Source organism: Delphinus delphis, chromosome 1 (assembly GCF_949987515.2).
Source record: "Delphinus delphis chromosome 1, mDelDel1.2, whole genome shotgun sequence".
NCBI classification, from domain to species: Eukaryota; Metazoa; Chordata; class Mammalia; order Artiodactyla; family Delphinidae; genus Delphinus; species Delphinus delphis.
This window is the reverse complement of record NC_082683.1, coordinates 109,567,860-109,856,217: the sequence shown is the minus strand read 5'-3', so window position 1 is coordinate 109,856,217 and position 288,358 is coordinate 109,567,860.

Genomic DNA, 288,358 nt, shown 5'->3' with positions numbered 1-288,358 from the left:
AATTTATTGTGTTGTTCATCATTGCTTGTTTCCTCTTTAGTTCTTCTAGGTCCTTGTTAAATGTTTCTTGCATTTTCTCTATTCTATTTCCAATATTTTGGATCATCTTTACCATCATTATTCTGAATTCTTTTTCGGGTAGAGTGTCTATTTCCTCTTCATTTGTTAGGTCTGCTGGGTTATTACCTTGCTCTTTCATCTGCTGTTTGTTTCTCTGTCTTTTCATTTTGCTTAACTTAGTGTGTTTGGGGTCTCCTTTTCTCAGGCTGCAGGTTCATAGTTCCCATGGTTTTTGGTGTCTGTCCCAGTGCCTAAATTTTGTTCAGTGGGTTGTGTAGACTTCATTTTGGAGGGGTTTATTGCCTGTTTTCTGGTGGATGAGGCTGGATCTTGTCTTTCTGGTGGGCAGGTCTATTTCTGGTGGTGTGTTTTGGGGTGTCTGTGGCCTAATTATGATTTTAGGCAGCCTCTCTGCTAATGGTTGGGGTTGTGTTCTTGTCTTGCTAGTTTTTTGTCATAGGGTGTCCAGCACTGTAGCTTGCTGGTCCTTGAATGAAGCTGGGTGTTGGGTTGAGATGGAGATCTCTGGGAGATTTTTGCCATTTGATATTACATGGAGCTGGGACGTCTCTTGTGGACCAGTGTCCTGAATTTGGCTCTCCCACCTCAGAGGCACAGCGCTGAGTCTTGCCTGGAGCACCAGGAGCCTGTCATCCACACGGCTCAGAATCCAACGGAGAAAACATAGAAAACAAGCAAGAAAGAGGATAAAATAAAATAAAGCAAGATAAAATACATTAATGTTATTAAAATAAAAAATAATTTTTACGAAAAAATTTTAAATAGTAAAAACAAACAAAAGAAAAAGAAAAGAAAAAAAAAACGGATGGATAGAACCCTAGGACAAATGGTGAAAGCAAAGCTATACAGACAAAATCTCACACAGAATCATACACATACACACTCACAAAAAGAGGAAAAGAGAAAAAATAATATATCTTGCTCCCAAAGACCACCGCCTCAATTTGGGATGATTCGTTGTCTATTCAGGTATTCCACAGTTGCAGGGTACATCAAGTTGATTGTGGAGATTTAATCCGCTGCTCCTGAGGCTGTTGGGAGAGATTTCCCTTTCTCTTCTTTGTTCCCACAGCTCCCGGCTTTCAGCTTTAGATTTGGCCCCGCCTCTGCATGTAGGCCGCCTGAGGGCGTCTGTTCTTCACTCAGACAGGATGGAGTTAAAGGAGCAGCTGATTCGGGGGCTCTGGCTCACTCAGGTCTGGGGGAGGGAGGGGTACAGATGCAGCGGCAGAGGCTGCCGTGACTTTGCACCAGCCTGATGCGTGCTGTGCATTCTCCCAGGGAAGTTGTTCCTGGATCACAGGACCCTGACAGTGGCGGCCTGCACAGGCTCCCCAGAAGGGAGGTGTGGAGAGTGACCTGTGCTCGCACACAGGCTTCTTGGTGGCAGCAGCAGCAGCCTTAGCATCTCATGCCCATCTCTGGGGTCCGCGCTAATAGCCGCGGCTTGTGCCCATCTCTGGAGCTCCTTTAAGTGGCGCTCTGCATCCCCTCTCCTCACGCACCAGGAAACAAAGAGGGAAGAAAAAGTCTCTTGTCTCTTCAGCAGGTCCAGACTTTTTCCCGGACTCCCTCCCCACTAGCCGTGGCGCACTAGTCCCTTTAGGCTGTGTTCACGCTGCCAACCACTTTCCTCTCCCTGTGAACCGACTGAAGCTCGAGCCTCAGCTCCCAGCCCCCGGCCGCCACGGCGGTGAGCAGACAAGTCTCCCGGGCTGTTGAATGCTGATCGGCACCGATCCTCTGTGCGGGAATCTATCCGCTTTGCCCTCCGCACTACTGTTGCTGTGCTCTCCTCTGCGGCTCTGAAGCTTCCTCCCTCCGCCACCTGCAATCTCTGCCCGCGAAGGGCCTTCCTAGTGTGTGGAAACCTTTTCTCCTTCACAGCTCCCTCCCACAGGTGCAGGTCCCGTCCCTATTCTTTGACTCTGTTTTTTCTTTTTCTTTTGCCCTACCTAGGTACCTGGGGAGTGTCTTGCCTTTTGGGAGGTCTGAGGTCTTCTGCCAGCATTCAGTGGGTGTTCTATAGGAGCAGTTCCACGTGTAGATGTATTTCTGATGTATCTGTGGGTCAGAAGGTGATCTCCGCATCTTACTCTTCTGTCATCTTCTCGGAACCCCCCTCCCATCATTTTTTTTTTCAGAACATGGGCCTCTCACTGTTGTGGCCTCTCCTGTTGCAGAGCACAGGCTCCGGACTCGCAGTCTCAGAGGCCATGACTCACGGGCCCAGCCACTCCGCATCATGTGGGATCCTCCCAGACCAGGGCAGGATCCTGCGTCCCCTGCATCAGCAGGCGGACTCTCAACCACTGCGCCACCAGGGAAGCACCCCCCCCATCATTTTTAATATAATATTTTCTAATTTTACTTGTTATTTCTTCTTTGAGCCATTGTTTATTTAGGAATGTGTTGTGGAACTCATAGAACTCAAAATAACAGAGAGTAGAATGGTGGTTAGCAGGGGCAAAGGGGAGGGGCAAAACTGGAGCTGTTGGGCAAAGGATAAAAGCCTTCAGTTATAAGATGAGTAAGCTCTGGAAATCTAATGTAGAGCATAGTGACACTAGCTAATAACACTATGTCGTGTACTTGAAACTGCTAAGAAAGTAAGCTTTCTCACTACACACATACACACACAGACACTAATGATTACTAACGAAGAGATTAATGTGTGAAATACACGATGGTGTTAATCATTGCACAAAGTACACATATGTCAAATCATCACCTTATACACCATAAATATATACAACTTAATTTGTCAATTAGACCTCAATAAACGTAGAGGGAAAAGATGAAAGAATAACCATCATATAAAAGAGTAACAAAGTTTGAGAATCTCTGTGTTCCTTCTCCTCCGTGTCTCTCTTAGGCTCTGATACTATTCTCTGAGAGAACATCCCTTATCCATTATTCTGTGGGCCTTGTATCCATCTCACAGTGGTAATTCCCTTTTAAGTCACCTGTACTGACCACATCTGAAGTGGGTAGTGTGGAAAGTGGGGAAAGAAGTGCTGGAAAGTTGTTTCTATTCTTGAAAAATCAGTCTTTTTAGTTTTGGCACATACTTTATTTAGTTATTGATTACCTCAGAAACGTATTAGGCACTTGATATATTTCATTCTTCCAATCATTTCTATATCCTAGAAACAACACTCAGGTCCTTTCCTGGAAGTAATTTTCTGGCCTGATTTATTTTGCTCTCTTTCTTTCTGATCATAATAGAGCTACCGTGAGGCTCCATGGCACACATGTGTAAAGGCTACAACTTCTGTCTTTCTCTGTTGTTACAGTCAACAGACAAAGTTCAAAAGCACTTTTAATCTCATCTCTTACTCTTTAGGGTTTACAAGTGTTGAGGTTTTCTACTTCAAAAAGGTTTTGAATTTTTGGGTTACATTTTTTCCTTTTCATTTCTGGCCTGAAAACTAGATAATAATTTCTGAACATATGTCCACTGAAATACCCTGGTGAACACAACAAATAACCAGCATTTGGTCTGCCTCCCAAGTTATCAATATAGCAAAAGTTTCACCATTGAATAACATGCATCAACATACTTATGGTTTCCAATAAAGTTTCCTTGCCAACCACCTCCAGACACATAAGCCAATGCCACAATTTTAAGATATGTTACAGGAGCACCCCACCTCAAAGAACTAATTTCTGTATCAGATCAAATAACACTAGCTACAGTAGAGACAACTCCCAAATATCAGTGTTGATTTTTCCCTCAACCTGATGAGGGTTGAGCAGTAATATCATTATCTTTTTCCATCTTTAGTTGTGTCATCTTGGAGTCCTTTACTTCTAGGTTTGTGAGTGAACAATGTAGAAAGAGAAAGGTGCTCTTAATCTTAATTATATTTAAGTGTAGTATGATTTAATATGAAGACTTTGTCGCTTTAAAAATAATACTATATTTATCAGTGTGTGTGTGCACGTGTGTATGTGTGGTCTGAATTAACTATTCTGTTTGTGGAACCTTAGGACCACAAGAAAAGATACACTTAAAGAACATATCTCTCATTTCCCAGCTTACTTCAGAGTAGGTTAAGAACTTAGAAAAAAGGTGCATAGCAACAATAAATTTACAAATCTAAATAAACATTGTAAACTCCAATGTGTTCTTCAAAACAATCAAAAAAGTAATCTCAGAAGTGAAAAAATATAGTAGGACCCTGGATTTTGATGAGTTTTTGGAATAAGAAGAGCAGGTCGTACCCGTGAAGAGAAGGCAACCCTTTACCTGCTAAGGACCTTTCTTATTTCCCTTTCTTCTGTACTACCCAGGATTTAAGAACTAGTGTAAGTTTTTTCAGAATACCCCACTAATTCCAAAAGTTCTTCATCTGCAATATCACATTACAAATAAGGTTAATTAAAGACTTCCACGGTGGTCCAGTGGTAAAGAATCTGTATTCCAATGCAGGAGACGCAGATTCAATCCCTGGTCAGAGAACTGAGATTCCACATGATGTGGGGCAACTGAGCCTGAGCACCACAACTACTGAGCCCACGATCCACAATTAGAGAGAAGCCCACAGTCCTCAGTGAACAGTGCACGTGCTGAAAAGAAGTATCTCACATGCCACAACAAAGATCCTGTGTGCTGCAACGAAGGCCTGACGCAGACAAAAATTTATTAAAAATTGTTTTAAAATAAGGTTAATTTCAAGAGAAAAAGAGCAACAGATTATGAAAGGGTAATAGAGTTTAAGAATCTTCTGTTTGCTATACTAGTTATGTCTGGGCAACTTTCCAGCTGGAGCAAACATTGTTGTGGTGATGGTGGTGTTGGTGGTGATGGTGATGATGACAGAAATAGTGATGACCTGCGGCCTAAAAAAATTATGTGTCCAGCATTGTGCCAACTGAATTACACACATTTGTGGAATCTTTATTCCCCAGTCAAGTTTGCAACAAAAATGATTTTCCCCAATTTTAGTAAAGAGACTGATATTGTGAGGAGTTAAATAATTTTTCCTCAAATCAATCAAGCAATAATTAAGAAAATAACCTGGATTTGAAATTATATACAAATAATCATCGATATGACTCAAAACTAAGATAACACGGATTGGGAGAGCCTGAAATTTGGGATCAAAGGAGGAGAGAAATCAACCAAAATTATAATGTGATATTGCTAAAAGCAGGTTTTAAAAGAAAGAAGATATTTTTACCATCACACAAAAGAATTGTATTTTATTCAGGAAGTGGAGGATAAGTAACAATGGCTCATCTGCCCAAGTGACAAACAGACACAGAAGACAGTGAGAGAATCCTCAACTGGTGAGCAGAAGGAAAGTTTCTACTCTTCCTTCTAAAGTTCTGTGATGCTTTTTCAGCTACCTCTCAGAGGGAAGCGATATACCAGCCTCAGGAAGGAAACCTCTGGCTGTCAGGAATCACCAGAGGAATATTGCAGGCTGAAGGGTGGAGAAGCTTCTTCTATGTCCACGAGAGGCTTTGAAGAGAAGATGAAGGTGGTGCTGTGGAACTAGGGGAGCCAATTGTCCTTATCCTTTCCTGAGGCAGATAAAAGCTCAAGCTGTTACTTGTTATTGGGTGGGCACTTCTGCTGGCATTGTTGGAGAAGTGGCACAGGAGGACATTTCTGCTGGAATGCTGAGGCAGGCATGGCTCAGGGCACTTTATAGATGGGCAAAGCTCTGAGCACATAGGTGGGCAAGACTCAGGGCACTTAGGTGGGCACACTGGTGGTGGTTGGCAGGGCTGCTTGCACTGCTGCTGTTGAGAAGACATTTTTCTGGAGTCTTAGAATCTGAAAGAAAGCATATGACACTGTTCACAAGAAGGACTTCCTACAGAGAGAAGCGCAAAAGCTTGCGTAATAAAAACAGATAGTATCTCTCCAATTGCTAAGTATGTGCTTTAATCTCTTTAACACATTTGAATGAATTTCTGACTTCTCTCTTGCTTTTTAGCAAATCGTTTCATCAACCCAGAGAAAACCTTCTCTTTTCTCATGCAACTTTTCCAAAGAAAATATCGTTGTTTGAAAGAAAAAGCAGTGTTTTCTGTTTTTGTTTAGTTTTTTTTTTAATGAAAACAACATCTTCAAAAAAGGCCACCACAATTTCTAAAATCCTGAGCAAGCTCACAAGCAATTCCTATCAACATTTTCTATCATGAGGTCCCGACAGTATGACTTATGTGCAGAGCAAAGGGCAATTAGGAAGAATGTAAGTGTCTCACACGTTTTAAGATAAATACCTCTGTCATCAAGCAGAGGGACATGAAAAAGGTATAGAAAAAGGAAAAATACATTGTTCCTTATCTCTTCATGTCAAAATTTCCTATTAATTTCTTTCTCAATAAGGAATTCAAAATATGTATTAGAAATCTAATAAATGCAGTGTACCATTGTGCCCAAATTCCAAGTTCCCATTCACTAAGTAACATTAAACCCATGTTGATAACTTTGGACCCATCAAATTTGCTGTCTCCATGATAAACTCAACATTTGAAAGCCCAAGAAAATGTTGAACTGAAGAATCAGGCTCACAAGTGTCTGCAAACTCAGTCGGAACCCGAGTAGCAGGAGGATGGCCGTCATGCAGCAGAGGACCTATTATTGGGGCTTTCTGCCACACCCAGGGGGAAGTGGAGCTGACAAACTGGCTTGGTCCAAACACTTCCCATCCAGAATGCAAATCCATCCATAATTGGCTTGGTAGGGACTCTGAAAACAGTAAATGTTGTGCTCCAGGAATTCCTGTCTGGATTATGTTCTCATCATTCAGAGAGACCCTGCCTTAGCTCTCCATTTTTGTGGTTTATGGCAGTGGAAGGATTTGGGGGGTTCTCTAACTTGTAGTCAAAAGTTCCCTTTCTTGATTGGGGAATATGACCAATTTCTATCTTTCACCTTCCTTGACTTCTAAAACTTCCTGCCTAGTTGCACTTGAACTGGTGGCAATTTTGTTGTACAAACTGGTTTGAAAATAACCAGGCCACCTGGTGAATCATTTCTCTTTACCTCAAGTCCTTCTTTAACGCATTTCCCCTTGATCCATTGGTTTCTAAAGGAAGTATCCTTTCTTCTTCTAAAATGGACTGAGGGAAGGTTGCATATCATTTCAGATGAATTACCACCATGATAGGTAGACAAGTTTAATAAAGTGGTGACCTCTAGGATCCACCTTTCACTGCTTTGCTCCTTCAAATAAAGAACATCCAGCAGTCAGGTCCATTTACAAGTTGGTTTCACTTCCGGCCACAAGGAATTCAGTAGGAGTGTAGCATCACCTACCATAACTCAGATGAGCTGGCAGCTCAGACCCTAGACTTACAACAGAAATGAAGTTTTTTGCTCATACCTCCCAAAAGTGACGTACGACTGGCTCCTACCTAATTTCTCCCAACTGACCTGTTTAGATTTCTTCAACTTTTGAGGAAAGCTCAGAGAAGTGTGCAAATTTTCTGGCTTCTTGGCCTTTGAAATTTTGGGAAAACCCAATTTAATATGCAATGCCATTCAAACAATTAATGTTATATATATTTAATATTTATAAATTATTTTAAAACATGCTGTTTCGAATCAAATCTATAGGTAAATTCAATAAAAAATTGAAATCACTTTATTAATAATGCACTCACTGAGGGGGAAGGGTAAGCTGAGAAAAAGTGAGAGAGTGGCATGGACATATATACACTCCCAAATGTAAAATAGATAGCTAGTGGGAAGCAGCTGCATAGCACAGGGAGATCAGCTCGGTGCTTTGTGACCAACTAGAGGGCTGGGATATGGAGGGTGAGAGGGAAATGCAAGAAGGACAAGATATGGAGATATACGTATACGTAAGCTGATTAACGTTGTTATAAAGCAGAAACTAACACACCATTTTAAAGCAATTCTACTCCAATAAAGATGCTAAAAAATAAATTTAAAAAATTACTAAGTTTTAAAAAAAAGGAGTCACTGAAGTTCATTGTCATTCATATACAACTTCTTAATCATTAGTAATAATTTTGTTATAATTTTAGCCTACTTTTTATATTTTCAGTATTGGTAACAGTGGAGCATATGTCAAATAGACTTATTTCCTGCTCTACGTTCTTCATACAATTTGTCAATGTGCTGGAAGGAAGCTATGATGTTTAATTTATGGGTCAGATTCACTGGCACAGGTCTCCAGTTTTCTGGTAAAACATTATCTGTGTGTTCCTGTAAGGATGATTTTGGACAAGAGTATTGTTTAAATCAGTGGCCTGAGTTAAGGCGGTTGCCCTCTATAAGGTGGGAAGTTCTCATCCAATCCACTGAAAGCCTGAATAGAACAAGGCTGACGATCCCCCAGGTAAAAGAGTATTCCCCTGTCAGAGGGACTTCCAGCAGAGTTTCAGCTCTGCAGACTTTGCGTGTTCCAGACATTTTATTCTCTCACTCTCTTTCTCTCTCTCTGTCCTTGTCCCACTTTCTGTAACATATTTCTGTATGTATATATGTACATATATATTGTAATATATAATTTGAATATTTCCTCTGTCATTTCATGTACATGTTTACCTATGGCCAATTAAAATAAAAATTTTCAAAGTTATTAGGAAGTGAAGTTAAAGCCAAACATAGTAATATAATATGACACATGGGGTGTGGAATTATGACAAATATAATGAGCTTTTATCAAATAACTGAAGTGCAGGAACCAGTGCCTTAGCATGTACTCCAAAGATTTCTTTTCTGCCTTTTCAGTGATTTAGCTGTCAACAGTTTTTCTACAGCTCCTCCCTTCTATACTGGACATGAACACTACTCTTCTCTATGCTGTCCCCTTCGGCACTGAAGAATCTTGTGCTGGGTCATGGTAGGTGAAGGCCCTTGTCTAGTTTAGGAATAGAGTTGCAAATCTCACTTTATGATACTGTAGAATGTGGAAACACATGTTTAATGGAATCAGGATGTCCCATCTCACCTGACGCGAACTTTTCCCTAGACCGATGTCGTGCATGTAAAATTCCTTTATCAGGAAATAATACTCTTGTATTCCATAAGAAAATACCAGATTTCAATTGTGTGAAACCAAAACTAGATACAAGATACCACTGAAGACTCAGAGCACCACATATAAATGATTCAGAGTGACTTTGGCTGGGAGAGAGAAGCAAAGCACTACAGGTCTGACATCTGGCTGAAATGTGAACTTAGGGCACATCTGATATATTTGCTTTGTTCTACTCATTCCAACAATATTTTAGGTTTTTGAAGACAGTAATTTGAAAAAAAAATTTCACTGTTTATTCTCTCTCATCCTCTTCAACGTTCCAGCACCCTCAACATGCCATATTATCTTCACTACCAATATCTACCCCTTAACCGTCCAATTTGGTACTTTGACATATCGCCTATGCATTTAGTAATAGCCCTTTCATATATTTCATAATTTTTCCTGCAGTCAGAAGGAAGAACTGGCTTAGTACCTTGTCTAGCCGAAATAATAAGGAAGCTTCTTAGGAATGGGGTTTTATAATGGGACAGCAGGAAGAAGAGGAGAATGAGGAGGAGAGGGAAAGAAAGAGGAGACACTTGAAAACTGGGAAAGACTCATCAGCTGGGCATGTGCCAGAAGGCCAGAATGTAAACTTTCCCTGAGCTCAGTCACATCTTCACTGACTACTATATATTTTTAAAATAATATGATACATTGTTATAAAAATGTAGCTATATCATTTAATATATTATGGGGAAAACATAAAGCTGTTAAAAAATGAGCATGTCTATTAAACGGCCAAAAATAATCACTGCTTATATTTTGCTGTATTTAGTGTTACAAGATTTCAAAATTCATAAACCCCCACACATGCATATATGTCTATCAGGTTACTGATTTGAGATCATCTTTTGTAATATAGATATCTCCAGGCATAGGTTGCACTTTGTGCTGCATTACATTTATCCGGAAAGATCTTATATGTTTTCTTTTCATTTTCATTCACACAAGTTATTTTCTATTTATTTCTTATTTCTTCTTCGCACCATTGTTTATTTACGAATGTGTTTCCAAACACACAGATGTCACAGACACAGAGTAGAATCGTGGTCAAGAGGGTCTGAGGGGTCAGGCAAAAGTGGAGATGTTGGGCCAAGCGTACAAGCCTGTAATCATACAATGAATGAGTTCTCAGAGTCTACAGTACAGCATGGTGATCTAGCTAATAACACTCAGTTGTGTACTTGAATCTTGCTGAGAAATTAGACCATAAGCATTCCCATCACTCACACAAACACACACACACACACACACAGACATACACACATTACATTGTTACTTATAAAGTGATTAATGTACTAAGTGACCAACGGTGGTAATCACTGCACAAAGTACACATATGTCAAGTCATCACATTATACACCGTAAATATGTACAATTTAATTTGTCAATTATACCTCAATAAACCCGGAGGGAAAGCATGAAGGAATAACCATCATACAAGAGAGTAACAATGTTTGAGCATCTCTGTGTTCCTTCTCCTCCTTGATTCTCTTAGGATGTGATACTATTCGCTGAGAGAGCTTCATTTATCCATTATTATCTTGGGGCCTTGTACCCATCTCAGAGTGGATATTCCCTATGAGTCACCTGTACTGACCATATCTGATTTGGGTAGGGTGGCAAGTGGGGAAATGTGGGTAGGAAAGTAGTTAGTAATTTTGAAAATCATTCTTTTTCATTTTGGCACATAGTTGACTTAGTTCTCCATTCCTTCAAAAACTTATTTGGCACCTGATATAATTTAGTCCTCCAATCATTTCTATGTCCTAAGGATCTCAGTAAAGTACTTTTGTAGAAGTAATTTTTTGGCCTGATTAAATTACTGTTTTTCCCCCTAACGTAACAGACCTACCATGAGGCTCCATGACACACAAGTGGAAAGATGACAACTTCTGTCTCTTTTCTCTGTTGTAACAGTAAACTGAAATTGGAATTCTAGTTGAAAATCATTTCTAATCTTATCTCTTACACTTTAGGACTTAAAAGCAGTGAGTTATCTAATTAAACAAGCTTTTGAATTTCTGGGCTGTATTACTTTTCTTTTCATTTCTGGCCTGTCAACCATAAAGTTTTTTCTGAACATACGTCTACCGAAATACCCTGGTAAATTAAAAAATGAGCAACCTTTAGTTTGCCTCTAAAGATACCATAGACAACCATAACTGCAAACATTTTGCTAGGGAATAACATGTAGCACCATATTTACGGCTTCCAATATCACATTCCTTTCCAACCAACTCCAGACACATAAGCCAATGCCTCAATTTTAAGATTTGTTACAGGAGCATCCCACCTCAAAGAACTAATTTCCATGTCAGCTCAAATAACAGTAGCTACAGTAGAGAAAACTCCCAAATAGCACTGTTAATTTTCCACTCATGTCATAGTCTGATGAGCGTTGAAAAGTAACATGGGCATCTGTTTGCTTCTGCAGTTCTGGCATCTTTCAATCCTTTACTTCTAACCACAAGAAGGGATATGCATAATGAACACATCCCTTTTCACAGCTTACTGGACCAGTAAGCTAAGCACTTGGAAAACAAGCTGCATAGCAACAGTCATTTTGTAAATCAAGATAAACATTGGAATTCCCAGTGTATCTCAAAGGTGGGGTCAAAATAATCAAGAATGTAATTTCCGAGGTGAAAAAACATCATAAGACCCTGCGGTTGTTGAGTTTTGCAGAAAGAAGAGCACGTTGTACACATGGAGAATAGGTAGCATTTTGTCTGGTAAGGTCCCTTTAAATTCCCTTTCTTTTGTACTACCCAAGTTTTCAGAACTATTATAATTTTATACAGAGTATCCCAATAATTTCCCAAACTGGTTATTTTGTGGTGTCAGATTAAAAATTCGGTTAAATTGGAAAAGAAAAACAACACAGAAAATGAATGGGTAATAGAGTTTAAGAATCTCCTTACTTGCTCTCCGAGGTATGTCAGAGACACTCCCCTGCTCGGAGCACCTGGGGTGCGGGTGGTGACGCTGCTGGTGTTGGTGTTGGTGATGAAGACAGGGATAATGATGATCGGCCACCTCTCAAATGCCAATTACGTGCACGGCACTGTGCCAACTGAATGACACACATTCTTGTAAATTTTATGCCTAAGCAAGTTGGCGCTGTAAATGTGATTTTCCCCAGAGTTTATCAAAGGATTTGAAATCCCAAGAAGTTACAAAACTTGTTCCTTAAATGAGTCAAGCAATAATTAGGAAAATAACCTGGATTTTTAACTGTATAGAAATAATCATTGATACGACTCAAAATTCAGATAACACTGACTGTGAAAGCCTGAAACTCAGGATCAAAGAAGGATAGACATCAAGCAACATTATCATATGATATTGCTAAAAGCAGGTTTGCAAAGAAAGGAAATATTTTCCCATCTCACAAAAGAACTGTATTTTATTCAGGACGTGGAGGATAAGTAACAATTGCTCAGCTGGTAGAAACCCATGCCCAGGTGACCGACCGACACAGAAGACAGCGAGAGAATCCTCAGAGGGCGCCCAGGAGGAGAGCGGCTGCTCTTCCTTCTGAGGCTGTGTGATGCTTTCTTGAGCACCACCCAGAGGGAAGCAGTACAGCACTCACAGGTAAGAAACCTCTGTCTGTCAGGAAGCACCACTCCCATATTGAGGCTGAAGGGTGGAGAAGCTTCCTCCATGTCCATGATAGGCTTTGAAGAGAAGAGGAAGGTGGAGCTCTGGAGTAAGTTGAGGCGACTGTCCTTATCCTTTCCAGATGCAGATAAAAGCTCAAGCTCTTACATACTCTTGGGTGGGCACTTCTGCTAGCAATGTTGAACAGGTGCCCCAGGAGGGCATTTCTGCTTGCACTGCTGAGGCACGCATGGGTCAGGGCACTTTATAGGTGGGCAAGGGTCTGGACACTTGCAAGGTGGGCAAGGGTCTGGACACTTGCAAGGTGGGCAAGGGTCATGGCATTTTGGTGTGCACACTGGTGGTGGCTGGCAGGGCTGCTTGCACTGCTGCTGTTGAGAAGACATCTTTCTGGAGTCTTAATATCTGAAAGAAAGTATATGACCGTGTTCACAACAAGGAATTCCTATAGGGAAAACAGCAAAATCTTGTGGAATAGCAACAGATAATATCTCACCGATCTCTAAGTATGTGCTTTAATCTCTTTAATACCTTTTAGTGAATTTCTGACTTCTCTCTCGCTCTTCAGAAAATCGTTACATCAGCCCAGAGAAAACCTTCTCTTTTCTCATACAACTTTTCTAAAGAAAATATCTTTGTTTTGAAGAAACATGCAATGTTTTCTCTTTTGGTTTTTTTCCTTGTTTCCTTCTTTCTTTCATTTTTACTTTTTTATGAAAACGACATCTTCAGAAAAGGCCCTCACATGTTCTAAAATCATGGGCAAGATCACAAGAAATTTTGATCAACATTTTCTCTCATGAGTTCCCGATATGATGACTTATATCCAGAGCAAAGGGCAATCAGGATGAGTGTAAGGGTCTCACACGATCTAAGATAAATGTCTCTGAAATCACAGAAGAGGTCCAAGAGAAAGTCATAGAAAAAGGTAAATACTTTTCTCTATGTCTCTTCATGTCAAAATTTCCTGTTAATTTCTTTTTCAATAGAGGAATTCAAACTAGGTAGCAGAAATCTAGTAAATACAATACAACATTGTGCCCACATTCCACGTTCCCATCCACCAAATAGAATTATACTCATGATGATAACTTTGGACCCATCAATCTTGCTGAATCCAGCAGAAACTGAACATTCAGATGTCCAAGAACAAAGTTGAAATGAGGAATCAGACTCACCAGGTTCTCCAAATTCAATCGGAACTCGAATAGCAGGAGGATAGCCGTCGTGCAGCAGAAGACCTTTTTATTGGAACTTACTGCCCCACCCAGGGGGAAGCGGAACTACCAAACTTGGCCTGGTCCAACCATTTCCCAACCCAAATGCCAATCCATCCATAACTGGCTTGGCAGGGACGCTGAAAACAGGGAATATCCTCTTCCAGGATCTCCTCACTGGATTATGTTCTCATGACTCACAGAGTCCCTGCCTTAGCTCTGAGTTTCAGTCATCTAAGGCAGTGGGAGCTCATGGAGCCCTCCCTAACTTGTAGTCAAAACTTCCATGCTTGACTGTGGAGGATCACCCCTTCCTATCCTCCACTATCCTTGAGTCTACAATTTCCTGCTTAATTGCATTTAATCTGTTGGAAAATTTGTTGTACATACTGGTTTGAAATGGGCCTCGCTACCTGGTGACACATGTCACTTTGCCTCAAGTGTTTTTTACAATTCCTTTCAGTTTGATTCATGACTTGCTAAACAAAGTCTCGTTTCATCTTCAAAAAAGGTCTGAGGGACATTTGCATATCATCTCATATGATTCCCTATCTTGACACTTGGAAACGTGTAGTAACGTATTGACCACTACGGTCCTCCTTTCACCGTTTGCTCGTTCAAATAAAGAGCATGCAGCAGTCAGATTCCTGTGACCTTTATAAATCTGTTTTACTTCATGCCACAAGGAATTCACTAGTCACATAGCATCCCCTACCATATATCAGATGAGCTGGCAGCCCAGATGCAAGACTTACAACAGAAATGAAGCTTTTTGCTCATATCTCCCAAAGGGACATAAGCCATGCCGCAATCTAATTTCTCCCAAATGACCTCATTGGATGTCTTCAATTTTTGAAGAAATCTCAGAGGATTGTTCAAATTTTCTGGCTTCCTGTTGCTTTGAATTTATTGTGAAACCCAACCTATTATGCAAAGCCATTCATGCAACTAATTTTTATGTATTTAATACATATGAATCATTTAAACACATTTTGTTTCACATCAAATCTAGGGTAAATTCAAGAGGAAGTTGAAATCACTTGATTAAAAATGCAGTCACTGATGTCCATTGCCATTCATGTACAACTTCTTAATCATTAATAAGAATTTTGTTATATTTTAAACCAATATTTTGCATTTTCCATTTTTGTCATGGTGGAGCATGTGTCAAATGAACCTATTTCCTGCTCTACATTCTTCATACAATTTGTCAATGTGCTGGAAGGAAGGTTTTCAGGTTAATTTATGGGTCATATTCACTTGCACGGGTCCCCAGTTTTCTGGTCAAGCATTATTCTTTGTGATTCTCTAAGGATGATTTTGGATGAGAGTATTATTTAAATCAGTAGCCTGAGTTATGTCGGTTGCCCTCTATAATGTGGGAAGTTCTCATCCAATCCACTGATGGCCTGAATAGAACAAGACTGACGCTCCCTCAGGTACAGGAATATTCCCCTCTCCAATGGACTTCCAGCAGAGTTTCAGCTCTTCAGACTTTGTGTGTTCCACACATATTAATCTCTCTCTCTCTGTTCTTGTCCCTCTTTCAGTAGCATATTTCTCTATGTATATATGTACGCACATTTGTAATAAATAATTTGAATATTTCATCTGTCATTTCATGTACATGATTACCTATGGCCAATTAAAATAATAATTTTCAAAGGTATTTTGAAGTGAACTTAAAGCCAAGCATATTAATGTAATATGACACATGGGGTGTGGAATTACGACAAATATACTGAGCTATTAGCCAAGAACTGAAGTTCCGGAACCATTGCCTTAGCATGTCCACCAAAGATTTCATTTCTGCCTTTTCAGTGATTTAGATGTTAACATGTTTTCTAAGTTCCTCCCTTCGGTCCTGGATATGAGCACTACTCTTTTCTATGCTGTCCCCATGGGCACTGAAGAGTCTTTTGATGGGACATGGTTGGTGAAGGCCCTGTCTGGTTTAGGAATAGAGTTGCAAATCTTGCTTTATGGTACTGTAGAATGTGGGAACAGATGTTTAATGGAATCAGGATATCCCATCTCAACTTACGCGAACTCTTCCCTAGACCGCTGTCGTGCGCTTAAAATTCCTTTATCAGGAAATAAATCTCTTGTATTCCAGAAGTGAATACGACGTTTCAATTGTGTGAAACCAAAAGTAGATATAAGGTACCATTTCAGATTCAGAGTATCACATATAAATGTTTCAGAGTGACACTGAGAGGGCAAAGATAATCAAAGCACTAAAGGTGTGACATCTGGATGAAATGTGAAATTAGGGCACATCTGTATTTGCTTTTTTCCACTCAGTCCAACAATGTTTTAGGTCTTTGAATAGAGAAATTTGAAAAAAAATGTTCACCGTTTATTCTCTGTCTTCTTCTTCACGTGCCAGAACCCTCAACCTGCCATATTATCTTCACTGCCAATATCTACCCCTTAACCGTCCAATTTGGTACTTTGACATATCGCCCATGCATTTAGTAATAGTCCTTTCATAATTCTTCCTGCAGTCAGAAGGAAGAACTGGCCTAGTAACTTGTCTTGGCCAAATAATCAGGAAGCTTCTTAGGAATGGGGTTTTATAATGGGACAGCAGGAAGAAGAGGGGAATGAGGAGTAGAGGAGGAGAAAGAGGAGACACTTGAATCGTGTGAAAGTCATCAGCTAGGCATGTGCCAGGAGACCCGGTCGTAAACTTTCCTTGCAGCTCAGACACATCTTCACTGACTGATATTTATATTTTTAACAATATGATACATTTTTATATAAATAAAGGTATATAATTGAATATATAATGGGGAAAACATAAAGCTGTTAAAAAGTGATCATGTCCATTAAACGGCCAAAATTATTCACTGCTTATACGTTGCTGTATTTAGTGTTACGAGTTTTCAATTTTCATATACCTACACACATGCATCCATGTCTATCAGGCTACTGATTTGAGATCATCTTTTGTAATATAGATATCTCCAGGCATAAGTTGCTCTCTTTGTGCTGCCTTACATTTATCCCCAAAGTTCTTGTATGTTTTCTTTGCATTTTCATTCATCTCAAGTTATTTTCTATTTATTTGTTATTTCTTCTTTGCACCATTGTTTATTTAAGAATGTGTTTCCAAACTAACAGATGTCACAGCAACAGAGAGTAGAATGGTGGTCAGCAGGGTCTCAGGGGTTGGACAAAGGTGGAGGTTTTGGGCCAACGGTACAAGCCTGCAATCATACAATGAATGAGTCTCAGAGTCTACAGTACAGCATGGTGATCTAGCTAATAACACTCAGGTGTCTATTTGAATCTTGCTGAGAAATTAGACCATAAGCATTCTCATCTCACACACACACACCCACACGCACACACACAAAACAGAGAGACATACACACATTTCATTTTTACTGATGAAGTGATCTATGTGCTAAGTGACCGATGTTGGTAATCACTGCATAAAGTACACATACGTCAAGTCATCACATTATACACCGTAAATATGTACAATTTCATTTGTCAATTATTCCTCAATAAACCCGGAGGGAAAGCAGAAGGAATAAGCATCACACAACAGAGTAGCAATGTTTGAGCATCTCTGTGTTCCTTCTCCTCCTAGGCTCTCTCAGGATCTGATATTATTCTCTGAGAGAGCTTCCTTTATACAGTATTCTCTGGGGTCCTTGTAATCACCTCAGAGTGGATATTCCCTTTTAGTCACCTGTACTGACCATATCTGATTTCCTAGGGTGGAAAATAGGGAAAGGTGGGCGGGAAAGTCGTTAGTAATCTTGAAAATCATTCTTTTTCGTTTTGGCACATAGTTTATTTAGTTCTCAATTCCCTCAGAAACTTATTAGGCACCTGATATAATTTCAGTCCCCCAATCATTTCTATGTCCTACAGATCTCAGTTAGGTCCTTTTGTAGAAGGAATTTTCTGGCCTGATTAAATCACTGCCTTTTCCCCTAACATAATACAGCAACCATGAGGCTCCCTGGCACACAGGTGGAAAGATGACAACTTCTGTCTCTTTTCCCTGTTGTAACAGTCCACTGAAATTGAACTTCTAGTTGAAAACCACTTCTAATCTCATCTCTTACTCTTTAGGGCTTACAAGCGGTGAGTTTTCTAATTCAACAAGGTTTTGAACTTCTGGACTGTATTATTTTTCTTTTCATTCTTTACATTTCTGGCCTGTCAACCAGAAAGTTTTTCCTGAACATACGTCTCCTGAAATACCCTGGGCAAATCAACAAATGAGCAACCTTTGGTTTGCCTCTAAAGATACCATGATCAGCCATTACTGCAAACATTTTGCTATTGAATAATATGGAGCACCACGTTTACGGCTTCCAGTATCAGATTCCTTTCCAACCACCTCCAGACCCATAAGCCAATGCCTCAATTTTAAGATTTGTTACAGGAGCATCCCACCTCAAAGAACTAATTTCTATGTCAGGTCAAATAACAGTAGCTACAGTAAAGACATCTCCCACATAGCACTGTTGATTTTCCACTCATGTCATAATCTGAAGAGCGTTGAACAGTAACATGGGCATATGTTTGCTTCTGCAGTTCTGGCATCTTTGACTCCTTTACTTCTAACCACAAGAAGGGGTATGCTTAATGAACACCTCCCTTTTCACAGCTTACTGGACCAGCTTGGAAAACAAGCTGCATAACAACAGTCATTTTGTAAATCAAGATAAACATTGGAATTCCCAGTGTATCGCAAAGGTGGGGTCAAAATAATGAAGAATGTAATTTCCGAGGTGAAAAAATTTAATAAGACCTTGTGGTTGTTGAGTTTTGCAGTAAGAAGAGCCCGTTGTACACATGGAGAACAGGTAGCACTTTGTCTGGTAAGGTCCCTTTAAATTCCCTTTCTCTTGTACTACCCAAGTTTTCAGAACTATTATAATTTTATACACAGTATCCCAATAATTTCCCAAACTGGTTATTTTGTGGTGTCAGATTAAAAATTCGGTTAAATTGGAAAAGAAAAACAACACAGAATATGAATGGGTAATAGAGTTTAAGAATCTCCTTGCTTGCTCTCCGAGGTATGTCAGAGCCACTCCCCTGCTCGGAGCACCTGGGGGTGGTGGTGACGGTGTTGGTGGTGGTGCCGGTGATGATGACAGGGACAATGATGATCGGCCACCTCTCAAATGCCAATTATGTGCTCGGTATTGTACCAACTGAATGACACACATTCATGTAATTTTTATGCCTAAGCAAGTTGGCACTGTAAATGTGATTTCCCCCAGATTTTATTAAAGGATTTGAAATCCCAAGAAGTTAAATAACTTGTTCCTCAAATCAATCAAGCAGGAATTAGGAAAATAACCTGGGTTTTTAACTGTATAGAAATAATCATTGATACGACTCAAAATTCAGATAACACTGACTGTGAAAGCCTGAAACTCGGGATCAAAGAAGGATAGACATCAAGCAACATTATCATATGATATTGCTAAAAGCAGGTTTGCAAAGAAAGAAAGTATTTTCCCATCTCACAAAAGAACTGTATTTTATTCAGGACGTGGAGGATAAGTAACAATTGCTCAGCTGGTAGAAACCCATGCCCAGGTGACCGACCGACACAGAAGACAGTGAGAGAATCCTCAGAGGGCGCCCAGGAGGAGAGCTGCTGGTCTTCCTTTTGAGGCTGTGTGATGCTTTCTTGGGCACCTCCCAGAGGGAAGCAGTACAGCACTCACAGGTAAGAAACCTCTGTCTGTCAGGAAGCACCACACGTATATTGAGGCTGAAGGGTGGAGAAGCTTCTTCCGTATCCATGATAGGCTTTGAAGAGAAGAGGAAGGTGGAGCTCTAGAACTAGTTGAGTTGATTGTCCTTATCCTTTCCAGATGCAGATAAAAGCTCATGCTCTTACATACTCTTGGGTGGCCACTTCTGCTAGCAATGTTGAACAGGTGCCCCAGGAGGGCATTTCTGCTTGCACTGCTGAGGCACGCATGGGTCAGGGCACTTTATAGGTGAGCAAGGGTCTGGATACTTGCAAGGTGGGCAAGGGTCTGGACACTTGCAAGGTGGGCAAGGGTCATGGCATTTTGGTGTGCACACTGGTGGTGCGTGGCAGGGCTGCTTGCACTGCTGCTGTTGAGAAGACATCTTTCTGGAGTCTTAATATCTGAAAGAAAGTATATGACCGTGTTCACAACAAGGAATTCCTATAGGGAAAACAGCAAAATCTTGTGGAATAGCAACAGATAGTATCTCACCAATCTCTAAGTATGTGCTTTAATCTCTTTAATACCTTTTCGTGAATTTCTGACTTCTCTCTCTCTCTTCAGAAAATCGTTACATCAGCCCAGAGAAAACCTTATCTTTTCTCATACAACTTTTCTAAAGAAAATATCTTTGTGTTGAAGAAACATGCAATGATTTCTCTTTTGGTTTCTTTCTTTTTTCTTTCTTTCTTTCTTCCTTCCTTTCTTTCTTTCTTACTTTTTTACTTTTTTATGAAAACGACATATGCAGAAAAGGCCCTCACATGTTCTAAAACCATGGGCAAGCTCACAAGCAATTTCTATCAACGTTTTCTCGCATGAGGTCCCAACAGGATGACTTATATACAGAGCAAAGGGCAATCATGATGAGTGTAAGGCTCTCACACCTTCTAAGATAAATGTCTCTGAAATCACAGTAGAGGTCCAAGAGAAAGGCATAGAAAAAGGTAAGTACTTTGCTCTTTATCTCTTCATGTCAAAATTTCCTGTTAATTTCTTTTTCAATAGAGGAATTCAAACTAGGTAGCAGAAATCTAGTAAATACAATACAACACTGTGCCCACATTCCACGTTCCCATCCACCAAATAGAATTATACTCATGATGATAACTTTGGACCCATCAAGCTTGCTGACTGCAGCATAAACTCAACTTTTGGGTGTCCAAGAACAAAGTTGAAATGAGGAATCAGACTCACCAGGTTCTCCAAATTCAATCGGAACTCGAATAGCAGGAGGATAGCCGTCGTGCAGCAGAAGACCTTTTTATTGGAACTTACTGCCCCACCCAGGGGGAAGCGGAACTACCAAACTTGGCCTGGTCCAACCATTTCCCAACCCAAATGCCAATCCATCCATAACTGGCTTGGCAGGGACGCTGAAAACAGGGAATATCCTCTTCCAGGATCTCCTCACTGGATTATGTTCTCATGACTCACAGAGTCCCTGCCTTAGCTCTGAGTTTCAGTCGTTTAAGGCAGTGGGAGCTCTTGGAGTGCTCCCTACCTTGTAGTCAAAAGTTCCATTCCTTGACTGCGGACGATGACCCTTCCCTATCTTTCACCATCCTTGACTCTAAAACTGCCTGCCTAGTTGCACTTGATCTGGTGGCAATTTTGTTGTACGTACTGGTTTGAAATGGGCCTCGCTACCTGGTGGCACATGTGTCTTTACCTCAAGTCCTTTTTACAATTCCTTTCGGCTTGATTCATGGCTTGCTGAAGGAAGTCTCGTTTCGTCTTCGAAAAAGGTCTGAGAGACATTTGCATATCATCTCATATGATTCCCTATCTTGACACTTGGAAACGTGTAATAACGTGTTGACCACTACGGTCCTCCTTTCACCGTTTGCTCGTTCAAATAAAGAACATGCAGCAGTCAGATTCCTGTGACCTTTATAAATCAGTTTTACTTCGTGCCACAAGGAATTCACTAGGCACGTAGCATCACCTACCATAACTCAGATGAGCTGGCGGCTCAGACCCAAGACTTAAAACACAAATGAAGCTTTTTGCTCACATCTCCCAAAGGGACATAAGCCATGCCGCAATCTAATTTCTCCCAAATGACCTCATTGGATGTCTTCAATTTTTGAAGAAATCTCAGAGGATTGTTCAATTTTTCTGGCTTCCTGTCGCTTTGAAATTATTGGGAAACCCAATCTAATATGCAAAGCCATTCACGCAACTAATTTTTATGTATTTAATACATATGAATCATTTAAACACATTTTGTTTCACATCAAATCTAGGGTAAATTCAAGAGGAAGTTGAAATCACTTGATTAAAAATGCAGTCACTGATGTCCATTGCCATTCATGTACAACTTCTTAATCATTAATAAGAATTTTGTTATATTTTAAACCAATATTTTGCATTTTCCATTTTTGTCATGGTGGAGCATGTGTCAAATGAACCTATTTCCTGCTCTACATTCTTCATACAATTTGTCAATGTGCTGGAAGGAAGGTTTTCAGGTTAATTTATGGGTCATATTCACTTGCACGGGTCCCCAGTTTTCTGGTCAAACATTATTCTTTGTGATTCTCTAAGGATGATTTTGGACGAGGGTATTATTTAAATCAGTAGCCTGAGTTAAGTCGGTTGCCCTCTATAATGTGGGAAGTTCTCATCCAATCCACTGATGGCCTGAATAGAACAAGACTGACGCTCCCTCAGGTACAGGAATATTCCCCTCTCCAATGGACTTCCAGCAGAGTTTCAGCTCTTCAGACTTTGTGTGTTCCACACATATTAATCTCTCTCTCTCTGTTCTTGTCCCTTTTTCAGTAGCATATTTCTCTATGTATATATGTACGCACATTTGTAATATATAATTTGAATATTTCATCTGTCATTTCATGTACATGATTACCTATGGCCAATTAAAATAATAATTTTCAAAGGTATTTTGAAGTGAACTTAAAGCCAAGCATATTAATGTACTATGACACATGGGGTGTGGAATTACGACAAATATACTGAGCTATTAGCCAAGAACTGAAGTTCCGGAACCATTGCCTTAGCATGTCCACCAAAGATTTCATTTCTGCCTTTTCAGTGATTTAGATGTTAACATGTTTTCTAAGTTCCTCCCTTCTGTCCTGGATATGAACACTACTCTTTTCTATGCTGTCCCCATGGGCACTGAAGAGTCTTTTGATGGGACATGGTTGGTGAAGGCCCTGTCTGGTTTAGGAATAGAGTTGCAAATCTTGCTTTATGGTACTGTAGAATGTGGGAACAGATGTTTAATGGAATCAGGATATCCCATCTCAACTTACGCGAACTCTTCCCTAGACCGCTGTCGTACGCTTAAAATTCCTTTATCAGGAAATAAATCTCTTGTATTCCAGAAGTGAATACGACGTTTCAATTGTGTGAAACCAAAAGTAGATATAAGGTACCATTTCAGATTCAGAGTATCACATATAAATGTTTCAGAGTGACACTGAGAGGGCAAAGATAATCAAAGCACTAAAGGTGTGACATCTGGATGAAATGTGAAATTAGGGCACATCTGTATTTGCTTTTTTCCACTCAGTCCAACAATGTTTTAGGTCTTTGAATAGAGAAATTTGAAAAAAAATGTTCACCGTTTATTCTCTGTCTTCTTCTTCACGTGCCAGAACCCTCAACCTGCCATATTATCTTCACTGCCAATATCTACCCCTTAACCGTCCAATTTGGTACTTTGACATATCGCCCATGCATTTAGTAATAGTCCTTTCATAATTCTTCCTGCAGTCAGAAGGAAGAACTGGCCTAGTAACTTGTCTTGGCCAAATAATCAGGAAGCTTCTTAGGAATGGGGTTTTATAATGGGACAGCAGGAAGAAGAGGGGAATGAGGAGTAGAGGAGGAGAAAGAGGAGACACTTGAATCGTGTGAAAGTCATCAGCTAGGCATGTGCCAGGAGACCCGGTCGTAAACTTTCCTTGCAGCTCAGACACATCTTCACTGACTGATATTTATATTTTTAACAATATGATACATTTTTATATAAATAAAGGTATATAATTGAATATATAATGGGGAAAACATAAAGCTGTTAAAAAGTGATCATGTCCATTAAATGGCCAAAATTATTCACTGCTTATACGTTGCTGTATTTAGTGTTACGAGTTTTCAATTTTCATATACCTACACACATGCATCCATGTCTATCAGGCTACTGATTTGAGATCATCTTTTGTAATATAGATATCTCCAGGCATAAATTGCTCTCTTTGTGCTGCCTTACATTTATCCCCAAAGTTCTTGTATGTTTTCTTTGCATTTTCATTCATCTCAAGTTATTTTCTATTTATTTGTTATTTCTTCTTTGCACCATTGTTTATTTAAGAATGTGTTTCCAAACTAACAGATGTCACAGCAACAGAGAGTAGAATGGTGGTCAGCAGGGTCTCAGGGGTTGGACAAAGGTGGAGGTTTTGGGCCAACGGTACAAGCCTGCAATCATACAATGAATGAGTCTCAGAGTCTACAGTACAGCATGGTGATCTAGCTAATAACACTCAGGTGTCTATTTGAATCTTGCTGAGAAATTAGACCATAAGCATTCTCATCACACACACACGCACCCACACGCACACACACAAAACAGAGAGACATACACACATTTCATTTTTACTAATGAAGTGATCTATGTGCTAAGTGACCGATGTTGGTAATCACTGCATAAAGTACACATAGGTCAAGTCATCACATTATACACCGTAAATATGTACAATTTCATTTGTCAATTATTCCTCAATAAACCCGGAGGGAAAGCAGAAGGAATAAGCATCACACAACAGAGTAACAATGTTTGAGCATCTCTGTGTTCCTTCTCCTCCTAGGCTCTCTCAGGATCTGATATTATTCTCTGAGAGAGCTTCCTTTATACAGTATTCTCTGGGGTCCTTGTAATCACCTCAGAGTGGATATTCCCTTTTAGTCACCTGTACTGACCATATCTGATTTCCTAGGGTGGAAAATAGGGAAAGGTGGGCGGGAAAGTCGTTAGTAATCTTGAAAATCATTCTTTTTCGTTTTGGCACATAGTTTATTTAGTTCTCAATTCCCTCAGAAACTTATTAGGCACCTGATATAATTTCAGTCCCCCAATCATTTCTATGTCCTACAGATCTCAGTTAGGTCCTTTTGTAGAAGGAATTTTCTGGCCTGATTAAATCACTGCCTTTTCCCCTAACATAATACAGCAACCATGAGGCTCCCTGGCACACAGGTGGAAAGATGACAACTTCTGTCTCTTTTCCCTGTTGTAACAGTCCACTGAAATTGAACTTCTAGTTGAAAACCACTTCTAATCTCATCTCTTACTCTTTAGGGCTTACAAGCGGTGAGTTTTCTAATTCAACAAGGTTTTGAACTTCTGGACTGTATTATTTTTCTTTTCATTCTTTACATTTCTGGCCTGTCAACCAGAAAGTTTTTCCTGAACATACGTCTCCTGAAATACCCTGGGCAAATCAACAAATGAGCAACCTTTGGTTTGCCTCTAAAGATACCATGATCAGCCATTACTGCAAACATTTTGCTATTGAATAATATGGAGCACCACGTTTACGGCTTCCAGTATCAGATTCCTTTCCAACCACCTCCAGACCCATAAGCCAATGCCTCAATTTTAAGATTTGTTACAGGAGCATCCCACCTCAAAGAACTAATTTCTATGTCAGGTCAAATAACAGTAGCTACAGTAAAGACATCTCCCACATAGCACTGTTGATTTTCCACTCATGTCATAATCTGAAGAGCGTTGAACAGTAACATGGGCATATGTTTGCTTCTGCAGTTCTGGCATCTTTGACTCCTTTACTTCTAACCACAAGAAGGGGTATGCTTAATGAACACCTCCCTTTTCACAGCTTACTGGACCAGCTTGGAAAACAAGCTGCATAACAACAGTCATTTTGTAAATCAAGATAAACATTGGAATTCCCAGTGTATCGCAAAGGTGGGGTCAAAATAATGAAGAATGTAATTTCCGAGGTGAAAAAATTTAATAAGACCTTGTGGTTGTTGAGTTTTGCAGTAAGAAGAGCCCGTTGTACACATGGAGAACAGGTAGCACTTTGTCTGGTAAGGTCCCTTTAAATTCCCTTTCTCTTGTACTACCCAAGTTTTCAGAACTATTATAATTTTATACACAGTATCCCAATAATTTCCCAAACTGGTTATTTTGTGGTGTCAGATTAAAAATTCGGTTAAATTGGAAAAGAAAAACAACACAGAATATGAATGGGTAATAGAGTTTAAGAATCTCCTTGCTTGCTCTCCGAGGTATGTCAGAGCCACTCCCCTGCTCGGAGCACCTGGGGGTGGTGGTGACGGTGTTGGTGGTGGTGCCGGTGATGATGACAGGGACAATGATGATCGGCCACCTCTCAAATGCCAATTATGTGCTCGGTATTGTACCAACTGAATGACACACATTCATGTAATTTTTATGCCTAAGCAAGTTGGCACTGTAAATGTGATTTCCCCCAGATTTTATTAAAGGATTTGAAATCCCAAGAAGTTAAATAACTTGTTCCTCAAATCAATCAAGCAGGAATTAGGAAAATAACCTGGGTTTTTAACTGTATAGAAATAATCATTGATACGACTCAAAATTCAGATAACACTGACTGTGAAAGCCTGAAACTCGGGATCAAAGAAGGATAGACATCAAGCAACATTATCATATGATATTGCTAAAAGCAGGTTTGCAAAGAAAGAAAGTATTTTCCCATCTCACAAAAGAACTGTATTTTATTCAGGACGTGGAGGATAAGTAACAATTGCTCAGCTGGTAGAAACCCATGCCCAGGTGACCGACCGACACAGAAGACAGTGAGAGAATCCTCAGAGGGCGCCCAGGAGGAGAGCTGCTGGTCTTCCTTTTGAGGCTGTGTGATGCTTTCTTGGGCACCTCCCAGAGGGAAGCAGTACAGCACTCACAGGTAAGAAACCTCTGTCTGTCAGGAAGCACCACACGTATATTGAGGCTGAAGGGTGGAGAAGCTTCTTCCGTATCCATGATAGGCTTTGAAGAGAAGAGGAAGGTGGAGCTCTAGAACTAGTTGAGTTGATTGTCCTTATCCTTTCCAGATGCAGATAAAAGCTCATGCTCTTACATACTCTTGGGTGGCCACTTCTGCTAGCAATGTTGAACAGGTGCCCCAGGAGGGCATTTCTGCTTGCACTGCTGAGGCACGCATGGGTCAGGGCACTTTATAGGTGAGCAAGGGTCTGGATACTTGCAAGGTGGGCAAGGGTCTGGACACTTGCAAGGTGGGCAAGGGTCATGGCATTTTGGTGTGCACACTGGTGGTGCGTGGCAGGGCTGCTTGCACTGCTGCTGTTGAGAAGACATCTTTCTGGAGTCTTAATATCTGAAAGAAAGTATATGACCGTGTTCACAACAAGGAATTCCTATAGGGAAAACAGCAAAATCTTGTGGAATAGCAACAGATAGTATCTCACCAATCTCTAAGTATGTGCTTTAATCTCTTTAATACCTTTTCGTGAATTTCTGACTTCTCTCTCTCTCTTCAGAAAATCGTTACATCAGCCCAGAGAAAACCTTATCTTTTCTCATACAACTTTTCTAAAGAAAATATCTTTGTGTTGAAGAAACATGCAATGATTTCTCTTTTGGTTTCTTTCTTTTTTCTTTCTTTCTTTCTTCCTTCCTTTCTTTCTTTCTTACTTTTTTACTTTTTTATGAAAACGACATATGCAGAAAAGGCCCTCACATGTTCTAAAACCATGGGCAAGCTCACAAGCAATTTCTATCAACGTTTTCTCGCATGAGGTCCCAACAGGATGACTTATATACAGAGCAAAGGGCAATCATGATGAGTGTAAGGCTCTCACACCTTCTAAGATAAATGTCTCTGAAATCACAGTAGAGGTCCAAGAGAAAGGCATAGAAAAAGGTAAGTACTTTGCTCTTTATCTCTTCATGTCAAAATTTCCTGTTAATTTCTTTTTCAATAGAGGAATTCAAACTAGGTAGCAGAAATCTAGTAAATACAATACAACACTGTGCCCACATTCCACGTTCCCATCCACCAAATAGAATTATACTCATGATGATAACTTTGGACCCATCAAGCTTGCTGACTGCAGCATAAACTCAACTTTTGGGTGTCCAAGAACAAAGTTGAAATGAGGAATCAGACTCACCAGGTTCTCCAAATTCAATCGGAACTCGAATAGCAGGAGGATAGCCGTCGTGCAGCAGAAGACCTTTTTATTGGAACTTACTGCCCCACCCAGGGGGAAGCGGAACTACCAAACTTGGCCTGGTCCAACCATTTCCCAACCCAAATGCCAATCCATCCATAACTGGCTTGGCAGGGACGCTGAAAACAGGGAATATCCTCTTCCAGGATCTCCTCACTGGATTATGTTCTCATGACTCACAGAGTCCCTGCCTTAGCTCTGAGTTTCAGTCGTTTAAGGCAGTGGGAGCTCTTGGAGTGCTCCCTACCTTGTAGTCAAAAGTTCCATTCCTTGACTGCGGATGATGACCCTTCCCTATCTTTCACCATCCTTGACTCTAAAACTGCCTGCCTAGTTGCACTTGATCTGGTGGCAATTTTGTTGTACGTACTGGTTTGAAATGGGCCTCGCTACCTGGTGGCACATGTGTCTTTACCTCAAGTCCTTTTTACAATTCCTTTCGGCTTGATTCATGGCTTGCTGAAGGAAGTCTCGTTTCGTCTTCGAAAAAGGTCTGAGAGACATTTGCATATCATCTCATATGATTCCCTATCTTGACACTTGGAAACGTGTAATAACGTGTTGACCACTACGGTCCTCCTTTCACCGTTTGCTCGTTCAAATAAAGAACATGCAGCAGTCAGATTCCTGTGACCTTTATAAATCAGTTTTACTTCGTGCCACAAGGAATTCACTAGGCACGTAGCATCACCTACCATAACTCAGATGAGCTGGCGGCTCAGACCCAAGACTTAAAACACAAATGAAGCTTTTTGCTCACATCTCCCAAAGGGACATAAGCCATGCCGCAATCTAATTTCTCCCAAATGACCTCATTGGATGTCTTCAATTTTTGAAGAAATCTCAGAGGATTGTTCAATTTTTCTGGCTTCCTGTCGCTTTGAAATTATTGGGAAACCCAATCTAATATGCAAAGCCATTCACGCAACTAATTTTTATGTATTTAATACATATGAATCATTTAAACACATTTTGTTTCACATCAAATCTAGGGTAAATTCAAGAGGAAGTTGAAATCACTTGATTAAAAATGCAGTCACTGATGTCCATTGCCATTCATGTACAACTTCTTAATCATTAATAAGAATTTTGTTATATTTTAAACCAATATTTTGCATTTTCCATTTTTGTCATGGTGGAGCATGTGTCAAATGAACCTATTTCCTGCTCTACATTCTTCATACAATTTGTCAATGTGCTGGAAGGAAGGTTTTCAGGTTAATTTATGGGTCATATTCACTTGCACGGGTCCCCAGTTTTCTGGTCAAACATTATTCTTTGTGATTCTCTAAGGATGATTTTGGACGAGGGTATTATTTAAATCAGTAGCCTGAGTTAAGTCGGTTGCCCTCTATAATGTGGGAAGTTCTCATCCAATCCACTGATGGCCTGAATAGAACAAGACTGACGCTCCCTCAGGTACAGGAATATTCCCCTCTCCAATGGACTTCCAGCAGAGTTTCAGCTCTTCAGACTTTGTGTGTTCCACACATATTAATCTCTCTCTCTCTGTTCTTGTCCCTCTTTCAGTAGCATATTTCTCTATGTATATATGTACGCACATTTGTAATATATAATTTGAATATTTCATCTGTCATTTCATGTACATGATTACCTATGGCCAATTAAAATAATAATTTTCAAAGGTATTTTGAAGTGAACTTAAAGCCAAGCATATTAATGTACTATGACACATGGGGTGTGGAATTACGACAAATATACTGAGCTATTAGCCAAGAACTGAAGTTCCGGAACCATTGCCTTAGCATGTCCACCAAAGATTTCATTTCTGCCTTTTCAGTGATTTAGATGTTAACATGTTTTCTAAGTTCCTCCCTTCTGTCCTGGATATGAACACTACTCTTTTCTATGCTGTCCCCATGGGCACTGAAGAGTCTTTTGATGGGACATGGTTGGTGAAGGCCCTGTCTGGTTTAGGAATAGAGTTGCAAATCTTGCTTTATGGTACTGTAGAATGTGGGAACAGATGTTTAATGGAATCAGGATATCCCATCTCAACTTACGCGAACTCTTCCCTAGACCGCTGTCGTACGCTTAAAATTCCTTTATCAGGAAATAAATCTCTTGTATTCCAGAAGTGAATACGACGTTTCAATTGTGTGAAACCAAAAGTAGATATAAGGTACCATTTCAGATTCAGAGTATCACATATAAATGTTTCAGAGTGACACTGAGAGGGCAAAGATAATCAAAGCACTAAAGGTGTGACATCTGGATGAAATGTGAAATTAGGGCACATCTGTATTTGCTTTTTTCCACTCAGTCCAACAATGTTTTAGGTCTTTGAATAGAGAAATTTGAAAAAAAATGTTCACCGTTTATTCTCTGTCTTCTTCTTCACGTGCCAGAACCCTCAACCTGCCATATTATCTTCACTGCCAATATCTACCCCTTAACCGTCCAATTTGGTACTTTGACATATCGCCCATGCATTTAGTAATAGTCCTTTCATAATTCTTCCTGCAGTCAGAAGGAAGAACTGGCCTAGTAACTTGTCTTGGCCAAATAATCAGGAAGCTTCTTAGGAATGGGGTTTTATAATGGGACAGCAGGAAGAAGAGGGGAATGAGGAGTAGAGGAGGAGAAAGAGGAGACACTTGAATCGTGTGAAAGTCATCAGCTAGGCATGTGCCAGGAGACCCGGTCGTAAACTTTCCTTGCAGCTCAGACACATCTTCACTGACTGATATTTATATTTTTAACAATATGATACATTTTTATATAAATAAAGGTATATAATTGAATATATAATGGGGAAAACATAAAGCTGTTAAAAAGTGATCATGTCCATTAAATGGCCAAAATTATTCACTGCTTATACGTTGCTGTATTTAGTGTTACGAGTTTTCAATTTTCATATACCTACACACATGCATCCATGTCTATCAGGCTACTGATTTGAGATCATCTTTTGTAATATAGATATCTCCAGGCATAAATTGCTCTCTTTGTGCTGCCTTACATTTATCCCCAAAGTTCTTGTATGTTTTCTTTGCATTTTCATTCATCTCAAGTTATTTTCTATTTATTTGTTATTTCTTCTTTGCACCATTGTTTATTTAAGAATGTGTTTCCAAACTAACAGATGTCACAGCAACAGAGAGTAGAATGGTGGTCAGCAGGGTCTCAGGGGTTGGACAAAGGTGGAGGTTTTGGGCCAACGGTACAAGCCTGCAATCATACAATGAATGAGTCTCAGAGTCTACAGTACAGCATGGTGATCTAGCTAATAACACTCAGGTGTCTATTTGAATCTTGCTGAGAAATTAGACCATAAGCATTCTCATCACACACACACGCACCCACACGCACACACACAAAACAGAGAGACATACACACATTTCATTTTTACTAATGAAGTGATCTATGTGCTAAGTGACCGATGTTGGTAATCACTGCATAAAGTACACATAGGTCAAGTCATCACATTATACACCGTAAATATGTACAATTTCATTTGTCAATTATTCCTCAATAAACCCGGAGGGAAAGCAGAAGGAATAAGCATCACACAACAGAGTAACAATGTTTGAGCATCTCTGTGTTCCTTCTCCTCCTAGGCTCTCTCAGGATCTGATATTATTCTCTGAGAGAGCTTCCTTTATACAGTATTCTCTGGGGTCCTTGTAATCACCTCAGAGTGGATATTCCCTTTTAGTCACCTGTACTGACCATATCTGATTTCCTAGGGTGGAAAATAGGGAAAGGTGGGCGGGAAAGTCGTTAGTAATCTTGAAAATCATTCTTTTTCGTTTTGGCACATAGTTTATTTAGTTCTCAATTCCCTCAGAAACTTATTAGGCACCTGATATAATTTCAGTCCCCCAATCATTTCTATGTCCTACAGATCTCAGTTAGGTCCTTTTGTAGAAGGAATTTTCTGGCCTGATTAAATCACTGCCTTTTCCCCTAACATAATACAGCAACCATGAGGCTCCCTGGCACACAGGTGGAAAGATGACAACTTCTGTCTCTTTTCCCTGTTGTAACAGTCCACTGAAATTGAACTTCTAGTTGAAAACCACTTCTAATCTCATCTCTTACTCTTTAGGGCTTACAAGCGGTGAGTTTTCTAATTCAACAAGGTTTTGAACTTCTGGACTGTATTATTTTTCTTTTCATTCTTTACATTTCTGGCCTGTCAACCAGAAAGTTTTTCCTGAACATACGTCTCCTGAAATACCCTGGGCAAATCAACAAATGAGCAACCTTTGGTTTGCCTCTAAAGATACCATGATCAGCCATTACTGCAAACATTTTGCTATTGAATAATATGGAGCACCACGTTTACGGCTTCCAGTATCAGATTCCTTTCCAACCACCTCCAGACCCATAAGCCAATGCCTCAATTTTAAGATTTGTTACAGGAGCATCCCACCTCAAAGAACTAATTTCTATGTCAGGTCAAATAACAGTAGCTACAGTAAAGACATCTCCCACATAGCACTGTTGATTTTCCACTCATGTCATAATCTGAAGAGCGTTGAACAGTAACATGGGCATATGTTTGCTTCTGCAGTTCTGGCATCTTTGACTCCTTTACTTCTAACCACAAGAAGGGGTATGCTTAATGAACACCTCCCTTTTCACAGCTTACTGGACCAGCTTGGAAAACAAGCTGCATAACAACAGTCATTTTGTAAATCAAGATAAACATTGGAATTCCCAGTGTATCGCAAAGGTGGGGTCAAAATAATGAAGAATGTAATTTCCGAGGTGAAAAAATTTAATAAGACCTTGTGGTTGTTGAGTTTTGCAGTAAGAAGAGCCCGTTGTACACATGGAGAACAGGTAGCACTTTGTCTGGTAAGGTCCCTTTAAATTCCCTTTCTCTTGTACTACCCAAGTTTTCAGAACTATTATAATTTTATACACAGTATCCCAATAATTTCCCAAACTGGTTATTTTGTGGTGTCAGATTAAAAATTCGGTTAAATTGGAAAAGAAAAACAACACAGAATATGAATGGGTAATAGAGTTTAAGAATCTCCTTGCTTGCTCTCCGAGGTATGTCAGAGCCACTCCCCTGCTCGGAGCACCTGGGGGTGGTGGTGACGGTGTTGGTGGTGGTGCCGGTGATGATGACAGGGACAATGATGATCGGCCACCTCTCAAATGCCAATTATGTGCTCGGTATTGTACCAACTGAATGACACACATTCATGTAATTTTTATGCCTAAGCAAGTTGGCACTGTAAATGTGATTTCCCCCAGATTTTATTAAAGGATTTGAAATCCCAAGAAGTTAAATAACTTGTTCCTCAAATCAATCAAGCAGGAATTAGGAAAATAACCTGGGTTTTTAACTGTATAGAAATAATCATTGATACGACTCAAAATTCAGATAACACTGACTGTGAAAGCCTGAAACTCGGGATCAAAGAAGGATAGACATCAAGCAACATTATCATATGATATTGCTAAAAGCAGGTTTGCAAAGAAAGAAAGTATTTTCCCATCTCACAAAAGAACTGTATTTTATTCAGGACGTGGAGGATAAGTAACAATTGCTCAGCTGGTAGAAACCCATGCCCAGGTGACCGACCGACACAGAAGACAGTGAGAGAATCCTCAGAGGGCGCCCAGGAGGAGAGCTGCTGGTCTTCCTTTTGAGGCTGTGTGATGCTTTCTTGGGCACCTCCCAGAGGGAAGCAGTACAGCACTCACAGGTAAGAAACCTCTGTCTGTCAGGAAGCACCACACGTATATTGAGGCTGAAGGGTGGAGAAGCTTCTTCCGTATCCATGATAGGCTTTGAAGAGAAGAGGAAGGTGGAGCTCTAGAACTAGTTGAGTTGATTGTCCTTATCCTTTCCAGATGCAGATAAAAGCTCATGCTCTTACATACTCTTGGGTGGCCACTTCTGCTAGCAATGTTGAACAGGTGCCCCAGGAGGGCATTTCTGCTTGCACTGCTGAGGCACGCATGGGTCAGGGCACTTTATAGGTGAGCAAGGGTCTGGATACTTGCAAGGTGGGCAAGGGTCTGGACACTTGCAAGGTGGGCAAGGGTCATGGCATTTTGGTGTGCACACTGGTGGTGCGTGGCAGGGCTGCTTGCACTGCTGCTGTTGAGAAGACATCTTTCTGGAGTCTTAATATCTGAAAGAAAGTATATGACCGTGTTCACAACAAGGAATTCCTATAGGGAAAACAGCAAAATCTTGTGGAATAGCAACAGATAGTATCTCACCAATCTCTAAGTATGTGCTTTAATCTCTTTAATACCTTTTCGTGAATTTCTGACTTCTCTCTCTCTCTTCAGAAAATCGTTACATCAGCCCAGAGAAAACCTTATCTTTTCTCATACAACTTTTCTAAAGAAAATATCTTTGTGTTGAAGAAACATGCAATGATTTCTCTTTTGGTTTCTTTCTTTTTTCTTTCTTTCTTTCTTCCTTCCTTTCTTTCTTTCTTACTTTTTTACTTTTTTATGAAAACGACATATGCAGAAAAGGCCCTCACATGTTCTAAAACCATGGGCAAGCTCACAAGCAATTTCTATCAACGTTTTCTCGCATGAGGTCCCAACAGGATGACTTATATACAGAGCAAAGGGCAATCATGATGAGTGTAAGGCTCTCACACCTTCTAAGATAAATGTCTCTGAAATCACAGTAGAGGTCCAAGAGAAAGGCATAGAAAAAGGTAAGTACTTTGCTCTTTATCTCTTCATGTCAAAATTTCCTGTTAATTTCTTTTTCAATAGAGGAATTCAAACTAGGTAGCAGAAATCTAGTAAATACAATACAACACTGTGCCCACATTCCACGTTCCCATCCACCAAATAGAATTATACTCATGATGATAACTTTGGACCCATCAAGCTTGCTGACTGCAGCATAAACTCAACTTTTGGGTGTCCAAGAACAAAGTTGAAATGAGGAATCAGACTCACCAGGTTCTCCAAATTCAATCGGAACTCGAATAGCAGGAGGATAGCCGTCGTGCAGCAGAAGACCTTTTTATTGGAACTTACTGCCCCACCCAGGGGGAAGCGGAACTACCAAACTTGGCCTGGTCCAACCATTTCCCAACCCAAATGCCAATCCATCCATAACTGGCTTGGCAGGGACGCTGAAAACAGGGAATATCCTCTTCCAGGATCTCCTCACTGGATTATGTTCTCATGACTCACAGAGTCCCTGCCTTAGCTCTGAGTTTCAGTCGTTTAAGGCAGTGGGAGCTCTTGGAGTGCTCCCTACCTTGTAGTCAAAAGTTCCATTCCTTGACTGCGGACGATGACCCTTCCCTATCTTTCACCATCCTTGACTCTAAAACTGCCTGCCTAGTTGCACTTGATCTGGTGGCAATTTTGTTGTACGTACTGGTTTGAAATGGGCCTCGCTACCTGGTGGCACATGTGTCTTTACCTCAAGTCCTTTTTACAATTCCTTTCGGCTTGATTCATGGCTTGCTGAAGGAAGTCTCGTTTCGTCTTCGAAAAAGGTCTGAGAGACATTTGCATATCATCTCATATGATTCCCTATCTTGACACTTGGAAACGTGTAATAACGTGTTGACCACTACGGTCCTCCTTTCACCGTTTGCTCGTTCAAATAAAGAACATGCAGCAGTCAGATTCCTGTGACCTTTATAAATCAGTTTTACTTCGTGCCACAAGGAATTCACTAGGCACGTAGCATCACCTACCATAACTCAGATGAGCTGGCGGCTCAGACCCAAGACTTAAAACACAAATGAAGCTTTTTGCTCACATCTCCCAAAGGGACATAAGCCATGCCGCAATCTAATTTCTCCCAAATGACCTCATTGGATGTCTTCAATTTTTGAAGAAATCTCAGAGGATTGTTCAATTTTTCTGGCTTCCTGTCGCTTTGAAATTATTGGGAAACCCAATCTAATATGCAAAGCCATTCACGCAACTAATTTTTATGTATTTAATACATATGAATCATTTAAACACATTTTGTTTCACATCAAATCTAGGGTAAATTCAAGAGGAAGTTGAAATCACTTGATTAAAAATGCAGTCACTGATGTCCATTGCCATTCATGTACAACTTCTTAATCATTAATAAGAATTTTGTTATATTTTAAACCAATATTTTGCATTTTCCATTTTTGTCATGGTGGAGCATGTGTCAAATGAACCTATTTCCTGCTCTACATTCTTCATACAATTTGTCAATGTGCTGGAAGGAAGGTTTTCAGGTTAATTTATGGGTCATATTCACTTGCACGGGTCCCCAGTTTTCTGGTCAAACATTATTCTTTGTGATTCTCTAAGGATGATTTTGGACGAGGGTATTATTTAAATCAGTAGCCTGAGTTAAGTCGGTTGCCCTCTATAATGTGGGAAGTTCTCATCCAATCCACTGATGGCCTGAATAGAACAAGACTGACGCTCCCTCAGGTACAGGAATATTCCCCTCTCCAATGGACTTCCAGCAGAGTTTCAGCTCTTCAGACTTTGTGTGTTCCACACATATTAATCTCTCTCTCTCTGTTCTTGTCCCTCTTTCAGTAGCATATTTCTCTATGTATATATGTACGCACATTTGTAATATATAATTTGAATATTTCATCTGTCATTTCATGTACATGATTACCTATGGCCAATTAAAATAATAATTTTCAAAGGTATTTTGAAGTGAACTTAAAGCCAAGCATATTAATGTACTATGACACATGGGGTGTGGAATTACGACAAATATACTGAGCTATTAGCCAAGAACTGAAGTTCCGGAACCATTGCCTTAGCATGTCCACCAAAGATTTCATTTCTGCCTTTTCAGTGATTTAGATGTTAACATGTTTTCTAAGTTCCTCCCTTCTGTCCTGGATATGAACACTACTCTTTTCTATGCTGTCCCCATGGGCACTGAAGAGTCTTTTGATGGGACATGGTTGGTGAAGGCCCTGTCTGGTTTAGGAATAGAGTTGCAAATCTTGCTTTATGGTACTGTAGAATGTGGGAACAGATGTTTAATGGAATCAGGATATCCCATCTCAACTTACGCGAACTCTTCCCTAGACCGCTGTCGTACGCTTAAAATTCCTTTATCAGGAAATAAATCTCTTGTATTCCAGAAGTGAATACGACGTTTCAATTGTGTGAAACCAAAAGTAGATATAAGGTACCATTTCAGATTCAGAGTATCACATATAAATGTTTCAGAGTGACACTGAGAGGGCAAAGATAATCAAAGCACTAAAGGTGTGACATCTGGATGAAATGTGAAATTAGGGCACATCTGTATTTGCTTTTTTCCACTCAGTCCAACAATGTTTTAGGTCTTTGAATAGAGAAATTTGAAAAAAAATGTTCACCGTTTATTCTCTGTCTTCTTCTTCACGTGCCAGAACCCTCAACCTGCCATATTATCTTCACTGCCAATATCTACCCCTTAACCGTCCAATTTGGTACTTTGACATATCGCCCATGCATTTAGTAATAGTCCTTTCATAATTCTTCCTGCAGTCAGAAGGAAGAACTGGCCTAGTAACTTGTCTTGGCCAAATAATCAGGAAGCTTCTTAGGAATGGGGTTTTATAATGGGACAGCAGGAAGAAGAGGGGAATGAGGAGTAGAGGAGGAGAAAGAGGAGACACTTGAATCGTGTGAAAGTCATCAGCTAGGCATGTGCCAGGAGACCCGGTCGTAAACTTTCCTTGCAGCTCAGACACATCTTCACTGACTGATATTTATATTTTTAACAATATGATACATTTTTATATAAATAAAGGTATATAATTGAATATATAATGGGGAAAACATAAAGCTGTTAAAAAGTGATCATGTCCATTAAATGGCCAAAATTATTCACTGCTTATACGTTGCTGTATTTAGTGTTACGAGTTTTCAATTTTCATATACCTACACACATGCATCCATGTCTATCAGGCTACTGATTTGAGATCATCTTTTGTAATATAGATATCTCCAGGCATAAATTGCTCTCTTTGTGCTGCCTTACATTTATCCCCAAAGTTCTTGTATGTTTTCTTTGCATTTTCATTCATCTCAAGTTATTTTCTATTTATTTGTTATTTCTTCTTTGCACCATTGTTTATTTAAGAATGTGTTTCCAAACTAACAGATGTCACAGCAACAGAGAGTAGAATGGTGGTCAGCAGGGTCTCAGGGGTTGGACAAAGGTGGAGGTTTTGGGCCAACGGTACAAGCCTGCAATCATACAATGAATGAGTCTCAGAGTCTACAGTACAGCATGGTGATCTAGCTAATAACACTCAGGTGTCTATTTGAATCTTGCTGAGAAATTAGACCATAAGCATTCTCATCACACACACACGCACCCACACGCACACACACAAAACAGAGAGACATACACACATTTCATTTTTACTAATGAAGTGATCTATGTGCTAAGTGACCGATGTTGGTAATCACTGCATAAAGTACACATAGGTCAAGTCATCACATTATACACCGTAAATATGTACAATTTCATTTGTCAATTATTCCTCAATAAACCCGGAGGGAAAGCAGAAGGAATAAGCATCACACAACAGAGTAGCAATGTTTGAGCATCTCTGTGTTCCTTCTCTTCCTAGGCTCTCTCAGGATCTGATATTATTCTCTGAGAGAGCTTCCTTTATACAGTATTCTCTGGGGTCCTTGTAATCACCTCAGAGTGGATATTCCCTTTTAGTCACCTGTACTGACCATATCTGATTTCCTAGGGTGGAAAATAGGGAAAGGTGGGCGGGAAAGTCGTTAGTAATCTTGAAAATCATTCTTTTTTGTTTTGGCACATAGTTTATTTAGTTCTCAATTCCCTCAGAAACTTATTAGGCACCTGATATAATTTCAGTCCCCCAATCATTTCTATGTCCTACAGATCTCAGTTAGGTCCTTTTGTAGAAGGAATTTTCTGGCCTGATTAAATCACTGCCTTTTCCCCTAACATAATACAGCAACCATGAGGCTCCCTGGCACACAGGTGGAAAGATGACAACTTCTGTCTCTTTTCCCTGTTGTAACAGTCCACTGAAATTGAACTTCTAGTTGAAAACCACTTCTAATCTCATCTCTTACTCTTTAGGGCTTACAAGCGGTGAGTTTTCTAATTCAACAAGGTTTTGAACTTCTGGACTGTATTATTTTTCTTTTCATTCTTTACATTTCTGGCCTGTCAACCAGAAAGTTTTTCCTGAACATACGTCTCCTGAAATACCCTGGGCAAATCAACAAATGAGCAACCTTTGGTTTGCCTCTAAAGATACCATGATAAGCCATTACTGCAAACATTTTGCTATTGAATAATATGGAGCACCACGTTTACGGCTTCCAGTATCAGATTCCTTTCCAACCACCTCCAGACCCATAAGCCAATGCCTCAATTTTAAGATTTGTTACAGGAGCATCCCACCTCAAAGAACTAATTTCTATGTCAGGTCAAATAACAGTAGCTACAGTAAAGACATCTCCCACATAGCACTGTTGATTTTCCACTCATGTCATAGTCTGAAGAGCGTTGAACAGTAACATGGGCATATGTTTGCTTCTGCAGTTCTGGCATCTTTGACTCCTTTACTTCTAACCACAAGAAGGGGTACGCTTAATGAACACCTCCCTTTTCACAGCTTACTGGACCAGCTTGGAAAACAAGCTGCATAGCAACAGTCATTTTGTAAATCAAGATAAACATTGGAATTCCCAGTGTATCTCAAAGGTGGGGTCAAAACAATCAAGTATGTAATTTCCGAGGTGAAAAAATATAATAAGACCCTGTGGTTGTTGAGCTTTTCAGTAAGAACAGCACGTTGTACACATGGAGAACAGGTAGCACTTTGTCTGGTAAGGTCCCTTTAAATTCCCTTTCTCTTGTACTACCCATGTTTTCAGAACTATTATAATTTTATAGAGTATCCCAATAATTTACCAAACTGGTTATTTTGTGGTGTCAGATTAAAAATTCGGTTAAATTGGAAAAGAAAAACAACACAGAATATGAATGGGTAATAGAGTTTAAGAATCTCCTTGCTTGCTCTACGAGGTATGTCAGAGCCACTCCTCTGCTCGGAGCACATGGGGGGGGGGGGTGACGGTGTTGGTGGTGGTGCCGGTGATGATGACAGGGACAATGATGATCTGCCACCTCTCAAATGGCAATTACATGCTCGGTATTGTACCAACTGAATGACACACATTCATGTAATTTTTATGCCTAAGCAAGTTGGCACTGTAAATGTGATTTCCCCCAGAGTTTATTAAAGGATTTGAAATCCCAAGAAGTTAAATAACTTGTTCCTCAAATCAATCAAGCAGGAATTAGGAAAATAACCTGGTTTTTAACTGTATAGAAATAATCATTGATACGACTCAAAATTCAGATAACACTGACTGTGAAAGCCTGAAACTCGGGATCAAAGAAGGATAGACATCAAGCAACATTATCGTATGATATTGCTAAAAGCAGGTTTGCAAAGAAAGAAAGTATTTTCCCATCTCACAAAAGAACTGTATTTTATTCAGGACGTGGAGGATAAGTAACAATTGCTCAGCTGGTAGAAACCCATGCCCAGGTGACCGACCGACACAGAAGACAGTGAGAGAATCCTCAGAGGGCGCCCAGGAGGAGAGCGGCTACTCTTCCTTCTGAGGCTCTGCGATGCTTTCTTGGGCACCTTCCAGAGGGAAGCAGTACAGCACAACCTCTGTCTGTCAGGAAGCAGCACTCGCATATTGAGGCTGAAGGGTGGAGAAGCTTCTTCCGTATCCATGATAGGCTTTGAAGAGAAGAGGAAGGTGGAGCTCTGGAACTAGTTGAGCTGATTGTCCTTATCCTTTCCAGATGCAGATAAAAGCTCAAGCTCTTACATACTCTTGGGTGGCTACTTCTACTAGCAATGTTGAACAGGTGCCCCAGGAGGGCATTTCTGCTTGCACTGCTGAGGCACGCATGGGTCAGGGCACTTTATAGGTGGGCAAGGGTCTGGACACTTGCAAGGTGGGCAAGGGTCATGGCATTTTGGTGTGCACACTGGTGGTGCGTGGCAGGGCTGCTTGCACTGCTGCTGTTGAGAAGACATCTTTCTGGAGTCTTAATATCTGAAAGAAAGTATATGACCGTGTTCACAACAAGGAATTCCTATAGGGAAAACAGCAAAATCTTGTGGAATAGCAACAGATAGTATCTCACCAATCTCTAAGTATGTGCTTTAATCTCTTTAATACCTTTTAGTGAATTTCTGACTTCTCTCTCTCTCTTCAGAAAATCGTTACATCAGCCCAGAGAAAACCTTATCTTTTCTCAAGCAACTTTTCTAAAGAAAATATCTTTGTGTTGAAGAAACATGCAATGATTTCTCTTTTGGTTTCTTTCTTTTTTCTTTCTTTCTTTCTTCCTTCCTTTCTTTCTTTCTTACTTTTTTACTTTTTTATGAAAACGACATATGCAGAAAAGGCCCTCACATGTTCTAAAACCGTGGGCAAGCTCACAAGCAATTTCTATCAACGTTTTCTCGCATGAGATCCCAACAGGATGACTTATATACAGAGCAAAGGGCAATCATGATGAGTGTAAGGTTCTCACACCTTCTAAGATAAATGTCTCTGAAATCACAGTAGAGGTCCAAGAGAAAGGCATAGAAAAAGGTAAGTACTTTGCTCTTTATCTCTTCATGTCAAAATTTCCTGTTAATTTCTTTTTCAATAGAGGAATTCAAACTAGGTAGCAGAAATCTAGTAAATACAATACAACACTGTGCCCACATTCCACGTTCCCATCCACCAAATAGAATTATACTCATGATGATAACTTTGGACCCATCAAGCTTGCTGACTGCAGCATAAACTCAACTTTTGGGTGTCCAAGAACAAAGTTGAAATGAGGAATCAGACTCACCAGGTTCTCCAAATTCAATCGGACTCGAATAGAAGGAGGATAGCCGTCATGCAGCAGAAGACCTTTTTATTGGAACTTACTGCCCCACCCAGGGGGAAGCGGAACTACCAAACTTGGCCTGGTCCAATCATTTCCCAACCCAAATGCCAATCCATCCATAACTGGCTTGGCAGGGACGCTGAAAACAGGGAATATCCTCTTCCAGGATCTCCTCACTGGATTATGTTCTCATGACTCACAGAGTCCCTGCCTTAGCTCTGAGTTTCAGTCGTTTAAGGCAGTGGGAGCTCTTGGAGTGCTCCCTACCTTGTAGTCAAAAGTTCCATTCCTTGACTGCGGACGATGACCCTTCCCTATCTTTCACCATCCTTGACTCTAAAACTGCCTGCCTAGTTGCACTCGATCTGGTGGCAATTTTGTTGTACGTACTGGTTTGAAATGGGCCTCGCTACCTGGTGACACATGTGTCTTTACCTCAAGTCCTTTTTACAATTCCTTTCGGCTTGATTCATGGCTTGCTAAACGAAGTCTCGTTTCGTCTTCGAAAAAGGTCTGAGAGACATTTGCATATCATCTCATATGATTCCCTATCTTGACACTTGGAAACGTGTAATAACGTGTTGACCACTACGGTCCTCCTTTCACCGTTTGCTCGTTCAAATAAAGAACATGCAGCAGTCAGATTCCTGTGACCTTTATAAATCAGTTTTACTTCGTGCCACAAGGAATTCACTAGGCACGTAGCATCACCTACCATAACTCAGATGAGCTGGCGGCTCAGACCCAAGACTTAAAACACAAATGAAGCTTTTTGCTCACATCTCCCAAAGGGACATAAGCCATGCCGCAATCTAATTTCTCCCAAATGACCTCATTGGATGTCTTCAATTTTTGAAGAAATCTCAGAGGATTGTTTAAATTTTCTGGCTTCCTGTCGCCTTGAAATTATTGGGAAACCCAATCTAATATGCAAAGCCATTCACGCAACTAATTTTTATGTATTTAATACATATGAATCATTTAAACACATTTTGTTTCACATCAAATCTAGGGTAAATTCAAGAGGAAGTTGAAATCACTTGATTAAAAATGCAGTCACTGATGTCCATTGCCATTCATGTACAACTTCTTAATCATTAATAAGAATTTTGTTATATTTTAAACCAATTTTTTGCATTTTCCATTTTTGTCATGGTGGAGCATGTGTCAAATGAACCTATTTCCTGCTCTACATTCTTCATACAATTTGTCAATGTGCTGGAAGGAAGGTTTTCAGGTTAATTTATGGGTCATATTCACTTGCACGGGTCCCCAGTTTTCTGGTCAAACATTATTCTTTGTGATTCTCTAAGGATGATTTTGGATGAGAGTATTATTTAAATCAGTAGCCTGAGTTATGTCGGTTGCCCTCTATAATGTGGGAAGTTCTCATCCAATCCACTGATGGCCTGAATAGAAAAAGACTGACGCTCCCTCAGGTACAGGAATATTCCCCTCTCCAATGGACTTCCAGCAGAGTTTCAGCTCTTCAGACTTTGTGTGTTCCACACATATTAATCTCTCTCTCTCTGTTCTTGTCCCTCTTTCAGTAGCATATTTCTCTATGTATATATGTACGCACATTTGTAATATATAATTTGAATATTTCATCTGTCATTTCATGTACATGATTACCTATGGCCAATTAAAATAATAATTTTCAAAGGTATTTTGAAGTGAACTTAAAGCCAAGCATATTAATGTAATATGACACATGGGGTGTGGAATTACGACAAATATACTGAGCTATTAGCCAAGAACTGAAGTTCCGGAACCATTGCCTTAGCATGTCCACCAAAGATTTCATTTCTGCCTTTTCAGTGATTTAGATGTTAACATGTTTTCTAAGTTCCTCCCTTCGGTCCTGGATATGAGCACTACTCTTTTCTATGCTGTCCCCATGGGCACTGAAGAGTCTTTTGATGGGACATGGTTGGTGAAGGCCCTGTCTGGTTTAGGAATAGAGTTGCAAATCTTGCTTTATGGTACTGTAGAATGTGGGAACAGATGTTTAATGGAATCAGGATATCCCATCTCAACTTACGCGAACTCTTCCCTAGACCGCTGTCGTGCGCTTAAAATTCCTTTATCAGGAAATAAATCTCTTGTATTCCAGAAGTGAATACGACGTTTCAATTGTGTGAAACCAAAACTAGATATAAGGTACCATTTCAAATTCACAGCATCACATATAAATGATTCAGAGTGACGCTGGGAGGGGAAAGATAAGCAAAGCACTAGAGGTCTGACAGCTGGATGAAATGTGAACTTAGGGCACATCTGATATATTTGCTTTTTTCCACTCAGTCCAGCAATGTTTTAGGTCTTTGAAGAGAGAAATTTGAAAAAAATGTTCACCGTTTATTCTCTGTCTTCTTCTTCACGTGCCAGAACCCTCAACCTGCCATATTATCTTCACTGCCAATATCTACCCCTTAACCGTCCAATTTGGTACTTTGACATATCGCCCATGCATTTAGTAATAGTCCTTTCATAATTGTTCCTGCAGTCAGAAGGAAGAACTGGCCTAGTAACTTGTCTTGGCCAAATAATCAGGAAGCTTCTTAGGAATGGGGTTTTATAACGGGACAGCAGGAAGAATAGGGGAATGAGGAGTAGAGGAGGAGACACTTGAAACCTGTGAAAATCATCAGCAAGGCATGTGCCAGAAGACCCGGTCGTAAACTTTCCTTGCAGCTCAGCCACATCTTCACTGACTGCTGTATATTTTTTTAACAATATGATACATTGTTATATAAATAAAGGTATATCATTGAATATATAATGGGGAAAACACAAAGCTGTTAAAAAGTGATCATGTCCATTAAATGGCCAAAAATATTCACTGCTTATACGTTGCTGTATTTAGTGTTACGAGTTTTCAATTTTCATATACCCACACACATGCATACATGTCTATCAGGTTACTGATTTGAGATCATCTTTTGTAATATAGATATCTCCAGGCATAGGTTGCTCTTTTTGTGCTGCCTTACATTTATCCCCAAAGTTCTTGTATGTTTTCTTTGCATTTTCGTTCATCTCAAGTTATTTTCTATTTATTCGTTATTTCTTCTTTGCATCATTGTTTATTTAGGAATGTGTTTCCAAACTAACAGATGTCACAGCAACAGAGAGTAGAATGGTGGTCAGCAGGGTCTCAGGGGTTGGGCAAAGGTGGAGGTTTTGGGCCAGCGGTACAAGTCTGCAATCATACAATGAATGAGTTCTCAGAGTCTACAGTACAGCATGGTGATCTAGCTAATAACACTCAGTTGTGTACTTGAATCTTGCTGAGAAATTAGACCATAAGCATTCTCATCACACACACACGCACACGCACACACACAAAACAGAGAGACATACACACATTTTATTTTTACTGATGAAGTGATCTATGTGCTAAGTGACCGATGTTGGTAATCACTGCACAAAGTACACATACGTCAAGTCATCACATTATACACCGTAAATATGTACAATTTCATTTGTCAATTATTCCTCAATAAACCCGGAGGGAAAGCAGAAGGAATAAGCATCACACAACAGAGTAGCAATGTTTGAGCATCTCTGTGTTCCTTCTCCTCCTAGGCTCTCTCAGGATCTGATATTATTCTCTGAGAGAGCTTCCTTTATACAGTATTCTCTGGGGTCCTTGTAATCACCTCAGAGTGGATATTCCCTTTTAGTCACCTGTACTGACCATATCTGATTTCCTAGGGTGGAAAATAGGGAAAGGTGGGCGGGAAAGTCGTTAGTAATCTTGAAAATCATTCTTTTTCGTTTTGGCACATAGTTTATTTAGTTCTCAATTCCCTCAGAAACTTATTAGGCACCTGATATAATTTCAGTCCCCCAATCATTTCTATGTCCTACAGATCTCAGTTAGGTCCTTTTGTAGAAGGAATTTTCTGGCCTGATTAAATTACTGCCTTTTCCCCTAACAAAATACAGCAACCATGAGGCTCCCTGGCACACAGGTGGAAAGATGACAACTTCTGTCTCTTTTCCCTGTTGTAACAGTCCACTGAAATTGAACTTCTAGTTGAAAACCACTTCTAATCTCATCTCTTACTCTTTAGGACTTACAAGTGGTGAGTTTTCTAATTCAACAAGGTTTTGAACTTCTGGACTGTATTATTTTTCTTTTGATTCTTTACATGTCTGGCCTGTCAACCAGAAAGTTTTTCCTGAACATACGTCTCCTGAAATACCCTGGGCAAATCAACAAATGAGCAACCTTTGGTTTGCCTCTAAAGATACCATGATCAGCCATTACTGCAAACATTTTGCTATGGAATAATATGGAGCACCACGTTTACGGCTTCCAGTATCAGATTCCTTTCCAACCACCTCCAGACCCATAAGTCAATGCCTCAATTTTAAGATTTGTTACAGGAGCATCCCACCTCAAAGAACTAATTTCTATGTCAGGTCAAATAACAGTAGCTACAGTAGAGACATCTCCCAAATAGCACTGTTGATTTTCCACTCATGTCATAGTCTGAAGAGCGTTGAACAGTAACATGGGCATATGTTTGCTTCTGCAGTTCTGGTATCTTTGACTCCTTTACTTCTAACCACAAGAAGGGGTATGCTTAATGAACACCTCCGTTTTCACAGCTTACTGGACCAGCTTGGAAAACAAGCTGCATAGCAACAGTCATTTTGTAAATCAAGATAAACATTGGAATTCCCAGTGTATCCCAAAGGTGGGGTCAAAATAATGAAGAATGTATTTTCCGAGGTGAAAAAATATAATAAGACCTTGTGGTTGTTGAGTTTTGCAGTAAGAAGAGCACGTTGTACACATGGAGAACAGGTAGCACTTTGTCTGGTAAGGTCCCTTTAAATTCCCTTTCTCTTGTACTACCCAAGTTTTCAGAACTATTATAATTTTATACACAGTATCCCAATAATTTCCCAAACTGGTTATTTTGTGGTGTCAGATTAAAAATTCGGTTAAATTGAAAAAGAAAAACAACACAGAATATGAATGGGTAATAGAGTTTAAGAATCTCCTTGCTTGCTCTCCGAGGTATGTCAGAGCCACTCCCCTGCTTGGAGCACCTGGGGGTGGTGGTGACGGTGTTGGTGGTGGTGCCGGTGATGATGACAGGGACAATGATGATCGGCCACCTCTCAAATGCCAATTATGTGCTCGGTATTGTACCAACTGAATGACACACATTCATGTAATTTTTATGCCTAAGCAAGTTGGCACTGTAAATGTGATTTCCCCCAGAGTTTATTAAAGGATTTGAAATCCCAAGAAGTTAAATAACTTGTTCCTCAAATCAATCAAGCAGGAATTAGGAAAATAACCTGGGTTTTTAACTGTATAGAAATAATCATTGATACGACTCAAAATTCAGATAACACTGACTGTGAAAGCCTGAAACTCGGGATCAAAGAAGGATAGACATCAAGCAACATTATCATATGATATTGCTAAAAGCAGGTTTGCAAAGAAAGAAAGTATTTTCCCATCTCACAAAAGAACTGTATTTTATTCAGGACGTGGAGGATAAGTAACAATTGCTCAGCTGGTAGAAACCCATGCCCAGGTGACCGACCGACACAGAAGACAGTGAGAGAATCCTCAGAGGGCGCCCAGGAGGAGAGCTGCTGGTCTTCCTTTTGAGGCTGTGTGATGCTTTCTTGGGCACCTCCCAGAGGGAAGCAGTACAGCACTCACAGGTAAGAAACCTCTGTCTGTCAGGAAGCACCACTCGCATATTGAGGCTGAAGGGTGGAGAAGCTTCTTCCGTATCCATGATAGGCTTTGAAGAGAAGAGGAAGGTGGAGCTCTGGAACTAGTTGAGTTGATTGTCCTTATCCTTTCCAGATGCAGATAAAAGCTCAAGCTCTTACATACTCTTGGGTGGCCACTTCTGCTAGCAATGATGAGCAGGTGCCCCAGGAGGGCATTTCTGCTTGCACTGCTGAGGCACGCATGGGTCAGGGCACTTTATAGGTGAGCAAGGGTCTGGATACTTGCAAGGTGGGCAAGGGTCTGGACACTTGCAAGGTGGGCAAGGGTCATGGCATTTTGGTGTGCACACTGGTGGTGGCTGGCAGGGCTGCTTGCACTGCTGATGTTGAGAAGACATCTTTCTGCAGTCTTAATATCTGAAAGAAAGTATATGACCGTGTTCACAACAAGGAATTCCTATAGGGAAAACAGCAAAATCTTGTGGAATAACAACAGATAGTATCTCACCAATCTCTAAGTATGTGCTTTAATCTCTTTAATACCTTTTAGTGAATTTCTGACTTCTCTCTCTCTCTTCAGAAAATCGTTACATCAGCCCAGAGAAAACCTTATCTTTTCTCATACAACTTTTCTAAAGAAAATATCTTTGTGTTGAAGAAACATGCAATGATTTCTCTTTTGGTTTCTTTCTTTTTTCTTTCTTTCTTTCTTCCTTCCTTTCTTTCTTTCTTACTTTTTTACTTTTTTATGAAAACGACATATGCAGAAAAGGCCCTCACATGTTCTAAAACCGTGGGCAAGCTCACAAGCAATTTCTATCAACGTTTTCTCGCATGAGGTCCCAACAGGATGACTTATATACAGAGCAAAGGGCAATCATGATGAGTGTAAGGCTCTCACACCTTCTAAGATAAATGTCTCTGAAATCACAGTAGAGGTCCAAGAGAAAGGCATAGAAAAAGGTAAGTACTTTGCTCTTTATCTCTTCATGTCAAAATTTCCTGTTAATTTCTTTTTCAATAGAGGAATTCAAACTAGGTAGCAGAAATCTAGTAAATACAATACAACACTGTGCCCACATTCCACGTTCCCATCCACCAAATAGAATTATACTCATGATGATAACTTTGGACCCATCAAGCTTGCTGACTGCAGCATAAACTCAACTTTTGGGTGTCCAAGAACAAAGTTGAAATGAGGAATCAGACTCACCAGGTTCTCCAAATTCAATCGGAACTCGAATAGCAGGAGGATAGCCGTCGTGCAGCAGAAGACCTTTTTATTGGAACTTACTGCCCCACCCAGGGGGAAGCGGAACTACCAAACTTGGCCTGGTCCAACCAGTTCCCAACCCAAATGCCAATCCATCCATAACTGGCTTGGCAGGGATGCTGAAAACAGGGAATATCCTCTTCCAGGATCTCCTCACTGGATTATGTTCTCATGACTCACAGAGTCCCTGCCTTAGCTCTGAGTTTCAGTCGTTTAAGGCAGTGGGAGCTCTTGGAGTGCTCCCTACCTTGTAGTCAAAAGTTCCATTCCTTGACTGCGGACGATGACCCTTCCCTATCTTTCACCATCCTTGACTCTAAAACTGCCTGCCTAGTTGCACTCGATCTGGTGGCAATTTTGTTGTACGTACTGGTTTGAAATGGGCCTCGCTACCTGGTGGCACATGTGTCTTTACCTCAAGTCCTTTTTACAATTCCTTTCGGCTTGATTCATGGCTTGCTGAAGGAAGTCTCGTTTCGTCTTCGAAAAAGGTCTGAGAGACATTTGCATATCATCTCATATGATTCCCTATCTTGACACTTGGAAACGTGTAATAACGTGTTGACCACTACGGTCCTCCTTTCACCGTTTGCTCGTTCAAATAAAGAACATGCAGCAGTCAGATTCCTGTGACCTTTATAAATCAGTTTTACTTCGTGCCACAAGGAATTCACTAGGCACGTAGCATCACCTACCATAACTCAGATGAGCTGGCGGCTCAGACCCAAGACTTAAAACACAAATGAAGCTTTTTGCTCACATCTCCCAAAGGGACATAAGCCATGCCGCAATCTAATTTCTCCCAAATGACCTCATTGGATGTCTTCAATTTTTGAAGAAATCTCAGAGGATTGTTCAATTTTTCTGGCTTCCTGTCGCTTTGAAATTATTGGGAAACCCAATCTAATATGCAAAGCCATTCACGCAACTAATTTTTATGTATTTAATACATATGAATCATTTAAACACATTTTGTTTCACATCAAATCTAGGGTAAATTCAAGAGGAAGTTGAAATCACTTGATTAAAAATGCAGTCACTGATGTCCATTGCCAATTATGTACAACTTCTTAATCATTAATAAGAATTTTGTTATATTTTAAACCAATTTTTTGCATTTTCCATTTTTGTCATGGTGGAGCATGTGTCAAATGAACCTATTTCCTGCTCTACATTCTTCATACAATTTGTCAATGTGCTGGAAGGAAGGTTTTCAGGTTAATTTATGGGTCATATTCACTTGCACGGGTCCCCAGTTTTCTGGTCAAACATTATTCTTTGTGATTCTCTAAGGATGATTTTGGACGAGGGTATTATTTAAATCAGTAGCCTGAGTTAAGTCGGTTGCCCTCTATAATGTGGGAAGTTCTCATCCAATCCACTGATGGCCTGAATAGAACAAGACTGACGCTCCCTCAGGTACAGGAATATTCCCCTCTCCAATGGACTTCCAGCAGAGTTTCAGCTCTTCAGACTTTGCGTGTTCCACACATATTAATCTCTCTCTCTCTGTTCTTGTCCCTCTTTCAGTAGCATATTTCTCTATGTATATATGTACGCACATTTGTAATACATAATTTGAATATTTCATCTGTCATTTCATGTACATGATTACCTATGGCCAATTAAAATAATAATTTTCAAAGGTATTTTGAAGTGAACTTAAAGCCAAGCATATTAATGTAATATGACACATGGGGTGTGGAATTACGACAAATATACTGAGCTATTAGCCAAGAACTGAAGTTCCAGAACCATTGCCTTAGCATGTCCACCAAAGATTTCATTTCTGCCTTTTCAGTGATTTAGATGTTAACATGTTTTCTAAGTTCCTCCCTTCGGTCCTGGATATGAGCACTACTCTTTTCTATGCTGTCCCCATGGGCACTGAAGAGTCTTTTGATGGGACATGGTTGGTGAAGGCCCTGTCTGGTTTAGGAATAGAGTTGCAAATCTTGCTTTATGGTACTGTAGAATGTGGGAACAGATGTTTAATGGAATCAGGATATCCCATCTCAACTTACGCGAACTCTTCCCTAGACCGCTGTCGTGCGCTTAAAATTCCTTTATCAGGAAATAAATCTCTTGTATTCCAGAAGTGAATACGACGTTTCAATTGTGTGAAACCAAAACTAGATATAAGGTACCATTTCAGATTCAGAGCATCACATATAAATGATTCAGAGTGACGCTGGGAGGGGAAAGATAAGCAAAGCACTAGAGGTCTGACAGCTGGATGAAATGTGAACTTAGGGCACATTTGATATATTTGCTTTTTTCCACTCAGTCCAACAATGTTTTAGGTCTTTGAAGAGAGAAATTTGAAAAAAATGTTCACCGTTTATTCTCTGTCTTCTTCTTCACGTGCCAGAACCCTCAACCTGCCATATTATCTTCACTGCCAATATCTACCCCTTAACCGTCCAATTTGGTACTTTGACATATCGCCCATGCATTTAGTAATAGTCCTTTCATAATTGTTCCTGCAGTCAGAAGGAAGAACTGGCCTAGTAACTTGTCTTGGCCAAATAATCAGGAAGCTTCTTAGGAATGGGGTTTTATAACGGGACAGCAGGAAGAATAGGGGAATGAGGAGTAGAGGAGGAGACACTTGAAACCTGTGAAAATCATCAGCAAGGCATGTGCCAGAAGACCCGGTCGTAAACTTTCCTTGCAGCTCAGCCACATCTTCACTGACTGCTGTATATTTTTTTAACAATATGATACATTGTTATATAAATAAAGGTATATCATTGAATATATAATGGGGAAAACACAAAGCTGTTAAAAAGTGATCATGTCCATTAAATGGCCAAAAATATTCACTGCTTATACGTTGCTGTATTTAGTGTTACGAGTTTTCAATTTTCATATACCCACACACATGCATACATGTCTATCAGGTTACTGATTTGAGATCATCTTTTGTAATATAGATATCTCCAGGCATAGGTTGCTCTCTTTGTGCTGCCTTACATTTATCCCCAAAGTTCTTGTATGTTTTCTTTGCATTTTCGTTCATCTCAAGTTATTTTCTATTTATTCGTTATTTCTTCTTTGCATCATTGTTTATTTAGGAATGTGTTTCCAAACTAACAGATGTCACAGCAACAGAGAGTAGAATGGTGGTCAGCAGGGTCTCAGGGGTTGGGCAAAGGTGGAGGTTTTGGGCCAGCGGTACAAGTCTGCAATCATACAATGAATGAGTTCTCAGAGTCTACAGTACAGCATGGTGATCTAGCTAATAACACTCAGTTGTGTACTTGAATCTTGCTGAGAAATTAGACCATAAGCATTCTCATCACACACACACGCACACGCACACACACAAAACAGAGAGACATACACACATTTTATTTTTACTGATGAAGTGATCTATGTGCTAAGTGACCGATGTTGGTAATCACTGCACAAAGTACACATACGTCAAGTCATCACATTATACACCGTAAATATGTACAATTTCATTTGTCAATTATTCCTCAATAAACCCGGAGGGAAAGCAGAAGGAATAAGCATCACACAACAGAGTAGCAATGTTAGAGCATCTCTGTGTTCCTTCTCCTCCTAGGCTCTCTCAGGATCTGATATTACTCTCTGAGAGAGCTTCCTTTATACAGTATTCTCTGGGGTCCTTGTAATCACCTCAGAGTGGATATTCCCTTTTAGTCACCTGTACTGACCATATCTGATTTCCTAGGGTGGAAAATAGGGAAAGGTGGGCGGGAAAGTCGTTAGTAATCTTGAAAATCTTTCTTTTTCGTTTTGGCACATAGTTTATTTAGTTCTCAATTCCCTCAGAAACTTATTAGGCACCTGATATAATTTCAGTCCCCCAATCATTTCTATGTCCTACAGATCTCAGTTAGGTCCTTTTGTAGAAGGAATTTTCTGGCCTGATTAAATTACTGCTTTTCCCCCTAACATAATACAGCAACCATGAGGCTCCCTGGCACACAGGTGGAAAGATGACAACTTCTGTCTCTTTTCCTTGTTGTAACAGTCCACTGAAATTGAACTTCTAGTTGAAAACCACTTCTAATCTCATCTCTTACTCTTTAGGACTTACAAGTGGTGAGTTTTCTAATTCAACAAGGTTTTGAACTTCTGGACTGTATTATTTTTCTTTTGATTCTTTACATGTCTGGCCTGTCAACCAGAAAGTTTTTCCTGAACATACGTCTCCTGAAATACCCTGGGCAAATCAACAAATGAGCAACCTTTGGTTAGCCTCTAAAGATACCATGATCAGCCATTACTGCAAACATTTTGCTATGGAATAATATGGAGCACCACGTTTACGGCTTCCAGTATCAGATTCCTTTCCAACCACCTCCAGACCCATAAGCCAATGCCTCAATTTTAAGATTTGTTACAGGAGCATCCCACCTCAAAGAACTAATTTCTATGTCAGGTCAAATAACAGTAGCTACAGTAGAGACATCTCCCAAATAGCACTGTTGATTTTCCACTCATGTCATACTCTGAAGAGCGTTGAACAATAACATGGGCATATGTTTGCTTCTGCAGTTCTGGCATCTTTGACTCCTTTACTTCTAACCACAAGAAGGGGTATGCTTAATGAACACCTCCCTTTTCACAGCTTACTGGACCAGCTTGGAAAACAAGCTGCATAGCAACAGTCATTTTGTAAATCAAGATAAACATTGGAATTCCCAGTGTATCTCAAAGGTGGGGTCAAAATAATGAAGAATGTAATTTCCGAGGTGAAAAAATTTAATAAGACCTTGTGGTTGTTGAGTTTTGCAGTAAGAAGAGCACGTTGTACACATGGAGAACAGGTAGCACTTTGTCTGGTAAGGTCCCTTTAAATTCCCTTTCTCTTGTACTACCCAAGTTTTCAGAACTATTATAATTTTACACACAGTATCCCAATAATTTCCCAAACTGGTTATTTTGTGGTGTCAGATTAAAAATTCGGTTAAATTGGAAAAGAAAAACAACACAGAATATGAATGGGTAATAGAGTTTAAGAATCTCCTTGCTTGCTCTCCGAGGTATGTCAGAGCCACTCCCCTGCTTGGAGCACCTGGGGGTGGTGGTGACGGTGTTGGTGGTGGTGCCGGTGATGATGACAGGGACAATGATGATCGGCCACCTCTCAAATGCCAATTATGTGCTCGGTATTGTACCAACTGAATGACACACATTCATGTAATTTTTATGCCTAAGCAAGTTGGCACTGCAAATGTGATTTCCCCCAGAGTTTATTAAAGGATTTGAAATCCCAAGAAGTTACAAAACTTGTTCCTCAAATCAATCAAGCAGGAATTAGGAAAATAACCTGGTTTTTAACTGTATAGAAATAATCATTGATACGACTCAAAATTCAGATAACACTGACTGTGAAAGCCTGAAACTCGGGATCAAAGAAGGATAGACATCAAGCAACATTATCATATGATATTGCTAAAAGCAAGTTTGCAAAGAAAGAAAGTATTTTCCCATCTCACAAAAGAACTGTATTTTATTCAGGACGTGGAGGATAAGTAACAATTGCTCAGCTGGTAGAAACCCATGCCCAGGTGACCGAACGACACAGAAGACAGTGAGAGAATCCTCAGAGGGCGCCCAGGAGGAGAGCTGCTGGTCTTCCTTTTGAGGCTGTGTGATGCTTTCTTGGGCACCTCCCAGAGGGAAGCAGTACAGCACTCACAGGTAAGAAGCCTCTGTCTGTCAGGAAGCACCACACGTATATTGAGGCTGAAGGGTGGAGAAGCTTCTTCCGTATCCATGATAGGCTTTGAAGAGAAGAGGAAGGTGGAGCTCTGGAACTAGTTGAGTTGATTGTCCTTATCCTTTCCAGATGCAGATAAAAGCTCAAGCTCTTACATACTCTTGGGTGGCCACTTCTGCTAGCAATGATGAGCAGGTGCCCCAGGAGGGCATTTCTGCTTGCACTGCTGAGGCACGCATGGGTCAGGGCACTTTATAGGTGAGCAAGGGTCTGGATACTTGCAAGGTGGGCAAGGGTCTGGACACTTGCAAGGTGGGCAAGGGTCATGGCATTTTGGTGTGCACACTGGTGGTGGCTGGCAGGGCTGCTTGCACTGCTGCTGTTGAGAAGACATCTTTCTGGAGTCTTAATATCTGAAAGAAAGTATATGACCGTGTTCACAACAAGGAATTCCTATAGGGAAAACAGCAAAATCTTGTGGAATAACAACAGATAGTATCTCACCAATCTCTAAGTATGTGCTTTAATCTCTTTAATACCTTTTAGTGAATTTCTGACTTCTCTCTCTCTCTTCAGAAAATCGTTACATCAGCCCAGAGAAAACCTTATCTTTTCTCATACAACTTTTCTAAAGAAAATATCTTTGTGTTGAAGAAACATGCAATGATTTCTCTTTTGGTTTCTTTCTTTTTTCTTTCTTTCTTTCTTCCTTCCTTTCTTTCTTTCTTACTTTTTTACTTTTTTATGAAAACGACATATGCAGAAAAGGCCCTCACATGTTCTAAAACCATGGGCAAGCTCACAAGCAATTTCTGTCAACGTTTTCTCGCATGAGGTCCCAACAGGATGACTTATATACAGAGCAAAGGGCAATCATGATGAGTGTAAGGTTCTCACACCTTCTAAGATAAATGTCTCTGAAATCACAGTAGAGGTCCAAGAGAAAGGCATAGAAAAAGGTAAGTACTTTACTCTTTATCCCTTCATGTCAAAATTTCCTGTTAATTTCTTTTTCAATAGAGGAATTCAAACTAGGTAGCAGAAATCTAGTAAATACAATACAACACTGTGCCCACATTCCACGTTCCCATCCACCAAATAGAATTATACTCATGATGATAACTTTGGACCCATCAAGCTTGCTGACTGCAGCATAAACTCAACTTTCGGGTGTCCAAGAACAAAGTTGAAATGAGGAATCAGACTCACCAGGTTCTCCAAATTCAATCGGACTCGAATAGAAGGAGGATAGCCGTCATGCAGCAGAAGACCTTTTTATTGGAACTTACTGCCCCACCCAGGGGGAAGCGGAACTACCAAACTTGGCCTGGTCCAACCAGTTCCCAACCCAAATGCCAATCCATCCATAACTGGCTTGGCAGGGACGCTGAAAACAGGGAATATCCTCTTCCAGGATCTCCTCACTGGATTATGTTCTCATGACTCACAGAGTCCCTGCCTTAGCTCTGAGTTTCAGTCGTTTAAGGCAGTGGGAGCTCTTGGAGTGCTCCCTACCTTGTAGTCAAAAGTTCCATTCCTTGACTGCGGACGATGACCCTTCCCTATCTTTCACCATCCTTGACTCTAAAACTGCCTGCCTAGTTGCACTCGATCTGGTGGCAATTTTGTTGTACGTACTGGTTTGAAATGGGCCTCGCTACCTGGTGACACATGTGTCTTTACCTCAAGTCCTTTTTACAATTCCTTTCGGCTTGATTCATGGCTTGCTGAAGGAAGTCTCGTTTCGTCTTCGAAAAAGGTCTGAGAGACATTTGCATATCATCTCATATGATTCCCTATCTTGACACTTGGAAACGTGTAGTAACGTGTTGACCACTACGGTCCTCCTTTCACCATTTGCTCGTTCAAATAAAGAACATGCAGCAGTCAGATTCCTGTGACCTTTATAAATCAGTTTTACTTCATGCCACAAGGAATTCACTAGGCACGTAGCATCACCTACCATAACTCAGATGAGCTGGCGGCTCAGACCCAAGACTTAAAACACAAATGAAGCTTTTTGCTCACATCTCCCAAAGGGACATAAGCCATGCCGCAATCTAATTTCTCCCAAATGACCTCATTGGATGTCTTCAATTTTTGAAGAAATCTCAGAGGATTGTTTAAATTTTCTGGCTTCCTGTCGCTTTGAAATTATTGGGAAACCCAATCTAATATGCAAAGCCATTCACGCAACTAATTTTTATGTATTTAATACATATGAATCATTTAAACACATTTTGTTTCACATCAAATCTAGGGTAAATTCAAGAGGAAGTTGAAATCACTTGATTAAAAATGCAGTCACTGATGTCCATTGCCATTCATGTACAACTTCTTAATCATTAATAAGAATTTTGTTATATTTTAAACCAATTTTTTGCATTTTCCATTTTTGTCATGGTGGAGCATGTGTCAAATGAACCTATTTCCTGCTCTACATTCTTCATACAATTTGTCAATGTGCTGGAAGGAAGGTTTTCAGGTTAATTTATGGGTCATATTCACTTGCACGGGTCCCCAGTTTTCTGGTCAAACATTATTCTTTGTGATTCTCTAAGGATGATTTTGGACGAGAGTATTATTTAAATCAGTAGCCTGAGTTAAGACGGTTGCCCTCTATAATGTGGGAAGTTCTCATCCAATCCACTGATGGCCTGAATAGAACAAGACTGACGCTCCCTCAGGTACAGGAATATTCCCCTCTCCAATGGACTTGCAGCAGAGTTTCAGCTCTTCAGACTTTGCGTGTTCCACACATATTAATCTCTCTCTCTCTGTTCTTGTCCCTCTTTCAGTAGCATATTTCTCTATGTATATATGTACGCACATTTGTAATATATAATTTGAATATTTCATCTGTCATTTCATGTACATGATTACCTATGGCCAATTAAAATAATAATTTTCAAAGGTATTTTGAAGTGAACTTAAAGCCAAGCATATTAATGTAATATGACACATGGGGTGTGGAATTACGACAAATATACTGAGCTATTAGCCAAGAACTGAAGTTCCGGAACCATTGCCTTAGCATGTCCACCAAAGATTTCATTTCTGCCTTTTCAGTGATTTAGATGTTAACATGTTTTCTAAGTTCCTCCCTTCGGTCCTGGATATGAGCACTACTCTTTTCTATGCTGTCCCCATGGGCACTGAAGAGTCTTTTGATGGGACATGGTTGGTGAAGGCCCTGTCTGGTTTAGGAATAGAGTTGCAAATCTTGCTTTATGGTACTGTAGAATGTGGGAACAGATGTTTAATGGAATCAGGATATCCCATCTCAACTTACGCGAACTCTTCCCTAGACCGCTGTCGTGCGCTTAAAATTCCTTTATCAGGAAATAAATCTCTTGTATTCCAGAAGTGAATACGACGTTTCAATTGTGTGAAACCAAAACTAGATATAAGGTACCATTTCAAATTCACAGCATCACATATAAATGATTCAGAGTGACGCTGGGAGGGGAAAGATAAGCAAAGCACTAGAGGTCTGACAGCTGGATGAAATGTGAACTTAGGGCACATCTGATATATTTGCTTTTTTCCACTCAGTCCAGCAATGTTTTAGGTCTTTGAAGAGAGAAATTTGAAAAAAATGTTCACCGTTTATTCTCTGTCTTCTTCTTCACGTGCCAGAACCCTCAACCTGCCATATTATCTTCACTGCCAATATCTACCCCTTAACCGTCCAATTTGGTACTTTGACATATCGCCCATGCATTTAGTAATAGTCCTTTCATAATTGTTCCTGCAGTCAGAAGGAAGAACTGGCCTAGTAACTTGTCTTGGCCAAATAATCAGGAAGCTTCTTAGGAATGGGGTTTTATAACGGGACAGCAGGAAGAATAGGGGAATGAGGAGTAGAGGAGGAGACACTTGAAACCTGTGAAAATCATCAGCAAGGCATGTGCCAGAAGACCCGGTCGTAAACTTTCCTTGCAGCTCAGCCACATCTTCACTGACTGCTGTATATTTTTTTAACAATATGATACATTGTTATATAAATAAAGGTATATCATTGAATATATAATGGGGAAAACACAAAGCTGTTAAAAAGTGATCATGTCCATTAAATGGCCAAAAATATTCACTGCTTATACGTTGCTGTATTTAGTGTTACGAGTTTTCAATTTTCATATACCCACACACATGCATACATGTCTATCAGGTTACTGATTTGAGATCATCTTTTGTAATATAGATATCTCCAGGCATAGGTTGCTCTCTTTGTGCTGCCTTACATTTATCCCCAAAGTTCTTGTATGTTTTCTTTGCATTTTCGTTCATCTCAAGTTATTTTCTATTTATTCGTTATTTCTTCTTTGCATCATTGTTTATTTAGGAATGTGTTTCCAAACTAACAGATGTCACAGCAACAGAGAGTAGAATGGTGGTCAGCAGGGTCTCAGGGGTTGGGCAAAGGTGGAGGTTTTGGGCCAGCGGTACAAGTCTGCAATCATACAATGAATGAGTTCTCAGAGTCTACAGTACAGCATGGTGATCTAGCTAATAACACTCAGTTGTGTACTTGAATCTTGCTGAGAAATTAGACCATAAGCATTCTCATCACACACACACGCACACGCACACACACAAAACAGAGAGACATACACACATTTTATTTTTACTGATGAAGTGATCTATGTGCTAAGTGACCGATGTTGGTAATCACTGCACAAAGTACACATACGTCAAGTCATCACATTATACACCGTAAATATGTACAATTTCATTTGTCAATTATTCCTCAATAAACCCGGAGGGAAAGCAGAAGGAATAAGCATCACACAACAGAGTAGCAATGTTAGAGCATCTCTGTGTTCCTTCTCCTCCTAGGCTCTCTCAGGATCTGATATTACTCTCTGAGAGAGCTTCCTTTATACAGTATTCTCTGGGGTCCTTGTAATCACCTCAGAGTGGATATTCCCTTTTAGTCACCTGTACTGACCATATCTGATTTCCTAGGGTGGAAAATAGGGAAAGGTGGGCGGGAAAGTCGTTAGTAATCTTGAAAATCTTTCTTTTTCGTTTTGGCACATAGTTTATTTAGTTCTCAATTCCCTCAGAAACTTATTAGGCACCTGATATAATTTCAGTCCCCCAATCATTTCTATGTCCTACAGATCTCAGTTAGGTCCTTTTGTAGAAGGAATTTTCTGGCCTGATTAAATTACTGCCTTTTCCCCTAACATAATACAGCAACCATGAGGCTCCCTGGCACACAGGTGGAAAGATGACAACTTCTGTCTCTTTTCCTTGTTGTAACAGTCCACTGAAATTGAACTTCTAGTTGAAAACCACTTCTAATCTCATCTCTTACTCTTTAGGACTTACAAGCGGTGAGTTTTCTAATTCAACAAGGTTTTGAACTTCTGGACTGTATTATTTTTCTTTTGATTCTTTACATGTCTGGCCTGTCAACCAGAAAGTTTTTCCTGAACATACGTCTCCTGAAATACCCTGGGCAAATCAACAAATGAGCAAACTTTGGTTTGCCTCTAAAGATACCATGATCAGCCATTACTGCAAACATTTTGCTATTGAATAATATGGAGCACCACGTTTACGGCTTCCAGTATCAGATTGCTTTCCAACCACCTCCAGACCCATAAGCCAATGCCTCAATTTTAAGATTTGTTACAGGAGCATCCCACCTCAAAGAACTAATTTCTATGTCAGGTCAAATAACAGTAGCTACAGTAGAGACATTTCCCAAATAGCACTGTTGATTCTCCACTCATGTCATAGTCTGAAGAGCGTTGCACAGTAACATGGGCATAGGTTTGCTTCTGCAGTTCTGGCATCTTTGACTCCTTTACTTCTAACCACAAGAAGGGGTACGCTTAATGAACACCTCCCTTTTCACAGCTTACTGGACCAGCTTGGAAAACAAGCTGCATAGCAACAGTCATTTTGTAAATCAAGATAAACATTGGAATTCCCAGTGTATCTCAAAGGTGGGGTCAAAATAATGAAGAATGTAATTTCCGAGGTGAAAAAATTTAATAAGACCCTGTGATTGTTGAGTTTTGCAGTAAGAAGAGCACGTTGTACACATGGAGAACAGGTAGCACTTTGTCTGGTAAGGTACCTTTAAATTCCCTTTCTCTTGTACTACCCAAGTTTTCAGAACTATTATAATTTTATACACAGTATCCCAATAATTTCCCAAACTGGTTATTTTGTGGTGTCAGATTAAAAATTCGGTTAAATTGGAAAAGAAAAACAACACAGAATATGAATGGGTAATAGAGTTTAAGAATCTCCTTGCTTGCTCTCCGAGGTATGTCAGAGCCACTCCCCTGCTTGGAGCACCTGGGGGTGGTGGTGACGGTGTTGGTGGTGGTGCCGGTGATGATGACAGGGACAATGATGATCGGCCACCTCTCAAATGCCAATTATGTGCTCGGTATTGTACCAACTGAATGACACACATTCATGTAATTTTTATGCCTAAGCAAGTTGGCACTGTAAATGTGATTTCCCCCAGAGTTTATTAAAGGATTTGAAATCCCAAGAAGTTAAATAACTTGTTCCTCAAATCAATCAAGCAGGAATTAGGAAAATAACCTGGGTTTTTAACTGTATAGAAATAATCATTGATACGACTCAAAATTCAGATAACACTGACTGTGAAAGCCTGAAACTCGGGATCAAAGAAGGATAGACATCAAGCAACATTATCATATGATATTGCTAAAAGCAGGTTTGCAAAGAAAGAAAGTGTTTTCCCATCTCACAAAAGAACTGTATTTTATTCAGGACGTGGAGGATAAGTAACAATTGCTCAGCTGGTAGAAACCCATGCCCAGGTGACCGACCGACACAGAAGACAGTGAGAGAATCCTCAGAGGGCGCCCAGGAGGAGAGCTGCTGGTCTTCCTTTTGAGGCTGTGTGATGCTTTCTTGGGCACCTCCCAGAGGGAAGCAGTACAGCACTCACAGGTAAGAAACCTCTGTCTGTCAGGAAGCACCACTCGCATATTGAGGCTGAAGGGTGGAGAAGCTTCTTCCGTATCCATGATAGGCTTTGAAGAGAAGAGGAAGGTGGAGCTCTGGAACTAGTTGAGTTGATTGTCCTTATCCTTTCCAGATGCAGATAAAAGCTCAAGCTCTTACATACTCTTGGGTGGCCACTTCTGCTAGCAATGTTGAACAGGTGCCCCAGGAGGGCATTTCTGCTTGCACTGCTGAGGCACGCATGGGTCAGGGCACTTTATAGGTGAGCAAGGGTCTGGATACTTGCAAGGTGGGCAAGGGTCTGGACACTTGCAAGGTGGGCAAGGGTCATGGCATTTTGGTGTGCACACTGGTGGTGGCTGGCAGGGCTGCTTGCACTGCTGCTGTTGAGAAGACATCTTTCTGGAGTCTTAATATCTGAAAGAAAGTATATGACCGTGTTCACAACAAGGAATTCCTATAGGGAAAACAGCAAAATCTTGTGGAATAGCAACAGATAGTATCTCACCAATCTCTAAGTATGTGCTTTAATCTCTTTAATACCTTTTAGTGAATACGACATTTCAATTGTGTGAAACCAAAACTAGATATAAGGTACCATTTCAGATTCAGAGCATCACATATAAATGATTCAGAGCGACGCTGGGAGGGGAAAGATAAGCAAAGCACTACAGGTCTGACATGTGGATGAAATGTGAACTTAGGGCACATCCGATATATTTGCTTTTTTCCACTCAGTCCAGCAATGTTTTAGGTCTCTGAAGAGAGAAATTTGAAAAAAATGTTCACCGTTTATTCTTTGTCTTCTTCTTCACGTGCCAGAACCCTCAACCTGCCATATTATCTTCACTGCCAATATCTACCCCTTAACCGTCCAATTTGGTACTTTGACATATCGCCCATGCATTTAGTAATAGTCCTTTCATAATTCTTCCTGCAGTCAGAAGGAAGAACTGGCCTAGTAACTTGTCTTGGCCGAATAATCAGGAAGCTTCTTAGGAATGGGGTTTTATAATGGGACAGCAGGAGGAAGAGGGAAATGAGGAGTAGAGGAGGAGAAAGAGGAGACACTTGAATCGTGTGAAAGTCATCAGCTAGGCATGTGCCAGAAGACCAGGTCGTAAACTTTACTTGCAGCTCAGCCACATCTTCACTGACTCCTATATATATTTTTAACAATATGATACGTTGTTATTAAAATGAAGATAAACCATTTAATACATAATGGGGAAAACATAAAGCTGTTAAAAAATGAGCATGTGTATTAAACGGCCAAAAACAATCACTGATTATACTTTACTGTATTTAGTGTTATGAGTTTTCAATTTTCATAAACCCACACACATGCATCCGTGTCTATCAGGCTACTGATTTGAGATCATCTTTTGTAATATAGATATCTCTAGGCATAGGTTGCTCTCTTTGTGTTGCATTACAGTTATCCCGAATGTTCTTGTATGTTTTCTTTTCGTTTTCGTTCATCTCAGGTTATTTTCTATTTTTTTCTTATTTCTCCTTCGTACCATTGTTCATTTTGGAATGTGTTTCCAAACTAACAGATGTCAGAGCAACAGAGAGTAGAATGGTGGTCAGCAGGGTCTGAGGGGTCGGGGAAAGGTCGGATGTTTGGCCACGGGTACAAGCCTGCAATCATACAATGAATGAGTTCTCAGAGTCTTAGTAGAGCATGGTGATCTAGGTAATAGCACTCACTTGTGTAGTTGAATGTTGCTGGGAAATTAGACCATAAGCATTCTCATCACACACACACATACATAGACACACACACACACACACACACACACACACACACACAGAAACAGGGAGACATACACACATTACCTTGTTACTGATGAAGTGATTTATGTTCTAAGTGACCGATGATGGTAATGACTGCATAAAGTACACATATGTCAAGTCATCACATTATACACAGTAAATATGTACAATTTCATTTGTTAATTATTCCTCAATAAACCCAGAGGGAAAGCATGAAGGAATAAGTATCACACAATGGAGTAACAATGTTTGAGCATCTCTGTGTTCCTTCCCCTCCTAGGCTCTCTCAGGATCTGATACTATTCTCTGAGAGAGCTTCCTTTATCCATCATTCTCTGGGGTCCTTGTAGCCACCTCAGAGTGGATATTCCCTTTTAGTCACCTGTACTGACCATATCTGATTTCCTAATTGGAAATTAGGGAAAGGTGCACGGGAATGTCGTTAGTAATCTTAAAAATCATTCTTTTTCGTTTTGGCCCATAGTTAATTTAGTTCTCAACTCCCTCATAAACTTACTAGGCACCTGATATAATTTCAGTCCCCCAATCATTTCTATGTCCTACAGATCTCAGTTAGGTCCTTTTGTAGAAGGAATTTTCTGGCCTGATTAAATCACTGCCTTTTCCCCTAACATAATACAGCAACCCTGAGGCTCCCTGGCACACAGGTGGAAAGAAGACAACTTCTGTCTACTTTCCCTGTTGTAACAGTCCACTGAAATTGAACTTCTAGTTGAAAACCACTTCTAATCTCATCTCTTACTCTTTAGGACTTACAAGCGGTGAGTTTTCTAATTCAACAAGGTTTTGAACTTCTGGACTGTATTATTTTTCTTTTCATTCTGTACATTTCTGTCCTGTCAACCAGAAAGATTTTCCTGAACATACATCTCCTGAAATACCCTGGGCAAATCAGCAAGTGAGCAACCATTGCTTTGCCTCTAAAGATACCATGGACAACCATTACTTCAAACACTTTGCCTTTGAATAACATGTAGCACCACATTTACGGCTTCCAATATCAGATTCCTTTCCAACCACCTCCAGACACATAAGCCAATGCCACAATTTTAAGATTTGTTACAGGAGCATCCCACCTCAAAGAACTAATTTCTATGTCAGGTCAAATAACAGTAGCTACAGTAGAGACAACTCCCAAATAGCAGTGTTGATTTTTCACTCATGACACAGTCTGGTGAGCATTGAACAGTAACATGGGCATTTGTTTGCTTCTGCAGTTCTGGCATCTTTGACTCCTTTACTTCTAACCACAAGAAGGGATATGCTTAATGAACACATCCCTTTTCACAGCTTACTGGACCAGTAAGCTAAGCACTTGAAAAACAAGCGGCATAGTAACAGTCATTTTGTAAATCAAGATAAACATTGGAATCCCCTGTGTATCTCAAATGTGGGGTCAAAATAATGAAGAATGTAATTTCCGAGGTGAAAAAACATAATAAGACCCTGCGGTTGTTGAGTTTTGCAATAAGAAGAGCACGTTGTAAAAATGGGGAAGAGGTAGCACTTTGTCTGGTAAGGTCCCTTTAAGTTCCCTTTCTTTTGTACTACCCATGTTTTCAGAACTACTATAATTTTATACAGAGTATCGCAATAATTTCCCAAACTGGTTATTTTGTGGGGTCAGATTAAAAATTCAGTTAAACTGGTAAAGAAAATCAACAGAGCATATGAATGGATCATAGAGTTTAAAGAATGTCCTTGCTTGCTCTACTAGGTATGTCAGAGCCACTCCCCTGCTTGGAGCACCTGGGGTGGTGGTGACGGTGTTGGTGGTGGTGACGGTGATGATGACAGGGACAATGATGATCTGCCACCTCTCAAACGCCAATTACATGCTCGGCATTGTGCCAACTAAATGACACACGTTCATGTAATTTTTATGGCTAAGCAAGTGGGCACTGTATATGTGATTTTCCCCAGAGTTTATTAAAGGATTTGAAATCCCAAGAAGTTACAAAACTTGTTCCTTAAATGAATCAATCAAAAATTAGGAAAATAACCTGGATTTTTAACTGTATAGAAATAATCATTGATACGACTCAAAATTCAGATAACACTGACTGTGAAAGCCTGAAACTCGGGATCAAAGAAGGATAGACATCAAGCAACATTATCATATGATATTGCTAAAAGCGGGTTTGCAAAGAAAGGAAATATTTTCCCATCTCATAAAAGAACTGTATTTTATTCAGGACGTGGAGGATAAGTAACAATTGCTCAGCTGGTAGAAACCCATGCCCAGGTGACCGACCGACACAGAAGACAGCGAGAGAATCCTCAGAGGGCGCCCAGGAGGAGAGCTGCTGGTCTTCATTCAGAGGCTCTGCGATGCTTTCTTGGGCACCTTCCAGAGGGAAGCAGTACAGCACTCACAGGTAAGAAACCTCTGTTTGTCAAGAAACAGCACTCGCATATTGAGGCTGAAGGGTGGAGAAGCTTCTTCCGTATCCATGATAGGCTTTGAAGAGAAGAGGAACGTGGAGCTCTGGAACTAGTTGAATCGACTGTCCTTATCCTTTCCAGATGCAGATAAAAGCTCAAGCTCTTACATACTCTTGGGTGGCCACTTCTGCTAGCAATGTTGAACAGGTGCCCCAGGAGGGCATTTCTGCTTGCACTGCTGAGGCACGCATGGGTCAGGGCACTTTATAGGTGGGCAAGGGTCTGGACACTTGCAAGGTGGGCAAGGGTCTGGACACTTGCAAGGTGGGCAAGGGTCTGGACACTTGCAAGGTGGGCAAGGGTCATGGCATTTTGGTGTGCACACTGGTGGTGGCTGGCAGGGCTGCTTGCACTGCTGATGTTGAGAAGACATCTTTCTGCAGTCTTAATATCTGAAAGAAAGTATATGACCGTGTTCACAACAAGGAATTCCTATAGAGAAAACAGCAAAATCTTGTGGAATAACAACAGATAGTATCTCACCAATCTCTAAGTATGTGCTTTAATCTGTTTAATACTTTTTAATGAATTTCTGACTTCTCTCTCGCTCTTCAGAAAATCGTTACATCAGCCCAGAGAAAACCTTCCCTTTTCTCATACAGCTTTTCTAAAGAAAATATCTTTGTTGTGAAGAAACATGCAATGTTTTCTCTTGTGGTTTCTTTCTTTCTTTCTTTCCTTCTCTCCTTTTTTCTTTTTAATGGAAACTGCATCTTCAGAAAAGGCCCTCACATGTTCTAAAATCATGGGCAAGCTCACAAGCAATTTGTATCAACATTTCCTCTCATGACGTCCCGACAGGATGACTTATATCCAGAGCAGAGGGCAATCAGGATGAGTGTAAGGGTCTCACACCTTCTAAGATAAATGCCTCTGAAATCACAGCAGAGGTCCAAGAGGAAGGCATAGAAGAAGGTAAATACTTTGCTCTTTATCCCTTCATGTCAATATTTCCTGTTAATTTCTTTTTCAATAGAGGAATTCAAACTAGGTATCAGTAATCCAGTAAATACAATACAACATTGTGCCCAGATTCCAAGTTCTCATCCACTAAGTAGCATTATACCCATGATCATAATTTTGGACCCATCAAGCTTGCTGAGTCCAGCATAAACTCAACATTTGGGTGTCCATGACCAAAGTTGAAATGAAGAATAAGACTCACCAGGTTCTCCAAAGTCAATCAGAACTCGAGTGGCAGGAGGATAGCTGTCGTGCAGCAGAGGACCTATTTATTGGCGCTTACTGCCCCACCCAGGGGGAAGCGGAACTACCAAACTTGGCCTGGTCCAATCATTTCCCAACCCAAATGCAAATCCATCCATAACTGGCTTGGCAGGGACTCTGAAAACAGGAAATATCCTGATCCCGGATCTCCTCACTGGATTATGTTCTCATGACTCACAGAGTCCCTGCCTTAGCTCTCAGTTTCAGTGGTTTAAGACAGTGGGAGCACTTGGAGTGTCCTCTAACTTGGAGTCAAAAGTTCCATTCCTTGACTGGGGAGGATGACCCCTTCCTATCTTTCACCATCCTTGACTCTAAAACTGCCTGCCTAGTTGCACTTGATCTGGTGGCAAGTTTGTTGTACATACTGGGTTAAAATGGGCCTCGCTACCTGGTGACACATGTCACTTTACCTCAAGTCTTTCTTTCAATTCATTTCGGTTTGATTCATGGCTTGCTAAACAAAGTCTCGTCTTTGAAAATAGTCTGAGGGAAATTTGCAGATCTTCTCATATGATTCCCTATCTTGACACTTGGAAACGTGTAGTAAAGTGTTGACCACTACGGTCCTCCTTTCACTGTTTGCTCCTTCAAATAAAGAACATCCAGCAGTCAGATGCCTGTGACCTTTATAAATCTGTTTTACTTCCTGCCACAAGGAATCCACTAGGCACATAGCATCCCCTACCATAACTGAGATGAGCTGGCAGCTCAGACCCAAGACTAACAACAGAAATGAAGCTTTTTGCTTCATTGCTCATACCTCCCAAAGGGACATAACACATGCTCCAATCCAATTTCTCCAACTGACCTCTTCGGATGTCTTCAATTTTTGAAGAAATCTCAGAGGATTGTTCAAATTTTCTGGCTTCCTGTCACTGTAAAATTATTGGGAAACCCAATGTATTATGCAATGCCATTCACGCAACTAATTTTGTATGTATTTAATACTTATGAATTATTGAAACACATATTGTTTCCCATCAAATCTAGGGTAAATTCATGAGAAAGTTGAAATCACTTGATTACAAATGCAGTCACTGAAGTTCATTGCCATTCATGTACAACTTCTTAATCATTAATAAGAATTTTGTTATATTTTAAACCTATGTTTTGCATTTTCCATTTAGGTCACGGTGGAGCATGTGTCAAATAAACCTATATCGTGCTGTACTTTCTTCATACAATTTGTCAATGTGCTGGAAGGAAGGTTTGATGGTTAATTTATGGGTCAGATTCACTGGCACAGGTCCCCCGTTTACTGGACAAACATTATTCTGTGTGTTTCTGTAAGGATGATTTTGGATGAGAGTATTATTATATCAGTAGCCTGAGTTAAGTCGGTTGCCCTCTATAACGTGGGAAGTTCTCATCCAATCCACTGACGGCCTGAATAGAACAAGGCTGACGTTCCCTCAGGTAAAAGAATATTCCTCTGTCAGATGGACTTCTAGCAGTTTCAGCTCTGCAGATTTTGCGTGTTCCAGACATTTTAATCTCTCTCTCTCTGTCCTTGTCCCAGTTTCTGTAACATATTTCTGTATGTATATACGTACCTACAGGTTGTAATATATAATTTGAATATTTCGTCTGTCATTTCATGTACGTGATTACCTATGGCCAATTAAAATAAAAATTTTCAAAGGTATTTTGAAGTGAATTTAAAGCCAAACATATTAATGTAATATGACACATGGGGTGTGGAATTATGACAAATATAATGAGCTATTAGCAAATAACTGAAGTTCAGGAACCATTGCCTTAGCACGTCCACCAAAGATTTCATTTCTGCCTTTTCAGTGATTTAGATGTTAACAGGTTTTCTAAGTTCCTCCCTTCTACCCTGGATATGAACACTACTCTTTTCTATGTTGTCGCCATGGGCACTGAAGAGTGTTTTGATGGATCATGGTTGGTGAGGGCCCTGTCTGGTTTAGGAATAGAGTTGCAAATATCGCTTTGATACTGTAGAATGGGGGAACAGATGTTTAATGGAATCGGGATACCCCATCTCAACTTACGCGAACTCTTCCCTAGACCGCTGTCCTGCGCTTATAATTCCTTTATCAGGAAATAAATCTCTTGTATTCCAGAAGTGAATACGAAGTTTCAATTGTGTGAAACCAAAAGTAGATATAAGGTACCATTTCAGATTCAGAGCATCACATATAAATGATTCAGAGTGACGCTGGGAGGGGAAAGATAAGCAAAGCACTACAGGTCTGACATGTGGATGAAATGTGAACTTAGGGCACATCTGATATATTTGCTTTTTTCCACTCAGTCCAGCAATGTTTTAGGTCTTTGAAGAGAGAAATTTGAAAAAAATGTTCACCGTTTATTCTCTGTCTTCTTCTTCACGTGCCAGAACCCTCAACCTGCCATATTATCTTCACTGCCAATATCTACCCCTTAACCGTCCAATTTGGTACTTTGACATATCGCCCATGCATTTAGTAATAGTCCTTTCATAATTCTTCCTGCAGTCAGAAGGAAGAACTGGCCTAGTAACTTGTCTTGACCGAATAATCAGGAAGCTTCTTAGGAATGGGGTTTTATAATGGGACAGCAGGAGGAAGAGGGAAATGAGGAGTAGAGGAGGAGAAAGAGGAGACACTTGAATCGTGTGAAAGTCATCAGCTAGGCATGTGCCAGAAGACCAGGTCGTAAACTTTGCTTGCAGCTCAGCCACATCTTCACTGACTCCTATATATATTTTTAACAATATGATACGTTGTTATTAAAATGAAGATAAACCATTTAATATATAATGCGGAAAACATAAAGCTGTTAAAAAATGAGCATGTGTATTAAACGGCCAAAAAGAATCACTGATTATACTTTACTGTATTTAGTGTTATGAGTTTTCAATTTTCATAAACCCACACACATGCATCCGTGTCTATCAGGCTACTGATTTGAGATCATCTTTTGTAATATAGATATCTCTAGGCATAGGTTGCTCTCTTTGTGTTGCATTACAGTTATCCCGAATGTTCTTGTATGTTTTCTTTTCGTTTTCGTTCATCTCAGGTTATTTTCTATTTTTTTCTTATTTCTCCTTCGTACCATTGTTCATTTTGGAATGTGTTTCCAAACTAACAGATGTCAGAGCAACAGAGAGTAGAATGGTGGTCAGCAGGGTCTGAGGGGTCGGGGAAAGGTCGGATGTTTGGCCACGGGTACAAGCCTGCAATCATACAATGAATGAGTTCTCAGAGTCTACAGTAGAGCATGGTGATCTAGGTAATAGCACTCACTTGTGTAGTTGAATCTTGCTGGGAAATTAGACCATAAGCATTCTCATCACACACACACATACAAAGACACACACACACACACACACACACACACACAGAAACAGGGTGACATACACACATTACCTTGTTACTGATGAAGTGATTTATGTTCTAAGTGACCGATGATGGTAATGACTGCATAACGTACACATATGTCAGGTCATCACATTATACACAGTAAATATGTACAATTTCGTTTGTTAATTATTCCTCGATAAACCCAGAGGGAAAGCATGAAGCAATATGTGTCATAAAACGGAGTAACAATGTTTGAGCATCTCTGTGTTCCTTCTCCTTGGGTCTCTCAGGATCTGATACTATTCTCTGAGAGAGCTTCCTTTATCCATCATTCTCTGGGGTCCTTGTAGTCACCTCAGAGTGGATATTCCCTTTTAGTCACCTGTACTGACCATATCTGATTTCCTAGTTGGAAATTAGGGAAAGGTGCGCGGGAATGTCGTTAGTAATCTTAAAAATCATTCTTTTTCGTTTTGGCCCATAGTTAATTTAGTTCTCAACTCCCTCATAAACATACTAGGCACCTGATATAATTTCAGTCCCCCAATCATTTCTATGTCCTACAGATCTCAGTTAGGTCCTTTTGTAGAAGGAATTTTCTGGCCTGATTAAATTACTGCCTTTTCCCCTAACATAATACAGCAACCATGAGGGTCCCTGGCACACAGGTGGAAAGAAGACAACTTCTGTCTACTTTCCCTGTTGTAACAGTCCACTGAAATTGAACTTCTAGTTGAAAACCACTTCTAATCGCATCTCTTACTCTTTAGGACTTACAAGCGGTGAGTTTTCTAATTCAACAAGGTTTTGAACTTCTGGCCTGTATTATTTTTCTTTTCATTCTGTACATTTCTGGCCTGTCAACCAGAAAAATTTTCCTGAACATACATCTCCTGAAATACCCTGGGCAAATCAGCAAGTGAGCAACCATTGCTTTGCCTCTAAAGATACCATGGACAACCATTACTTCAAACACTTTGCCTTTGAATAACATGTAGCACCACATTTACGGCTTCCAATATCAGATTCCTTTCCAACCACCTCCAGACACATAAGCCAATGCCACAATTTTAAGATTTGTTACAGGAGCATCCCACCTCAAAGAACTAATTTCTATGTCAGGTCAAATAACAGTAGCTACAGTAGAGACAACTCCCAAATAGCAGTGTTGATTTTTCACTCATGACACAGTCTGGTGAGCGTTGAACAGTAACATGGGCATTTGTTTGCTTCTGCAGTTCTGGCATCTTTGACTCCTTTACTTCTAACCACAAGAAGGGATATGCTTAATGAACACATCCCTTTTCACAGCTTACTGGACCAGTAAGCTAAGCACTTGGAAAACAAGCGGCACAGTCACCGTCATTTTGTAAATCAAGATAAACATTGGAATCCCCTGTGTATCTCAAATGTGGGGTCAAAATAATGAAGAATGTAATTTCCGAGGTGAAAAAACATAATAAGACCCTGCGGTTGTTGAGTTTTGCAATAAGAAGAGCACGTTGTACAAATGGGGAAGAGGTAGCACTTTGTCTGGTAAGGTCCCTTTAAGTTCCCTTTCTTTTGTACTACCCATGTTTTCAGAACTACTATAATATTATACAGAGTATCGCAATAATTTCCCAAACTGGTTATTTTGTGGGGTCAGATTAAAAATTCAGTTAAACTGGTAAAGAAAATCAACACAGAATATGAATGGATCATAGAGTTTAAAGAATCTCCTTGCTTGCTCTACTAGGTATGTCAGAGCCACTCCCCTGCTTGGAGCACCTGGGGTGGTGGTGACTGTGTTGGTGGTGGTGACGGTGATGATGACAGGGACAATGATGATCTGCCACCTCTCAAATGCCAATTACATGCTCGGCATTGTGCCAACTAAATGACACACGTTCATGTAATTTTTATGGCTAAGCAAGTGGGCACTGTATATGTGATTTTCCCCAGAGTTTATCAAAGGATTTGAAATCCCAAGAAGTTACAAAGCTTGTTCCTTAAATGAGTCAAGCAATAATTAGGAAAATAACCTGGATTTTTAACTGTATAGAAATAATCATTGATACGACTCAAAATTCAGATAACACTGACTGTGAAAGCCTGAAACTCGGGATCAAAGAAGGATAGACATCAAGCAACATTATGATATGATATTGCTAAAAGCAGGTTTGCAAAGAAAGAAAGTATTTTCCCATCTCACAAAAGAACTGTATTTTATTCAGGACGTGGAGGATAAGTAACAATTGCTCAGCTGGTAGAAACCCATGCCCAGGTGACCGACCGACACAGAAGACAGCGAGAGAATCCTCAGAGGGCGCCCAGGAGGAGAGCTGCTGGTCTTCCTTCAGAGGCTCTGCGATGCTTTCTTGGGCACCTTCCAGAGGGAAGCAGTACAGCACTCACAGGTAAGAAACCTCTGTCTGTCAGGAAGCAGCACTCGCATATTGAGGCTGAAGGGTGGAGAAGCTTCTTCCATATCCATGATAGGCTTTGAAGAGAAGAGGAAGGTGGAGCTCTGGAACTAGTTGAGCTGATTGTCCTTATCCTTTCCAGATGCAGATAAAAGCTCAAGCTCTTACATACTCTTGGGTGGCCACTTCTGCTAGCAATGTTGAACAGGTGCCCCAGGAGGGCATTTCTGCTTGCACTGCTGAGGCACGCATGGGTCAGGGCACTTTATAGGTGGGCAAGGGTCTGGACACTTGCAAGGTGGGCAAGGGTCTGGACACTTGCAAGGTGGGCAAGGGTCATGGCATTTTGGTGTGCACACTGGTGGTGGCTGGCAGGGCTGCTTGCACTGCTGCTGTTGAGAAGACATCTTTCTGCAGTCTTAATATCTGAAAGAAAGTATATGACCGTGTTCACAACAAGGAATTCCTATAGAGAAAACAGCAAAATCTTGTGGAATAACAACAGATAGTATCTCACCAATCTCTAAGTATGTGCTTTAATCTGTTTAATACTTTTTAATGAATTTCTGACTTCTCTCTCGCTCTTCAGAAAATCGTTACATCAGCCCAGAGAAAACCTTCCCTTTTCTCATACAGCTTTTCTAAAGAAAATATCTTTGCTTTGAAGAAACATGCAATGTTTTCTCTTTTGGTTTCTTTCTTTCTTTCTTTCCTTCTTTCCTTTTTTCTTTTTAATGGAAACGACATCTTCAGAAAAGGCCCTCACATGTTCTAAAATCATGGGCAAGCTCACAAGCAATTTGTATCAACATTTCCTCTCATGACGTCCTGACAGAATGACTTATATCCAGAGCAAATGGCAATCAGGATGAGTGTAAGGGTCTCACACCTTCTAAGATAAATGCCTCTGAAATCACAGCAGAGGTCCAAGAAGAAGGCATAGAAGAAGGTAAATACTTTGCTCTTTATCCCTTCATGTCAATATTTCCTGTTAATTTCTTTTTCAATAGAGGAATTCAAACTAGGTATCAGTAATCTAGTAAATACAATACAACATTGTGCCCAGATTCCAAGTTCTCATCCACTAAGTAGCGTTATACCCATGATCATAATTTTGGACCCATCAAGCTTGCTGAATCCAGCAGAAACTCAACATTTGGGTGTCCATGAACAAAGTTGAAATGAAGAATAAGACTCACCAGGTTCTCCAAAGTCAATCAGAACTCGAGTGGCAGGAGGATAGCTGTCGTGCAGCAGAGGACCTATTTATTGGCGCTTACTGCCCCACCCAGGGGGAAGCGGAACTACCAAACTTGGCCTGGTCCAATCATTTCCCAACCCAAATGCAAATCCATCCATAACTGGCTTGGCAGGGACTCTGAAAACAGGAAATATCCTGATCCTGGATCTCCTCACTGGATTATGTTCTCATGACTCACAGAGGCCCTGCCTTAGCTCTCAGTTTCAGTGGTTTAAGGCAGTGGGAGCACTTGGAGTGTCCTCTAACTTGGAGTCAAAAGTTCCATTCCTTGACTGGGGAGGATGACCCCTTCCTATCTTTCACCATCCTTGACTCTAAAACTGCCTGCCTAGTTGCACTTGAGCTGGTGGCAAGTTTGTTGTACATACTGGTTTGAAATGGGCCTCGCTACCTGGTGACACATGTGTCTTTACCTCAAGTCTTTCCTTCAACTCATTTCGGTTTGATTCATGGCTTGCTAAACAAAGTCTCGTTTTGTCTTCGAAAATGGTCTGAGGGAAATTTGCAGATCATCTCATATGATTCCCTATCTTGACACTTGGAAACGTGTAGTAAAGTGTTGACCACTACGGTCCTCCTTTCACTGTTTGCTCCTTCAAATAAAGAACATCCAGCAGTCAGATGCCTGTGACCTTTATAGATCTGTTTTACTTCCTGCCACAAGGAATCCACTAGGCACATAGCATCCCCTACCATAACGGAGATGAGCTGGCAGCTCAGACCCAAGACTAACAACAGAAATGAAGCTTTTTGCTCATACCTCCCAAAGGGACATAACACATGCTCCAATCCAATTTCTCCAACTGACCTCTTCGGATGTCTTCAATTTTTGAAGAAATCTCAGAGGATTGTTCAAATTTTCTGGCTTCCTGTCACTGTAAAATTATTGGGAAACCCAATGTATTATGCAATGCCATTCACGCAACTAATTTTGTATGTATTTAATACTTATGAATTATTGAAACACATATTGTTTCCCATCAAATCTAGGGTAAATTCATGAGAAAGTTGAAATCACTTGATTACAAATGCAGTCACTGAAGTTCATTGCCATTCATGTACAACTTCTTAATCATTAATAAGAATTTTGTTATATTTTAAACCTATGTTTTGCATTTTCCATTTAGGTCACGGTGGAGCATGTGTCAAATAAACCTATATCGTGCTGTACTTTCTTCATACAATTTGTCAATGTGCTGGAAGGAAGGTTTGATGGTTAATTTATGGGTCAGATTCACTGGCACAGGTCCCCCGTTTACTGGACAAACATTATTCTGTGTGTTTCTGTAAGGATGATTTTGGATGAGAGTATTATTTAAATCAGTAGCCTGAGTTAAGTCGGTTGCCCTCTATAACGTGGGAAGTTCTCATCCAATCCACTGACGGCCTGAATAGAACAAGGCTGACGTTCCCTCAGGTAAAAGAATATTCCTCTGTCAGATGGACTTCTAGCAGTTTCAGCTCTGCAGATTTTGCGTGTTCCAGACATTTTAATCTCTCTCTCTCTGTCCTTGTCCCAGTTTCTGTAACATATTTCTGTATGTATATACGTACCTACAGGTTGTAATATATAATTTGAATATTTCATCTGTCATTTCATGTACGTGATTACCTATGGCCAATTAAAATAAAAATTTTCAAAAGTATTTTGAAGTGAATTTAAAGTCAAACATATTAATGTAATATGACACATGGGGTGTGGAATTATGACAAATATAATGAGCTATTAACAAATAACTGAAGTTCAGGAACCATTGCCTTAGCACGTCCACCAAAGATTTCATTTCTGCCTTTTCAGTGATTTAGATGTTAACAGGTTTTCTAAGTTCCTCCCTTGTATCCTGGATATGAACACTACTCTTTTCTATGCTGTCGCCATGGGCACTGAAGAGTGTTTTGATGGATCATGGTTGGTGAGGGCCCTGTCTGGTTTAGGTATAGAGTTGCAAATATCGCTTTGATACTGTAGAATGTGGGAACGGATGTTTAATGGAATCGGGATATCCTATCTCAGCTTACGCGAACTCTTCCCTAGACCGCTGTCCTGCGCTTAAAATTCCTTTATCAGGAAATAAATCTCTTGTATTCCAGAAGTGAATACGACGTTTCAATTGTGTGAAACCAAAAGTAGATATAAGGTACCATTTCAGATTCAGAGCATCACATAGAAATGATTCAGAGTGACGCTGGGAGGGGAAAGATAAGCAAAGCACTACAGGTCTGACATGTGGATGAAATGTGAACTTAGGGCACATCTGATATATTTGCTTTTTTCCACTCAGTCCAGCAATGTTTTAGGTCTTTGAAGAGAGAAATTTGAAAAAAATGTTCACTGTTTATTCTCTGTCTTCTTCTTCACGTGCCAGAACCCTCAACCTGCCATATTATCTTCACTGCCAATATCTACCCCTTAACCGTCCAATTTGGTACTTTGACATATCGCCCATGCATTTAGTAATAGTCCTTTCATAATTCTTCCTGCAGTCAGAAGGAAGAACTGGCCTAGTAACTTGTCTTGGCCAAATAATCAGGAAGTTTGTTAGGAATGGGGTTTTATAATGGGACAACAGGAAGAAGAGGGGAATGAGGAGTAGAGGAGGAGAAAGAGGAGACACTTGAATCGTGTGAAAGTCATCAGCTAGGCATGTGCCAGAAGACCAGGTCGTAAACTTTGCTTGCAGCTCAGCCACATCTTCACTGACTCCTATATATATTTTTAACAATATGATACGTTGTTATTAAAATGAAGATATACCATTTAATATATAATGGGGAAAACATAAAGCTGTTAAAAAATGAGCATGTGTATTAAACGGCCAAAAACAATCACTGCTGCTACTTTGCTGTATTTAGTGTTACGAGTTTTCAATTTTCATAAACCCACACACATGCATCCATGTCTATCAGGCTACTGATTTGAGATCATCTTTTGTAATATAGATATCTCTAGGCATAGGTTGCTCTCTTTGTGCTGCATTACATTTATCCCGAATGTTCTTGTATGTTTTCTTTTCATTTTCGTTCATCTCAGGTTATTTTCTATTTTTTTCTTATTTCTCCTTCGTACCATTGTCCATTTTGGAATGTGTTTCCAAACTAACAGATGTCAGAGCAACAGAGAGTAGAATGGTGGTCAGCAGGGTCTGAGGGGTCGGGGAAAGGTCGGATGTTTGGCCACGGGTACAAGCCTGCAATCATACAATGAATGAGTTCTCAGAGTCTACAGTAGAGCATGGTGATCTAGGTAATAGCACTCACTTGTGTAGTTGAATCTTCCTGGGAAATTAGACCATAAGCATTCTCATCACACACACACATACAAAGACACACACACACACACACACACACACACAGAAACAGGGAGACATACACACATTACATTGTTACTGATGAAGTGATTTATGTGCTAAGTGACCGATGATGGTAATGACTGCATAAAGTACACATATGTCAAGTCATCACATTATACACAGTAAATATGTACAATTTCGTTTGTTAATTATTCTTCAATAAACCCAGAGGGAAAGCATGAAGGAATAAGTATCATACAACGGAGTAACAATGTTTGAGCATCTCTGTGTTCCTTCTCCTCCTTGGCTCTCTCAGGATCTGATACTATTCTCTGAGAGAGCTTCCTTTATCCATCATTCTCTGGGGTCCTTGTAGTCACCTCAGGGTGGATATTCCCTTTTAGTCACCTGTACTGACCATATCTGATTTCCTAGTTGGAAATTAGGGAAAGGTGCGCGGGAATGTCGTTAGTAATCTTCAAAATCATTCTTTTTCGTTTTGGCCCATAGTTAATTTAGTTCTCAATTCCCTCAGAAACTTATTAGGCACCTGATATAATTTCAGTCCCCCAATCATTTCTATGTCTTACAGATCTCAGTTAGGTCCTTTTGTAGAAGGAATTTTCTGGCCTGATTAAATCACTGCCTTTTCCCCTAACATAATACAGCAACCATGAGGGTCCCTGGCACACGTGTGGAAAGAAGACAACTTCTGTCTACTTTCCCTGTTGTAACAGTCCACTGAAATTGAACTTCTAGTTGAAAACCACTTCTAATCGCATCTCTTACTCTTTAGGACTTACAAGCGGTGAGTTTTCTAATTCAACAAGGTTTTGAACTTCTGGACTGTATTATTTTTCTTTTCATTCTGTACATTTCTGGCCTGTCAACCAGAAAAATTTTCCTGAACATACATCTCCTGAAATACCCTGGGCAAATCAGCAAGTGAGCAACCATTGCTTTGCCTCTAAAGATACCATGGACAACCATTACTTCAAACAATTTGTCTTTGAATAACATGTAGCACCACATTTACGGCTTCCAATATCAGATTCCTTTCCAACCACCTCCAGACACATAAGCCAATGCCACAATTTTAAGATTTGTTACAGGAGCATCCCACCTCAAAGAACTAATTTCTATGTCAGGTCAAATAACAGTAGCTACAGTAGAGACAACTCCCAAATAACAGTGTTGATTTTTCACTCATGACACAGTCTGGTGAGCGTTGAAGAGTAACATGGGCATTTGTTTGCTTCTGCAGTTCTGGCATCTTTGACTCCTTTACTTCTAACCACAAGAAGGGATATGCTTAATGAACACATCCCTTTTCACAGCTTACTGGACCAGTAAGCTAAGCACTTGGAAAACAAGCGGCACAGTCACCGTCATTTTGTAAATCAAGATAAACATTGGAATCCCCTGTGTATCTCAAATGTGGGGTCAAAATAATGAAGAATGTAATTTCCGAGGTGAAAAAACATAATAAGACCCTGCGGTTGTTGAGTTTTGCAATAAGAAGAGTACGTTGTACAAATGGGGAAGAGGTAGCACTTTGTCTGGTAAGGTCCCTTTAAGTTCCCTTTCTTTTGTACTACCCATGTTTTCAGAACTACTATAATTTTATACAGAGTATCGCAATAATTTCCCAAACTGGTTATTTTGTGGGGTCAGATTAAAAATTCAGTTAAACTGGTAAAGAAAATCAACACAGAATATGAATGGATCATAGAGTTTAAAGAATCTCCTTGCTTGCTCTACTAGGTATGTCAGAGCCACTCCCCTGCTTGGAGCACCTGGGGTGGTGGTGACTGTGTTGGTGGTGGTGACGGTGATGATGACAGGGACAATGATGATCTGCCACCTCTCAAATGCCAATTACATGCTCGGCATTGTGCCAACTAAATGACACACGTTCATGTAATTTTTATGGCTAAGCAAGTGGGCACTGTATATGTGATTTTCCCCAGAGTTTATCAAAGGATTTGAAATCCCAAGAAGTTACAAAGCTTGTTCCTTAAATGAGTCAAGCAATAATTAGGAAAATAACCTGGATTTTTAACTGTATAGAAATAATCATTGATACGACTCAAAATTCAGATAACACTGACTGTGAAAGCCTGAAACTCGGGATCAAAGAAGGATAGACATCAAGCAACATTATGATATGATATTGCTAAAAGCAGGTTTGCAAAGAAAGAAAGTATTTTCCCATCTCACAAAAGAACTGTATTTTATTCAGGACGTGGAGGATAAGTAACAATTGCTCAGCTGGTAGAAACCCATGCCCAGGTGACCGACCGACACAGAAGACAGCGAGAGAATCCTCAGAGGGCGCCCAGGAGGAGAGCTGCTGGTCTTCCTTCAGAGGCTCTGCGATGCTTTCTTGGGCACCTTCCAGAGGGAAGCAGTACAGCACTCACAGGTAAGAAACCTCTGTCTGTCAGGAAGCAGCACTCGCATATTGAGGCTGAAGGGTGGAGAAGCTTCTTCCATATCCATGATAGGCTTTGAAGAGAAGAGGAAGGTGGAGCTCTGGAACTAGTTGAGCTGATTGTCCTTATCCTTTCCAGATGCAGATAAAAGCTCAAGCTCTTACATACTCTTGGGTGGCCACTTCTGCTAGCAATGTTGAACAGGTGCCCCAGGAGGGCATTTCTGCTTGCACTGCTGAGGCACGCATGGGTCAGGGCACTTTATAGGTGGGCAAGGGTCTGGACACTTGCAAGGTGGGCAAGGGTCTGGACACTTGCAAGGTGGGCAAGGGTCATGGCATTTTGGTGTGCACACTGGTGGTGGCTGGCAGGGCTGCTTGCACTGCTGCTGTTGAGAAGACATCTTTCTGCAGTCTTAATATCTGAAAGAAAGTATATGACCGTGTTCACAACAAGGAATTCCTATAGAGAAAACAGCAAAATCTTGTGGAATAACAACAGATAGTATCTCACCAATCTCTAAGTATGTGCTTTAATCTGTTTAATACTTTTTAATGAATTTCTGACTTCTCTCTCGCTCTTCAGAAAATCGTTACATCAGCCCAGAGAAAACCTTCCCTTTTCTCATACAGCTTTTCTAAAGAAAATATCTTTGCTTTGAAGAAACATGCAATGTTTTCTCTTTTGGTTTCTTTCTTTCTTTCTTTCCTTCTTTCCTTTTTTCTTTTTAATGGAAACGACATCTTCAGAAAAGGCCCTCACATGTTCTAAAATCATGGGCAAGCTCACAAGCAATTTGTATCAACATTTCCTCTCATGACGTCCTGACAGAATGACTTATATCCAGAGCAAATGGCAATCAGGATGAGTGTAAGGGTCTCACACCTTCTAAGATAAATGCCTCTGAAATCACAGCAGAGGTCCAAGAAGAAGGCATAGAAGAAGGTAAATACTTTGCTCTTTATCCCTTCATGTCAATATTTCCTGTTAATTTCTTTTTCAATAGAGGAATTCAAACTAGGTATCAGTAATCTAGTAAATACAATACAACATTGTGCCCAGATTCCAAGTTCTCATCCACTAAGTAGCGTTATACCCATGATCATAATTTTGGACCCATCAAGCTTGCTGAATCCAGCAGAAACTCAACATTTGGGTGTCCATGAACAAAGTTGAAATGAAGAATAAGACTCACCAGGTTCTCCAAAGTCAATCAGAACTCGAGTGGCAGGAGGATAGCTGTCGTGCAGCAGAGGACCTATTTATTGGCGCTTACTGCCCCACCCAGGGGGAAGCGGAACTACCAAACTTGGCCTGGTCCAATCATTTCCCAACCCAAATGCAAATCCATCCATAACTGGCTTGGCAGGGACTCTGAAAACAGGAAATATCCTGATCCCGGATCTCCTCACTGGATTATGTTCTCATGACTCACAGAGTCCCTGCCTTAGCTCTCAGTTTCAGTGGTTTAAGGCAGTGGGAGCACTTGGAGTGTCCTCTAACTTGGAGTCAAAAGTTCCATTCCTTGACTGGGGAGGATGACCCCTTCCTATCTTTCACCATCCTTGACTCTAAAACTGCCTGCCTAGTTGCACTTGAGCTGGTGGCAAGTTTGTTGTACATACTGGTTTGAAATGGGCCTCGCTACCTGGTGACACATGTCACATTACCTCAAGTCTTTCTTTCAATTCATTTCGGTTTGATTCATGGCTTGCTAAACAAAGTCTCGTTTTGTCTTCGAAAATGGTCTGAGGGAAATTTGCAGATCATCTCATATGATTCCCTATCTTGACACTTGGAAACGTGTAGTAAAGTGTTGACCACTACGGTCCTCCTTTCACTGTTTGCTCCTTCAAATAAAGAACATCCAGCAGTCAGATGCCTGTGACCTTTATAGATCTGTTTTACTTCCTGCCACAAGGAATCCACTAGGCACATAGCATCCCCTACCATAACGGAGATGAGCTGGCAGCTCAGACCCAAGACTAACAACAGAAATGAAGCTTTTTGCTTCATTGCTCATACCTCCCAAAGGGACATAACACATGCTCCAATCCAATTTCTCCAACTGACCTCTTCGGATGTCTTCAATTTTTGAAGAAATCTCAGAGGATTGTTCAAATTTTCTGGCTTCCTGTCACTGTAAAATTATTGGGAAACCCAATGTATTATGCAATGCCATTCACGCAACTAATTTTGTATGTATTTAATACTTATGAATTATTGAAACACATATTGTTTCCCATCAAATCTAGGGTAAATTCATGAGAAAGTTGAAATCACTTGATTACAAATGCAGTCACTGAAGTTCATTGCCATTCATGTACAACTTCTTAATCATTAATAAGAATTTTGTTATATTTTAAACCTATGTTTTGCATTTTCCATTTAGGTCACGGTGGAGCATGTGTCAAATAAACCTATATCATGCTGTACTTTCTTCATACAATTTGTCAATGTGCTGGAAGGAAGGTTTGATGGTTAATTTATGGGTCAGATTCACTGGCACAGGTCCCCCGTTTACTGGACAAACATTATTCTGTGTGTTTCTGTAAGGATGATTTTGGATGAGAGTATTATTTAAATCAGTAGCCTGAGTTAAGTCGGTTGCCCTCTATAACGTGGGAAGTTCTCATCCAATCCACTGACGGCCTGAATAGAACAAGGCTGACGTTCCCTCAGGTAAAAGAATATTCCTCTGTCAGATGGACTTCTAGCAGTTTCAGCTCTGCAGATTTTGCGTGTTCCAGACATTTTAATCTCTCTCTCTCTGTCCTTGTCCCAGTTTCTGTAACATATTTCTGTATGTATATACGTACCTACAGGTTGTAATATATAATTTGAATATTTCATCTGTCATTTCATGTACGTGATTACCTATGGCCAATTAAAATAAAAATTTTCAAAAGTATTTTGAAGTGAATTTAAAGTCAAACATATTAATGTAATATGACACATGGGGTGTGGAATTATGACAAATATAATGAGCTATTAACAAATAACTGAAGTTCAGGAACCATTGCCTTAGCACGTCCACCAAAGATTTCATTTCTGCCTTTTCAGTGATTTAGATGTTAACAGGTTTTCTAAGTTCCTCCCTTGTATCCTGGATATGAACACTACTCTTTTCTATGCTGTCGCCATGGGCACTGAAGAGTGTTTTGATGGATCATGGTTGGTGAGGGCCCTGTCTGGTTTAGGTATAGAGTTGCAAATATCGCTTTGATACTGTAGAATGTGGGAACGGATGTTTAATGGAATCGGGATATCCTATCTCAGCTTACGCGAACTCTTCCCTAGACCGCTGTCCTGCGCTTAAAATTCCTTTATCAGGAAATAAATCTCTTGTATTCCAGAAGTGAATACGACGTTTCAATTGTGTGAAACCAAAAGTAGATATAAGGTACCATTTCAGATTCAGAGCATCACATAGAAATGATTCAGAGTGACGCTGGGAGGGGAAAGATAAGCAAAGCACTACAGGTCTGACATGTGGATGAAATGTGAACTTAGGGCACATCTGATATATTTGCTTTTTTCCACTCAGTCCAGCAATGTTTTAGGTCTTTGAAGAGAGAAATTTGAAAAAAATGTTCACTGTTTATTCTCTGTCTTCTTCTTCACGTGCCAGAACCCTCAACCTGCCATATTATCTTCACTGCCAATATCTACCCCTTAACCGTCCAATTTGGTACTTTGACATATCGCCCATGCATTTAGTAATAGTCCTTTCATAATTCTTCCTGCAGTCAGAAGGAAGAACTGGCCTAGTAACTTGTCTTGGCCAAATAATCAGGAAGTTTGTTAGGAATGGGGTTTTATAATGGGACAACAGGAAGAAGAGGGGAATGAGGAGTAGAGGAGGAGAAAGAGGAGACACTTGAATCGTGTGAAAGTCATCAGCTAGGCATGTGCCAGAAGACCAGGTCGTAAACTTTGCTTGCAGCTCAGCCACATCTTCACTGACTCCTATATATATTTTTAACAATATGATACGTTGTTATTAAAATGAAGATATACCATTTAATATATAATGGGGAAAACATAAAGCTGTTAAAAAATGAGCATGTGTATTAAACGGCCAAAAACAATCACTGCTGCTACTTTGCTGTATTTAGTGTTACGAGTTTTCAATTTTCATAAACCCACACACATGCATCCATGTCTATCAGGCTACTGATTTGAGATCATCTTTTGTAATATAGATATCTCTAGGCATAGGTTGCTCTCTTTGTGCTGCATTACATTTATCCCGAATGTTCTTGTATGTTTTCTTTTCATTTTCGTTCATCTCAGGTTATTTTCTATTTTTTTCTTATTTCTCCTTCGTACCATTGTCCATTTTGGAATGTGTTTCCAAACTAACAGATGTCAGAGCAACAGAGAGTAGAATGGTGGTCAGCAGGGTCTGAGGGGTCGGGGAAAGGTCGGATGTTTGGCCACGGGTACAAGCCTGCAATCATACAATGAATGAGTTCTCAGAGTCTACAGTAGAGCATGGTGATCTAGGTAATAGCACTCACTTGTGTAGTTGAATCTTCCTGGGAAATTAGACCATAAGCATTCTCATCACACACACACATACAAAGACACACACACACACACACACACACACACAGAAACAGGGAGACATACACACATTACATTGTTACTGATGAAGTGATTTATGTGCTAAGTGACCGATGATGGTAATGACTGCATAAAGTACACATATGTCAAGTCATCACATTATACACAGTAAATATGTACAATTTCGTTTGTTAATTATTCTTCAATAAACCCAGAGGGAAAGCATGAAGGAATAAGTATCATACAACGGAGTAACAATGTTTGAGCATCTCTGTGTTCCTTCTCCTCCTTGGCTCTCTCAGGATCTGATACTATTCTCTGAGAGAGCTTCCTTTATCCATCATTCTCTGGGGTCCTTGTAGTCACCTCAGGGTGGATATTCCCTTTTAGTCACCTGTACTGACCATATCTGATTTCCTAGTTGGAAATTAGGGAAAGGTGCGCGGGAATGTCGTTAGTAATCTTAAAAATCATTCTTTTTCGTTTTGGCCCATAGTTAATTTAGTTCTCAATTCCCTCAGAAACTTATTAGGCACCTGATATAATTTCAGTCCCCCAATCATTTCTATGTCTTACAGATCTCAGTTAGGTCCTTTTGTAGAAGGAATTTTCTGGCCTGATTAAATCACTGCCTTTTCCCCTAAAATAATACAGCAACCATGAGGGTCCCTGGCACACAGGTGGAAAGAAGACAACTTCTGTCTACTTTCCCTGTTGTAACAGTCCACTGAAATTGAACTTCTAGTTGAAAACCACTTCTAATCGCATCTCTTACTCTTTAGGACTTACAAGCGGTGAGTTTTCTAATTCAACAAGGTTTTGAACTTCTGGACTGTATTATTTTTCTTTTCATTCTGTACATTTCTGGCCTGTCAACCAGAAAAATTTTCCTGAACATACATCTCCTGAAATACCCTGGGCAAATCAGCAAGTGAGCAACCATTGCTTTGCCTCTAAAGATACCATGGACAACCATTACTTCAAACAATTTGCCTTTGAATAACATGTAGCACCACATTTACGGCTTCCAATATCAGATTCCTTTCCAACCACCTCCAGACACATAAGCCAATGCCACAATTTTAAGATTTGTTACAGGAGCATCCCACCTCAAAGAACTAATTTCTATGTCAGGTCAAATAACAGTAGCTACAGTAGAGACAACTCCCAAATAGCAGTGTTGATTTTTCACTCATGACACAGTCTGGTGAGCGTTGAACAGTAACATGGGCATTTGTTTGCTTCTGCAGTTCTGGCATCTTTGACTCCTTTACTTCTAACCACAAGAAGGGATATGCTTAATGAACACATCCCTTTTCACAGCTTACTGGACCAGTAAGCTAAGCACTTGGAAAACAAGCGGCACAGTCACCGTCATTTTGTAAATCAAGATAAACATTGGAATCCCCTGTGTATCTCAAATGTGGGGTCAAAATAATGAAGAATGTAATTTCCGAGGTGAAAAAACATAATAAGACCCTGCGGTTGTTGAGTTTTGCAATAAGAAGAGTACGTTGTACAAATGGGGAAGAGGTAGCACTTTGTCTGGTAAGGTCCCTTTAAGTTCCCTTTCTTTTGTACTACCCATGTTTTCAGAACTACTATAATTTTATACAGAGTATCGCAATAATTTCCCAAACTGGTTATTTTGTGGGGTCAGATTAAAAATTCAGTTAAACTGGTAAAGAAAATCAACACAGAATATGAATGGATCATAGAGTTTAAAGAATCTCCTTGCTTGCTCTACTAGGTATGTCAGAGCCACTCCCCTGCTTGGAGCACCTGGGGTGGTGGTGACTGTGTTGGTGGTGGTGACGGTGATGATGACAGGGACAATGATGATCTGCCACCTCTCAAATGCCAATTACATGCTCGGCATTGTGCCAACTAAATGACACACGTTCATGTAATTTTTATGGCTAAGCAAGTGGGCACTGTATATGTGATTTTCCCCAGAGTTTATCAAAGGATTTGAAATCCCAAGAAGTTACAAAGCTTGTTCCTTAAATGAGTCAAGCAATAATTAGGAAAATAACCTGGATTTTTAACTGTATAGAAATAATCATTGATACGACTCAAAATTCAGATAACACTGACTGTGAAAGCCTGAAACTCGGGATCAAAGAAGGATAGACATCAAGCAACATTATGATATGATATTGCTAAAAGCAGGTTTGCAAAGAAAGAAAGTATTTTCCCATCTCACAAAAGAACTGTATTTTATTCAGGACGTGGAGGATAAGTAACAATTGCTCAGCTGGTAGAAACCCATGCCCAGGTGACCGACCGACACAGAAGACAGCGAGAGAATCCTCAGAGGGCGCCCAGGAGGAGAGCTGCTGGTCTTCCTTCAGAGGCTCTGCGATGCTTTCTTGGGCACCTTCCAGAGGGAAGCAGTACAGCACTCACAGGTAAGAAACCTCTGTCTGTCAGGAAGCACCACTCGCATATTGAGGCTGAAGGGTGGAGAAGCTTCTTCCGTATCCATGATAGGCTTTGAAGAGAAGAGGAAGGTGGAGCTCTGGAACTAGTTGAGCTGATTGTCCTTATCCTTTCCAGATGCAGATAAAAGCTCAAGCTCTTACATACTCTTGGGTGGCCACTTCTGCTAGCAATGTTGAACAGGTGCCCCAGGAGGGCATTTCTGCTTGCACTGCTGAGGCACGCATGGGTCAGGGCACTTTATAGGTGGGCAAGGGTCTGGACACTTGCAAGGTGGGCAAGGGTCTGGACACTTGCAAGGTGGGCAAGGGTCATGGCATTTTGGTGTGCACACTGGTGGTGGCTGGCAGGGCTGCTTGCACTGCTGCTGTTGAGAAGACATCTTTCTGCAGTCTTAATATCTGAAAGAAAGTATATGACCGTGTTCACAACAAGGAATTCCTATAGAGAAAACAGCAAAATCTTGTGGAATAACAACAGATAGTATCTCACCAATCTCTAAGTATGTGCTTTAATCTGTTTAATACTTTTTAATGAATTTCTGACTTCTCTCTCGCTCTTCAGAAAATCGTTACATCAGCCCAGAGAAAACCTTCCCTTTTCTCATACAGCTTTTCTAAAGAAAATATCTTTGCTTTGAAGAAACATGCAATGTTTTCTCTTTTGGTTTCTTTCTTTCTTTCTTTCCTTCTTTCCTTTTTTCTTTTTAATGGAAACGACATCTTCAGAAAAGGCTCTCACATGTTCTAAAATCATGGGCAAGCTCACAAGCAATTTGTATCAACATTTCCTCTCATGACGTCCTGACAGAATGACTTATATCCAGAGCAAATGGCAATCAGGATGAGTGTAAGGGTCTCACACCTTCTAAGATAAATGCCTCTGAAATCACAGCAGAGGTCCAAGAAGAAGGCATAGAAGAAGGTAAATACTTTGCTCTTTATCCCTTCATGTCAATATTTCCTGTTAATTTCTTTTTCAATAGAGGAATTCAAACTAGGTATCAGTAATCTAGTAAATACAATACAACATTGTGCCCAGATTCCAAGTTCTCATCCACTAAGTAGCGTTATACCCATGATCATAATTTTGGACCCATCAAGCTTGCTGAATCCAGCAGAAACTCAACATTTGGGTGTCCATGAACAAAGTTGAAATGAAGAATAAGACTCACCAGGTTCTCCAAAGTCAATCAGAACTCGAGTGGCAGGAGGATAGCTGTCGTGCAGCAGAGGACCTATTTATTGGCGCTTACTGCCCCACCCAGGGGGAAGCGGAACTACCAAACTTGGCCTGGTCCAATCATTTCCCAACCCAAATGCAAATCCATCCATAACTGGCTTGGCAGGGACTCTGAAAACAGGAAATATCCTGATCCCGGATCTCCTCACTGGATTATGTTCTCATGACTCACAGAGGCCCTGCCTTAGCTCTCAGTTTCAGTGGTTTAAGGCAGTGGGAGCACTTGGAGTGTCCTCTAACTTGGAGTCAAAAGTTCCATTCCTTGACTGGGGAGGATGACCCCTTCCTATCTTTCACCATCCTTGACTCTAAAACTGCCTGCCTAGTTGCACTTGAGCTGGTGGCAAGTTTGTTGTACATACTGGTTTGAAATGGGCCTCGCTACCTGGTGACACATGTCACATTACCTCAAGTCTTTCCTTCAACTCATTTCGGTTTGATTCATGGCTTGCTAAACAAAGTCTCGTTTTGTCTTCGAAAATGGTCTGAGGGAAATTTGCAGATCATCTCATATGATTCCCTATCTTGACACTTGGAAACGTGTAGTAAAGTGTTGACCACTACGGTCCTCCTTTCACTGTTTGCTCCTTCAAATAAAGAACATCCAGCAGTCAGATGCCTGTGACCTTTATAGATCTGTTTTACTTCCAGCCACAAGGAATCCACTAGGCACATAGCATCCCCTACCATAACGGAGATGAGCTGGCAGCTCAGACCCAAGACTAACAACAGAAATGAAGCTTTTTGCTCATACCTCCCAAAGGGACATAACACATGCTCCAATCCAATTTCTCCAACTGACCTCTTCGGATGTCTTCAATTTTTGAAGAAATCTCAGAGGATTGTTCAAATTTTCTGGCTTCCTGTCACTGTAAAATTATTGGGAAACCCAATGTATTATGCAATGCCATTCACGCAACTAATTTTGTATGTATTTAATACTTATGAATTATTGAAACACATATTGTTTCCCATCAAATCTAGGGTAAATTCATGAGAAAGTTGAAATCACTTGATTACAAATGCAGTCACTGAAGTTCATTGCCATTCATGTACAACTTCTTAATCATTAATAAGAATTTTGTTATATTTTAAACCTATGTTTTGCATTTTCCATTTAGGTCACGGTGGAGCATGTGTCAAATAAACCTATATCGTGCTGTACTTTCTTCATACAATTTGTCAAGGTGCTGGAAGGAAGGTTTGATGGTTAATTTATGGGTCAGATTCACTGGCACAGGTCCCCCGTTTACTGGACAAACATTATTCTGTGTGTTTCTGTAAGGATGATTTTGGATGAGAGTATTATTTAAATCAGTAGCCTGAGTTAAGTCGGTTGCCCTCTATAACGTGGGAAGTTCTCATCCAATCCACTGACGGCCTGAATAGAACAAGGCTGACGTTCCCTCAGGTAAAAGAATATTCCTCTGTCAGATGGACTTCTAGCAGTTTCAGCTCTGCAGATTTTGCGTGTTCCAGACATTTTAATCTCTCTCTCTCTGTCCTTGTCCCAGTTTCTGTAACATATTTCTGTATGTATATACGTACCTACAGGTTGTAATATATAATTTGAATATTTCATCTGTCATTTCATGTACGTGCTTACCTATGGCCAATTAAAATAAAAATTTTCAAAGGTATTTTGAAGTGAATTTAAAGCCAAACATATTAATGTAATATGACACATGGGGTGTGGAATTATGACAAATATAATGAGCTATTAGCAAATAACTGAAGTTCAGGAACCATTGCCTTAGCACGTCCACCAAAGACTTCATTTCTGCCTTTTCAGTGATTTAGATGTTAACAGGTTTTCTAAGTTCCTCCCTTGTATCCTGAATATGAACACTACTCTTTTCTATGCTGTCGCCATGGGCACTGAAGAGTGTTTTGATGGATCATGGTTGGTGAGGGCCCTGTCTGGTTTAGGGATAGAGTTGCAAATCTCACTTTATGATACTGTAGAATGTTGGAACAGATGTTTAATGGAATCAGGATATCCCATCTCAACGTACGCGAACTCTTCCCTAGACCGCTGTCCTGCGCTTAAAATTCCTTTATCAAGAAATAAATCTCTTGTATTCCAGAAGTGAATACGACGTTTCAATTGTGTGAAAACAAAACTAGATATAAGGTACCATTTCAGATTCAGAGCATCACATATAAATGATTCAGAGTGACGCTGGGAGGGGAAAGATAAGCAAAGCACTACAGATCTGACATGTGGATGAAAGGTGAACTTAGGGCACATCTGATATATTTGCTTTTTTCCACTCAGTCCAACAATGTTTTAGGTCTGTGAAGAGAGAAATTTGAAAAAAATGTTCACCGTTTATTCTCTGTCTTCTTCTTCACGTGCCAGAACCCTCAACCTGTCATATTATCTTCACTGCCAATATCTACCCCTTAACCGTCCAATTTGGTACTTTGACATATCGCCCATGCATTTAGTAATAGTCCTTTCATAATTCTTCCTGCAGTCAGAAGGAAGAACTGGCCTAGTAACTTGTCTTGGCCGAATAATCAGGAAGCTTCTTAGGAATGGGGATTTATAATGGGACAGCAGGAGGAAGAGGGAAATGAGGAGTAGAGGAGGAGAAAGAGGAGACACTTGAATCGTGTGAAAGTCATCAGCTAGGCATGTGCCAGAAGACCAGGTCGTAAACTTTGCTTGCAGCTCAGCCACATCTTCACTGACTCCTATATATATTTTTAACAATATGATACGTTGTTATTAAAATGAAGGTATACCATTTAATATATAATGCGGAAAACATAAAGCTGTTAAAAAATGAGCATGTGTATTAAACGGCCAAAAACAATCACTGCTGCTACTTTGCTGTATTTAGTGTTACGAGTTTTCAATTTTCATAAACCCACACACATGCATCCATGTCTATCAGGCTACTGATTTGAGATCATCTTTTGTAATATAGATATCTCTAGGCATAGGTTGCTCTCTTTGTGCTGCATTACATTTATCCCGAATGTTCTTGTATGTTTTCTTTTCATTTTCGTTCATCTCAAGTTATTTTCTATTTATTTCTTATTTCTCCTTCGTACCATTGTTCATTTTGGAATGTGTTTCCAAACTAACAGATGTCAGAGCAACAGAGAGTAGAATGGTGGTCAGCAGGGTCTGAGGGGTCGGGGAAATGTCGGATGTTTGGCCATGGGTACAAGCCTGCAATCATACAATGAATGAGTTCTCAGAGTCTACAGTAGAGCATGGTGATCTAGGTAATAGCACTCACTTGTGTAGTTGAATCTTGCTGGGAAATTAGACCATAAGCATTCTCATCACACACACACATACAAAGACACACACACACACACACACACACACACACACACAGAAACAGGGAGACATACACACATTACATTGTTACTGATGAAGTGATTTATGTTCTAAGTGACCGATGATGGTAATGACTGCATAAAGTACACATATGTCAAGTCATCACATTATACACAGTAAATATGTACAATTTCGTTTGTTAATTATTCCTCAATAAACCCAGAGGGAAAGCATGAAGGAATAAGTATCATACAACAGAGTAACAATGTTTGAGCATCTCTGTGTTCCTTCTCCTCCTTGGCTCTCTCAGGATCTGATACTATTCTCTGAGAGAGCTTCCTTTATCCATCATTCTCTGGGGTCCTTGTAGTCACTTCAGAGTGGATATTCCCTTTTAGTCACCTGTACTGACCATATCTGATTTCCTAGTTGGAAATTAGGGAAAGGTGCGCGGGAATGTCGTTAGTAATCTTCAAAATCATTCTTTTTCGTTTTGGCCCATAGTTAATTTAGTTCTCAATTCCCTCAGAAACTTATTAGGCACCTGATATAATTTCAGTCCCCCAATCATTTCTATGTCCTACAGATCTCAGTTAGGTCCTTTTGTAGAAGGCATTTTCTGGCCTGATTAAATTACTGCTTTTTCCCTTAACATAATACAGCAACCATGAGGCTCCCTGGCACACAGGTGGAAAGAAGACAACTTCTGTCTACTTTCCCTGTTGTAACAGTCCACTGAAATTGAACTTCTAGTTGAAAACCACTTCTAATCTCATCTCTTACTCTTTCGGACTTACAAGCGGTGAGTTTTCTAATTCAACAAGGTTTTGAACTTCTGGACTGTATTATTTTTCTTTTCATTCTGTACATTCCTGGCCTGTCAACCAGAAAGATTTTCCTGAACATACATCTCCTGAAATACCCTGGGCAAATCAGCAAGTGAGCAACCATTGCTTTGCCTCTAAAGATACCATGGACTACCATTACTTCAAACATTTTGCCTTTGAATAACATGTAGCACCACATTTATGGCTTCCAATATCAGATTCCTTTCCAACCACCGCCACACACATGAGCCAATGCCACAATTTTTTTAAGATTTGTTACAGGAGCATCCCACCTCAAAGAACTAATTTCTATGTCAGGTCAAATAACAGTAGCTACAGTAGAGACAACTCCCAAATAGCAGTGTTGATTTTTCACTCATGACAGAGTCTGGTGAGCGTTGAACAGTAACATGGGCATTTGTTTGCGTCTGCAGTTCTGGTATCTTTGACTCCTTTACTTCTAACCAAAAGAAGGGATATGCTTAATGAACACATCCCTTTTCACAGCTTACTGGACCAGTAAGCTAAGCACTTGGAAAACAAGCGGCATAGTAACAGTCATTTTGTAAATCAAGATAAACATTGGAATCCCCTGTGTATCTCAAATGTGGGGTCAAAATAATGAAGAATGTAATTTCCGAGGTGAAAAAACATAGTAAGACCCTGCGGTTGTTGAGGTTTGCAATAAGAAGAGCACGTTGTACAAATGGGGAAGAGGTAGCACTTTGTCTGGTAAGGTCCCTTTAAGTTCCCTTTCTTTTGTACTACCCATGTTTTCAGAACTACTATAATATTATACAGAGTATCCCAATAATTTCCCAAACTGGTTATTTTGTGGGGTCAGATTAAAAATTCAGTTAAACTGGTAAAGAAAATCAACACAGAATATGAATGGATCATAGAGTTTAAAGAATCTCCTTGCTTGCTCTACTAGGTATGTCAGAGCCACTCCCCTGCTTGGAGCACCTGGGGTGGTGGTGACGGTGTTGGTGGTGGTGACGGTGATGATGACAGGGACAATGATGATCTGCCACCTCTCAAATGCCAATTACATGCTCGGCATTGTGCCAACTCAATGACACACTTTCATGTAATTTTTCTGGCTAAGCAAGTGGGCACTGTATATGTGATTTTCCCCAGAGTTTATCAAAGGATTTGAAATCCCAAGAAGTTACAAAACTTGTTCCTTAAATGAGTCAAGCAATAATTAGGAAAATAACCTGGATTTTTAACTGTATAGAAATAATCATTGATACGACTCAAAATTCAGATAACACTGACTGTGAAAGCCTGAAACTCGGGATCAAAGAAGGATAGAAATCAAGCAACATTATCATATGATATTGCTAAAAGCAGGTTTGCAAAGAAAGAAAATATTTTCCCATCTCACAAAAGAACTGTATTTTATTCAGGACGTGGAGGATAAGTAACAATTGCTCAGCTGGTAGAAACCCATGCCCAGGTGACCGACCAACACAGAAGACAGCGAGAGAATCCTCAGAGCGCGCCCAGGAGGAGAGCTGTTGGTCTTCCTTCAGAGGCTCTGCGATGCTTTCTTGGGCACCTCCCAGAGGGAAGCAGTACAGCACCCGCAGGTAAGAAACCTCTGTCTGTCAGGAAGCACCACTCGCATATTGAGGCTGAAGGGTGGAGAAGCTTCTTCCATATCCGTGATAGGCTTTGAAGAGAAGAGGAAGGTGGAGCTCTGGAACTAGTTGAGCCGATTGTCCTTATCCTTTCCAGATGCAGATAAAAGCTCAAGCTCTTACATACTCTTGGGTGGGCACTTCTGCTAGCAATGTTGAACAGGTGCCCCAGGAGGGCATTTCTGCTTGCACTGCTGAGGCACGCATGGGTCAGGGCACTTTATAGGTGGGCAAGGGTCTGGACACTTGCAAGGTGGGCAAGGGTCTGGACACTTGCAAGGTGGGCAAGGGTCATGGCATTTTGGTGTGCACACTGGTGGTGGCTGGCAGGGCTGCTTGCACTGCTGATGTTGAGAAGACATCTTTCTGGAGTCTTAATATCTGAAAGAAAGTATATGACCGTGTTCACAACAAGGAATTCCTATAGAGAAAACAGCAAAATCTTGTGGAATAGCAACAGATAGTATCTCACCAATCTCTAAGTATGTGCTTTAATCTGTTTAGTACTTTTTAATGAATTTCTGACTTCTCTCTCGCTCTTCAGAAAATCGTTACATCAGCCCAGAGAAAACCTTCCCTTTTCTCATACAGCTTTTCTAAAGAAAATATCTTTGTTGTGAAGAAACATGCAATGTTTTCTGTTTTGGTTTCTTTCTTTCCTTCTTTCCTTTTTTCTTTTTAATGGAAACGGCATCTTCAGAAAAGGCCCTCACATGTTCTAAAATCATGGGCAAGCTCACAAGCAATTTGTATCAGCATTTCCTCTCATGACGTCCTGACAGGATGACTTATATCCAGAGCAGAGGGCAATCAGGATGAGTGTAAGGGTCTCACACCTTCTAAGATAAATGCCTCTGAAATCACAGCAGAGGTCCAAGAGGAAGGCATAGAAGAAGGTAAATACTTTGCTCTTTATCCCTTCATGTCAATATTTCCTGTTAATTTCTTTTTCAATAGAGGAATTCAAACTAGGTATCAGTAATCTAGTAAATACAATACAGCATTGTGCCCAGATTCCAAGTTCTCATCCACTAAGTAACATTATACCCATGATCATAATTTTGGACCCATCAAGCTTGCTGAGTCCAGCATAAACTCAACATTTGGGTGTCCATGACCAAAGTTGAAATGAAGAATAAGACTCACCAGGTTCTCCAAAGTCAATCAGAACTCGAGTGGCAGGAGGATAGCTGTCGTGCAGCAGAGGACCTATTTATTGGCGCTTACTGCCCCACCCAGGGGGAAGCGGAACTACCAAACTTGGCCTGGTCCAATCATTTCCCAACCCAAATGCAAATCCATCCATAACTGGCTTGGCAGGGACTCTGAAAACAGGAAATATCCTGATCCCGGTTCTCCTCACTGGATTATGTTCTCATGACTCACAGAGTCCCTGCCTTAGCTCTCAGTTTCAGTGGTTTAAGGCAGTGGGAGCACTTGGAGTGTCCTCTAACTTGGAGTCAAAAGTTCCATTCCTTGACTGGGGAGGATGACCCCTTCCTATCTTTCACCATCCTTGACTCTAAAACTGCCTGCCTAGTTGCACTTGATCTGGTGGCAAGTTTGTTGTACATACTGGTTTGAAATGGGCCTCGCTACCTGGTGACACATGTCACATTACCTCAAGTCTTTCTTTCAATTCATTTTGGTTTGATTCATGGCTTGCTAAACAAAGTCTCGTTTTGTCTTCAAAAATGGTCTGAGGGAAATTTGCAGATCATCTCATATGATTCCCTATCTTGACACTTGGAAACGTGTAGTAAAGTGTTGACCACTACGGTCCTCCTTTCACTGTTTGCTCCTTCAAATAAAGAACATCCAGCAGTCAGATGCCTGTGACCTTTATAGATCTGTTTTACTTCCTGCCACAAGGAATCCACTAGGCACATAGCATCCCCTACCATAACGGAGATGAGCTGGCAGCTCAGACCCAAGACTAACAACAGAAATGAAGCTTTTTGCTTCATTGCTCATACCTCCCAAAGGGACATAACACATGCTCCAATCCAATTTCTCCAACTGACCTCTTCGGATGTCTTCAATTTTTGAAGAAATCTCAGAGGATTGTTCAAATTTTCTGGCTTCCTGTCACTGTAAAATTATTGGGAAACCTAATGTATTATGCAATGCCATTCACGCAACTAATTTTGTATGTATTTAATACTTATGAATTATTGAAACACATATTGTTTCCCATCAAATCTAGGGTAAATTCATGAGAAAGTTGAAATCACTTGATTAAAAATGCAGTCACTGAAGTTCATTGTCATTCATGTACAACTTCTTAATCATTAATAAGAATTTTGTTATATTTTAAACCTATGTTTTGCATTTTCCATTTAGGTCACGGTGGAGCATGTGTCAAATAAACCTATATCGTGCTGTACTTTCTTCATACAATTTGTCAAGGTGCTGGAAGGAAGGTTTGATGGTTAATTTATGGGTCAGATTCACTGGCACAGGTCCCCCGTTTACTGGACAAACATTATTCTGTGTGTTTCTGTAAGGATGATTTTGGATGAGAGTATTATTTAAATCAGTAGCCTGAGTTAAGTCGGTTGCCCTCTATAACGTGGGAAGTTCTCATCCAATCCACTGACGGCCTGAATAGAACAAGGCTGACGTTCCCTCAGGTAAAAGAATATTCCTCTGTCAGATGGACTTCTAGGAGTTTCAGCTCTGCAGATTTTGCGTGTTCCAGACATTTTAATCTCTCTCTCTCTGTCCTTGTCCCAGTTTCTGTAACATATTTCTGTATGTATATACGTACCTACAGGTTGTAATATATAATTTGAATATTTCATCTGTCATTTCATGTACGTGATTACCTATGGCCAATTAAAATAAAAATTTTCAAAAGTATTTTGAAGTGAATTTAAAGCCAAACATATTAATGTAATATGACACATGGGGTGTGGAATTACGACAAATATAATGAGCTATTAGCAAATAACTGAAGTTCAGGAACCATTGCCTTAGCACGTCCACCAAAGATTTCATTTCTGCCTTTTCAGTGATTTAGATGTTAACAGGTTTTCTAAGTTCCTCCCTTCTATCCTGGATATGAACACTACTCTTTTCTATGCTGTCGCCATGGGCACTGAAGAGTGTTTTGATGGATCATGGTTGGTGAGGGCCCTGTCTGGTTTAGGAATAGAGTTGCAAATATCGCTTTGATACTGTAGAATGTGGGAACCGATGTTTAATGGAATCGGGATATCCTATCTCAGCTTACGCGAACTCTTCACTAGACCGCTGTCCTGCGCTTAAAATTCCTTTATCAGGAAATAAATCTCTTGTATTCCAGAAGTGAATACGACGTTTCAATTGTGTGAAACCAAAACTAGATATAAGGTACCATTTCAGATTCAGAGCATCACATAGAAATGATTCAGAGTGACGCTGGGAGGGGAAAGATAAGCAAAGCACTACAGGTCTGACATGTGGATGAAATGTGAACTTAGGGCACATCCGATATATTTGCTTTTTTCCACTCAGTCCAACAATGTTTTAGGTCTGTGAAGAGAGAAATTTGAAAAAAATGTTCACCGTTTATTCTCTGTCTTCTTCTTCACGTGCCAGAACCCTCAACCTGCCATATTATCTTCACTGCCAATATCTACCCCTTAACCGTCCAATTTGGTACTTTGACATATCGCCCATGCATTTAGTAATAGTCCTTTCATAATTCTTCCTGCAGTCAGAAGGAAGAACTGGCCTAGTAACTTGTCTTGGCCGAATAATCAGGAAGCTTCTTAGGAATGGGGATTTATAATGGGACAGCAGGAGGAAGAGGGAAATGAGGAGTAGAGGAGGAGAAAGAGGAGACACTTGAATCGTGTGAAAGTCATCAGCTAGGCATGTGCCAGAAGACCAGGTCGTAAACTTTGCTTGCAGCTCAGCCACATCTTCACTGACTCCTATATATATTTTTAACAATATGATACGTTGTTATTAAAATGAAGGTATACCATTTAATATATAATGCGGAAAACATAAAGCTGTTAAAAAATGAGCATGTGTATTAAACGGCCAAAAACAATCACTGCTGCTACTTTGCTGTATTTAGTGTTACGAGTTTTCAATTTTCATAAACCCACACACATGCATCCATGTCTATCAGGCTACTGATTTGAGATCATCTTTTGTAATATAGATATCTCTAGGCATAGGTTGCTCTCTTTGTGCTGCATTACATTTATCCCGAATGTTCTTGTATGTTTTCTTTTCATTTTCGTTCATCTCAAGTTATTTTCTATTTATTTCTTATTTCTCCTTCGTACCATTGTTCATTTTGGAATGTGTTTCCAAACTAACAGATGTCAGAGCAACAGAGAGTAGAATGGTGGTCAGCAGGGTCTGAGGGGTCGGGGAAATGTCGGATGTTTGGCCATGGGTACAAGCCTGCAATCATACAATGAATGAGTTCTCAGAGTCTACAGTAGAGCATGGTGATCTAGGTAATAGCACTCACTTGTGTAGTTGAATCTTGCTGGGAAATTAGACCATAAGCATTCTCATCACACACACACATACAAAGACACACACACACACACACACACACACACACACACAGAAACAGGGAGACATACACACATTACATTGTTACTGATGAAGTGATTTATGTTCTAAGTGACCGATGATGGTAATGACTGCATAAAGTACACATATGTCAAGTCATCACATTATACACAGTAAATATGTACAATTTCGTTTGTTAATTATTCCTCAATAAACCCAGAGGGAAAGCATGAAGGAATAAGTATCATACAACAGAGTAACAATGTTTGAGCATCTCTGTGTTCCTTCTCCTCCTTGGCTCTCTCAGGATCTGATACTATTCTCTGAGAGAGCTTCCTTTATCCATCATTCTCTGGGGTCCTTGTAGTCACTTCAGAGTGGATATTCCCTTTTAGTCACCTGTACTGACCATATCTGATTTCCTAGTTGGAAATTAGGGAAAGGTGCGCGGGAATGTCGTTAGTAATCTTCAAAATCATTCTTTTTCGTTTTGGCCCATAGTTAATTTAGTTCTCAATTCCCTCAGAAACTTATTAGGCACCTGATATAATTTCAGTCCCCCAATCATTTCTATGTCCTACAGATCTCAGTTAGGTCCTTTTGTAGAAGGCATTTTCTGGCCTGATTAAATTACTGCTTTTTCCCTTAACATAATACAGCAACCATGAGGCTCCCTGGCACACAGGTGGAAAGAAGACAACTTCTGTCTACTTTCCCTGTTGTAACAGTCCACTGAAATTGAACTTCTAGTTGAAAACCACTTCTAATCTCATCTCTTACTCTTTCGGACTTACAAGCGGTGAGTTTTCTAATTCAACAAGGTTTTGAACTTCTGGACTGTATTATTTTTCTTTTCATTCTGTACATTCCTGGCCTGTCAACCAGAAAGATTTTCCTGAACATACATCTCCTGAAATACCCTGGGCAAATCAGCAAGTGAGCAACCATTGCTTTGCCTCTAAAGATACCATGGACTACCATTACTTCAAACATTTTGCCTTTGAATAACATGTAGCACCACATTTATGGCTTCCAATATCAGATTCCTTTCCAACCACCTCCAGACACATGAGCCAATGCCACAATTTTTTTAAGATTTGTTACAGGAGCATCCCACCTCAAAGAACTAATTTCTATGTCAGGTCAAATAACAGTAGCTACAGTAGAGACAACTCCCAAATAGCAGTGTTGATTTTTCACTCATGACAGAGTCTGGTGAGCGTTGAACAGTAACATGGGCATTTGTTTGCGTCTGCAGTTCTGGTATCTTTGACTCCTTTACTTCTAACCAAAAGAAGGGATATGCTTAATGAACACATCCCTTTTCACAGCTTACTGGACCAGTAAGCTAAGCACTTGGAAAACAAGCGGCATAGTAACAGTCATTTTGTAAATCAAGATAAACATTGGAATCCCCTGTGTATCTCAAATGTGGGGTCAAAATAATGAAGAATGTAATTTCCGAGGTGAAAAAACATAGTAAGACCCTGCGGTTGTTGAGGTTTGCAATAAGAAGAGCACGTTGTACAAATGGGGAAGAGGTAGCACTTTGTCTGGTAAGGTCCCTTTAAGTTCCCTTTCTTTTGTACTACCCATGTTTTCAGAACTACTATAATATTATACAGAGTATCCCAATAATTTCCCAAACTGGTTATTTTGTGGGGTCAGATTAAAAATTCAGTTAAACTGGTAAAGAAAATCAACACAGAATATGAATGGATCATAGAGTTTAAAGAATCTCCTTGCTTGCTCTACTAGGTATGTCAGAGCCACTCCCCTGCTTGGAGCACCTGGGGTGGTGGTGACGGTGTTGGTGGTGGTGACGGTGATGATGACAGGGACAATGATGATCTGCCACCTCTCAAATGCCAATTACATGCTCGGCATTGTGCCAACTCAATGACACACTTTCATGTAATTTTTCTGGCTAAGCAAGTGGGCACTGTATATGTGATTTTCCCCAGAGTTTATCAAAGGATTTGAAATCCCAAGAAGTTACAAAACTTGTTCCTTAAATGAGTCAAGCAATAATTAGGAAAATAACCTGGATTTTTAACTGTATAGAAATAATCATTGATACGACTCAAAATTCAGATAACACTGACTGTGAAAGCCTGAAACTCGGGATCAAAGAAGGATAGAAATCAAGCAACATTATCATATGATATTGCTAAAAGCAGGTTTGCAAAGAAAGAAAATATTTTCCCATCTCACAAAAGAACTGTATTTTATTCAGGACGTGGAGGATAAGTAACAATTGCTCAGCTGGTAGAAACCCATGCCCAGGTGACCGACCAACACAGAAGACAGCGAGAGAATCCTCAGAGCGCGCCCAGGAGGAGAGCTGTTGGTCTTCCTTCAGAGGCTCTGCGATGCTTTCTTGGGCACCTCCCAGAGGGAAGCAGTACAGCACCCGCAGGTAAGAAACCTCTGTCTGTCAGGAAGCACCACTCGCATATTGAGGCTGAAGGGTGGAGAAGCTTCTTCCATATCCATGATAGGCTTTGAAGAGAAGAGGAAGGTGGAGCTCTGGAACTAGTTGAGCCGATTGTCCTTATCCTTTCCAGATGCAGATAAAAGCTCAAGCTCTTACATACTCTTGGGTGGGCACTTCTGCTAGCAATGTTGAACAGGTGCCCCAGGAGGGCATTTCTGCTTGCACTGCTGAGGCACGCATGGGTCAGGGCACTTTATAGGTGGGCAAGGGTCTGGACACTTGCAAGGTGGGCAAGGGTCTGGACACTTGCAAGGTGGGCAAGGGTCATGGCATTTTGGTGTGCACACTGGTGGTGGCTGGCAGGGCTGCTTGCACTGCTGATGTTGAGAAGACATCTTTCTGCAGTCTTAATATCTGAAAGAAAGTATATGACCGTGTTCACAACAAGGAATTCCTATAGAGAAAACAGCAAAATCTTGTGGAATAGCAACAGATAGTATCTCACCAATCTCTAAGTATGTGCTTTAATCTGTTTAGTACTTTTTAATGAATTTCTGACTTCTCTCTCGCTCTTCAGAAAATCGTTACATCAGCCCAGAGAAAACCTTCCCTTTTCTCATACAGCTTTTCTAAAGAAAATATCTTTGTTGTGAAGAAACATGCAATGTTTTCTGTTTTGGTTTCTTTCTTTCCTTCTTTCCTTTTTTCTTTTTAATGGAAACGGCATCTTCAGAAAAGGCCCTCACATGTTCTAAAATCATGGGCAAGCTCACAAGCAATTTGTATCAGCATTTCCTCTCATGACGTCCTGACAGGATGACTTATATCCAGAGCAGAGGGCAATCAGGATGAGTGTAAGGGTCTCACACCTTCTAAGATAAATGCCTCTGAAATCACAGCAGAGGTCCAAGAGGAAGGCATAGAAGAAGGTAAATACTTTGCTCTTTATCCCTTCATGTCAATATTTCCTGTTAATTTCTTTTTCAATAGAGGAATTCAAACTAGGTATCAGTAATCTAGTAAATACAATACAGCATTGTGCCCAGATTCCAAGTTCTCATCCACTAAGTAACATTATACCCATGATCATAATTTTGGACCCATCAAGCTTGCTGAGTCCAGCATAAACTCAACATTTGGGTGTCCATGACCAAAGTTGAAATGAAGAATAAGACTCACCAGGTTCTCCAAAGTCAATCAGAACTCGAGTGGCAGGAGGATAGCTGTCGTGCAGCAGAGGACCTATTTATTGGCGCTTACTGCCCCACCCAGGGGGAAGCGGAACTACCAAACTTGGCCTGGTCCAATCATTTCCCAACCCAAATGCAAATCCATCCATAACTGGCTTGGCAGGGACTCTGAAAACAGGAAATATCCTGATCCCGGTTCTCCTCACTGGATTATGTTCTCATGACTCACAGAGTCCCTGCCTTAGCTCTCAGTTTCAGTGGTTTAAGGCAGTGGGAGCACTTGGAGTGTCCTCTAACTTGGAGTCAAAAGTTCCATTCCTTGACTGGGGAGGATGACCCCTTCCTATCTTTCACCATCCTTGACTCTAAAACTGCCTGCCTAGTTGCACTTGATCTGGTGGCAAGTTTGTTGTACATACTGGTTTGAAATGGGCCTCGCTACCTGGTGACACATGTCACATTACCTCAAGTCTTTCTTTCAATTCATTTTGGTTTGATTCATGGCTTGCTAAACAAAGTCTCGTTTTGTCTTCAAAAATGGTCTGAGGGAAATTTGCAGATCATCTCATATGATTCCCTATCTTGACACTTGGAAACGTGTAGTAAAGTGTTGACCACTACTGTCCTCCTTTCACTGTTTGCTCCTTCAAATAAAGAACATCCAGCAGTCAGATGCCTGTGACCTTTATAAATCTGTTTTACTTCCTGCCACAAGGAATCCACTAGGCACATAGCATCCCCTACCATAACGGAGATGAGCTGGCAGCTCAGACCCAAGACTAACAACAGAAATGAAGCTTTTTGCTTCATTGCTCATACCTCCCAAAGGGACATAACACATGCTCCAATCCAATTTCTCCAACTGACCTCTTCGGATGTCTTCAATTTTTGAAGAAATCTCAGAGGATTGTTCAAATTTTCTGGCTTCCTGTCACTGTAAAATTATTGGGAAACCTAATGTATTATGCAATGCCATTCACGCAACTAATTTTGTATGTATTTAATACTTATGAATTATTGAAACACATATTGTTTCCCATCAAATCTAGGGTAAATTCATGAGAAAGTTGAAATCACTTGATTAAAAATGCAGTCACTGAAGTTCATTGTCATTCATGTACAACTTCTTAATCATTAATAAGAATTTTGTTATATTTTAAACCTATGTTTTGCATTTTCCATTTAGGTCACGGTGGAGCATGTGTCAAATAAACCTATATCGTGCTGTACTTTCTTCATACAATTTGTCAAGGTGCTGGAAGGAAGGTTTGATGGTTAATTTATGGGTCAGATTCACTGGCACAGGTCCCCCGTTTACTGGACAAACATTATTCTGTGTGTTTCTGTAAGGATGATTTTGGATGAGAGTATTATTTAAATCAGTAGCCTGAGTTAAGTCGGTTGCCCTCTATAACGTGGGAAGTTCTCATCCAATCCACTGACGGCCTGAATAGAACAAGGCTGACGTTCCCTCAGGTAAAAGAATATTCCTCTGTCAGATGGACTTCTAGGAGTTTCAGCTCTGCAGATTTTGCGTGTTCCAGACATTTTAATCTCTCTCTCTCTGTCCTTGTCCCAGTTTCTGTAACATATTTCTGTATGTATATACGTACCTACAGGTTGTAATATATAATTTGAATATTTCATCTGTCATTTCATGTACGTGATTACCTATGGCCAATTAAAATAAAAATTTTCAAAGGTATTTTGAAGTGAATTTAAAGCCAAACATATTAATGTAATATGACACATGGGGTGTGGAATTACGACAAATATAATGAGCTATTAGCAAATAACTGAAGTTCAGGAACCATTGCCTTAGCACGTCCACCAAAGATTTCATTTCTGCCTTTTCAGTGATTTAGATGTTAACAGGTTTTCTAAGTTCCTCCCTTCTATCCTGGATATGAACACTACTCTTTTCTATGCTGTCGCCATGGGCACTGAAGAGTGTTTTGATGGATCATGGTTGGTGAGGGCCCTGTCTGGTTTAGGAATAGAGTTGCAAATATCGCTTTGATACTGTAGAATGTGGGAACAGATGTTTAAAGGAATCGGGATATCCTATCTCAGCTTACGCGAACTCTTCACTAGACCGCTGTCCTGCGCTTAAAATTCCTTTATCAGGAAATAAATCTCTTGTATTCCAGAAGTGAATACGACGTTTCAATTGTGTGAAACCAAAACTAGATATAAGGTACCATTTCAGATTCAGAGCATCACATATAAATGATTCAGAGTGACGCTGGGAGGGGAAAGATAAGCAAAGCACTACAGGTCTGACATGTGGATGAAATGTGAACTTAGGGCACATCCGATATATTTGCTTTTTTCCACTCAGTCCAACAATGTTTTAGGTCTGTGAAGAGAGAAATTTGAAAAAAATGTTCACCGTTTATTCTCTGTCTTCTTCTTCACGTGCCAGAACCCTCAACCTGCCATATTATCTTCACTGCCAATATCTACCCCTTAACCGTCCAATTTGGTACTTTGACATATCGCCCATGCATTTAGTAATAGTCCTTTCATAATTCTTCCTGCAGTCAGAAGGAAGAACTGGCCTAGTAACTTGTCTTGGCCGAATAATCAGGAAGCTTCTTAGGAATGGGGATTTATAATGGGACAGCAGGAGGAAGAGGGAAATGAGGAGTAGAGGAGGAGAAAGAGGAGACACTTGAATCGTGTGAAAGTCATCAGCTAGGCATGTGCCAGAAGACCAGGTCGTAAACTTTGCTTGCAGCTCAGCCACATCTTCACTGACTCCTATATATATTTTTAACAATATGATACGTTGTTATTAAAATGAAGGTATACCATTTAATATATAATGCGGAAAACATAAAGCTGTTAAAAAATGAGCATGTGTATTAAACGGCCAAAAACAATCACTGCTGATACTTTGCTGTATTTAGTGTTACGAGTTTTCAATTTTCATAAACCCACACACATGCATCCATGTCTATCAGGCTACTGATTTGAGATCATCTTTTGTAATATAGATATCTCTAGGCATAGGTTGCTCTCTTTGTGCTGCATTACATTTATCCCGAATGTTCTTGTATGTTTTCTTTTCATTTTCGTTCATCTCAAGTTATTTTCTATTTATTTCTTATTTCTCCTTCGTACCATTGTTCATTTTGGAATGTGTTTCCAAACTAACAGATGTCAGAGCAACAGAGAGTAGAATGGTGGTCAGCAGGGTCTGAGGGGTCGGGGAAATGTCGGATGTTTGGCCACGGGTACAAGCCTGCAATCATACAATGAATGAGTTCTCAGAGTCTACAGTAGAGCATGGTGATCTAGGTAATAGCACTCACTTGTGTAGTTGAATCTTGCTGGGAAATTAGACCATAAGCATTCTCATCACACACACACATACAAAGACACACACACACACACACACACACACACACACACACAGAAACAGGGAGACATACACACATTACATTGTTACTGATGAAGTGATTTATGTTCTAAGTGACCGATGATGGTAATGACTGCATAAAGTACACATATGTCAAGTCATCACATTATACACAGTAAATATGTACAATTTCGTTTGTTAATTATTCCTCAATAAACCCAGAGGGAAAGCATGAAGGAATAAGTATCATACAACAGAGTAACAATGTTTGAGCATCTCTGTGTTCCTTCTCCTCCTTGGCTCTCTCAGGATCTGATACTATTCTCTGAGAGAGCTTCCTTTATCCATCATTCTCTGGGGTCCTTGTAGTCACTTCAGAGTGGATATTCCCTTTTAGTCACCTGTACTGACCATATCTGATTTCCTAGTTGGAAATTAGGGAAAGGTGCGCGGGAATGTCGTTAGTAATCTTCAAAATCATTCTTTTTCGTTTTGGCCCATAGTTAATTTAGTTCTCAATTCCCTCAGAAACTTATTAGGCACCTGATATAATTTCAGTCCCCCAATCATTTCTATGTCCTACAGATCTCAGTTAGGTCCTTTTGTAGAAGGCATTTTCTGGCCTGATTAAATTACTGCTTTTTCCCTTAACATAATACAGCAACCATGAGGCTCCCTGGCACACAGGTGGAAAGAAGACAACTTCTGTCTACTTTCCCTGTTGTAACAGTCCACTGAAATTGAACTTCTAGTTGAAAACCACTTCTAATCTCATCTCTTACTCTTTCGGACTTACAAGCGGTGAGTTTTCTAATTCAACAAGGTTTTGAACTTCTGGCCTGTATTATTTTTCTTTTCATTCTGTACATTCCTGGCCTGTCAACCAGAAAGATTTTCCTGAACATACATCTCCTGAAATACCCTGGGCAAATCAGCAAGTGAGCAACCATTGCTTTGCCTCTAAAGATACCATGGACTACCATTACTTCAAACATTTTGCCTTTGAATAACATGTAGCACCACATTTATGGCTTCCAATATCAGATTCCTTTCCAACCACCTCCAGACACATGAGCCAATGCCACAATTTTTTTAAGATTTGTTACAGGAGCATCCCACCTCAAAGAACTAATTTCTATGTCAGGTCAAATAACAGTAGCTACAGTAGAGACAACTCCCAAATAGCAGTGTTGATTTTTCACTCATGACACAGTCTGGTGAGCATTGAACAGTAACATGGGCATTTGTTTGTGTCTGCAGTTCTGGTATCTTTGACTCCTTTACTTCTAACCAAAAGAAGGGATATGCTTAATGAACACATCCCTTTTCACAGCTTACTGGACCAGCAAGCTAAGCACTTGGAAAACAAGCGGCATAGTAACAGTCATTTTGTAAATCAAGATAAACATTGGAATCCCCTGTGTATCTCAAATGTGGGGTCAAAATAATGAAGAATGTAATTTCCGAGGTGAAAAAACATAGTAAGACCCTGCGGTTGTTGAGGTTTGCAATAAGAAGAGCACGTTGTACAAATGGGGAAGAGGTAGCACTTTGTCTGGTATGGTCCCTTTAAGTTCCCTTTCTTTTGTACTACCCATGTTTTCAGAACTATTATAATTTTATACAGAGTATCCCAATAATTTCCCAAACTGGTTATTTTGTGGGGTCAGATTAAAAATTCAGTTAAACTGGTAAAGAAAATCAACACAGAATATGAATGGATAATAGAGTTTAAAGAATATCTTTGCTTGCTCTACTAGGTATGTCAGAGCCACTCCCCTGCTTGGAGCACCTGGGGTGGTGGTGACGGTGTTGGTGGTGGTGACGGTGATGATGACAGGGACAATGATGATCTGCCACCTCTCAAATGCCAATTACATGCTCGGCATTGTGCCAACTCAATGACACACTTTCATGTAATTTTTCTGGCTAAGCAAGTGGGCACTGTATATGTGATTTTCCCCAGAGTTTATCAAAGGATTTGAAATCCCAAGAAGTTACAAAACTTGTTCCTTAAATGAGTCAAGCAATAATTAGGAAAATAACCTGGATTTTTAACTGTATAGAAATAATCATTGATACGACTCAAAATTCAGATAACACTGACTGTGAAAGCCTGAAACTTGGGATCAAAGAAGGATAGAAATCAAGCAACATTACCATATGATATTGCTAAAAGCAGGTTTGCAAAGAAAGAAAATATTTTCCCATCTCACAAAAGAACTGTATTTTATTCAGGACGTGGAGGATAAGTAACAATTGCTCAGCTGGTAGAAACCCATGCCCAGGTGACCGACCAACACAGAAGACAGCGAGAGAATCCTCAGAGGGCGCCCAGGAGGAGAGCTGTTGGTCTTCCTTCAGAGGCTCTGCGATGCTTTCTTGGTCATCTCCCAGAGGGAAGCAGTACAGCACCCGCAGGTAAGAAACCTCTGTCTGTCAGGAAGCACCACTCGCATATTGAGGCTGAAGGGTGGAGAAGCTTCTTCCATATCCATGATAGGCTTTGAAGAGAAGAGGAAGGTGGAGCTCTGGAACTAGTTGAGCTGATTGTCCTTATCCTTTCCAGATGCAGATAAAAGCTCAAGCTCTTACATACTCTTGGGTGGGCACTTCTGCTAGCAATGTTGAACAGGTGCCCCAGGAGGGCATTTCTGCTTGCACTGCTGAGGCACGCATGGGTCAGGGCACTTTATAGGTGGGCAAGGGTCTGGACACTTGCAAGGTGGGCAAGGGTCTGGACACTTGCAAGGTGGGCAAGGGTCATGGCATTTTGGTGTGCACACTGGTGGTGGCTGGCAGGGCTGCTTGCACTGCTGATGTTGAGAAGACATCTTTCTGGAGTCTTAATATCTGAAAGAAAGTATATGACCGTGTTCACAACAAGGAATTCCTATAGGGAAAACAGCAAAATCTTGTGGAATAACAACAGATAGTATCTCACCAATCTCTAAGTATGTGCTTTAATCTGTTTAATACTTTTTAATGAATTTCTGACTTCTCTCTCGCTCTTCAGAAAATCGTTACATCAGCCCAGAGAAAACCTTCCCTTTTCTCATACAGCTTTTCTAAAGAAAATATCTTTGTTGTGAAGAAACATGCAATGTTTTCTGTTTTGGTTTCTTTCTTTCTTTCTTTCCTTCTTTCCTTTTTTCTTTTTAATGAAAACGACATCTTCAGAAAAGGCCCTCACATGTTCTAAAATCATGGGCAAGCTCACAAGCAATTTGTATCAGCATTTCCTCTCATGACGTCCTGACAGGATGACTTATATCCAGAGCAGAGGGCAATCAGGATGAGTGTAAGGGTCTCACACCTTCTAAGATAAATGCCTCTGAAATCACAGCAGAGGTCCAAGAGGAAGGCATAGAAGAAGGTAAATACTTTGCTCTTTATCCCTTCATGTCAATATTTCCTGTTAATTTCTTTTTCAATAGAGGAATTCAAACTAGGTATCAGTAATCTAGTAAATACAATACAACATTGTGCCCAGATTCCAAGTTCTCATCCACTAAGTAGCATTATACCCATGATCATAATTTTGGACCCATCAAGCTTGCTGAGTCCAGCATAAACTCAACATTTGGGTGTCCATGACCAAAGTTGAAATGAAGAATAAGGCTCACCAGGTCTCCAAATCAATCAGAACTCGAGTGGCAGGAGGATAGCTGTCGTGCAGCAGAGGACCTATTTATTGGCGCTTACTGCCCCACCCAGGGGGAAGAGGAACTACCAAACTTGGCCTGGTCCAATCATTTCCCAACTCAAATGCAAATCCATCCACTACTGGCTTGGCAGGGACTCTGAAAACAGGAAATATCCTGATCCCGGATCTCCTCACTGGATTATGTTCTCATGACTCACAGAGGCCCTGCCTTAGCTCTCAGTTTCAGTGGTTTAAGGCAGTGGGAGCACTTGGAGTGTCCTCTAACTTGGAGTCAAAAGTTCCATTCCTTGACTGGGGAGGATGACCCCTTCCTATCTTTCACCATCCTTGACTCTAAAACTGCCTGCCTAGTTGCACTTGATCTGGTGGCAAGTTTGTTGTACATACTGGGTTGAAATGGGCCTCGCTACCTGGTGAGACATGTCACTTTACCTCAAGTCTTTCTTTCAATTCATTTCGGTTTGATTCATGGCTTGCTAAACAAAGTCTCATTTCGTCTTCGAAAATGGTCTGAGGGAAATTTGCAGATCATCTCATATGATTCCCTACCTTGACACTTGGAAACGTGTAGTAAAGTGTTGACCACTACGGTCCTCCTTTCACTGTTTGCTCCTTCAAAGAAAGAACATCCAGCAGTCAGATGGCTGTGACCTTTATAAATCTGTTTTACTTCCTGCCACAAGGAATCCACTAGGCACATAGCATCCCCTACCATAACTGAGATGAGCTGGCAGCTCAGACCCAAGACTTACAACAGAAATGCAGCTTTTTGCTCATACCTCCCAAAGGGACATAACACATGCTCCAATCCAATTTCTCCAACTGACCTCTTCGGATGTCTTCAATTTTTGAAGAAATCTCAGAGGATTGTTCAAATTTTCTGGCTTCCTGTTGCTGTAAAATTATTGGGAAACCCAATGTATTATGCAATGCCATTCACGCAACTAATTTTGTATGTATTTAATACTTATGAATTATTTAAACACATATTGTTTCCCATCAAATCTAGGGTTAATTCATGAGAAAGTTGAAATCACTTGATTAAAAATGCAGTCACTGAAGTTCATTGCCATTCATGTACAACTTCTTAATCATTAATAAGAATTTTGTTATATTTTAAACCTATGTTTTGCATTTTCCATTTAGGTCACGGTGGAGCATGTGTCAAATAAACCTATATCGTGCTGTACTTTCTTCATACAATTTGTCAATGTGCTGGAAGGAAGGTTTGATGGTTAATTTATGGGTCAGATTCACTGGCACAGGTCCCCCGTTTACTGGACAAACATTATTCTGTGTGTTTCTGTAAGGATGATTTTGGATGAGAGTATTATTTAAATCAGTAGCCTGAGTTAAGTCGGTTGCCCTCTATAACGTGGGAAGTTCTCATCCAATCCACTGACGGCCTGAATAGAACAAGGCTGATGTTCCCTCAGGTAAAAGAATATTCCTCTGTCAGATGGACTTCTAGCAGTTTCAGCTCTGCAGATTTTGCGTGTTCCAGACATTTTAATCTCTCTCTCTCTGTCCTTGTCCCAGTTTCTGTAACATATTTCTGTATGTATATACGTACCTACAGGTTGTAATATATAATTTGAATATTTCATCTGTCATTTCATGTACGTGCTTACCTATGGCCAATTAAAATAAAAATTTTCAAAAGTATTTTGAAGTGAATTTAAAGTCAAACATATTAATGTAATATGACACATGGGGTGTGGAATTATGACAAATATAATGAGCTATTAGCAAATAACTGAAGTTCAGGAACCATTGCCTTAGCATGTCCACCAAAGATTTCATTTCTGCCTTTTCAGTGGTTTAGATGTTAACAGGTTTTCTAAGTTCCTCCCTTGTATCCTGGATATGAACACTACTCTTTTCTATGCTGTCGCCATGGGCACTGAAGAGTGTTTTGATGGATCATGGTTGGTGAGGGCCCTGTCTGGTTTAGGAATAGAGTTGCAAATATCGCTTTGATACTGTAGAATGTGGGAACAGATGTTTAAAGGAATCGGGATATCCCATCTCAACTTACGCGAACTCTTCCCTAGACCGCTGTCCTGCGCTTAAAATTCCTTTATCAGGAAATAAATCTCTTGTATTCCAGAAGTGAATACGACGTTTCAATTGTGTGAAACCAAAACTAGATATAAGGTACCATTTCAGATTCAGAGCATCACATATAAATGATTCAGAGTGACGCTGGGAGGGGAAAGATAAGCAAAGCACTACAGGTCTGACATGTGGATGAAATGTGAACTTAGGGCACATCCGATATATTTGCTTTTTTCTACTCAGTCCAACAATGTTTTAGGTCTGTGAAGAGAGAAATTTGAAAAAAATGTTCACCGTTTATTCTCTGTCTTCTTCTTCACGTGCCAGAACCCTCAACCTGCCATATTATCTTCACTGCCAATATCTACCCCTTAACCGTCCAATTTGGTACTTTGACATATCGCCCATGCATTTAGTAATAGTCCTTTCATAATTGTTCCTGCAGTCAGAAGGAAGAACTGGCCTAGTAACTTGTCTTGGCCGAATAATCAGGAAGCTTCTTAAGAATGGGGTTTTATAATGGGACAGCAGGAGGAAGAGGGAAATGAGGAGTAGAGGAGGAGAAAGAGGAGACACTTGAATCGTGTGAAAGTCATCAGCTAGGCATGTGCCAGAAGACCAGGTCGTAAACTTTGCTTGCAGCTCAGCCACATCTTCACTGACTCCTATATATATTTTTAACAATATGATACGTTGTTATTAAAATGAAGGTATACCATTTAATATATAATGGGAAAACATAAAGCTGTTAAAAAATGAGCATGTGTATTAAACGGCCAAAAACAATCACTGCTTATACTTTACTGTATTTACTGTTACGAGTTTTCAGTTTTCATAAACCCACACACATGCATCCGTGTCTATCAGGCTACTGATTTGAGATCATCTTTTGTAATATAGATATCTCTAGGCATAGGTTGCTCTCTTTGTGCTGCATTACATTTATCCCGAATGTTCTTGTATGTTTTCTTTTCATTTTCGTTCATCTCAGGTTATTTTCTATTTATTTCTTATTTCTCCTTCGTACCATTGTTCATTTTGGAATGTGTTTCCAAACTAACAGTTGTCAGAGCAACAGAGAGTAGAATGGTGGTCAGCAGGGTCTGAGGGGTCGGAGAAATGTCGGATGTTTGGCCACGGGTACAAGCCTGCAATCATACAATGAATGAGTTCTCAGAGTCTACAGTAGAGCATGGTGATCTAGGTAATAACACTCACTTGTGTAGTTGTATCTTGCTGGGAAATTAGACCATAAGCATTCTCATCACACACACACATACAAAGACACACACACACACACACACACACACAGAGAAACAGGGAGACATACACACATTACATTGTTACTGATGAAGTGATTTATGTTCTAAGTGACCGATGATGGTAATGACTGCATAACGTACACATATGTCAGGTCATCACATTATACACAGTAAATATGTACAATTTCGTTTGTTAATTATTCCTCAATAAACCCAGAGGGAAAGCATGAAGCAATATGTGTCATAAAACGGAGTAACAATGTTTGAGCATCTCTGTGTTCCTTCTCCTCCTTGGCTCTCTCAGGATCTGATACTATTCTCTGAGAGAGCTTCCTTTATCCATCATTCTCTGGGGTCCTTGTAGTCACCTCAGAGTGGATATTCCCTTTCAGTCACCTGTACTGACCATATCTGATTTCCTAGTTGGAAATTAGGGAAAGGTGCGCGGGAATGTCGTTAGTAATCTTAAAAATCATTCTTTTTCGTTTTGGCCCATAGTTAATTTAGTTCTCAACTCCCTCATAAACATACTAGGCACCTGATATAATTTCAGTCCCCCAATCATTTCTATGTCCTACAGATCTCAGTTAGGTCCTTTTGTAGAAGGAATTTTCTGGCCTGATTAAATCACTGCCTTTTCCCCTAACATAATACAGCAACCCTGAGGCTCCCTGGCACATGTGTGGAAAGAAGACAACTTCTGTCTACTTTCCCTGTTGTAACAGTCCACTGAAATTGAACTTCTAGTTGGAAACCACTTCTAATCTCATCTCTTACTCTTTCGGACTTACAAGCGGTGAATTTTCTAATTCAACAAGGTTTTGAAATTCTGGACTGTATTATTTTTCTTTTCATTCTGTACATTCATGGCCTGTCAACCAGAAAGATTTTCCTGAACATACATCTCCTGAAATACCCTGGGCAAATCAGCAAGTGAGCAACCATTGCTTTGCCTCTAAAGATACCATGGACAACCATTACTTCAAACAATTTGCCTTTGAATAACCGTAAATGTAAGCCGTAAATGTAGCACCACATTTACGGCTTCCAATATCAGATTCCTTTCCAACCACCTCCAGACACATAAGCCAATGCCACAATTTTAAGATTTGTTACAGGAGCATCCCACCTCAAAGAACTAATTTCTATGTCAGGTCAAATAACAGTAGCTACAGTAGAGAGAACTCCCAAATAGCAGTGTTGATTTTTCACTCATGACACAGTCTGGTGAGCGTTGAACTGTAACACGGGCATTTGTTTGCTTCTGCAGTTCTGGCATCTTTGACTCCTTTACTTCTAACCACAAGAAGGGATATGCTTAATGAACACATCCCATTTCACAGCTTACTGGACCAGTAAGCTAAGCACTTGGAAAACAAGCGGCACAGTAACCGTCATTTTGTAAATCAAGATAAACATTGGAATCCCCTGTGTATCTCAAATGTGGGGTCAAAATAATGAAGAATGTAATTTCCGAGGTGAAAAAACATAATAAGACCCTGCGGTTGTTGAGTTTTGCAATAAGAAGAGCACGTTGTACAAATGGGGAAGAGGTAGCACTTTGTCTGGTAAGGTCCCTTTAAGTTCCCTTTCTTTTGTACTACCCATGTTTTCAGAACTACTATAATTTTATACAGAGTATCGCAATAATTTCCCAAACTGGTTATTTTGTGGGGTCAGATTAAAAATTCAGTTAAACTGGTAAAGAAAATCAACACAGAATATGAATGGATCATAAAGTTTAAAGAATCTCCTTGCTTGCTCTACTAGGTATGTCAGAGCCACTCCCCTGCTTGGAGCACCTGGGGTGGTGGTGACGGTGTTGGTGGTGGTGACGGTGATGATGACAGGGACAATGATGATCTGCCACTTCTCAAATGCCAATTACATGCTCGGCATTGTGCCAACTAAATGACACACGTTCATGTAATTTTTATGTCTAAGAAAGTGGGCACTGTATATGTGATTTTCCCCAGAGTTTATCAAAGGATTTGAAATCCCAAGAAGTTACAAAACTTGTTCCTTAAATGAATCAATCAAAAATTAGGAAAGTAACCTGGATTTTTAACTGTATAGAAATAATCATTGATACGACTCAAAATTTAGATAACACTGACTGTGAAAGCCTGAAACTCGGGATCAAAGAAGGATAGAAATCAAGCAACATTACCATATGATATTGATAAAAGCAGGTTTGCAAAGAAAGAAAATATTTTCCCATCTCACAAAAGAACTGTATTTTATTCAGGACGTGGAGGATAAGTAACAATTGCTCAGCTGGTAGAAACCCATGCCCAGGTGACCGACCGACACAGAAGACAACGAGAGAATCCTCAGAGGGCGCCCAGGAGGAGAGCGGCTGCTCTTCCTTCTGAGGCTCTGCGATGCTTTCTTGGGCACCTCCCAGAGGGAAGCAGTACAGCACCCGCAGGTAAGAAACCTCTGTCTGTCAGGAAGCAGCACTCGCATATTGAGGCTGAAGGGTGGAGAAGCTTCTTCCGTATCCATGATAGGCTTTGAAGAGAAGAGGAAGGTGGAGCTCTGGAACTAGTTGAGCTGATTGTCCTTATCCTTTCCAGATGCAGATAAAAGCTCAAGCTCTTACATACTCTTGGGTGGGCACTTCTGCTAGCAATGTTGAACAGGTGCCCCAGGAGGGCATTTCTGCTTGCACTGCTGAGGCACGCATGGGTCAGGGCACTTTATAGGTGGGATAGGGCCTGGACACTTGCAAGGTGGGCAAGGGTCTGGACACTTGCAAGGTGGGCAAGGGTCATGGCATTTTGGTGTGCACACTGGTGGTGGCTGGCAGGGCTGCTTGCACTGCTGATGTTGAGAAGACATCTTTCTGGAGTCTTAATATCTGAAAGAAAGTATATGACCGTGTTCACAACAAGGAATTCCTATAGAGAAAACAGCAAAATCTTGTGGAATAGCAACAGATAGTATCTCACCAATCTCTAAGTATGTGCTTAAATCTGTTTAACACTTTTTAATGAATTTCTGACTTCTCTCTCGCTCTTCAGAAAATCGTTACATCAGCCCAGAGAAAACCTTCCCTTTTCTCATACAGCTTTTCTAAAGAAAATATCTTTGTTTTGAAGAAACATGCAATGTTTTCTCTTTTGGTTTCTTTCTTTCTTTCTTTCCTTCTTTCCTTTTTTCTTTTTAATGGAAACGGCATCTTCAGAAAAGGCCCTCACATGTTTTAAAATCATGGGCAAGCTCACAAGCAATTTGTATCAACATTTCCTCTCATGACGTCCAGACAGGATGATTTATATCCAGAGCAAAGGGCAATCAGGATGAGTGTAGGGGTCTCACACCTTCTAAGATAAATGCCTCTGAAATCACAGCAGAGGTCCAAGAGAAAGGCATAGAAGAAGGTAAATACTTTGCTCTTTATCCCTTCATGTCAATATTTCCTGTTAATTTCTTTTTCAATAGAGGAATTCAAACTAGGTATCAGTAATCTAGTAAATACAATACAACATTGTGCCCAGCTTCCAAGTTCTCATCCACTAAGTAACATTATACCCATGATCATAATTTTGGACCTAGCAAGCTTGCTGAGTCCAGCCTAAACTCAACATTTGGGTGTCCATGACCAAAGTTGAAATGAAGAATAAGGCTCATCAGGTTCTCCAAAGTCAATCAGAACTCGAGTGGCAGGCGGATAGCTGTTGTGCAGCAGAGGACCTATTTATTGGCGCTTACTGCCCCACCCAGGGGGAAGAGGAACTACCAAACTTGACCTGGTCCAATCATTTCCCAACCCAAATGCAAATCCATCCATAACTGGCTTGGCAGGGACTCTGAAAACAGGAAATATCCTGATCCCGGATCTCCTCACTGGATTATGTTCTCATGACTCACAGAGGCCCTGCCTTAGCTCTCAGTTTCAGTGGTTTAAGGCAGTGGGAGCACTTGGAGTGTCCTCTAACTTGGAGTCAAAAGTTCCATTCCTTGACTGGGGAGGATGACCCTTTCGTATCTTTCACCATCCTTGACTCTAAAACTGCCTGCCTAGTTGCACTTGAGCTGGTGGCAAGTTTGTTGTACATACTGGGTTGAAATGGGCCTCGCTACCTGGTGACACATGTCACTTTACCTCAAGTCTTTCTTTCAATTCATTTCGGTTTGATTCATGGCTTGCTAAACAAAGTCTCGTTTCGTCTTCGAAAATGGTCTGAGGGAAATTTGCAGATCATCTCATATGATTCCCTACCTTGACACTTGGAAACGTGTAGTAAAGTGTTGACCACTACGGTCTTCCTTTCACTGTTTGCTCCTTCAAAGAAAGAACATCCAGCAGTCAGATGCCTGTGACCTTTATAGATCTGTTTTACTTCCTGCCACAAGGAATCCACTAGGCACATAGCATCCCCTACCATAACGGAGATGAGCTGGCAGCTCAGACCCAAGACTAACAACAGAAATGAAGCTTTTTGCTCATACCTCCCAAAGGGACATAACACATGCTCCAATCCAATTTCTCCAACTGACCTCTTCGGATGTCTTCAATTTTTGAAGAAATCTCAGAGGATTGGTCAAATTTTCTGGCTTCCTGTTGCTGTAAAATTATTGGGAAACCCAATGTATTATGCAATGCCATTCACGCAACTAATTTTGTATGTATTTAATACTTATGAATTATTGAAACACATATTGTTTCCCATCAAATCTAGGGTAAATTCATGAGAAAGTTGAAATCACTTGATTACAAATGCAGTCACTGAAGTTCATTGCCATTCATGTACAACTTCTTAATCATTAATAAGAATTTTGTTATATTTTAAACCTATGTTTTGCATTTTCCATTTAGGTCACGGTGGAGCATGTGTCAAATAAACCTATATCGTGCTGTACTTTCTTCATACAATTTGTCAATGTGCTGGAAGGAAGGTTTGATGGTTAATTTATGGGTCAGATTCACTGGCACAGGTCCCCCGTTTACTGGACAAACATTATTCTGTGTGTTTCTGTAAGGATGATTTTGGATGAGAGTATTATTTAAATCAGTAGCCTGAGTTAAGTCGGTTGCCCTCTATAACGTGGGAAGTTCTCATCCAATCCACTGACGGCCTGAATAGAACAAGGCTGATGTTCCCTCAGGTAAAAGAATATTCCTCTGTCAGATGGACTTCTAGCAGTTTCAGCTCTGCAGATTTTGCGTGTTCCAGACATTTTAATCTCTCTCTCTCTGTCCTTGTCCCAGTTTCTGTAACATATTTCTGTATGTATATACGTACCTACAGGTTGTAATATATAATTTGAATATTTCATCTGTCATTTCATGTACGTGCTTACCTATGGCCAATTAAAATAAAAATTTTCAAAGGTATTTTGAAGTGAATTTAAAGCCAAACATATTAATGTAATATGACACATGGGGTGTGGAATTATGACAAATATAATGAGCTATTAGCAAATAACTGAAGTTCAGGAACCATTGCCTTAGCACGTCCACCAAAGATTTCATTTCTGCCTTTTCAGTGATTTAGATGTTAACAGGTTTTCTAAGTTCCTCCCTTGTATCCTGGATATGAACACTACTCTTTTCTATGCTGTCGCCATGGGCACTGAAGAGTGTTTTGATGGATCATGGTTGGTGAGGGCCCTGTCTGGTTTAGGAATAGAATTGCAAATATCGCTTTTTGATACTGTAGAATGTGGGAACAGATGTTTAATGGAATCGGGATATCCCACCTCAGCTTACGTGAACTCTTCCCTAGACCGCTGTCCTGCGCTTAAAATTCCTTTATCAGGAAATAAATCTCTTGTATTCCAGAAGTGAATACGACGTTTCAATTGTGTGAAACCAAAACTAGATATAAGGTACCATTTCAGATTCAGAGCATCACATATAAATGATTCAGAGTGACGCTGGGAGGGGAAAGATAAGCAAAGCACTACAGGTCTGACAGCTGGATGAAATGTGAACTTAGGGCACATCTGATATATTTGCTTTTTTCCACTCAGTCCAACAATGTTTTAGGTCTTTGAAGAGAGAAATTTGAAAAAAATGTTCACCGTTTATTCTCTGTCTTCTTCTTCACGTGCCAGAACCCTCAACCTGCCATATTATCTTCACTGCCAATATCTACCCCTTAACCGTCCAATTTGGTACTTTGACATATCGCCCATGCATTTAGTAATAGTCCTTTCATAATTCTTCCTGCAGTCAGAAGGAAGAACTGGCCTAGTAACTTGTCTTGGCCGAATAATCAGGAAGCTTCTTAAGAATGGGGTTTTATAAAAAATGTCATGAAGAACCTAGGGGTAAAGCAGGAATAAAGACGCAGACCTCTTAGAGAACGGACTTGAGGTTATGGGGAGGGGGAAGGGTGAGCTGTGACAGGGCGAGAGAGAGTCATGGGCATATACACAGTAACAAACACAGTAAGGTAGATAGCTAGTGGGAAGCAGCCGCATGGCACAGGGATATTGGCTCGGTGCTTTGTGACAGCCTGGAGGGGTGGGATGGGGAGGGTGGGAGGGAGGGAGAGGCAACAGGGAAGACATATGGGAACATATGTTTATGTATGACTGATTCACTTTGTTATAAAGCAGAAACTAACACACCATTGTAAAGCAATTATACCCCAATAAAGTTGTTAAAAAAAAAAAAAAAAAGAATGGGGTTTTATAATGGGACAGCAGGAGGAAGAGGGAAATGAGGAGTAGAGGAGGAGAAAGAGGAGACACTTGAATCGTGTGAAAGTCATCAGCTAGGCATGTGCCAGAAGACCAGGTCGTAAACTTTGCTTGCAGCTCAGCCACATCTTCACTGACTCCTATATATATTTTCAACAATATGATACATTGTTATTAAAATGAAGGTATACCATTTAATATATAATGGGGAAAACATAAAGCTGTTAAAAAATGAGCATGTGTATTAAACGGCCAAAAACAATCACTGCTGATACTTTGCTGTATTTAGTGTTACGAGTTTTCAATTTTCATAAACCCACACACATGCATCCATGTCTATCAGGCTACTGATTTGAGATCATCTTTTGTAATATAGATATCTCTAGGCATAGGTTGCTCTCTTTGTGCTGCATTACATTTATCCCGAATGTTCTTGTATGTTTTCTTTTCATTTTCGTTCATCTCAGGTTATTTTCTATTTATTTCTTATTTCTCCTTCGTACCATTGTTCATTTTGGAATGTGTTTCCAAACTAACAGATGTCAGAGCAACAGAGAGTAGAATGGTGGTCAGCAGGGTCTGAGGGGTCGGGGAAATGTCGGATGTTTGTCCACGGGTACAAGTCTGCAATCATACAATGAATGAGTTCTCAGAGTCTACAGTAGAGCATGGTGATCTAGGTAATAACACTCACTTGTGTAGTTGTATCTTGATGGGAAATTAGACCATAAGCATTCTCATCACACACACACATACATAGACACACACACACACACACACACAGAAACAGGGAGACATACACACATTACATTGTTACTGATGAAGTGATTTATGTTCTAAGTGACCGATGATGGTAATGACTGCATAAAGTACACATATGTCAAGTCATCACATTATACACAGTAAATATGTACAATTTCATTTGTTAATTATTCCTCAATAAACCCAGAGGGAAAGCATGAAGGAATAAGAATCATACAACGGAGTAACAATGTTTGAGCATCTCTGTGTTCCTTCCCCTCCTAGGCTCTCTCAGGATCTGATACTATTCTCTGAGAGAGCTTCCTTTATCCATCATTCTCTGGGGTCCTTGTAGTCACCTCAGAGTGGATATTCCCTCTTAGTCACCTGTACTGACCATATCTGATTTCCTAGTTGGAAATTAGGGAAAGGTGCACGGGAATGTCGTTAGTAATCTTAAAAATCATTCTTTTTCGTTTTGGCCCATAGTTAATTTAGTCTCAATTCCGTCAGAAACTTATTAGGCACCTGATATAATTTCAGTCCCCCAATCATTTCTATGTCCTACAGATCTCAGTTAGGTCCTTTTGTAGAAGGCATTTTCTGGCCTGATTAAATTACTGCTTTTTCCCTTAACATAATACAGCAACCATGAGGCTCCCTGGCACACAGGTGGAAAGAAGACAACTTCTGTCTACTTTCCCTGTTGTAACAGTCCACTGAAATTGAACTTCTAGTTGAAAACCACTTCTAATCGCATCTCTTACTCTTTAGGACTTACAAGCGGTGAGTTTTCTAATTCAACAAGGTTTTGAACTTCTGAACTGTATTATTTTTCTTTTTATTCTCTACATTTCTGGCCTGTCAACCAGAAAGATTTTCCTGAACATACATCTCCTGAAATACCCTGGGCAAATCAGCAAGTGAGCAACCATTGTTTTGCCTCTAAAGATACCATGGACAACCATTACTTCAAACATTTTGCCTTTGAATACCATGTAGTACCACATTTATGGCTTCCAATATCAGATTCCTTTCCAACCACCTCCAGACACATGAGCCAATGCCACAATTTTTTTAAGATTTGTTACAGGAGCATCCCACCTCAAAGAACTAATTTCTATGTCAGGTCAAATAACAGTAGCTACAGTAGAGACAACTCCCAAATAGCAGTGTTGATTTTTCACTCATGACACAGTCTGGTGAGCGTTGAACAGTAACATGGGCATTTGTTTGCGTCTGCAGTTCTGGTATCTTTGACTCCTTTACTTCTAACCACAAGAAGGGGTACACTTAATGAACACATCCCTTTTCACAGCTTACTGGACCAGCTTGGAAAACAAGCTGCATAGCAACAGTCATTTTGTAAATCAAGATAAACATTGGAATTCCCAGTGTATCTCAAAGGTGGGGTCAAAACATTCAAGAATGTAATTTCCAAGGTGAAAAAATATAATAAGACCCTGTGGTTGTTGAGTTTTGCAGTAAGAAGAGCACGTTGTACAAATGGGGAAGAGGTAGCACTTTGTCTGGTAAGGTCCCTTTAAGTTCCCTTTCTTTTCTACTACCCATGTTTTCAGAACTATTATAACTTTATACAGAGTATCCCAATAATTTCCCAAACTGGTTATTCTGTGGTGTCAGATTAAAAATTCGGTTAAATTGGAAAAGGAAAACAACACAGAATATGAATGGGTAATAGAGTTTAAGAATCTCCTTGCTTGCTCTACGAGGTATGTCAGAGCCACTCCCCTGCTCGGAGCACCTGGGTGGGGGGGTGGTGACGGTGTTGGTGGTGGTACTGGTGATGATGACAGGGACAATGATGATCGGCCACCTCTCAAATGCCAATTATGTGCTCGGTATTGTGCCAACTGAATGACACACATTCATGTAATTTTTATGCCTAAGCAAGTTGGCACTGTAAATGTGATTTTCCCCAGAGTTTATTAAAGGATTTGAAATCCCAAGAAGTTAAATAACTTGTTCCTCAAATCAATCAAGCAAGAAGTAGGACAATAACCTGGATTTTTAACTGTATAGAAATAATCATTGATACGACTCAAAATTCAGATAACACTGACTGTGAAAGCCTGAAACTCGGGATCAAAGAAGGATAGAAATCAAGCAACATTATCATATGATATTGCTAAAAGCAGGTTTGCAAAGAAAGAAAGTATTTTCCCATCTCACAAAAGAACTGTATTTTATTCAGGACGTGGAGGATAAGTAACAATTGCTCAGCTGGTAGAAACCCATGCCCAGGTGACCGACCAACACAGAAGACAGCGAGAGAATCCTCAGAGCGCGCCCAGGAGGAGAGCTGTTGGTCTTCCTTCAGAGGCTCTGCGATGCTTTCTTGGGCATCTCCCAGAGGGAAGCAGTACAGCACCCGCAGGTAAGAAACCTCTGTCTGTCAGGAAGCACCACTCGCATATTGAGGCTGAAGGGTGGAGAAGCTTCTTCCGTATCCATGATAGGCTTTGAAGAGAAGAGGAAGGTGGAGCTCTGGAACTAGTTGAGCTGATTGTCCTTATCCTTTCCAGATGCAGATAAAAGCTCAAGCTCTACATATTCTTGGGTGGGCACTTCTGCTAGCAATGTTGAACAGGTGCCCCAGGAGGGCATTTCTGCTTGCACTGCTGAGGCACGCATGGGTCAGGGCACTTTATAGGTGGGCAAGCGTCTGGACACTTGCAAGGTGGGCAAGGGTCTGGACACTTGCAAGGTGGGCAAGGGTCATGGCATTTTGGTGTGCACACTGGTGGTGGCTGGCAGGGCTGCTTGCACTGCTGATGTTGAGAAGACATCTTTCTGCAGTCTTAATATCTGAAAGAAAGTATATGACCGTGTTCACAACAAGGAATTCCTATAGAGAAAACAGCAAAATCTTGTGGAATAACAACAGATAGTATCTCACCAATCTCTATGTATGTGCCTTAATATCTTTAATACCTTTTAGTGAATTTCTGACTTCTCTCTCGCTCTTCAGAAAATCTTTACATCAGCCCAGAGAAAACCTCTTTTCTCATACAATTTTTCTAAAGAAAATATCTTTGTTGTGAAGAAACATGCAATGTTTTCTCTTTTGGTTTCTTTCTTTGTTTCCTTCTTTCTTTCTTTTTTTGTTTCTTTCTTTTTTACTTTTTTATGAAAACGACATCTTCAGAAAAGGCCCTCACATGTTCTAAAATCATAGGCAAGCTCACAAGAAATTTCTATCAACATTTTCTCTCATGAAGTCTCAACAGGATGATTTATATCCAGAGCAAAGGGCAATCAGGATGAGTGTAAGGGTCTCACACCTTCTAAGATAAATGCCTCTGAAATCACAGCAGAGGTCCAAGAGAAAGGCATAGAAGAAGGTAAATACTTTGCTCTTTATCCCTTCATGGCAATATTTCCTGTTAATTTCTTTTTCAATAGAGGAATTCAAACTAGGTATCAGTAATCTAGTAAATACAATACAACATTGTGCCCACATTCCACGTTCCCATCCACCAAATAGAATTATACCCATGATGATAACTTTAGACCCATCAAGCTTGCTGACTCCAGCATAAACTCAACTTTTGGGTGTCCAAGAACAAAGTTGAAATGAAGAATCAGACTCACCAGGTTCTCCAAATGCAATCGGAACTCGAATAGCAGGAGGATAGCCGTCGTGCAGCAGAAGACCTTTTTATTGGAATTTACTGCCCCACCCAGGGGTAAGCGGAACTACCAAACTTGGCCTGGTCCAATCATTTCCCAACCCAAATGCAAATCCATCCATAACTGGCTTGGCAGGGATGCTGAAAACAGGGAATATCCTCTTCCAGGATCTCCTAACTGGATTATGTTCCCATTACTCACAGAGTCCCTACCTTAGCTCTCAGTTTCAGTCGTTTAAGGCAGTTGGAGCTCTTGGAGCGCTCCCTAAGTTGTAGTCAAAAGTTCCATTCCTTGACTGCGGACGATGACCCTTTCCTATCTTCCACCATCCTTGACTCTAAAACTGCCTGCCTAGTTACACTTGATCTGGTGGCAATTTTGTTTTCCATACTGGTTTGAAATGGGCCTCACTACCTGGTGACACATGTGTCTTTACCTCAAGTCTTTTTTACAATTCATTTCGGTTTGATTCATAGTTTGCTAAACAAAGTGTCGTTTCGTCTTTGAAAATGGTCTGAGGGAAATTTGCAGATCATCTCATATGATTCCCTATCTTGACACTTGGAAACGTGTAGTAACATGTTGACCACTACGGTTCTCCTGTCACTGTTTGCTCGTTCAAATAAAGAACATCCAGCAGTCAAATTCCTGTGACCTTTTAAAATCTGTTTTACTTCTTGCCACAAGGAATTCTCTAGCACAGAGCATCCCCTACCATATCTCAGATGAGCTGGCAGCTCAGACCCAAGACTTACAACAGAAATGAAGCTTTTTGCTCATATCTGCCAAAGGGACATAACCGATGCCGCAATCTGATTTCTCCTAAGTGACCTCATTGGATGTCTTCAATTTTTGAAGAAATCTCAGAGGATTGGTCAAATTTTCTGTCTTCCTGTCGCTTTGAAATTATTGGGAAACCCAATGTATTATGCAATGCCATTCACGCAACTAATTTTGTATGTATTTAATACATATGAATTATTTAAACACATTTTGTTTCACATCAAATCTAGGGTAAATTCATGAGAAAGTTGAAATCACTTGATTAAAAATGCAGTCACTGAAGTTCATTGCCATTCATGTACAACTTCTTAATCAGTAATAAGAATTTTGTTATATTTTTCACCAATTTTTTGCATTTTCCATTTTTGTCATGGTGGAGCATGTGTCAAATGAACCTATTTCCTCCTCTACATTCTTCATACAATTTGTCAATGTGCTGGAAGGAAGGTTTTCAGGTTAATTTATGGGTCATATTCACTTGCACAGGTCCCCAGTTTTCTGGTCAAACATTATTCTTTGTGTTTCTCTAAGGATGATTTTGGATGACAGTATTATTTAAATCAGTAGCCTGAGTTAAGTCGGTTGCCCTCTATACCTTCTCCACCTATGCCCCTGTCCCCTGTTCCCACTCCAGTATGCTCATCCTGATGCAAATTCTCCAAAAGGGAAACATGGGACAGGATGGATTTGGCGTGGGCACTGATCAAGGTGTTCTCCCGCGCCTGGCATGTAGGAGGCATCAGTGTATGTGTGCTGCTCACGATGGGGTGGATTGTGCCACCTGTCTGTCACCCACACAGCTTCTCTGGAATACACGTTACTTTTTATTTTTCTCAGTCTGCTCATTGGCCTCTTACTTTGTCCATCAACAACTCCTGCTTAGTTTGGAGAACTCTATCTAGTGATCAACCTTGTCTTATAACACAGTTGCCATCTCAGAGGGTACTCCAGGGGTGGCCTTTATAGAGAACATGGCTGGAGTTGAGGTGGCAGTGTCCTCTAGGTCATAAATCTCCAAGAGTCATTCAAGCTTATATGCATCTAACGCGTTAAACCTTTCAAAACTCTGGCACTCAATTTCCCTCTTGGCCACAATATCCTCATTTTATAGAGGGAGAAACTGAGACTTGGAATGAGGACATGCTTGACCCAAGGTCACACAGGGTTAATGTCAAAGCCAGAGTTGGATCACAGATCTTCTGACTTCATAGCAATTTTCAGTCAGCTGAAGTGCCTGTGTCACTGTGTTGTTTTCTACCAGGGTCTACATTAATGACAAAATTAGGAAGCTGGTTCTGGTGGTCTCCACCTCTTGTACCATTACAGTATAGTTTTTCTTCCCTGGCACACACCAGGCTCTCTTTCCCACCAAGCCTGTCCACCCTTCTTCCTCTGAGACCCTAACTCATCCCTCTCCCTTACACTGCCAGGCACAGGTGCATTTTTATTAGTCATTAAACCTTATAAAGCACCTCTGTATACAGTTTTCACAATTCTCTATGAAGAAAGCTAACTGTATTATTAATGTTATAGATGAGAAAAATGTGGCTCTGATGGTAGCTGGATCTGGAATCCAGAAAGGATGGCCCACCCAAGTCTCTGAAATCTATAATGGCTTGTTGCCAGGCACCCTAAATGGCTGGGGGATTGGATTGTTCTTTCAAAGGAGGAGAGACTTCCTGGCACCCCTCAGATCACCCTCATGTAAACAACTTCTCCAGGTGAGGTGGGCCTGAGAAGCTATGTGGAATGCCAACTCTGTAGTGCCTGCTCCCACCCACATCTCCCCAGCCTGGCCATGGGACTGTTGCCTGGTCGAACATGAGTCCTGCATCTGTTCTCTCATTTCAAAGGACCATAATGTATTGAAATCAGGAAGCCAGGCTCTGCATCTTGCCTCTCTATGGAGCAGACAACTGAGAGCAGGTATGCGCCTGTGACTCCATCAGGGAGGGGAGGGCACAGGCAAGACTCATTTCTGAGGGTGAGTCAAAGCTTGAGAAACCCCAGCCCCACCTTGCAGACAAACAATGGGGTGACTGGGCAGCAGAGACATGACACTGGGAGGGGACCATGCCAGACACAATGCTAATCATCTGATGCTCCATCTAGACACATTTTCATGAGGGCGCTTTTTTCTCTAGGCTTTGGGGGAAAAGAAGGGTTGTTGATGGCTCCATCTGGAGACACATGGAACATATTTATCACATTATTTCCAAGAATGAAACAAAGTAAATCAAAAAGGAGAGCTCTGGGTTACTCATAAGAGGCTTTTAGGAGGGGAGGACTGTCCTTGTATAGAGGACAGAGGAGGTTTGGGGCTGCCAACATTCCTGTATTTTAGCTGCTAATCCAGTAAAATAAAAACTTAAAACCAAGCAAATTGCACCCTATTGTAAAAATCAGCTCGGTGCTTTGTGACCGTCTGGAGGGGTGGGATAGGGAGAGTGGGAGGGAGGGAGACACAAGAGGGAAGAGATATGGGAACATATGTATATGTATAACTGATTCACTTTGTTATAAAGCAGAAACTAACACACCATTGTAAAACAATTATACTCCAATAAAGATGTAAAAAAAATAGCATAAAAAAGTCATAATCATGTGATATTTGCTTTATCTTAATTTCTGCTTGATACTTAACCAGCAGTCATGGCTTAGAACATTTCAGTTTCGAGCTTACCACAGCTAATTACTTAACAATCTGTCAACAAACACTCTAGAAGATGCTACTTAAAGAGAACTTGTGGCCTTTTTTTTTAATGTGGGAAATCCATTTGCAACATGAATCATTTCCCCCTTTAATTTATCAGTTTGGAAATAAGATGCTCAGATCCTAATGTGAGATGTTCTGTATCATAGCATTAAAAGCAGTCCCATGGAGAGAGAGAGTGAGAGGATGAGTCTCGAGAAAAGTGTGAATAGTTTATCTCCTCCCTCCACCCCTTGTCCCCCTATGATATGTTTCTAGAAGACCCTCCACTGTCCTAGGAGTTATGTAAAGGGGGAAATAAAGTCCTGGACCTGGTGAGAGGCTAGTTCCAATGGAATACCAATGCACTCACCTGTGGAAGTTGAAGACTGGCTGTGGAAGGGGAGGGGGTGCATTGGCAAAGCATCCATCTCTGGGAAGAGTGCCAATGTTGCCTCTTGGGAGTCGAGTGGTACCAAAGTACTAGTCACCTTCTCCTTGGATGTGACACAATGTCCTTAGAGACATAGGGAAGGAGCCAAGGGAGTAAAGAGATAGCACTACTGATACTTGCCCCTCACCGCCTGTGAGATGTTGGGCACATCCCTTAACTTGTCTGGGCCTCAACTCTTTTGTTCTCCAATATGACACGATTGGCTAAAATTTCCTCTAAGGTCCCATTAAGGGCTAAGATCCTGGAAACATACGATTAGGTCTGGGAAAGCAACAGCATTTCATCCCTTCAAAATCAACAGTGAATTGAGAGCACTGAGGCTGAGTTTTGGCTTGACTGGAAAGAGTGTGAATATTGATTAGAGATGTCTGCTATGAGAGGCAGAAGTGGCCACATGTGCAGACAGTCACATCCCTGGCTTAACCTAAAGCAGGGAGTGGTATGCTAGGATTTATGAGTGAGAATAATTGAAGCACTTGAAGAAGGAGAGAAGATATGAACTGTTTAAAAATCCTGCACAAGCTGACACCACCTAGAATTCCCATCTGAGCTCCCACATTTCCTTAACACAGCTGTTAAGGGGATTGCTGTTTCCAAAACTCGTCTCATGCTTTCTTGCCTCAAACCACTTGATCTGTGATGGCCCTACACTCTCAAATGTCCCAGTGAAATTCAAGGTAATCTCTAAGAATAATTTAAAATGTTGCTGAAATTGAGCAGGACCCTGCTGGGCCCTCCCTGACTGGGCCCTCCCTGGTACGAAAGCCCTTCCATGTTCCCAGTTTCTTGTTTGCAGAAAAAGGCTTTAGTCTTCTAGGGGCCTCTCCTGAGTCACAAAAGCCTGACTCAAGAATTAATGATTGAAAGGATGTAGACATGTAGTGAAAAAATAGCAGCTGGGCCAGAAGAACTGTTTACAATTTACACTGTAAAGCAGTCATATAGCAGTCACAGAATCTTTAGTTTCTCCCTGAAGTACATAGATAACAGTATCTGAGACACATTCCTGTGTTGTTTTGCAGGTACCATAACCACTGCTAGAGGGAAAAAGCTAACTGCATGATGACCAGATTGTAGCCATGACATAAACTGCTCCATCTTGAGCAGTACTGAATCTATGGTTTGCACAATTCCAGGAACTGGCCTCAAGAAAATGGGAACAAATTGACCCTGGAATTGAAGATTAACTGTGCTTAAAACAATCAAGATGACACTGACCAGACCAGTTTCAAGATGATTGTCAGAGCCGACTGTGCTGTTCTGTATGTAGCTCTCACCTGCACATCCTTGAAGCTTTCCTTTATTTTTATTTATTTATTTATTTAATTTATTTTTTATACAGCAGATTCTTATTAGTTATCTATTTTATACATATTAGTGTATATATATCAATCCCAATCTCCCAGTTCATCCCACCACCCCCCCACACACACTTTTCCCCCTTGGTGTCCATATATTTTTTTCTCTACATCTGTGTCTCTATTTCTGCCTTGCAAACAAGTTCATCTGCACCATTTTTCTAGATTCCATACATATGCATTAATATACGATATTTGTTTTTCTCTTTCTGACTTACTTCACTCTGTATGACAGTCTCTAGGTCCATCCACGTCCCTACAAATGACCCAATTTTGTTCCTGTTTATGGCTGAGTAATAGTCCATTGTGTATATGTATCACATCTTCTTTATCCATTCATCTGTTGATGGGCATTTAGGTTGCTTCCATGACCTGGCTAATGTAAATTGTGCTGCAGTGAATATTGGAGTGCATGTGTCTTTTTGAATTATGGTTTTCTCTGGGTATATGCCCAGTAGTGGGATTTCTGGGTCATATGGTAATTCTATTTTTAGTTTTTTAAGGAAGCTGCATGCTGTTTTCAATTTACATTCCCACTAACAGTGCAAAGGGTTCCCTTTTCTCCACACCCTCTCCAGCATTTGTTGTTTCTAGATTTTCTGATGATGCCTATTCTAACTGGTGTGAGGTGGGTATATTAACTCTTGAAAAAGACGCCAGGTTTCTCTTTCAAGTAATCCCATCTTTTCTTTATATTTTGTATAGGCTGCTTCAAGCTCTTGTATATTCCTAATAAAGACAGCTGGGTTTGGATCATCCACCAAAATTTCAAAATCTTTTGAAAGGGTCCAGTAGGGTTTATTCCTTAAAAATATACTCTATCTGTTGACCATAGTGTCTTCACAATATCAAAATATGACAAATTTAAAATACAAACATTTCATGTAGAAACTCTGATATAAACAGAGCCTACTGCTCTTCCTATGGATAATGGAAATAACTGATGGCGACTCAAAGTCTGGATGTTGCAACACTCTATTGCTCCTAATGCTAATATTGGGCGAATTCCATTCAATGAAAACCATTTTAATGACTACTTCCTAGACCCTGCTTACTAATTTCCTCCGTAGTCACTAGAAATGTGGCTTCTGCTCCTACCAATCTGGCAACCTACAGAGAAAAAACAGAAGCTTTCCTTTGAAAGCTTTGCCCACTAGTCAGAAGCTGGGAGATGGGTTATTTATTTATTTATTTTAGTTGGATGTGAATTTTAAAAAAAAGTTTATTTTAATTGGGGTATAGTGTATTACAATGCTGTGCTAGTTTCAACTGTACAGCGAAGTGGAGTTCCCTGTGCTATGCAGCAGGTTCTTATTTATCTATTTCATACATATTAGTACATAAATGTCAATCTCAATCTTCCAATTCATCTCAACCCCCATGCCCACCACTTTCCCCCCTTGGTGTCCGTACGTTTGTTCTCTACATCTGTGTCTCTATTTCTGCCTTGCAAACCAGTTCGTCTCTACCATTTTGGTAGATCCCACATATATGTATTAATATATGATATTTGTTTTTCGCTTTCTGACTTACTTCACTCTGTATGACAGTCTCTAGGTCCATCCACATCTCTACAAATGACCCAGTTTCATTCCTTTTTAAGCCTGAGTAATATTCCATTGTCTCTATATATCATATCTTCTTTATCCTTTCATCTGCCGATGGACATTTAAGTTGCTTCCATGACCTGGCTATTGTAAATAGTGCTGCAATGAACATTGGGGTGTATCTGTCTTTTTGAATTATGGTTTTCTCTGGGTATATGCCCAGTAGGGAGATTGCTGAGTCATATGGCAATTCTATTAGTTTTTTAAGAAACCTCCATACTGTTCTCCATAGTGGCTGTATTAATTTATATTCCCACCAACAGTGCAAAAGGGTTCCCTTTTCTCCACACCCTATCCAGCATTTATTGTTTGTAGATTTTCTGATGATGCCCATTCTAACCCATAGGAGGTGATACCTCATTGTAATTTTGATTTGCGTACTCCAATAATTAATGATGTTGAGCAGCTTTTCATGTGCTTCTTGGCCATCTGTATGTCTTCTTTGGAGAAATGTCTATTTAGCTCTTCTGCCCTTTTTTGGATTGGGTTGTTTGTTTTTTTGATATTGAGCTGCATAAGCTGTTTATATATTTTGGAGATTAATCCTTTGTCTGTTTATTCATTTGCAAATATTTTCTCCCATTTTGAGGGTTGTCTTTTCATCTTGTTTATAGTTTCCTTTGTTGTGCAAAAGCTTTTAAGTATCATTAGGTCTCATTTCTATATTTTTGTTTTTATTTCCATTACTCTAGGAGGTGGGTCAGAAAAGATCTTGCTATGATTTATGTCAAAGAGTGTTCTTCCTATGTTTTCCTCTAAGAGTTTTATAGTGTCCAATATTACATTTAGGTCTCGAATCCATTTTGAGTTTATTTTTGTGTATGGTGTTAGTAAGTGTTGTAATTTCATTGTTTTACATGTAGCTGTTCAGTTTTTCCAGCACCACTTACTGAAGAGACTGTCTTTTCTCCATTGTATATCCGTGCCTCCTTTGTCATAGATTAGGTGAACACAGGTTCATGGGTTTATCTTTGGGCTTTCTATCCTGATCCATCGATGTAGATTTCTGTTTTTGTGTCAGTACCATATTGTCTTGATTACTGTAGCTTTGTAGTCTAGACTGAAGTCAGGGAGTCTGATTCCTCCAGCTCCGTTTTTTCTCCTCAAGACTGTTTTGGCTATTCAGGATCTTTTGTGTCTCCATACAAATTTTAAGATTTTTTTGTTCTAGTTCTGCAAAAAATGACACTGGTAATTTGATAGGGATAGCATTGAATCTGTAGACTGCTTTGTGTAGTATAGTCATTTTCACAATGTTGATTCTTCCAATCCAAGAACATGGTATATCTCTCCATCTATTTGTGTCATCTTTCATTTCTTTCATGACTGTCTTATAGTTTTCTGAGTACAGGTCTTTTACCTCCTATGTAAGTTTATTCCCAGGTATTTTACTTTTTTTGTTGCAATGGTGAATGGGATTGTTTCTTTAGTTTCTCTTTCTGATCTTTCATTGTCAGTGTATAGGAATGCAAGAGATTTCTGTGCATTAGTTTTGTATCATGCAACTTTACCAAACTCATTGATTAGCTCTATTATTTTTTTGGTGGCATCTTTAGGATTTTCTATGTATACTATCATGTCATCTGCAAGCAGTGACAGTTTTATTTCTTCTTTCTGATTTGGTTTCCTTTTATTCCTTTTTCTTCACTAATTGCCATGACTAGGACTTCCAAAACTATGTTGGATAATAGTGGCAAGAGTGGACATCCTTGTCTTGCTCCTGATCTTAGAGGAAATGCTTTCAGTTTTCACCAGTGAGAATGATATTTGCTGTGGGTTTGTCATATATGGTCTTTATTATGTTGAGGTGGATTCCCTCTATGCCCATTTCCTGGACAGTTTTTATCATAAATTGACGTTGAATTTTGTCAAAAGACTTTTCTGCATCTATTGAGATGAACATATGTTTTTATTTTTCACTTTGTTAATATGGTGTATCACATTAATTGATTGGCATATATTGATGAATCCTTGCATCCCTTAGACAAATCCTACTTGATTTTGGTGTATGATTTTTTTAACATTTTATTAGAATATAATTGCTTTACAATGGTGTGCCAGTTTCTGCTTTATAACAAAGTGAATCAGTTATACATATACATATGTTCCCATAACTCTTCCCTCTTGCATCTCCATTCCTCCCTCCCTCCTTATCCCACCCCTTCAGCTGGTCACCAAGCTGATCTCCCTGTGCTATGCGGCTGCTTCCCACTAGCTATCTATTTTACATTTGGTTGTGTATATATGACCATGCCACTCTCTCACTTTGTCCCAGTTTACCCTTCCCCCTCCCCGTATCCTCAAGTCCATTCTCTAGTAGGTCTGCATCTTTATTCCCGTCTTGCCCATAGGTTCTTCTGACCACAATTTTTTAAATTCCATATATATGTGTTAGCGTACAGTATTTGTTTTTCTCTTTCTGACTTCCTTTACTCCATATGACAGTCTCTAGGTCCATTCACTTCACTACAAATAACTCAGTTTCGTTCCTTTTCATGGCTGAGTAATATTCCATTGCATATATGTGCCATATCTTCTTTATCCATTCATCTGCTGCTGGACAATAAGGTTGCTTCCATGTCCTGGCTATTGTAAATAAAGTTGCAATGAACATGTTGGTACATGACTCTTTTTGAATTATGGTTTTCTCAGGGTGTATGCCAAGTAGTGGGATTGCTGGGTGGTATGGTAGTCTTATTTTTAGTTTTTTAAGGAACATCCATACTGTTCTCTATAGGGCCTGTTTGAATTTACACTCCCACCAACAGGGCAACAGGGTTCCCTTTTCTCCACACACTCTACATCATTTATTGTTTGTAGATTTTTTGATGGTGGCCATTCTGACGGTTGTGAGATGATATCTCATTATAGTTTCGTTTTGCATTTCTCTAATTATTAATGATGTTGAGCATTCTTTCATGTGTTTGTTGGCAATCAGTATATCTTCTTTGGAGAAATGTCTATTTAGGTCTTCTGCCCATTTTTGGATTGCATTGTTTGTTTGTTTTTTGATATTGAGCTGCATAACTTGCTTGTATGTTTTGGAGATTAATCCGTTGTCAGCTGCTTCATTTGAAAATATTTTCTCCCATTCTGAGGGTTGTCTTTTGGTCTTGTTTATGGTTTCCTTTGCTGCGCAAAAGCTTTTAAGTTTCATTAGGTCCCATTTGTTTATTCTTGTTTTTATTTCCATGTCTCTAGGAGGTGGGTCAAAAAGGATCTTGCTGTGATTTATGTCATAGAGTGTTCTGCCTATGTTTTCCTCTAAGAGTTTTACAGTGTCTGGCTTTACGTTTAGGTCTTGAATCCATTTTGAGTTTATTTTTGTGTATGTTGTTAGGGAGTGTTCTAATTTCATAATTTTACATGTAGCTGTCCAGTTTTCCCAGCACCACTTACGGAAGAGGTTGTCTTTTCTCCACTGTATATTCTTGCCTCCTTTATCAAAGGTAAGGTGATCATATGTGCATGGGTTTATATCTGGGATTTCAATTCTATTTTCATTGATCTATATTTCTGTTTTTGTGCCAGTACCATATTATCTTGATTACTGTATATTTGTAGTATAGTCTGAAGTCAGGGAACCTGATTCCTCCAGCTCCGTTTTTCTTTCTCAAGATTGCTTTGGCTATTCGGGGTCTTTTGCATTTCCATACAAATTGTGAAAATTTTTGTTCTAGTTCTGTGAAAGATGCCAGTGGTAGCTTGATAGGGATTGCATTGAATCTGTAGATTGCTTTGGGTAGTAGAGTCATTTTCACAATGTTGATTCTTCCAATCCAAGAACATGGTATATCTCTCCATCTATTTGTATCATCTTTAATTTCTTTCATCAGTGTCTTATAATTTCTGCATACAGGTCTTTTGTCTCCTTAGGTAGGTTTATTCCTACATATTTTATTCTTTTTGTTGCAATGGAAAATGAAAGTGTTTTCATAATTTCACTTTCAGATTTTTCATCATTAGTGTAGAGGAATGCAAGAGATTCCTGTGCATTAATTTTGTATCCTGCTACTTTACCAAATTCATTGATTAACTCTTGTAGTTTTATGGTAGCATCTTTAGGATTCTCTATGTATAGTATCAGGTCATCTACAAAGACTGACAGCTTTAGTTCTTCTTTTCTCATTTGGATTCCCTTTATTTCTTTTTCTTCTCTGATTGCTGTGGCTAAAACTTCCAAAACTATGTTGAATAATAGTAGCGAGTGTGGGAAACCTTGTCTTTTTCCTGATCTTAGTGGAAATGGTTTCAGTTTTTCATCATTGAGGACGATGTTGGCTGTGGGTTTGTCATATATAGGCTTTATTATGTTGAAGGTAGTTCCCTCTATGCCTACTTTCTGCAGGGTTTTTATCATAAATGGGTGTTGAATTTTGTCGAAAGCTTTCTCTGCATCTATTGAGATGATCATATGGTTTTTCTCCTTCAACTTCTTAATATGGTGTATCACGTTGATTGATTTGCATATATTGGAGAATCCTTGCATTCTTGGGATAAAACCCATTTGATCATGTTGTATGATCCCTTTAATGTGCTGTTGGATTCCGTTTGCTAGGATTTTGTTGAGGATTTTTGCATCTATGTTCATCAGTGATATTGGCCTGTAGTTTTCTCTTTTTTTTGAGATATCTTTGTCTGGTTTTGGTATCAGAGTGATGGTGGCCTCGTAAAATGAGTTTGGGAGTGTTCCTCCCTCTGCTATATTTTGGAAGAGTTTGAGAAAGATAGGTGTTAGCTCTTCTCTAAATGTTTGATAGAATTCGCCTGTGAAGCCATCTGGTCCTGGGCTTTTCTTTGTTGGAAGATTTTTAATCACAGTTTCAATGTCAGTGCTTGTGATTGGTCTGTTCATATTTTCTATTTCTTCCTGGTTCAGTCTCGGAAGTTGTGCATTTCTAGGAGTTTGTCCATTTCATCCAGCTTGTCCAATTTATTGGCATATATTTGCTTGTAGTAATCTCTCATGATCGTTTGTATTTCTGCAGTGTCAGTTATTTTTCTCCTTTTTCATTTCTAATTCTATTGATTTGAGTCTTCTCTCATTTTTTTCTTGATGACTCTGGCTAATCTTTTATCAATTTAGTTTATCTTCTCAAAGAACCGACTTTTAATTTTATTGATCTTTGCTATCATTTCCTTCATTTCTTTTTCATTTATTTCTGATCTGATCTTTATGATTTCTTTCTTACTGCTAACTTTGGGGGTTTTTGTTCTTCTTTCTCTAGTTCATTTAGGTGTAAGTTTAGGTTGTTTATTTGAGATGTTTCTTGTTTCTTAAGGTAGGCTTGTATAGGTATAAACTTCCCTCTTAGAACTGCTTTAGCTGCATCCCATAGATTTGTGTCACTGTGTTTTCATTGTCATTTGTTTCTAGGTACTTTTGATTTCCTCTTTGATTTCTTCAGTGATCTCTTGGTTATTATGTAGTGTGTTGTTTAGGCTTCATGTGTTTGTATTTCTTACAGAGTTTTTCCTGTAATTGATATCTAGTCTGATAGCATTGTGGTCGGAAAAGATACTTGATATGATTTCAATTTTCTTAAATTTACCACGGCTTGAGTTGTGACCCAAGATATGATCTATCCTGGAGAATATTCCATGAGCACTTGAGAAGAATATGTATTCTGTTTAATTTTAGATGAAATGTCCTATAAATATCAACTAAGTCCATCTTGTTTAATACGTCATTTAAAGCTTGTGTTTCCTTATTTAATTCATTTTGGATGATCTGTCCATTTGAGAAAGTGGGGTATTAAAGTCCCCTACTATGATTGTGCTATTGTCATTTTCCCCTTTCATGGCTGTTAGCATTTGTCTTATGTATTGTGGTGCTCCTATGTTGGGTGCATATATATTTACAATTGTTATATCTTCTTCTTTGATCAATTCCTTGATCATCCTGTACTGTCCTTCTTTGTCTCTTGCTGTAGTCTTTGTTTTAAAGTCTATTTTGTCTGATATGAGAATTGAGACTTCAGCTTTCTTTTGATTTTCACTTGCATGGAATATCTTTTTCCATCCTCTCACTTTCAGTCTGTATGTGTCCCTATGTCTGAAGTGGGTCTCTTGTAGACAGCATATATACAGGTCTTCGTTTTGTATCCATTCAGCCAGTCTATGTCTTTTGGTTGGAGCATTTAATCCCATTACATTTAAGGTAATTATCGATATGTATGCTCCTATTACCATTTTCTCAATTGTTTTGGGTTTATTATTGTAGGTCTTTTCCTTCTCTTTTCTTTCCTGCCTAGAGAAGTTCCTTTAGCATTTGTTGTAAAGCTGGTTTGGTGGTACTGAACTCTCTTAGCTTTTGCTTGTCTGTAAAGCTTTTAATTTCTCCATCAAATCTGAATGAGATCATTGCTGCATAGAGTAATCTTGGTTGTAGGTTTTTCTTTCATCACTTTAAATATGTCCTGCCACTCCCTTCTGGCTTGCAGAGTTTCTGCTGAAAGATCAGTTGTTAACCTTATGGGGACTCCCTTGTGTGTTAATTGTTGTATTTCCCCTGCTGCTTTTAATATTTTTTCTTTGTATTTAGTTTTTGATAGTTTGATTATTATGTGTCTTGGCATGATTCTCCTTGGATTTATCCTGTATGGGACTCTCTGTGTTTCCTGGACTTGATTAACTATTTCCTTTCCCATATTAGCGTCATTTTGAACTATAATCTCTTCAGATATTTTCTCAGTCCCTTTCTTTTTCTCTTCTTCCTCTGGGACCCCTATAATTTGAACATTGGTGCATTTAATGTTGTCCCAGAGGTCTCTGAGACTGTCCTCAGTTCTTTTCATTCTTTTTTCTTTATTCTGCTCTGCAGTAGTTATTTCCACTATTTTATCTTCCAGATCACTTATCCGTTCTTCTGCCTCAGTTATTCTGCTCTTGATCCCTCCTAGAGAATTTTTATTGTGTTGCTCATTTCTCTTTGTTTGCTCTTTAGTTCTTCTAAGTCCTTGTTAAACATTTCCTCTATTTTCTCCATTCTATTTCCAACATTTTTATCATATTTACTATCATGATTCTGAATTCCATTTCTGCTAGACTACCTATTTCCTCTCCATTTGTTAGGTCTGGCGGGTTTTTGCCTTGCTCCTTCATCTGCTGTGTGTGTTTCTGTCTTCTCATTTTGCTTAAGTTACTGTGTTTGGGGTCTCCTTTTTGCAGGCTGCTGGTTCGTAATTCCCACTGTTTTTGATGTCTGTTCCCAGTGGCTAATGTTGGTTCAGTGGGTTGTGTAGGTTTCCTGGTGGAGGGGACTAGTTCCTGTGTTCTGGTGGACGAGGCTGGATCTTGTCTTTCTGGTGGGCTGGTTCACGTCTGGTGGTGTGTTTTGGGGTGTCTGTGACCTTATTATGATTTAAGCCACCCCTCTGCTAATGGATGGGGTTGTGTTCCTGTCTTGCTAGTTGTTTGGCTTAGGGTATCCTGCACTGTAGCTTGATGGTCATTGAGTGGATCTGGGTCTTGGCATTGAGAAGGAGATCTCTGGGAAATTTTTGCCATTTCATATTATGTGGGGCTGGGAAGTCTCTTGTGGACCAGTGTCCTGAACTTGGCTCTCCCACCTCAGTGGCACAGTCCTGATGCCTAGCTGGCACCAAGAGCCTGTCCTCCACATGGCTTAGAATGAAATGGAGAATGAAAGAAAGAAAGAAAGAAAGAAAGAAAGAAAGAAAGAAAGAAAGAAAGAAAGAAAGAAAGAAAGAAAGAAAGAAGAAAGAAAGAAAGAAAGAATATAAAATAAAGGAAAATTAAAAGTATAAAATTATTAAAATAAAAAATAATTATTAAGAAAAAAAACTAAAAAAAAAAAAAAAGGGACTGACAGAACCCAAAGGCAAATGGTATAACCAAAGCTATACAGGAAAAATCACACACAGAAGCATACACATACACACTCACAAAAAGAGAAAAAGGGAAAAAAACATATATATCGTTGCTCCCAAAGTCCACCTCCTCAATTTGGTATGATTCGTTGTCTATTCAGGTATTCCACAGATGCAGGGTACATAAAGTTGATTGTGGATATTTAATCTGCTGCTCCTTAGGCTGCTGGGAGAAATTTCCCTTTCTCTTCTTTGTTCGCACAGTTCCTGGTGTTCAGCTTTGGAACTGGACACACCTCTGTGTTTAGGTCGCCTGAGGGCATCTGTTCTTCTCTCAGACAGGGCAGAGTTAAAGGAGCAGCTCTGGCTCATTCAGGCCTGGGGTAGCGAGGGGTACAGATGCGGGGCGACACTGTGGCAGCAGAGGCCGGCGTGACGTTGCTGCAGGCTAAAGCGCACCATGCGTTCTCTCGGGGAAGTTTTCCCTGGAACACGGGACCCTGGCAGTGGTGGGCTGCACAGGCTCCCAGGAAGAGAGGTGTGGATAGTGACCTGTGCTTGCACACAGGCTTCTTGGTGGCGGCAGCAGCTGCCTTAGCATCCCATGTCCATCTCTGGGGTCCGTGCTGATAGCCATGGCTCGCTACCTTCTCTGGATCTCCTTTAAGCGGCACTCTTAATCACCTCTCCTCGCGCACCAGGAAAGAAAGAGGCAAGAAAATGTTTCTTGTCTCTTTGGCAGGTCAAGACTTTCCCGGACTCCCTCCCAGATCGCTGTGGCGCATTAGCCCCCTTCAGGCTGTGTTCACGCCGCCAACCCCAGTCCTCTCGCTGGGATCCGACCTCCGAAGCCCGAGTCTCAACTCCCAACCCCCACCCGTCCCAGCAGTTAGCAGACAAGCCTGTCGGGCTAGTGTGTGCTGGTCAGCACAGTTCCTCTGTGTGGGAATCTCTCCACTTTGCCCTTCGCACCTCTGTTGCTGCGCTCTCCTCCGCGGCTCCGAAGCTTCCCCTCCACCACTCGCAGTCTCCACCCGGGAAGGGGCTTCTACTGTGTGGAAACCTTTCCTCCTTCACAGCTCCCTCCCAGTGGTGCAGGTCCCATCCCTATTCTTTTGTCTCTGTTTTTTCTTTTTTCTTTTGCCCTACCCAAGTACTTGGGGGACTTTCTTGCCTTTGGGGAGGTCTAAAGTCTTCTGCCAGCGTTCAGTAGGTGTTCTGTACGAGCTGTTCCACATGTAGCTGTATTTCTGATGTATTTGTTGGGAGGAAGGTGGCATCTTACTCTTCTGCCATCTTGAATCTCCTACACGTTGTACTGACTCTGGTCCGTGATCCCAAGGACTGTCGCAGCTTCGGCTGGTGGGGCCCCTCCAGAGCCAACAGCCTCAGTGAGGCCGCCCTCCCCTCGGGCTCCAGGGCCATTGTGTGATCTTTTAATATGTTGTTGAATTATGTTTGCTAGTATTTTGTTGAGAATTTTTGCATCTATATTCATCAGTGATATTGGCTTGTAATTTTCTTTTTTTGTTGTATCTTTTTCTGGTTTTTGTATCAGGGTGATGGTGGCCTTGTAGAATGAGTTTGGGAGTGTTCATTTCTCTCAAAATTTTTAGAAGAGTTTCAGAAGGAAGGGTATTATCTCTTCTCTAAATGTTTGATAGAATTCGCCTGTGAAACCATCTAGTCCAAGACTTTTGTTTGTTGGAAGATTTTTAATCAGTTTCAGTTTCATTACTTGCGATTGGTATGTTCATATTTTCTGTTTCTTCCTGGTTCAGTCTTAGAAGGTTATACCTTTCTAAGAATTTGTCCATTTCTTCCAGGTTGCCCATTTTATTGGCATAGAATTGCTTGTAGTAGTCTCTTTGGATGCTTTGTATTTCTGCAGTGTCTGTTGTAATTTATGCTTTTTCATTTTTAATTTTATTGATTTGAGTCCTCTCACTCTTTTTCTTGATGAGTCTAGCTAAAGGTTTGTCAATTTTGTTTATCTTTTAAAAGAACAAGCTTTTAGTTTTATTTGTCTTTCCTATTGTTTTCTTTGTTTCTATTTCATTTATTTCTGTTCTGATCATTATGATTTCTGTCCTTCTGCTAACTTTGGGTTTTCTTTGTTCTTTTTTCTCTAGTTCCTTTAGGCATAAGGTTAGATTGTTTATTTGAGATTTTTCTTGTTTTTTGAGGTAGGATTGTATTTCTATAATCTTCCTGCTTAGAACTGCTTTTGCTGCATCCTATAGGTTTTGGATCATAGTATTTTCATTGTCATTTGTCTCTAGGTATTTTTTGATTTCCTCTTTGATTTCTTCAGTGATCTCTTGGTCATTTAGTAGTGTATTGTTTAACCTCCATGAATTTGTGTTTTTTATGGTGTTTTTTCCTGTAATTTGTTTATAATCTCATAGTGGTGTAGTCAGAAAAGATTTTTTCTATGATTTCAATTTTCTTAAATTTCCCGAGGCTTCATCTGTGACCCAAGATATGATCTGTCCTGGAGAATGTTCTGTGTGCACTTGAGAAGAAAGTGTAATCATTTTTTAGATGAACTGTCCTATAAATATCAGTTAAATCTATCTGGTCTATTGTGTCATTTAAAGCTTGTGTTTTCTTATTAATTTTCTCTCTGGATGATATGCCCATTGGTGTAAGTGAGGTTTTAAATTCCCCCACTATTTTTGTGTTACTGTTGATTTCCTCTTCTATAGCCATTAGCATTTGCCTTATGTATTTAGGTGCTCCAATGTTGGGTGCATATATATTTATGATTGTTATATCTTCTTCTTGGATTGATCCCTTGATCATTATGTAGTGTCCTTCCTGTGTCTTGTAACATTCTTTATTTTAAGGTCTATTTTATCTGATATGAATATTGCTACTCCAGCTTTCTTTTGATTTCCGTTTGCATGGAATATCTTTTTCCATCCCCTCACTTTCAGTCTGTATGTGTCCCTAGGTCTGAAGTGGGTCTCTTGTAGGCAGCATATATATGGGTATTGTTTTTGTATCTTGTTTTTGTATCTTTGTTTTGTATCTTGGGTTGGAGCATTTAATCCATTCACATTTAAGGTAATTATCAATATGTATGTTCCTATTACCATTTTCTTAATTGTTTTGGGTTTATTTTTGTAGGTCCTTTTCTTCTCTTGTTTCCCACTTAGAGAAGTTCCTTTAGCATTTGTCGTAGAGTTGGTTTGGTGCTGCTGAATTTTCTTAGCTTTTTCTTGTCTGTAAATGTTTTGATTTCTCCATTGAATCTGAATGAGATCCTTGCTGCATAGAGTATTCTTGGTCATAGTTTCTTCCCTTTCATCATTTTATATATATCATGCCATTCCCTTCTGTCTTGCAGAGTTTCTGCTGAGAAATCAGCTGTTATCCTTATGGAAGTTCCCTTGTATGCTATTTGTCGTTTTTCCCTTGTTGATTTCAATAATTTTTCTTTGTCTTATTTTTTGTCAATTTGATTACCATGTGTCTCAGCGTGTTTCTCCTTGGGTTTATCCTGCCTGGGACTCTCTGTGCTTCCTTGACTTGGGTGTCTATTTCCTTTCCCATGTTAGGGAAGTTTTTGACTATAATTTCTTCAAATACTTTCTGGGATCCTTTCTCTCTCTCTTCTCCTTCTGGGACCCCTCTAATGCACGTGGTGGTGCATTTAATGTTGTCCCAGAGATCTCTTAGGCTGTCTTCATTTCTTTTTATTCTTTTTTCTTTATTGTGTTCTGCAGCAGTGATTTCCACCACTTTGTCTTCCAGGTCACCTATCCCTTTTTCTGCCTCAGTTATTCTGCTATTGATCCCTTCTAGTTTAGTTTTCATTTCAGTTATTGTATTGTTCATCTCTGTTTGTTTGTTCTTTAATTCTTCTAGATCTTTTTTAAACATTTCTTGCATCTTCTCGATCTTTGCCTCCATTCTTTTCCTGAGGTCCTGGATCATCTTCACTATCATTATTCTGAATTCTTCTCCTGGAACGTTGCCTATCTCCACTTCACTTAGTTGTTTTTCTGGGGGTTTATCTTGTTCCTTCATCAGGGACATAGTCTTATGTCTTTTCTTTTTTTATATCTTTCTGTGTTTGCAGGTTTTGTTCTGCAGGCTGAGGGATTGTAGTTATTCTTGCTTCTGCTTGTAGATAGTTTTTAGCATGCTAGTCCACCATCTTCCCAGGTTGCCAGCTTCCTGAAAAAACACCTTTCTTTTTCTACCAACCCCTGTCACTCAAACATTGACTTTTGAGTGATGAGTGGCCAGTTGGGTTTGGTTTCCACTCCGGTTGGTAACAATACTTTCTCCATGACCTCTGTCCTTATCCTCTCACCAAAGAAGTGTTTTCCTCTTCTGTTCAACCCCCATAGCTTTTTATTTATAACTATTTGGAGCACTTTTCATCTAATGTTTTTACTTGATATACATATAAATTATAAAATATATGTTATTTATTTTAGCATCAAATATAAGTTCCTTTTTGGTAGGAGCAGTTTCACCCTCATCATATATCCATGTGTTTATTATCTACCCTTCATACTAGCCACACACATATTATGTCCATTCCATAAATATAAACAAATGAATGCATAAATGAATAGGCAATTGCTTTTTAAATGAATGAGTTGAAGTGAATGACAAACACAAGGTTAGACAATTTGGCTTTACCATCAGAACCAATGAAGCGCCAAGGTGCTTTTTGGACTAATCCATCTTTCCAAGTTCAGGCTGATGCTTGCCCTCTCTAAGTAGCTCTCCCTGTTTATCTGAACCACATGCATTGTCTTTATATTCCCTCAAACTTGAAGATGGATACTGAAATCATCCATAAACTGTAAGAGGCCCAGGTGCCTGGGTTTGTGTGTGTATGTGTGTGTGTGTGTGTGTGTGTGTGTGTGTGTGTGGTGGGGGTGAGGCAGTGCTTCTCTACACCCAAATAAACTGTGAGCTTCCTAAATGCAGGAAAGATGTTCAGGAAAGTACTTACAGCTGGTAAAAATTTGTTCTTGGATAGACTAGCTAGCTGGTGGGTGGGCGGCCTAATTAGTAAAGGATGCTGTTGAATGAGTCACTCAGTGAGTGAATGAAAAATGGAGGGAGTGAGTAAGTAAATGTATAAACAAGAGTGAATGAAAAATGGAGGGAGTGAGTAAGTAAATGTATAAACAAGAAATGAGCTGACAAACTAGCTGACTGACTGGCTAGTTCACTGAACAACTGACTAGCTGACTGGTTGAGTGGTTGACTAACTGAGTTACTGACTGACTAACTGGTTGGCCAGCTAGATGATGGCTAATTTTCAAAAGCAGATCTTGGTGTAGTATAGCAAAAGAGGTTTTCTGGGGAACATGGGACTAATGGCACAAACTAAAGAGGATGCTCTGTATAGGAACCCCTAAGGAGTGTATCCTATGAACTGGACAACCATTTCGTAGTTTTCTTTCTTTCTCTTAGGAATTCTCTGTGATTTCCATTCCTGATCAACTGAGCTCAGTGGATGTAACTTCAACGGAAGGCCAGTCAGAGGCAGCCATGGTGGGACAGTGGCTCTCTTCCTATAAGAAGACACTTGGGACAAGAGGACATTTGCCCACTGGGGAGCTGATTGTTCCCTGGGGTTTGGGACCTGGGGTTGGGGACCTGGGGCTCAGCTTGTCTCTCGGGTCAGAGAAAGAGGCTTCTGTGATGGCGGCTGAGATAGGGAACCAAATCAAACAACTAAATTAGCAAATACCACAAACTGGGCCAGTTTGTCTGGTTGACACCAGCTCTCTGACCACAGAGACCTTCCTTGGAAAAGTGACTGCAGAGGCAGCAAGCAAGGGCTGCCAGACCCATCCTCAGCCAGTGCCCGGTGATGACCGAAACCCCCAGGTTGGACGAAGGCTCACAGTGCTGTGTTGTGATTGACTCTGCGTATACTCAGCTGACTGACATACAAATACGCCACCCTGCCACAGCCATCCTTCCTGAGCTGGATGAGAAGGGAAAGGGCAAGACAATACCTTATATCCATAGTAACCAAGCCACTCCATGCCCAAACCCTTCAGTGATTCCCAACAGGCCTCAGGATAAAGTCCAAGGTCGCTGACATTGGTGAAAAGTCCCTTCGTCCTCTGGCCCCTCCCTGAAAGATTTCTAATCTCCTCTCTCCCCAGCCATCCCACCTTCCTCTCTCTCTCTTCACAAATACTCTACTATTCCACCCATAAGCCATGATAACTATTTTTTAAATTTAATTTTTTAAATTTAATTTTTTAAGCTTAATTTTTATTTTATATTGGAGTACAGTTGATTTATACTGTTGTGTTAGGTTCAGGTGTACAGCTAAGTGATTCATTTATACGTATACATATATCCATTCTTTTACAGATTCTTTTCCCATATAGGTTATTACAGAACACGATGACTATTTACAGGTTTTATTTGGGGGGGGGGATTGTTTTTTTTATTCAAACAGAAAGTCACAAAAACTGTAATCATCCTCCTCAGTTCACTCAGTCCCATGTAATTAATTTTTTTTCATCTTGATCTTTTTTTAGCACTTTTATGAATTCATCAGTTTTCCATTAGAGTTCTGAAAATGCTCATTCATTCAATTCAGCAGTATAGTCAGTTACCAGAAACCTGTACTTGTCAGAGTCTTTTCCATGAATTCCTTGAAGGTGAAACACTTTTATAGGAGCATTTTTGCAAAAGCATCAGAGTACACCCAGAACTGTCTGTAAACGACAAAAGACTTAAAAATGGCTATGGTTAAAGATTTGATGAAAGTTCATAATAATGCAATTGACAAGGAAATTTAGTTATTTCTGAGATATACATTTTAAAGTAATAATTAGAATTATGACTTATAACATTATACCAGACATATAAGATTTTTAGAAATTTCGTGTAATGTCTGAAACATTTATATTAACATATTTCCATACAAATAACCCAAAGAAAGTTTAGTATTAGTTTTTTTTGTTGTTTGCTTGTACTGCAGGTTCTTATCAGTCATCAGTTTTATACACATCAGTGTATACATGTCAATCCCAATCGCCCAATTCAGCACACCACCATCCCCACCCCAAGACAGTTTTCCCGCCTTGGTGTCCATACGTTTGTTCTCTACATCTGTGTCTAAACTTCTGCCCTGCAAACCAGTTCATCTGTACCATTTTTCTAGGTTCCACATACATGCATTAATACACGATATTTGTTTTTCTCTTTCCAACTTACTTCACTCTGTATGACAGTCTCTAGGTCCATCCACGTCTCAACAAATGACCTAATTTCTTTCCTTTTTATGGCTGAGAAATATTCCATTGTATACATGTACCACAACTTCTTTATCCATTCGTCTGTTGATGGGAATTTAGGTTGCTTCCATGACCTGGCTATTGTAAATAGTGATGCAATGAACATTGGAGTGCATGTGTCTTTTTGAATTATGGTTTTCTCTGGGTATATGCCCAGGAGTGGGATTGATGGATCATATGGTAATTCTATTTTCAGTTTATTAAGGAACCTTGATACTGTTATCCATAGTGGCTGTATCAATTTATATTCCCACCAACAGTGCAAGAGGGTCCACTTTTCTCCACATGCTCTCCAGCACTTGTTGTTTGCAGATTTTCTGATGATGCCCATTCTAACTGATGTGAGGTGATACCTCATTATAGTTTTGATTTGCATTTCTCTAATAATTAGTGATGTTGAGCAGTTTTTCATGTGTTCCTTGGCCATCTGTATGTCTTCTTTAGAGAAATGTCTATTTAGGTCTTCTGCCCATTTTTTGGATTGGGTTGTTAGTTACTTTAATATTGAGCTGCTTGAGCTGTTTATATATTTTGGAGATGAATCCTTTGTCCGTTGATTCATTTGCAAATATATTCTCCCATTCTGAGGGTTGTGTATTTGTCTTGTTTATGGTTTCCTTTGCTGTGCAAGAGCTTTGAAGTTTCATTAGGTCCCATTTGTTTATTTTTGTTTTTATTTCCATTAATCTAGGAGGTGGATCAAAAAAGATCTTGCTGTGATTTATGTCAAAGAGTGTTCTGCCTATGTTTTCCTCTAAGAGTTTTATAGTGTCCGGTCTTACATTTAGGTCTTTAATCCATTTTGAGTTTATTTTTGTGTATGGTGTTAGGGAGTGTTCTAATTTCATTCTTTTATGTGTAGCTGCCCAGTTTTCCCAGCACCACTTATTGAAGAGACTGTCTTTTCTCCATTGTATATCTTTGCCACCTTTGTCATAGATTAGTTGACCATAGGTGTGTGGGTTTATCTCTGGCCTTTCGATCTTGTTCCATTGATCTATGTTTCTGTTTTTGTGCCAGTACCATACTGTCTTGATTGCTGTAGCTTAGTAGTATAGTCTGAAGTCAGGGAGTCTGATTCCTCCAGCTCCGTTTTTCCTCTCAAGACTGCTGTGGCTATTTGGGGTCTCTTGTGTCTCCATACAAATTTTAAGATGATTTGTTCTAGTTCCATGAAAAATGCCATTGGTAATTTGATAGGGATTGCAATGAATCTGTAGATTGCTTTGGGTAGTATAGTCATTTTCACAATATTGATTCTTCCAATCCAAGAACATGGTATATCTCTCCATCTGTTTGTATCATCATTAATTTCTATCATCAGTGTCTTATAGTTTTCTGCATACAGGTTTTTGTCTCCCTAGAGGTTTATTCCTAGGTATTTTATTATTTTTGTTGCAATGGTAAATGAGAGTGTCTCCATACTTTCTCTTTCAGATTTTTCATCATTAGTGTATAAGAATGTAAGAGATTTCTGTGCATTATTTTTCTATCCTGCAACTTTACCAAATTCATTGATTAACTCTAATAGTTTTCTGGTGGCATTTTTAGGATTCTCTATGTATAGTGTCATGTCATCTGCAAACAGTGAAAGTTTTACTTCTTTTCCAATTTATATTCTTTTATTTCTTTTTCTTCTCTGATTGCTGTGCCTAGGACTTCCAAAACTATGTTGAATAATAGTGGTGAGAGTTGACCTCCTTGTCTCGTACCTGATCTTAGACAAAATTCTTTCAGTTTTTCACTATTGAGAATGATGTTTGCTGTGGATTTGTCAAATATGGCCTTTATTATGTTGAAGTAGGTTCCCTCTATGCCCACTTTCTGGAGAGTTTTTATCATAAATGGGTGTTGAATTTTGTCAAAAGCTTTTTCTGCAACTATTGAGATGATCATATGGTTTTATTCTTCAATTTGTTAATATGGTGTATCACATTGATTGATTTGCATATATTGAATAATCCTTGCAATCCTGGGATAAATCCCATTTCATCATGGTGTATGATCCTTTTAATGTATTGTTGGATTCTCTTTGCTAGTATTTTGTTGAGGATTTTTGCATCTATGTTCATCAGTGATATTGGCCTGTAGTTTTCTTTCTTTGTGACATCCTTGTCTGGTTTTGGTATCAGGGTGATGGTGGCCTCATAGAATGAGTTTGGGTGTGTTCCTCCCTCTGCTCTATTTTGGAAAAGTTTGAGAAGGATAGGTGTTAGCTCTTCTCTAAATGTTTGATAGAATTAACCTGTAAAGCCATCTGGTCCTGAGCTTTTGTTTGTTGGAAGATTTTTAATCACAGTTTCAATGTCAGTGCTTGTGATTGGTCTGTTCATATTTTCTATTTCTTCGTGATTCAGTCTTGGCAGGTTGTGCATTTCTAAGAATTTGTCCATTTCTTCCAGGTTGTCCATATTATTGGCATAGAGATGCTTGTAGTAATCTCTCATGATCTTTTGTATTTCTGCAGTGTCAGTTGTTACTTCTCCTTTTTCATTACTAATTCTATTGATTTGAGTCTTCTCCCTTTTTTTCTTGATGAGTCTGGCTAATGGTTTATCAATTTTGTTTATCTTCTCAAAGAACCAGCTTTTACTTTTATTGATCTTTGCTATCATTTCCTTCATTTCATTTATTTCTGATCTGATTTTTATGATTTCTTTCCTTCTGCTAACTTTGGGATTTTTTTGTTCTTCATTCTCTAATTGCTTTTGGTGCAAGATTAGGTTGTTTATTCGAGATGTTTCCTGTTTCTGAAGGTAAGATTGTATTGCTATAAACTTCCCACTTAGAATGGCTTGTGCTGCATCCCATAGGTTTTGGGTCGTCGTGTCTCCATTGTCATTTGTTTCTAGGTGTTTTTTATTTCCTCTTTGATTTCTTCAGTGATCACTTCGTTATTAAGTAGTGTATTTTTTAGCCTCCATATTTCTTACAGGTCTTTTCCTGTAATTGATATCTAGTCTCATAGCCTTTTGGTCGGAAAAGATACTTGACACAATTTCAATTTTCTTAAATTTACCGAGGCTAGATTTGTGACCCAAGATATGATCTATCCTGGAGAATGATCCATGAGCACTTGAGAAAAATGTGTATTCTGTTGTTTTTGGATGGAATGTCCTATAAATATCAATTAATTCTATCTTGTTTAATGTATCATTTAAAGCTTGTGTTTCCTTATTTATTTTCATTTTGGATGATCTGTCCATTGGTGAAAGTGGGGTGTTAACATCCCCTACTATGAATGTGTTACTGTTGATTTCCCCTTTTATGGCTGTTAGTATTTTCCTTATGTATTGAGGTGCTCCTATGTTGGGTGCATAAATATTTACAGTTGTTATATCTTCTTCTTGGATTGATCCCTTGATCATTATGTAGTGTCCTTCTTTGTTTCTGGTAACATCTTTATTTTAAAGTCTATTTTGTCTGATATGAGAATTGCAACCCCAGCTTTCTTTTGGTTTCCATTTGCATGGAATATCTTTTTCCATCCCCTCACTTTCAGTCTGTATGTGTCCCTAGGTCTGAAATGGGTCTCTTGTAGATAGCATACATATGGGTCTTGTTTTTTTATCCATTCAGCCAGTCTGTGTCTTTTGGTGGTAGCATTTATCCATTTACATTTAAGGTAATTATCAATATGTATGCTCCTATTCCCATTTTCTTAATTGTTTTGGGTTTGCTATTGTAGGTCTTTTCCTTCTCTTGTGTTTCTTGCCTACAGAAGTTCCTTTAGCATTTGTTGTAAAGCTGGTTTGGTGGTACTGAACTCTCTTAGCTTTTGCTTGTCTGTAAAGATTTTAATTTCTCCATCAAATTTGAATGAGATCCTAGCTGGGTAGAGTAATCTTGGTTGCAGATTTTTCTCCTTCATCACTTTAAATATGTCCTGCCACTCCCTTCTGGCTTGCAGAGTTTCTGCTGAAAGATCAGCTGTTAACCTTATGGGGATTCCCTTGTGTGTTATTTGTTGTTTTTCCCTTGCTGCTTTTAATATGTTTTCATTGTATTTAATTTTTGATAGTTTGATTAATATGTCTTGGCATGTTTCTCCCTGTATTTATCCTGTATGGGACTCTCTGTGCCTTTGGAGTTGATTAACTATTTCCTTTCCCATATTCGGGAAGTTTTCAACTATAATCTCTTCAAATATTTTTTCAGTCCCTTTCTTTTTCTCTTCTTCTTCTGGAACCCCTATAATTCGACTGCTCGTCCATTTAATGTTGTCCCAGAGGTCTCTGAGACTGTCCTCAGTTCTTTTCATTCTTTTTTCTTTATTCTGCTCTGCAGTAGTTATTTCCACTATTTTATCTTCCAGGTCACTTATCCGTTCTTCTGCCTCAGTTATTCTGCTATTGATCTCTTCTAGAGTATTTTTAATTTCATTTATTGTGTTGTTCATCTTTGCTTTTTTCATCTTTAGTTCTTCAAGGTCCTTGTTAAATGTTTCTTGCATTTCCTCTATTCTATTCCCAAGATTTTGGATCATCTTTACTATCATTATTCTGAATTATTTTTTAGGTAGACTGCCTATTTCCTCTTCATTTTTTAGGTCTGATGGGTTTCTATCTTGCTCCTTCATCTGCTGTGTGTTTTTCTGTCTTCTCATTTTGCTTACCTTACTGTGTTTGGGGTCTCCTTTTCGCAGGCTGCAGGTTCGTAGTTCCCGCTGTTTTTGGTGTCTCTCCCCAGTGGCTGAAGTTGGTTCATGTGTTGTGTAGGCTTCCTTGTGGAGGGGACTAGTGCCTTTGTTCTGCTGGATGAGGCTGGATCTTGTCTTTCTGTTGGGCATGTCCATGTCTGGTGGTGTGTTTTGGGGTGTCTGTGGACATATTAAGATTTTAGGCAGCCTCTCTGCTAATGGGTGGAGTTATGTTCCTGTCTTACTAGTTTTTTGGCATAGGGTGTCCAGCACTGTACCTTGCTGGTCGTTGAGTGAAGCTGGGTGTTGGTGTTGAGATGGAGATCTCTGGGAGATTTTTCCTGTTTGCTATTACATGGAGCTGGGAGGTCTCTTGTGGACCAGTGTCCTGTAGTTGGCTCTCCCAACTCCGAGGCACAGCACTGACACCTGGCTGCAGCACCAAGAGCCTTTCATGCACACGGCCCAGAATAAAAGGGAGAAAAAGTAGAAAGAAAAAAAAAGGTAAAAGAAAATAAGAAAAAATAAAATAAAGTTATTAAAATAAAAAATAATTATTAAGAAAAAAACTTTTTTAAGTTAAAAAATAAAAATGCATGGATAGAACTGTAGGACAAATGGTGAAAGCAAAGTTATACAGACAACACCTCACACAGAAGCATACACACTCACAAAAAGAGTAAAAGTGGAAAAGATAATAAATCTTGATCTCAAAGTACAGCTCCTCAATTTGGGATGATTCGTTGTCTATTCAGGTATTCCACAGATGCAGGGTACATCAGGTTGATTTTGGAGATTTAATCCACTGCTCCTGAGGCTGCTGGGAGAGATTTCCCTTTCTCTTCTTTGTTCGCACAGCTCCCGGGACTCAGCTTTGGATTTGGCCCTGCATCTGCATGTAGGTCGCTGGAAGGTGTTTTTTCTTCGCTCAGACAGGACAGGGTTAAAGGAGCCACTGATTCGGGGGTTCCAGCTCACTCAGACCAGAGGGAGGGAGGGGTACGGAGTGCGGGGTGAGCCTGTGGCAGCAGAGGCTGCCGTGACATTACACCAGCCTGAGACCTGCCGTGCATTCTCCCGGGGAAGTTGTCCCTGGATCCCGGGACCCTGGCAGTGGCGGGCTGAACAGGCTCCCTGGAAGGGAGGCGTGGATAGTGAACTGTGCTCGCACACAGTCTTCTTGGTGGCGGCAGCAGCAGCCTTAGCATCTCATGCCCGTCTCTGGGGTCCGTGCTGTTAGCCGCAGCTCGCACCCATCTCTGGAGCTCCTTTAAGCAGCGCTCTTAATCCCCTCTCCTTGCGCACCAGGAAACAAAGACGGAAGAAAAAGTCGCTTGCCCCTTCGGCAGGTCCAGACTTTTCCTGGGACTCCCTCCTGGCTAGCCGTGCTGCACTACACCCCTGCAAGTTGCGTTCATGCCGCCAACCCCAGTCCTCTCCCTGCGCTCCGACCGAAGCCCGAGCCTCAGTTCCCAGCCCCAGCCTGCCCCGGCGTGTGAGCAGACAAGCCTCTCGGGCTGGTGAGTGCCGGTCGGCACCAATCCTCTGTGCGGTAATCTGTCCGCTTTGCCCTCCGCATCCCTGTTGTTGTGCTCTCCTCCGTGGCTCTGAAGCTTCCCCCCTCTGCCAGCCACAGTTCCCGCCCACAAAGGGGCTTCCTAGTGTGTGGAAACCTTTCCTGCTTCACAGCTCCCTCCTGCTGGTGCAGGTCCCGTCCCTATTCTTTTGTCTCTGTTTATTCTTTTTTCTTTTGCCCTACCCAGGTATGTGGGGTGTTTCTTGCTTTTGAGAGGTCTGAGGTCTTCTGCCAGCGTTCAGTCGGTGTTCTGTAGGAGTTGTTCCACGTGTAGATATATTTCTGATGTATCTGTGGGGAGGAAGGTGATCTCTGTGTCTTACTCTTCCGCCATCTTCCCCCTCTCCTCTATATTTATAATTGTTATATCTTCTTCTTGGATTGATCCCTTGATCATTATGTAGTGTCCTTCCTTGTCTCTTGTAACATTCTTTATTTTAACGTCTATTTTATCTGATATGAGTATAGGTACTCCAGCTTTCTTTTGGTTTCCATTTGCATGGAATATCTTTTTCCATCCCCTCACTTTCAGTCTGTATGTGTCCCTAGGTCTGAAGTGGGTCCTTTGTAGACAGCATATATATGGGTCTTGTTTTTGTATCCATTCTGCAAGCCTGTGTCTTTTAGTTGGAGCATTTAATCCATTCACATTTAAGGTAATTATTGATATGTATGTTCCTGTTACAATTTTCTTAAGTGTTTTGGGTTTGTTTTTGTGGGTCATTTTCTTCTCTTGTGTTTCCCACTTAGAGAAGTTCCTTTAGCATTTGTTGTAGAGCTGGTTTGGTGGTGCTGAATTCTCTTAGCTTTTGCTTGTCTGTAAAGCTTTTGATTTCTCCATTGAATCTGAATGAGATCCTTGCCAGGTAGAGTAATCTTGGTGGTAGGTTCTTCCCTTTCATCCCTTTAAGTATATCATGCCACTCCCTTCTGGCTCGTAGAGTTTCTGCTGAGAAATCAGCTGTTAACTTTATGGGAGTTCCCTTGTATATTATTTGTTTTTTTTCCCTTGCTGCTTTCAATAATTTTTCTTTGTCTTTAATTTTTGCCAATTTTATTACTATGTGTTTTGGCATGTTTCTCCTTGGGTTTATCCTGTATGGGACTCTGCACTTCCTGGACTTGGGTGGCTATTTCCTTTCCCATGTTAGGGAAAATTTTCGACTGTAATCTCTTTAAATATTTTCTCTAGTCCTTTCTGTGTCTCTTCTCCTTCTGGGACCCCTATAATGTGAATGTTGTTGTGTTTAATGTTGTCCCAGAGGTCTCTTAGGCTGTCTTCATTTCTTTTCATTCTTCTTTCTTTAGTCTGTTCCACAGCAATGAATTCCACCATTCTGTCTTCCAGGTCACTTATCTATTCTTCTGCCTCATTTATTCTGCTATTGATTCCTTCTCATGTAATTTTCTTTTCAGTTATTGTATTGTTCATCTCTGTTTGTTTGTTCTTTAATTCTTCTAGGTCTTTGTTGAACATTTCTTGCATCTTCTCGATCTTTGTCTCCATTCTTTCTCCGAGGTCCTGGATCATCTTCACTATCATTATTTTGAATTCTTTTTCTGGAAGGTTGCCTTTCTCCACCTCATTTAGTTGTTTTTCTCGGGTTTTATCTTGTTCCTTCATCTGATATATAGCCCTCTGCCTTTTCATCTTGTCTATCTTTCTGTGAATGTGGGTTTTGTTCCACAGGCTGCAGGATTGTAGTTCTTCTTGCTTCTGCTGTCTGCCCTCTGGTGGATGAGTCTATCTAAGAGGCTTGTGTAAGTTTCCTGATGGGAGGGACTGGTGGTGGGTAGAGCTGACTGTTGCTCTGGTGGAAAGAGCTCAGTAAAACTTTAATCCACTTTACTGTTGATGGGTGTGGCTGGGTTCCCTCCCTGTTGGTTGTTTGGCCTGAGGCAACCCAACACTGGAGCCTACCCGTGCTCTTTGATGGGGCTAATGACAGACTCTGGGAAGGCTTACGCCAAGGAGTACTTCCCAGAAACTCTGCTGCCAGTGTCCTTGTCCCCATGGTGAAACAGAGCCAACCCTGCCTCTGCAGGAGACCCTCCAACACCAGCAGGTATGTCTGGTTCAGTCTCCCCCGGGGTCACTGCTCTTTACCCTGGGTCCCGATGCGCACCCACTTTGTGTGTGCCCTCTAAGAGTGGAGTCTCTTTTTCCCCCAGTCCTGTCGAAGTCCTGCAATCCATTCCCACTAGGCTTCAAATTCTGATTCTCTAGGAATTCCTCCTCCCGTTGCTGGACCCCCAGGTTGGGAAACCTGACGTGAGGCTCAGAACCTTCACTCTAGTGGGTGGACTTCTGTGGTATAAGTGTTCACCAGTCTGTGACTCACCCACCCACCAGTTATGGGATTTTATTTTACAGTTGATTTACACTGTTGTGTTAGGTTCAGGTGTACAGCTAAGTGGTTCATTTATACGTATACATATATCCATTCTTTTACAGATTCTTTTCCCATATAGGTTATTACAGAACATGATGACTATTTACAGGTTTTAAAAAATAATAATATTCTGTCTTTTTCACTCTCCCTCTGCCAGCAAGCCACTCCCTCTGCCTGGAGTGCCTATCCCTAATCTCTACCTGACTAATCTCAGAACTTCAGAAACTAGTTCAATTCTTCCCTGAACAGTCCTCATTCTGTGTTACCTAGGCAGCTGTTGGTGTCTGTGTTTGTTCTTGTCCTGGTGCCTATTCTGCTCTTTTGGACCTGAATCTCCTCTGGTCTGTCCCTTTGTAAGATGTGAGCTCCTGCAGGGCAGAAACAACATTCTCTACTCTCCTTTGACTCCTATGGAGTGCCTTGTCCATAATAGATACATAATGAATGTGTGTTCAAATGTGTGGTCAGTACAGAGCATACGTGAACATGAGCTGTCTCAATGTGTGGCTGTGAGAGGGCACATTCTCTTACATCCTCTGTCTGATGCAGCAGAGCCTAGTTTCCTCCCCATTGTTGGGGCTCTCCCTTTCTGGTGCTTTTTGTCCTTCTATGCTGGCCCATGTCAAACATGCCTTCTTTGTGTGTTGTGTTCAGCCTGTGCTTTCTTCCTTGCTGGATCTTTAGCCTCTGAAGAGCAGGAACATATCTTTCTCAATCTTGGTTCCTCTTTCTATTCAGGGTCTTGGCAGACTTTTGCATATAAGAGAACTTAATAAGGGTTGGCTGGATTTTCTAGGATGATACAGTTCACAAAAAGACAAAACTGGGATCAAAAATTCCAAAGGGTATATATCCAAGAATCTCTTTACATAGGTGAGATAGAGTGTGCTACGTTCAAAAGTGTTTTGCTACCTGTGGCCCTCTCCCCTAGGGAGTATCCTTCCCTACCTCGTTAATGATGGCAACCCTGGTCATGTGACTTTTGTAGCATATAAAATGTAAACCTTAAGAGCCACGTTCATGCCACAGCCACGAAAGGCCAAAGAGTCACGACCCCAAAACGTAGTGTGGGGTGCTGGATGGGATCCTGGAACAGGAAAAGGACAGTAGGAAAAAACTGAAAAGATGGGAATCAGGTATGAACTTACAATAATGTATTCATATTGATTCGCTAATTGTAATAAACATACCATAGTAATGTAAAGTGTCTGTAACAGGGGAAATTGGGTGTGGTTATATGAGAACTCTTTGTACTATCATCACATGTTTTCTGTAAATCTAAAGTTTTAAAAAATAAAGTTATTTAAAAAAAAAGAAAGAGCCACTTTCAGTACACCCTCTTTCCTCTCTGCTGTGAGGACTGACCATGTTCCAGATTGAGGCTGCTCTGTAAGCCTGCATCCTGAAGCCAAATTAATGTGTAGCAGTGCTGCAGCTGACCCTCAGTGTACATGTAAGGTGAGCAAGCAATAAGCCTTTGTTATTTTAAGGCACTGAATGTGGGCTCATTAGTTAGTGCAGCATGACTTAGCCTATCCTGACTGATAAACTGGGACATACAGGAATGAACTTCTTTCTTCCAAGGAGATTGCAATCCTAGTTCTGTTTGACTTTGCCCAAAGGGAAAATGCATGCTTAAGTCCAGTGCATGCTGAGTAGTAGCTGAGACAGTGACTCAGGTGTGTGTACGTGCTGTGTGTGGTGTGTGTGTGGATATGTGTGCACATATGTGAGAATAGGTGACTGTGTATGAATAGGTGACTGTGTGCAGGGGTGGGATGCAGGAGCAGAGGGGAGGGGAAGGGGAATGGAGGAGCCAGCCTGGGCTTACACAGTACACAGCAAGGAGCATTTGCCTGTGGGCAACTGATCTTTTGCTCCAAATGACTTTCTGTCTGCGGTTGGGAAGCTAAATAAACCTGTTCCTCACTCTAGCCACAGGACTATGTGCCCAACCACATGATACATCAGGCTCAGGCAGTTAAGGCAGAGTGCCACCTGCTGGGCCTTCCAAGCCAGTGCAACTATTTCCAATTTTAGCAGAGTTCCTCCCTCAGAAGTCTGGTTCAGACCCACAGGGTGGAGGCCTCAGATGCCAAGGTGACCCTGGTGATCGCTTCACTTCACTTTACAGGCAGAGAAACTAAGGACCTCAGCCAGTATGTTTTCTTCTGACAGCCTCTCAAGCTGGGCCACACTACCCCTAGAAGGAGGGACCAGCTACTTCTCCATTGGTGCCAGTACAATTCCAAGTTTCCCTTGCTGGTTAAAGATGGTGGTGGGGTTCAAAGAAGACAGACAGGTTTGGGTCAGTGCATGGGGTGGGGAAGAGGCAAGGACTCTGTGTGGCTCAATAAAGCCAACCTGGATGGAGAGTGAGAGAAGGTTCCTTGCAATGGCTTCCATTTACTGAACAGTGACTACGTAAAATGCAAGACTGTTTACGTTGTTGTCCCCAGTCTCTGCCGGAAAAGCAGTACCTTCATTTAGCAAATGAGGAAACTGAAATCTAGAGAGGTTAAGTAACTTTCCCAGAGTCATGTAGCTGGTAAATGGTGGGGTCAGAATTCAAACCCATGTCAATTTTGTTCTAAGACTGAACTCTGCACTGTATCATGCCATCTCGCCCCCAAACCATAGACTCTCCATGCCTCTTGACTGCATCCTTCCTGCACAGGGACTGTGGATAGACAGGGTTCAGCATGCACTGGCCACATGGCATGGTTCTTTCAGGGAGTCAATAGACTACAGAATGAGGGCTTGCTGAGCAGACACCAGGTGTGTGCAGGGAGCAAAGCCTCGACTGTAGATGACCCCAGTCACATGTGAAACCACTGCCTCAGAACATCATGCAAGTCCTTAAATGATGCAGCTTACATTGATGGAGGACCTATCAGTGCCAAGTCCTGTGTTTAGTGAAGAAACAGGCAGTGAGTGGGGCAGGAAGACAAGTGACTGGGTGATTACAACAGAGCATGATACTCTCCAGCCAGCTAAGGGCAGCACTTGAAGGCAGCCTTAGGATATTTAAATCTCCCCTGGGGGTCACAAAAGTCTTCCAGACAAGCAGACATGGAGCATAGACCCCTGCCATCTTTTCCCTTTAAGAATCACTACTCCGACAAATCACCTTTTCAAAAGAGCAGGGAAGAAGTTATGAAGCACAGGTCTACCTGTGGAAAGCCTCAAAGTACTGGAGTGTGCCCCTGGATTGTGAGGATATGGGGACCTCTGGCCCAACCTGGAGGTAGAAGGAGCTTGTAATCACCTGCATGTGCTCCTTTGTTGACACCTGCAGGCGTCCTGGGTAGATGCCTGGCCTTGCTCACCTCTTTACAAGGTTGCTGGTTCCTGCTGTCTGATTCTGTCTTTTCTACTTTCCCTTTCTCCATGGCACCCACTCTACAACCACAGGTCACCAGCCCCCTGGGATAGCAAAGCCAATGTTATACTATGAACTACCCCAGTCTGTTCTAAGGAGTGTCAAAATGAGCATCTTTAGATCCAAGACCAATTTTACAACTCTCCACACAGAGGCCCAGTCTTAATATAAGACATGATGGGAGACCAGTAGGAAACTTTATTAAGATTATGATAGCTGATGACACTTTCCTGGCTATCCACAAAGAGAATAGCATGCATTGCATGTACACAACACACACACACACACACACACTTTGCAGGGAGCCAAGGCACAAAGCCTCACATCCTGACCTAGTCTCATGCAGAGAATGGATAAGGATATTCAATGAAGATTTGAATGGAATGTGGCTGACTGCTATCAATCAGCCTTAAAACACCACAAGCTAATCTCTTACCCTCTCGCAACAGAGAAGCTCTAGCTCTGTGCACATCTTGCCATTCTCTCTATTTCCTCAAGGCCATTATGATCAAGAATGAGGGCTCCTGGCCAGTTCCACAGAAGCCAGAATGGAATGTCTCAGCATTCCAAGCATTCCATCAGACATCACCCGGAGTTTTCTCTACCAAATACTGTACCAATGCAAGTTTTCAGCCTAGCCATCAGGGGGGAGTAGAGTTAGCCAAAACGACGAGCTTGCACGAAAGACACACATTTTGAGTCCCAGCTCTTCAGGTACAAGCTGTGTGGTCTTGGACAAAGTTTGTTACCTCCTTGGGACTGCTTTTCCTCATTTGCAATAAAGTAATTTTTATCTTTTACAGTAGTAATGAATACTATATAGGATAAGGGTGTTAAAATCATAGTTTAGTGCCTTGCTTATAGTAGTAAAGCTCACTGCTTTTAAGTATAAATATATACATATTTATATTTATTTTAAGTATCTAATATTTAATTAAATATAAATAAATATTAAACATATTGAATATGTAATAAAATATATTAGATATTAAATACACAAAATAATAAAATATTTAGTTATATTTAAGCATATTTATTTTATATATGTATATAAAACTGGCCCCAGACTGTATGTGTGTATTGGTTCCCTGGAGGGAGGCAATTTACTCCTAAGGCTGAGGAATCTTAAGATACAGATGCGGATTTTAGCTAAGCTTACTCTGAGCCTCTGGGAGGAATCCATACAAAATGTTCTGGTATCTGGGTGGCCCCACCCCATCCTTACCTCTTGACAGGTTTTCCATGACTGTAACTAGTTATGAGAAGAAAAGATTAAGTAAAGATTAGAGTGAGTCACCTCATATTGAGTCAGCTTGAAAAGGAAGCTGAGAAAGACTCCAGCAAACCTGACATTGTCATGGGCAGGTGAGGAAACTGAGACCTGGGAAAAGGAAATGACTTGCTCAGGATCAGACAGGTTGCCAGTGGCAGAACCAAGGCAGCAACTCAGGTCTAGGGACTCTCTGCCCATTGCTCTTTATATGGAGCTATATTTAGTGCCTACTAAAACAAATGGAAGGTGAACATCCTTGCTGCCTCAGCCCTTGAGGGCAGAGGAGACTCAAGCCCAAGGGTTGCCCGGACAGCTGAGGACACAGAGAATGGTTTCCTTAATATGTTGCTGAAGAGAGAGATGGAAGCAGAAATGTCTGATACCTGACAGCAAAATATCCAGAAGACAGAGGGCTAAATACCAGGGGGTTGGGGGGCAACAGTGACAGTTCTCTGCCCCTGGACGGCCTGAGACAGTGCTTACACACATGAACACACAAACACACACATGAACACACACTAAGACAGAAAGCATCACTGACTTAGGAGACTTCAGCAGACTTGGGAACAGGACAAGTCCACTGTCTCTTCTGTGCCAGGTGCCAGTAATGGAAAACCAGGCCAGGGTCCATACACAGACATGTAGGGGAAGGCAGAAGAGAACCAATGGGGACGTATCCACAGACAGGGCTCTGGACAAAGGACTCCTGGTGGCTGAAGCTAGAGCCTCTCTGCTGAAATCCTGCAAGGAGCAGGCTGACGCCTGTCACAGCCGAGGCCTCTGGGACGCTGCTCCAGATTCTGTTCTCAGCGGTCAAAGTCAGCCTCCACAACTGCAGAATTTACATTGAATAATACCCCTGTGTGTGTCATTGATATGAGCGTGTATCCCTGTATAAACATATATGAGTGTGTGACTGTGTGAACGTGCTGCTTTTGCCTTACCAATGGATCAGTGGTCAGCAGGGAGGGCCAGACAAATGCTGGTCCCTAAACTGCTTCACATCCTCTTCTCTGCCTACTCCTTCCAACTCTGTAGATACTTTTCCATGGTTTGGCTTAGATTAGCTGAAGAACTCAAACCCAAATATTTCAGTAGCAATGCCTGCGTAACTAGAGGAAATATGAACATCAGCAGATCCATGAGTTTTCAGTGTAAAATCCTATCAATCTTTTCTGGCCTAAGCCCTCACTACCCAGAACAGATTTTCTGGGGTAGAATCTGCTATCTCAAGCATGAATCATGTAATATTGCTGTTACCACCAGAGGACAGAAGAAACGGGTACTCTAGTAGCCACAGGTACAACTAAACACTTTTCCTGGGCATTTGGAATGGTATTGTTCCCTGACTTTTGTTAGCATCGCTCTTTCTCTTTCTCCAAGACTCTGTTGCTCATGTACACACACACACACACACACACACACACACACACACACTCAGGCAGAGGCACCACTGTGACCAAGGAGGTCTCAGCAGCCTTAGGCAAAGGCTAAGCCCACTGTGTCTTCTGTGGCAGTTGTCTGTGAAGGAACACCAGGTCAGGGCCCGTGCACAGACATGCAGGGGAAGGCAGAGCAGAACAAATGGGACCGCGTCAAAAGACAGAGCTCCAGACAAAGGACTCCTGGTGGCTGGAGCTAGAGCCTCTCTTCTAAAAAACATTGCCAGCTGGGGATGCCCAGGGGCACGGCACGATGTGTGCCCAGCATCTGGGCTGGTGAGAGAGGCCCTCACTTTCCCAGGGTGCCTGTGGTTGGGGGATGAGGGAGGGGCAGGCCTCCACTGCCTGTCAGAATCTCTGTTCGAGTTTGTAATTCAGGCCTTGAAGTTTGAGCTATTCTCATTTTACAGCTTAGAAAGTTTATGTTGGCTAAGGTTACTTAAGTGAAAAGTAGGGAAGAGAGGTTTTGAACCCAGCTCTGCCAGGCTCCAGGATGGGTGTGTGTTCTCTTTCTTGCACCATACAAGCTTCTAGGGAATTTCTTTGTTTGGAAGAGGTAAGTTTATTCTTCCCTGAGGAAGGCACACTTCTTTGGAAGGCCTCAGCATCATGCCCTTCATCTGGGGATCTTTGTGTTTGAATATACTCTCAAGGTCAATGGGCAGATAATCTCCTGGAATGTTGCAGAAGCCTGGAGAAGGGTCTGAACTGTATGCTCTGGGGCTATGCACATGAGCAAGAATGAGAATGTGAGCATGTGCTTTGGTGCCTGTGTTTGTGTGAGTGTGTGTAGATGAGTGAAGACTTATTTCATGGTGATTGACAGCTTGTGATGGTTTGTATGTGTGTGTTGTGTGTGGCCTCACGTGAGGGGTCATAAATGGATCTATGAGGGAATATGAACTTGAGTGTGCGAGAGTGAGTGTGCACAGGGCTGAGAGTCAAGAGGTATGCACAGGTGTTGCTGACTCCACAGTTAAAATGTTAAAAGAACTTCTGTAACAGGTGGCTCCTAGGCTCTGAGAGCTGCCCACCTGCGTGCCTGCACCCACCCTGGAAGGCAGCCCGCTCAGTCCTACAGCATGGAGAAGCTGCGAGACTGACACCTGTCCCAGCGGAGGCCTCTGGAACGCTGCTCCAACTTCTGTTCTCAGTGGCCAGTGGAAGTCTCCACACTTGCAGAATTTACGCTGAATAACAACCCCGTGTGTTTCATTGATATGAGCATGTACCCCTGTATTAACACGTGTCAGTGTGTGACTATGTGAACGTACTGCCTTTGCCTTCCCAATGAATCAGTGGGTTGTAGGTTCTGGAAGGACGGGGTCCAGTCTTTATGCTTCTTCCAGCCACTAAGACGGTCAGAGCACTTGCCACATTGCAAAGACTACAGACTAGGGTTCGAATCTCACCTCCACCACGTATAAGTTGTTGGTACTGTGAGCACGTAAGGAGCTTTGCTGCACCTCAGCTGTACCTATCAAGGGAAGAGAAAGACATGCTTCAATGGGGTGGTGTCTGTGTGTGTGAACACTTATCACACGCCATGCCCTCTCCATGCTTCCTCAGCATATGAGCCTCCTCCAGGGGGCACGGTCTGCCTCCAAAAGACATGGCTGGCTGTGTACACTGATAGGGAAAAGTCACTGTGGGCCAGAGCTGCCCAAGACTGCCTCAAGAGCAGGATCCATCGTGGACAGGTGTTATTACACAGGAGTTTCTGGAAAAGAAGGGTAAAAACACAATGGCATGATTATGTCCTGGACGAAATGTTGCTTCCGCCTGTGAACACCATTCAGATGCTTTGCTCTATGCAATTGGACCTTGTCCTTGTCCCAGAGATGTGCCTGGCCCCTCACACCTTTTCTTAATAAAGGTGTGCAGCCCATGTCGTCAGGTTGGTGGCAATAAGTGGAGGGTCTTGCTGCTCTGTCAGAAAGTAGAGAATAATAATAAAAGCAAGAGCTAACATTCATTCAACATTTACTATGTGTTACATACTACTTCATATTTATTTACATTGTGCCATTGAAGACCACATCCTACTTCATATTTATTTACATTGTCTCATTGAAGACCCCTCTGCATCGACCCCAGGTGGCAGGATTTATTCTACGCACTATACAGATGAGAAAAATGACGCCTAGGGAAGTATGGGATTCAGTGCATCATAGGGGTGGATCTGGATCCAAACCCAGGAGGATGGGGATAAAAGAAAATTCCGCATGATGGTCCACACATAAGCCCATGTGCACACAACCTAAGTATGATTATTAGTGGGGGAGAAAATTCAGTGAAGCCCAGAGAGGCAAAATTCACCTTCTGTTAATCTGCTGACTGAGGGAGGGTGAGGAAAGAGAGAGTAAGAACCCAAAGGGGAGTTCTTGGTGAAGGTCATGTATGTGAGGCAAGAGAGGAGCTATTTGGAGACCTGCGGACTGAGGTATCTGAAGGTGGGGAATTGGTTCAAAGCGCTCATCATTTTCAGGGAGTTCACTTAACGTGTCTACAGCTTTTCAATACATTTGGTGTGTCATCCTTGAGTTCTGGTGAATGCAACACTGTGGGAAATAATTATGACACATAAGTCAGGAAACTGGAGGCACCCTCCAGCTTTCTGTGGTCATCACCTGGTGCCGGTGGCTGCAGAGGCTACGTGCCCTGTCCACCATGGACAGGGGCTGAGACGTTGAAGACTGGCCTCCTGGGAACAACTAGCACTCGCAGCATTGGCTGCTGTCTCTCTCTGTCTCTGAATTCTGAGGGAAAGGAATGAAGTATCTGTAGCTTCCAAGGCACCCATGAACTAGACATCATCTGGTAAAATTGTCCTTTGTTGTCTTGAGGGTCACAACTTGGTCTTCTTATGGGGATTAAACCAAGAGGTCAGGAGCCCTGTGAGTGAGTCTGTGCCTCCCCAGCACACATCACATTCTAAGCAAAGGGAGGAGGAGGTACTACCAAGGATGCAATGATGCATTGCTGGTGGGGATGGATAGATCAGTGATGGATAAATAGATAGACAAATGGAGCCTAGTTGAAAGACATGAACAGGTATTACAGAGGAAGGAGAGACCAGCCAAGCAGGGAAGCAACGCTAAAACTTCTGCCTTTAGCTAATTCTCAATTCTACATGGACTGTGATCTATGTTGGGGATAATTCACACTTTTAGTTTATGTGATGTTCTGTTCTGGCTCCTTTTGGGTACTTCTGTGGGTTTTCAGTGATTCCCTTGTAGCCCAGAGGCAGGTGTAGGAAAAGAGAAGCAAAGACCTCAATTTGTGCACTATGTTGGGAGAGAAGGATTTGGTTGAAAAGGATGTGTGTCATGGATATAATAGAAGGAAGCAGTTTGGCTTACCTTTGGGCCTGAAGTTTCATGTTCCCCTAATGGCCCAAGGATTTAGGGAATGGAAAGTAAGAGGACAGTGAGAGAAATATTGCCTAGGAGAACCCTAAGCTGGAGAAACAATGGGGGCTCTGAATTTAATAAAACAATGACAGTGGAAATGTGTGTGCGTTGGATGTATGATTTTTACATAGACTGGCTCCTACTTACACATTTGGTTAGCTTGAAGAAACTCTGGTCTTTTCTTCTACCATTGAGAGAGTTTTTGAGGCCCGGTCCTCAATTCATTTTGACCACATGCCCTTGGAGTGTTCTCTGAATTTCCATTTATTTGCCTCTACTCTACTCTTTAGCTCCTGGCTGGGTTTCCTTTACTCTTTCTGTGCCTCTGTTTTTTAGACGGGCACCATCTCCCCCTTTCTCCTAGGGCTGTTCTCATTTTCCAGGGCTTTGGGGATGTGTCCCATGAGGGGGAAGTGCCCATCTCTTTTCTCACCCTGGCAGGACCATGGAAAATGTCCCTTAGCTCAGAAGTGCATCTCTCAATGCCTTCTCCTCTACCTGAGCCCTCATGCCCAGACCTCCAAGGGCTCTGGGTTGAGGAGCAGGATAGAAAACGTGCAGGAATTCACAACTGTAAGATGATGAAATAATCCACAGACACATTCATACCAAAGGAATTGTGTTTAATAGTTGGGAAAACTGGAGTAGAAACGAAGGGTGCTAGGAAAGGATGTCCCGTCACGCTGCTGAAGTTTCCAAAAAGCCGACACGGTGAAGTTGATACAAGGCAGCAAAGAAGATTAGACGGTTTAGAACCAGATCCTCTTCTGAGATGGAACTTGCAGCTGCTAATTAATACGAAATCTTGATCCAGGAAACTGCCATCCTTGTGCTGCTTTTCCCGAAGTGTGGCTGCTTCCAGAAGCCGGGGGTGAGTGGTGCTGACAGCTGGCTGGCTGAGAGAGGGGAGTGGGCTTCATGGTCTCTGTTCTCCAGGGAGCTTGGCCCAGGTCCCATGGCCAGGGATGACTTCTGCTTGGACTTCTGGCATTGTGGAGGGTGTGGGCACTTGTGTTGGCACTTGGGGGCACAGGGCACCTTGCACTTGGGTGGAGGCTGGCAAGGCTGCTTGGTGTGCTGAGGGAGTCAAGCACTGCTTTGGTGGGGGACAGAAGTACTGGGGAGGGGGACAGTACTGCTGAGGTGCGGGGCAGCAATACCTTGGTAGTGGGCAGTACTGCTGAGGTGGGGGGCAGCAATACCTTGGTGAGGGGCAGCAATATTTTGGTGGGGTGCAGCATTGCTGGGATGGAGGGCAGCAATACTTGGTAGCGGGCAGCACAGCTTCTGCTTTGGATGATACATTCTGGTCTGGATGTGCACTGCAATGGAAAAGACACTGAAGTGAGGAACTCTAGAACCTTAGAGACACTCAACCCAGGAGAACCACTTGTCTCGTTCAAACCTGTGCCGATTCAACCTTTGCCTGGTGGCTTCACCGATTAAATATTTGTGTGTGTGTCTGCAATGAGGTGCGTCAGTATAAATTGTAGCTACAGTTTGTAAGCCATAGAAAGGTTTTAATTGAGACAAATAAAGAAATACGGAAGGAAGGAAAGAAAGAAGAAAGAGAAGAAAAAAGGGTGAAAGGAGAAGAGTAATGGAGAGGGTTAGAAAAAACAAAGATATAAAAAATGAGAGAGAGGGACAGACAGACAGACAGAAAGAGGAGAGAGAAGGAAAGAATAAGAAGGAAGGTCAGGGGTAATGAGAACAAAAACTATTATCCTTCCACAGTACATACTGTGGAATTTGAACATGATTTTCTTGGATGTGAGTCCTGTCTCAAAAATTAACCAGCTGTGTGACTTTGAGCAAGTTACTTAATTTCTCTGTACTCTTCCTAAGTTGTTGTAAGGATTAAATGAGCATATAAAACTCCACACAAACACATGTAAATAGACAGGTAAATATGAGTGTAAAGATATATGTGTTTGTGTGTGCTCATGTGGTCACACACACACACACACACAAACAAGAACCAAAACATGTTGAGTACTCTTGTAAGATTTTGACTTTTTAAATAAATATCCAACAGTTGTAACAGAGCATCTTAACAACTCTCTAAGAGAATTCATAAAAATGAGGCAACTAGAGACAAAAGGACCATTTAGATCGATACTAAATTCTAGGGGAGAATGCACATCTTAGGAGGGAAGTCATGGATCCCCAGGCACCGAGCACACGGGGGCGGAACAATGGTCCCCGACTCCCAGAGCAGGACATGGCCGCTTTAACACCTCCTCATGTCCTCGCTGCTCTGAGCTCCCTGGGCCTCTGCCCCCTGCTCCCTGAGGAGCTCTCCTCCCTCGCTGCACTGGCCTTTCCCTTCAGGGCAGCCCTGCCCTAGAGTTGGTGCCACCCTCTCCTTACCAGCTCCACTCAGATCATGGCCACGACAACAGCACCACCACACATGCCAGCAGGACCCTCAAGACAGGACTCTGGTCACACCCTGGACCCCCATCTCAGCCCACCCCACACTCTTCAGATGTTGACTTGTAGCCCAAGAGAGGTGGGTCCCAAATGATACGGACGAGAGAGGTGCCCACACGAGGCCTTTCTTTCTGACCAGTCAGTACGCAAGTCCCAGCTGCCTGCAGAGTTTTGAACCAGGTAAAACCAGGCTCACAGGAGAGGCGTTCCTTTGCCCGACATACCCTAGTTCACCAGTGGCTGGAACGAGGAGATGCTGAGGCCTTGGGGATGCTCTAAGACTGCACACATTTTACACGTCTCAAATCCCTCTTGGAAGCCATGAGGTGGCCTACGACTGGGGCGTGCTAGGCCCCAGTCACAATAGGATGCATCTGCCCTTCCTCAAGCTTCAGGTTTACTCATATCCTGGGCTGGCAAACTCACTCTTGGTTTGATGGCGCTTGAGGACGCCAGTGCCTTCACGCGAGCTCTGGCCCCATTTCCCCATCACTTTAGGAGCCGTGGCTTCCTCGTGTTTCGAAACCCACTCGTGATGTTTTCCCTAGAACCTTGACGTCTGGGATGGTGCTAAGCAAGCATTCAGGACACTGCGGGGTGTGGGAGCGGTGAGGGTAGTGTTCCAGGATATTCCGGTTGGTGTGGGATGGTGTGGGCAGCTCAGCGTGCACAGGGAGCCTTCTTGTAAGAGAATCAACTACTCAGGAGTGAGTGGCTCTTGGGGAGACTCAGTAAATTCAGCAAAGTTGGGACCATGACTTAACCTAGATTCAGAGTCACATTCAGCCTGAACTGGAAACAAACTGGGCAACCCACTTTGATTTTTCACCTGCTGTAATATAAAGAAAAAAATGGAGTCTGTAGCTGTCTCTGCTGCCTCTTGGTCAGCAAAACATTAGTCTTCATTCACAGAAACTGGGCGGATACAGTTGACAGTACGTATCTCTCTTACAGGTGTATAAGTCACGCAGACTGCATGCTTCTCAGGGAAATGATTATCATGAGGTGGAGAGGCTGGGGAGCTAAAAACTTTGACCTGGCGTGGGCTGCTGGCCCAGTCACTCAGTCTGGCTCCTGAAATCTGATCTCCCAGGGCTTAAGGGCTGATGCGTCCTTCCTGTTCCACTTAGAGCTTCCAGAACAAAGAAGGATGCCACAGGGCAGGAACCAGGATGAAAATGTTGAAACAACATCCACCAAAGGATGAAACATACCTTAAATAATTCCCCAATTAGTGTTCCGACTGGGGCTCTGATCTTCACCAGCTGGGTGACTTTGGGCACTATACATCTGTGAGCACCAGTTTCCTCATCTGCTAAACAGGATAACCCCATAGTGCATGTCAGCTGAAAGGCATACTTTGGACAACATGCGTAAGCATGTGCACACTGTTGGGCACAGAATAAGGGCTCAACGATGGTTGGGTGCTCCATGGAATCAGGCTCTGAAAGCTGGGGCAAAGCCCACTCTTAGAAGTAGGGAGGAGGAGGTCGTTGCCACATTTGAAGGCAAGTAGCGGCACTTGCCACCAGTGTCCTAAGACTTTGACTGACACAAATGGAAATGGGGAAGCTAGTCCTGAGGATGGCACGTTTGATTCTCAGACCTGGAATTTAGCCACAGCTCAGCTGCAAGCACTACAGTAACCCTAGATCTTGGGAATTCACACTGCAGCATGAGAAGACAGACTTGGATATCAATGGTGTCTCCTCTGGGACTCACCGTAAGGGCAGACTATGCATGGGCTCGGCCCCGAGGGAAATCCAGAGGATCCCAGGCCTTCCCGGGAGAAGAACCCCTTCCGCCTGTTGTCACTCTGACAGAAGCAACCCTGATAGGCTTGGAGAGAGATTTCAGCTCAGGTCCCTAGTAGCAGAGAGGAAAGGCCACGTGGGGCATGTGTTCTTGGATAACTAATAATTCATCAAGACGTAGTGAGCTCACACAACACACCAGGCCCTGGGGACGGTGGCCAGCAAGGAGGGCCAGAGCCTTCCTGGTCCCTATACTTCTTCACATCCTCTTCTCCGCATACTGCTTCCAACTCTGTAGATACTTTTCAATGGTTTGGCTTGGATTAGCTGAAGAACTCAAACCCACTTGTGGCCGTCGCAATGCCTACGTAACTAGAGAAAATGTGAACGTCTGAAGATCCATGAGTTTGGGTGTTACATACAGTCCGTCTTTTCTGGCCTAAGCGCTCACTACCCAGAACAGATTTTGTTGGGTGTGGAATCTGCTATCTCAAGCATGCATTACGTAGTATTGCATCTACCAACAGAGGACATAGGAACATGTCCTCTAGGAGCCACAGGTACAACTAAACGCTTATCCTTGGAATGGTATTGTTCCCTGACATTCATTAGCATCACTCTTTGTCTTCCTCCAAACCTCTGCCTCTCATATACAAACACACAGACAGACACACAGAGAGGGCAGAAGGGACAATTGGGACCAAGGAGTTCTCAGGAGAACCTGGGCCCAGGCTAAGCCCACTGTATCTTCTGTGCCAGACATCTGTGAATGAACACCAGTCCGGGGCCCGTGCACACATATGTAGGGGATGGCCGAGCTGACCCTCTGGGGCCGGCCGCATCAACAGACAGGGTTCCGGACAAAGGACTCCTGGTGGCTGGAGCTAGAGGCTCTCTGCTGAAATCCATCGCCAGCTGGGCATCCCCTGGGGCACGGCAGGGTGTGTGCCATCATCTGGGCGGCTGAGAGACGCCCTCCCTGTTCAAGGGGTCTTGTCCTGGGAGGATGAGGGAGGGGCAGTCCTCCCCTGACTGTCACAATCTCTGCTCGAGTTTATAATTCAGTCCATGAGGTCGGAGCTATTTTCATTTTACAGCTTCGAAAGTTCTATTCGCTAAGGTTACCTAAGTAAAAAGTAGGGAACAGAGGATTAAACCCAGCCCTGCCAGGCTCCCGGATATGTGTGTGTGTGCTTTTTCTTGCACTATACTACCTTTTAGGGAATTTCTTTGTTTGGAAGATGTAACTATATTCTTCCCTGAGGAAGGCAGCCTTCTTTCAATGGCCTCAACATCATCCCCTTCATCCGGAGACCTTTCTGCTTGGAAATTCACTCAAGGTCAAGGGTCGATAATCTGCTGGAATGTTGCAGAATCCTGGGGAGGCTCAGAAATCTACGCTCTGGGGCGATGCACATGCACAAGAAAGACAATGTGAGCATGTGTGTTGGTGCATTGGAGTGTCTCTGAGTGTGTGTGGGTGAGTGAAGACGTATTTCAGGTGAGAGACATCTTGTGATGGTTTGTCGGTGTGTGTTGTGTGTGACCTCACATGAGGGGTCAAGAATGGATCTATGAGGGAACATGAACTTGAGTGTGCGAGGGTGAGCATGCACAGGACTGAAAGTCAAGTGGTATGCACAGGTGTTGCTGATTCCATGGTTAAAATGTGAAAAGAACATATGTAACAGGTGGCTCCTGGGCTCTGCACTAGGTGCCCTGCAGGCCTGTGTGCCTGCACCCACCTGCCACGCAGCCAGCTCAGTGTTACAACATGGAGCAGCTGGGAGGCTGACGCCTGTCCCAGCGGGTCCTCTGGGACGCTGCTCCATCTTCTGTTCTCCATGGTCAGTGGAATTCTTCACACTTGGAGAATTTACACTGAATAACAACACCATGTGTGTCTTTCATATGAACGTGTAGCCCTGTATAAATACCTGTGAACGTGAGACTGTGTGAAAGTACTGCCTTTGCCTTCCCAACGGATCAGTGAGTTTTAAGTTCGGGAAAGATAGGGTCCAGGCTTTATGCTTCCTGTAGCCACTAGCACGGTCAGAGCACTTGCCATGTTGCAAAGATAAAGACCACGGTTTGAATCTCACCTCCACCATGTGCAAGGTGTTGTTACACTGAACAGGTAAGGAGCTTCTCTTCACTCACCACTAGCTCTCATAGGAAGGGCAAGACCTGCTTCAATATGGTCGTATCTGTGTGTGTGTGCGCTTGGCACATGGCGTGCCCTTTCCATGCTTCCTCATCTTATCAGCCTCCTCTTGGGTGTAGGGTCTCCCTCCAAAAGACATGGCTCTGTCAGGAAGTGGAGAATAATAATAAAAGCAGGAGCTAACATTCATCCAACATTTACTATGTGTTACATCCTACTTACTATTTATTTACATTGTCTCATTGAAGACCCCTCCCCGTCAACCCCAGGTTGCAGGTATTATTCTGCCCACTATAAACATGAGTAAAGTGAGGCTTATGGAAGTATTGGATTCAGTCCATCATAGGCATGCATCTGGCACCCAAACCCACTATGACGGGATAAAGAAAAATTCCGCAAGATAGTCCACACATAACCCCGTGTGCACACAATCCTAGTGTGATAATTAGTGGAGGAGAAAATTAACTGAAGCCCAGAGAGGCAAAATTCAACCTTGTCTTAATCAACTGAGGGAGGGAGGGTGAGGAAATAGAGAATAAGAAACCAAATGAGAGTTCTGGGGCAAGGTCATATATGTGAGGCAGGAGAGGAGCTACTTTGAGCCTGTGCGGACTGAGGTATCTGAGGGTGGGGAATTGGCTCAAAAGCTCATCATTTTCAGGGAGTCCACTTAAGGTGTCTACAGCTTTTCAATTCATTTTGTGTGTCATCGTTGAGTTTTGTTGAATGCAATGCTGTGTTGGAAATATTTACGACACATAGGTCTAGAAACTGGACGCGCCCCCAGCATTCCGTGGTGTCAAATGGAGAAGGTGGCTGCAGAGGCTATGTGCTCTCTCCACCACGGACAGACGCTGAGACATTGAAGACTGGCCTCCTGGGAACAACTAGCACTCGCAACACTGGCTGCTGCTCTACGCAGTCCTGGAACGCACTGCTGCTTACTTACACACATCCCGCTGTCCTTCTGCTCTGAACCTCCCTTCTCCCGGTGTTCTTCGTTGAAAGACATTTTCTGGGAGCCCTGTGGTGAATGTCATTATGACACAGATGGCCAAGTTCTCCTTCCTCCCCTCAACAGACCTCAGTGTTCTCTCTCTGTCTCCTCTGAATTCTGAGGGCAGGAATGACGTATCTGTGGCTTCCAAGTTGCCCATGAATTAGACGTCTTCCGGTCAAACTGCTTTTTGTTGTCTTGATGGTCTGAGCTTGCTTTCATCACGGGGATTAAACCAAGAATACTGGAGCCTTGTGTGTGAGTTTGGGCTTCCACAGCATCCCTCACATTCTAAATGAAGGGAGGGGCAGGTACTTACGAAGGATGCGATGATGCATTGCTGCTTGGGATGGATGGATCGGTGATGGATAAATAGGTAGATGGATGGAGCCTAACTGGAGGGCATGAACAGTGGTGGTGGAGGACGAAGAGACCAGCCAAGCATGGAAGCAATGCTAAATTAAAACTAAACCTTTTGTCTTTAGCATATTCTGAATTCTACAAATCTGCTCTCTATGTTGGGGATAATTCACAAATTTAGTTTATGTTTTGTTCCTTTCTGATTCCTTTGGGCACTTCTGTGGATTTTCAGTGATTCCCTTGTAGCCCAGAAACGTGAAATGGGAGACAGGTACAGGAAAAGAGATGCAAAGACCTCAATGTGGGGACTCTTAGTGAGAGAAGGATTCGGTGGAAAGGTATGGGTGTAGTGGACGTAATAGAAAGAAGTTTGGACTACCTGTGGGCCTGAGGTTACCACCGTTTACTCAGGTTACCCTGATACCGCAAGGATTTAGGGAATGGAAAGTAACAGGGCAGTGAGAGAAAAATAGCCCAGGAGAAACCCCAAGCTAGAGAATCAATGGGTGCTATGACTTTAAAAATTATTCACAGTGGATACGTGTGTGTGATGGATGTATGATATTATTTTAACATCTTTATTGTGGTATAATTGCTTTACAATGGTGTGTTAGTTTCTGCTTTATAACAAAGTGAATCAGCTATACATATACATATGTTCCCATATCTCTTCCCTCTTGCGTCTCCCTCCCTCTCACCCTCCCTATCCCACCCATCTTGGCGGTCACAAAACACTGAGCCGATATTCCTGTGCCATGTCGCTGTTTCCCACTAGCTATCTACCTTACATTTGTTACTGTATATATGTCCATACCTCTCTCTCGCCCTGTCACAGCTCACCCTTTCCCCTCCCCATATCCTCAAGTCCGTTCTCCAGTAGGTCTGTGTCTTACTCCTGGCTTACCCCTAGGTTCTTCATGACATTTTTTCCCCTTAAATTCCATATATATGTGTTAGCATACGGTATTTGTCTTTCTCTTTCTGACTTACTTCACTCTGTATGACAGACTCTAGGTCTATCCACCTCATTACAGATAGCTCAATTTCATTTCTTTTTATGGCTGAGTAATATTCCATTGTATATATGTGCCACATCTCCTTTATCCATTCATCCGATGATGGGCACTTAGGTTCTTTCCATCTCCGGGCTATTGTAAATAGAGCTGCAATGAACATTTTGGTACATGACTCTTTTTGAATTTTGGTTTTCTCAGGGTATATGCCCAGTAGTGGGATTGCTGGGTCATATGGTAGTTCTATTTGTAGTTTTTTAAGGAACCTCCATACTGTTCTCCATAGTGGCTGAAGCAATTCACATTCCCACCAGCAGTGCAAGAGTGTTCCCTTTCCTCCACACCCTCTCCAGCATTTATTGTTTCTAGATTTTTTGAGGATGGCCATTCTGACTGCTGTGAGATGATATCTCATTGAAGTTTTGATTTGCATTTCTTTAATTATTAATGATGTTGAGCATTCTTTCATGTGTTTGTTGGCAGTCTGTATATCCTGTTTGGAGAAATGTCTATTTAGGTCTTCTGCCCATTTTTGGACTGGGTTGTTTGTTTTTTTGTTACTGAGCTGCATGAGCTGCTTGTAAATTTTGGAAATTAATCCTTTGTCAGTTGCTTCATTTGCAAATATTTTCTCCCATGATATATGATCTTTACATAGACTGTCTCTTACACATTTTGTTAGCTTGAACAAAATCTCGTCTTTTCCTTTACCAGTGGGAGAGTTTTTGAGGCCGGGTTCTCAATTCATTTTCACCCACATGCCCTTGGAGTATTCTCTGAATTTCCATTTATTTGCCTCTACTCTACTCTTGAGCTCCTGGCTGGGTTTCCCTTACTCTTTCTGTGCCTCCGTTTTCGAGACGGGTATCATCTCCCTTGGGTCCAAAGGCTGTTCTCATTTTGAAAGTATGGGGGGATGTGTCTCCATGCGGCTGAAGTGCCCATCTCTCCTCCTCACCCTGGCAGGACCATGGAAAATGTCCTTCAGCTCAGAAGTGCATCTCCCCATGCCTTCTGCTCAAGCTGCACCCACATGCCCAGCCCTCCTAGGGATCATATTTAGGCAGCAGGATACAAAATCTGCAGGAGTTAACGACTGTAAGATGACGAAATAATCAAACCGACACATTCATGGCAGCGAAATTGTGTTTAATTGTTTGAAAAACTGGAGCAGAGACCAAGTGTGCTAGGAAAGGATGGTCGGGCATGTTGCTTAAGTTTCCAAGAAGCCAAAAGGGCGAAGTATACAAGTCTGCAAAGAAGATTAGACGGTTTAGAACCGGATCCTTTGCTAAATGGAAATTGCAGCTGCTAATTCATAAGAAATGTTGATCCAGGAAGCTGCCATCTTGGTGCTGGCTTTTCCACAAATGTGGCTGCTTCCAGAAGCCGGGGGTGAGCGGTGCTGACAGCTAGCTGGCTGAGAGAGGGGAGTTGGCTTCATGTTCTCTGTTCTGCAGGGAGCTTGGCCTCTGGCCCATGCCTGTGGTTTACTTCTGCTTGGACTTCTGGCACTGCTGAGGGTCTGGGCACTTTGGGATAGAGGGCTCCTTGCCCTTGGGTGGAGGTTGGCAAGGCTGCTTGGGGTGCAGAGGTGGAGTTTAGCAGTGTTTTGGTGGGGGGAAACAGTACTTTGCTGGGGGACAGCATTGCCGCGGAGCGGGACAGTACTGCTGAGGTGGGGGACAGCAATCCTTTGGTGAGGGGCAGCAATACTTTGGTGGGGTGCAGCATTGCTGGGATGGAGGGCAGCAATCCTTTGGTAGCGGGCAGCACAGCTTCTGCTTTGGATGATACATTCTGGTCTGGATGTGCACTGCAACGGAAAAGACACTGAAGTGAGGACCCTAGAACCTTAGAGACACTCAACCCAGGAGAACCACTTGCCTCGTTCAAACCTGTGCCGTTTCAACCTTTGCCTGGTGGCTTCACCGATTAAAGGTGTGTGTGTGTGTCTGCAATGATGTGAGTCAGTATAAATTGTAGCTACAGTTTGTAAGCCATAGCAAGGTTTTAATTGAGACAAATAAAGAAATATAGAAGGAAGGAAGGAAAGAAGAAAGAGAGGAAAAATGGGTGAAAGGAGAAGAGAAATGGAGAGGGGTAGAAAAAACAAAAATATAAAAAATGAGAGAGAGACAGACAGACAGAGACAGGAGAGAGAAGGAAAGAATAAGAAGAAAGGTCAGGGGCAATGAGGACAAATGTATTATCCTTCCACAGCAGATACTGTGGAATTTAGAACATGATTTTCTTGGATGTGAGTCCTGTCTCCAAAATTAACCAGCTGTGTGACTTTGAGCAAGGTACTTAACTTCTCTGTACTCTTCTTAAAGTTGTTGTAAGGATTAATGAGCATATAAAACTCCACACAAACACATGTAAATACACAGGTAAATATGAGTGTAAAGATATATGTGTGTGTGTGCTCACGTGGTCACACACACACACACGAGAACCAAAACACGTTGAGTACTCTTGTAAAGATTTTGACCTTTTATATAAATATCAAACAATTGTAATTCAGCTTGTTAACCACTCTGTAAGAGAATTCATAGAAAAGGCTCATCTAGAGACAAAACGACCGTTTAGATCGAGACTAAATTCTAGGGGAGAATGCACATCTTAGAGAGGGAACTCATGGATCCCCAGGCACTGAGCACACGGAGGTGGAACAATGGTCCCCGAATCCCAGAGCAGGACATGGCCGCTTTACCACCTCCTCATGTCCTTGCTGCTCTGAGCTCCCTGGGTCTCTGCCCCCTGCTCCCTGAGGAGCTCTCCTCCCTCGCTGCACTGGCCTTTCCCTTCAGGGCAGCCCTGCCCTAGAGTTGGTGCCACCCTCTCCTAATCAGCTCCACTCAACTCCTGGCCACGACAACAGCGCAACCACAGACGCCAGCAGGACCCTCAACACAGGACTCTGGTCACACCCTGGACCCCCATCTCAGCCCCCACCACACACACTTCAGATGTTGACTTGTAGCCCAAAAGAGGTCGGTCCCAAATGATACGGACGAGAGAGGTGCCCACACAAGTCCTTTCTTTCTGACCAGCCAGCCATTGCGCAAGCCCCAGCTGCCCGCAGAGTTTTGGACCAGGTAGAACCAAGCTCCCAAGAGCTGCGTTCCTTTGCCCGACATACCTGATTTCACCAGTGGCTGGAACGTGGAGATGCTGAGGCTTTTGAGATGCTCTAAGACTGCACACCTTTTATACGTCTCAAATCCCTCTTGGAAGCCATGAGGTGGCCTACGATTGGGGCGTGCTAGGCCCCAGTCAGAATAGGATGCATCTGCCCTTCCTCAAACTTGAGGTTTTACTCATCTCCTGGGCTGGCAAACTCACTCTTGGTTTGATGGTGCTTGAGCATGACAGTGCCTTCACGTGAGCCCTGGCCCTATTTCCCCATCACTTTATGAGCTGTGGCTTCCTCGTGTTTCCAAACCCACTCGTAACGATTCCCCTAGAAGCTTGACTTCTGGGATGGTGCTAAGCAAGCATGCAGGACACTGCGGGGTGTGGGAGCGGTGAGGGTAGTGTTCCAGGATATTCCGGGTGGTGGGGGAAGGTGTGGGCCGATCAGCGTGCACAGCGAGCCTTGTTGTAAGAGAAACAACTACTGAGGGGTGAGTGTCTCTTGGGGAGACACAGTAAACTCAGCAAAGTTGGGACCATGACTAAACCTAGACTCAGAGCCACATTCAGCCTGATCTGGAAACAAACCTGGGCAACCCACTTTGATTTTTCACCTGCTGTAATATAAACAAAAAATGGGGGCTGCGGCTCTCTCTGCTGCCTCTTGGTCAGCAAAACATTAGTTTTCATTCACAGAAACTGGGCGGATACAGTGGACAGTACGTATCTCACTTACAGGTGTATAAGTCACGCAGACTGCAGGCTTCTCAGGAAATGATTATCATAAGGTGGAGAGGCTGGGGAGCTAAGAAACTTTGACCTGGCATGGGCTCCTGGACGAGTCACCCGTTCTGGCTCCTGGAATCTGAAATCCCAGGGCTTAAGGGCTGATGCGTCCTTCCCGTTCCACTTAGAGATTCCAGAACAAAGAGGGATGCCACCGGGCAGGGACCAGGATGAAAATGTTGAAACAACATCCATCAAAGGATGAAACATACCTTAAATAGTTCCCCAATTAGTGTTCCGACTGGGGCTCTGATCTTCACCAGCTGGGTGACTTTGGGCACTTTACATCTTTGCGCACCAGTTTCCTCATCTGCTACACAGGGTAGCCACACACTGCATGTCAGCTGAAAGGCTTATTTTGGACAACATGTGTAAGCATGTGCACACTGTTGGGCACAGAATAAGGGCTCAGTGATGGTTGGGTGCTCCGTGTAGTTGGGCTCTGAAAGCTGGGGCAAAGCCCACTCTTAGTATTAGGGAGGAGGTCGTTGTCACATTTGAAGGCAAGTAGCGGTACTTGCCGCCAGTGTCCTAAGACCTTGACTGACACAAATGGAAATGGGCAAGCCAGGCCTGAGGGCGGCACGTTTCATTCTCAGACCTGGAATTTAGCCACAACTGAGCTACAAGCCCTACAGTAACCCTAGATCTTGGGAATTCACACTGCAGCATGAGAAGACAACCTTGGATATCAACGGTGCCTCCTCTGGGACTCAGCGTAAGGGCAGGCTATGCATGGGCTCGGCCCCGAAGGAAACCCAGAGGATCCCAGGCCTTCCCGGTAGAAGAACCCCTTCCACCTGTTGTCACTCTGACAGAAGCAACCCTGATAGGCTTGGAGAGAGATTTTACCTCAGGTCCCTAGTAGCAGAGAAGAAAGGCCACGTGGAGCATGTGTTCTGGTATAACTAATAATTCACCAAGACGTAGTGAGCTCACACAAGGCACCAGGCCCTGGGAACGGTGTCCAGCCAGGAGGGCCAGAGCCTCCCTAGTCCCTAAACTGTTTCACATCCCTTCTCCGCCTACTGCTTCCAACTCTGTAGATACTTTTCAATGGTTTGGCTTGGATTAGCTGAAGAACTCAAACCCACTTGTGGCCGTAGCAATGCCTACGTAACTAGAGAAAATGTGAACCTCTGAAGATGCATGAGTTTGGATGTTACATCCAGTCCATCTTTTCTGGCATAAGCGCTCACTACCCAGAACAGATTTTGTTGGGTGTGGAGTCTGCTATCTGAAGCATGCATTATGTAGTATTGCATCTACCAACAGAGTACATAGGAACATGTCCTGTAGGAGCCACAAGTACAAATAAACACTTATCCTTGGGATGGTATTGTTCCCTGACATTCATTAGCATCACTCTTTGTCTTCCTCCAAACCTCTGCCTCTCATATACAAACACACACACACACAGACACAGAAACACACACACACACACACAAACAAATGCAGAAGGGACAAATGGGTCCAAGGAGGTTTCAGCAGAACTTGGGCCTAGGATAAGCTCACTGTATCTTCTGTGCCAGGCATCTGTGAGTGAACACCAGGCAGGGGCCCGTGCACACATATGCAGGGGAAGGCCGAGCTGACCCTCTGGGGCCGGCCGCATCAGCAGACAGGGTTCCGGACAAAGGACTCCTGGTGGCTTGAGCTAGAGGCTCTCTGCTGAAATCCATCGCCAGCTGGGCATCCCCTGGGGCACGGCAGGGTGTGAGCCATCATCTGGGTGGCTGAGAGACGCCCTCCCTGTTCAAAGGGTCTTGTCCTGGGAGGATGAGGGAGGTGCAGTCCTCCCCTGACTGTCAGAATCTCTGCTTGAGTGTGTAATTCAGGCTTTGAAGTCGGAGCTATTTTCATTTTACAGCTTCGAAAGTTTCCGTTCGCTGAGGTTACTTAAGGAAAAAGCAGGGAAGAGAGGATTTAACCCAGCCCTGCCAGGCTCCAGGATATGTGTGTGTGTTCTTTTTCTTGCACTATACTACCTTCTAGGGAATTTCTTTGTTTGGAGAAGCTGGGAGGACGACGCCTGCCCAGCGGGGGCCTCTGGGACGCTGCTCCATCTTCTATTCTCCATGATCAGTGGAAGTCTTCACACGAGGAGTATTTACTCTGAATAATAACCCCGTGTGTGTTTTTGATATGAACGTGTACCCCTGTATAAACACGTGTGAACGTGTGACTGTTTGAAGGTACTGCCTTTGCCTTCCCAACGGATCAGTGAGTTTTAAGTTCTGGAAAGACGGGATCCACGCTTTATGCTTCTTCTAGCCACTAGCACGGTCAGAGCACTTGCCATGTTGCAAAGATAAGGACCAGGGTTTGAATCTCACCTCCAACATGTGCAAGGTGTTGTTACACTGAACACGTAAGGAGCTTCACTTCACCTTGCCACTACCTCTCATAGGAAGAGCAAGACCTGCTTCCATATGGTGGTATCTGTGTGTGTGAGCGCTTGGCACACACCATGCCCGTTCCATGCTTCCTCAGCTTATCAGCCTCCTCCTGGGAGTAGGGTCTGCCTCCAAGAGACATGGCTGGCAGTGTACCTTGACAGGCAAATGTCACTTTGGGCCAGAGCTGCCCAGGACTGCCTCAACAGCAGGAATCATCATGGGCAGGTGTTACAAAGGGAAGTTTGTGGAAGAAAAAGGCAACCACCCAATGTGGTGAATAGGCCCTGGACAAAATAACATTTCCGCCTGTGAACACCCCTCGGATGCTTTGGTCTACACAACTCTTCCTTGTCCTGGCCCCAAGATGCGCCCTGCCCCTCACACCTTGTTCTGACTAACGGTGTGGAACCCATGTCGTCAGGTTGGAGGTAATAAGTGGAGGGTCTTGCTGCTCTGTCAGGAAGTGGAGAATAATAATAAAAGCAAGAGCTAACATTCATCCAACATTTACTATATGTTACATCCTACTTACTATTTATTTACATTGTCTCATTGAAGACCCCTCCCCGTCAACCCCAGGTTGCAGGTATTATTCTGCCACTATACACATGAGTAAAGTGAGGCCTAAGGAAGTATTGGATTCAGTCCATCATAGGCATGCATCTGGCATCCAAACCCACTATGACGGGATAAAGGAAAATTCCACAAGATGGTCCACACATAACCCCGTGTGCACACAATCCTAGTATGATTATTAGTGGAGGAGAAAATTAAGTGAAGCCCAGAGAGGTAAAATTCAACCTTGTCTTAATCAGCTGAGGGGGGAGGATGAGGAAATAGAGAATAAGAAACCAAATGAGAGTTCTGGGGCAAGTTCATGTATATGAGGCAAGAGAGGAGGTCTTTGGAGCCTGTGCTGAATGAGGTATCTGAGGATGGGGAATTGGCTCAAAGAGCTCATCATTTTCAGGGAGTCCACTTAAGGTGTCTACAGCTTTTCAATTCATTTTGTGTGTCATCGTTGATTTCTATTGAATGCAATGCTGTGTTGGAAATATTTACGACACATAGGTCTGGAAACTGGACGCGCCCCCCAGCATTCCGTGGTGTCAAATGGTGCAGGTGGCTGCAGAGGCTATGTGCTCTCTCCACCACAGACAGGGGCTGAGACGTTGAAGACTGGCCTCCTGGGAACAACTAGCACTCGCAGCATTGGCTGCTGCTCTACGCAGTCCTGGAACGCACTGCTGCTTACTTACACACATCCCGCTGTCCTTCCACTCTGAACCTCCCTTCTCCCGGTGTTCTTCCTGGAAAGATATTTTCTGGGAGCCCTGTGGTGGATGTCATTATGACACAGATGGCCAAGTTCTCCTTCCTCCCCTCAACAGCCCTCAGTGTTCTCTCTCTGTCTCCTCTGAATTCTGAGGGCAGGAATGACATATCTGTGGCTTCCAAGTCGTCCATGAATTAGACGTCTTCCGGTCAAACTGATTTTTGTTGTCTTGATGATCTGAGCTTGCTTTCCTTACGGGGATTAAACCAAGAATACTGGAGCCTTGTATGTGAGTTTCTGCTTCCACAACATCCCACACATTCTAAACAAAGGGAGGGGCAGGTACTTACGAAGGATGCGATGATGCATTGCTGCTTGGGATGGATGGATTGGTGATGGGTAAATAGGTAGATGGATGGAGCCTCGCTGAAGGGCATGAACAGAGGTGGTGGAGGACGAAGAGACCAGCCAACCATGGAAGCAATGCTAAACTCAAACTAAAACTTTTGTCTTTAGCGTATTCTGAATTCTACATGCTCTGTGATCTATGTTGGGGGTAATTCACACATTTAGTTTATGTTTTGTTCCATTCTCATTCCTTTGGGCACCTCTGTGGATTTTCAGTGATTCCCTTGTAGCCCAGAAACATGAAATGGGAGGCGGGTATAGGAACAGAGATGCAAAGACCTCAATTTGGGGACTTTTAGTGAGAGAAGGATTCGGTGGAAAGGTATGGGTGTAGTGGACGTAATAGAAAGAAGAACTTTGGCTTACCTGTGGGCCTGAGGTTACCACCAGTTACTCAGGTTACCCTGATACCGCAAGGATTTAGGGAATGGACAGTAAGAGGGCAGTGAGAGAAAAATAGCACAGGAGAAACCCCAAGCTAGAGAATCAATGGGTGCTATGACTTTAAAATCTCTTGACAGTGGGGCTTCCCTATTGGCGCAGTGGTTGAGAGTCCGCTTGCCGATGCGGGGAACGCGGGTTCGTGCCCCGGTCCGGGAAGATCCCACATGCCGCGTAACGGCTGGGCCCATGAGCCATGGCCACTGAGCCTGCGCGTCCAGAGCCTGTGCTCCGCAACGGGAAAGGCCACAACAGTGACAGGCCCGCGTACAGAAAAAAAAAACAAAAAAAATATTGACAGCGGATATGTGTGTGTGATGGATGTATGATTTTTACATAGACTGTCTCCTACTTACACATTTTGGTAGCTTGAACAAAATCTCGTCTTTTCTTTTACCAGAGGTAGGGATTTTGAGGCCCGGTCCTCAATTCATTTTGACCCACATGCCCCTGGAGTATTCTCTGAATTTCCCTTTATTTGCCTATGCTCTACTCTTTAGCTCCTGGCTGGGTTTCCCTTACTCTTTTTGTGCCTCCGTTTTCGAGACGGGCATCATCTCCCTTGTGTCCAAAGGCTGTTCTCATTTTGCAAGTATGGGGGGATGTATCTCCATGCGGCTCAAGTGCCCATCTCTCCTCCTCACCCTGCAGGACCAAGGAAAATGTCCTTCAGCTCAGACGTGCATCTCCCCATGCCTTCTGCTCTACCTGCACCCACATGCCCAGCCCTCCTAGGGCTCATATTTAGGCAGCAGGATACAAAATCTGCAGGAGTTAACGACTGTAAGATGACGAAATAATCAAACCGACACATTCATGGCAGCGAAATTGTGTTTAATTGTTTGAAAAACTGGAGCAGAGACCAAGTGTGCTAAAAAAGGATGGTCGGGCATGTTGCTTAAGTTTCCAAGAAGCCAAAAGGGCGACGTATACAAGTCTGCAAAGAAGATTAGAAGGTTTAGAACCGGATCCTTTGCTAAATGGAAATTGCAGCTGCTAATTCATAAGAAATGTTGATCCAGGAAGCTGCAATCTTGGTGCTGCCTTTTCCACAAATGTGGCTGCTTCCAGAAGCCGGGGGTGAGAGGTGCTGACAGCTAGCTGGCTGAGAGAGGGGAGTGGGCTTCATGTTCTCTGTTCTGCAGGGAGCTTGGTCTCTGGCCCATGCCTGCGGTTTACTTCTGCTTGGACTTCTGGCACTGCTGAGGGTCTGGGCACTTTGGGATAGAGGGCTCCTTGCCCTTGGGTGGAGGTTGGCAAGGCTGCTTGGGGTGCTGAGGTGGAGTTTAGCAGTGTTTTGGTGGGGGGAAACAGTACTTTACTGGGGGGCAGCATTGCCGCGGAGGGGGACAGTACTGCTGAGGTGGGGGACAGCAATCCTTTGGTGAGGGGCAGCAATACTTTGGTGGGGTGCAGCATTGCTGGGATGGAGGGCAGCAATCCTTTGGTAGCGGGCAGCACAGCTTCTGCTTTGGATGATACATTCTGGTCTGGATGTGCACTGCAACGGAAAAGACACTGAAGTGAGGAACTCTAGAACCTTAGAGACACTCAACCCAGGAGAACCACTTGCCTCGTTCAAACCTGTGCCGTTTCAACCTTTACCTGGTGGCTTCACCGACTAAATGTGTGTGTGTGTGTCTGCAATGATGTGAGTCAGTATAAATTGTAGCTACAGTTTGTAAGCCATAGCAAGGTTTTAATTGAGACAAATAAAGAAATATAGAAGGAAGGAAGGAAAGAAGAAAGAGAGGAAAAATGGGTGAAAGGAGAAGAGAAATGGAGAGGGGTAGAAAAAACAAAAATATAAAAAATGAGAGAGAGACAGACAGAGACAGGAGAGAGAAGGAAAGAATAAGAAGGAAGATCAGGGGCAATGAGGACAAATGTATTATCCTTCCACAGCAGATACTGTGGAATTTAGAACATGATTTTCTTGGATGTGAGTCCTGTCTCAAAAATAAACCAGCTGTGTGACTTTGAGCAAGGTACTTAACTTCTCTGTACTTTTCTTAAAGTTGTTGTAAGGATTAATGAGCATATAAAACTCCACACAAACACATGTAAATACACAGGTAAATATGAGTGTAAAGATATATGTGTGTGTGTGTGTGCTCGCATGGTCACACACTCACACATACACACACACGAGAACCAAAACACGTTGAGTACTCTTGTAAAGATTTTGACCTTTTATATAAATATCAAACAATTGTAATGGAGCATGTTAAACACTCTGTAAGAGAATTCATAGAAAAGACTCATCTAGAGACAAAAGGACCATTTAGATCGATACTAAATTCTAGGGGAGAATGCACATCTTAGAGAGGGAAGTCATGGATCCCCAGGCACTGAGCACACGGGGGTGGAACATGGTCCCCGACTCCCAGAGCAGGACATGGCCGCTTTATCACCTCCTCTTGTCCTTGCTGCCCTGAGCTCCCTGGGCCTCTGCCCCCTGCTCCCTGAGGAGCTCTCCTCCCTCGCTGCACTGGCCTTTCCCTTCAGGGCAGCCCTGCCCTAGAGTTGGTGCTACCTTCTCCTAACAGGCTCCGCTCAGCTCCTGGCCACGACAATAGCGCCACCACACACACCAGCAGGACCCTCAACACAGGACTCTGGTCACACCCTGGACCCCCATCTCAGCCCCCACCCCACACACTTCAGATGTTGACTTGTAGCCCAAGAGAGGTGGGTCCCAAATGATACGGACGAGAGAGGTGCCCACACAAGGCCTTTCTTTCTGACCAGCCAGCCAGTGCACAAGCCCCAGCTGCCCGCAGAGTTTTGGACCAGGTAGAACCAAGCTCCCAAGAGCTGCGTTCCTTTGCCCGACATACCTGATTTCACCAGTGGCTGGAACGTGGAGATGCTGAGGCTTTTGAGATGCTCTAAGACTGCACACCTTTTATACATCTCAAATCCCTCTTGGAAGCCATGAGGTGGCCTACGATTGGGGCGTGCTAGGCCCCAGTCACAATAGGATGCATCTGCCCTTCCTCAAACTTGAGGTTTTACTCATCTCCTGGGCTGGCAAACTCACTCTCGGTTTGATGGTGCTTGAGGATGACAGTGCCTTCACGTGAGCCCTGGCCCTATTTCCCCATCACTTTATGAGCTGTGGCTTCCTCGTGTTTCCAAACCCACTCGTAACGTTTCCCCTAGAAGCTTGACTTCTGGGATGGTGCTAAGCAAGCATGCAGGACACTGCTGGGTGTGGGAGCGGTGAGGGTAGTGTCCCAGGATATTCCGGTTGGTGGGGGAAGGTGTGGGCCGATCAGCGTGCACAGCGAGCCTTGCTGTAAGAGAAACAACTACTGAGGTGTGAGTGGCTCCTGGGGAGACACAGTAAACTCAGCAAAGTTGGGACCATGACTTAATCTAGACTCAGAGCCACATTCAGCCAGATCTGGAAACAAACCTCGGCAACATTCTTTGATTTTTCACCTGCTGTAATATAAACAAAAAATGGGAGCTGTAGCTCTCTCTCCTGCCTCTTGGTCAGCAAAACATTAGTCTTCATTCACAGAAACTGGGCGGATACAGTGGTCAGTACGTATCTCACTTACAGGTGTAGAAGTCACGCAGACTGCAGGCTTCTCAGGAAATGATTATCATAAGGTGGAGAGGCTGGGGAGCTAAGAAATTTTGACCTGGCATGGGCTGCTGGACGAGTCACCCGTTCTGGCTTCTGGTATCTGAAATCCCAGGGCTTAAGGGCTGATGCGTCCTTCCCGTTCCACTTAGAGATTCCAGAACAAAGAGGGATGCCACCGGGCAGGGACCAGGATGAAAATGTTGAAACAACATCCATCAACGGATGAAACATACATTAAATAATTCCCCAATTAGTGTTCTGACTGGAGCTCTGATCTTCACCAGCTGGGTGACTTTGGGCACTTTACATCTTTGGGCACCAGTTTCCTCATCTGCTACACAGGATAACCGCACACTGCATGTCAGCTGAAAGGCTTATTTTGGACAACATGTGTAAGCATGTGCACACTGTTGGACACAGAATAAGGGCTCAACGATGGTTGGGTGCTCCGTGGAGTAGGGCTCTGAAAGCTGGGGCCCAGAACGGGGCCCGTGCACACATATGCAGGGGAAGGCCGAGCTGACCCTCTGGGGCTGGCCGCATCAACAGACAGGGTTCCGGACAAAGGACTCCTGGTGGCTGGAGCTAGAGCCTCTCTGCTGAAATCCATCGCCAGCTGGGCATCCCCTGGGGCACGGCAGGGTGTGAGCCATCATCTGGGCGGCTGAGAGACGCCCTCCCTGTTCAAGGAGTCTTGTCCTGGGAGGATGAGGGAGGGGCAGTCCTCCCCTGACTGTCAGAATCTCCCCTCGAGTGCGTAATTCAGGCTTTGAAGTCAGAGCTATTTTCATTTTACAGCTTCGAAAGTTTCCGTTCGCTAAGGTTACTTAAGGAAAAAGCAGGGAAGAGAGGATTTCACCCAGCCCTGCCAGGCTCCAGGATATGTGTGTGTTCCTTCTCCTGCACTATACTACGTTCTAGGGAATTTCTTTGTTTGGAAGATGTAACTATATTCTTCCCTGACGAAGGCAGCCTTCTTTCAAAGGCCTCAACATCATCCCCTTCATCCGGAGATCTTTCTGCTTGGAAATTCCCTCAAGGTCAAGGGTCGATATTCTGCTGGAATGTTGCAGAAGCCTGGGGAGGCTCTGAACTGTACGCTCTGGGGCGATGAACATGAACAAGAAAGACAACGTGAGCATGTGTGCTGGTGCATTAGAGTGTCTGTGAGTGTGTGTGGGTGAGTGAAGACATACTTCAGGGTGATTGACATCTTAAGAAGGTTTGTCTGTGTGTGTTGTGTGTGGCTTCACTTGAGGGGTCATGAATGGATCTATGTGGGAATATGAACTTGAGTGTGCGAGTGTGAGTGTGCACAGGGCTGAGAGTCAAGAGGTATGCACAGGTGTTGCTGACTCCATAGATACAATGTGAAGAGAACTTATGTAACACGTGGCTCCTAGGCTCTGCACCAGCTGCACTGCCGGCCTGTGTACCTGCGCCCACCCTGCCAGGCAGCCAGCTCAGTCCTACAGCGTGGAGAAGCTGGGAGGCCAACGCCTGTCCCAGCGGGGGCTTCTGGGACGCTGCTCCATCTTCTGTTCTCCATGGTCAGTGGAAGTCTTCACACGTAGAGAATTTATGCTGATTAAAAACCCCGTGTATGTCTTTGATATGAACGTGTACCCCTGTATAAACACGTGTGAAGGTGTGACTGTTTGAACGTACTGCTTTTGCCTTGCCAACGGATCGGTGAGTTTTAAGTTCTGGAAAGACGGGATCCACGCTTTATGCTTCTAGCCACTAGCACGGTCAGAGCACTTGCCATGTTGCAAAGATAAGGACCAGGGTTTGAATCTCACCTCCACCATGTGCAAGGCGTTGTTACATTGAACACGTAAGGAGCTTCTCTTCACCTTGCCACTACCTCTCATAGGAGTAGCAAGACCTGCTTCAATATGGTGGTATCTGTGCGTGTGAGCGCTTGGCACATGCCGTGCCCTTTCCATGCTTCCTCAGCTTATCTGCCTCCTCCTGGGAGTAGGGTCTGCCTCTGAAAGACATGCCTGGCTGTGTACAATGATAGGCAAATGTCACCGTGGGTCAGAGATGCCCAGGACTGCCTCAACAGCAGGAATCATCATGGGCAGCTGTTACAAAGGGGAAGCTTGTGGAAGAAAAGGGCAACCACACAATGTGGTGAATAGGCCCTGGACGAAATGCCATTTCAGTCTGTGAACATCCCTCAGATGCTTTGGTCTACAGAACTCTTCCTTGTCCTGGCCCCAAGATGAACCATGCCCATCACACCTTGTTCTTACTAAAGGTGTGGAACCCATGTCGTCAGGTTGGAGGTAATAAGTGGAGGGTCTTGCTGCTCTGTCAGGAAGTGGAGAATAATAATAAAAGCAAGAGCTAACATTCATCCAACATTTACTATGTGTTACATCCTATTTACTATTTATTTACATTGTCCCATTGAACACCCCTCCCCATCAACACCAGGTTGCAGGTATTATTCTGCCACTATACACATGAGTAAAGTGAGGCCTAGGGAAGTATTGGATTCAGTCCATCATAGACATGCGTCTGGCATCTAAACCCACTATGACGGGATAAAGGAAAATTCCGCAAGATGGTCCGCACATAAGCCCATGTGCTCACAATCTTAGTATGATAATTAGTGGAGGAGAAAATTAAGTGAAGCCCAGAGAGGCAAAATTCAACCTTGTCTTAATCAGCTGAGGGAGGGAGGGTGAGGAAATAGAGAATAAGAACCCAAATGAGAGTTCTGGGGCAAGTTCATGTATATGAGGCAAGAGAGGAGGTCTTTGGAGCCTGTGCTGAATGAGGTATCTGAGGATGGGGAATTGGCTCAAAGAGCTCATCATTATCAGGGAGTCCACTTAAGGTGTCTACAGCTTTTCAATTTATTTTGTGTGTCATCGTTGAGTTCTGTTGAATGCAACGCTCTGTTGGAAATATTTAGGACACATAGGTCTGGAAACTGGACGCGCCCCCCAGCATTCCGTGGTGTCAAATGGTGCAGGTGGCTGCAGAGGCTATGTGCTCTCTCTACCAGGGACAGGAGCTGAGACGTTGAAGACTGGCCTCCTGGGAACAACTAGCACTCGCAGCATTCGCTGCTGCTCTACGCAGACCTGGAACGCACTGCTGCTTACTTACACACATCCCACTGTCCTTCCGCTCTGAACCTCCCTTCTCCCGGTGTTCTTCCTGGAAAGATATTTTCTGGGAGTCCTGTGGTGGATGTCATTATGACACAGATGGCCAAGTCCTCCTTCCTCCCCTCAACAGCCCTCAGTGTTCTCTCTCTGTCTCCTCTGAGTTCTGAGGGCAGGAATGACGTATCTGTGGCTTCCAAGTCGCCCATGAATTAGACGTCTTCCGGTCAAACTGCTTTTTGTTGTCTTGACGGTCTGAGCTTGCTTTCATCACGGGGATTAAACCAAGAATACTGGAGCCTTGTGTGCGAGTTTGTGCTTCCACAGCATCCCTCACATTCTAAACGAAGGGAGGGGCAGGTACTTACGAAGGGTGCGATGATGCATTGCTGCTTGGGATGGATGGATTGGTGATGGGTAAATAGGTAGATGGATGGAGCCTCGCTGAAGGGCATGAACAGAGGTGGTGCAGGACAAGGAGACCAGCCAACCATGGAAGCAATGCTAAAATAAACCTAAAACTTTTGTCCTTAGCGTATTCTGAATCCTACATGCTCTGTGATCTATGTTGGGGATAATTCACACATTTAGTGTATGTTTTGTTCCTTTCTGATTCCTTTGGGCACTTCTGTGGATTTTCAGTGATTCCCTTGTAGCCCAGAAACATGAAATGGGAGGCAGTTATAGGAAAGAGATGCAAAGACCTCAATTTGGGGACTTTTAGTGAGAGAAGGATTCGGTGGAAAGGTATGGGTGTAGTGGACGTAATAGAAAGAAGAACTTTGGCTTACCTGTGGGCCTGAGGTTACCACCGGTTACTCAGGTTACCCTGATACCACAAGGATTTAGGGAATGGAAAGTAAGAGGGCAGTGAGAGAAAAATAGCACAGGAGAAACCCCAAGCTAAGGAATCAATGGGTGCTATGACTTTAAAAACTATTGACAGTGGGGCTTCCCTATTGGCGCAGTGGTTGAGAGTCCGCCTGCCGATGCAGGGGACGCGGGTTCGTGCTCCTGTCCGGGAAGATCACACATGCCGCGGAGCGGTTGGGCCCGTGAGCCATGGCCAATGAGCCTGCGCGTCCAGAGCCTGTGCTCTGCAACGGGAAAGGCCACAACAGTGAGAGGCCCGCGTATAGAAAAAAAAAAAATATATTGACAGCGGATATGTGTGTGTGATGGATGTGTGATTTTTACATGGACTGTCTCCTACTTAAACATTTTGGTAGCTTGAACAAAATCTCGTCTTTTCTTTTACCAGTGATATAGATTTTGAGGCCCGGTCCTCAATTCATTTTGACCCACATGCCCCTGGAGTATTCTCTGAATTTCCCTTTATTTGCCTCTGCTCTACTATTAAGCTCACGGCTGGGTTTCCCTTACTCTTTTTGTGCCTCCGTTTTCGAGACGGGCATCATCTCCCTTGTGTCCAAAGGATATTCTCATTTTGCAAGTATGGGGGGATGTGTCTCCATGCGGCTGAAGTGCCCATCTCTCCTCCTCACCCTACAGGAACAAGGAAAATGTCCTTCAGCTCAGACGTGCATCTCCCCATGCCTTCTGCCCCACCTGTACCCACATACCTAGCCCTCCTAGGGCTCATATTTAGGCAGCAGGATACAAAATCTTCAGGAGATAACGACTGTAAGATGACGAAATAATCAAATCAACACATTCATGGCAGCAGAATTGTGTTTAATTGTTTGAAAAACTGGACCAGAGACGAAGTGTGCTAGGAAAGGGTGGCCGGGCATGTTGCTTAAGCTTCCAAGAAGCCAAAAGGGCGAAGTATACAAGTCAGCAACGAAGATTAGACGGTTTAGAACCGGATCCTTTTCTAAATGGAAATTGCAGCTGCTAATTCATAAGAAATGTTGATCCAGGAAGCTGCCATCTTGGTGTTGCCTTTTCCACAAGTGTGGCTCCTTCCAGAAGCTGCGGGTGAGCGGTGCTGACAGCTAGCTGGCTGAGAGAGGGGAGTGGGCTTCATGTTCTCTGTTCTGCAGGGAGCTTGGCCTCTGGCCCATGCCTGCGGTTTAGTTCTGCTTAGAATTCTGGCACTACTGAGGGGCTGGGCACTTTGGGATAGAGGGCTCCTTGGCCTTGTGTGGAGGCTGGCAAGGCTGCTTGGTCTGCTGAGGTGGAGTTTAGCACTGTTTTGGTGGGGGGAAACAGTACTTTACTGGGGGGCAGCATTGCCGCGGAGGGGGACAGTACTGCTGAGGTGGGGGACAGCAATCCTTTGGTGAGGGGCAGCAATACTTTGGTGGGGTGCAGCATTGCTGGGATGGAGGGCAGCAATCCTTTGGTAGCGGGCAGCACAGCTTCTGCTTTGGATGATACATTCTGGTCTGGATGTGCACTGCAACGGAAAAGACACTGAAGTGAGGAACTCTAGAACCTTAGAGACACTCAACGCAGGAGAACCACTTGCCTCGTTCAAACCTGTGCCGTTTCAACCTTTGCCTGCTGGCTTCAGCGATTAAATGTGTCTGTGTCTGCAATGATGTGAGTCAGTATAAATTGTAGCTACAGTTTGTAAGCCATAGCAAGGTTTTAATTGAGACAAATAAAGAAATATAGAAGGAAGGAAGGAAAGAAGAAAGAGAGGAAAAAAGGGTGAAAGGAGAAGAGTAATGGAGAGGAGTAGAAAAAACAAAAATATAAAAAACGAGAGCGAGACAGACAGAGACAAGAGAGAGGAAGAAAGAATAAGAAGGAAGATCAGGGGCAATGAGGACAAATGTATTATCCTTCCACAGCAGATACTGTGGAATTTAGAACATGATTTTCTTGGATGTGAGTCCTGTCTCAAAAATGAACCAGCTGTGTGACTTTGAGCAAGGTACTTAACTTCTCTGTACTCTTCTTAAAATTGTTGTAAGGATTAATGAGCATATAGAACTCCACACAAACACAGGTAAATATGAGTGTAAAGATATATGTGTGTGTGTGTGCTCGCGTGGTCACACACACACACACACATACACACACACGAGAACCAAAACATGTTGAGTACTCTTGTACAGATTTTGACCTTTTATATAAATATCAAACAATTGTAATGGAGCATGTTAACCACTCTGTAAGAGAATTCATAGAAAAGAGGCATCTAGAGACAAAACGACCGTTTAGATCGATACTAAATTCTAGGGGAGAATGCACATCTTAGAGAGGGAAGTCATGGATCCCCAGGCACTGAGCACACGGGGGTGGAACAATGGTCCCCGACTCCCAGAGCAGGACATGGCCGCTTTGCCACCTCCTCATGTCCTTGCTGCTCTGAGCTCCCTGGGCCTCTGCCCCCTGCTCCCTGAGGAGCTCTCCTCCCTCGCTGCACTGGCCTTTCCCTTCGGGGCAGCCCTGCCCTAGAGTTGGTGCTACCCTCTCCTAATCAGCTCCGCTCAGCTCCTGGCCACGACAACAGCGCCACCACAGACGCCAGCAGGACCCTCAAGACAGGGCTCTTGTCAAACCCTGGACCCCCATCTCAGCCCCCACCCCACACACTTCAGATGTTGACTTGTAGCCCAAAAGAGGTGGGTCCCAAATGATACGGACGAGAGAGGTGCCCACACGAGGCCTTTCTTTCTGACCAGCCAGCAAGTGCGCAAGCCCCAGCTGCCCGCAGAGTTTTGGACCAGGTAGAACCAAGCTCCCAAGAGCTGCGTTCCTTTGCCCGACATACCTGATTTCACCAGTGGCTGGAACGTGGAGATGCTGAGGCTTTTGAGATGCTCTAAGACTGCACACCTTTTATACGTCTCAAATCCCTCTTGGAAGCCATGAGGTGGCCTACGATTGGGGCGTGCTAGGCCCCAGTCACAATAGGATGCATCTGCCCTTCCTCAAACTTGAGGTTTTACTCATCTCCTGGGCTGGCAAACTCACTCTCGGTTTGATGGTGCTTGAGGATGACAGTACCTTCACGTGAGCCCTGGCCCTATTTCCCCATCACTTTACGAGCTGTGGCTTCCTCGTGTTTCCAAACCCACTCGTGACGTTTCCCCTAGAACCTTGACTTCTGGGATGGTGTTAAGCAAGTATTCAGGACACTGCAGGGTGTGGGAGCGGTGAGGGTAGTGTTCCAGGATATTCCGGTTGGTGCGGGAAGGTGTGGGCAGATCAGCATACGCAGCGAGCCTTGTTGTAAGAGAAACAACTACAGAGGGGTGAGTGGCTCTTGGGGAGACACAGTAAACTCAGCAAAGTTGGGACCTTGACTTAACCTAAACTCAGAGCCACATTCAGCCTGAACTGGAAACACACCTTGGCAAGCCACTTTGATTTTGCACCTACTGTAATATAAACAAAAAATGGGGGTTGCAGCTCTCTCTCTGCCTCTTGGTCAGCAGAACATTACTTTTCATTCACAGAAACTGAGTGGTTACTGTTGAGAGTACGTATCTCACTTACAGGTGTATAAGTCACGCAGACTGTGGGTTTCTCAGGGAAATGATTATCATAAGGAGGAGAGGCTGGGGAGCTAAGAAACTTTGACCTGGCATGAGCTGCTGGACGAGTCACCCAGTCTGGCTCCTAGAATCTGATCTCCCAGGGCTTAAGGGCTGAGGCGTCCTTCCTGTTCCACTTAGAGCTTCCAGAACAAAGAAGGATGCCACAGGGCAGGGACAAGGATGAAAAGGTTGAAACAACATCCATCAAAGGATGAAACATACCTTAAATAATTCCCCAATTAGTGTTCCGACTGGGGCTCTGATCTTCACCAGCTGGGTGACTTTGGGCACTATACATCTGTGAGCACCAGTTTCCTCATCTGCTACACAGGATAACCGCACACTGCATGTCAGCTGAAAGGTTTAGTTTGGACAACATGCCTAAGCATGTGCACACTGTTGGGCACAGAATAAGGGCTCAACGATGGTTGGGTGCTCCGTGGAGTCGGGCTCTGAAAGCTGGGGCAAAGCTCACTCTTAGAAGTAGGGAGGAGGAGGTCGTTGCCACATTTGAAGGCAAGTAGCGGCACTTGCTACCAGTGTCCTAAGACCTTGACTGACACAAATGGAAATGGGCAAGCCAGTCCTGAGGACGGCACGTTTCATTCTCAGACCTCGAATTTAGCCACAGCTCAGCTGCAAGCCCTACAGTAACCCTACATCTTGGGAATTCACACTGCAGCATGAGAAGACAGCCTTCGGAATCAATGGTGTGTCCTCTGGGACTCACTGTAAGGGCAGGCTATGCATGGGCTCGGCCCCGAAGGAAACCCAGAGGATCCCAGGCCTTCCCGGGAGAAGAACCCCTTCCACCTGTTGTCACTCTGGCAGAAGCAACCCTGATAGGCTTGGAGAGAGATTTCAGCTCAGGTCCCTAGTAGCAGAGAAGAAAGGCCACGTGGGGCATGTGTTCTGGGATAACTAATAATTCATCAAGACGTAGTGAGCTCACACAACACACCAGGCCCTGGGGACGGTGGCCAGCCAGGAGGGCCAGAGGCTCCCTGGTCCCTAAACTACTTCACATCCTCTTCTCCACCTACTGCTTCCAACTCTGTAGATACTTTTCAATGGTTTGGCTTGGATTAGCTGAAGAACTCAAACCCACTTGTGGCCGTAGCAATGCCTGCGTTACTAGAGAAAATGTGAACGTCTGAAGATCCATGAGTTTGGGTGTTACATCCAGTCCATCTTTTCTGGCCTAAGCCCTCACTACCCAGAACAGATTTTGTTGGGTGTGGAATCTGCTATCTCAAGCATGCATTATGTAGTATTGCATCTACCAACAGAGGACATGGGAACATGTCAGCTAGGAGCCACAGGTACAACTAAACGCTTATCCTTGGGATGGTATTGTTCCCTGACGTTCATTGGCATCACTCTTTGTCTTCCTCCAAACCTCTGCCTCTCATATACAAACACACACACACACATACACACACACACACACACACACACACACACACACACAAGTCAGAAGGGACGATTGAGACCAAGGAGGTCTCAGTAGAACCTGGGCACAGGCTAAGCCCACTGTATCTTCTGTGCCAGGCATCTGTGAGTGAACACCAGACCGGGGCCCGTGGACACATATGCAGGGGAAGGCCGAGCTGACCCTCTGTGGCTGGCCACATCAACAGACAGGGTTCCGGACAAAGGACTCCTGGTGGCTGGAGCTAGAGCCTCTCTGCTGAAATCCATCGCCAGCTGTACATCCCCTCGGGCACGGCAGGGTGTGTGCCATCATCTGGGCGGCTGAGAGATGCCCTCCCTGTTCAAGCGGTTTTGTCCCGGGAGGATGAGGGAGGGGCAGTCCTCCCATGACTGTCACAATCTCTGCTCGAGTTTCTAATTCTGGCGTTGAGGTCGGAGCTTTTCTCATTTTACAGCTTCGAAAGGTTCTGTTCACTAAGATTACTTAAGGAAATAGTATGGAAGAGAGGATTTAACCCAGCCCTGCCAGGCTCCAGGATACGTGTGTGTTCCTTCTCTTGCACTATACTACCTTCTAGGTAATTTCTTTGTTTGGAAGATGTAACTATATTCTTCCCTGAGGAAGGCAGCCTTCTTTCAAAGGCCTCAACATCATCCCCTTCATCTGGAGATCTTTCTGCTTGGAAATTCACTCAAGGTCAAGGGACGATAATCTGCTGAAATGTTGCAGAAGCCTGGGGAGGCTCTGAACTGTACGCTCTGGGGCGAAGCACATGCACAAGAAAGACAATGTGAGCATGTGTGTTGGTGCATTGGAGTGTCTGTGAGTGTGTGTGGGTGAGTGACGACATACTTCAGGGTGATTGACATCTTATGAAGGTTTGTCTGTGTGTTGTGTGTGGCCTCACATGAGGGGTCATGAATGGATCTATGTGGGAATATGAACTTGAGTGTGCGAGGGTGAGTGTGCACGGGGCTGAGAGTCAAGAGGTATGCACAGGTGTTGCTGACTCCATAGATAAAATGTGAAAAGAACTTATGTAACACGTGGCTCCTAGGCTCTGCACCAGCTGCCCTGCTGGCCTGTGTGCCTGTGCCCACCCTGCCAGGCAGCCAGCTCAGTCCTACAGCGTGGAGAAGCTGGGAGGCCGACGCCTGTCCCAGCGGGGGCCTCTGAGACGCTGCTCCATCTTCTGTTCTCCATGGTCAGTGGAAGTCTTCACACGAGGAGTATTTACTCTGAATAATAACCCCGTGTGTGTCTTTGATATGAACGTGTACCCCTGTATAAGCACGTGTGAATGTGTGACTGTTTGAAGGTACTGTCTTTGCCTTCCCAACGGATCAGTGAGTTTTAAGTTCTGGAAAGACAGGATCCACGCTTTATGCTTCTTCTAGCCACTAGCATGGTCAGAGCACTTGCCATGTTGCAAAGATAAGGACCAGGGTTTGAATCTCACCTCCACCATGTGCAAGGTGTTGTTACACTGAACACGTAAGGAGCTTCACTTCACCTTGCCACTACCTCTCATAGGAAGAGCAAGACCTGCTTCCATATGGTGGTATCTGTGTGTGTGACCGCTTGGCACACACCATGCCCGTTCCATGCTTCCTCAGCTTATCACCCTCCTCCTGGGAGTAGGGTCTGCCTCCAAGAGACATGGCTGGTGGTGTACCTTGATAGGCAAATGTCACTGTGGGCCAGAGCTGCCCAGGACTGCCTCAACAGCAGGAATCATCATGGGCAGGTGTTACAAAGGGAAGTTTGTGGAAGAAAAGGGCAACCACACAATGTGGCGAATAGGCCCTGGACAAAATACCATTTCCGCCTGTGAACACCCCTCGGATGCTTTGGTCTACACAACTCTTCCTTGTCCTGGCCCCAAGATGCGCCCTGCCCCTCACACCTTGTTATTACTAAAGGTGTGGAACCCATGTCGTCAGGTTGGAGGTAATAAGTGGAGGGTCTTGCTGCTCTGTCAGGAAGTGGAGAATAATAATAAAAGCAAGAGCTAACATTCATCCAACATTTACTATGTGTTACATCCTACTTACTATTGATTTACATTGTATCATTGAAGACCCCTCCCCGTCAACCCCAGGTTGCAGGTATTATTCTGCCACTATACACATGAGTAAAGTGAGGCCTAGGGACGTATTGGATTCAGTCCATCATAAACATGCATCTGGCATCCAAACCCACTATGACGGGATAAAGAAAAATTCCGCAAGATAGTCCACACATAACCCCGTGTGCACACAATCCTAGTGTGATAATTAGTGGAGGAGAAAATTAACTGAAGCCCAGAGAGGCAAAATTCAACCTTGTCTTAAGCAACTGAGGGAGGGAGGGTGAGGAAATAGAGAATAAGAAACCAAATGAGAGTTCTGGGGCAAGGCCATGTATGTGAGGCAGGAGAGGAGCTACTTTGAGCCTGTGCTGAATGAGGTATCTGAGGGTGGGGAATTGGCTCAAAAGCTCATCATTTTCAGGGAGTCCACTTAAGGTGTCTACAGCTTTTCAATTCATTTTGTGTGTCATCGTTGAGTTTTGTTGAATGCAACGCTCTGTTGGAAATATTTAGGACACATAGGTCTGGAAACTGGACGCGCCCCCCAGCTTTCTGTGGTGTCAAATGGTGCAGGTGGCTGCAGAGGCTATGTGCTCTCTCCACCACGGACAGACGCTGAGACGTTGAAGACTGGCCTCCTGGGAACAACTAGCACTCGCAGCATTGGGTGCTGCTCTACGCAGTCCTGGAACGTACTGCTGCTTACTTACACACATCCCGCTGTCCTTCTGCTCTGAACCTCCCTGCGCCCGGTGTTCTTCCTGGAAAGACATTTTCTGGGCGCCCTGTGGTGGATGTCATTATGACACAGTTTGCCAAGTCCTCCTTCCTCCCCTCAACAGCCCTCAGTGTTCTCTCTCTGTCTCCTCTGAGTTCTGAGGGCAGGAATGACGTATCTGTGGCTTCCAAGTCGCCCATGAATTAGACGTCTTCCGATCAAACTGCTTTTTGTTGTCTTGATGGTCTGAGCTTGCTTTCATCACGGGGAGTAAACCAAGAATACTGGAGCCTTGTGTGCAAGTTTGTGCTTCCACAGCATCCCTCACATTCTAAACGAAGGGTGGGGCAGGTACTTACGAAGGATGCGATGATGCATTGCTGCTGGGATGGATGGACTGGTGATGGATAAATAGGTAGATGGAAGGAGCCTAACTGGAGGGCATGAACAGTGGTGGTGGAGGACGAAGAGACCAGCCAACCATGGAAGCAATGCTAAACTAAAACTGTTGTCTTTAGCGTATTCTGAATTCTACAAGATCTGCGATCTATGTTGGGGATAATTCACACATTTACTTTATGTTTTGTTCCTTTCTGATTCCTTTGGGCACTTCTGTGGATTTTCAGTGATTACCTTGTAGCCCAGAAACGTGAAATGGGAGACAGGTACAGGAAAAGAGATGCAAAGAACGCAATGTGGGGACTCTTACTAAGAAAAGGATTCGGTGGAAATGTATGGGTGTAGTGGACGTAATAGAAAGAAGAAGTTTGGATTACCTGTGGGCCTGAGGTTACCACTGGTTACTCAGGTTACCCTGATACCGCAAGGATTTAGGGAATGGAATGTAAGAGGGCAGTGAGAGAAAAATAGCCCAGGAGAAACCCCAAGCTAGAGAATCAATGTGTGCTATGAGTTTAAAAATTATTCATAGTGGAAAAGTGTGGGTGATGGATGTATGATTTTTTTTAACATCTTTATTGGGGTATAATTGCTTTACAATGGTGTGTTAGTTTCTGCTTTATAACAAAGTGAATCAGTTATACATATACATATGTTCCCATATCTCTTCCCTCTTGCGTCTCCCTCCCTCCCACCCTCCCTATCCCACCCCTCCTGGCGGTCACAAAACACCGAGCCGATATTCCTGTGCCATGTCGCTGCTTCCCACTAGCTATCTACCTTACATTTGTTACTGTATATATGTCCATGCCTCTCTCTCGCCCTGTCACATCTCACCCTTCGCCCTCCCCATATCCTCAAGTCCGTCCTCCAGTAGGTCTGTGTCTTACTCCTGGCTTACCCCTAGGTTCTTCATGACATTTTTTTCCCTTAAATTCCATAGATATGTGTTAGCATACGGTATTTGTCTTTCTCTTTCTGACTTACTTCACTCTGTATGACAGACTCTAGGTCTATCCACCTCATTACAGATAGCTCAATTTCATTTCTTTTTATGGCTGAGTAATATTCCATTGTATATATGTGCCACATCTCCTTTATCCATTCATCCGATGATGGGCACTTAGGTTGTTTCCATCTCCGGGCTATTGTAAATAGAGCTGCAATGAACATTTTGGTACATGACTCTTTTTGAATTTTGGTTTTCTCAGGGTATATGCCCAGTAGTGGGATTGCTGGGTCATATGGTAGTTCTATTTGTAGTTTTTTAAGGACCCTCCATACTGTTCTCCATAGTGGCTGAACCAATTCACATTCCCACCAGCAGTGCAAGAGTGTTCCCTTTCCTCCACACCCTCTCCAGCATTTATTGTTTCTAGATTTTTTGAGGATGGCCATTCTAACTGCTGTGAGATGATATCTCAATGAAGTTTTGATTTGCATTTCTCTAATTATTAATGATGTTGAGCATTCTTTCATGTGTCTGTTGGCAGTCTGTATATCTTCTTTGGAGAAATGTCTATTTAGGTCTTCTGCCCATTTTGGGACTGGGTTGTTTGTTTTTTTGTTACTGAGCTGCATGAGCTGCTTGTAAATTTTGGAAATTAATCCTTTGTCAGTTGCTTCATTTGCAAATATTTTCTCCCATGATATATGATTTTTACATAGACTGTCTCTTACACATTTTGTTAGCTTGAACAAAATCTCGTCTTTTCCTTTACCAGTGGAAGAGTTTTTGAGGCCGGGTTCTCAATTCATTTTCACCCACATGCCCTTGGAGTATTCTCTGAATTTCCATTTATTTGCCTCTACTCTACTCTTTAGCTCCTGGATGGGTTTCCCTTACACTTTCTGTGCCTCGTTTACGAGACGGGCATCATCTCTCCTGTGTCCAAAGGCTGTTCTCATTTTGCAAGTATGGGGAAATGTGTCTCCATGCGGATGAAGTGCCCAACTCTCCTCCTCACCCTGGCAGGACCATGGATAATGTTCTTCAGCTCAGAAGTGCATCTACCCATGCCTTCTGCTCTTCCTGAACCCACATGCCCAGCCCTCCTAGGGCTCTTATTTAGGCAGCAGGATACAAAATCTGCAGGAGTTAACAACTGTAAGATGATGAAATAATCAAACCGACACATTCATGGCAGCGGAATTGTGTTTAATTGTTTCAAAAACTGGAGCAGAGACGAAGTGTGCTAGGAAAGGGTGGTCGGGCATGCTGCTTAAGCTTCCAAGAAGCCAAAAGGGCGAAGTATACAAGTCAGCAACGAAGATTAGAAGGTTTAGAACCGGATCCTTTGCTAAATGGAAATTTCAGCTGCTAATTCATAAGAAATGTTGATTCAGGAAGCTGCCATCTTGGTGCTGCCTTTTCCACAAGTGTGGCTGCTTCCAGAAGCCGGGGGTGAGCGGTGCTGACAGCTAGCTGGCTGAGAGAGGGGAGTTGGCTTCATGTTCTCTGTTCTGCAGGGAGCTTGGCCTCTGGCCCATGCCTGCGGTTTACTTCTGCTTGGACTTCTGGCACTGCTGAGGGTCTGGGCACTTTGGGATAGAGGGCTCCTTGTCCTTGGTTGGCAAGGCTGCTTGTTGTGCTGAGGTGGAGTTTAGCAGTGTTTTGGTGGCGGGAAACAGTACTTTACTGGGGGGCAGCATTGCCGCGGAGGGGGACAGTACTGCTGAGGTGGGGGGCAGCAATACTTTGGTGGGGTGCAGCATTGCTGGGATGGAGGGCAGCAATCCTTTGGTAGCGGGCAGCACAGCTTCTGCTTTGGATGATACATTCTGGTCTGGATGTGCACTGCAACGGAAAAGACACTGAAGTGAGGACCCTAGAACCTTAGAGACACTCAACCCAGGAGAACCACTTGCCTCGTTCAAACCTGTGCCGTTTCAACCTTTGCCTGGTGGCTTCACCGATTAAAAGTGTGTGTGTGTGTCTGCAATGATGTGAGTCAGTATAAATTGTAGCTACAGTTTGTAAGCCATAGCAAGGTTTTAATTGAGACAAATAAAGAAATATAGAAGGAAGGAAGGAAAGAAGAAAGAGAGGAAAAATGGGTGAAAGGAGAAGAGAAATGGAGAGGGGTAGAAAAAACAAAAATATAAAAAATGAGAGAGAGACAGACAGACAGAGACAGGAGAGAGAAGGAAAGAATAAGAAGAAAGGTCAGGGGCAATGAGGACAAATGTATTATCCTTCCACAGCAGATACTGTGGAATTTAGAACATGATTTTCTTGGATGTGAGTCCTGTCTCCAAAATTAACCAGCTGTGTGACTTTGAGCAAGGTACTTAACTTCTCTGTACTCTTCTTAAAGTTGTTGTAAGGATTAATGAGCATATGAAACTCCACACAGACACATGTAAATACACAGGTAAATATGAGTGTAAAGATATACGTGTGTGTGTGTGCTTGCGTGGTCACACACACACACACACACAGACACACACACGAGAACCAAAACATGTTGAGTACTCTTGTAAAGATTTTGACCTTTTATATAAATATCAAACAATTGTAATGGAGCATGTTAACCACTCTGTAAGAGAATGCGTAGAAAAGGCTCATCTAGAGACAAAACGACCGTTTAGATCGATACTAAATTCTAGGTGAGAATGCACATCTTAGAGAGGGAAGTCGTGGATCCCCAGGCACTGAGCACACGGGGGTGGAACAATGGTCCCCGACTCCCAGAGCAGGACATGGCCGCTTTACCACCTCCTCATGTCCTTGCTGCTCTGAGCTCCCTGGGCCTCTGCCCCCTGCTCCCTGAGGAGCTCTCCTCCCTCGCTGCACTGGCCTTTCCTTTCAGGGCAGCCCTGCCCTAGAGTTGGTGCTACCCTCTCCTAATCAGCTCCACTCAGCTACTGGCCACAACAACAGCGCCACCACACACGCCACCAGGACCCTCAAGACAGGACTCTGGTCACACCCTGGACCCCCATCTCAGCCCCCACCCCACACACTTCAGATGTTGACTTGTAGCCCAAGAGAGGTGGGTCCCAAATGATACGGACGAGAGAGGTGCCCACACAAGTCCTTTCTTTCTGACCAGCCAGCCAGTGAGCAAGCCTCAGCTGCCCGCAGAGTTTTGGACCAGGTAGAACCAAGCTCCCAAGAGCTGCGTTCCTTTGCCCGACATACCTGATTTCACCAGTGGCTGGAACGTGGAGATGCTGAGGCTTTTGAGATGCTCTAAGACTGCACACCTTTTATACGTCTCAAATCCCTCTTGGAAGCCATGAGGTGGCCTACGATTGGGGCGTGCTAGGCCCCAGTCACAATAGGATGTATCTGCCCTTCCTCAAACTTGAGGTTTTACTCATCTCCTGGGCTGGCAAACTCACTCTCGGTTTGATGGTGCTTGAGGATGACAGTGCCTTCACGTGAGCCCTGGCCCTATTTCCCCATCACTTTACGAGCCGTGGCTTCCTCGTGTTTCCAAACCCACTCGTGACGTTTCCCCTAGAACCTTGACTTCTGGGATGGTGCTAAGCAAGCTTTCAGGACACTGCAGGGTGTGGGAGCGGTGAGGGTAGTGTTCCAGGATATTCTGGTTGGTGCGGGAAGGTGTGGGCAGATCAGTATACGCAGCGAGCCTTGTTGTAAGAGAAACAACTACTGAGGGGTGAGTGGCTCTTGGGGAGACACAGTAAACTCAGCAAAGTTGGAACCATGACGTAACCTACATTCAGAGCCACATTCAGCCTGAACTGGAAACAAGCCTTGGCAAGCCGCTTTGATTTTGTACCTGATGTAATATAAGCAAAAAATGGGGGTTATAGCTCTCTCTCCTGCCTCTTGGTCAGCAAAACATTAGTCTTCATTCACAGAAACTGGGCGGTTACTGTTGAGAGTACGTATCTCACTTACAGGTGTATAAGTCACGCAGACTGCAGGCTTCTCAGGGAAATGATTATCATAAGTTGCAGAGGCTGGGGAGCTAAGGAACTTTGACCTGGCATGGGCTGCTGGACGATTCACCCAGTCTGACTCCTAGAATCTGATATCCCAGGGCTTAAGGACTGATGTGTCCTTCCTGTTCCACTTAGAGCTTCCAGAACAAAGAAGGATGCCATAGGGCAGGGCCAAGGATGAAAAGGTTGAAACAACATCAATCAAAGGATGAAACATACCTTAAATAATTCCCCAATTAGTGTTCCGACTGGGGCTCTGATCTTCACCAGCTGGGTGACTTTGGGCACTATACATCTGTGAGCACCAGTTTCCTCATCTGCTAAACAGGATAACCCCATACTGCATGTCAGCTGAAAGGCTTATTTTGGACAACATGCGTAAGCATGTGCACACTTTTGGGCACAGAATAAGGGTTCAACGATGGTTGGGTGCTCCGTGGAGTCGGGCTGTGAAAGCTGGGGCAAAGCCCAGTCTTAGAAGTAGGGAGGAGGAGGTCGTTGCCACATTTGAAGGCAAGTAGCGGCACTTGCTACCAGTGTCCTAAGACCTTGACTGACACAAATGGAAATGGGCAAGCCAGGCCTGAGAACGGCACGTTTCATTCTCAGACCTGGAATTTAGCCACAGCTCAGCTACAAGCCCGACAGTGACCCTAGATCTTGGGAATTCACACTGCAGCATGAGAAGACAGCCTTGGATATCAATGGTGTCTCCGCTGGGACTCACCGTAAGGGCAGACTATGCATGGACTCGGCCCCGAAGGAAACCCAGAGGAACCCAGGCCTTCCTGGGAGAAGAACCCCTTCCGCCTGTTGTCACTCTGACAGAGGCAACCCTGATAGGCTTGGAGAGAGATTTCACCTCAGGTCCCTAGTAGCAGAGAAGAAAGGCCACGTGGAGCATGTGTTCTTGGATAACTAATAATTCATCAAGACGTAGTGAGCTCACACAACACACCAGGCCCTGGGAACGGTGGCCAGCCAGGAGGGCCAGAGGCTCCCTAGTCCCTAAACTGTTTCACATCCTCTTCTCCGCCTACTGCTTCCAACTCTGTAGATACTTTTCAATGGTTTGGCTTGGATTAGCTGAAGAACTCAAACCCACCTGTGGCCGTAGCAATGCCTACGTAACTAGAGAAAATGTGAACGTCTGAAGATCCATGAGTTTGGGTGTTACATCCAGTCCATCGTTTCTGGCCTAAGCCCTCACTACCCAGAACAGATTTTGTTGGGTGTGGAATCTGCTATCTCAAGCATGCATTATGTAGTATTGCATCTACCAACAGAGGACATAGGGACATGTCCTCTAGGAGCCACAGGTACAAATAAATGCTTATCCTTGGGATGGTATTGTTCCCTGACGTTCATTGGCATCACTCTTTGTCTTCCTCCAAACCTCTGCCTCACATATACAAACACACAGACACACACAGACACAGAAACACACACACACACACAAACAAATGCAGAAGGGACAAATGGGTCCAAGGAGGTTTCAGCAGAACTTGGGCCTAGGCTAAGCTCACTGTATCTTCTGTGCCAGGCATCTGTGAATGAACACCAGACCGGGGCCCGTGCACACATATGCAGGGGAAGGCCGAGCTGACCCTCTGGGGCCGGCCGCATCAACAGACAGGGTTCCGGACAAAGGACTCCTGGTGGCTGGAGCTAGAGCCTCTCTGCTGAAATCCATCGCCAGCTGGGCATCCCCTGGGGCACGGCAGGGTGTGTGCCATCATCTGGGTGGCTGAGAGACGCCCTCCCTGTTCAAAGGGTCTTGTCCCGGGAGGATGAGGGAGGGGCAGTCCTCCCCTGACTGTCAGAATCTCTGCTCAAGTGTGTAATTCAGGCTTTGAAGTCGGAGCTATTTTCATTTTACAGCTTCGAAAGTTTCCGTTCGCTAAGGTTACTTAAGGAAAAAGCAGGGAAGAGAGGATTTAACCCAGCCCTGTCAGGCTCCAGGATATGTGTGTGTGTTCTTTTTTTGCACTATACTACCTTCTAGGCAATTTCTTTGTTTGGAAAAGCTGGGAGGACGACGCCTGCCCAGTGGGGCCTCTGGGACGCTGCTCCATCTTCTATTCTCCATGGTCAGTGGAAGTCTTCACACGAGGAGTATTTACTCTGAATAATAACCCCGTGTGTGTCTTTGATATGAACGTGTACCCCTGTATAAACACGTGTGAACGTGTGACTGTTTGAAGGTACTGCCTTTGCCTTCCCAACGGATCAGTGAGTTTTAAGTTCTGGAAAGACGGGATCCACGCTTTATGCTTCTTCTAGCCACTAGCACGGTCAGAGCACTTGCCATGTTGCAAAGGTAAGGACCAGGGTTTGAATCTCACCTCCACCATGTGCAAGGTGTTGTTACACTGAACACGTAAGGAGCACTCTTCACCTTGCCACTACCTCTCATAGGAAGACCAAGACCTGCTTCCTGGTGGTATCTGTGCGTGTGAGTGCTTGGCACACACCATGCCCTTCCCATGCTTCCTCAGCTTATCAGCCTCCTCCTGGGAGTAGGGTCTGCCTCCAAGAGACATGGCTGGCAGTGTACCTTGACAGGCAAATGTCACTGTGGGCCAGAGCTGCCCAGGACTGCCTCAACAGCAGGAATCATCATGGGCAGGTGTTACAAAGGGAAGTTTGTGGAAGAAAAGGGCAACCACCCAATGTGGTGAATAGACCCTGGACAAAATACCATTTCCACCTGTGAACACCCCTCGGATGCTTTGGTCTACACAACTCTTCCTTGTCCTGGCCCCAAGATGCGCCCTGCCCCTCACACCTTGTTCTGACTAACAGTGTGGAACCCATGTCGTCAGGTGGGAGGTAATAAGTGGAGGGTCTTGCTGCTCTGTCAGGAAGTGGAGAATAATAATAAAAGCAGGAGCTAACATTCATCGAACATTTACTATGTGTTACATCCTATTTACTATTTATTTACATTGTCTCATTGAAGACCCCTCCCCGTCAACCCCAGGTTGCAGGTATTATTCTGCCCACTATACACATGAGTAAAGTGAGGCCTAAGGAAGTATTGAATTCAGTCCATCATAGGCATGCATCTGGCACCCAAACCCACTATGACGGGATAAAGGAAAATTCCGCAAGATGGACCACACATAACCCCATGTGCACACATTCCTAGTATGATAATTAGTGGAGGAGAAAATTAAGTGAAGCCCAGAGAGGCAACATTCAACCTTGTCTTAATCAGCTGAGGGGGGAGGGTGAGGAAATAGAGAATAAGAACCCAAATGAGAGTTCTGGGGCAAGATCATGTATGTGAGGCCGTAGAGGAGCTATTTGGAGCCTGTGCGGACTGAGTTATCTGAGGGTGGGGAATTGGCTCAAAGAGCACATCATTTTCAGGGAGTTCATTTTGTGTGTCATCGTTGAGTTCTGTTGAATGCAACGCTCTGTTGGAAATATTTAGGACACATAGGTCTGGAAACTGGACTCGCCCACCAGCTTTCCGTGGTGTCAAATGGTGCAGGTGGCTGCAGAGGCTATGTGCTCTCTCCACCACGGACAGGAGCTGAGACATTGAAGACTGGCCTCCTGGGAACAACTAGCACTCGCAGCATTGGCTGCTGATCTACGCAGTCCTGGAACGCACTCCTGCTTACTTACACACATCCCGCTGTCCTTCTCCTCTGAACCTCCCTTCTCCCGGTGTTCTTCGTGGAAAGACATTTTCTGGGAGCCCTGTGGTGAATGTCATTATGACACAGATGACCAAGTCCTCCTTCCTCCCCTCAACAGCCCTCAGTGTTCTCTCTCTGTCTCCTCTGAGTTCTGAGGGCAGGAATGACGTATCTGTGGCTTCCAAGTTGCCCATGAATTTGACGTCTTCCGGTCAAACTGCTTTTTGTTGTCTTGATGGTCTGAGCTTGCTTTCATCACGGGGATTAAACCAAGAATACTGGAGCCTTGTGTGCGAGTTTGTGCTTCCACAGCATCCCTCACATTCTAAACGAAGGGAGGGGCAGGTACTTACGAAGGATGCGATGATGCATTGCTGCTTGGGATGGATGGATCGGTGATGGATAAATAGGTAGATGGATGGAGCCTAACTGGAGGGCATGAACAGTGGTGGTGGAGGACGAAGAGACCAGCCAAGCATGGAAGCAATGCTAAATTAAAACTAAACCTTTTGTCTTTAGCGTATTCTGAATTCTACAAATCTGCTATCTATGTTGGGGATAATTCACACATTTAGTTTATGTTTTGTTCCTTTCTGATTCCTTTGGGCACTTCTGTGGATTTTCAGTGATTCCCTTGTAGCCCAGAAACATGAAATGGGAGGCAGTTATAGGAAAAGAGATGCAAAGACCTCAATTTGGGGACTTTTAGTGAGAGAAGGATTCGGTGGAAAGGTATGGGTGTAGTGGACGTAATAGAAAGAAGAACTTTGGCTTACCTGTGGGCCTGAGGTTACCACCGGTTACTCAGGTTACCCTGATACCGCAAGGATTTAGGGGATGGAAAGTAAGAGGGCAGTGAGAGAAAAAGAGCGCAGGAGAAACCCCAAGCTAAGGAATCAATGGGTGCTATGACTTTAAAAACTATTGACAGTGGGGCTTCCCTATTGGCGCAGTGGTTGAGAGTCCGCCTGCCGATGCAGGGGACGCGGGTTCGTGCTCCTATCCGGGGAGATCACACATGCCGCGGAGCGGCTGGGCCCGTGAGCCATGGCCAATGAGCCTGCGCGTCCAGAGCCTGTGCTCTGCAACGGGAAAGGCCACAACAGTGAGAGGCCCGCGTATAGAAACAAAAAATATATTGACAGCGGATATGTGTGTGTGATGGATGTGTGATTTTTACATAGACTGTCTCCTACTTACACATTTTGGTAGCTTGAACAAAATCTCGTCTTTTCTTTTACCAGAGGGAGAGATTTTGAGGCCCGGTCCTCAATTCATTTTGACCCACATGCCCCTGGAGTATTCTCTGAATTTCCCTTTATTTGCCTCTGCTCTACTATTTAGCTCACGGCTGGGTTTCCCTTACTCTTTTTGTGCCTCCGTTTTCGAGTCAGGCATCATCTCCCTTGTGTCCAAAGGATATTCTCATTTTGCAAGTATGGGGGGATGTGTCTCCATGCGGCTGAAGTGCCCATCTCTCCTCCTCACCCTGCAGGACCAAGGAAAATGTCCTTCAGCTCAGACGTGCATCTCCCCATGCCTTCAGCCCCACCTGCACCCACATACCTAGCCCTTTTAGGGCTCATATTTAGGCAGCAGGATACAAAATCTGCAGGAGATAACGACTGTAAGATGACGAAATAATCAAATCAACACATTCATGGCAGCAGAATTGTGTTTAATTGTTTGAAAAACTGGAGCAGAGACGAAGTGTGCTAGGAAAGGGTGGTCGGGCATGTTGCTTAAGCTTCCAAGAAGCCAAAAGGGCGAAGTATACAAGTCAGCAACGAAGATTAGACGGTTTAGAACCGGATCCTTTTCTAAATGGAAATTGCAGCTGCTAATTCATAAGAAATGTTGATCCAGGAAGCTGCCATCTTGGTGTTGCCTTTTCCACAAGTGTGGCTCCTTCCAGAAGCTGCGGGTGAGCGGTGCTGACAGCTAGCTGGCTGAGAGAGGGGAGTGGGCTGCATGTTCTCTGTTCTGCAGGGAGCTTGGCCTCTGGCCCATGCCTGCGGTTTAGTTCTGCTTAGAATTCTGGCACTACTGAGGGGCTGGGCACTTTGGGATAGAGGGCTCCTTGGCCTTGGGTGGAGGCTGGCAAGGCTGCTTGGTCTGCTGAGGTGGAGTTTAGCACTGTTTTGGTGGGGGGAAACAGTACTTTACTGGGGGGCAGCATTGCAACGGAGGGGTACAGTACTGGTGAGGTGGGGGGCAGCAATACTTTGGTGAGGGGCAGCAATATTTTGGTGGGGTGCAGCATTGCTGGGATGGAGGGCAGCAATCCTTTGGTAGCGGGCAGCACAGCTTCTGCTTTGGATGATACATTCTGGTCTGGATGTGCACTGCAATGGAAAAGACACTGAAGTGAGGAACTCTAGAACCTTAGAGACACTCAACCCAGGAGAACCACTTGCCTCGTTCAAACCTGTGCCGTTTCAACCTTTGCCTGGTGGCTTCACCGATTAAATGTGTGTGTGTGTGTGCAATGAGGTGAGTCAGTATAAATTGTAGCTACAGTTTGTAAGCCATAGCAAGGTTTTAATTGAGACAAATAAAGACATATAGAAGGAAGGAAGGAAAGAAGAAAGAGAGGAAAAAAGGGTGAAAGGAGAAGAGTAATGGAGAGGAGTAGAAAAAACAAAAATATAAAAAAAGAGAGAGAGACAGACAGAGACAAGAGAGAGGAGGAAAGAATAAGAAGGAAGATCAGGGGCAATGAGGACAAATGTATTATCCTTCCACAGCAGATACTGTGGAATTTAGAACATGATTTTCTTGGATGTGAGTCCTGTCTCAAAAATTAACCAGCTGTGTGACTTTGAGCAAGGTACTTAACTTCTCTGTACTCTTCTTAAAGTTGTTGTAAGGATTAATGAGCATATGAAACTCCACACAAACACATGTAAATACACAGGTAGATATGAGTGTAAAGATATATGTGTGTGTGTGTGCTCACGTAGTCACACACACACACACGAGAACCAAAACACGTTGAGTACTCTTGTAAAGATTTTGACCTTTTATATAAATATCAAACAATTGTAATGGAGCATGTTAACCACTCTGTAAGAGAATTCATAGAAAAGAGGCATCTAGAGGCAAAACGACCGTTTAGATCGATACTAAATTCTAGGTGAGATTGCACATCTTAGAGAGGGAAGTCATGGATCCCCAGGCACTGAGCACACGGGGGTGGAACAATGGTCCCCGACTCCCAGAGCAGGACATGGCCGCTTTACCACCTCCTCTTGTCCTTGCTGCTCTGAGCTCCCTGGGCCTCTGCCCCCTGCTCCCTGAGGAGCTCTCCTCCCTCGCTGCACTGGCCTTTCCCTTCGGGGCAGCCCTGCCCTAGACTTGGTGCCACCCTCTCCTAATCAGCTCCGCTCAGCTCCTGGCCACGACAACAGCGCCACCACAGACGCCAGCAGGACCCTCAAGACAGGACTCTTGTCAAACCCTAGACCCCCATCTCAGCCCCCACCCCACACACTTCAGATGTTGACTTGTAGCCCAAGAGAGGTGGGTCCCAAATGATACGGATGAGAGAGGTGCCCACACAAGGCCTTTCTCTCTGACCAGCCAGCCAGTGCGCAAGCCCCAGCTGCCCGCAGAGTTTTGGACCAGGTAGAACCAAGCTCCCAAGAGCTGCGTTCCTTTGCCCGACATACCTGATTTCACCAGTGGCTGGAACGTGGAGATGCTGAGGCTTTAGAGATGCTCTAAGACTGCACACCTTTTATACGTCTCAAATCCCTCTTGCAAGCCATGAGGTGGCCTACGATTGGGGCGTGCTAGACCCTAGTCACAATAGGATGCATCTGCCCTTCCTCAAACTTGAGGTTTTACTCATCTCCTGGTCTGGCAAACTCACTCTCGGTTTGATGGTGCTTGAGGATGACAGTGCCTTCACGCGAGCCCTGGCCCCATTTCGCCATCACTTTAGGAGCCGTGGCTTCCTCGTGTTTCCAAACCCACTCGTGACGTTTCCCCTAGAACCTTGACTTCTGGGATGGTGTTAAGCAAGCTTTCAGGACACTGCTGTGTGTGGGAGCGGTGAGGGTAGTGTTCCAGGATATTCCGGTTGGTGAGGGAAGGTGTGGGCAGATCAGCATACGCAGCGAGCCTTGTTGTAAGAGAAACAACTACAGAGGGGTGAGTGGCTCTTGGGGAGACACAGTAAACTCAGCAAAGTTGGGACCTTGACTTAACCTAAACTCAGAGCCACATTCAGCCTGAACTGGAAACAAACCTTGGCAAGCCACTTTGATTTTGCACCTACTGTAATATAAACAAAAAATGGGGGTTGCAGCTCTCTCTCTGCCTCTTGGACAGCAGAACATTACTTTTCATTCACAGAAACTGGGTGGTTACTGTTGAGAGTACGTATCTCACTTACAGGTGTATAAGTCACACAGACTGTGGGTTTCTCAGGGAAATGATTATCATAAGTTGCAGAGGCTGGGGAGCTAAGAAACTTTGAACTGGCATGAGCTGCTGGACGAGTCACCCAGTCTGGCTCCTAGAATCTGATCTCCCAGGGCTTAAGGGCTGATGCGTCCTTCCTGTTCCACTTAGAGCTTCCAGAACAAAGAAGGATGCCACAGGGCAGGGACAAGGATGAAAAGGTTGAAACAACATCCATCAAAGGATGAAACATACCTTAAATAATTCCCCAATTAGTGTTCCGACTGGGGCTCTGATCTTCACCAGCTGGGTGACTTTGGGAACTATACATCTTTGGGCACCAGTTTCCTCATCTGCTACACAGGATAACCGCACACTGCATGTCAGCTGAAAGGCTTATTTTGGACAACATGTGTAAGCATGTGCACACTGTTGGGCACAGAATAAGGGCTCAACGATGGTTGGGTGCTTCATGGAGTCGGGCTCTGAAAGCTGTGGCAAAGCCCACTCTTGGAAGTAGGGAGGAGGAGGTCGTTGCCCTATTTGAAGGCAAGTAGTGGCACTTGCTACCAGTGTCCTAAGACCTTGACTGACACAAATGGAAATGGGCAAGCCAGGCCTGAGGACAGCACATTTCATTCTCAGACCTCGAATTTAGCCACAGCTCAGCTGCAAGCCCTACAGTAACCCTACATCTTGGGAATTCACACTGCAGCATGAGAAGACAGCCTTGGGAATCAATCGTGTCTCCTCTGGGACTCACTGTAAGGGCAGGCTATGCATGGGCTCGGCCCCGAGGGAAACCCAGAGGATCCCAGGCCTTTCCGGGAGAAGAACCCCTTCCGCCTGTTGTCACTCTGACAGAGGCAACCCTGATAGGCTTGGAGAGAGATTTCACCTCAGGTCCCTAGTAGCAGAGAGGAAAGGCCACGTGGGACATGTGTTCTGGGATAACTAATAATTCATCAAGACGTAGTGAGCTCACACAAGACACCAGGCCCTGGGGACGGTGGCCAGCAAGGAGGGCCAGAGGCTCCCTAGTCCCTAAACTGTTTCACATCCTCTTCTCCGCCTACTGCTTCCAACTCTGTAGATACTTTTCAATGGTTTGGCTTGGATTAGCTGAAGAACTCAAACCCACTTGTGGCCGTTGCAATGCCTGCGTTACTAGAGAAAATGTGAACGTCTGAAGATCCATGAGTTTGGGTGTTACATCCAGTCCATCGTTTCTGGCCTAAGCCCTCACTACCCAGAACAGATTTTGTTGGGTGTGGAATCTGCTATCTCAAGCATGCATTATGTAGTATTGCATCTACCAACAGAGGACATAGGGACATGTCCTCTAGGAGCCACAGGTACAACTAAACGCTTATCCTTGGAATGGTATTGTTCCCTGACATTCATTGGCATCACTCTTTGTCTTCCTCCAAACCTCTGACCCTCATATACAAACACACACACACACACATACACACACACACACACACACACACACACACACACACACACACAAGGCAGAAGGGACAATTGGGACGAAGGAGGTCTCAGTAGAACCTGGGCACAGGCTAAGCCCACTGTATCTTCTGTGCCAGGCATCTGTGAGTGAACACCAGACCGGGGCCCGTGGACACATATGCAGGGGAAGGCCGAGCTGACCCTCTGTGGCTGGCCGCATCAACAGACAGGGTTCCGGACAAAGGACTCCTGGTGGCTGGAGCTAGAGCCTCTCTGCTGAAATCCATCGCCAGCTGTACATCCCCTGGGGCACGGCAAGGTGTGTGCCATCATCTGGGCGGCTGAGAGACGCCCTCCCTGTTCAAGGGGGCTTGTTCCAGGAGATTGAGGGAGGGGCAGTCCTCCCCTGACTGTCACAATCTCTGCTCGAGTTTCTAATTCTGGCGTTGAGGTCGGAGCTATTCTCATTTTACAGCTTCGAAAGGTTCTGTTCGCTAAGATTACTTAAGGAAATAGTATGGAAGAGAGGATTTCACCCAGCCCTGCCAGGCTCCAGGATACATGTGTGTTCCTTCTCTTGCACTATACTACCTTCTAGGGAATTTCTTTGTTTGGAAGATGTAACTATATTCTTCCCTGAGGAAGGCAGCCTTCTTTCAAAGGCCTCAACGTCACCCTCTTTATCCGGAGATCTTTCTGCTTGGAAATTCACTCAAGGTCAAGGGTCAATAATCTGATGGAATGTTGCAGAAGCCTGGGGAGGCTCTGAACTGTATGCTCTGGGGCGATGCACATGAACAAGAAAGACAATGTGAGCATGTGTGTTGGTGCATTGGAGTGTCTGTTAGTGTGTGTGGGTGAGTGAAGACATACTTCAGGGTGATTGACATCTTATGAAGGTTTGTCTGTGTGTGTTGTGTGTGGCCTCACTTGAGGGGTCATGAATGGATCTATGTGGGAATATGAACTTGAGTGTGCGAGGGTGAGTGTGCACAGGGCTGAGAGTCAAGAGGTATGCACAGGTGTTGCTGACTCCATAGATAAAATGTGAAAAGAACTTATGTACCAGGTGGCTCCTAGGCTCTGCACCAGCTGCCCTGCCGGCCTGTGTGCCTGTGCCCACCCTGCCAGGCAGCCAGCTCAGTCCTACAGCGTGGAGAAGCTGGAAGGCCGACGCCTGTCCCAGTGGGGGCCTCTGGGACGCTGCTCCATCTTCTGTTCTCCATGGTCAGTGGAAGTCTTCACACGTAGAGAATTTATGCTGAATAAAAACCCCGTGTTTGTCTTTGATATGAACGTGTACCCCTGTATAAACACGTGTGAAAGTGTGACTGTGTGAAAGTACTGCTTTTGCCTTCCCAACGGATCAGTGAGTTTTAAGTTCTGGAAAGACGGGATCCAGGCTTTATGCTTCTTGTAGCCACTAGCACGGTCAGAGCACTTGCCATGTTGCAAAGATAAGGACCAGGGTGTGAATCTCACCTCCACCATGTGCAAGGTGTTGTTACATTGAACACGTAAGGAGCTTCTCTTCACCTTGCCACTACCTCTCATAGGAGGAGCAAGACCTGCTTCAATATGGTGGTATCTGTGCGTGTTTAACCAAGAATACTGGAGGCTTGTGTGTGAGTTTGTGCTTCCACAACATGCCACACATTCTAAACGAAGGGAGGGGCAGGTACTTACGAAGGATGCGATGATGCATTGCTGCTTGGGATGGATGGATTGGTAATGGGTAAATAGGTAGATGGATGGAGCCTAACTGGAGGGCATGAACAGAGGTGGTGGAGGACGAAGAGATGAGCCAACCATGGAAGCAATGCTAAACTAAAACTAAAACTTTTGTCTTTAGCGTGTTCTGAATTCTACATGCTCTATGATCTATGTTGGGGATAATTCACACATTTAGTTTATGTTTTGTTCCTTTCTGATTCCTTTGGGTACTTCTGTGGATTTTCAGTGATTCCCTTGTAGCCCAGAAACATGAAATGGGAGGCAGCTATAGGAAAAGAGACGCAAAGACCGCAATTTGGGGACTTTTACTGAGAGAAGGATTCGGTGGAAGGTATGGGTGTAGTGGACGTAATAGAAAGAAGAACTTTGGCTTACCTGTGGGCCTGAGGTTACCACCGGTTACTCAGGTTACCCTGATACTGCAAGGATTTAGGGAATGGAAAGTAAGAGGGCAGTAAGAGAAAAATAGCCCAGGAGAAACCCCAAGCTAGGGAATCAATGGGTGCTATGACTTTAAAAACTATTGACAGTGGGGCTTCCCTATTGGCGCAGTGGTTGAGAGTCCGCCTGCCGATGCAGAGGACGCGGGTACGTTCCCCGGTCCGGGAAGATCCCACATGCCGCGGAACGGCTGCGCCCGTGAGCCATGCCCACTGAACCTGCGCGTCCAGAGCCTGTGCTCCGCAACGGGAAAGGCCACAACAGTGACAGGCCCGCGTATAGAAAAAAAAAAAATATTGACAGCGGATATGTGTGTGTGATGGATGTATGACTTTTACATAGACTGTCTCCTACTTACACATTTTGGTAGCTTGAACAAAATCTCGTCTTTTCTTTTACCAGAGGTAGGGATTTTGAGGCCCGGTCCTCAATTCATTTTGACCCACATGCCCCTGGAGTATTCTCTGAATTTCCCTTTATTTGGCTCTGCTCTACTATTTAGCTCATGGCTGGGTTTCCCTTACTCTTTTTGTGCCTCCGTTTTCGAGACGGGCATCATCTCCCTTGTGTCCAAAGGCTGTTCTCATTTTGCAAGTATGGGGGGATGTGTCTCCATGCGGCTGAAGTGCCCATCTCTCCTCCTCACCCTGCAGGACCAAGGAAAATGTCCTTCAGCTCAGAAGTGCATCTCCCCATGCCTTCTGCTCTACCTGCACCCACATGCCCAGCCCTCCTAGGGCTCATATTTAGGCAGCAGGATACAAAATCTGCAGGAGTTAACAACTGTAAGATGATGAAATAATCAAACCGACACATTAATGGCAGCGAAATTGTGTTTAATTGTTTGAAAAGCTGGAGCAGAGACCAAGTGTGCTAGTAAAGGATGGTCGGGCATGCTGCTTAAGCTTCCAAGCAGCCAAAAGGGCGAAGTATACAAGTCAGCAACGAAGATTAGACGGTTTAGAACCGGATCCTTTGCTAAATGGAAATTGCAGCTGCTAATTCATAAGAAATGTTGATCCAGGAAGCTGCCATCTTGGTGCTGCCTTTTCCACAAGTGAGGCTGCTTCCAGAAGCCGGGGGTGAGCGGTGCTGACAGCTAGCTGGCTGAGAGAGGGGAGTTGGCTTCATGTTCTCTGTTCTGCAGGGAGCTTGGCCTCTGGCCCATGCCTGCGGTTTACTTCTGCTTGGACTTCTGGCACTGCTGAGGCTCTGGGCACTTTGGGATAGAGGGCTCCTTGCCCTTGGGTGGAGGTTGGCAAGGCTGCTTGGGGTGCTGAGGTGGACTTTAGCAGTGTTTTGTTGGGGGGAAACAGTACTTTACTGGGGGGCAGCATTGCCGCGGAGGGGGACAGTACTGCTGAGGTGGGGGACAGCAATCCTTTGGTGAGGGGCAGCAATACTTTGGTGGGGTGCAGCATTGCTGGGATGGAGGGCAGCAATCCTTTGGTAGCGGGCAGCACAGCTTCTGCTTTGGATGATACATTCTGGTCTGGATGTGCACTGCAACGGAAAAGACACTGAAGTGAGGAACTCTAGAACCTTAGAGACACTCAACCCAGGAGAACCACTTGCCTCGTTCAAACCTGTGCCGTTTCAACCTTTGCCTGGTGGCTTCACCGATTAAATGTGCATCTGTGTGTCTGCAATGATGTGAGTCAGTATAAATTGTAGCTACAGTTTGTAAGCCATAGCAAGGTTTTAATTGAGACAAATAAAGAAATATAGAAGGAAGGAAGGAAAGAAGAAAGAGAGGAAAAATGGGTGAAAGGAGAAGAGAAATGGAGAGGGGTAGAAAAAACAAAAATATAAAAAATGAGAGCGAGACAGACAGACAGAGACAGGAGAGAGAAGGAAAGAATAAGAAGAAAGGTCAGGGGCAATGAGGACAAATGTATTATCCTTCCACAGCAGATACTGTGGAATTTAGAACATGATTTTCTTGGATGTGAGTCCTGTCTCAAAAATTAACCAGCTGTGTGACTTTGAGCAAGGTACTTAACTTCTCTGTACTCTTCTTAAAGTTGTTGTAAGGATTAATGAGCATATGAAACTCCACACAAACACATGTAAATACACAGGTAAATATGAGTGTAAAGATATACGTGTGTGTGTGTGTGCTCGCGTGGTCACACACACACACACACACACACACACACACACGAGAACCAAAACACGTTGAGTACTCTTGTAAAGATTTTGACCTTTTATATAAATATCAAAGAATTGTAATGGAGCTTGTTAACCACTCTGTAAGAGAATTCATAGAAAAGGCTCATCTAGAGACAAAACGACCGTTTAGATCGCTACTAAATTCTAGGGGAGAATGCACATCTTAGAGAGGGAAGTCATGGATCCCCAGGCACTGAGCACACGGGAGCGGAACATGGTCCCCAACTCCCAGAGCAGGACATGGCCGCTTTACCACCTCCTCATGTCCTTGCTGCTCTGAGCTCCCTGGGCCTCTGCCCCCTGCTCCCTGAGGAGCTCTCCTCCCTCGCTGCACTGGCCTTTCCCTTCGGGGCAGCCCTGCCCTAGACTTGGTGCCACCCTCTCCTAATCAGCTCCGCTCAGCTCCTGGCCACGACAACAGCGCCACCACACATGCCAGCAGGACCCTCAACACAGGACTCTGGTCACACCCTGGACCCCCATCTCAGCCCCCACCCCACACAATTCAGATGTTGACTTGTAACCCAAGAGAGGTGGGTCCCAAATGATACGGACGAGAGGGGTACCCACACGAGGCCTTTCTTTCTGACCAGCCAGCCATTGCGCAAGCCCCAGCTGCCCGCAGAGTTTTGGACCAGGTAGAACCAAGCTCCCAAGAGCTGCGTTCCTTTGCCCGACATACCTGATTTCACCAGTGGCTGGAACGTGGAGATGCTGAGGCTTTTGAGATGCTCTAAGACTGCACACCTTTTATACGTCTCAAATCCCTCTTGGAAGCCATGAGGTGGCCTACGATTGGGGCGTGCTAGGCCCCAGTCACAATAGCATGCATCTGCCCTTCCTCAAACTTGAGGTTTTACTCATCTCCTGGGCTGGCAAACTCACTCTCGGTTTGATGGTGCTTGAGGATGACAGTGCCTTCACGTGAGCCCTGGCCCTATTTCCCCATCAGTTTATGAGCCGTGGCTTCCTCGTGTTTCCAAACCCACTCGTGACGTTTCCCCTAGAAGCTTGACTTCTGGGATGGTGCTAAGCAAGCATGCAGGACACTGCAGTGTGTGGGAGCGGTGAGGGTAGTGTTCCAGGATATTCCGGGTGGTGGGGGAAGGTGTGGGCCGATCAGCGTGCACAACGAGCCTTGTTGTAAGAGAAACAACTACAGAGGGGTGAGTGTCTCTTGGGGAGACACAGTAAACTCAGCAAAGTTGGGACCATGACTAAACCTAGACTCAGAGCCACATTCAGCCTGATCTGGAAACAAACCTGGGCAACCCACTTTGATTTTTCACCTGCTGTAATATAAACAAAAAATGGGGGCTGCAGCTCTCTCTCCTGCCTCTTGGTCAGCAAAACATTAGTCTTCATTCACAGAAACTGGGCGGATACAGTTGACAGTACGTATCTCACTTACAGGTGTATAAGTCACGCAGACTGCAGGCTTCTCAGGAAATGATTATCATAAGGTGGAGAGGCTGGGGAGCTAAGAAACTTTGACCGGGCATGGGCTGCTGGACGAGTCACCCGTTCTGGCTCCTGGAATCTGAAATCCCAGGGCTTAAGGGATGATGCGTCCTTCCCGTTCCACTTAGAGATTCCAGAACAAGAGGGATGCCACCGGGCAGGGACCAGGATGAAAATGTTGAAACAACATCCATCAAAGGTTGAAACATACCTTAAATAGTTCCCCAATTAGTGTTCCGACTGGTGCTCTGATCTTCACCAGCTGGGTGACTTTGGGCACTTTACATCTGTGAGCACCAGTTTCCTCATCTGCTACACAGGATAACCGCACACTGCATGTCAGCTGAAAGGTTTATTTTGGACAACATGCCTAAGCATGTGCACACTGTTGGGCACAGAATAAGGGCTCAACGATGGTTGGGTGCTCCGTGGAGTCGGGCTCTGAAAGCTGGGGTAAAGCCCACTCTTAGAAGTAGGGAGGAGGAGGTCGTTGCCACATTTGAAGGCAAGTAGCGGCACTTGCTACCAGTGTCCTAAGACCTTGACTGACAGAAATGGAAATGGGCAGGCCAGGCCTGAGGACGGCACGTTTCATTTTCAGACCTGGAATTTAGCCACAGCTCAGCTACAAGCCCGACAGTAACCCTAGATCTTGGGAATTCACACTGCAGCATGAGAAGACAGCCTTGGATATCAATGGTGTCTCCGCTGGGACTCACCATAAGGGCAGGCTATGCATGGGCTCGGCCCCGAGGGAAACCCAGAGGATCCCAGGCCTTCCCGGGAGAAGAACCCCTTCCGCCTGTTGTCACTCTGACAGAAGCAACCCTGATAGGCTTGGAGAGAGATTTCAGCTCAGGTCCCTAGTAGCAGAGAGGAAAGGCCACGTGGGGCATGTGTTCTGGGATAACTAATAATTCATCAAGACGTAGTGAGCTCACACAAGACACCAGGCCCTGGGGACGGTGGCCAGCCAGGAGGGCCAGAGCCTCCCTGGTCCTTAAACTGTTTCACATCCTCTTCTCCGCCTACTGCTTCCAACTCTGTAGATACTTTTCAATGGTTTGGCTTGGATTAGCTGAAGAACTCAAACCCACTTGTGGCCGTAGCAATGCCTACGTAACTAGAGAAAATGTGAACGTCTGAAGATCCATGAGTTTGGGTGTTACATCCAGTCCATCGTTTCTGGCCTAAGCCCTCACTACCCAGAACAGATTTTGTTGGGTGTGGAATCTGCTATCTCAAGCATGCATTACGTAGTATTGCATCTACCAACAGAGGACATAGGAACATGTCCTCTAGGAGCCACAGGTACAACTAAACGCTTATCCTCGGAATGGTATTTTTCCCTGACATTCATTGGCATCATTCTTTGTCTTCCTCCAAACCTCTGACTCTCATATACAAACACACACACACACATACACACACACACACACACACACACACACACACACACACGGCAGAAGGGACAATTGGGACCAAGGGGGTCACAGCAGAACCTGGCCACAGGCTCAGCCCACTGTATATACTGTGCCAGGCATCTGTGAATGAACACCAGGCCGAGGCCCGTGCACACATATGCAGGGTAAGGCCGAGCTGACCCTCTGGGGCCGGCCGCATCAACAGACAGGGCTCCGGACAAAGGACTCCCGGTGGCTGGAGCTAGAGCCTCTCTGCTGAAATCCATCGCCAGCTGGGCAACACCTGGGGCACGGCAGGGTGTGTGCCATCATCTGGGCGGCTGAGAGACGCCCTCCCTGTTCAAGGGGTCTTGTCCTGGGAGGATGACGGAGGGGCAGTCCTCCCGTGACTGTCACAATCTCTGCTCGAGCTTCTAATTCTGGCCTTGAGTTCGGAGCTATTCTCATTTTACAGCTTCGAAAGGTTTTGTTCGGTAAGATTACTTAAGGAAATAGTAGGCAAGAGAAGATTTCACCCAGCCCTGCCAGGCTCCAGGATACGTTTTTGTGTTCCTTCTCTTGCACTATACTACCTTCTAGGGAATTTCTTTGTTTGGAAGATGTAACTATATTCTTCCCTGAGGAAGGCAGCCTTCTTTCAAAGGCCTCAACATCATCCTCTTTATCCGGAGATCTTTCTGCTTGGAAATTCACTCAAGGTCAAGGGTCAATAATCTGATGGAATGTTGCAGAAGCCTGGGGAGGCTCTGAACTGTATGCTCTGGGGCGATGCACATGAACAAGAAAGACAATGTGAGCATGTGTGTTGGTGCATTGGAGTGTCTGTTAGTGTGTGTGTGAGTGAAGACATACTTCAGGGTGATTGACATCTTATGAAGGTTTGTCTGTGTGTGTTGTGTGTGGCCTCACTTGAGGGGTCATGAATGGATCTATGTGGGAATATGAACTTGAGTGTGCGAGGGTGAGTGTGCACAGGGCTGAGAGTCAAGAGGTATGCACAGGTGTTGCTGACTCCATAGATAAAATGTGAAAAGAACTTATGTACCAGGTGGCTCCTAGGCTCTGCACCAGCTGCCCTGCCGGCCTGTGTGCCTGTGCCCACCCTGCCAGGCAGCCAGCTCAGTCCTACAGCGTGGAGCAGATGGGAGGCCGACGCCTGTCCCAGCGGGGGCCTCTGGGACGCTGCTCCATCTTCTGTTCTCCATGGTCAGTGGAAGTCTTCACACGTAGAGAATTTATGCTGAATAAAAACCCCGTGTTTGTCTTTGATATGAACGTGTACCCCTGTATAAACACGTGTGAAAGTGTGACTGTGTGAAAGTACTGCTTTTGCCTTCCCAACGGATCAGTGAGTTTTAAGTTCTGGAAAGACGGGATCCAGGCTTTATGCTTCTTGTAGCCACTAGCATGGTCAGAGCACTTGCCATGTTGCAAAGATAAGGACCAGGGTGTGAATCTCACCTCCACCATGTGCAAGGTGTTGTTACATTGAACACGTAAGGAGCTTCTCTTCACCTTGCCACTACCTCTCATAGGAGGAGCAAGACCTGCTTCAATATGGTGGTATCTGTGCGTGTTTAACCAAGAATACTGGAGACTTGTGTGTGAGTTTGTGCTTCCACAACATCCCACACATTCTAAACAAAGGGAGGGGCAGGTACTTACGAAGGATGCGATGATGCATTGCTGCTTGGGATGGATGGATTGGTAATGGGTAAATAGGTAGATGGATGGAGCCTAACTGGAGGGCATGAACAGAGGTGGTAGAGGACGAAGAGATGAGCCAACCATGGAAGCAATGCTAAACTAAAACTAAAACTTTTGTCTTTAGCGTGTTCTGAATTCTACATGCTCTATGATCTATGTTGGGGATAATTCACACATTTAGTTTATGTTTTGTTCCTTTCTGATTCCTTTGGGTACTTCTGTGAATTTTCAGTGATTCCCTTGTAGCCCAGAAACATGAAATGGGAGGCAGGTATAGGAAAAGAGACGCAAAGACCGCAATTTGGGGACTTTTAGTGAGAGAAGGATTCGGTGGAAAGGTATGGGTGTAGTGGACGTAATAGAAAGAAGAACTTTGGCTTACCTGTGGGCCTGAGGTTACCACCGGTTACTCAGGTTACCCTGATACCGCAAGGATTTAGGGAATGGAAAGTAAGAGGGCAGTAAGAGAAAAATAGCCCAGGAGAAACCCCAAGCTAGGGAATCAATGGGTGCTATGACTTTAAAAACTATTGACAGTGGGGCTTCCCTATTGGCGCAGTGGTTGAGAGTCTGTCTGCCGATGCAGGGGACGCGGGTACGTTCCCCGGTCCGGGAAGATCCCACATGCCGCGGAACGGCTGGGCCCGTGAGCCATGCCCACTGAACCTGCGCGTCCAGAGCCTGTGCTCCGCAACGGGAAAGGCCACAACAGTGACAGGCCCGCGTATAGAAAAAAAAAAAATATTGACAGCGGATATGTGTGTGTGATGGATGTATGATTTTTACATAGACTGTCTCCTACTTACACATTTTGGTAGCTTGAACAAAATCTCGTCTTTTCTTTTACCAGAGGTAGGGATTTTGAGGCCCGGTCCTCAATTCATTTTGACCCACATGCCCCTGGAGTATTCTCTGAATTTCCCTTTATTTGGCTCTGCTCTACTATTTAGCTCATGGCTGGGTTTCCCTTACTCTTTTTGTGCCTCCGTTTTCGAGACGGGCATCATCTCCCTTGTGTCCAAAGGCTGTTCTCATTTTGCAAGTATGGGGGGATGTGTCTCCATGCGGCTCAAGTGCCCATCTCTCCTCCTCACCCTGCAGGACCAAGGAAAATGTCCTTCAGCTCAGAAGTGCATCTCCCCATGCCTTCTGCTCTACCTGCACCCACATGCCCAGCCCTCCTAGGGCTCATATTTAGGCAGCAGGATACAAAATCTGCAGGAGTTAACAACTGTAAGATGATGAAATAATCAAACCGACACATTCATGGCAGCGAAATTGTGTTTAATTGTTTGAAAAACTGGAGCAGAGACCAAGTGTGCTAGGAAAGGGTGGTCGGGCATGTTGCTTAAGTTTCCAAGAAGCCAAAAGGGCTAAGTATACAAGTATGCAAAGATTAGAACGTTTAGAACCGGATCCTTTGCTAAATGGAAATTGCAGCTGCTAATTCATAAGAAATGTTGATCCAGGAAGCTGCCATCTTGGTGCTGGCTTTTCCACAAATGTGGCTGCTTCCAGAAGCCAGGGGTGAGCGGTGCTGACAGCTAGCTGGCTGAGAGAGGGGAGTTGGCTTCATGTTCTCTGTTCTGCAGGGAGCTTGGCCTCTGGCCCATGCCTGCGGTTTACTTCTGCTTGGACTTCTGGCACTGCTGAGGGTCTGGGCACTTTGGGATAGAGGGCTCCTTGCCCTTGGGTGGAGGTTGGCAAGGCTGCTTGGTCTGCTGAGGTGGAGTTTAGCAGTGTTTTGGTGGGGGGAAACAGTACTTTACTGGGGGGCAGCATTGCCGCGGAGGGGGACAGTACTGCTGAGGTGGGGGACAGCAATCCTTTGGTGAGGGGCAGCAATACTTTGGTGGGGTGCAGCATTGCTGGGATGGAGGACAGCAATCCTTTGGTAGCGGGCAGCACAGCTTCTGCTTTGGATGATACATTCTGGTCTGGATGTGCACTGCAACGGAAAAGACACTGAAGTGAGGAACTCTAGAACCTTAGAGACACTCAACCCAGGAGAACCACTTGCCTCGTTCAAACCTGTGCCGTTTCAACCTTTGCCTGGTGGCTTCACCGATTAAATGTGCGTGTGTGTGTCTGCAATGATGTGAGTCAGTATAAATTGTAGCTACAGTTTGTAAGCCATAGCAAGGTTTTAATTGAGACAAATAAAGAAATATAGAAGGAAGGAAGGAAAGAAGAAAGAGAGGAAAAATGGGTGAAAGGAGAAGAGAAATGGAGAGGGGTAGAAAAAACAAAAATATAAAAAATGAGAGCGAGACAGACAGACAGAGACAGGAGAGAGAAGGAAAGAATAAGAAGAAAGGTCAGGGGCAATGAGGACAAATGTATCATCCTTCCACAGCAGATACTGTGGAACTTAGAACATGATTTTCTTGGATGTGAGTCCTGTCTCAAAAATTAACCAGCTGTGTGACTTTGAGCAAGGTACTTAACTTCTCTGTACTCTTCTTAAAGTTGTTGTAAGGATTAATGAGCATATGAAACTCCACACAAACACAGGTAAATATGAGTGTAAAGATATACGTGTGTGTGTGTGTGCTCGCGTGGTCACACACACACACACACACACACACACACACGAGAACCAAAACACGTTGAGTACTCTTGTAAAGATTTTGATCTTTTATATAAATATCAAAGAATTGTAATGGAGCTTGTTAACCACTCTGTAAGAGAATTCATAGAAAAGGCTCATCTAGAGACAAAACGACCGTTTAGATCGATACTAAATTCTAGGGGAGAATGCACATCTTAGAGAGGGAAGTCATGGATCCCCAGGCACTGAGCACACGGGAGCGGAACATGGTCCCCAACTCCCAGAGCAGGACATGGCCGCTTTACCACCTCCTCATGTCCTTGCTGCTCTGAGCTCCCTGGGCCTCTGCCCCTTGCTCCCTGAGGAGCTCTCCTCCCTCGCTGCACTGGCCTTTCCCTTCAGGGCATCCCTGCCCTAGACTTGGTGCCACCCTCTCCTAATCAGCTCCGCTCAGCTCCTGGCCACGACAACAGCGCCACCACACACGCCAGCAGGACCCTCAACACAGGACTCTGGTCACACCCTGGACCCCCATCTCAGCCCCCACCCCGCACAATTCAGATGTTGACTTGTAACCCAAGAGAGGTGGGTCCCAAATGATACGGACGAGAGAGGTACCCACACGAGGCCTTTCTTTCTGACCAGCCAGCCAGTGCGCAAGCCCCAGCTGCCCGCAGAGTTTTGGACCAGGTAGAACCAAGCTCCCAAGAGCTGCGTTCCTTTGCCCGACATACCTGATTTCACCAGTGGCTGGAACGTGGAGATGCTGAGGCTTTTGAGATGCTCTAAGACTGCACACCTTTTATACGTCTCAAATCCCTCTTGGAAGCCATGAGGTGGCCTACGATTGGGGCGTGCTAGGCCCCAGTCACAATAGGATGCATCTGCCCTTCCTCAAACTTGAGGTTTTACTCATCTCCTGGGCTGGCAAACTCACTCTCGGTTTGATGGTGCTTGAGGATGACAGTGCCTTCATGTGAGCCCTGGCCCTATTTCCCCATCAGTTTATGAGCCGTGGCTTCCTCGTGTTTCCAAACCCACTCGTGACGTTTCCCCTAGAAGCTTGACTTCTGGGATGGTGCTAAGCAAGCATGCAGGACACTGCAGGGTGTGGGAGCGGTGAGGGTAGTGTTCCAGGATATTCCGGGTGGTGGGGGAAGGTGTGGGCCGATCAGCGTGCACAGCGAGCCTTGTTGTAAGAGAAACAACTACTGAGGGGTGAGTGGCTCTTGGGGAGACACAGTAAACTCAGCAAAGTTGGGACCATGACTAAACCTAGACTCAGAGCCACATTCAGCCTGATCTGGAAACAAACCTGGGCAACCCACTTTGATTTTTCACCTGCTGTAATATAAACAAAAAATGGGGGTTATAGCTCTCTCTCCTGCCTCTTGGTCAGCAAAACATTAGTCTTCATTCACAGAAACTGGGCGGATACAGTTGACAGTACGTATCTCACTTACAGGTGTATAAGTCACGCAGACTGCAGGCTTCTCAGGAAATGATTATCATAAGGTGGAGAGGCTGGGGAGCTAAGAAACTTTGACCGGGCATGGGCTGCTGGACGAGTCACCCGTTCTGGCTCCTGGAATCTGAAATCCCAGGGCTTAAGGGATGATGCGTCCTTCCCGTTCCACTTAGAGATTCCAGAACAAGAGGGATGCCACCGGGCAGGGACCAGGATGAAAATGTTGAAACAACATCCATCGAAGGTTGAAACATACCTTAAATAGTTCCCCAATTAGTGTTCCGACTGGTGCTCTGATCTTCACCAGCTGGGTGACTTTGGGCACTTTACATCTGTGAGCACCAGTTTCCTCATCTGCTACACAGGATAACCGCACACTGCATGTCAGCTGAAAGGTTTATTTTGGACAACATGCCTAAGCATGTGCACACTGTTGGGCACAGAATAAGGGCTCAACGATGGTTGGGTGCTCCGTGGAGTCGGGCTCTGAAAGCTGGGGCAAAGCCCACTCTTAGAAGTAGGGAGGAGGAGGTCGTTGCCACATTTGAAGGCAAGTAGCGGCACTTGCTACCAGTGTCCTAAGACCTTGACTGACAGAAATGGAAATGGGCAGGCCAGGCCTGAGGACGGCACGTTTCATTTTCAGACCTGGAATTTAGCCACAGCTCAGCTACAAGCCCGACAGTAACCCTAGATCTTGGGAATTCACACTGCAGCATGAGAAGACAGCCTTGGATATCAATGGTGTCTCCGCTGGGACTCACCATAAGGGCAGGCTATGCATGGGCTCGGCCCCGAGGGAAACCCAGAGGATCCCAGGCCTTCCCGGGAGAAGAACCCCTTCCGCCTGTTGTCACTCTGACAGAGGCAACCCTGATAGGCTTGGAGAGAGATTTCAGCTCAGGTCCCTAGTAGCAGAGAGGAAAGGCCACGTGGGGCATGTGTTCTGGGATAACTAATAATTCATCAAGACGTAGTGAGCTCACACAAGACACCAGGCCCTGGGGACGGTGGCCAGCCAGGAGGGCCAGAGCCTCCCTGGTCCTTAAACTGTTTCACATCCTCTTCTCCGCCTACTGCTTCCAACTCTGTAGATACTTTTCAATGGTTTGGCTTGGATTAGCTGAAGAACTCAAACCCACTTGTGGCCGTAGCAATGCCTACGTAACTAGAGAAAATGTGAACGTCTGAAGATCCATGAGTTTGGGTGTTACATCCAGTCCATCGTTTCTGGCCTAAGCCCTCACTACCCAGAACAGATTTTGTTGGGTGTGGAATCTGCTATCTCAAGCATGCATTACGTAGTATTGCATCTACCAACAGAGGACATAGGAACATGTCCTCTAGGAGCCACAGGTACAACTAAACGCTTATCCTTGGAATGGTATTTTTCCCTGACATTCATTGGCATCATTCTTTGTCTTCCTCCAAACCTCTGACTCTCATATACAAACACACACACACACATACACACACACACACACACACACACACACACACACACGGCAGAAGGGACAATTGGGACCAAGGGGGTCACAGCAGAACCTGGCCACAGGCTCAGCCCACTGTATATACTGTGCCAGGCATCTGTGAATGAACACCAGGCCGAGGCCCGTGCACACATATGCAGGGTAAGGCCGAGCTGACCCTCTGGGGCCGGCCGCATCAACAGACAGGGCTCCGGACAAAGGACTCCCGGTGGCTGGAGCTAGAGCCTCTCTGCTGAAATCCATCGCCAGCTGGGCAACACCTGGGGCACGGCAGGGTGTGTGCCATCATCTGGGCGGCTGAGAGACGCCCTCCCTGTTCAAGGGGTCTTGTCCTGGGAGGATGACGGAGGGGCAGTCCTCCCGTGACTGTCACAATCTCTGCTCGAGCTTCTAATTCTGGCCTTGAGTTCGGAGCTATTCTCATTTTACAGCTTCGAAAGGTTTTGTTCGGTAAGATTACTTAAGGAAATAGTAGGAAAGAGAAGATTTCACCCAGCCCTGCCAGGCTCCAGGATACGTTTTTGTGTTCCTTCTCTTGCACTATACTACCTTCTAGGGAATTTCTTTGTTTGGAAGATGTAACTATATTCTTCCCTGAGGAAGGCAGCCTTCTTTCAAAGGCCTCAACATCATCCTCTTTATCCGGAGATCTTTCTGCTTGGAAATTCACTCAAGGTCAAGGGTCAATAATCTGATGGAATGTTGCAGAAGCCTGGGGAGGCTCTGAACTGTATGCTCTGGGGCGATGCACATGAACAAGAAAGACAATGTGAGCATGTGTGTTGGTGCATTGGAGTGTCTGTTAGTGTGTGTGGGTGAGTGAAGACATACTTCAGGGTGATTGACATCTTATGAAGGTTTGTCTGTGTGTGTTGTGTGTGGCCTCACTTGAGGGGTCATGAATGGATCTATGTGGGAATATGAACTTGAGTGTGCGAGGGTGAGTGTGCACAGGGCTGAGAGTCAAGAGGTATGCACAGGTGTTGCTGACTCCATAGATAAAATGTGAAAAGAACTTATGTACCAGGTGGCTCCTAGGCTCTGCACCAGCTGCCCTGCCGGCCTGTGTGCCTGTGCCCACCCTGCCAGGCAGCCAGCTCAGTCCTACAGCGTGGAGCAGATGGGAGGCCGACGCCTGTCCCAGCGGGGGCCTCTGGGACGCTGCTCCATCTTCTGTTCTCCATGGTCAGTGGAAGTCTTCACACGTAGAGAATTTATGCTGAATAAAAACCCCGTGTTTGTCTTTGATATGAACGTGTACCCCTGTATAAACACGTGTGAAAGTGTGACTGTGTGAAAGTACTGCTTTTGCCTTCCCAACGGATCAGTGAGTTTTAAGTTCTGGAAAGACGGGATCCAGGCTTTATGCTTCTTGTAGCCACTAGCATGGTCAGAGCACTTGCCATGTTGCAAAGATAAGGACCAGGGTGTGAATCTCACCTCCACCATGTGCAAGGTGTTGTTACATTGAACACGTAAGGAGCTTCTCTTCACCTTGCCACTACCTCTCATAGGAGGAGCAAGACCTGCTTCAATATGGTGGTATCTGTGCGTGTTTAACCAAGAATACTGGAGACTTGTGTGTGAGTTTGTGCTTCCACAACATCCCACACATTCTAAACGAAGGGAGGGGCAGGTACTTACGAAGGATGCGATGATGCATTGCTGCTTGGGATGGATGGATTGGTAATGGGTAAATAGGTAGATGGATGGAGCCTAACTGGAGGGCATGAACAGAGGTGGTGGAGGACGAAGAGATGAGCCAACCATGGAAGCAATGCTAAACTAAAACTAAAACTTTTGTCTTTAGCGTGTTCTGAATTCTACATGCTCTATGATCTATGTTGGGGATAATTCACACATTTAGTTTATGTTTTGTTCCTTTCTGATTCCTTTGGGTACTTCTGTGAATTTTCAGTGATTCCCTTGTAGCCCAGAAACATGAAATGGGAGGCAGGTATAGGAAAAGAGACGCAAAGACCGCAATTTGGGGACTTTTAGTGAGAGAAGGATTCGGTGGAAAGGTATGGGTGTAGTGGACGTAATAGAAAGAAGAACTTTGGCTTACCTGTGGGCCTGAGGTTACCACCGGTTACTCAGGTTACCCTGATACCGCAAGGATTTAGGGAATGGAAAGTAAGAGGGCAGTAAGAGAAAAATAGCCCAGGAGAAACCCCAAGCTAGGGAATCAATGGGTGCTATGACTTTAAAAACTATTGACAGTGGGGCTTCCCTATTGGCGCAGTGGTTGAGAGTCTGCCTGCCGATGCAGGGGACGCGGGTACGTTCCCCGGTCCGGGAAGATCCCACATGCCGCGGAACGGCTGGGCCCGTGAGCCATGCCCACTGAACCTGCGCGTCCAGAGCCTGTGCTCCGCAACGGGAAAGGCCACAACAGTGACAGGCCCGCGTATAGAAAAAAAAAAAATATTGACAGCGGATATGTGTGTGTGATGGATGTATGATTTTTACATAGACTGTCTCCTACTTACACATTTTGGTAGCTTGAACAAAATCTCGTCTTTTCTTTTACCAGAGGTAGGGATTTTGAGGCCCGGTCCTCAATTCATTTTGACCCACATGCCCCTGGAGTATTCTCTGAATTTCCCTTTATTTGGCTCTGCTCTACTATTTAGCTCATGGCTGGGTTTCCCTTACTCTTTTTGTGCCTCCGTTTTCGAGACGGGCATCATCTCCCTTGTGTCCAAAGGCTGTTCTCATTTTGCAAGTATGGGGGGATGTGTCTCCATGCGGCTCAAGTGCCCATCTCTCCTCCTCACCCTGCAGGACCAAGGAAAATGTCCTTCAGCTCAGAAGTGCATCTCCCCATGCCTTCTGCTCTACCTGCACCCACATGCCCAGCCCTCCTAGGGCTCATATTTAGGCAGCAGGATACAAAATCTGCAGGAGTTAACAACTGTAAGATGATGAAATAATCAAACCGACACATTCATGGCAGCGAAATTGTGTTTAATTGTTTGAAAAACTGGAGCAGAGACCAAGTGTGCTAGGAAAGGGTGGTCGGGCATGTTGCTTAAGTTTCCAAGAAGCCAAAAGGGCTAAGTATACAAGTATGCAAAGATTAGAACGTTTAGAACCGGATCCTTTGCTAAATGGAAATTGCAGCTGCTAATTCATAAGAAATGTTGATCCAGGAAGCTGCCATCTTGGTGCTGGCTTTTCCACAAATGTGGCTGCTTCCAGAAGCCAGGGGTGAGCGGTGCTGACAGCTAGCTGGCTGAGAGAGGGGAGTTGGCTTCATGTTCTCTGTTCTGCAGGGAGCTTGGCCTCTGGCCCATGCCTGCGGTTTACTTCTGCTTGGACTTCTGGCACTGCTGAGGGTCTGGGCACTTTGGGATAGAGGGCTCCTTGCCCTTGGGTGGAGGTTGGCAAGGCTGCTTGCTGTGCTGAGGTGGAGTTTAGCAGTGTTTTGGTGGGGGGAAACAGTACTTTACTGGGGGGCAGCATTGCCGCGGAGGGGGACAGTACTGCTGAGGTGGGGGACAGCAATCCTTTGGTGAGGGGCAGCAATACTTTGGTGGGGTGCAGCATTGCTGGGATGGAGGACAGCAATCCTTTGGTAGCGGGCAGCACAGCTTCTGCTTTGGATGATACATTCTGGTCTGGATGTGCACTGCAACGGAAAAGACACTGAAGTGAGGAACTCTAGAACCTTAGAGACACTCAACCCAGGAGAACCACTTGCCTCGTTCAAACCTGTGCCGTTTCAACCTTTGCCTGGTGGCTTCACCGATTAAATGTGCGTGTGTGTGTCTGCAATGATGTGAGTCAGTATAAATTGTAGCTACAGTTTGTAAGCCATAGCAAGGTTTTAATTGAGACAAATAAAGAAATATAGAAGGAAGGAAGGAAAGAAGAAAGAGAGGAAAAATGGGTGAAAGGAGAAGAGAAATGGAGAGGGGTAGAAAAAACAAAAATATAAAAAATGAGAGCGAGACAGACAGACAGAGACAGGAGAGAGAAGGAAAGAATAAGAAGAAAGGTCAGGGGCAATGAGGACAAATGTATCATCCTTCCACAGCAGATACTGTGGAACTTAGAACATGATTTTCTTGGATGTGAGTCCTGTCTCAAAAATTAACCAGCTGTGTGACTTTGAGCAAGGTACTTAACTTCTCTGTACTCTTCTTAAAGTTGTTGTAAGGATTAATGAGCATATGAAACTCCACACAAACACAGGTAAATATGAGTGTAAAGATATACGTGTGTGTGTGTGTGCTCGCGTGGTCACACACACACACACACACACACACACACACGAGAACCAAAACACGTTGAGTACTCTTGTAAAGATTTTGATCTTTTATATAAATATCAAAGAATTGTAATGGAGCTTGTTAACCACTCTGTAAGAGAATTCATAGAAAAGGCTCATCTAGAGACAAAACGACCGTTTAGATCGATACTAAATTCTAGGGGAGAATGCACATCTTAGAGAGGGAAGTCATGGATCCCCAGGCACTGAGCACACGGGAGCGGAACATGGTCCCCAACTCCCAGAGCAGGACATGGCCGCTTTACCACCTCCTCATGTCCTTGCTGCTCTGAGCTCCCTGGGCCTCTGCCCCTTGCTCCCTGAGGAGCTCTCCTCCCTCGCTGCACTGGCCTTTCCCTTCAGGGCATCCCTGCCCTAGACTTGGTGCCACCCTCTCCTAATCAGCTCCGCTCAGCTCCTGGCCACGACAACAGCGCCACCACACACGCCAGCAGGACCCTCAACACAGGACTCTGGTCACACCCTGGACCCCCATCTCAGCCCCCACCCCGCACAATTCAGATGTTGACTTGTAACCCAAGAGAGGTGGGTCCCAAATGATACGGACGAGAGAGGTGCCCACACGAGGCCTTTCTTTCTGACCAGCCAGCCAGTGCGCAAGCCCCAGCTGCCCGCAGAGTTTTGGACCAGGTAGAACCAAGCTCCCAAGAGCTGCGTTCCTTTGCCCGACATACCTGATTTCACCAGTGGCTGGAACGTGGAGATGCTGAGGCTTTTGAGATGCTCTAAGACTGCACACCTTTTATACGTCTCAAATCCCTCTTTGAAGCCATGAGGTGGCCTACGATTGGGGCGTGCTAGGCCCCAGTCACAATAGGATGCATCTGCCCTTCCTCAAACTTGAGGTTTTACTCATCTCCTGGGCTGGCAAACTCACTCTCGGTTTGATGGTGCTTGAGGATGACAGTGCCTTCATGTGAGCCCTGGCCCTATTTCCCCATCAGTTTATGAGCCGTGGCTTCCTCGTGTTTCCAAACCCACTCGTGACGTTTCCCCTAGAAGCTTGACTTCTGGGATGGTGCTAAGCAAGCATGCAGGACACTGCAGGGTGTGGGAGCGGTGAGGGTAGTGTTCCAGGATATTCCGGGTGGTGGGGGAAGGTGTGGGCCGATCAGCGTGCACAGCGAGCCTTGTTGTAAGAGAAACAACTACTGAGGGGTGAGTGGCTCTTGGGGAGACACAGTAAACTCAGCAAAGTTGGGACCATGACTAAACCTAGACTCAGAGCCACATTCAGCCTGATCTGGAAACAAACCTGGGCAACCCACTTTGATTTTTCACCTGCTGTAATATAAACAAAAAATGGGGGCTGCGGCTCTCTCTCCTGCCTCTTGGTCAGCAAAACATTAGTCTTCATTCACAGAAACTGGGCGGATACAGTGGTCAGTATGTATCTCACTTACAGGTGTATAAGTCACGCAGACTGCGGGCTTCTCAGGAAATGATTATCATAAGGTGGAGAGGCTGGGGAGGTAAGAAACTTTGACCTGGCATGGGCTGCTGGACGAGTCACCCGTTCTGGCTTCTCGTATCTGAAATCCCAGGGTTTAAGGGCTGATGCGTCCTTCCAGTTCCACTTAGAGATTCCAGAACAAAGAGCGATGCCACCGGGCAGGGACCAGGATGAAAATGTTGAAACAACATCCATCAACGGATGAAACATACATTAAATAATTCCCCAATTAGTGTTCCGACTGGGGCTCTGATCTTCACCAGCTGGGTGACTTTGGGCACTTTACATCTGTGAGCACCAGTTTCCTCATCTGCTACACAGGATAACCGCACACTACATGTCAGCTGAAAGGCTTATTTTGGACAACATGTGTAAGCATGTGCACACTGCTGGGCACAAAATAAGGGCTCAGTGATGGTTGGGTGCTCCGTGTAGTTGGGCTGTGAAAGCTGGGGCAAAGCCCACTCTTAGAAGTAGGGAGGAGGTCGTTGCCACGTTTGAAGGCAAGTAGCGGCACTTGCCACCAGTGTCCTAAAACATTGACTGACATAAATAGAAATGGGCAAGCCAGTCCTGAGGACGTCACGTTTAATTCTCAAACCTGCAATTTAGCCACAGCTCAGCTGAAAGCCCTACAGTAACCCTACATCTTGGGAATTCACACTGCAGCATGAGAAGACAGCCTTGGGAATCAATGGTGGCTCCTCTGGGACTCACTGTAAGGGCAGGCTATGCATGGGCTCGGCCCCGAAGGAAACCCAGAGGAACCCAGGCCTTCCCGGGAGAAGAACCCCTTCCGCCTGTTGTCACTCTGACAGAGGCAACCCTGATAGGCTTGGAGAGAGATTTCACCTCAGGTCCTTAGTAGCAGAGAGGAAAGGCCACGTGGAGCATTTGTTCTTGGATAACTAATAATTCATCAAGACGTAGTGAGCTCACACAACACACCAGGCCCTGGGGACGGTGGCCAGCCAGGAGGGCCAGAGGCTCCCTAGTCCCTAAACTGTTTCACATCCTCTTCTCCGCCTACTGCTTCCAACTCTGTAGATACTTTTCAATGGTTTGGCTTGGATTAGCTGAAGAACTCAAACCCACTTGTGGCCGTAGCAATGCCTACGTAACTAGAGAAAATGTGAACGTCTGAAGATGCATGAGTTTGGGTGTTACATCCAGTCCATCTTTTCTGGCCTAAGCCCTCACTACCCAGAACAGATTTTGTTGGGTGTGGAATCTGCTATCTCAAGCATGCATTACGTAGTATTGCATCTACCAACAGAGGACATAGGAACATGTCCTCTAGGAGCCACAGGTACAACTAAACGCTTATCCTTGGGATGGTATTGTTCCCTGACATTCATTGGCATCACTCTTTGTCTTCCTCCAAACCTCTGACTCTCATATACAAACACACACACACACATACACACACACACACACATACACACACACACACACACAAGGCAGAAGGGACAAATGTGTCCAAGGAGGTTTCAGCAGAACTTGGGCCTAGGCTAAACTCACTGTATCTTTTGTGCCAGGCATCTGTGAATGAACACCAGACTGGGGCCCGTGCACACATATGCAGGGGAAGGCCGAGCTGACCCTCTGGGGTCGGCCGCATCAACAGACAGGGTTCCGGACAAAGGACTCCTGGTGGCTGGAGCTAGAGCCTCTCTGCTGAAATCCATCGCCAGCTGGGCATCCCCTGGGGCACGGCAGGGTGTGAGCCATCATCTGGGCGGCTGAGAGACGCCCTCCCTGTTCAAGGAGTCTTGTCCTGGGAGGATGAGGGAGGGGCAGTCCTCCCCTGACTGTCAGAATCTCTGTTCGAGTGCGTAATTCAGGCTTTGAAGTCGGAGCTATTTTCATTTTACAGCTTCGAAAGTTTCCGTTCGCTAAGGTTACTTAAGGAAAAAGCAGAGAAGAGAGGATTTAACCCAGCCCTGCCAGGCTCCAGGATATGTGTGTGTTCCTTCTCCTGCACTATACTACGTTCTAGGGAATTTCTTTGTTTGGAAGATGTAACTATATTCTTCCCTGACGAAGGCAGCCTTCTTTCAAAGGCCTCAACATCATCCCCTTCATCCGGAGATCTTTCTGCTTGGAAATTCCCTCAAGGTCAAGGGTCGATATTCTGCTGGAATGTTGCAGAAGCCTGGGGAGGCTCTGAACTGTACGCTCTGGGGCGATGCACATGAACAAGAAAGACAACGTGAGCATGTGTGCTGGTGCATTGGAGTGTCTGTGAGTGTGTGTGGGTGAGTGAAGACATACTTCAGGGTGATTGACATCTTAAGAAGGTTTGTCTGTGTGTGTTGTGTGTGGCTTCACTTGAGGGGTCATGAATGGATCTATGTGGGAATATGAACTTGAGTGTGCGAGTGTGAGTGTGCACAGGGCTGAGAGTCAAGAGGTATGCACAGGCGTTGCTGACTCCATAGATACAATGTGAAAAGAACTTATGTAACACGTGGCTCCTAGGCTCTGCACCAGCTGCACTGCCGGCCTGTGTACCTGCGCCCACCCTGCCAGGCAGCCAGCTCAGTCCTACAGCGTGGAGAAGCTGGGAGGCCAACGCCTGTCCCAGCGAGGGCCTCTGGGACGCTGCTCCATCTTCTGTTCTCCATGGTCAGTGGAAGTCTTCACACGTAGAGAATTTATGCTGAATAAAAACCCCGTGTATGTCTTTGATATGAACGTGTACCCCTGTATAAACACGTGTGAAGGTGTGACTGTTTGAACGTACTGCTTTTGCCTTGCCAACGGATCGGTGAGTTTTAAGTTCTGGAAAAACGGGATCCACGCTTTATGCTTCTTCTAGCCACTAGCACGGTCAGAGCACTTGCCATGTTGCAAAGATAAGGACCAGAGTTTGAATCTCACCTCCACCATGTGCAAGGCGTTGTTACATTGAACACGTAAGGAGCTTCTCTTCACCTTGCCACTACCTCTCATAGGAGTAGCAAGACCTGCTTCAATATGGTGGTATCTGTGCGTGTGAGCGCTTGGCACATGCCGTGCCCTTTCCATGCTTCCTCAGCTTATCTGCCTCCTCCTGGGTGTAGGGGCTCCCTCTGAAAGACATGCCTGGCTGTGTACAATGATAGGCAAATGTCACTGTGGGTCAGAGATGCCCAGGACTGCCTCAACAGCAGGAATCATCATGGGCAGCTGTTACAAAGGGGAAGCTTGTGGAAGAAAAGGGCAACCACACAATGTGGTGAATAGGCCCTGGACGAAATGCCATTTCCGTCTGTGAACATCCCTTGGATGCTTTGGTCTACAGAACTCTTCCTTGTCCTGGCCCCAAGATGTACCATGCCCATCACACCTTGTTCTTACTAAAGGTGTGTCGTCAGGTTGGAGGTAATAAGTGGAGGGTCTTGCTGCTCTGTCAGGAAGTGGAGAATAATAATAAAAGTGGAGAATAATAATAAAAGTGGAGAATAATAATAAAAGCAGGAGCTAACAATCATCCAACATTTACTATGTGTTACATCCTACTTACTATTTATTTACATTGACCCATTGAAGACCCCTCCCCATCAACCCCAGGTTGCAGGTATTATTCTGCCACTATACACATGAGTAAAGTGAAGCCTAGGGAAGTATTGGATTCAGTCCATCATACACATGCGTCTGGCATCTAAACCCACTATGACGGGATAAAGGAAAATTCCGCAAGATGGTCCGCACATAAGCCCATGTGCTCACAATCTTAGTATGATAATTAGTGGAGGAGAAAATTAAGTGAAGCCCAGAGAGGCAAAATTCAACCTTGTCTTAATCAGCTGAGGGGGGAGGATGAGGAAATAGAGAATAAGAACCCAAATGAGAGTTCTGGGGCAAGTTCATGTATATGAGGCAAGAGAGGAGGTCTTTGGAGCCTGTGCTGAATGAGGTATCTGAGGATGGGGAATTGGCTCAAAGAGCTCATCATTTTCAGGGAGTCCACTTAAGGTGTCTACAGCTTTTCAATTTATTTTGTGTGTCATCGTTGAGTTCTGTTGAATGCAACGCTCTGTTGGAAATATTTACGACACATAGGTCTGGAAACTGGACGCGCCCCCCAGCATTCCGTGGTGTCAAATGGTGAAGGAGGCTGCAGAGGCTATGTGCTCTCTCTACCACGGACAGGAGCTGAGACGTTGAAGACTGGCCTCCTGGGAACAACTAGCACTCGCAGCATTCGCTGCTGCTCTACGCAGACCTGGAACGCACTGCTGCTTACTTACGCACATCCCGCTGTCCTTCCGCTCTGAACTTCCCTGCTCCCGGTGTTCTTCCTGGAAAGACATTTTCTGGGAGCCCTGTGGTGAATGTCATTATGACACAGATGACCAAGTCCTCCTTCCTCCCCTCAACAGCCCTCAGTGTTCTCTCTCTGTCTCCTCTGAGTTCTGAGGGCAGGAATGACATATCTGTGGCTTCCAAGTCGCCCATGAATTAGACGTCTTCCGGTCAAACTGCTTTTTGTTGTCTTGACGGTCTGAGCTTGCTTTCATCACGGCGATTAAACCAAGAATACTGGAGCCTTGTGTGCGAGTTTGTGCTTCCACAGCATCCCTCACATTCTAAACGAAGGGAGGGGCAGACACTTACGAAGGGTGCGATGATGCATTGCTGCTTGGGATGGATGGATTGGTGATGGGTAAATAGGTAGATGGATGGAGCCTCGCTGAAGGGCATGAACAGAGGTGGTGGAGGACAAGGAGACCAGCCAACCATGGAAGCAATGCTAAACTAAACCTAAAACTTTTGTCTTTAGCGTATTCTGAATCCTACATGCTCTGCGATCTATGTTGGGGATAATTCACACATTTAGTGTATGTTTTGTTCCTTTCTGATTCCTTTGGGCACTTCTGTGGATTTTCAGTGATTCCCTTGTAGCCCAGAAACATGAAATGGGAGGCAGTTATAGGAAAAGAGATGCAAAGACCTCAATTTGGGGACTTTTAGTGAGAGAAGGATTCGGTGGAAAGGTATGGGTGTAGTGGACGTAATAGAAAGAAGAACTTTGGCTTACCTGTGGGCCTGAGGTTACCACCGGTTACTCAGGTTACCCTGATACCGCAAGGATTTAGGGAATGGAAAGTAAGAGGGCAGTGAGAGAAAAATAGCACAGGAGAAACCCCAAGCTAAGGAATCAATGGGTGCTATGACTTTAAAAACTATTGACAGTGGGGCTTCCCTATTGGCGCAGTGGTTGAGAGTCCGCCTGCCGATGCAGGGGACGCGGGTTCGTGCTCCTGTCCGGGAAGATCACACATGCCGCGGAGCGGCTGGGCCCGTGAGCCATGGCCACTGAGCCTGCGCGTCCAGAGCCTGTGCTCTGCAACAGGAAAGGCCACAACGTGAGAGGCCCGCGTATAGAAAAAAATATATATATTGACAGCGGATATGTGTGTGTGATGGATGTGTGATTTTTACATGGACTGTCTCCTACTTAAACATTTTGGTAGCTTGAACAAAATCTCGTCTTTTCTTTTACCAGTGGTAGAGATTTTGAGGCCCGGTCCTCAATTCATTTTGACCCACATGCCCCTGGAGTATTCTCTGAATTTCCCTTTATTTGCCTCTGCTCTACTATTTAGCTCATGGCTGGGTTTCCCTTACTCTTTTTGTGCCTCCGTTTTCGAGACGGGCATCATCTCCCTTGTTTCCAAAGGATATTCTCATTTTGCAAGTATGGGAGGATGTGTCTCCATGCGGCTGAAGTGCCCATCTCTCCTCCTCACCCTGCAGGACCAAGGAAAATGTCCTTCAGCTCAGACGTGCATCTCCCCATGCCTTCTGCTCCACCTGCACCCACATACATAGCCCTCCTAGGGCTCATATTTAGGCAGCAGGATACAAAATCTGCAGGAGATAACGACTGTAAGATGACGAAATAATCAAATCAACACATTCATGGCAGCAGAATTGCGTTTAATTGTTTGAAAAACTGGAGCAGAGACGAAGTGTGCTAGGAAAGGGTGGTCGGGCATGTTGCTTAAGCTTCCAAGAAGCCAAAAGGGCGAAGTATACAAGTCAGCAACGAAGATTAGACGGTTTAGAACCGGATCCTTTTCTAAATGGAAATTGCAGCTGCTAATTCATAAAACTTGTTGATCCAGGAAGCTGCCATCTTGGTGTTGCCTTTTCCACAAGTGTGGCTCCTTCCAGAAGCTGCGGGTGAGCGGTGCTGACAGCTAGCTGGCTGAGAGAGGGGAGTGGGCTTCATGTTCTCTGTTCTGCAGGGAGCTTGGCCTCTGGCCCATGCCTGCGGTTTACTTCTGCTTAGAATTCTGGCACTACTGAGGGGCTGGGCACTTTGGGATAGAGGGCTCCTTGGCCTTGGGTGGAGGCTGGCAAGGCTGCTTGGTCTGCTGAGGTGGAGTTTAGCACTGTTTTGGTGGGGGGAAACAGTACTTTACTGGGGGATAGCATTGCCACGGAGGGGGACAGTACTGGTGAGGTGGGGGGCAGCAATACTTTGGTGAGGGGCAGCAATATTTTGGTGGGGTGCAGCATTGCTGGGATGGAGGGCAGCAATCCTTTGGTAGCGGGCAGCACAGCTTCTGCTTTGGATGATACATTCTGGTCTGGATGTGCACTGCAACGGAAAAGACAATGAAGTGAGGAACTCTAGAACCTTAGAGACACTCAACGCAGGAGAACCACTTGCCTCGTTCAAACCTGTGCCGTTTCAACCTTTGCCTGGTGGCTTCACCGATGAAATGTGTCTGTGTGTGCAATGAGGTGAGTCAGTATAAATTGTAGCTACAGTTTGTAAGCCATAGCAAGGTTTTAATTGAGACAAATAAAGAAATATAGAAGGAAGGAAGGAAAGAAGAAAGAGAGGAAAAAAGGGTGAAAGGAGAAGAGTAATGGAGAGGAGTAGAAAAAACAAAAATATAAAAAATGAGAGAGAGACAGACAGAGACAAGAGAGAGGAGGAAAGAATAAGAAGGAAGATCAGGTGCAATGAGGACAAATGTATTATCCTTCCACAGCAGATACTGTGGAATTTAGAACATGATTTTCTTGGATGTGAGTCCTGTCTCAAAAATGAACCAGCTGTGTGACTTTGAGCAAGGTACTTAACTTCTCTGTACTCTTCTTAAAGTTGTTGTAAGGATTAATGAGCATATGATACTCCACACAAACACATGTAAATACACAGGTAAATATGAGTGTAAAGATATACGTGTGTGTGTGTGCTTGCGTGGTCACACACACACACACACACAGACACACACACGAGAACCAAAACATGTTGAGTACTCTTGTAAAGGTTTTGACCTTTTATATAAATATCAAACAATTGTAATGGAGCTTGTTAACCACTCTGTAAGAGAATTCACAGAAAAGGCTCATCTAGAGACAAAAGGACCATTTAGATCGATAGTAAATTCTAGGGGAGAATGCACATCTTAGAGAGGGAAGTCATGGATCCCCAGGCACTGAGCACACGGGGGCGGAACAATGGTCCCCGACTCCCAGAGCAGAACATGGCCGCTTTAGCACCGCCTCATGTCCTTGCTGCTCTGAGCTCCCTGGGCCTCTGCCCCCTGCTCCCTGAGGAGCTCTTCTCCCTCGCTGCACTGGCCTTTCCCTTCGGGGCAGCCCTGCCCTAGAGTTGGTGCTACCCTCTCCTAATCAGCTCCGCTCAGCTCCTGGCCACGACAACAGCGCCACCACACACGCCAGCAGGACCCTCAAGACAGGACTCTTGTCAAACCCTGGACCCCCATCTCAGCCCCCACCCCACACACTTCAGATGTTGACTTGTAGCCCAAGAGAGGTGGGTCCCAAATGATACGGACGAGAGAGGTGCCCACACGAGGCCTTTCTTTCTGACCAGCCAGCCAGTGCGCAAGCCCCAGCTGCCCGCAGAGTTTTGGACCAGGTAGAACCAAGCTCCCAAGAGCTGCGTTCCTTTGCCCGACATACCTGATTTCACCAGTGGCTGGAACGTGGAGATGCTGAGGCTTTTGAGATGCTCTAAGACTGCACACCTTTTATACGTCTCAAATCCCTCTTGGAAGCCATGAGGTGGCCTACGATTGGGGCGTGCTAGGCCCCCGTCACAATAGGATGTATCTGCCCTTCCTCAAACTTGAGGTTTTACTCATCTCCTGGGCTGGCAAACTCACTCTCGGTTAGATGGTGCTTGAGGATGACAGTGCCTTCACGCGAGCCCTGGCCCCATTTCCCCATCACTTTACGAGCCGTGGCTTCCTCGTGTTTCCAAACCCACTCGTGACGTTTTCCCTAGAACCTTGACTTCTGGGATGGCGCTAAGCAAGTATTCAGGACACTGCTGTGTGTGGGAGCGGTGAGGGTAGTGTTCCAGGATATTCCGGTTGGTGCGGGAAGGTGTGGGCAGATCAGCATACGCAGCGAGCCTTGTTGTAAGAGAAACAACTACAGAGGGGTGAGTGGCTCTTGGGGAGACACAGTAAACTCAGCAAAGTTGGGACCTTGACTTAACCTAAACTCAGAGCCACATTCAGCCTGAACTGGAAACAAACCTTGGCAAGCCACTTTGATTTTGCACCTACTGTAATATAAACAAAAAATGGGGGTTGCAGCTCTCTCTCTGCCTCTTGTCAGCAGAACATTACTTTTCATTCACAGAAACTGGGTGGTTACTGTTGAGAGTACGTATCTCACTTACAGGTGTATAAGTCACGCAGACTGTGGGTTTTTCAGGGAAATGATTATCATAAGTTGCAGAGGCTGGGGAGCTAAGAAACTTTGACCTGGCATGAGCTGCTGGACGAGTCACCCAGTCTGGCTCCTAGAATCTGATCTCCCAGGGCTTAAGGGCTGATGCGTCCTTCCTGTTCCACTTAGAGCTTCCAGAACAAAGAAGGATGCCACAGGGCAGGGACAAGGATGAAAACGTTGAAACAACATCCATCAAAGGATGAAACATACCTTAAATAATTCCCCAATTAGTGTTCCGACTGGGGCTCTGATCTTCACCAGCTGGGTGACTTTGGGCACTATACATCTGTGAGCACCAGTTTCCTCATCTGCTACACAGGATAACCGCACACTGCATGTCAGCTGAAAGGTTTATTTTGGACAACATGCGTAAGCATGTGCACACTGTTGGGCACAGAATAAGGGCTCAACGATGGTTGGGTGCTCCATGGAGTCGGGCTCTGAAAGCTGGGGCAAAGCCCAGTCTTAGAAGTAGGGAGGAGGAGGTCGTTGCCACATTTGAAGGCAAGTAGCGGCACTTGCTACCAGTGTCCTAAGACCTTGACTGACACAAATGGAAATGGGCAAGCCAGTCCTGAGGACAGCACGTTTCATTCTCAGACCTCGAATTTAGCCACAGCTCAGCTGCAAGCCCTACAGTAACCCTACATCTTGGGAATTCACACTGCAGCATGAGAAGACAGCCTTGGGAATCAATGGTGTCTCCTCTGGGACTCACCGTAAGGGCAGGCTATGCATGGGCTCGGCCCCGAGGGAAACCCAGAGGATCCCAGGCCCTCCCAGGAGAAGAACCCCTTCCGCCTGTGTCACTCTGGCAGAAGCAACCCTGATACGCTTGGAGAGAGATTTCACCTCAGGTCCTTAGTAGCAGAGAGGAAAGGCCACGTGGAGCATGTGTTGTGGGATAACTAATAATTCATCAAGACGTAGTGAGCTCACACAACACACCAGGCCCTGAGGACGGTGGCCAGCAAGGAGGGCCAGAGCCTCCCTGGTCCCTAAACTACTTCACATCCTCTTCTCCGTCTACTGCTTCCAACTCTGTAGATACTTTTCAATCGTTTGGCTTGGATTAGCTGAAGAACTCAAACCCACTTGTGGCCGTAGCAATGCCTGCGTTACTAGAGAAAATGTGAACGTCTGAAGATCCATGAGTTTGGGTGTTACATCCAGTCCATCTTTTCTGGCCTAAGCCCTCACTACCCAGAACAGATTTTGTTGGGTGTGGAATCTGCTATCTCAAGCATGCATTACGTAGTATTGCATCTACCAACAGAGGACATAGGAACATGTCCTCTAGGAGCCACAGGTACAACTAAACGCTAATCCTTGGGATGGTATTGTTCCCTGACATTCATTGGCATCACTCTTTGTCTTCCTCCAAACCTCTGACTCTCATATACAAACACACAAACACACACATACACACACACACACACACACACACACACACACACACACACACACACACACACAAGGCAGAAGGGACAATTGGGACCAAGGAGGTCTCAGTAGAACCTGGGCACAGGCTAAGCCCACTGTATATTCTATGCCAGGCATCTGTGAGTGAACACCAGACCGGGGCCCGTGGACACATATGCAGGGGAAGGCCGAGCTGACCCTCTGTGGCCTGCCGCATCAACAGACAGGGTTCCGGACAAAGGACTCCTGGTGGCTGGAGCTAGAGCCTCTCTGCTGAAATCCATTGCCAGCTGTACATCCCCTGGGGCACGGCAGGGTGTGAGCCATCATCTGGGCGGCTGAGAGACGCCCTCCCTGTTTAAGGGGTCTTTTTCCAGGAGATTGAGGGAGGGGCAGTCCTCCCCTGACTGTCACAATCTCTGCTCGAGTTTCTAATTCTGGCGTTGAGGTCAGAGCTGTTCTCATCTTACAGCTTCGAAAGTTTCCGTTCGCTAAGGTTACTTAAGGAAAAAACAGGGAAGAGAGGATTTAACCCAGCCCTGCCAGGCTCCAGGATACGTGTGTGTTCTTTCTCTTGCACTATACTACCTTCTAGGGAATTTCTTTGTTTGGAAGATGTAACTATATTCTTCCCTGAGGAAGGCAGCCTTCTTTCAAAGGCCTCAACATCATCCCCTTCATCCGGAGATCTTTCTGCTTGGAAATTCACTGAAGGTCAATGGTCGATAATCTGCTGGAATGTTGCAGAAGCCTGGGGAGGCTCTGAACTGTACGCTCTGGGGCGAAGCACATGCACAAGAAAGACAATGTGAGCATGTGTGTTGGTGCATTGGAGTGTCTGTGAGTGTGTGTGGGTGAGTGATGACATACTTCAGGGTGATTGACATCTTATGAAGGTTTGTCTGTGTGTTGTGTGTGGCCTCACATGAGGGGTCATGAATGGACCTATGTGGGAATATGAACTTGAGTGTGCGAGGGTGAGTGTGCACGGGGCTGAGAGTCAAGAGGTATGCACAGGCGTTGCTGACTCCATAGATAAAATGTGAAAAGAACTTATGTACCAGGTGGCTCCTAGGCTCTGCACCAGCTGCCCTGCTGGCCTGTGTGCCTGTGCCCACCCTGCCAGGCAGCCAGCTCAGTCCTACAGCGTGGAGAAGCTGGGAGGCCGACACCTGTCCCAGCGGGGGCCTCTGGGACGCTGCTCCATCTTCTGTTCTCCATGGTCAGTGGAAGTCTTCACACGAGGAGTATTTACTCTGAATAATTACCCCGTGTGTGTCTTTGATATGAACGTGTACCCCTGTATAAGCACGTGTGAATGTGTGACTGTTTGAAGGTACTGCCTTTGCCTTCCCAACGGATCAGTGAGTTTTAAGTTCTGGAAAGACGGGATCCACGCTTTATGCTTCTTCTAGCCACTAGCACGGTCAGAGCACTTGCCATGTTGCAAAGATAAGGACCAGGGTTTGAATCTCACCTCCACCATGTGCAAGGTGTTGTTACACTGAACACGTAGGGAGCACTCTTCACCTTGCCACTACCTCTCATAGGAAGAGCAAGACCTGCTTCCATATGGTGGTATCTCTGTGTGTGAGCGCTTGGCACACACCATGCCCGTTCCATGCTTCCTCAGCTTATCAGCCTCCTCCTGGGAGTAGGGTCTGCCTCCAAGAGACATGGCTGGCAGTGTACCTTGATAGGCAAATGTCACTGTGGGCCAGAGCTGCCCAGGACTGCCTCAACAGCAGGAATCATCATGGGCAGGTGTTACAAAGGGAAGTTTGTGGAAGAAAAGGGCAACCACACAATGTGGCGAATAGGCCCTGGACAAAATACCATTTCCCCCTGTGAACACCCCTCAGATGCTTTGGTCTACACAACCCTTCCTTGTCCTGGCCCCAAGATGTGCCCTGCCCCTCACACCTTGTTCTTACTAAAGGTGTGGAACCCATGTCGTCAGGTTGGTGGTAATAAGTGGAGGGTCTTGCTGCTCTGTCAGGAAGTGGAGAATAATAATAAAAGCAAGAGCTAACATTCATCCAACATTTACTATGTGTTACATCCTACTTACTATTTATTTACATTGTCTCATTGAAGACCCCTCCCCGTCAACCCCAGGTTGCAGGTATTATTCTGCCCACTATACACATGAGTAAAGTGAGGCCTAGGGAAGTATTGGATTCAGTCCATCATAGACATGCATCTGGCATCCAAACCCACTATGACGGGATAAAGGAAAATTCCGCAAGATAGTCCACACATAACCCCGTGTGCACACAATCCTAGTGTGATAATTAGTGGAGGAGAAAATTAACTGAAGCCCAGAGAGGCAAAATTCAACCTTGTCTTAATCAACTGATGGAGGGAGGGTGAGGAAATAGAGAATAAGAAACCAAATGAGAGTTCTGGGGCAAGGTCATGTATGTGAGGCAGGAGAGGAGCTACTTTGAGCCTGTGCGGACTGAGGTATCTGAGGGTGGGGAATTGGCTCAAAGAGCTCATCATTTTCAGGGAGTCCACTTAAGGTGTCTACAGCTTTTCAATTCATTTTGTGTGTCATCGTTGAGTTCTGTTGAATGCAACGCTCTGTTGGAAATATTTAGGACACATAGGTCTGGAAACTGGACGCGCCCACCAGCTTTCTGTGGTGTCAAAAGGTGAAGGTGGCTGCAGAGGCTATGTGCTCTCTCCACCACGGACAGGAGCTGAGACGTTGAAGACTGGCCTCCTGGGAACAACTAGCACTCGCAGCATTGGCTGCTGCTCTACGCAGACCTGGAACGCACTGTGCTTACTTACACACATCCCGCTGTCCTTCTGCTCTGAACCTCCCTGCTCCCGGTGTTCTTCCTGGAAAGACATTTTCTGGGCGCCCTGTGGTTGATGTCATTATGACACAGATGGCCAAGTCCTCCTTCCTCCCCTCAACAGCCCTCAGTGTTCTCTCTCTGTCTCCTCTGAGTTCTGAGGGCAGGAATGACGTATGTGTGGCTTCCAAGTCGCCCATGAATTAGACGTCTTCCGGTCAAACTGCTTGTTGTTGTCTTGACGGTCTGAGCTTGCTTTCATCACGGGGAGTAAACCAAGAATACTGGAGCCTTGTGTGCGAGTTTGTGCTTCCACAGCATCCCTCACATTCTAAACGAAGGGAGGGGCAGGTACTTACGAAAGATGCGATGATGCATTGCTGCTGGGATGGAAGGACTGGTGATGGATAAATAGGTAGATGGATGGAGCCTAACTGGAGGGCATGAACAGTGGTGGTGGAGGACGAAGAGACCAGCCAACCATGGAAGCAATGCTAAACTAAAACTGTTGTCTTTAGCGTATTCTGAATTCTACAAGATCTGCGATCTATGTTGGGGATAATTCACACATTTACTTTATGTTTTGTTCCTTTCTGATTCCTTTGGGCACTTCTGTGGATTTTCAGTGATTCCCTTGTAGCCCAGAAACGTGAAATGGGAGACAGGTACAGGAAAAGAGATGCAAAGACCTCAATGTGGGGACTCTTAGTAAGAGAAGGATTCGGTGGAAAGGTATGGGTGTAGTGGACGTAATAGAAAGAAGAAGTTTGGATTACCTGTGGGCCTGAGGTTACCACTGGTTACTCAGGTTACCCTGATACCGCAAGGATTTAGGGAATGGAATGTAAGAGGGCAGTGAGAGAAAAATAGCCCAGGAGAAACCCCAAGCTACAGAATCAATGTGTGTTATGACTTTAAAAATTATTCACAGTGGATATGTGTGTCTGATGGATGTATGATTTTTTTTAACATCTTTATTGGGGTATAATTGCTTTACAATGGTGTGTTAGTTTCTGCTTTATAACAAAGTGAATCAGTTATACATATACATATGTTCCCATATCTCTTCCCTCTTGCATCTCCCTCCCTCACACCCTCCCTATCCCACCCCTCCTGGCGGTCACAAAACACTGAGCCGATATTCCTGTGCCATGTGGCTGCTTCCCACTAGCTATCTACCTTACATTTGTTACTGTATATATGTCCATGCCTCTCTCTCGCCCTGTCACATCTCACCCTTTGCCCTCCCCATATCCTCAAGTCCGTTCTCCAGTAGGTCTGTGTCTTACTCCCGTCTTACCCCTAGGTTCTTCATGACATTTTTTTCTCTTAAATTCCATATATATGTGTTAGCATACAGTATTTGTCTTTCTCTTTCTGACTTACTTCACTCTGTATGACAGACTCTAGGTCTATCCACCTCATTACAGAGAGCTCATTTTCGTCTCTTTTTATGGCTGAGTAATATTCCATTGTATATATGTGCCACATCTCCTTTATCCATTCATCCGATGATGGGCACTTAGGTTGTTTCCATCTCCGGGCTATTGTAAATAGAGCTGCAATGAACATTTTGGTACATGACTCTTTTTGAATTTTGGTTTTCTCAGGGTATATGCCCAGTAGTGGGATTGCTGGGTCATATGGTAGTTCTATTTGTAGTTTTTTAAGGACCCTCCATACTGTTCTCCATAGTGGCTGAACCAATTCACATTCCCACCAGCAGTGCAAGAGTGTTCCCTTTCCTCCACACCCTCTCCAGCATTTATTGTTTCTAGATTTTTTGAGGATGGCCATTCTGACTGGTGTGAGATGATATCTCATTGAAGTTTTGATTTGCATTTCTCTAATTATTAATGATGTTGAGCATTCTTTCATGTGTTTGTTGGCAGTCTGTATATCTTCTTTGGAGAAATGTCTATTTAGGTCTTCTGCCCATTTTTGGACTGGGTTGTTTGTTTTTTTGTTACTGAGCTGCATGAGCTGCTTGTAAATTTTGGAAATTAATCCTTTGTCAGTTGCGTCATTTGCAAATATTTTCTCCCATGATATATGATTTTTACATAGACTATCTCTTACACATTTTGTTAGCCTGAACAAAATCTCGTCTTTTCCTTTACCAGTGGGAGAGTTTTTGAGGTCGGGTCCTCAATTCATTTTCACCCACATGCCCTTGGAGTATTCTCTGAATTTCCATTTATTTGCCTCTACTCTACTCTTTAGCTCCTGGCTGGGTTTCCCTTACACTTTCTGTGCCTCCGTTTTCGAGACGGGCATCATCTCCCCTGTGTCCAAAGGCTGTTCTCATTTTGCAAGTATGGGGAAATGTGTCTCCATGCGGCTGAAGTGCCCATCTCTCCTCCTCACCCTGGCAGGACCATGGATAATGTTCTTCAGCTCAGAAGTGCATCTCCCCATGCCTTCTGCTCTTCCTGAACCCACATGCCCAGCCCTCGTAGGGCTCTTATTTAGGCAGCAGGATACAAAATCTGCAGGAGTTAACAACTGTAAGATGACGAAATAATCAAACCAACACATTCATGGCAGCGGAATTGTGTTTAATTGTTTGAAAAACTGGAGCAGAGACCAAGTGTGCTAGGAAAGGATGGTCGGGCATGCTGCTTAAGTTTCCAAGAAGCCAAAAGAGCGAAGTATACAAGTCAGCAACGAAGATTAGACGGTTTAGAACCGGATCCTTTTCTAAATGGAAATTGCAGCTGCTAATTCATAAGAAATGTTGATCCAGGAAGCTGCCATCTTGGTGCTGCCTTTTCCACAAGTGTGGCTGCTTCCAGAAGCCGGGGGTGAGCGGTGCTGACAGCTAACTGGCTGAGAGAGGGGAGTTGGCTTCATGTTCTCTGTTCTGCAGGGAGCTTGGCCTCTGGCCCATGCCTGCGGTTTACTTCTGCTTGGACTTCTGGCACTGCTGAGGGTCTGGGCACTTTGGGATAGAGGGCTCCTTACCCTTGCGTGGAGGTTGGCAAGGCTGCTTGGGGTGCTGAGGTGGAGTTTAGCAGTGTTTTGGTGGGGGGAAACAGTACTTTACTGGGGGGCAGCATTGCCGCAGAGGGGGACAGTACTGCTGAGGTGGGGGACAGCAATCCTTTGGTGAGGGGCAGCAATACTTTGGTGGGGTGCAGCATTGCTGGGATGGAGGGCAGCAATCCTTTGGTAGCGGGCAGCACAGCTTCTGCTTTGGATGATACATTCTGGTCTGGATGTGCACTGCAACGGAAAAGACACTGAAGTGAGGAACTCTAGAACCTTAGAGACACTCAACCCAGGAGAACCACTTGCCTCGTTCAAACCTGTGCCGTTTCAACCTTTGCCTGCTGGCTTCACCGATTAAATGTGCATCTGTGTGTGTGCAATGAGGTGAGTCAGTATAAATTGTAGCTACAGTTTGTAAGCCATAGCAAGGTTTTAATTGAGACAAATAAAGAAATATAGAAGGAAAGAAAGAAAGATGGAAGAGAGGGAAAAAGGGGGGAAAGGAGAAGAGAAATGGAGAGGGCTAGGAAAAACAAAGATAAAATAATGAGAGAGAGAGACAGACAGAGACAGGAGAGAGAAGGAAAGAATAAGAAGGAAGGTGAGGGGCAATGAGGACAAATGTATTATCCTTCCACAGCAGATACTGTGGAATTTAGAACACGATTTTCTTGAATGTGAGTCCTGTCTCAAAAATGAACCAGCTGTGTGACTTTGAGCAAGGTACTTAACTTCTCTGTACTCTTCTTAAAGTTGTTGTAAGGATTAATGAGCATATAAAACTCCACACAAACACATGTAAATACACAGGTAAATATAAGTGTAAAGATATATGTGTGTGTGTGTGCTCACGTGGTCACACACACACACACGAGAACCAAAACACGTTGAGTACTCTTGTAAAGATTTTGACCTTTTATATAAATATCAAACAATTGTAATGGAGCATGTTAACCACTCTGTAAGAGAATTCATAGAAAAGACTCATCTAGAGACAAAAGGACCATTTAGATCGATACTAAATTCTAGGGGAGAATGCACATCTTAGAGAGGGAAGTCATGGATCCCCAGCACTGAGCACACGGGGGCGGAATAATGGTCCCCAACTCCCAGAGCAGGACATGGCCGCTTTATCACCTCCTCATGTCCTTGCTGCTCTGAGTTCCCTGGGCCTCTGCCCCCTGCTCCCTGAGGAGCTCTCCTCCCTCGCTGCACTGACCTTTCCCTTCAGGGCAGCCCTGCCCTAGAGTTGGTGCTACCCTCTCCTAATCAGCTCCGCTCAGCTCCTGGCCACGACAACAGCGCCACCACACACGCCAGCAGGACCCTCAACACAGGACTCTGGTCACACCCTGGACCCCCATCTCAGCCCCCACCCCACACACTTCAGATGTTGATTTGTAACCCAAGAGAGGTGGGTCCCAAATGATACGGACGAGAGAGGTGCCCACACAAGTCCTTTCTTTCTGACCAGCCAGCCAGTGCGCAAGCCCCAGCTGCCCGCAGAGTTTTGGACCAGGTAGAACCAAGCTCCCAAGAGCTGCGTTCCTTTGCCCGACATACCTGATTTCACCAGTGGCTGGAACGTGGAGATGCTGAGGCTTTTGAGATGCTCTAAGACTGCACACCTTTTATACGTCTCAAATCCCTCTTGGAAGCCATGAGGTGGCCTACGATTGGGGCGTGCTAGGCCCCAGTCACAATAGGATGTATCTGCCCTTCCTCAAACTTGAGGTTTTACTCATCTCCTGGGCTGGCAAACTCACTCTCTGTTAGATGGTGCTTGAGGATGACAGTGCCTTCACGCGAGCCCTGGCCCCATTTCGCCATCACTTTAGGAGCCGTGGCTTCCTCGTGTTTCCAAACCTACTCGTGACGTTTCCCCTAGAACCTTGACTTCTGGGATGGTGCTAAGCAAGCTTTCAGGACACTGCAGGGTGTGGGAGCGGTGAGGGTAGTGTTCCAGGATATTCTGGTTGGTGCGGGAAGGTGTCGGCAGATCAGTATACGCAGCGAGCCTTGTTGTAAGAGAAACAACTACTGAGGGGTGAGTGGCTCTTGGGGAGACACAGTAAACTCAGCAAAGTTGGAACCATGACGTAACCTACATTCAGAGCCACATTCAGCCTGAACTGGAAACAAGCCTTGGCAAGCCGCTTTGATTTTGTACCTGTTGTAATATAAACAAAAAATGGGGGTTACAGCTCTCTCTGCTGCCTCTTGGTCAGCAAAACATTAGTCTTCATTCACAGAAACTGGGCGGTTACTGTTGAGAGTACGTATCTCACTTACAGGTGTATAAGTCACGCAGACTGCAGGCTTCTCAGGGAAATGATTATCATAAGTTGCAGAGGCTGGGGAGCTAAGAAACTTTGACCTGGCACGGGCTGCTGGACGATTCACCCAGTCTGACTCCTAGAATCTGATCTCCCAGGGCTTAAGGACTGATGTGTCCTTCCTGTTCCACTTAGAGCTTCCAGAACAAAGAAGGATGCCATAGGGCAGGGCCAAGGATGAAAAGGTTGAAACAACATCCGTCAAAGGATGAAACATACCTTAAATAATTCCCCAATTAGTGTTCCGACTGGGGCTCTGATCTTCACCAGCTGGGTGACTTTGGGCACTATACATCTGTGAGCACCAGTTTCCTCATCTGCTAAACAGGATAACCCTATACTGCATGTCAGCTGAAAGGCTTATTTTGGACAACATGCGTAAGCATGTGCACACTGTTGGGCACAGAATAAGGGTTCAACGATGGCTGGGTGCTCTGTGGAGTCGGGCTCTGTAAGCAGGGGCAAAGCCCAGTCTTAGAAGTAGGGAGGAGGAGGTCGTTGCCACATTTGAAGGCAAGTAGCGGCACTTGCTACCAGTGTCCTAAGACCTTGACTGACAGAAATGGAAATGGGCAAGCCAGTCCTGAGGACGGCACGTTTCATTTTCAGACCTGGAATTTAGCCACAGCTCAGCTACAAGCCCGACAGTAACCCTAGATCTTGGGAATTCACACTGCAGCATGAGAAGACAGCCTTGGATATCAATGGTGTCTCACTGGGACTCACCGTAAGGGCTGGCTATGCATGGGCTCGACCCCAAGGGAAACCCAGAGGATCCCAGGCCTTCCCGGGAGAAGAACCCCTTCCGCCTGTTGTCACTCTGACAGAGGCAACCCTGATAGGCTTGGAGAGAGATTTCAGCTCAGGTCCCTAGTAGCAGAGAGGAAAGGCCACGTGGGCATGTGTTCTGGGATAACTAATAATTCATCAAGACGTAGTGAGCTCACACAACACACCAGGCCCTGGGGACGGTGGCCAGCAAGGAGGGCCAGAGCCTCCCTGGTCCCTAAACCGTTTCACATCCTCTTCTCCGCCTACTGCTTCCAACTCTGTAGATACATTTCAATGGTTTGGCTTGGATTAGCTGAAGAACTCAAACCCACTTGTGGCCGTAGCAATGCCTACGTAACTAGAGAAAATGTGAACGTCTGAAGATCCATGAGTTTGGGTGTTACATCCAGTCCATCTTTTCTGGCCTAAGCCCTCACTACCCAGAACAGATTTTGTTGGGTGTGGAATCTGCTATCTCAAGCATGTATTATGTAGTATTGCATCTACCAACAGAGAACATAGGAACATGTCCTCTAGGAGCCACAGGTACAACTAAACGCTTATCCTTGGAATGGTATTGTTCCCTGACATTCATTGGCATCATTCTTTGTCTTCCTCCAAACCTCTGACTCTCATATACAAACACACACACACACATACACACACACACACACACACACAAACACACACACACACACACACAGCAGAAGGGACAATTGGGACCAAGGGGGTCACAGCAGAACCTGGCCACAGGCTCAGCCCACTCTATCTACTGTGCCAGGCACCTGTGAATGAACACCAGGCCGGGGCCCGTGCACACATATGCAGGGGAAGGCCGAGCTGACCCTCTGGGACCGGCCGCATCAACAGACAGGGCTCCGGACAAAGGACTCCTGGTGGCTGGAGCCAGAGCCTCTCTGCTGAAATCCATCGCCAGCTGGGCATCCCCTGGGGCATGGCAGGGTGTGTGCCATCATCTGGGCGGCTGAGAGACGCCCTCCCTGTTCAAGGGGTCTTGTCCCGGGAGGATGAGGGAGGGGCAGTCCTCCCCTGACTGTCACAATCTCTGCTCGAGTTTCTAATTCTGGCCTTGAGTTTGGAGCTATTCTCATTTTACAGCTTCGAAAGGTTTTGTTCGTTAAGATTACTTAAGGAAATAGTAGGCAAGAGAGGATTTCACCCAGCCCTGCCAGGCTCCAGGATACGTTTTTGTGTTCCTTCTCTTGAAATATACTACCTTCTAGGGAATTTCTTTGTTTGGAAGATGTAACTATATTCTTCCCTGAGGAAGGCAGCCTTCTTTCAAAGGCCTCAACATCATCCTCTTTATCCGGAGATCTTTCTGCTTGGAAATTCACTCAAGGTCAAGGGTCAATAATCTGATGGAATGTTGCAGAAGCCTGGGGAGGCTCTGAACTGTATGCTCTGGGGCGATGCACATGAACAAGAAAGACAATGTGAGCATGTGTGTTGGTGCATTGGAGTGTCTGTTAGTGTGTGTGGGTGAGTGAAGACATACTTCAGGGTGATTGACATCTTATGAAGGTTTGTCTGTGTGTGTTGTGTGTGGCCTCACTTGAGGGGTCATGAATGGATCTATGTGGGAATATGAACTTGAGTGTGCGAGGGTGAGTGTGCACAGGGCTGAGAGTCAAGAGGTATGCACAGGTGTTGCTGACTCCATAGATAAAATGTGAAAAGAACTTATGTACCAGGTGGCTACTAGGGTCTGCACCAGCTGCCCTGCCGGCCTGTGTGCCTGTGCCCACCCTGCCAGGCAGCCAGCTCAGTCCTACCGCGTGGAGAAGCTGGGAGGCCGACGCCTGTCCCAGCGGGGGCCTCTGGGACGCTGCTCCATCTTCTGTTCTCCATGGTCAGTGGAAGTCTTCACACGTAGAGAATTTATGCTGAATAAAAACCCCGTGTTTGTCTTTGATATGAACGTGTAAGCCTGTATAAACACGTGTGAAAGTGTGACTGTGTGAAAAGTACTGCTTTTGCCTTCCCAACGGATCAGTGAGTTTTAAGTTCTGGAAAGACGGGATCCACGCTTTATGCTTCTTGTAGCCACTAGCACGGTCAGAGCACTTGTCGTTTTACAAAGATAAGGACCAGGGTGTGAATCTCACCTCCACCATGTGCAAGATGTTGTTACATTGAACACGTAAGGAGCTTCTCTTCACCTTGCCACTACCTCTCATAGGAGGAGCAAGACCTGCTTCAATATGGTGGTATCTGTGCGTGTTTAATCAAGAATACTGGAGGCTTGTGTGTGAGTTTGTGCTTCCACAACATCCCACACATTCTAAACGAAGGGAGGGGCAGGTACTTACGAAGGATGCGATGATGCATTGCTGCTTGGGATGGATGGATTGGTGATGGGTAAATAGGTAGATGGATGGAGCCTCGCTGAAGGGCATGAACAGAGGTGGTGGAGGACAAAGAGACCAGCCAACCATGGAAGCAATTCTAAACTCAAACTAAAACTTTTGTCTTTAGCGTATTCTGAATTCTACATGCTCTGTGATCTATGTTGGGGGTAATTCACACATTTAGTTTATGTTTTGTTCCTCTCTCATTCCTTTGGGTACTTCTGTGGATTTTCAGTGATTCCCTTGTAGCCCAGAAACATGAAATGGGAGGCAGTTATAGCAAAAGAGATGCAAAGACCTCACTTTGGGGACTTTTAGTGAGAGAAGGATTCGGTGGAAAGGTATGGGTGTAGTGGACGTAATAGAAAGAAGAACTTTGGCTTACCTGTGGGCCTGAGGTTACCACCAGTTACTCAGGTTACCCTGATACCGCAAGGATTTAGGGAATGGAAAGTAAGAGGGCAGTAAGAGAAAAATAGCACAGGAGAAACCCCAAGCTAGAGAATCAATGGGTGCTATGACTTTAAAATCTCTTGACAGTGGGGCTTCCCTATTGGCGCAGTGGTTGAGAGTCCGCTTGCCGATGCAGGGATGCGGGTTCGTGCCCCGGTCCGGGAAGATCCCACATGCCGCGGAACGGCTGGGCCCGTGAGCCATGGCCACTGAGCCTGCGCGTCCAGAGCCTGTGCTCCGCAACGGGAAAGGCCACAACAGTGACAGGCCCAGGTACAGAAAAAAAAAACAAAAAAAATATTGACAGCGGATATGTGTGTGTGATGGATGTATGATTTTTACATAGACTGTCTCGTACTTACACATTTTGGTAGCTTGAACAAAATCTCGTCTTTTCTTTTACCAGAGGTAGGGATTTTGAGGCCCGGTCCTCAATTCATTTTGACCCAAATGCCCCTGGAGTATTCTCTGAATTTCCCTTTATTTGCCTATGCTCTACTCTTTAGCTCCTGGCTGGGTTTCCCTTACGCTTTTTGTGCCTCCGTTTTCGAGACGGGCATCATCTCCCCAGTGTCCAAAGGCTGTTCTCATTTTGCAAGTATGGGGGGATGTGTCTCCATGCGGCTCAAGTGCCCATCTCTCCTCCTCACCCTGCAGGACCAAGGAAAATGTCCTTCAGCTCAGAAGTGCATCTCCCCATGCCTTCTGCTCTACCTGCACCCACATGCCCAGCCCTCCTAGGGCTCATATTTAGGCAGCAGGATACAAAATCTGAAGGAGTTAACGACTGTAAGATGACGAAATAATCAAACCGACACATTCATGGCAGCGAAATTGTGTTTAATTGTTTGAAAAACTGGAGCAGAGACCAAGTGTGCTAGGAAAGGATGGTCGGGCATGTTCCTTAAGTTTCCAAGAAGCCAAAAGGGCGAAGTATACAAGTCTGCAAAGAAGATTAGACGGTTTAGAACCGGATCCTTTTCTAAATGGAAATTGCAGCTGCTAATTCATAAGAAATGTTGATCCAGGAAGCTGCCATCTTGGTGCTGCCTTTTCCACAAATGTGGCTGCTTCCAGAAGCCGGGGGTGAGCGGTGCTGACAGCTAGCTGGCTGAGAGAGGGGAGTTGGCTTCATGTTCTCTGTTCTGCAGGGAGCTTGGCCTCTGGCCCATGCCTGCGGTTTACTTCTGCTTGGACTTCTGGCACTGCTGAGGGTCTGGGCACTTTGGGATAGAGGGCTCCTTGCCCTTGCGTGGAGGTTGGCAAGGCTGCTTGGGGTGCTGAGGTGGAGTTTAGCAGTGTTTTGGTGGGGGGAAACAGTACTTTACTGGGGGGCAGCGTTGCCGCGGAGGGGGACAGTACTGCTGAGGTGGGGGACAGCAATCCTTTGGTGAGGGACAGCAATACATTGGTGGGGTGCAGCATTGCTGGGATGGAGGGCAGCAATCCTTTGGTAGCGGGCAGCACAGCTTCTGCTTTGGATGATACATTCTGGTCTGGATGTGCACTGCAACGGAAAAGACACTGAAGTGAGGAACTCTAGAACCTTAGAAACACTCAACCCAGGAGAACCACTTGCCTCGTTCAAACCTGTGCCGTTTCAACCTTTGCCTGCAGGCTTCACCGATTAAATGTGTGTGTGTGTGTCTGCAATGATGTGAGTCAGTATAAATTGTAGCTACAGTTTGTAAGCCATAGCAAGGTTTTAATTGAGACAAATAAAGAAATATAGAAGGAAGGAAGGAAAGAAGAAAGAGAGGAAAAATGGGTGAAAGGAGAAGAGAAATGGAGAGGGGTAGAAAAAACAAAACTATAAAAAATGAGAGAGAGACAGACAGACAGAGACAGGAGAGAGAAGGAAAGAATAAGAAGAAAGGTCAGGGGCAATGAGGACAAATGTATTATCCTTCCACAGCAGATACTGTGGAATTTAGAACATGATTTTCTTAGATGTGAGTCCTGTCTCAAACATTAACCAGCTGTGTGACTTTGAGCAAGGTACTTAACTTCTCTGTACTCTTCTTAAAGTTGTTGTAAGGATTAATGAGCATATGAAACTCCACACAAACACATGTAAATACACAGGTAAATATGAGTGTAAAGATATACGTGTGTGTGTGTGTGCTCGCGTGGTCTCACACACACACACACACACACACACACACGAGAACCAAAACACGTTGAGTACTCTTGTAAAGATTTTGACCTTTTATATAAATATCAAACAATTGTAATGGAGCTTGTTAACCACTCTGTAAGGGAATTCATAGAAAAGGCTCATCTAGAGACGAAACGACCGTTTAGATCGAGACTAAATTCTAGGGGAGAATGCACATCTTAGAGAGGGAAGTCATGGATCCCCAGGCACTGAGGACACGGGAGCGGAACAATGGTCCCCAACTCCCAGAGGAGCACATGGCCGCTTTACCACCTCCTCATGTCCTTGCTGCTCTGAGCTCCCTGGGCCTCTGCCACCTGCTCCCTGAGGAGCTCTCCTCCCTCGCTGCACTGGCCTTTCCCTTCGGGGCAGCCCTGCCCTAGAGTTGGTGCCACCCTCTCCGAATCAGCTCCACTCAGCTCCTGGCCACGACAAGAGCGCCACCACAACGCCAGCAGGACCCTCAACACAGGACTCTGGTCACACCCTGGACCCCCATCTCAGCCCCCACCCCACACACTTCAGATGTTGATTTGTAACCCAAGAGAGGTGGGTCCCAAATGATACGGACGAGAGAGGTACCCACACGAGGCCTTTCTTTCTGACCAGCCAGCCAGTGCGCAAGCCCCAGCTGCCCGCAGAGTTTTGGACCAGGTAGAACCAAGCTCCCAAGAGCTGCGTTCCTTTGCCCGACATACCTGATTTCCCCAGTGCCTGGAACGTGGAGATGCTGAGGCTTTTGAGATGCTCTAAGACTGCACACCTTTTATACGTCTCAAATCCCTCTTGCAAGCCATGAGGTGGCCTACGATTGGGGCGTGCTAGGCCCCAGTCACAATAGGATGCATCTGTCCTTCCTCAAACTTGAGGTTTTACTCATCTCCTGGGCTGGCAAACTCACTCTCGGTTTGATGGTGCTTGAGGATGACAGTGTCTTCACGTGAGCCCTGGCCCTATTTCCCCATCACTTTACGAGCCATGGCTTTCTCGTGTTTCCAAAGCCACTCGTGACGTTTCCCCTAGAACCTTGACTTCTGAGATGGTGGTATGCAAGCATGCAGGACACTGCAGGGTGTGGGAGCAGTGAGGGTAGTGTTTCAGGATATTCCGGGTGGTGGGGGAAGGTGTGGGCCGATCAGCGTGCACAGCGAGCCTTGTTGTAAGAGAAACAACTACTGAGGGGTGAGTGGCTCTTGGGGAGACACAGTAAACTCAGCAAAGTTGGGACCATGTCTAAACCTAGACTCAGAGCCACATTCAGCCTGATCTGGAAACAAACCTGGGCAACCCACTTTGATTTTTCACCTGCTGTAATATAAACAAAAAATGGGGGCTGCGGCTCTCTCTCCTGCCTCTTGGTCAGCAAAACATTAGTCTTCATTCACAGAAACTGGGCGGATACAGTGGTCAGTATGTATCTCACTTACAGGTGTATAAGTCACGCAGACTGCGGGCTTCTCAGGAAATGATTATCATAAGGTGTAGAGGCTGGGGAGCTAAGAAACTTTGACCTGGCATGGGCTGCTGGACGAGTCACCCGTTCTGGCTCCTGGAATCTGAAATCCCAGTGCTTAAGGGCTGATGCGTCCTTCCCGTTCCACTTAGAGATTCCAGAACAAAGAGGGATGCCAATGGGCAGGGACCAGGATGAAAATGTTGAAACAACATCCATCAAAGGATGAAACATTCCTTAAATAATTCCCCAATTAGTGTTCCGACTGGGGCTCTGATCTTCACCAGCTGGGTGACTTTGGGCACTATACATCTGTGAGCACCAGTTTCCTCATCTGCTACACAGGATAACCGCATACTGCATGTCAGTTGAAAGGCTTATTTTGGACAACATGTGTAAGCATGTGCACACTGTTGGGCACAGAATAAGGGCTCAGTGATGGTTGGGTGCTCCGTGTAGTTGGGCTGTGAAAGCTGGGGCAAAGCCCAGTCTTAGAATTAGGGAGGAGGTCGTTGCCACATTTGAAGGCAAGTAGCGGTACTTGCCGCCAGTGTCCTAAGACCTTGACTGACACAAATGGAAATGGGCAAGCCAGTCCTGAGGACGGCACGTTTCATTCTCAGACCTGGAATTTAGCCACAGCTCAGCTGCAAGCACTATAGTAACCCTAGATCTTGGGAATTCACACTGCAGCATGAGAAGACAACCTTGGATATCAATGGTGTCTCCTCTGGGACTCACCGTAAGGGCAGGCTATGCATGGGCTCAGCCCTGAAGGAAACCCAGAGGAACCCAGGCCTTCCCGGGAGAAGAAACCCTTCCGCCTGTTGTCACTCTGACAGAGGCAACCCTGATAGGCTTGGAGAGAGATTTCACCTCAGGTCCCTAGTAACAGAGAAGAAGGCCATGTGGAGCATGTGTTCTTGGATAACTAATAATTCATCAAGACGTAGTGAGCTCACACAACACACCAGGCCCTGGGAACGGTGGCCAGCCAGGAGGGCCAGAGGCTCCCTAGTCCCTAAACTGTTTCACATCCTCTTCTCCGCCTACTGCTTCCAACTCTGTAGATACTTTTCAATGGTTTGGCTTGGATTAGCTGAAGAACTCAAACCCACTTGTGGCCGTAGCAATGCCTACGTAACTAGAGAAAATGTGGACTTCTGAAGATCCATGAGTTTGGGTGTTACATCCAGTCCATCTTTTCTGGCCTAAGCCCTCACTACCCAGAACAGATTTTGTTGGGTATGGAATCTGCTATCTCAAGCATGCATTATGTAGTATTGCATCTACCAACAGAGGACATAGGAACATGTCCTCTAGGAGCCACAGGTACAACTAAACGCTTATCCTTGGGATGGTATTGTTCCCTGACGTTTATTGGCATCACTCTATCTCTTCCTCCAAACCTCTGCCTCTCATATACAAACACACAGACACACACAGACACAGAAAAACACACACACACACACAAACACACAAACAAATGCAGAAGGGACAAATGGGTCCAAGGAGGTTTCAGCAGAACTTGGGCCTAGGCTAAGCTCACTGTATCTTCTGTGCCAGGCATCTGTGAATGAACACCAGACCGGGACCCGTGCACACATATGCAGGGGAAGGCCGAGCTGACCCTCTGGGGCCGGCCGCATCAACAGACAGGGTTCCGGACAAAGGACTCCTGGTGGCTGGAGCTAGAGCCTCTCTGCTGAAATCCATCGCCAGCTGGGCATCCCCTGGGGCACGGCAGGGTGTGTGCCATCATCTGGGTGGCTGAGAGACGCCCTCCCTGTTCAAAGGGTCTTGTCCCGGGAGGATGAGGGAGGGGCAGTCCTCCCCTGACTGTCAGAATCTCTGCTCGAGTGTGTAATTCAGGCTTTGAAGTCGGAGCTATTTTCATTTTACAGCTTCGAAAGTTTCCGTTCGCTAAGATTACTTAAGGAAAAAGCAGGGAAGAGAGGATTTAACCCAGCCCTGCCAGGCTCCAGGATATGTGTGTGTGTTCTTTTTCTTGCACTATACTACCTTCTAGGGAATTTCTTTGTTTGGAGAAGCTGGGATGACGACGCCTGCCCAGCGGGGCCTCTGGGACACTGCTCCATCTTCTATTCTCCATGGTCAGTGGAAGTCTTCACACGAGGAGTATTTACTCTGAATAATAACCCCGTGTGTGTCTTTGATATGAACGTGTACCCCTGTATAAACACGTGTGAATGTGTGACTGTTTGAAGGTACTGCCTTTGCCTTCCCAACGGATCAGTGAGTTTTAAGTTCTGCAAAGACGGGATCCACGCTTTATGCTTCTTCTAGCCACTAGCATGGTCAGAGCACTTGCCATGTTGCAAAGGTAAGGACCAGGGTTTGAATCTCACCTCCACCATGTGCAAGGTGTTGTTACACTGAACACGTAAGGAGCTTCTCTTCACCTTGCCACTACCTCTCATAGGAAGAGCAAGACCTGCTTCCATATGGTGGTATCTGTGTGTGTGAGCGCTTGGCACACGCCGTGCCCTTCCCATGCTTCCTCAGCTTATCAGCCTCCTCCTGGGAGTAGGGTCTGCCTCCAAGAGACATGGCTGGCAGTGTACCTTGATAGGCAAATGTCACTGTGGGCCAGAGCTGTCCAGGACTGCCTCAACAGCAGGAATCATCATGGGCAGGTGTTACAAAGGGAAGTTTGTGGAAGAAAAGGGCAACCACACAATGTGGTGAAGAGACCCTGGACAAAATACCATTTCCGCCTGTGAACACCCCTCGGATGCTTTGGTCTACACAACTCTTCCTTGTCCTGGCCCCAAGATGCGCCCTGCCCCTCACACCTTGTTCTGACCAACAGTGTGGAACCCATGTCGTCAGGTGGGAGGTAATAAGTGGAGGGTCTTGCTGCTCTGTCAGGAAGTGGAGAATAATAATAAAAGCTGGAGCTAACATTCATCCAACATTTACTATGTGTTACATCCTATTTACTATTTATTTACATTGTCTCATTGAAGACCCCTCCCCGTCAACCCCAGGTTGCAGGTATTATTCTGCCCACTATACACATGAGTAAAGTGAGGCCTAGGGAAGTACTGAATTCAGTCCATCATAGGCATGCATCTGGCACCCAAACCCACTATGACGGGATAAAGGAAAATTCCGCAAGATGGACCACACATAACCCCGTGTGCACACATTCCTAGTATGATAATTAGTGGAGGAGAAAATTAAGTGAAGCCCAGAGAGGCAAAATTCAACCTTGTCTTAATCAGCTGAGGGAGGGTGGGTGAGGAAATAGAGAATAAGAACCCAAATGAGAGTTCTGCGGCAAGATCATGTATGTGAGGCCGTAGAGGAGCTATTTGGAGCCTGTGCGGACTGAGTTATCTGAGGGTGGGGAATTGGCTCAAAGAGCTCATCATTTTCAGGGAGTTCATTTTGTGTGTCATCGTTGAGTTCTGTTGAATGCAACGCTCTGTTGGAAATATTTAGGACACATAGGTCTGGAAACTGGACGCGCCCACCAGCTTTCCGTGGTGTCAAATGGTGCAGGTGGCTGCAGAGGCTATGTGCTCTCTCCACCACGGACAGGAGCTGAGACATTGAAGACTGGCCTCCTGGGAACAACTAGCACTCGCAGCATTGGCTGCTGATCTACGCAGTCCTGGAACGCAACCCGGCTTACTTACACACATCCCGCTGTCCTTCTCCTCTGAACCTCCCTTCTCCCGGTGTTCTTCGTGGAAAGACATTTTCTGGGAGCCCTGTGGTGAATGTCATTATGACACAGATGACCAAGTCCTCCTTCCTCCCCTCAACAGCCCTCAGTGTTCTCTCTCTGTCTCCTCTGAGTTCTGAGGGCAGGAATGACGTATCTGTGGCTTCCAAGTTGCCCATGAATTTGACGTCTTCCGGTCAAACTGCTTTTTGCTGTCTTGACGGTCTGAGCTTGCTTTCATCACGGGGATTAAACCAAGAATACTGGAGCCTTGTGTGCGAGTTTGTGCTTCCACAGCATCCCTCACATTCTAAACGAAGGGAGGGGCAGGTACTTACGAAGGGTGCGATGATGCATTGCTGCTTGGGATGGATGGATCGGTGATGGATAAATAGGTAGATGGATGGAGCCTAACTGGAGGGCATGAACAGTGGTGGTGGAGGACGAAGAGACCAGCCAAGCATGGAAGCAATGCTAAATTAAAACTAAACCTTTTGTCTTTAGCGTATTCTGAATTCTACAAATCTGCTATCTATGTTGGGGATAATTCACAAATTTAGTTTATGTTTTGTTCCTTTCTGATTCCTTTGGGCACTTCTGTGGATTTTCAGTGATTCCCTTGTAGCCCAGAAATGTGAAATGGGAGACAGGTACAGGAAAAGAGATGCAAAGACCTCAATGTGGGGACTCTTAGTGAGAGAAGGATTCGGTGGAAAGGTATGGGTGTAGTGGACGTAATAGAAAGAAGTTTGGATTACCTGTGGGCCTGAGGTTACCACCGTTTACTCAGGTTACCCTGATACCGCAAGGAGTTAGGGAATGGAAAGTAACAGGGCAGTGAGAGAAAAATAGCCCAGGAGAAACCCCAAGCTAGAGAATCAATGGGTGCTATGACTTTAAAAATTATTCACGGTGGATACGTGGATGTGATGGATGTATGATTTTTTTTTAACATCTTTATTGTGGTATAATTGCTTTACAATGGTGTGTTAGTTTCTGCTTTATAACAAAGTGAATCAGCTATACATATACATATGTTCCTATATCTCTTCCCTCTTGCATCTCCCTCCCTCCCACCCTCCCTATCCGACCCCTCCTGGGGGTCACAAAACACCGAGCCGATATTCCTGTGCCATGTCGCTGCTTCCCACTAGCTATCTACCTTACATTTGTTACTGTATATATGTCCATGCCTCTCTCTCGCCCTGTCACAGCTCACCCTTCCCCCTCCCCATATCCTCAAGTCCGTTCTCCAGTAGGTCTGTGTCTTACTCCTGGCTTACCCCTAGGTTCCTCATGACATTTTTTCCCCTTAAATTCCATATATATGTGTTAGCATACTGTATTTGTCTCTCTCTTTCTGACTTACTTCACTCTGTATGACAGACTCTAGGTCTATCCACCTCATTACAGATAGCTCAATTTCATTTCTTTTTATGGCTGAGTAATATTCCATTGTATATATGTGCCACATCTCCTTTATCCATTCATCCGATGATGGGCACTTAGGTTGTTTCCATCTCCGGGCTATTGTAAATAGAGCTGCAATGAACATTTTGGTACATGACTCTTTTTCAATTTTGGTTTTCTCAGGGTATATGCCCAGTAGTGGGATTGCTGGGTCATATGGTAGTTCTATTTGTAGTTTTTTAAGGAACCTCCATACTGTTCTCCATAGTGGCTGAACCAATTCACATTCCCACCAGCAGTGCAAGAGTGTTCCCTTTCCTCCACACCCTCACCAGCATTTATTGTTTCTAGATTTTTTGAGGATGGCCATTCTGACTGCTGTGAGATGATATCTCATTGAAGTTTTGATTTGCATTCCTTTAATTATTAATGATGTTGAGCATTCTTTCATGTGTTTGTTGGCAGTCTGTATATCTTCTTTGGAGAAATGTCTATTTAGGTCTTCTGCCCATTTTTGGACTGGGTTGTTTCTTTTCTTGTTACTGAGCTGCATGAGCTGCTTGTAAATTTTGGAAATTAATCCTTTGTCAGTTGCTTCGTTTGCAAATATTTTCTCCCATGATATATGATTTTTACATAGACTGTCTCTTACACATTTTGTTAGCTTGAACAAAATCTCGTCTTTTCCTTTACCAGTGGGAGAGTTTTTGAGGCCGGTTTCTCAATTCATTTTCACCCACATGCCCTTGGAGTATTCTCTGAATTTCCATTTATTTGCCTCTACTCTACTCTTGAGCTCCTGGCTGGGTTTCCCTTACTCTTTCTGTGCCTCCGTTTTCGAGACAGGTATCATCTCCCTTGGGTCCAAAGGCTGTTCTTATTTTGAAAGTATGGGGGGATGTGTCTCCATGCGGCTGAAGTGCCCATCTCTCCTCCTCACCCTGGCAGGGCCATGGAAAATGTCCTTCAGCTCAGAAGTGCATCTCCCCATGCCTTCTGCTCAACCGGCACCCACATGCCCAGCCCTCCTAGGGCTCATATTTAGGCAGCAGGATACAAAATCTGCAGGAGTTAACGACTGTAAGATGACGAAATAATCAAACCGACACATTCATGGCAGCGAAATTGTGTTTAATTGTTTGAAAAACTGGAGCAGAGACCAAGTGTGCTAGGAAAGGATGGTCGGGCATGTTGCTTAAGTTTCCAAGAAGCCAAAAGGGCGAAGTATACAAGTCTGCAAAGAAGATTAGACGGTTTAGAACCGGATCCTTTTCTAAATGGAATTTGCAGCTGCTAATTCATAAGAAATGTTAATCCAGGAAGCTGCCATCTTGGTGCTGGCTTTTCCACAAATGTGGCTGCTTCCAGAAGCCGGGGGTGAGCGGTGCTGACAGCTAACTGGCTGAGAGAGGGGAGTTGGCTTCATGTTCTCTGTTCTGCAGGGAGCTTGGCCTCTGGCCCATGCCTGTGGTTTACTTCTGCTTGGACTTCTGGCACTGCTGAGGGTCTGGGCACTTTGGGATAGAGGGCTCCTTGCCCTTGGGTGGAGGTTGGCAAGGCTGCTTGGGGTGCTGAGGTGGAGTTTAGCAGTGTTTTGGTGGGGGGAAACAGTACTTTACTGGGGGACAGCATTGCCGCGGAGGGGGACAGTACTGCTGAGGTGGGGGACAGCAACCCTTTGGTGAGGGGCAGCAATACTTTGGTTGGGTGCAGCATTGCTGGGATGGAGGGCAGCAATCCTTTGGTAGCGGGCAGCACAGCTTCTGCTTTGGATGATACATTCTGGTCTGGATGTGCACTGCAACGGAAAAGACACTGAAGTGAGGACCCTAGAACCTTAGAGACACTCAACCCAGGAGAACCACTTGCCTCGTTCAAACCTGTGCCGTTTCAACCTTTGCCTGCTGGCTTCACCGATTAAATGTGTCTGTGTGTGCAATGAGGTAAGTCAGTATAAATTGTAGCTACAGTTTGTAAGCCATAGCAAGGTTTTAATTGAGACAAATAAAGAAATATAGAAGGAAGGAAGGAAAGAAGAAAGAGAGGAAAAAAGGGTGAAAGGAGAAGAGAAATGGAGAGGGGTAGAAAAAACAAAAATATAAAAAATGAGAGAGAGACAGACAGACAGAGACAGGAGAGAGAAGGAAAGAATAAGAAGAAAGGTGAGGGGCAATGAGGACAAATGTATTATCCTTCCACAGCAGATACTGTGGAATTTAGAACATGATTTTCTTGGACGTGAGTCTTGTCTCCAAAATTAACCAGCTGTGTGACTTTGAGCAAGGTACTTAACTTCTCTGTACTCTTCTTAAAGTTGTTGTAAGGATTAATGAGCATATGAAATTCCACACAAACACATGTAAATACACAGGTAGATATGAGTGTGAAGATATATGTGTGTGTGTGTGCTCACGTGGTCACACACACACACACGAGAACCAAAACACGTTGAGTACTCTTGTAAAGATTTTGACCTTTTATATAAATATCAAACAATTGTAATGGAGCATGTTAACCACTCTGTAAGAAAATTCATAGAAAAGGCTCATCTAGAGACAAAACGACCATTTAGATCGAGACTAAATTCTAGGGGAGAATGCACATCTTAGAGAGGGAAGTCATGGATCCCCAGGCACTGAGCACACGGGAGCGGAACATGGTCCCCGACTCCCAGAGCAGAACATGGCCGCTTTAACACCTCCTCATGTCCTTGCTGCTCTGAGCTCCCTGGTCCTCTGCCCCCTGCTCCCTGAGGAGCTCTCCTCCCTCGCTGCACTGGCCTTTCCCTTCAGGGCAGCCCTGCCCTAGAGTTGGTGCTACCCTCTTCTAACTAGGTCCGCTCAGATCCTGGCCACGACAAGAGTGCCACCACACACGCCAGCAGGACCCTCAAGACAGGACTCTGGTCACACCCTGGACCCCCATCTCAGCCCCCACCACACACACTTCAGATGTTGACTTGTAGCCCAAGAGAGGTGGGTCCCAAATGATACGGACGAGAGAGGTGCCCACACAAGTCCTTTCTTTCTGACCAGCCAGCCAGTGCGCAAGGCCCAGCTGCCCGCAGAGTTTTGGACCAGGTAGAACCGAGCTCCCAAGAGCTGCGTTCCTTTGCCCGACATACCTGATTTCACCAGTGCCTGGAACGTGGAGATGCTGAGGCTTTTGAGATGCTCTAACACTGCACACCTTTTATATGTCTCAAATCCCTCTTGCAAGCCATGAGGTGGCCTACGATTGGGGCGTGCTAGGCCCCCGTCACAATAGGATGCATCTGTCCTTCCTCAAACTTGAGGTTTTACTCATCTCCTGGGCTGGCAAACTCACTCTCGGTTTGATGGTGCTTGAGGACGACAGTGCCTTCACGCGAGCCCTGGCCACATTTCCCCATCACTTTACGAGACGTGGCTTCCTCGTGTTTCCAAAACACTTGTAACGTTTCCCCTAGAAGCTTGACGTCTGGGATGGTGCTAAGCAAGCATGCAGGACACTGCTGAATGTGGGAGCGGTGAGGGTAGTGTTCCAGGATATTCCGGGTGGTGGGGGAAGGTGTGGGCAGATCAGCATACGCAGCAGGCCTTGTTGTAAGAGAAACAACTACAGAGGGGTGAGTGGCTCTTGGGGAGACACAGTAACCTCAGCAAAGTTGGGACCTTGACTTAACCTAGACACAGAGCCACATTCAGCCTGAACTGGAAAAAAAACTTGGCAAGCCGCTTTGATTTTGCACCTGCTATAATATAAACAAAAAATGGGGGCTGCAGCTCTCTCTGCTGCCTCTTGGTCAGCAAATCATTAGTCTTCATTCACAGAAACTGGGTGGTTACTGTTGAGAGTACATATCTCACTTACAGGTGTATAAGTCACTCAGACTGCAGGCTTCTCAGGAAATGATTATCATAAGTTGCAGAGGCTTGGGAGCTAAGAAACTTTGACCTGGCATGGGCTGCTGGACGATTCACCCATTCTGGCTCCTAGAATCTGATCTCCCGGGGGTTAAGGGCTGATGCGTCCTTCCTGTTCCACTTAGAGCTTCCAGAATAAAGAAGGATGCCACAGGGCAGGGACAAGGATGAAAAGGTTGAAACAATATCCATCAAAGGATGAAACATACCTTAAATAATTCCCCAATTAGTGTTCCGACTGGGGCTCTGATCTTCACCAACTGCGTGACATTGGGCACTTTACATCTTTGCGCACCAGTTTCCATCTGCTACACAGGATAACTGCACACTGGATGTCGGCTGAAAGGCTTATTTTGGACAACATGTGTAAGCATGTGCACACTGTTGGACACAGAATAAGGGCTCAGTGATGGTTGGGTGCTCCGTGGAGTCGGGCTGTGAAAGCTGGGGCAAAGCCCACTCTTAGAAGTAGGGAGAAGGTCGTTGCCACATTTGAAGGCAAGTAGCCTTACTTGCCGCCAGTGTCCTAAGACCTTGACTGGCAGAAATGGAAATGGGCAAGCCAGTCCTGAGAACGGCACGTTTCATTCTCAGACCTGGAATTTAGCCACAGCTCAGCTGAAAGCCTGACAGTAACCCTAGATCTTGGGAATTCACACTGCAGCATGAGAAGACAGCCTTGGATATCAATGGTGCCTCCTCTGGGACTCACCGTAAGGGCAGGCTATGCATGGGCTCAGCCCCGAGGGAAACCCAAAGGATCCCAGGCCTTCCCGGGAGAAGAACCCCTTCCGCCTGTTGTCACTCTGACAGAAGCAACCCTGATCGGCTTGGAGAGAGATTTCACCTCAGGTCCCTAGTAGCAGAGAAGAAAGGCCACGTGGAGCATGTGTTCTTGGATAACTAATAATTCATCAAGACGTAGTGAGCTCACACAACACACCAGGCCCTGGGGACGGTGGCCAGACAGGAGGGCCAGAGCCTACCTGGTCCCTAAACTGTTTCACATCCTCTTCTCCGCCTACTGCTTCCAACTCTGTAGATACTTTTCAATGGTTTGGCTTGGATTAGCTGAAGAACTCAAACCCACTTGTGGCCGTAGAAATGCCTACGTAACTAGAGAAAATGTGAACGTCTGAAGATGCATGGGTTTGGGTGTTACATCCAGTCCATCTTTTCTGGCCTAAGCCCTCACTACCCAGAACAGATTTTGTTGGGTGTGGAATCTGCTATCTCAAGCATGCATTACGTAGTATTGCATCTACCAACAGAGGACATAGGAACATGTCCTCTAGGAGCCACAGGTACAACTAAACGCTTATCCTTGGAATGGTATTGTTCCCTGACATTCATTGGCATCATTCTTTGTCTTCCTCCAAACCTCTGACTCTCATATACAAACACACACACACACATACACACACACACACAAACACACACACACACACGGCAGAAGGGACAATTGGGACCAAGGGGGTCACAGCAGAACCTGGCCACAGGCTCAGCCCACTCTATCTACTGTGCCAGGCATCTGTGAATGAACACCAGGCCGGGGCCCGTGCACACATATGCAGGGGAAGGCCGAGCTGACCCTCTGGGGCCAGCCGCATCAACAGACAGGGCTCCGGACAAAGGACTCCTGGTGGCTGGAGCTAGAGCCTCTCTGCTGAAATCCATCGCCAGCTGGGCAACACCTGGGGCACGGCAGGGTGTGTGCCATCATCTGGGCGGCTGAGAGACGCCCTCCCTGTTCAAGGGGTCTTGTCCCGGGAGGATGAGGGAGGGGCAGTCCTCCCATGACTGTCACAATCTCTGCTCGAGCTTCTAATTCTGGCCTTGAGTTTGGAGCTATTCTCATTTTACAGCTTCGAAAGGTTTTGTTCGTTAAGATTACTTAAGGAAATAGTAGGCAAGAGAGGATTTCACCCAGCCCTGCCAGGCTCCAGGATACGTTTTTGTGTTCCTTCTCTTGCACTATACTACCTTCTAGGGAATTTCTTTGTTTGGAAGATGTAACTATATTCTTCCCTGAGGAAGGCAGCCTTCTTTCAAAGGCCTCAACATCATCCTCTTTAACCGGAGATCTTTCTGCTTGGAAATTCACTCAAGGTCAAGGGTCAATAATCTGATGGAATGTTGCAGAAGCCTGGGGAGGCTCTGAACTGTATGCTCTGGGGCGATGCACATGAACAAGAAAGTCAATGTGAGCATGTGTGCTGGTGCATTGGAGTGTCTGTTAGTGTGTGTGGGTGAGTGAAGACATACTTCAGGGTGATTGACATCTTATGAAGGTTTGTCTGTGTGTGTTGTGTGTGGCCTCACTTGAGGGGTCATGAATGGATCTATGTGGGAATATGAACTTGAGTGTGCGAGGGTGAGTGTGCACAGGGCTGAGAGTCAAGAGGTATGCACAGGTGTTGCTGACTCCATAGATAAAATGTGAAAAGAACTTATGTACCAGGTGGCTCCTAGGCTCTGCACCAGCTGCCCTGCCGGCCTGTGTGCCTGTGCCCACCCTGCCAGGCAGCCAGCTCAGTCCTACAGCGTGGAGAAGCTGGGAGGCCGACGCCTGTCCCAGCGGGGGCCTCTGGGACGCTGCTCCATCTTCTGTTCTCCATGGTCAGTGGAAGTCTTCACACGTAGAGAATTTATGCTGAATAAAAACCCCGTGTTTGTCTTTGATATGAACGTGTACCCCTGTATAAACACGTGTGAAAGTGTGACTGTGTGAAAGTACTGCTTTTGCCTTGCCAACGGATCAGTGAGTTTTAAGTTCTGGAAAGACGGGATCCAGGCTTTATGCTTCTTGTAGCCACTAGCACGGTCAGAGCACTTGCCATGTTGCAAAGATAAGGACCAGGGTGTGAATCTCACCTCCACCATGTGCAAGGTGTTGTTACATTGAACACGTAAGGAGCTTCTCTTCACCTTGCCACTACCTCTCATAGGAGGAGCAAGACCTGCTTCAATATGGTGGTATCTGTGCGTGTTTAACCAAGAATACTGGAGGCTTGTGTGTGAGTTTGTGCTTCCACAACATCCCACACATTCTAAACGAAGGGAGGGGCAGGTACTTACGAAGGATGCGATGATGCATTGCTGCTTGGGATGGATGGATTGGTAATGGGTAAATAGGTAGATGGATGGAGCCTAACTGGAGGGCATGAACAGAGGTGGTGGAGGACGAAGAGATGAGCCAACCATGGAAGCAATGCTAAACTAAAACTAAAACTTTTGTCTTTAGCGTATTCTGAATTCTACATGCTCTATGATCTATGTTGGGGATAATTCACACATTTAGTTTATGTTTTGTTCCTTTCTGATTCCTTTGGGCACTTTTGTGGATTTTCAGTGATTCCCTTGTAGCCCAGAAACATGAAATGGCAGGCAGGTATAGGAAAAGAGATGCAAAGACCGCAATTTGGGGACTTTTAGTGAGAGAAGGATTCGGTGGAAAGGTATGGGTGTAGTGGACGTAATAGAAAGAAGAACTTTGGCTTACCTGTGGGCCTGAGGTTACCACCGGTTACTCAGGTTACCCTGATACTGCAAGGATTTAGGGAATGGAAAGTAAGAGGGCAGTAAGAGAAAAATAGCCCAGGAGAAACCCCAAGCTAGGGAATCAATGGGTGCTATGACTTTAAAAACTATTGACAGTGGGGCTTCCCTATTGGCGCAGTGGTTGAGAGTCCGACTGCCGATGCACGGGACGCGGGTACGTTCCCCGGTCCGGGAAGATCCCACATGCCGCGGAACGGCTGGGCCCGTGAGCCATGCCCACTGAACCTGCGCGTCCAGAGCCTGTGCTCCTCAACAGGAAAGGCCACAACAGTGACAGGCCCGCATATAGAAAAAAAAAAAATATTGACAGCGGATATGTGTGTGTGATGGATGTATGATTTTTACATAGACTGTCTCCTACTTACACATTTTGGTAGCTTGAACAAAATCTCGTCTTTTCTTTTACCAGAGGTAGGGATTTTGAGGCCCGGTCCTCAATTCATTTTGGCCCACATGCCCCTGGAGTATTCTCTGAATTTCCCTTTATTTGGCTCTCCTCTACTATTTAGCTCATGGCTGGGTTTCCCTTACTCTTTTTGTGCCTCCGTTTTCGAGACGGGCATCATCTCCCTTGTGTCCAAAGGCTGTTCTCATTTTGCAAGTATGGGGGGATGTGTCTCCATGTGGATGAAGTGCCCATCTCTCCTCCTCACCCTGCAGGACCAAGGAAAATGTCCTTCAGCTCAGAAGTGCATCTCCCCATGCCTTCTTCTCTACCTGCACCCACATGCCCAGCCCTCCTAGGGCTCATATTTAGGCAGCAGGATACAAAATCTGCAGGAGTTAACAACTGTAAGATGATGAAATAATCAAACCGACACATTAATGGCAGCGAAATTGTGTTTAATTGTTTGAAAAACTGGAGCAGAGACCAAGTGTGCTAGGAAAGGGTGGTCGGGCATGTTGCTTAAGTTTCCAAGAAGCCAAAAGGGCTAAGTATACAAGTCTGCAAAGAAGATTAGAAGGTTTAGAACCGGATCCTTTTCTAAATGGAAATTGCAGCTGCTAATTCATAAGAAATGTTGATCCAGGAAGCTGCCATCTTGGTGCTGGCTTTTCCACAAATGTGGCTGCTTCCAGAAGCCAGGGGTGAGCGGTGCTGACAGCTAGCTGGCTGAGAGAGGGGAGTTGGCTTCATGTTCTCTGTTCTGCAGGGAGCTTGGCCTCTGGCCCATGCCTGCGGTTTACTTCTGCTTGGACTTCTGGCACTGCTGAGGGTCTGGGCACTTTGGGATAGAGGGCTCCTTGCCCTTGGGTGGAGGTTGGCAAGGCTGCTTGCTGTGCTGAGGTGGAGTTTAGCAGTGTTTTGGTGGGGGGAAACAGTACTTTACTGGGGGGCAGCATTGCCGCGGAGGGGGACAGTACTGGTGAGGTGGGGGACAGCAATCCTTTGGTGAGGGGCAGCAATACTTTGGTGGGGTGCAGCATTGCTGGGATGGAGGGCAGCAATCCTTTGGTAGCGGGCAGCACAGCTTCTGCTTTGGATGATACATTCTGGTCTGGATGTGCACTGCAACGGAAAAGACACTGAAGTGAGGAACTCTAGAATCTTAGAGACACTCAACCCAGGAGAACCACTTGCCTCGTTCAAACCTGTGCCGTTTCAACCTTTGCCTGCTGGCTTCACCGATTAAATGTGTGTGTGTGTGTCTGCAATGATGTGAGTCTGTATAAATTGTAGCTACAGTTTGTAAGCCATAGCAAGGTTTTAATTGAGACAAATAAAGAAATATAGAAGGAAGGAAGGAAAGAAGAAAGAGAGGAAAAATGGGTGAAAGGAGAAGAGAAATGGAGAGGGGTAGAAAAAACAAAAATATAAAAAATGAGAGCGAGACAGACAGACAGAGACAGGAGAGAGAAGGAAAGAATAAGAAGAAAGGTCAGGGGCAATGAGGACAAATGTATCATCCTTCTACAGCAGATACTGTGGAACTTAGAACATGATTTTCTTGGATGTGAGTCCTGTCTCAAAAATTAACCAGCTGTGTGACTTTGAGCAAGGTACTTAACTTCTCTGTACTCTTCTTAAAGTCGTTGTAAGGATTAATGAGCATATGAAACTCCACACAAACACATGTAAATACACAGGTAAATATGAGTGTAAAGATATACGTGTGTGTGTGTGTGCTCGCGTGGTCACACACACACACACACACACACACACACACGAGAACCAAAACACGTTGAGTACTCTTGTAAAGATTTTGATCTTTTATATAAATATCAAAGAATTGTAATGGAGCTTGTTAACCACTCTGTAAGAGAATTCATAGAAAAGGCTCATCTAGAGACAAAACGACCGTTTAGATGGATACTAAATTCTAGGGGAGAATGCACATCTTAGAGAGGGAAGTCATGGATCCCCAGGCACTGAGCACACGGGAGCGGAACATGGTCCCCAACTCCCAGAGCAGGACATGGCCGCTTTACCACCTCCTCATGTCCTTGCTGCTCTGAGCTCCCTGGGCCTCTGCCCCTTGCTCCCTGAGGAGCTCTCCTCCCTCGCTGCACTGGCCTTTCCCTTCAGGGCATCCCTGCCCTAGACTTGGTGCCACCCTCTCCTAATCAGCTCCGCTCAGCTCCTGGCCACGACAACAGCGCCACCACACACGCCAGCAGGACCCTCAACACAGGACTCTGGTCACACCCTGGACCCCCATCTCAGCCCCCACCCCGCACAATTCAGATGTTGACTTGTAACCCAAGAGAGGTGGGTCCCAAATGATACGGACGAGAGAGGTGCCCACACGAGGCCTTTCTTTCTGACCAGCCAGCCAGTGCACAAGCCCCAGCTGCCCGCAGAGTTTTGGACCAGGTAGAACCAAGCTCCCAAGAGCTGCGTTCCTTTGCCCGACATACCTGATTTCACCAGTGGCTGGAACGTGGAGATGCTGAGGCTTTTGAGATGCTCTAAGACTGCACACCTTTTATACGTCTCAAATCCCTCTTTGAAGCCATGAGGTGGCCTACGATTGGGGCGTGCTAGGCCCCAGTCACAATAGGATGCATCTGCCCTTCCTCAAACTTGAGGTTTTACTCATTTCCTGGGCTGGCAAACTCACTCTCGGTTTGATGGTGCTTGAGGATGACAGTGCCTTCATGTGAGCCCTGGCCCTATTTCCCCATCAGTTTATGAGCCGTGGCTTCCTCGTGTTTCCAAACCCACTCGTGACGTTTCCCCTAGAAGCTTGACTTCTGGGATGGTGCTAAGCAAGCATGCAGGACACTGCAGGGTGTGGGAGCGGTGAGGGTAGTGTTCCAGGATATTCCGGGTGGTGGGGGAAGGTGTGGGCCGATCAGCGTGCACAGCGAGCCTTGTTGTAAGAGAAACAACTACTGAGGGGTGAGTGGCTCTTGGGGAGACACAGTAAACTCAGCAAAGTTGGGACCATGACTAAACCTAGACTCAGAGCCACATTCAGCCTGATCTGGAAACAAACCTGGGCAACCCACTTTGATTTTTCACCTGCTGTAATATAAACAAAAAATGGGGGCTGCGGCTCTCTCTCCTGCCTCTTGGTCAGCAAAACATTAGTCTTCATTCACAGAAACTGGGCGGATACAGTGGTCAGTATGTATCTCACTTACAGGTGTATAAGTCACGCAGACTGCGGGCTTCTCAGGAAATGATTATCATAAGGTGGAGAGGCTGGGGAGGTAAGAAACTTTGACCTGGCATGGGCTGCTGGACGAGTCACCCGTTCTGGCTCCTGGAATCTGAAATCCCAGTGCTTAAGGGCTGATGCGTCCTTCCCGTTCCACTTAGAGATTCCAGAACAAAGAGGGATGCCACCGGGCAGGGACCAGGATGAAAATGTTGAAACAACATCCATCAAAGGATGAAACATACCTTAAATAGTTCCCCAATTAGTGTTCCGACTGGGGCTCTGATCTTCACCAGCTGGGTGACTTTGGGCACTTTACATCTTTGCGCACCAGTTTCCTCATCTGCTACACAGGATAACCACACACTGCATGTCAGCTGAAAGGCTTATTTTGGACAACATGTGTAAGCATGTGCACACTGTTGGGCACAGAATAAGGACTCAGTGATGGTTGGGTGCTCCGTGTAGTTGGGCTCTGAAAGCTGAGGCAAAGCCCACTCTTAGAAGTAGGGAGGAGGTCGTTGCCACATTTGAAGGCAAGTAGCGGTACTTGCTGCCAGTGTCCTAAGACCTTGACTGACACAAATGGAAATGGGCAAGCCAGTCCTGAGGGCGGCACGTTTCATTCTCAGACCTGGAATTTAGCCACAGCTCAGTTGCAAGCACTATAGTAACCCTAGATCTTGAGAATTCACACTGCAGCATGAGAAGACAACCCTGGATATCAATGGTGCCTCCTCTGGGACTCACCGTAAGGGCAGGCTATGCATGGACTCGGCCCTGAAGGAAACCCAGAGGATCCCAGGCCTTCCCGGGAGAAGAACCCCTTCCGCCTGTTGTCACTCTGACAGAGGCAACCCTGATAGGCTTGGAGAGAGATTTCACCTCAGGTCCCTAGTAGCAGAGAAGAAAGGCCACGTGGAGCATGTGTTCTTGGATAACTAATAATTCATCAAGACGTAGTGAGCTCACACAACACACCAGGCCCTGGGGACGGTGGCCAGCAAGGAGGTCCAGAGGCTCCCTAGTCCCTGAAATGTTTCACATCCTCTTCTCCGCCTACTGCTTCCAACTCTGTAGATACTTATCAATGGTTTGGCTTGGATTAGCTGAAGAACTCAAACCCACTTGTGGCCGTAGAAATGCCTACGTAACTAGAGAAAATGTGAACGTCTGAAGATCCATGAGTTTGGGTGTTACATCCAGTCCATCTTTTCTGGCCTAAGCCCTCACTACCCAGAACAGATTTTGTTGGGTATGGAATCTGCTATCTCAAGCATGCATTATGTAGTATTGCATCTACCAACAGAGGACATAGGAACATGTCCTCTAGGAGCCACAGGTACAAATAAACGCTTATCCTTGGGATGGTATTGTTCCCTGACGTTCATTGGCATCACTCTTTCTCTTCCTCCAAACCTCTGCCTCTCATATACAAACACACAGACAGACACAGACACAGAAACACACACACACACACACACACACACACACACACACAAACAAATGCAGAAGGGACAAATGGGTCCAAGGAGGTTTCAGCAGAACTTGGGCCTAGGCTAAGCTCACTGTATCTTCTGTGCCAGGCATCTGTGAATGAACACCAGACCGGGGCCCGTGCACACATATGCAGGGGAAGGCCGAGCTGACCCTCTGGGACCAGCCGCATCAACAGACAGGGTTCCGGACAAAGGACTCCTGGTGGCTGGAGCTAGAGCCTCTCTGCTGAAATCCATCGCCAGCTGGGCAACACCTGGGGCACGGCAGGGTGTGTGCCATCATCTGGGTGGCTGAGAGACGCCCTCCCTGTTCAAAGGGTCTTGTCCCGGGAGGATGAGGGAGGGGCAGTCCTCCCCAGACTGTCAGAATCTCTGCTTGAGTGTGTAATTCAGGCTTTGAAGTCGGAGCTATTTTCATTTTACAGCTTCGAAAGTTTTAGTTCGCTAAGGTTACTTAAGGAAAAAGCAGGGAAGAGAGGATTTAACCCAGCCCTGCCAGGCTCCAGGATATGTGTGTGTGTTATTTTTCTTGCACTATACTACCTTCTAGGGAATTTCTTTGTTTGGAAAAGCTGGGAGGAGGACGCCTGCCCGGCGGGGGCCTCTGGGACGCTGCTCCATCTTCTATTCTCCATGGTCAGTGGAAGTCTTCACACGAGGAGTATTTACTCTGAATAATAACCCCGTGTGTGTCTTTGATATGAAGGTGTACCCCTGTATAAACACGTGTGAATGTGTGACTGTTTGAAGGTACTGCCTTTGCCTTCCCAACGGATCAGTGAGTTCTAAGTTCTGGAAAGACGGGATCCACGCTTTATGCTTCTTCTAGCCACTAGCACGGTCAGAGCACTTGCCATGTTGCAAAGATAAGGACCAGGGTTTGAATCTCACCTCCACCTTGTGCAAGGTGTTGTTACACTGAACACGTAAGGAGCTTCTCTTCACCTTGCCACTACCTCTCATAGGAGGAGCAAGACCTGCTTCCATATGGTGGTATCTGTGTGTGTGAGCGCTTGGCACACGCCGTGCCCTTCCCATGCTTCCTCAGCTTATCAGCCTCCTCCTGGGAGTAGGGTCTGCCTCCAAGAGACATGGCTGGCCGTGTACCTTGATAGGCAAATGTCACTGTGGGCCAGAGCTGCCCAGGACTGCCTCAACAGCAGGAATCATCATGGGCAGCTGTTACAAAGGGAAGTTTGTGGAAGAAAAGGGCAACCACACAATGTGGTGAATAGGCCCTGGACAAAATACCATTTCCGCCTGTGAACACCCCTCGGATGCTTTGGTCTAAACAACTCTTCCGTGTCCTGGCCCCAAAATGTGCCCTGCCCCTCACACCTAAAGGTGTGGAACCCATATCGTCAAGTTGGAGGTAATAAGTGGAGGGTCTTGCTGCTCTGTCAGTAAGTGGAGAATAATAATAAAGCAAGAGCTAACATTCATCCAACATTTACTACGTGTTACATCCTATTTACTATTTATTTACATTGTCTCATTGAAGACCCCTCCCCGTCAACTCCAGGTTGCAGGTATTATTCTGCCCACTATACACATGAGTAAAGTGAGGCCTAGGGAAGTACTGGATTCAGTCCGTCATAGGCATGCATCTGACATCCAAACCCACTATGACAGGATAAAGGAAAATTCCGCAAGATGGTCCACACATAACCCCGTGTGCACACAATCCTAGTATGATAATTAGTGGAGGCGAAAATTAAGTGACCCCAGAGAGGCAAAATTCAACCTTGTCTTAATCAGCTGAGGGGGGAGGGTGAGGAAATAGAGAATAAGAACCCAAATGAGAGTTCTGCGGCAAGGTCATGTATGTGAGGCCGTAGAGGAGCTATTTGGAGCCTGTGCGGACTGAGTTATCTGAGGGTGGGGAATTGGCTCAAAGAGCTCATCATTTTCAGGGAGTTCATTTTGTGTGTCATCGTTGAGTTCTGTTGAATGCAACGCTCTGTTGGAAATATTTAGGACACATAGGTCTGGAAACTGGACGCGCCCACCAGCTTTCCGTGGTGTCAAATGGTGCAGGTGGCTGCAGAGGCTATGTGCTCTCTCCACCACGGACAGGAGCTGAGACATTGAAGACTGGCCTCCTGGGAACAACTAGCACTCGCAGCATTGGCTGCTGATCTACGCAGTCCTGGAACGCAACCCGGCTTACTTACACACATCCCGCTGTCCTTCTCCTCTGAACCTCCCTTCTTCCGGTGTTCTTCGTGGAAAGACATTTTCTGGGAGCCCTGTGGTGAATGTCATTATGACACAGATGACCAAGTTCTCCTTCCTCCCCTCAACAGCCCTCAGTGTTCTCTCTCTGTCTCCTCTGAGTTCTGAGGGCAGGAATGACGTATCTGTGGCTTCCAAGTTGCCCATGAATTTGACGTCTTCCGGTCAAACTGCTTTTTGTTGTCTTGACGGTCTGAGCTTGCTTTCATCACGGGGATTAAACCAAGAATACTGGAGCCTTGTGTGCGAGTTTGTGCTTCCACAGCATCCCTCACATTCTAAACGAAGGGAGGGGCAGGTACTTACGAAGGATGCGATGATGCATTGCTGCTTGGGATGGATGGATCGGTGATGGATAAATAGGTAGATGGATGGAGCCTAACTGGAGGGCATGAACAGTGGTGGTGGAGGACGAAGAGACCAGCCAAGCATGGAAGCAATGCTAAATTAAAACTAAACCTTTTGTCTTTAGCGTATTCTGAATTCTACAAATCTGCTATCTATGTTGGGGATAATTCACAAATTTAGTTTATGTTTTGTTCCTTTCTGATTCCTTTGGGCACTTCTGTGGATTTTCAGTGATTCCCTTGTAGCCCAGAAATGTAAAATGGGAGACAGGTACAGGAAAAGAGAGGCAAAGACCTCAATGTGGGGACTCTTAGTGAGAGAAGGATTCGGTGGAAAGGTATGGGTGTAGTGGACGTAATAGAAAGAAGTTTGGATTACCTGTGGGCCTGAGGTTACCACCGTTTACTCAGGTTACCCTGATACCGCAAGGAGTTAGGGAATGGAAAGTAACAGGGCAGTGAGAGAAAAATAGCCCAGGAGAAACCCCAAGCTAGAGAATCAATGGGTGCTATGACTTTAAAAATTATTCACGGTGGATACGTGGATGTGATGGATGTATGATTTTTTTTTAACATCTTTATTGTGGTATAATTGCTTTACAATGGTGTGTTAGTTTCTGCTTTATAACAAAGTGAATCAGCTATACATATACATATGTTCCTATATCTCTTCCCTCTTGCATCTCCCTCCCTCCCACCCTCCCTATCCGACCCCTCCTGGGGGTCACAAAACACCGAGCCGATATTCCTGTGCCATGTCGCTGCTTCCCACTAGCTATCTACCTTACATTTGTTACTGTATATATGTCCATGCCTCTCTCTCGCCCTGTCACAGCTCACCCTTCCCCCTCCCCATATCCTCAAGTCCGTTCTCCAGTAGGTCTGTGTCTTACTCCTGGCTTACCCCTAGGTTCCTCATGACATTTTTTCCCCTTAAATTCCATATATATGTGTTAGCATACTGTATTTGTCTCTCTCTTTCTGACTTACTTCACTCTGTATGACAGACTCTAGGTCTATCCACCTCATTACAGATAGCTCAATTTCATTTCTTTTTATGGCTGAGTAATATTCCATTGTATATATGTGCCACATCTCCTTTATCCATTCATCCGATGATGGGCACTTAGGTTGTTTCCATCTCCGGGCTATTGTAAATAGAGCTGCAATGAACATTTTGGTACATGACTCTTTTTGAATTTTGGTTTTCTCAGGGTATATGCCCAGTAGTGGGATTGCTGGGTCATATGGTAGTTCTATTTGTAGTTTTTTAAGGAACCTCCATACTGTTCTCCATAGTGGCTGAACCAATTCACATTCCCACCAGCAGTGCAAGAGTGTTCCCTTTCCTCCACACCCTCACCAGCATTTATTGTTTCTAGATTTTTTGAGGATGGCCATTCTGACTGCTGTGAGATGATATCTCATTGAAGTTTTGATTTGCATTCCTTTAATTATTAATGATGTTGAGCATTCTTTCATGTGTTTGTTGGCAGTCTGTATATCTTCTTTGGAGAAATGTCTATTTAGGTCTTCTGCCCATTTTTGGACTGGGTTGTTTCTTTTCTTGTTACTGAGCTGCATGAGCTGCTTGTAAATTTTGGAAATTAATCCTTTGTCAGTTGCTTCGTTTGCAAATATTTTCTCCCATGATATATGATTTTTACATAGACTGTCTCTTACATATTTTGTTAGCTTGAACAAAATCTCGTCTTTTCCTTTACCAGTGGGAGAGTTTTTGAGGCCGGTTTCTCAATTCATTTTCACCCACATGCCCTTGGAGTACTCTCTGAATTTCCATTTATTTGCCTCTACTCTACTCTTGAGCTCCTGGCTGGGTTTCCCTTACTCTTTCTGTGCCTCCGTTTTCGAGACAGGTATCATCTCCCTTGGGTCCAAAGGCTGTTCTTATTTTGAAAGTATGGGGGGATGTGTCTCCATGCGGCTGAAGTGCCCATCTCTCCTCCTCACCCTGGCAGGACCATGGAAAATGTCCTTCAGCTCAGAAGTGCATCTCCCCATGCCTTCTGCTCAACCTGCACCCACATGCCCAGCCCTCCTAGGGCTCATATTTAGGCAGCAGGATACAAAATCTGCAGGAGTTAACGACTGTAAGATGACGAAATAATCAAACCGACACATTCATGGCAGCGAAATTGTGTTTAATTGTTTGAAAAACTGGAGCAGAGACCAAGTGTGCTAGGAAAGGATGGTCGGGCATGTTGCTTAAGTTTCCAAGAAGCCAAAAGGGCGAAGTATACAAGTCTGCAAAGAAGATTAGACGGTTTAGAACCGGATCCTTTTCTAAATGGAAATTGCAGCTGCTAATTCATAAGAAATGTTGATCCAGGAAGCTGCCATCTTGGTGCTGGCTTTTCCACAAATGTGGCTGCTTCCAGAAGCCGGGGGTGAGCGGTGCTGACAGCTAGCTGGCTGAGAGAGGGGAGTTGGCTTCATGTTCTCTGTTCTGCAGGGAGCTTGGCCTCTGGCCCATGCCTGTGGTTTACTTCTGCTTGGACTTCTGGCACTGCTGAGGGTCTGGGCACTTTGGGATAGAGGGCTCCTTGCCCTTGGGTGGAGGTTGGCAAGGCTGCTTGGTCTGCTGAGGTGGAGTTTAGCAGTGTTTTGGTGGGGGGAAACAGTACTTTACTGGGGGACAGCATTGCCGCGGAGGGGGACAGTACTGCTGAGGTGGGGGACAGCAACCCTTTGGTGAGGGGCAGCAATACTTTGGTGGGGTGCAGCATTGCTGGGATGGAGGGCAGCAATCCTTTGGTAGCGGGCAGCACAGCTTCTGCTTTGGATGATACATTCTGGTCTGGATGTGCACTGCAACGGAAAAGACACTGAAGTGAGGACCCTAGAACCTTAGAGACACTCAACCCAGGAGAACCACTTGCCTCGTTCAAACCTGTGCCGTTTCAACCTTTGCCTGCTGGCTTCACCGATTAAATGTGTCTGTGTGTGCAATGAGGTAAGTCAGTATAAATTGTAGCTACAGTTTGTAAGCCATAGCAAGGTTTTAATTGAGACAAATAAAGAAATATAGAAGGAAGGAAGGAAAGAAGAAAGAGAGGAAAAAAGGGTGAAAGGAGAAGAGAAATGGAGAGGGGTAGAAAAAACAAAAATATAAAAAATGAGAGAGAGACAGACAGACAGAGACAGGAGAGAGAAGGAAAGAATAAGAAGAAAGGTGAGGGGCAATGAGGACAAATGTATTATCCTTCCACAGCAGATACTGTGGAATTTAGAACATGATTTTCTTGGACGTGAGTCTTGTCTCCAAAATTAACCAGCTGTGTGACTTTGAGCAAGGTACTTAACTTCTCTGTACTCTTCTTAAAGTTGTTGTAAGGATTAATGAGCATATAAAACTCCACACAAACACATGTAAATACACAGGTAGATATGAGTGTAAAGATATATGTGTGTGTGTGTGCTCACGTGGTCACACACACACACACGAGAACCAAAACACGTTGAGTACTCTTGTAAAGATTTTGACCTTTTATATAAATATCAAACAATTGTAATGGAGCATGTTAACCACTCTGTAAGAGAATTCATAGAAAAGGCTCATCTAGAGACAAAACGACCATTTAGATCGAGACTAAATTCTAGGGGAGAATGCACATCTTAGAGAGGGAAGTCATGGATCCCCAGGCACTGAGCACACGGGGGTGGAACAATGGTCCCCGACTCCCAGAGCAGGACATGGCCGCTTTAACACCTCCTCATGTCCTTGCTGCTCTGAGCTCCCTGGTCCTCTGCCCCCTGCTCCCTGAGGAGCTCTCCTCCCTCGCTGCACTGGCCTTTCCCTTCAGGGCAGCCCTGCCCTAGAGTTGGTGCTACCCTCTTCTAACTAGGTCCGCTCAGATCCTGGCCACGACAAGAGTGCCACCACACACGCCAGCAGGACCCTCAAGACAGGACTCTGGTCACACCCTGGACCCCCATCTCAGCCCCCACCACACACACTTCAGATGTTGACTTGTAGCCCAAGAGAGGTGGGTCCCAAATGATACGGACGAGAGAGGTGCCCACACAAGGCCTTTCTTTCTGACCAGCCAGCCAGTGTGCAAGGCCCAGCTGCCCGCAGAGTTTTGGACCAGGTAGAACCGAGCTCCCAAGAGCTGCGTTCCTTTGCCCGACATACCTGATTTCACCAGTGCCTGGAACGTGGAGATGCTGAGGCTTTTGAGATGCTCTAACACTGCACACCTTTTATATGTCTCAAATCCCTCTTGCAAGCCATGAGGTGGCCTACGATTGGGGCGTGCTAGGCCCCCGTCACAATAGGATGCATCTGTCCTTCCTCAAACTTGAGGTTTTACTCATCTCCTGGGCTGGCAAACTCACTCTCGGTTTGATGGTGCTTGAGGACGACAGTGCCTTCACGCGAGCCCTGGCCACATTTCCCCATCACTTTACGAGACGTGGCTTCCTCGTGTTTCCAAAACACTTGTAACGTTTCCCCTAGAAGCTTGACGTCTGGGATGGTGCTAAGCAAGCATGCAGGACACTGCTGAATGTGGGAGCGGTGAGGGTAGTGTTCCAGGATATTCCGGGTGGTGGGGGAAGGTGTGGGCAGATCAGCATACGCAGCAGGCCTTGTTGTAAAAGAAACAACTACAGAGGGGTGAGTGGCTCTTGGGGAGACACAGTAACCTCAGCAAAGTTGGGACCTTGACTTAACCTAGACACAGAGCCACATTCAGCCTGAACGGGAAAAAAAACTTGGCAAGCCGCTTTGATTTTGCACCTGCTATAATATAAACAAAAAATGGGGGCTGCAGCTCTCTCTGCTGCCTCTTGGTCAGCAAAACATTAGTCTTCATTCACAGAAACTGGGTGGTTACTGTTGAGAGTACATATCTCACTTACAGGTGTATAAGTCACTCAGACTGCAGGCTTCTCAGGAAATGATTATCATAAGTTGCAGAGGCTTGGGAGCTAAGAAACTTTGACCTGGCATGGGCTGCTGGACGATTCACCCATTCTGGCTCCTAGAATCTGATCTCCCGGGGCTTAAGGGCTGATGCGTCCTTCCTGTTCCACTTAGAGCTTCCAGAATAAAGAAGGATGCCACAAGGCAGGGACAAGGATGAAAAGGTTGAAACAATATCCATCAAAGGATGAAACATACCTTAAATAATTCCCCAATTAGTGTTCCGACTGGGGCTCTGATCTTCACCAACTGCGTGACATTGGGCACTTTACATCTTTGCGCACCAGTTTCCATCTGCTACACAGGATAACTGCACACTGGATGTCGGCTGAAAGGCTTATTTTGGACAACATGTGTAAGCATGTGCACACTGTTGGGCACAGAATAAGGGCTCAGTGATGGTTGGGTGCTCCGTGGAGTCGGGCTCTGAAAGCTGGGGCAAAGCCCACTCTTAGAAGTAGGGAGGAGGTCGTTGCCACATTTGAAGGCAAGTAGCGGTACTTGCCGCCAGTGTCCTAAGACCTTGACTGGCAGAAATGGAAATGGGCAAGCCAGTCCTGAGAACGGCACGTTTCATTCTCAGACCTGGAATTTAGCCACAGCTCAGCTGAAAGCCTGACAGTAACCCTAGATCTTGGGAATTCACACTGCAGCATGAGAAGACAGCCTTGGATATCAATGGTGCCTCCTCTGGGACTCACCGTAAGGGCAGGCTATGCATGGGCTCAGCCCCGAGGGAAACCCAAAGGATCCCAGGCCTTCCCGGGAGAAGAACCCCTTCCGCCTGTTGTCACTCTGACAGAAGCAAACCTGATCGGCTTGGAGAGAGATTTCACCTCAGGTCCCTAGTAGCAGAGAAGAAAGGCCACGTGGAGCATGTGTTCTTGGATAACTAATAATTCATCAAGACGTAGTGAGCTCACACAACACACCAGGCCCTGGGGACGGTGGCCAGACAGGAGAGCCAGAGCCTACCTGGTCCCTAAACTGTTTCACATCCTCTTCTCCGCCTACTGCTTCCAACTCTGTAGATACTTTTCAATGGTTTGGCTTGGATTAGCTGAAGAACTCAAACCCACTTGTGGCCGTAGCAATGCCTACGTAACTAGAGAAAATGTGAACGTCTGAAGATGCATGGGTTTGGGTGTTACATCCAGTCCATCTTTTCTGGCCTAAGCCCTCACTACCCAGAATAGATTTTGTTGGGTGTGGAATCTGCTATCTCAAGCATGCATTACGAAGTATTGCATCTACCAACAGAGAACATAGGAACATGTCCTCTAGGAGCCACAGGTACAACTAAACGTTTGTCCTTGGAATGGTATTGTTCCCTGACATTCATTAGCATCACTCTTAGTCTTGCTCCAAACCTCTGACTCTCATATACAAACAAACACACACACAGACACAGAAACACACACACACACACACACACACACACAAACAAATGCATAAGGGACAAATGGGTCCAAGGAGGTTTCAGCAGAACTTGGGCTGAGGCTAAGCTCACTGTATCTTCTGTGCCAGGCATCTGTGAATGAACACCAGACTGGGGACCGTGAACACATATGCAGGGGAAGACCGAGCTGACCCTCTGGGGCCGGCCGCATCAACAGACAAGGTTCTGGATAAAGGACTCCTGGTGGCTGGAGCTAGAGCCTCTCTGCTGAAATCCATCGCCAGCTGGGCATCCCCTGGGGCACGGCAGGGTGTGAGCCATCATCTGGGCGGCTGAGAGACGCCCTCCCTGTTCAAGGGGTCTTGTCCTGGGAGGATGAGGGAGGGGCAGTCCTCCCCTGACTGTCAGAATCTCTGCTCGAGTGTGTAATTCAGGCTTTGAAGTCGGAGCTATTTTCATTTTACAGCTTCGAAAGTTTCCGTTCGCTAAGGTTACTTAAGGAAAAAGCAGGGAAGAGAGGATTTAACCCAGCCCTGCCAGGCTCCAGGATATATGTGTGTGTGTTCTTTTTCTTGCACTATACTACCTTCTAGGGAATTTCTTTGTTTGGAGAAGCTGGGATGACGACGCCTGCCCAGCGGGGCCTCTGGGACACTGCTCCATCTTCTATTCTCCATGGTCAGTGGAAGTCTTCACACGAGGAGTATTTACTCTGAATAATAACCCCGTGTGTGTCTTTGATATGAACGTGTACCCCTGTATAAACACGTGTGAATGTGTGACTGTTTGAAGGTACTGCCTTTGCCTTCCCAACGGATCAGTGAGTTTTAAGTTCTGCAAAGACGGGATCCACGCTTTATGCTTCTTCTAGCCACTAGCACGGTCAGAGCACTTGCCATGTTGCAAAGGTAAGGACCAGGGTTTGAATCTCACCTCCACCATGTGCAAGGTGTTGTTACACTGAACACGTAAGGAGCTTCTCTTCACCTTGCCACTACCTCTCATAGGAAGAGCAAGACCTGCTTCCATATGGTGGTATCTGTGCGTGTGAGCGCTTGGCACACACCATGCTCTTTCCATGCTTCCTCAGCTTATCAGCCTCCTCCTGGGAGTAGGGTCTGCCTCCAAGAGACATGGCTGGCAGTGTACCTTGACAGGCAAATGTCACTGTGGGCCAGAGCTGCCCAGGACTGCCTCAACAGCAGGAATCATCATGGGCAGGTGTTACAAAGCGAAGTTTGTGGAAGAAAAGGGCAACCACACAATGTGGTGAAGAGACCCTGGACAAAATACCATTTCCGCCTGTGAACACCCCTCGGATGCTTTGGTCTACACAACTGTTCCTTTTCCTGGCCCCAAGATGCGCCCTGCCCCTCACACCTTGTTCTGACCAACAGTGTGGAACCCATGTCGTCAGGTGGGAGGTAATAAGTGGAGGGTCTTGCTGCTCTGTCAGGAAGTGGAGAATAATAATAAAAGCAGGAGCTAACATTCATCCAACATTTACTATGTGTTACATCCTATTTACTATTTATTTACATTGTCTCATAAAAAGACCCCTCCCCGTCAACCCCAGGTTGCAGGTATTATTCTGCCCACTATACACATGAGTAAAGTGAGGCCTAGGGAAGTACTGAATTCAGTCCATCATAGGCATGCATCTGGCACCCAAACCCACTATGACGGGATAAAGGAAAATTCCGCAAGATGGACCACACATAACCCCGTGTGCACACATTCCTAGTACGATAATTAGTGGAGGAGAAAATTAAGTGAAGCCCAGAGAGGCAAAATTCAACCTTGTCTTAATCAGCTGAGGGGGGAGGGTGAGGAAATAGAGAATAAGAACCCAAATGAGAGTTCTGCGGCAAGATCATGTATGTGAGGCCGTAGAGGAGCTATTTGGAGCCTGTGCGGACTGAGTTATCTGAGGGTGGGGAATTGGCTCAAAGAGCTCATCATTTTCAGGGAGTTCATTTTGTGTGTCATCGTTGAGTTCTGTTGAATGCAACGCTCTGTTGGAAATATTTAGGACACATAGGTCTGGAAACTGGACGCGCCCACCAGCTTTCCGTGGTGTCAAATGGTGCAGGTGGCTGCAGAGGCTATGTGCTCTCTCCACCACGGACAGGAGCTGGGACATTGAAGACTGGCCTCCTGGGAGCAACTAGCACTCGCAGCATTGGCTGCTGATCTACGCAGTCCTGGAACGCAACCCGGCTTACTTACACACATCCCGCTGTCCTTCTCCTCTGAACCTCCCTTCTCCCGGTGTTCTTCGTGGAAAGACATTTTCTGGGAGCCCTGTGGTGAATGTCATTATGACACAGATGACCAAGTTCTCCTTCCTCCCCTCAACAGCCCTCAGTGTTCTCTCTCTGTCTCCTCTGAGTTCTGAGGGCAGGAATGACGTATCTGTGGCTTCCAAGTTGCCCATGAATTTGACGTCTTCCGGTCAAACTGCTTTTTGTTGTCTTGACAGTCTGAGCTTGCTTTCATCACGGGGATTAAACCAAGAATACTGGAGCCTTGTGTGCGAGTTTGTGCTTCCACAGCATCCCTCACATTCTAAACGAAGGGAGGGGCAGGTACTTACGAAGGATGCGATGATGCATTGCTGCTTGGGATGGATGGATCGGTGATGGATAAATAGGTAGATGGATGGAGCCTAACTGGAGGGCATGAACAGTGGTGGTGGAGGACGAAGAGACCAGCCAAGCATGGAAGCAATGCTAAATTAAAACTAAACCTTTTGTCTTTAGCGTATTCTGAATTCTACAAATCTGCTATCTATGTTGGGGATAATTCACAAATTTAGTTTATGTTTTGTTCCTTTCTGATTCCTTTGGGCACTTCTGTGGATTTTCAGTGATTCCCTTGTAGCCCAGAAATGTGAAATGGGAGACAGGTACAGGAAAAGAGAGGCAAAGACCTCAATGTGGGGACTCTTAGTGAGAGAAGGATTCGGTGGAAAGGTATGGGTGTAGTGGACGTAATAGAAAGAAGTTTGGATTACCTGTGGGCCTGAGGTTACCACTGGTTACTCAGGTTACCCTGATACCGCAAGGAGTTAGGGAATGGAAAGTAACAGGGCAGTGAGAGAAAAATAGCCCAGGAGAAACCCCAAGCTAGAGAATCAATGGGTGCTATGACTTTAAAAATTATTCACGGTGGATACGTGGATGTGATGGATGTATGATTTTTTTTTAACATCTTTATTGTGGTATAATTGCTTTACAATGGTGTGTTAGTTTCTGCTTTATAACAAAGTGAATCAGCTATACATATACATATGTTCCTATATCTCTTCCCTCTTGCATCTCCCTCCCTCCCACCCTCCCTATCCGACCCCTCCTGGGGGTCACAAAACACCGAGCCGATATTCCTGTGCCATGTCGCTGCTTCCCACTAGCTATCTACCTTACATTTGTTACTGTATATATGTCCATGCCTCTCTCTCGCCCTGTCACAGCTCACCCTTCCCCCTCCCCATATCCTCAAGTCCGTTCTCCAGTAGGTCTGTGTCTTACTCCTGGCTTACCCCTAGGTTCCTCATGACATTTTTTCCCCTTAAATTCCATATATATGTGTTAGCATACTGTATTTGTCTCTCTCTTTCTGACTTACTTCACTCTGTATGACAGACTCTAGGTCTATCCACCTCATTACAGATAGCTCAATTTCATTTCTTTTTATGGCTGAGTAATATTCCATTGTATATATGTGCCACATCTCCTTTATCCATTCATCCGATGATGGGCACTTAGGTTGTTTCCATCTCCGGGCTATTGTAAATAGAGCTGCAATGAACATTTTGGTACATGACTCTTTTTGAATTTTGGTTTTCTCAGGGTATATGCCCAGTAGTGGGATTGCTGGGTCATATGGTAGTTCTATTTGTAGTTTTTTAAGGAACCTCCATACTGTTCTCCATAGTGGCTGAACCAATTCACATTCCCACCAGCAGTGCAAGAGTGTTCCCTTTCCTCCACACCCTCACCAGCATTTATTGTTTCTAGATTTTTTGAGGATGGCCATTCTGACTGCTGTGAGATGATATCTCATTGAAGTTTTGATTTGCATTCCTTTAATTATTAATGATGTTGAGCATTCTTTCATGTGTTTGTTGGCAGTCTGTATATCTTCTTTGGAGAAATGTCTATTTAGGTCTTCTGCCCATTTTTGGACTGGGTTGTTTCTTTTCTTGTTACTGAGCTGCATGAGCTGCTTGTAAATTTTGGAAATTAATCCTTTGTCAGTTGCTTCGTTTGCAAATATTTTCTCCCATGATATATGATTTTTACATAGACTGTCTCTTACACATTTTGTTAGCCTGAACAAAATCTCGTCTTTTCCTTTACCAGTGGGAGAGTTTTTGAGGCCGGTTTCTCAATTCATTTTCACCCACATGCCCTTGGAGTATTCTCTGAATTTCCATTTATTTGCCTCTACTCTACTCTTGAGCTCCTGGCTGGGTTTCCCTTACTCTTTCTGTGCCTCCGTTTTCGAGACAGGTATCATCTCCCTTGGGTCCAAAGGCTGTTCTCATTTTGAAAGTATGGGGGGATGTGTCTCCATGCGGCTGAAGTGCCCATCTCTCCTCCTCACCCTGGCAGGACCATGGAAAATGTCCTTCAGCTCAGAAGTGCATCTCCCCATGCCTTCTGCTCAACCTGCACGCACATGCCCAGCCCTCCTAGGGCTCATATTTAGGCAGCAGGATACAAAATCTGCAGGAGTTAACGACTGTAAGATGACGAAATAATCAAACCGACACATTCATGGCAGCGAAATTGTGTTTAATTGTTTGAAAAACTGGAGCAGAGACGAAGTGTGCTAGGAAAGGATGGTCGGGCATGTTGCTTAGTTTCCAAGAAGCCAAAAGGGCGAAGTATACAAGTCTGCAAAGAAGATTAGACGTTTTAGAACCGGATGCTTTTCTAAATGGAAATTGCAGCTGCTAATTCATAAGAAATGTTGATCCAGGAAGCTGCCATCTTGGTGCTGGCTTTTCCACAAATGTGGCTGCTTCCAGAAGCCGGGGGTGAGCGGTGCTGACAGCTAGCTGGCTGAGAGAGGGGAGTGGGCTTCATGTTCTCTGTTCTGCAGGGAGCTTGGCCTCTGGCCCATGCCTGCGGTTTACTTCTGCTTGGACTTCTGGCACTGCTGAGGGTCTGGGCACTTTGGGATAGAGGGCTCCTTGCCCTTGGGTGGAGGTTGGCAAGGCTGCTTGGGGTGCTGAGGTGGAGTTTAGCAGTGTTTTGGTGGGGGGAAACAGTACTTTACTGGGGGACAGCATTGCCGCGGAGGGGGACAGTAC